Raw genomic sequence first — 288358 nt, forward strand, 5'->3', positions numbered from 1 at the left:
CAAATATATTCAAACTTACGTGAAAGAAGTGCCTGTGAAACATGATGTGACTGTCATGCGGCCTTTGTATCACCTACTTCCGAGCCATTCTACCACCGGGCATAAGAGATCTCTTAGTAGTCAGCTTTACTTTTAGCTAATTTGCCTGGTGAACCTGAAGAGATATATGTAAGCCCCATCTGCCCGCCCGCCCTGCCATGGGTTCCGTCTGCATGAGCGTGGCAGCAAACTTAAGACAGGTGGAGAATCTTGAATTGATCTAAGCCCTTTAGAAACCTGTTGGTGTCTTCCCATTACATTTGGGGGTAACAGAGACCCCAAAAGACACGGCCTGAAGGAGAGAATGCAGGCTGGGCTCCAGGGTTTGCTTGGTTTAGTGACTGTTTCGCTGCTCTTCCCTTCAGCTTTCCAAGAACCTGGCTTCATCTTTAGAGGAAGCCCCATGGCCGGATTTCTAGCTGCTCATCCAGGAGAGACAAGCTGGTTCTTGTAGCTCTGACAAACACAGAAGCCTCAGCAATTTCTAACTCACACACTTACTCAAAGACCAGGTATTTTTTAAAATTAATCACTTAATTAATTCATATTTATTTATTTTATTTTTCGCTGCGTTGGGTCTTTGTTGCTGCATGCGGGCTTTCTTCAGTTGCGGAGAGGGGGGGCTACTCTTTGTTGCGGTACGTGGGCTTCTCATTGTGGTGGCTTCTCTTGTTGCGGAGCATGGGCTCTAGGCACGCGGGGATCAGTAGTTGTGGCTCACGGGCTCTAGAGCGCAGGCTCAGGAGCCGTGGCGCACGGGCTTTGTTGCTCCGCGGCATGTGGGATCTTCCCGGACCAGGGCTCGAACCCGTGTCCCCTGCATTGGCAGGCGGATTCTTAACCACTGCGCCACCAGGGGAGCCTAAGACGAGGTATCTTTTAGCAACAGCATGAACCAGGATCCATAAACGGTGAGTGAAAACATCATTAGAAACAACCAGGAAGCCTAAAATCCCAAACCCTATGGCTCTTGTTCACGATCCAGTGGCCTTAGTTTTTCACGAAATCCCAATGAACCTGGTTACCTGGTTTCCTAGGTCATGACAGCTGAAAAGCAGCACGTGAGTAGGTCAAACTAGCTTTTACTAAACAGTGGTAATGTGTGACCTAAGGAATTATAGAAAGCAATCTAGAATAATTTATCGTGGAGGCAATGGAGTCAAGAAAGAAGTTCTAGACCAGCCCTCTGGTCTGCTTGGCTTCAGGTCCCTAACTCAGTACTGGCTTAATAAGCAGCAGGCCCTGTCACTCTCGGCTTCAACTCCCTTCTCCCTAAAATGGGTTATTGCGAAGATCAGGAAAATAATGGACAGCAATGCTTAAGTGCTGGATGAGCATGCATTAATGATGACTGGGGTGTGTGTACAAAAGTCATAAAGCAAGGGTTAAGCATATGCTCTGCTCTAAAAAAGCAGGCAGGTATAACAAACATTTTAGAGAGAATTTCATTTGGAAACACACTTAATGTGAACAATTACTAGGGAGATATATGATTAACACTTTTTTCCTTTTCCCTATGTCCCATAATGATGACATTTTACTTTCTTCCCTCCCTCTTTCCTTCCTTATCATCCTAGATGCATGGCACATATGACAACTCAACACACATAAACTGAGTGAATTTGGGAAGTGACCTGGAAGGTTAAGTCCCCTGTAAAACAGTGTTTTTGGTCATGATTAAACCTGCACCCTCCATCTGGGGAAAACTCAGAGGAATAAATGGAGTTGTTTTGTTCTCTCACCTCACTCCCTCTCAGCAGTAGGAGACTCTGGAAAAGTGTAGCAACTCATTCAAAAGTTCCTATTTCTGTAAATTCAATAAAAACACAATTAAAATTTAGTAGGTGCTAAAACTTGGTTTTGAACTTTTATTAAAAAAATATATTTGCAAACATATAAAATTTAGGATGAAAAATGCTCATCTGAAAACAGGTAATAACTTAATATTTGCAAACATACACAGATGGTATAAAATCCATACCATTAAAAATGTTAATGATGCTGTATTGCGCTCATGGAACAAAAATCTTGCTGTAACCCCAGAGCTTCTCATGCTCACATTTCAGGGTGCTGAGACTCTGGTACACTGAAGGTCATGAGAGCCACATGGCCGAAGCAGGAATACAGAATAAAAAACCATTTAGATCACATACTGTTAAAAACACGTTTCTTAAGGAATCACACAGATAAAAGGGAAACACAATTTTGCATTTTCCCCATTCAAAGTGAACAATATTGCGTCATAGCATTTCAAATGAAGATGTCAAACACAAAACTGAGTGAAACATTGCACACATCTCTCCTGCTGAATTTGCTGAAAAACAGGCTCCTTGAGGCCCCGGCCCACTCAGGGAAATGTTCTCAAGCACAGCTTTAAAAAGCTCAGTGTAAGTTGCTTTACTTGTTTCAGATCTTAACGTTTTAGACACCTGAAAACACAGGGCACTATTGGTTCCAGAAGGCCCTTTGAATACAACTGAAGAAAACCAAAGACAAGTAAGAAAGAAACACGTGCTCAGCAGCAAACGCGCAGCAAGAATGCAGGACACACGTCCCTGTGATTCCTCGTCTTCACTCACGTGGACTGAGCCCACTCGTGCCTGTGCTGCCTCTCATTCCTCTGTGTTTCATTTCGCCCAGAGTTACAGTATGATGGCTAATTTTGTTTTTTAAGCAGTTAGGCACCTTCAATTTCATGTTGCATTGTTAGTAATACAATGGCAGTTATGGCCTCTACTACCAAAATGAGAAAATTTCAAACTACATTCTTTGGGGAGGAGAGTAATAAAGCTGCGTGGTTTAAAAATATTTACCTAGTAGAAGATTTGATGGGGTTTAAAATTTTTACAAGAAAACATGGGTGGAAAAAGAACAATTCTTGACATGCAAAATCGGGTCATATTCTAAACTTAGCCTGTGCATCCTCCGGCAGAGAAGGACCCAGGTCAACTTGGGCTCTTAACAAAACCCCACTCCCAAAAGCCTTCCAAAGTAAGCCATGGACACTCACATTCACATGCAGACGGCATGAATGCTTCTGAAACTGACAGTCACTTGAAAACCTAGGATTCAAAGTCACACCTTACAAACCTCGGGAGAGATGCACAATGAGGAGGAGCTTCTTCCTTAAAGGAAAGGAGCAAGGCTGTTTGGGAGGTGGGAGTCCATTCAAAGACACCACATTAACTACAACCAAAGAAGAGGAGTGCCACCCACCCAGGTGGGGGGGGGGGCATACAGACAGTCACGGTGACCTAAATGCAGGTCACCTGAAGTTCTGCAAACCTAGCAAGAAGCATCTCTGTTTTGGTGTCCGTTTTGATTCAACTAAGGTTTAAAACTAAGATTCCAGTAAAGTCACTGCAGCAATGTAAACATGCAACCTAAACTAGCATGAGGTTCTGGACAGAAGCCTGAATGAGGAATAAGGCATCTGAACTGCGACTTTCGGGCCAGGGTCATCCAACTGCAACTGTTCAGGCTTGGCCTGACTTCTCTAGGGACTCATTCTGGCCTGAACTTCCTAGTCATCATGACGGGGGACTTCTGGCTTCTGAATTTTCAAAATGCTTTGAATACATAAATCTGGGAGTTGAAACAGGTTTACCCTTTTCAAGTCTCCATGACTTGGGCACTTAAAAATTTACTTTCACACTAAGGAAACCTTATCACAGATTCTCTTTACTGTCTGTCATATTCATTCCTTGGATTAAAGGGTGAAAATTAAGAGATTTGATTAAAGACCCTCTTCAGGATATTCTCTCAACTCTCTTGTAATATTGTCCATACTCAAATCATCATTTCAATTCAAATGTCTATCATAACAAGAATCCCTCGATTCTTCCGCTTACCAAAGCCCACTGAGACTACACCTGGGATGCGAGCAAACCTGCCAGGGCAACTGTTTTCTGAGAACAGTCATGTGGCTCCCTGGACACCATCTCCTGGTGTCAGCAACACTTCACGTCTTACTGTAACTTTCTCTTTCCCAGGTGACACGCAAGGAATTCATTTTTGGTTGCTGAATTTACACACTACCTTTGAAAACAAACTATTCCTAATGGAGTATGAGAACTTAAAAGCTTCCCTGACTTCTGCGCAATTCACAAATAACTAGGTAAATGCAATAGAAGACACTAAATTGGGAAGCAGAAAAGTTGCCCAGGAAGCATGTTTAGATTAACAAAAGCCAATCAAGGTATTCTTTATGCTAAAAAACTAAGAGCAAACTAAAACAAGTATGTAATTCACAAGTAATTTTCTAAAATCTCAGCTAGAAAAAAAAAAATCTGTGGACTTATGATTGAGTTACCATTAAAGCTTAAATGATTGTTCCCGAGGAACCATTACATCTGTCAGCATTATTCACAGCTAATCCTTATGCTAGCTGGTTGAGCCAATTGGGTTTTACCCCATCATTAAATAGTGCTCAGAAAAGTAAGCAGTGCATCTTAATTGGTTAAATACTACAAAATGACCTGTATCATAGAAACGAAGACATTTTCATTCAAAGAATATCTTAAAATTACTATTGCTGAAATAAATCAAAATCTACATTAAAATATTACTAATCACCATTACATGCCATAAAAGAATAAATATAAATCATGGCAGATCAATAGCAGCATAACAAAGCATCTTTACATATTTTCACACTTCGGGCTGCAAAAGTACTCACAGCCTAGGAATACATTGGTAAAGTTCTGAATTTCACACTTTGTTTTTAACTCCATATTCTATAATAAAGTAAGGGCAGTGTGAATAACAGCTCCCTTTTCTGCATAGCTTTAAAACTATTCTCAGTAGACTTGAGGAATGGAACCAGAATGGCTTTGTCAGATTGGTCCACTGGTCCTTTTGTCAAAGTGTTAAGGAAAACAATTAACAATGACTTCTCACTGTGTTTAGACAGAAAAGGAAAATAAGGCTATGATTCACACACACATGTAACATTTTCAAAACCACTGGAGAGTAACTTAAAGTGAAGATTTCTGATAGAATTCGGGCCTTACCAGTCCCAGCCTTTATTTCAAAGGTGTGCCACGCCTGCTCCCATACCATGACAGGGCCTGCAGGGCCCGATTCCCAGTATCCCCACACTGGGAACCTGCTACATGGCATCACTGGGGACACTTAAAAACAAAACACAATTAAGAAATTTCAGAACTTTTAAGGCCCAAGCGAGGCATTCATATAAAACATACTTCACTTGAACAAATCAGTCCTAATTTGCCAGCTTAAACTCTGACCCTTAAAACACGAAGCTACTTTGCACAGAGCTGACTTCTGCTCTGTTCTGAACTTGACTACCAGCCCAATGCTCAAGTTTTTAGGGGGGGAGTGGAGGGGAGAGGGGTGCAGACTGGGCTGAACTCTGACTGCTGCAAGGCTGGTGACCCCTTTTCCCTAAGACCTTGAACGTGAAAGTGAGTTGAAAATCAGATTCCTTATTTCACAAACTTGCTTAGATCTGATGAAAACACCCACACAACTCAACACAATGGTTTTTTTTTTTTTTTTTTTTTTTTTGTCAAAACAAAGGTCTGCTGGTGATGCTTCACAGTGAAACCTCCATTATCACTGGGAACGTCACTTGGAAAACATTCTTAAGGAATGAGTCTCTTTCTCATAGGCTCAATTTCAGGATTCTCAAAACTCAATGTTCTGTTTAGAAGTTTCCATGATGAGGCCTATTGTTTCTGAGGTCGCCATTCTGCCTTCGGATCGACTCTGCTCCAGTCATAGGTTGTGGCTGTCTTTGTTCTTGGTCAGAACCTGCAAGTAGACTTCATGAAGCGTACTGAGGAAGCTGGAATCATTCTGGAAGAGATGGTAATGTCACATTCACCTCACTAGAGCTTACTTTCTTGATAACTGCTTAGGAAGAAGCTGTATACATGATTTGTATAACTAATTACCCAAAGAATCCCACCACCCAGAGATAACCATTAATATTTTGGAATTCACTCAGATATTTTTCCACCTGGAGCATATGCCCAAGAAGAGAGAAACACTGGTTCTGGCTAGTCTTGAATTTTCTTTATGAGCTGATTTTCTAAGAAGTCATACAATTTTTTTATTTTTAAAGAATGAAATTCAAAGACGAAATTGGTATCCTACATACCTTAATTAGATGTATTAATGTATCCTGGAGCTGAGACTTGCTGAGGACAATGGAAGGCTTTCTCTGATTTTCTGATGTTCCAACAGTGAGAGGAGAAGGGGAGCTTGCTTTCCTCTCAAGGTCTGAGGACCTTGTAACTGTCTGCTGGAAAACACTTGGGGACAGCAGGACTGAGGACACTGCCGAAGTTGTTGCAGGAACCAGTGGGGGGCCTGCCACCTGCAGGGGAACAATGGTCATTTTGCACCGAAGTGTGGAAGTCAGCAGCCACGCTGAGTAGTGGACGCCTGATAACAAGCATAAGCAGCAGGAGACTGGAGCCCAGAGTCCAGTGCTAACTATCTGGGGTTCAGATAAACATTCAGGAGCAGCATCTGGGCATTTTACGTCTGGTTAGGAAGCTTGTTAGCTGAAGGATAGAGAGTCCATTTATATGATAAGGATGCCCTAGAGTTGTTATGAGAAGCCAGGCCCGATCATCACAGAAGGGGAACCTGATAAATAACAGCAGGGTATGCAAAGCAAGAATAGTCCTGTGATAAATCAAACATGTAAAGTTTTTCCATGAGGGGCACAGAAATGACTGGAAGAGGGTGTGAACGAACTTCCTGAGGTGATGGAAATGTTACAAACCTTGGCTGGGTCATTACCCAAGGGATATATGTATGTTAAAACTCAATTAAAAAAATCTGCATTTTATTATATGTAAGTTTTATTTCAATAAAAAGAGAATTTAAAAAAACCCAGTTATATGAAGCATTAGTTTCTTTCTTTTAAAAAATATTTATTTATTTGGCTGTACTGGGTCTTAGTTGGGGCATGCGGGATCTTTTAGTTGTGGCATGTGGGATCTAGTTTCCTGACCAGGGATCAAACCTGGGCCCCCCTGCATTGGGAGTGCGGAGTCTTAGCCACTGGACCACCATGGAAACCCTGAGCCTTAGTTTCTTTGGTGGTGTTCAACGTATTTATTATACCATTACTGGTATCAAAGATATATATATATATTTTTTGTGGTACGTGGGCCCCTCACTGTTGTGGCCTCTCCCGTTGCGGAGCACAGGCTCCGAATGCGCAGGCTCAGCGGCCATGGCTCACGGGCCCAGCCGCTCCGCGGCATGTGGGATCTTCCCGGACCGGGGCACGAACCCGTGTCCCCTGCATCGGCAGGCAGACTCTCAACCACTGCGCCACCAGGGAAGCCCCCAAAGATACATTTTAAAAACATAAATCTAATATCTATCTCCTTTCATTTAGATGTGCTTCTGGGCTAATAACGGCTAACCATTAGAATACACAAAAGAGTAATAATTAGTATTTTAAATAATTCTCACATTTTGATACAATCAACAGAGAGCTATATATTTTTTTCCTCCTATCTGTCACCCTCCTCATTTACAAATAGCCAAGAGCTTGCCATAGTTTTGAGAATGTGGTTTCTGGGTTCTGAGCCATTTGGTTTGTTTTTTTGGTGCAACACCAGGCTGAGAGCTTCCGCCGATCACCATACAGCAGGACAAGCTACAGAAAAGACCCGTTAACAAGACCAGTCAGAAGCTGGCTATACTTTAAATTCTGAGACTTGAGGAGCGGTGTAAAGGCTCAAAGGCAAAAGGAATGTAAAAGTTTAAAAACTGAAAAAAATTAGTGTGCATGTCAAGGCTGGTAGGTAATGGAGGATGAGGGCAACTTTTAAAAAATGAGGCAGGGGAGACACAGCAAGACCCAGAGCACACAGGCCTGGGAGGCTTTGTCGTCAGAGCAACGGGAAGCCAATGAGGGCATCGTAGTGATGCTGCCCTCTGTTTACTGAGACACCACAGCTCTTCCAGGGCAAAGACAATCTCCTACTCATAGGGACCAGGCTGACTTGCTCTCAGCAGTCGCCCATTCACAAACACTGAGTGAGTGCCCCTGCTGTGGCCCACCCTGCCCTCCCATACACACAGTCAGGGAAGACATCACTGCAGACAGATGCCTTGAGGACTACTGGAGGGGGCATCTAAGATGGGCCTAGGCTTGATGCAGGAGGGGGCATCTAAGATGGGCCTAGGCTTGAAAGCTAAAACTTTTCACTCAAGTGACAACGTTTTACTTCACACTCAGCAGAAGAACTTAAACATACTGTGCTCTTCAGAAAAAGGGAATCCTTACCGGGATGGCACTGGATAACATCATAGGCTGGGCAAAAACTTCAGGATCCTGGTTTTGCTGCATAGACTGCAACGTTTAAAAAGAAAAGATGAACAGATGTAGCAAGTTTCAATTAAGATTTCTTAGTTACTGTGGAAAAATCTAGGTTAGCAGCAGTAAGGAATAGTTCAGACGTGATCTGGTTCCTAGACTCCTGAGGGGAGAGGCTGACCAGAACTTGTGACAATGCAGGATGAGAGCTCTGGGACAGTACCCGACCCCCTTCAGTTCCACCCGAGAACAGGGGTGCGTGCAAAGCCTTGAAAGTGTCTCTAAGGAAAAAGCTGAAACCTGTGTCTCTTATAAGAGCTGGGACAGCCCAAGCCTATTTTTGCTGTTGAGGCTGTAGAGATGCAAGATCCTGGCAGTGTGATACCTCCTGATAAGGTGATTTAAACTTTGGACAGGTGGCACTAAATAGTCTTCATACAGAGTCACAATTCCACATGTTAAATTTTATCCCCATTCACTGGGAGACAAAAAACTTCCTGTGCAGAGCAAATATATTGGAACTCAATAAAGCCCAAGGTCCTAAAATTCAATACTGCCACATAAATGAAAATGTACATGTTTATAAGCTTCCTTTGCAAGGAGGCATGCTGGAGAGCAGGGTGCCATCCCAGAGGGCAAAATCTGGAGGGGGTGGCATTCACCACTGCTGGTTGTACTTCCAGAACAACAGGAACAGTGGCAGCAGACACACTGCAGGGGTGTGATACCTAACTGTTAAACAGAACATTTTCTCCCCTCCTTATACTGCAGATAGAAACGGCAAAAAATGACAATTTAATGATGTAACCGGGACACTAGGTTTCCTCTTTTTCTGTACAGAATTTCAATGGAATGGAAAAAATACTCCATTAACTAAGAAATAATATTCAATTATTATGATGGGCTCTTCTATATAATATTATTTGGTAAAATGTTAAGAGTTGGGGATTATAATTATTAAAGGGCATGAGACTAAAACCCTGAAAGGTTCTACCCCCTTTCAGTTCTGTGATCTTGCACAAGTCACTTCCAACTCTGACCTGACTTCCTCATTTGTAAACTCACCGACCTTATAAATTGAGGGACAAGCCTCTTCTTCACCCCCACACCCACTTCACCACTAAGTCCCACTGACCCTGCTTCTTAAAAAATCCACAGGTCCACACTCCCCAGTGCAGGCCCCCACCAGCTCAAGCCTGGGTGACTGCCCCAGCCTCCTTCCTGATGGGTCATTCTACTTCCATCTTCTCCTTTCCCGGCAAGCCACCCTTGGCTCAAAGCACTTAAAAGACTCCCCAGGGCCCTTAGAACAAACCTCTAACTCCTTGACGCAATTTACAAAGTTTTGCTCATCAACAAATACCTGCTCCCCTACATTTCTTTCCATGTAGATCCAGCCACAGTGCAAGTTCAGCAAATGCCCTCTCATGTCCAGGCCTCTGTATGTGCTATTTTCCTTGCTTCCACATACTCTTCCTACCTCTAGAATAGGTCTGGCTAACCTCTACTGAGTCTTCAGATCTCAGCTGAACATCAGTTTCCTGAGGAAACTTTATTTGACCCCAGACCTCCAAATCTGGGATGGTCTGATGGCAGCCCTAACGCTCCTGGCACAAGGCAGGCACTCAGTGAGGGTACTGAGGGAGCCAGGGATGGAACAAAGATTGGGATAATCTGGATCCGTGGTCCCGAGTCAAATAAGAACTGCTGGAACTGTTAGGCAAAAATAAACAAAGAGCCCTAAAATGTACACCCGGGAAGGAAAATACATCCTGTTTCTTAGCTTTTATCAGTTGGAATAACGTTGGGAAGTGAATTGAGTTACAAGACCAGTTACCAATGGTCTGGCTGATCGCTGCGGGGCTTCTCTCTCCTCTCTTCTAGCTCCTGACACACTCAACAGCTGTCTCTTTAAACAACTGTCTCCTGTCAATTAAAATCCAGGTCTTTGCAGTTTCATCCCACCCAGATACAGCCACCCACCCTCCTGCCAGTACCTGAAGGGGAGCAAGCACCATGTTGCTCAGGGAGGCTGAGGCTCTCGCTGCTGCTGTCTTCGTGGGAGGCTCTATGAAGCTCTCAGGCGTGGCCAGCTGGCCAGCTGCTGCAGAAAAGCTGGGTGCCACTGCACCTTTCCCAAGTGACTGTGTCTGTATTTGGTCATGCTGTGGGGTCAACCTGAGTTTCTGGAGAAGATCAACGCTTGGGAGGGATGTACTGGCTGTGTTTGTCACACTCAGCGGGGCCCTGAATGAGCTCTGGCTGGCAGTCAGACTGGTGTGGCTCAGCTCAGGGACTGGCTGACTCAGAAGTGGAGACCTCTGTCTAGGTGTGGTCTTCACTGCTTGCATCATGGTGGTGTTTCGGGGTAGGCTTGGGGGAGCCTGTCCAGTAGAAGCTTCTGCTGGTAGAGTAGGACTAAGCACAGGGTGCAACGAGATCGTATAGCTTGGGGCCTGCTTTTCGCTGGACTGTGTGATGGAGGCAGGAGTGATTAGCACCGGGGTGGTGACTTCAGGCTGGACTGAGTGGTGGGCAGCAGGATGGACACCCAGGTTTTCCGACTGAGGGGCCCCTCCTGGCTCAAAGGAAAATGGTAGGAACGAGCTGGGCTCTTTCTGGGAGGCATCTCCTGGCAGCTTCTCCACTTCTTCTGAATCCAGACCCAAAACTGTTGGCTGTTCCTTTGGCAAAGAGGTTCCAAATAATTCTTCCACTGTCAGATGTTTGTGTCCAGACGGAGCAGACTGAAAAACAAATCAAACCACCCAATGAAAGAAATCTCTTGCAAACAAGCGCATCTAAACTTCCTTTCCATCAACCAAAACAGTTTGTAGAAGCAAGGTTGGGTGGAGTCTGAAAATAGGAAATGGAACAAACTGAAGATGTCCTCAGGATTAAGGCCTAGGTCCATCTATCTGGTCTCCCCAAGGTGGTGGACAGAAATCTGCATTAGTAGTAAAATTCCAATTTTCCGGACTCTAGGTGGTAGCTTAGAATTCACCTTTTTTTTTGTTGGCAAACAGATATAAGGTGAAGGGGCAATTACTTTACTTCAAAGTTAATTGTGCCTAATTGCCCTATGTCAGTCACACATGGTAGGGAAATTACACTCAAGAGGACAGAGGGACCAAATGCTGATCAAGCAATCATACCTTTATTTTCATGACTTTTGACTAAAAGGTAGGCACTGCACCTTGAGGACTAGGCCTCAAATACCAGAAAATAAAATTAACTATTAAAGAAAATTAAAGTATAGCTGATACAACATTATATTAGTTACAGGTGTACAACATAGTGATTCAATATTTTTATAGATCGTACTTCATTTAAAGTTATTATAAAATATTGGTTATGTCCTCTGTGCTGTACAATATATCCTTATATCTTATTTATTTTATACATAGTAGTTTGTACCTCTTAATCCCCTACCGTGATCTTGTCCCTACAATTTAACCATTTTTTAAATAGCTAGCCATTCCTCCTTCCTACTCCCGAATCACAGAATCCTTAAGAAAAAGCGAAGCATTTAAGCCTGAACACGTTACATTTACATAGTTTAGTGATCTGGTTTATTGACGCCGCTGCAATGACTCAAAGGAGAAATATTCGTGCCTCCCACTTGTGAGCTTTCCTGCCCCTTCCCTTCAAGGAGTATTGCTGAATTCATTTAACCTTTATTTGCTGAGTATGCACGGGGTGGCAGGTTCTGCTCTGACCTGGGCCCAAAGGACATACCAGGAAGTAATGAAAAAGAGTCCTACGCTGACAGAGCTTACATTCTCATGGGAGACAAAGTACTCTGAGAACACAAGCAGCCTCAACTTATGGTTTTATCCCTAAAGTGCATGGACTTCTTAGTTGTTTACATATATGTTTACATGAAAAAAAAATTCACTGAAAACACATGATTTTCAGGGCCCCAGAAAGTCTATAAAGGCCTTAAAGTACACTGCATCTGAAATACAATGACGATAACACTACGGTATGATCCCATTTCTACAGGAAAACAAGCTCAGTTTTCCCCCAATGTTTGCTGCGTCCATTTGACAAATAATTAATGGTGTTAACCAGGTGCCAGGGGCATTGGGCTGTGAAGGGTGGGGAGAAGAAGAGAGAGGGAGCTTCTGGGCAGCAGGCTCTTAAGGGAAGGGGGTTAGGGATCCCCTCTGTTGAGAGACAACAGGGAAGGGAGGACTGAGGATGCAGGGGAGCTTACACATAAGGGACAGAAAAAGTTTCAGGGGCGCCGCTGTGCACTTTCTCCCTGGTGTGAGGGCAGAAGCGCCTGCTGGGTGAGAGAGGGGTGGCCGGGAGAGCGTAGGTGGTGCGGAATGGCTGTTGTGGAGGAAGAGGCAGAAGCCTCCTCCAGTTGTAAAAAATTACAACTTCGTACCAAACCATTCATTATATCTTAGAAAATAGTCAATGAAGAGAATTCTATTAATATTAAAGCTAACATAATGTATCTTGGCAAGTTAAGGTGACGAGAGGCTTTGTTTAGGTGAAGGAACTCTCACGTGGCACATTCAGGCCCCCGCTAACAATGCTGTAGTGAGACTAGTAAGACTGTCTTGTCACAACACTTTCTAGCACTTCAAGGGATTTTCCAGATTCAGTCTCACTCCAAATACTAGGCAGCACTAACACCTCATCATAAACTGTGGATGTGAAGAACTGCAAAAGACTTTATATGGTTTAATATCCTTACATTTTTACTTCTGGAAAACTGCAGAGCTTAGGGTCTGAAATAACAAGTACCTAGGTTCAAGTCCCAGCTGTTAACTCGTAAAATTACAGCATTTCTATGTAGTGCGCTCATTTGAAAACTGAGGTGAACTGTGGCTAATTGCCTCACAGAGCTGTTGTAAAAATTAAGTTCTCGATATAATGTCTGGTGCCCAACAAGCATTCAATAATTGGGAGTTGGCTATTATCATCATTATATGAACCCAGATACAGTCTTTTTGTTTTTTGTTTTTTTTTTTTTTGCTGCAAAAAGCTTTATTGTTTCCATTTGGTCCAAGGCTTGGGAGAGGGGGTCCAGGGTGGTTAAAAAGCTGCCTAGTGGCTGCAGAGAGGGGCTTCAGGCAGAAGCCCTGACACCAGAGGGGCTCCTCAAAGGCCGCTGGGCTCTGGAGGCTCTTAATCATGCTTGAGGGTGAGACTTTCGAAGAGATACTCGCCCAGCCCAGCCTGGGGACCAAACAGCTCGCGGAGGTTGGTCAGGCGGTGACTCATCTTCTTCATGAGTTTCACCTCCTTATCTAGGAAGTGGCTCTCCAGGAAGTCACAGAGGTGGGGGTCTGGGCGGGCAGAACCCAGGGCATGCAGATCCAAAAGGCCTGGTTCAGGTTCTTCTCCATGAGAATGGCAGCTTCCAAAGTGTCCTGGGTTTGTACCCCACTCATCTTGAGATGGCTTCTGCATGTCCTCGAAGAGGGCACGGCTGCCACACTGGTTTTGCATTTTCAAGAGACGCTGGGCGCCCTTGCACTTCTTCCCCACCAATTCACAGAAAAAGTGGCCCATGTCCTCCAGAGCCACGTTGTCGTGGTTGAAATAGAAGCCTGGAGAGGAGGTAGGTGTAGGAGGCCCGCAGATGCATGCTGACCAGGCAGCTGATGGCAGCCTCCACCTTGATGGAATAATTCTGACGAATCTGGGAGCTCAGGGTTGGTCGGTAATAAGGAGTTATGCTCAAAAAATGGTGTTAGCTGGTCCTGGTGGCCAAGGATAGCTGAGTGGCTGATTCTGAAGGTTGCGACTGGAAAAAAGGTTGGAGGGTGGTCGGAGGCTGGAGCAAGAGGCGTCCCTGGGTCTCTTCCGTCCAAACACTGTTGAAGCAAGAGACAGATCTGCGGGACTGGTGAGCACATTGCCCCACATATACTCTTAACAGCAATTATGATAAATCTGTGTGTGGATATGTTTTAAAGAATATCAAATAATATGTGGGGATATTAAAAATCTATTAAATCCTTTTAGAATATCATCCCCTATAATGCAAAATAATAACAACAAAACCACTTGATGGGATATGGAGGCTGTGCTATTATAAATCACCCCATTGTTCCCTGAGGCAAGGAGTCATTAAAGGCACAGCTGTTTGTTCAGAATTCACTGGTAACGTTTCAAATCCATTCAAAGTAATCCGAAATAGACAATGAATTCTGATATGGGACAGATGTCTCTTTCTCTCTGTCCAGACCACATAACTGTAGTAGAATGCATAGGTTCCAACCCCAGGCTGAACACTGTGATCTACTCACTTTTGGATCCCTGGCATCATAAGTGTCTGCTGATGAGCAGAGAGACAATTCCTTCCCCCTTCCCATTTCTAAAAGTTATGGTAAAATATACATAACAAAAGCTACCAATTTAATCATATTTATACCTAAGTGTAAAATTCAGTGGCATTCAGAATATTCACAATGCTGTCGATTTACACAAGTTTTTCATCAACCCTAATAGAAACTCTGTACCCATTAAACAACTCCCTATCTTCTCTCCCGGTCACCCCCAATGCCCCACCCACAGACCCCAGTAATCTCTATTCTACTTTCTGTATCTATAAATTTGCCTACTCTACCTACTTTAAGTGTAATCATACAATATTTGTCATTTTGTGACTGACTTAATTTCACCTAGCATGTTTTCAAGGTTCATCCATGTTGTAGCAGGTATCAGAATTTCATTCCTTTTTATTTTTTATTTTTATTATTATTTTTTTGGCTGCGCCTCGTGGCTTGCGGGATCTTAGTTCCCCAACCAGGGATCAAACCTGTGCCCTCTGCACTGGAAGCGCAGAATCCTAACCACTGGACCACCAGGGTATTCCCAGAATATCATTCCTTTTAAAGGCTGAATAACACTCCATTGTATGTATATACCACATTTCGTTTATCCATTCATCTGATGATTGACAATTTGTTTCCACCTCTTGGCTGTTATGAATAATGCTTCATAGAACATTAGTGTAAAAGTGTCTGTTTTAGTCCTTGTTTTCAATTCTCTCAGATACATATCCAGGAACAGAACTGCTGCATCATATGGCAATTCCACATTTTAACTTTTTGAGGAACCGCCAAACTGTTCTCCAGGGCTGCTGTACCATTTTACATTACCATAACACTTGGCCTTTTGTGTATGTTATTTGGAGACGTTTCTATTCAGCCCTTTGCCCATTTAAAAATTTTATTTATTTATTTACTATTTTTTGGCTGCACCATGCAGCATGCAGGATCTTAGTTCCCAGACCAGGGACTGAACCCATGCCCACTGCAGTGGAAGCTCGGAGTCTTAACCACTGGACTGCCAGGGAAGTCACCCCTTTGCCCATTTTTGAGTTGTGTTAATTCCTTTTTCACACATCATGTTTAGAACAAAATGGTGAAGACTGCTTGGCAAAAGAAGTGCTGGAAAACTACACTAATTCTTATTCATTAATGCAAATTATGTAGTTTTTTTTTGCCACGCCACACGGCATGCAGGATCTTAGTACCCCAACCAGGGATTGAACCTGTGCCCTCTGCAGTGGAAGCACGGAGTCCTAACCACTGGACTGCCAGGGAATTCCCAATTACGTAGATCTTAACCACCATATTCTTTTATATATATGTGTATATATATATATATATATATATATATATATATAAACACGCACAAACCAACATTTAGACATACCTACTTTAAAAAACACAGACCGCATTGGGACTGTCCTGCAGAAACTTAAGAGTCTTTTCCAGGGAAGAATACTATTTTATGTTATAATAAAAGGAGCAATCAAACAATAGGACATGGAGACGCCTCATCATGAAATACACCTTAGGCTTCATAAATGACATGATCCAGGTAGCAATTTTTACCTATCTAGTGGAACACAAATCAACTTTTGAACAACTAACATTACCCACATTTACATGTGAAATGTTTCTACACTTACACTTAAAAACTGGTATCTCTAGGGACTTTCCTGGTGGTCCAGTGGTTAAGAACCTGCCTTCTGATGCAGAGGACATGGGTTTGATCCCTGGTCAGGGAACTAAGATCCCACATGCTGCAGGGCAACTTAGCCCACGGGCCGCAACTGAGTCTGCACACCGCAAGGAAAGATGCCGCATGCCATAGCTAAGACCCGACAGAGCCAAATAAATAAATAAATATTAAAAAAAAAAAATCACCTTCCAAGATGATTAGAATGGTGAATGTCTTATGCGGCTTGATGATAATGTTTATTTCAGTATAGAAAAACAGGGCTTACTTTGAAGTATAAATTTAATAAATATTTACTGAATTAATACATACATCTAAGACTGCTGAAAAAAACTGGTATTTTTTTTTAAAGTCTCTCTAAATCCTCCATTAAAAAAAATATATATATTTATTTATTTTCTTTCTTTCTTTCATTTGGCTGCGTTAGGTCTTAGTTGCTGCACACAGGATCTTTGTTGAGGCATGCGGGATCTTTCGTTGCAGCACGTGGGCTTCCCTCTAGTTGTGGTGTGCAGGCTGCAGAGCGTGTGGGCTCTGTAGTTGTGGCGCGAGGGCGGGCTCTAGCGTTGAGGCACGAGAGCTTGGTAGTTGTGGCACACGGGCTTGGTTGCCCCACAGATCTTAGTCGGAATCTTAGTTCCCTGACCAGGGATCCAACCTGAGTCCCCTGCATTGGAAAGTGGATTCTTTACCACTGGACCACCGGGGAAGTCCCCCAAACTGGTATTTCTAATGGTATGAAATCTACTTCATATTAAAAAATGGGACTTCCCCGGTGGTCCAGTGGGTAAGACTCTACACTCCCAATGCAGAGTGCCCGGGTCTGATCCCTGGTCGGGGAACTAAATCCTGCATGCATGCTGCAACTAAGGGTTCGAATGCCGCAACTAAGGAGTCTGCATGCTGCAACTAAAAGATCCCGCATGCCTCAGTGAAGATCCTTCGTGCCGCAATTAAGACCTGGCACAGCCTAAATAAATATAAATAAGTAAATAAATAATGAAACCATATGGTAGAATGCTGAACTCTGACGGCAAAAGCAGCAGAAAGTTTCCAATTTCTCCATGCTGCCTCCCTGCAGCTTCTGCCAGGCCAGAGACAGATTCTCAGACTTTCTCTGGAATAGGGTGTGTGGTAAAGCTTTAGGGTTTCAGAGGTATCTCACATGAGGCAGAATAAATGAGGTTACGAGAGCAATAAGAGTCATCATAGACAGAACGCTCATTACACATGAGGCCCTGTGCTACACACTTTACACGCATTACTCTATTAATCGGTGAGGGCAGTACTATTATTATTGCCATTTTATAGATGATGACCAAGTACAACAACAGAACCAGGCTCCAACCTAGTTCTAACAAGACAGTCCATATCCCTAACCATTATGCCACCATCCTGAGATGTCCATCAAGCAGATGATAGACTACCTACTCAACTGAATGGTGATATGATCCTCTGGGGAACAGAGGTGCAGCTAAGACTTGAATATCTAAGAGGTGGATACAAGTCAAAAGGTACCAACTTTTGGAAATATGTAACTGGCTGAATCAGTCGCAAGAGGCTGAGTAGGCAGAGCATGCGTCTCCACACAAACTCCCCAAAGCTTTATAGTCTCTGAGTTGGACAGGACCCTCTCTACACTTCTCTGCCTCTGACAAGAAAAACTGGCTGCATTCCTCTAGTAGCTGGGCTTATTTATTCATGGATTCATCTTCCATCATCCATAGAAAAGGTGAAATTTTATTCTTTACTCATCTTTAAAGACTGGGTTCTGAGTTCTGTAATGCCTCACTTAAATCTAGTTTTAGTCTGACCATGCCCCTGGGAAATGGAATTCAATGAGTGACACCATGTATGGTACTCAAAAAAAATTCTAATAAACTGTATCAGGGGACTTCCCTGGTGGTCCAGTGGCTAAGACTCTGAGCTCCCTATGCAGGGCGCCCAGGTTCGATCCCTGGTCAGGGAACTAGATGCTACATGCCGCAACTAAACATCCCGCTTGCCACAACTAAACTATCACACGGGCTGCAACGAAGATCCTGCATGCTGCAGTGAAGATCCCGCGTGCCACAATGAAGACCCGGCACAGCCAAATAAATAAATAAATATTTAAAAACCCCCAAGAAACAAAACAACAACAAAACTGTATCAGGTTTTCCATTGTTCCTTCCTCACCCCATAGCTCTTGCTGTTTAGAGAACTTCATATTTCTGTTTGGATTTATTGTGTCCATGTCAGATTTCCTACCTGATAGTGCCCTGGGCACACTAGAAGATATGATTATTGTTAACCACAGGAACCAAAAAAAACAATACAAAACAAACTAGAGAAATAGTCCCAAGGGAATTTTAATAAGTAAATTATGAAACTGAAATAAAATTTAATACTAGTAAGGCTTGACAGCATTACTTGCTCCTCAGCACTAGATGGCAGTGTTACTAAACCAACATACAATCTGCCTGCAGGGCCGATTATGGATTTTAGCTAATTTTAGACATGGCTCTGACAATATCCAGATCTCAGTATTTTACAAAATGCTGTCACTTTGGCTATAAAATGGAGTTTCTGGGGGTCCATTTCTTCATTTGGATCTCACAGTAAGTCTGTGAGTTAGGCACTGCAAGAATCCTTAATCCCATGATTCAGAAGGAAAGGGGAAGTGACTGGCCCACTGGCTGATAAACCAGACCAGAAGGAATCTGCTCCTTCCCTTGTTGCCTCTCTTAACATATATTTTTTAAAAATTAAGTTTTATATAGCACTGCTTTTTTCTTTGATTTTTTAAAAACACAGCATTGCTTCTAATATATGTTTGACCTTTAGGATCCTAAGTCCAAATACAGTAAAAATGGAGCAAAGGAATGTGGTATACAAAATGTGGTTTAAATTAATTACCATCTACATACCTAAAAACTTTATAGACACATCGCTGACGGGAATGTAAAATGGTACAGCCTCTCTGGAAAACAGTATGGCAGGGCAGTTTCCTATTCAACTAAAACATGCAATTACCAAATTACCCAACATTTGCACTCTTGGGCATTTATCCCAGAGTAAAGGGAATTTATGTACAAAAACCTATATACAAATGTTCATGGAAACTTTATTCATAATAGTCCCAAACTGAAAACAACTCAGATGTCCTTTAACAGGTTAATGGTTAAAAATGTTAATTCCACTCAGCAATGACAGGGAACTATTGATATACATAACAATTTCAATGAATCTCCAGGAGTTATGCTGAGTGAAGAAGCATAATCCCCAAAGGTTATATATTATATGATTCCATTTATAGAAAATTCTTGAAATGACAACATTACAGACCTGGAGACAGATTAGTCACTGCCAGGGGTTAGGGATGCCAGAAGAAGGCTGGGAGGGTGTGACATGTAAGTTAGTGTGATAACAAAAGGGCAACACAGAGGATTCTTGTGGTGATGGAAGTCTTCTGTATCTTGACTGTGGTGGAAGACATACAAAGCTCTACATGAGATAAAATTGCATAGAACTCAATAAACACATGCACATACACACAAATGAATATGAATAAAACTGAGGAAATGTGAACAAGATGGGTATATTGTATCAATATTCTGGTTGTGATATTGTACTGTATTTTACAACCTGTTATCAATGGAGTAAATGGGTAAAGGGAACATAGATCTTTCTGTATTATTTCTTACAACTGCATATTAATCTATAATTATCTCAAAATAAAAAGTTTAATTAAAAAACTATGGTTTTCTGGGACTTCCCTGGTGGTCCAGTGGTTAAGACTCTGCTCCCAATGCAGGGGGCCAAGGTTTGATCCCTGGTCAGGGAAGATCCCACATGCCATGGAGCAACAAAGCCCGTGTGCCACAACTACTGAAGCTTGTGCACCTAGAGCCCGTGCCCTGCAACAAGAGAAGCCACCGCAATGAGAAGCCCGTGCACCACAACAAAGACTAGCCCTGCTCGCTGCAACTAGAGAGAGCCCGCGCGCAGCAACAAAGACCCAACGCAGCCAAAAAAAAGGGTGGTGAGGGACTTCCCTGGTGGCGCAGTGGTTAAGAATCCTCCTGCCAATGCAGGGGACACAGGTTTGATCCCTGGTCTGGGAAGATCCCACATGCCATGGAGCAACTAAGCCCATTCGCAACAACTACTGAAGCCCATGTGCCTAGAGCCCGTGCTCTGCAACAAGAGGAGCCACCGCAAGGAGAAGCCCGTGCACCGCAATGAAGAGTAGCCCCCGCTCATCACAACTAGGGAAAGCCCACATGCAGCAACAAAGACCCAACACAGCCAAAAAAAAAAAAAAAAAAAAGAATAAATTTATTAAAAAAATAAACAAATAAAATAGGGTGGTGAGAGAGGCTCTCACCTTTATGGAAGACACTAGAGATCTGAAGGAAGAAAGGAAGCAAGCTACTTCTAGGAGGGAAGTCTTCCAGGCCAAGGGAACTGTAAGTGCAAAGGCCTGTGCTGAGGCAGGGGCATGTGTGGCACATTTGTGGAAAGGCAGGAAAGCCAATGAGGCTGGGAGCAAGGCAGAAAGGTAGAGGATGAGGCCAGGGTTAGGGGGGCCAGATCAGGTAGGGCCTTGTAAGCCACTGCCATGACCCTGGCTTTTATTTGAGTGAGATGAGATACCACTGGAGGAAGGCCATGATCTAACTTATGTTATACCAGGATTACTTTGGCTGCTGGGTTAAGAATAGGGGAGGGAGTGGCAAGGGCAAATGCTGGGAAACCAGACAAGAGGCTACGGCAAAATCCAGATGCAAGATAGTTTTACATGGACCAGGGGATATGACATGAGAGGATGACATTACATTGCTGCCTGTACATACATACTTTGACAGATGAACAACAAATCAAACTTGTACTGCATTAAAATCCTTACAAAATGTTGACTCTGTTAGGTTACCTTAGGTGAAGTTAGGGCTTTAGCTGTACAAACCTTATCTTGGGACCCGGATGGCGTCTCTTCTAGAGTCTCGGTGCTTCCCAGATTGGAGATCTGAGTACTTGGCTGTAACCCAGGGCTGGAGATATTTGAATTGCCCATCTGATTCTTAAATTAGAAGGAAAAGTATATCAGGTGAAAAGCTTGCTATTCTTTGGCTCACAAAACAGCATTCAAGGTTACTAGAAATATTATTTTAAAAGTCAAGCATAAAATCCCCCCAAATGTTTGCTCTGGACCTACATGTAAATTAACCTGTACAATAAAATTTCTAGAAAGCCAAGCACCTGATTTTAGACAATAGTGTTAGTAACAACTGCTGTTTTTATAACCCCTTTAAGGAAAAGCAAATAGCATTACTTTATCATGTACTCTTTTCCATTTTATTTTTTAAGTTAATATATGGTGAAATTAACTTTTGGAGTGCACAGTTCTATCTGTGTACCTATCGCCACAATCAGGATATAAAACATATTGATCACCCCCCCAAAACTCCCTCGTGCTATCCCAATGCAGTCATGCCCTCCATCCACTCCTGGCAACCAGTGATCTGTTCTCTGGCACTAATTCTGTCTTTTCGAGAATGTCATATAAATGGAATGCTGGCTTCTTTAACTTAGAATAATGCCTTTGAGATTCATCCAAGCTGTTGTATGTATCGGGCTGGCCAAAAAGTTCATTTGGGTTTTTTCCATAACGATCTTAAAGTTTTTTAACCATTTACCTATAGGAGGACATTTGTGTTGCTTCCAGTTTTTGGTGACTATGAATACAGCTTCTACAAACATTCATGTACAGGTTTTTGTGTGGACAAAAGCTTTATTTTCTAGAGTAAATTCCTAGGAGTGGTAATTCTTGGTCATATGGTAAATATATATTTCTTCTAAATTTTTGTACTTTTATTTTTTACATTTAGATCTACTGACCCATTTTAAGTTGATTTTTGTATAAAGTGTTACATTTAGGTTGAGGTTCATTTTTTTGGACATATGAATGTACAAGTACTCTAATACCATCATATATTTAAAAAATTAAATTAAAAAGGTCTTTAGGGACTTCCCTGGTAGTCCAGTGGGTAAGACCCTGCACTCCCAATGCAGGGGGCCTGGTTTGATCCCTGGTCGGGGAACTAGATCCCGCATGTATGCCGCAACTAAGAAGCGTGCATGCTGCAACTAAGACCCAGAACAGCCAAAATAAATAAATAAATTAAAAAAAAAGTCTCTAAACATCACTATCACAGATGACAAAACATTGTAATAAAGTGTTTAAAAATTCCTGTTAACTTGTATCTTTGTTCTTAGAAAGAATCCTAAAAAAATGATCACTAGACGGACATGGAATTTTTAGAAACTTATGTATTTAGGCTATATAATCGAGCATCTAGTGAGCATTATCTGTGTCAAAATAGACACCAAAACCAGTTTAGAACAGTCAAGGGACCGGACTTTTTAAAAACAGAAGCTCCAAACTTTAGGTCAGAGACAGATTAACTTTCTTGACACCATATTATAAAGATATGTGCCTAGTGCAGGAGTAGGTACTGAATGTGAAATGAATGGATAATATGCATTTTTTTTCTATTCAAATGACTTAGTCCTTGTATTATTTCAGAACACCATTTACTCAATGTTACGCATTTAAGCAGAGGTGAAATAGTCTGTGAAAGCTTATGAACTGTCTTATCTTCTAACATACCTCTTTGTGCAACACCACCATCAACCAGTATCAACAACTTATGGGGAATCCTTGGAACTGAATTGTATTAGAGAAAATATAATGGGTTGGCCCAAAAGTTCGTTCCGGTTTTTCCACAAAATGTTACGAACTTTTGGGCCAACCCAATATAAACTGAAAACACTGCTCACAACAAGTTCTTAAGATGGAAGGTGCAAATGTTCAGGAGCATCTTTAAAATTGGAAATTTTCACATAAAAATCCTGGCTTGTCATTTTTCAGAGAGAAGCTGAATAATTTGGCACACCAGCCCATTTGGTAATGACTGGTTATAGCTGAGCTGCAACTGACCAGATGACACAGGGACAGGCTCTCTGTTGGTTTTACTTCCACTCTGGTTCACTGTGGGCGCCACTGTGGCCCACCTGGTTTTGGGACATGTGAGTCTGCAATACTTACTTAACTCAACATAAGCTATAAGATGGGTTGTACTTTAAAAGGTTTCCAGAACTTCAAATATTTTATTACACTTATGCAGGGCTGTTCTCGGAAGGTTTGTTTGTTTGTTTATTTATTTATTTTTGAGGGTTTATTTTGGGTTTGTTTGTTAATGATAGTAACCAGTATTCATAAGAATTGGGGGAAATGGACAATCACAAAGAAACATTTTTTTTTTTTTTTAATTTTGTTTTTGGCTGCGTTGGGTCTTCATTGCTGCGCACGTGCTTTCTCTAGTTGTTGTTGAGCAGGGGCTACTCTTTGTTGTGGTGCACGTGCTTCTCATTGAGGTGGCTTCTGTTGTTGTGCAGCACAGGCTCTAGGCATGTGGGCTTCAGTAGTTGCAGCATGTGGGCTCAGTAGTTGTGGCTTGCAGGCTCTAGAGTGCAGGCTCAGTAGTTGTGGTGCACAGGCTTAGCTGCTCCGAGGCATGAGGGATCTTCCTGGACTAGGGATCGAACCCGTGTCCCCCGCATTGGCAGGTGGATTCTTAGCCACTGCACCACCAGGGAAGTCCCACAAACAAACTTTTGGGAAGATAATTTTACAGTATTTGGTAAAAACCTTAAAAATGTCAAAATCCTTTGATTTACCAATCCCATTTCAAGTAACTTATCTTAAGAGAAAATTAATGCTAATTAATAACAAGACAGCTACCAAAGGTATACTTCTGAGTTCTTAAACAGAATTAGAAAAATCTAGGATATTGTTTATATAAGGCACAGAAATAAAAATATACAACTATTAACATCACAGTTTGCTTTTTCAAAAGCTTTTCATTCTACCAAATGAACTCTCCCAGGGACTCCCTGTGAGATAAATACTGTCACAAAAAGATACTGTTCTTTGGAAAAAAATTAGGTTACAAAACAGTTAATGAAAAAGTAGTTTTAAAACTAGTTAATAAAACTGTGTACTTAAATATTATCACACACATTGGGACATATTTAGACAAATTTGTAGAAGGATAAATAACAAGGCATTAGTAGCAATTATTTCTAGGTGGTGGAATTATTTTTTTTCCCGTTTATTATAATTTTAAAATATAAAGTCTTCTATAATTAATATGCACTGCTTACATAATAAGAAAACTAAGTGTTCCTATTTTTTTAAGAACAAAAAAATCCCTACCAAAATCTAGGATTACATCCTGTGGCTAGATGTGACTCAGAATGGGCCAACCTTAGTCAAGGCCTGTGTTTCAGCTATCTTTCTTTACATTAAAAACAGGAAAGTTGGGGGACTTCCCTAGTGGTCCAGTGGGTACGACTCCGCACTCTCAATGCAAGGGGCCTGGGTTTGATCCCTGGTTGGGGAATTGGATTCCACCCCATGTGCATGCCGCAACTAAGAAGTCCATGTGCTGCAACTAAAAAGATCCCACATGCCGCAACGAAGATCCTGTGTGCTGCACCTGGGACCCGGCACAGCCAAAATGAATGAATAAATAAATAAATGAATGAATAAATAAATATAAAAAAACCCCAGAAAGTTGGTTAAAACAAACTACTATAGGACTTGGGGAGAAAATGTTTATTATAAAGTGTTTTTATTTTCAAATAGTCTCTATTATAAATTCCTCACTCAAAAGTCTGGAATTTCCATCCCTGATGGTCCAGTGGTTAAGAATCCATCTTGCAATGCAGGGGACGCCAGTTCGATCCCTGGTTGGGGAACTGAGATCCCACATGCCAAGGGGCAACTAAGCCTGCATCTCACAATTAGAGAAAAGCCTGCACACCACAACAAAGCAGAAGAGCCCGTGTGCCGCAACTAAGACCCGACGCAGCCAAAAAAAAAAAAAAAAGTCTGGAATTTCATTCACTGTATTATATACACTGGACAGGGGAGATTTAGAATTGGGGTTAAATTCCATCACTGAGGCCTAGCTTGTACCCCTGCCCTTGAAACTATCAATCTCCCAAGTCTCTACCTAAAGATAAAGGGTCCATCTGGAACCATCGGCACCAGAGAAGAGCCCATCCAAACACTAAGATGTGAATTCATGGGCCACTGCTAATACTAACTCCATTTGATTAGATGATAGGCAAGTGCAGACAAGAAACAAAACTCTTGTTTAAGGACGCGCCACCTATTTATGGACGGTTTTCAAAAATAGAAAGAACATATTATGAAGTAAATATCAAAGATTTAACTAAATTCCCAAAGGTTTAGTCTTAATCCAACCACAGAAATTTCATTTATTCCACACCATGGAAGAATTTTCTTTACAACAGTAATTACTGCACTTTCCATATTTTCTACTTTTGCTATGTTTATTAACTAGAAATCGTGTCAGATTTTTTTTTTTTTTTTTTGCGGTACGCGGGCCTCTCACTGCTGTGGCCTCTCCCGTTGCGGAGCACAGGCTCCGGATGCGCAGGCTCAGCGGCCATGGCTCACGGGCCCAGCCGCTCCGCGGCGTGCGGGATCTTCCCGGACCGGGGCACAAACCCGCGTCCCCTGCATCGGCAGGCGGACTCTCAACCACTGCGCCACCAGGGAAGCCCCGTGTCAGATTTTTATTCTGCTCATGTGACCTAGAGTTCCTTTACAGCTCTGTGTAGAAAAACAAGGCTTTAGTTCTTTCTTTCCTTTGGAGATTACTCGCTTCTCAGCCTGAGGGGGAAGGTGAGCCATCTCCTGGAGTGTCTGCTCTAGTGTACAGTGCCTATACTTCCTATCCTGTGTGGCACCTTGATCTACTCATCACTGGGAAGAGGTGACAGAGCTCGGAACTTATTAGTTACTTGTTGTCAGAACACCAAAAGGTCTGTATAAAAACAGAACAAGGCATCTATGTAGATAACCCATATCTCATTAAGGATATGAGAGGGAATTTATGGTAATATATGGTAACCTAAAAGTTTACAAATGATTCTTGAATTTAATCTCATCTAGTTTCCGAAGAATCAAGGAATTCATTATAGAGATGACTGCTTTTCCTATATTAATTTTCACAGATCCACAGATTCTTCGTAATTCTCTATGAGACGCTGAGGAATTTGGTACAAACTGAAACTTCTCATGGGCTCTAAGTACATTTCTCTGCCCAGGAGGTGGGACCTTTGGTGTCTGAACATAGAAGATTTGTTGTAGTTTATGGTGAATATGACTGTTAATTAGGGGCAACTACCTTCTAGAGCACTGTTTCCAAAGTTTGTTCCCCGAACTCCAGATTCTTGAGATGTTAAAGGGCAGTATGTGAAAAATGGTCCTGTAGTCAAGTCAATCTGGAACTTGAGGTTACTGTTTTGTTTATTGTGGGACCTCTCAGAGTCTTGAGCACTGTAATGCCCCAAGAAGATGGGGGAGGAGAAGCCATTCTAACAATGTTTTCTTAACTCATTTGACCAATTAGAACCTCTTTTCAAGGACCACCTGTTAACAACGTAGAGGCCAGTGTTAGAGAACTGTTAAGGGAGCTACAGTCTTACTGTTTTTCACACCTTGTTCCTTTAACTTTTGGTGAGGTGAAGATTAAACAAAAAAAGCTTAACTTAACCCAATGTTAGTAAAGAGCAAGATGACAATTACAATTCTGCTGAAACAAAGTGCAGCAGTGGAAACCTTCCACCTCACTCCAAGGAAGCGTGGGGCTTTGAAGTGCCGATGTCAGGTGAAAAGCCAGGACAGTTCCAAAGCCACAAAGTTTGAAGACCACTGAGGAACTGCCCACTGCTTGGCACATAGTGGACAGTTCATAAGTATGTATTGAATAAATTAATGAATGCACCACAACTTCCATTTAATTCAACTTTGGGGAGAAAATGTTATTGATTAACTTTTAAACTAAAATACAGGGAGGGACTTCCCTGGTGGTCCAGTGGCTAAGACTCCGTGCTCCCAATGCACGGGGCCCAGGTTTGATCCCTGGTCAGCGAACTAGATTCCACATGCCGCAACTAAGACCCAGCGCAGCCAAATGAATAAATAAATAAGTATTTAAAAAAACACAAACAAAACCCAGGGAATTCTGGTGGTCTAGTGGTTAGGACTCTGCACTTTCACTGCTGAGGGCCTGTGTTCAGTCCTTGTCGGGGAACTAAGATCCCACAAACCATGTGGCGAGGCTTAAATAAATAAATAAACTAAAATACAAAACAGAAAGAAAAAAAAAGCATTCTAGAAAAGCCTCTCATTTGGGTAATATTCCAAATGATGCTTTATGAGGGTTGTGCACCTAGCACCAATTACAGATCATAAATTATATGCTTTGGTATTACAGGGTGCAAGTTATCAGAGTACTTTTCAAAAACCACATAAATTCCCAAGACCTAGCAGAGCCTGCAGGGTGGAAGAAGAGGCGTAAAACCTTTCCAGAACTACCTGCTACAGGCTAACTCCTGCAGTCCAAGATCATTTTCTCCCACAGTAATTTTACAGGAATAGAAAAAGAGCATTCTAAATTTTCTGAGGTAAGAAAATGTCTTTCCTTATCTTTTAGGCTTAAAATTATAAGACATGTTTTCTTTTTGAAATACTTATTCCCGCTGGCCCTGGAGGTGACTTCCCCAGCCCACGAGCCCCCCGTAGGTCTCCTCCTCCCTAATTTAGTTCTCCCACTCAGCATGCAGAGTCTCACCCTCTCATACTCATCCTTGGCTCTGCTTAGCATCTCCAGGATGTCGATGGGCCTGTGGTCACTGCAGCCGTTGGCCTGGCTGGGACTCTGCTTATCCCGAGCTGCTTGCTGGGACCGCCGTGTCTCCTCTTCTACCACGCTACAGGAGGAGAACCAAGTTTTAGAAAGACCTCTTTTGATACAATCTGACCCAAGAACTCTTTTGCTGTCCATCTTCCAAGGATACAGGAAGAATGCCACATGGTAACACTGTCCTCACAATACAAAACACAGAGCCTCGGTTACCCCATCCCAGGAGTATTCGACTACCTACTTCGCCACCTCACTCACAACAGTACCAACCAATATATTTCACTGTCAGAAGGCCAAAAATACAGAATTCCTTTCCAGAGTGGGTAAAAGTAGGTACCTTTAAAACTCTACTGAATTATCTCATTCTCTCTCTTTTTTAAAAGTATGTCAAAATCAGTCAAACTAACTGGTGAAGTAAATTTGAAAATGGACAATGCCACCAAGACCAAGGAAGGCTGCACAGTTGAACAACCCCTGGGGAGAGTGTGTATTGATAATGGGGTAGCAAGGAGAAAGATCAGCTTCTTGAAAACGGAGGTCTTGGTGAATCTTCAAAAGTTAACGATAGCACTAAAGCAAAAAAAGATTTCCCTTGTTCTCTCCTTAAAAAATCACTAAGTGGGTGACTGAGGTTAGGGTGACTGTGGTGATGCTCTTTATTTTGCTTGGTGCTGCTTAAGCTAATTCTGCACTTGAAAATATATAAAGCATGAAAAGTCAAGGTCTAAGTCGAGGGTTGCAGTCTTCAAATCTATCTGAGGGGTTTCATTTCTTAGGAACATCCTCTCTCCCCTGCCACATATTAAAGTCTGAAGCAATTATAGCAAAATGTGAGAAACTGAAGGCTGGGTGGTGAGCACATGGATATTTTATTGTTTCTTATATTTTTCTTCAAGCTTGAAATAAAAGTAATAAATTTTAATGAGGCAACTAGTCTTATTTTCTTTTAAAGATCCATTCAGGTTTCAATCCCAACTGTAATGAATAGGCCTACCTGCCATGGGATATTATAGGTACAGCCACAACTTGATAATCATATTAATTGAGAACTTTCAGACAGTGATGATGACAGGCAATAAAACAATTCAGTAGCAAAAGGCTTGTTTTTATGGACTAAGAGGAGTAGGACAACAACAGGCCACCCAGTGTCAGCTTTACTGCTTTAAAACAGCCTGTCCAGGAACTCCCAGTAGTGTGTGTGGGATGGTTCTTTTATTTGAAAATACTGGGTTAAACAATATTAAACAGATTTTTTTTTAAACAGCAAAAACATTCTGAGTTTTTAACATGCTAAAATGTATTACGATTCTCCAAGGATGGGCTTATAGATTTCCCCAAATTTATTTGACCGTAGAATCTTCTCTTGAAGCAGGATTCTTATTTGGAAAGTGCTGCTTTAAGGTAATGGTGTCATTTCTCTATTTAGATTCTTACAGCTCTTAATAGGATTATTATTTATAAAACAAATGTAGAATCATGGACTTGATGGCAGACTGAAAGAAGACAGGCATGTGATATGAGGATCAGACCAATTAGAATATTGTTTCATTTATATCCATACTGGTAATCAACTCTTGGGAAAGAAATACTGTATTGTGACAACTGTGAGGCCTGTTGCAAAGGAAAAAAAGACTGGAGAGATCTACATTGGTTATTTCTTGATGGTAGATTACAAGCGATTTCACTTTCTTTTTTTGTACTTCTCTTCATTTTCCATAATTAACAGGCACTCTTTTAATAATCGGAAAAAAGAGTACTATTAAAAATGACTAATTAGTTAATACTCAGTCATAGGCCACATCAGCCTGAATCCACCTTCTTGCTCTCCTACATAGCTTCTCAGTTCTTATTAACACCTTTTGGAATAAATCAATTTTTTACTTGAAGAATTTTTATTATATTGTGGCTGTCAAAACAGTGATAAGAACTAGACTTAACAGAACGGGCAATAATGGGCACTTTTATTTAGATGCACAATATGCCCAAAAGAATTTTACCTGTATTTCTGGTTAAGAGAGGTGATATTCTGAAATATGTAGCAAATAGAGGCTGTATGCAGGCAAAGTTAGAGCAGAGAAGGGTAAAGTAACCTTTTTATCTTTGGTGACCAGAACACCATTTATCACAAAGTTAATGTTAACATTAGGTATTCTCTTCAGCCATAAATAGGCCAGACACTTGAAAACTCACTATCAACAGTTTCATGAGGGCATTCACTAATCAGTTTCAATACCACCCCTGCTTCTAGTAAAACAAGCTTAAAGCTTAAGCAAATGTCCCTCTTTTGGACATTTCTAGTGAAGGAACCCTGAATGCCCTTCTTTTTCCTTTTTGCTTCCTGTTTCTACTTTCTCATCCTATTTCTAGGCTCAATACAATAGTTTCAGATAGGCCTTCAGTCTTCTGCTTTATCTACATTCTGAAGTCTTGCCTTAGGTGCACCTGCCCTGAGAGAGAAAAAAGCTCAAAATGGTTTCCTGCAAATAGCTGTTAGTTCTGCAAGAGCCAGGTTCTCTCACTTTGGGCCCAAAAGCTCTCAATCTGCAGGAGAAAGTCTATATATTAATATATTCCAAAGCATAGATATTTAAGAAAAATATTCTGGATTTCAGGACAACCAAGAATCAACAAATCTTTGTCTTCGAAGTTATCAGAAGCTGCCTCTGCCGTCACTTTCAGAACTACAAAATAGTCAAATAAATGGGTTTGTAAAAAAAAGTTTATCTTTTTTTTTTTTTTTTTTTAAGAGAAAAGTTGTTCTAAAAAGAAAGTCTGGTTCTAGAGAGCCAACAACACATTTTCAAATGAATGACACAAGTTCATAAGGAACAATGTCCTTGGGGTGCACACAGTAATAAACATGGCCTGCCAGTGGCTCATAGCTACAGCAAACAAAGCAGGAAGCAGATAAACATCCAATTGAGACATGTTAGCAGTCCTGGACTAAAACGTGGCCTTAGCCATGTGCACTTCTTTTAAAATGCAAATATACCTGGAACTGAGATTTTGGGCCTAATTATTTACACTTTTACAAGAATTAGTTTAAAATTAGACTGTTAAAAAGAAAATTAAGACTGTTTTCCCCCAGGCATGTAGGTAAAAACCTTGCAGGAGAGCAAAGGGAATTTTGATTTGACAGAGCGGAAAGAGAGGTCTGCATTTCTGAGGAGATTCAGGCAAAAATTGCAAAGGAAATATAAGTGCACCAGAACTTGCCGCCCACTGCATCAGTTTGTCCAGAGCTCTGTAGCACCTCAGGCCCCTCTAGCACCTAAGTGTCTTGGGCTCCCAGAAACCAGAAGGGCAATACCAGCAATACAGATAAGCCACATGAGGGGTGGCTTCTGTGGGCCAGTCTGAGAAAGGTCGATGAACCATCCCTCAGAACATCAATCCAATGAAAATTACTTTCCAAATTCCAAGATTCTGGTTTATAAGAACTCTCCTGGAACATAATCCATTAGAGAATTGGGGACTACTAAACCTAGAATCTGTGTCAAAAATAAGTTCTCTTAAAGGAAGTAGCCACGGATGTGTGCAGAAGTTCTCTATCAGTTACTGAACACAGTTCTACCTGCTACAGTGGAAATCTGGAGAGAACCTAAGTCAGATCCACTGCATGTGGTGGTTAGGCTGTGCACTGGATGTAGAGGATACCCTCTGGAGCTAGGCAGTTCAATGGCTCTAACCACATGTTTAACAGTAAAATTATGATCTGTCTGCAGGACTGAATACAATGCAGTCATTATAAATACTAGAATGCCCTGGAAAAATGCTGTTGACATGAAAAGTAGGATGTACAGTATGATCTCATTTTTGTAAGTGTAAAGAAAAAAGTGTTGCTTGCCATTCCAGTTTAAGAAACATCAAGCCTATAGCTACTGCAGTTGCCCACAGAGAGTGTGCCCTGAGAGGAATTCAGAATGGAGAAAAACAGGAAACATTCTGTGCTCTGGATATACTGGTCCTTAGATTAAGATGCACATCTAAGGAATCATTTCAATGACTCCAGATTCTTGCATCTTCTCATACATAGAAAAGCACTAAAATCATCAACTTGAGATGTCTGTTCTTTGCTATTGGCAGTAATCTTTTGATGCTTGACTACATGTTTTTCTCAGCAAAAAAGTTCATATATCCTCATTCTTTTGGCATTCCATTCTCTAGCTCCCTTTTTTTTTTTTTATTAAAGTATTTTAAAATTCTTGTTACTATTGCTGAGGGTCATATTTTGAATTCTTTTTTTTCTTACCTTTTTGGTTTAAAAACAAAGTAGTCTTTAGCTGGTTTCAATTATGTAAATATATTTTTTCCTATGGTATTTTCCTCTTGGTGGTAACATCTTAAGTAGATGATTTTTTTCTGATGTATATATATTAAAAAAAAGTTCATATATATCCTGGCTCCTCCTTTACCTCCTGGGAGCAGTTCCTCAGAGCTCTCTGAGAGGCTATCTCCCAGGCTATAGCGCTCAGTAAGGTCACTGAATAAAAATTAACTCACAACTTTTATGTTGTGCATTGTTCTCTCAGTGGACGTAAGAAACAATCACACACATCAACCCAAGGTACATGTAAAGAAAAAGACTGGAATCAAACAGACAAAAACGGTAATGCTAGTAAGTAGTAGGATTATAGATAATTTTAGATTACTTTAAGCTTTGCTGCCTTTTTCAAAACTTTGACAATAACAGGAAATCAGGGGAAAATACGAGTTAGTGGACTCCAGTAACAAAGAGAAAGGGGAAAAGTAATTTTTTCATCTCCCATATATCACTAATTAAATCTATGGTGTAAACAGAAATACTTACTCGGCCATGAGTTTGGCTATGCGGTGACAGTCATTCTTGTCATAAAACCAGATACTGTATATTGACACTTGAAAAACAAAGAAAAAAAAATAAGGGGAAATGAGGTTTCAATACTTGGGTAATATGTAAGTAATATATTATCACCATAAAATGTCACAGAATTTACCATGAGGACCTCAAACTGTTAACAGTTACTCTAAAGAAAAAAAAAGCCTCCCCGCAAACTGTTTAATAATAAAATTATTAATAAAATTAGGACAGCTAAAATATTCAGATGAAAATTGCAAAAATTGTTGGTTTTAGACATCATTACCAGATCTCATCAAGCTTAAGATGCCACTAAAGTACAAGATAAACTATTATTTTATGTATTATCAAGAAAAAAATGCTGCCAATTAAACTAAGAATTAACATTGATTGTGTGGAAAGGGAACATTGCCTACCATTCCAGTAAATATCGTATGTTGCCCTAGCCTGCCATCAAGCCATCAGCCACTGCAGCGCCCCCTACTCCCCTATGGTGAGCCCTAAGGCAAATTCAGGATGGAGACAAACAGCAAACATTGTGTGCTCTGGATACTGGCCCTAGATAGTTGCATATCTAAGATGCCTATCTAAGGAATAATTTCAATGGGCCCAGACCTTGCATCTTCCCGTACACACAAAAGCACAAAAATCATTAACTTAAGGTATCTATTTTTTGTGATTAGCAGTAATATTTTGATGTTCAACTACATGTTTTCAGCAAAAACTCCTACATATCCTGGCTCCTCCCTTACCTCTTTGAAGCATTCTTCAGAGTTATCTGAGAAGCTATCTCCTGGGCAATAGTCCTCAGAAAGGTCTCAATAAAATTTAACCTGCAACTTTTAGGTTTTGTTTTTCTTCACTTGATAATTGTAAAATACTTTCCAAATTGATAGTCAAATGTGGGGAAAAAGTTGTCTTAATCGTTGAAAACCATGTTCCAAAACCAAACACCAGAACCTTTATGAGTCTCTTGAAATTTAAAAATATAAAATTAATACATTACAGTAAAAACAAAGCTTTAAAAAACAAACACCAACTCCAGACCCATCCTATGATCGACTCTATTCACACGTGAAATGGAAGTGCCCAGGCTGAGCTCCATATCACACTTCTTTTCCAATCTTTTATTCCCAGTATGGTGATTACCACTAAGAAAGCCCCCACAAAACACTGAATAATAAACAAGTTCCTGCTGTATAGCACAGGGAACTATATTCAATATCCTGGGATAAACCATAATGAAAAAGATAATAAAAAAGAATGTATATATGTATATAGCTGAGTCACACTGCTGTACAGCAGAAATTAACATCGTAAATCAATTATACTTCAATAAAAAAATAAAGAAAAACACTGGTGAATGGATAGATGAACTTTATAAAGATGACTAAATATAAAACTACTGTAAATACTTTTTTAAAAATATTAATTTATTTCTATTTATTTATTTTTGGCTGCGTTGGGTCTTCCTTGCTGCACACGGGCTTTCTCTAGTTGCGGTGAGCGGGGGCTACTATTCGTTGCGGTGCACAGGTTTCTCATTGCGGTGGCTTCTCTTGCTGTGGAGCACGGGCTTCAGTAGTTGTGGCACGTGGGCTCAGTAGTTGTGGCTTGCGGGTTCTAGAGTGCAAGCTCAGTAGTTGTGGCGGATGGGCTTAGTTGCTCTGCAGCATGTGGGATATTCCCAGACCAGGGCTCAAACCCTTGTCCCCTGCATTGGCAGGCGGATTCTTAACCACTGCACTACCAGGTAAGTCCAAAACTACTGTAGATGCTTTTTAAAAAAAATTTATTTTCTTTCTTTATTTTTTATTTTTGACCGTGTTGGGTCTTCATTGCTGCACGGGCTTTCTCTAGTTGTGGTGAGCGGGGGCTACTCTTTGATGCGGTGCATGGGCTTCTCATTGCGGTAGCTTCTCTTGTTGAGGAGCACAGGGCTTCAGTAGTTGTGGCACGTGGGCTCAGTAGTTGTGGTGCATGGGCTTAGTTGCTCCGCGGCATGTGGGATCTTCCCAGACCAGGGCTCGAACCTTTGTGCCCTGCATTGGCAGGTGGATTCTTAACCACTGCACCACCAGGGAAGCCCCAGATACTTTTTGAATTTATTTTTTTACTTGAACTTTTAATTTTTATACAATTTTTAAAGGTTATTTTCCATTTACAGTTATTACAAAATTTTGGCTGTATTCTCTGTGTCGTACATATAAATACTTTCTGGATAAGGTAGATATACTGAATACATAAGTCAAAATAAACATAGCGATAGGCATGGCTCATTGCTATCATGTGCACCCACTGTGACACAGCACATCCCAGGTTGCACCCCCTTTCATACTTACTGTGACTCTCTGGCACAGGAAGGGCAGATATGCTTTTATTTTTTTAAATTAAACTTTTAGTTTTGAAATAATTGTAGCTTAACATGCAACTGCAAAAAGTAAACAGAGATCCTGTGTGCCCCTTGTTTGTTCCAGTGGTAACATTTTGTAAAACTATAACATAATATCACAGCCAGACTACTGACATTGATAAAATCAAGATACAGAACATTTTGGGACTTCCCTGGTGGCCAGTGGTTAAGACTCTGCCCTCCCAATGCAGGGGGCCCAGATTCGATCCCTGGTCAGGGAACTAGATCCCACATGCATGCCACAACTAAGAGTTCACATGCCACAACTAAGGAGCCTGGAAGCCACAACTAAGGAGCCCACCTGCTGCAACTAAGACCCAGCAAAACCAAATAAATATTTAAAAAATATATATTAAAAAAAAAGATACACAACATTTCTGTAACCACAGGGATCCCTGTTGCCCTTTTATTGCCACAGCCATCTCCCTTGGTACCCCTCCCCCATCTCTGACCCCTGACAAGAACACTAATCTGTTCTCCATTTCTATAACGTTGCCATTTCAAGAATGTATTATAAATGGAAACATAGAGGATGCAACTTTTTGCAACTGACTTTTCTGTCTCAACATAATTCTCTAGATATTCATCTAAGTTGTTGCTTGCATCAATAGTTTGTTCCCATTTTTTGCTGAATAGTATTTCACGGTATGGATGTACTAGTTTATTTAACCATTTGTCCACTGAAGGACATCTGGAGTGTTTCCAGTTTTTGGCCATTATGCATAAAGCTGCTATGTTCGGGTATAGGTTTTTGTGAACCTAAGTTTTCACTTCTCTGGGTTAAATGTCCAAAAGTACAGTTACTGAGTCACAGTAGTTCCATGTTTTTTAAAGAGAAACTGTTAAACGGCTTTCCAGTTTTACAGTGGATGACACATCTAGTCTCTGTGCATCCTTGCCAGCATTTGTTGTTCTATTTTTACCTTTATGCATTCTGATAGGTGCATAGTGGTAACTCATGGTGGTTTTAATTTACATTTTCCTAATGGCTAACGTTACTGAACGTCTTTTCATCTGCCTGTCATCTGTATATCCTCTCTAGTCAAATGTCTGTTTATGTCTTTTGACCCATTGGATTGTTTTTTAAACTGCTGAGTTGAGAGTTCTTCATATATTCAATATACCAGTCCTTTGTCAGACTTGTGGTTTGAAAATATTTTCTCCTTTGTCTGTAGTTTTTTTTCATCCTCTTCACGAGGTCCTTCCAGAGCAAAAGTTTTTAATTCTGACAAGGTGCAATTTATGAGTTTTTCCTTTTATGGATTATGCTTTTGATGTCAAGTCTAAAAACTCTTTACTGACCCCTAGATTCAAAATTTTATCCTGGGCTTCCCTGGTGGCACAGTGGTTAAGAATCTGCCTTGCCAATGCAGGGGACAGGTTTCCAGCCCTGGTCCAGGAAGATCCCACATGATGCAGAGCAACTAAGCCCGTGCACCCCAACTACTGAGCCTGCGGTCTAGAGCCCGTGAGCCACAACTACTGAAGCCTGAGCGCCTAGAGACTGTGCTCTGCAACAAGAGAAGCCACTGCGATGAGACGCCCATGCACCGCAATGAAGAGTAGGCCCTGCTATCTAGAGAATGCCTGCATGTAGCAATGAAGACCCAAAGCAGGCAAAGGTAAAATAAATAAAATAAATAAATAAATAAAAATTTTTATCCTGTTTTTTCCCTAAAGGGTTTATAGTTTTACATTTAAGATGGTGATCCACTTTGAAGTTTTTTTGGGGAAAAAAAGGTTTAGGTTAAGGTTCTTTTTTTTCTTTTTGGTGCAACTGTTCCAGTATTATTTGTTGAAAATGCTCTCTTCTATTGAGAGATCTTTTGTACCTTTGTCAAATATGAGTTGGGCATATTTGTGTGTGTCTATTTCTGGATTCTTTATTCTGTCCTATTTATTTGTTTATCCCTCTACCAATGCCACATCATCTTGATTACTGCAGCTATATATAGGCTTTAATATTGGGAAGAATAATTCCTCCACTTTATGCTTCTTTTTCCAAGATCGTTTTAGCTTCTAGGGTCTGTGTCTTTCCATATAAATTTTAGAATAAGTTTGTCTATGCCTAAAAAAATCCTTGCTGGGATTTTGACAGGACTTGGGAAGAGCTGACATCTTTAGTATGTCAAGTCCTTCAATGCACAGATATAGCACATCTCTCCATTTATTTAGGTTTTGATTTCTTTCATTTTGTAATTTTCAGCACATATACCCTGTATATTTTTTGTTATGTTTACCCTAAGTATTTAATTTTCTTTGTAGAGATTATGAATGGTATTGTTTTTAACTTGGGTTTCCACAGGTTCATTGTTAGTATGTAGAAGTCTGATTGATTTTTGTGTGTTGATCTTGTATCCTCAGACCTTACCAAACTCACTTATTAGTTCTAGGAGTTTACACATAGACAATCATGTCATTTGTGAATAGAGACAGTTTTATTTCTTCTTTTCCAATCTGTAGCCCTCTTCTTTTTTCTTTTTCGCCTTATTGCAGTGGCTAGATCTTCTAGTGCTCTGTTGAATAGCAGTGATGACAATGGATATCCTTGTCTTGTTTTCAATCTTAGAAGGAAGACATTCAGCCTTTCACTTATGATATGGTGGATTAGAGTGACTGATTTTTAATATTGAACAAGCTTTGCAGATTTGGGATAAGGCCCATTTGGGCATAATTTATATTTCTTTTCTATATATTGTTGGCTTTGCTAATATTTGGTAAAGGATTTTTTTCATCTAAGTTCATGAGAGATACTGGTTTGTGGTCTCCTTTTTTTTTGTACTGTCTTTGTCTTGTTTGGGTATTAGAGTAAACACTGGTCTTACACAATCAGTTGAGAAGAGTTCCTTCCTTTTCTGTTTTCTGGAACAAACTGTGTAAAATTAGTGTTAATTCTTCTTTGAATTCTCCAGTAAAACCATCTGGGCCTGGAGATTTCTTTTTTGAGAGCTTTAAAATTATGGATTCAATTTCTTTCATGGCTATAGGACTACTCATGTTATCTATTTTATCTCGGTTGAGTTTTGCAGTTTGTTTTTTTCAAGAAATTGGTCCATTTCTTCTAAGTTGTCAAGTTTATGAGTATAAAGTTGTTAATAGCATTCTCTTATTACAGAGGATGTGTAGTGACATTGTAACCAGATACGGTAGGAGGTCCCAGGAGAAAGAGAACCAGGCACAGCTTTCTTGACAGAAGAGAAGCCATTTTTGGCCTAAGACATTTTGTGTTCTAAGCCTGGCCACCATGCTTGCCCCTGAACAGGTCCCAGTAACTAACGATCTTAAGGGAACAAAAGAGTGCAGAAATAAGCTATTATCAGGCAAGAGAAGTAACAATAACAAAGATAACATATCAGTCTTAGACTCCCTGTTCTGTTTCCAATGGTAAGACTAGCCTGAAAAGCTCAACCACCAGATCAACTGAAACCTAAGGAATGATGATGTTGACCTTTTCTGACCCTCAATCAACTATAGAAGCTTGGACTCTGTGGACCACTCAAGCCCCTTCATGAATATGCATGTATCCTTAGCTTAAAACTCCCCCAATTTTGCTGTTCAGGGAAACCCTGCTTTGGGAAAGCCCAGTAGTTCTTAATTGCTGCAAGTAATAATAAATCCTTCCAGGTTTCCCTGGTGGTGCAGTGGTTAAGAGTCCGCCTGCCGATGCAGGGGACACGGGTTCGTGCCCCGGTCGGTCCGGGAAGATCCCACATGCCGCAGAGCGGCTGGGCCCGTGAGCCATGGCCGCTGAGCCTGCGCATTCGGAGCCTGTGCTCCGCAACGGGAGAGGCCACAACAGTGAGAAGCCCACGTACCGCAAAAAAAAAACCCCAAAAAACAAACAAACAAAAAATAAATCCTTCCTTCTACTGATCTTTGGCTTGGTTTTGTCTTTTGGCTCGACACCCACCAAGAGGCAAACCCAGTTTGGGGGTAACAACGTCCACTATTTCATTCCTGATATTGCTAAACTGTGTCGTGTTTTTGCTTTTGTTAGTCATTACTAAAGGTTTATCAATTTTATCGACTTTTTCAAAGAACTTTTTTTTTTTTTTTTTTTGCAGTACGTGGGCCTCTCACTGTTGTGGCCTCTCCCGTTGCTGAGCACAGGCTCCGGATGCACAGGCTCAGCGGCCATGGCTCATGGGCCCAGCTGCTCTGCGGCACGTGGGATCTTCCCAGACCGGGGCATGAACCCGCGTCCCCTGCATCGGCAGGCGGACTCTCAACCACTGCGCCACCAGGGAAGCCCTCAAAGAACCAACTTTTTGTTTCATTGGTTTTTCTCTATTTTCATCTTTTCAATGTCACTGATTTTTCTGTTCTCATCTTTGCTCTTCCTTACTTCTGTATGCTTTATTTTATTTTGTTCTTCTTTTCCTAATTTCTTGAGGTGGGAATTTAGTAGACTCCTAGGCAGTGTTGCTTGAAGGGGTGAGAGAAGTTTCCCATGGCTAGGCCATCTGGTATGCCTTTAGTGGGGAGCCTCTGACCTTCAGAGATGAAGACTGCTACCCAGGCCAGGCTGGTTGTGATGTGACTCCTCCCCTGCTCCCACCACACCTTCATGAAAAGGAGGGAACATATTACCCCAGTGGCCACTTATTGTCAGTAGGGCTTCCAATCCTTCCTGCCAGTTTTGCTGGGCTCACCTGGTATTGTTGGCAGGACTCCCATTTGATCTGGGAGAGGAATGAGCCTAACTGGGGCACCCTCCTTTGCTACACTGGAGGTCAAGAAACACCAGGCCTGGGTCCCCTTCTTCTGTTGGGTGGGAGGGTTGTAAGACAACATGCTGCTGTGTTGTTCTTTGAGTTCTGGGTCCTGCACCAGATCATCTTCCTCTTTCTACTGTTCAGAGTTTTCCTGATTGTCTTTCGTGTTACTTCTGGTTTTTATAGTTGTACTTAACAGGGTAGAAGCAAAGAAAGACAAATCCATGTCATTTTGTTTGGATCATTAGTCTCATTATGTATGCTTATGGGTGGAAAACTGAAGCTCATGGAAAGACTACATGACATTAATAAATCAGAGAAAAATAGCCTTATAACTAGAACTCAGGTCTTCTCATTCCTAGGCCAATAATTCTGCCGCTATACACCCAATGCCTCATTAGTTGAAATAATGTAAAATATTTTGTAGAAACAAAAGAGTTAATGGGCTTCAATTATGCTTGAAGACTAAAGCAACACATAGAAGAATAAAGTATAAATAATTGAATAAGTTAAAAATTATACACTAAAAGACTGACAGAATATAAAAAATATAAATGCTAGCACAAGAAACTTTAAATAAATTAAAAATCCTTTTTTATAACTACGATTTGAATTTCATCAATACACATTAACATATATTGATATTACCAATACACATTCATTTAGGAAGCCACTGTTAATAAAAGCTTTTTTTTAAAAAAAATTAAGGTATAAACGACATATTATATTAGTTTCAGGTGTACAGTGCAATGATTTGATATTTGTGTATACTGCAAAATAATTACAAGGCCAGTTAACATCCATCAACCATACACAGTTACAAAAAAATTTTTTTTCTTGTGATGAGAACTTTTAAGATCCGCTCTCTTAGCTACATTCAAATATGCAATACAGTACTATTAACCATAGTCACCATGCTGTACATTACATTCACATGACTTATTCAATTTATAACTGGAAATTTGTACCTTCTGACTTCCCTCGCCCATTTTACCTACCCACCTCAGGCAACCACAAACCTGTTCTCTATATCTATGATCTCCATTTTTGTTTGATTCCACATATAAGTGGGATCATGCGGTATTATTTTTTCCATCTGACTTATTTCACTTAGCATAATGCCCTCAAAGGCCAACCAAATGGAAGGATTTCATTCTTTTTTATGGCTGAGTAATATTCCATTGTGTGCTCAGTTCGCCCAATACCATTTATCAGAGACTGTTCTTTCCCCATTGTGTATTCTTGGCTTCTCTGTCATAAGTTAATCGGCCATACATGCCTGGGTTTATTTGTGGGCTCTCTATTCTGTTCCATTGACCTATGTGTGTTTTTATGCCAATACCATACTGTTTTGATTACTACAGCTTTATAATATAGTTTGAAATCAGGGCGGGTAATGCCTCCAGCTTTGTTGTTCTTTCTCAAAATTACTTTGGCTCAGCACTTCCCTGGTGGTCCAGTGGTTAAGAATCCACCTTCCAGAGCAGGGGACGCGAGTTCAAGCCCTGGTCAGGGAACTAAGATCCCACGTGCCGTGGGGCAACTAAGCCCGTGTGCTCTGGAGCCTGCGCGCCACAACTAGAGAGCCTGTGTGCTGCAAGGAAAGATCTCACATGCCTAAACGTTTTAAAGACGCAATGTAACCAAATAAATAAAATATTAAAAAAAAAGGGGGGGCTTCCCTGGTGGCGCAGTGGTTGAGAGTCCGCCTGTTGATGCAGGGGACACGGGTTCGTGCCCCGGTCCGGGGAGATCCCACATGCCACGGAGCGGCTCGGCCCGTGAGCCGTGACCGCTGAGCCTGTGCATCTGGAGCCTGTGCTCCGCAATGGGAGGGGCCACAACAGTGAGAGGCCCATGTACCGCAAAAAAAAAAGAAAAAAAAAAGATTTCTTTGGCTCTTCAGGGTCTTTGTGGTTTCATACAAATATTAGGATTGTTTGTTCTATTTTGGTGAAAAATGTCATTGGAATTTTGACAGGGACTGCACTGAATCTGTAGATTGCTGTGGGTAGTATGGACATTTTAACGCTATTAATTCTTCCAATCCATGAGCATGGGATATCTTTTTTTTCTTTTTATAAATTTATTTATTTATTTATTTATTTATGGCTGCATTGGGTCTTTGTTGCTGTATGCGGGCTTCCTCTAGTTGTGGCGAGCAGGGGGCTACTCTTCGTTGCAGTGTGCGGGCTTCTCACTGCGGTGGCTTCTCTTGTTGTGGAGCAGATTCTAGGCATGCAGGCTTCAGTAGTTGTGGCACATGGGCTCAGTAGTTGTGGCTCGCGGGTTCTAGAGTGCAGGCTCAGTAGTTGTGGTGCATGAGCTTAGTTGCTCCGCGGCACGTGGGATCTTCCTGGACCAGGGCTCGAACCCGTGTCCCCTGTATTGGCAGGCAGATTCTAAACCACTGTGCCACCAGGGAAGTCCAATGTGTCTTCTTCAATTTCTTTGATTAATGTCATCGTTTTCAGTGTACACTGAAAGCTATTTTAATGGCGAATTTTTTGTTTCACCCTGAATTAAGGTCATTACATTCTATAAAAGACTTCGTGGCCAATCACAACTTTAACAGTTTCTTTTCAATGGAAATAAAAGTTTAATTGGCTTTTTTATTGCCATTGTAGAGTGAGATAAAACACTGATATACAGAGTAAGTGAATGGTTTCATTTTAATCAATGAAGATCATGAACATGGATTTTTTTTTTCCCTACTCTGTTCACAAGGGGGTTTCTCTGACCCCACATCTGGCCATGCGTCCTACCATGAGGCAGCCCAGGCTTGCTTTTGTTTTCTGAGCCGTCAGCCTGCTGTGAATAGTTCCCTGTGTTTGGAATCCATTTTCATCGCCCCTCTTCTGTTCACAGAACTTGAAAACACTACCAATGCTTCAAACAGAGTTAATATCCTTAAATAATAGATAATTCTGGAATATTTTATATGATGTAAGTCGACAGATTAAACTTACCTTTGACATCCCAATGGAAGAAGCACAGAAGCAACCCTGTTACAGAGGAGATAATTGCTAAGCATTATCTACCACAGGCTCTTAAGTTATGTTCCTTGCAGCTAAGAATTGCTCCAACATATAGAGTAAATTGGATTGGGGTTCTGAAAAGACTTCATATATGGCAATCACACACAACTACCTTTCTCTAAATATGCCTCATCTGACCTTGGCTAAAGAACACACAAAATACAAGAGGCCAAATACAAAAGATACCAATATTTCTCTAACAGACAATCCCATACAACTTAAGAGTGATGAGAAAAAAGGATGATATGCAGTACATCAGGCGCAGAGAGGAACACACAATATTACTGGGGGCTAAGCAGAGGCATTTAAGTATGTTTTCATAGGGGATTTGCAAAGCAAACTCTTAAGAAAGAATTCCATATCAGTAATCAAAGTATGTCCACCCGAGCTGTCAACTTACTTTGACAAATCTTTACTTAAGCCCTACCCCCTTTCCTTTGAAGAAATACACTATAATTTAGAAATAAGATGCACACTTTCCACGCTTGTACATTATCAAGTAAACGGCCAAAAAAGAGCCAAACACTTTCAAAGGCATGCTGCAGAAGAAATAAAGATAAGGAAGCCATAATGATAGCTTAATGGGTAAAGGATAAGAGTCACACTCGATTCTGCCAAAAGTAGACCTGTAGAGGTTCAGACACGCATCAAAGAATCAGCTCTGTCTGCCAACATATCAAATGCTCAGTGCATGCAACTGGCAAGGAGGCCCAGGGAGCTGCCACTAAGCCTGTCACTGTCACTGGTGAGGAAAGACAGACAAGTTCACCAGATAGCTAAAACCATGGAAGACCTTGTCTCTAAACCAAAGCTAAGTATTCTTCCCTCAAGAGAACTTACACTCTAAGGCCCAACACATTTTTGTCAACAATTTGTTTGCTGAAACATCTTGATTAATTATACCACAGAGGATTTAGGGATGTGGCAATACCGTATAATTTTGCTATGGTAAATAATAATGGCATCCTGCTTTATAAGTGGCTTTTATCAATATGAAAGCAAATTATTTAGTTATTGGACACCCATCACATATCATGGCTGTTAACCATTGTCCCAAGTAAGTCATGCTGTTACTGAAGAGTTAGGGGGTGTGACAGGACATTTAAATACCTTTATGTTGTACTTCCATAAAAAATAGCAAAGTGCAGAAAAGTATATTCAAAATTAAACGTTTCCATTGCTTTTCTTTTTTCTTTTTATAACTTAAAAAATTATTTATTTTACTTATTTTTGGCTGCATTGGGTCTTTGTTGCTATGTGCAGGCTTTCTCTAGCTGCGGTGCATGGGCTTCTCACTGCGGCAGCTTCTCTTGTTGCAGAGCACGGGCTCTAGGCACGTGGGCTCAGTAGTTGTGGCTCGTGGGCTCTGGAGCACAGGCTCAGTAGTTGTGGCGCATGGGCTTAGTTGCTCTGCGGCATGTAGGATCTTCCCAGATCAGGGCTCGAACCCATGTCCCCTGCATCAGCAGGCGGATTCTTAACCACTGAGCCACCAGGGAAGCTCTCCATTGCTTTTCAAGTGACAGCCCTTTTCTTTTGAAAGTATGAAAAATACAATCGACAAAAATTAAAGTTATTGGATTGTTTAATACTGATAAATTTTAAAAAGCTGAAGGGCAAGACATCCATTTCCCTAGAGAGTCCTGTTTGAAGATCCAGGAGCCAATTATGATTTGATGTTATACCTCATTTTGCTTCTCATCTGCAGTGGCATATGGCACACACAAGATCAAGGAAACCCAAATTAATTTGGAGCCTTTATAAAATCCCTTGAGACTTCTAGAGATTCTGTGAACTGTCACAGAGCTGGGAATCACTCTCATGCACGTTGTCTTTTTATTCATTTATTATTTAGATCTGATCTACTTTCTAAAAGGATTTGAGGAGGCTGAAAATTTTCTCAGTATGGTGCCAAGCAGAAAAAGGGGTTTGATAAAGCTTTTTGGGGTTGAGTTATAAAATTATTATAAAATTTATGAAGATGACACCCACAAAGATCCCCTAGACCGGGGAACAAAAACAAGAAAATGTACTTTCAACATAACCAAAAATATTTACCCTAGAATGAGGAAGACCCTTCTGATTATAAAAGTACTGTTAAGAATGGAGTAGATGATACAAACATAAGCCTGCCCTGACAAGTGAAAAAGCAAATGCCTTGACAGATCATTTCCTTTAAGACAAGAATAAGCCTGGTGGCTCCTTATCAGTATCAAACGGTTGGGAAAGAGAGAGAAGAGAAAGTCTCTGAGGTGGGGTGGGGTTTAGAACACGAACACACACACACACACACACACACACACACACACACACACAGGAAAAGGGGTATGGAGACAAAGATTGCGGACCTGGGATTACGACTGGAGACTGTGGTAGGTGGCAAACAGGCAGGTGAGGCAATGCTGTGAATCTATAAGTAAGGCTGGTAAGTGTAACTGGGTTATGTCAGCAGCTTACCTTTTTTGGACAAAAGAACACACATATTAAAACACCACTGAACACTAACATGGCAGAGAAAGAGCACACCTTCTAAAATTTAAATTATAATGTCCATTTAGTAAACACTGATTAAAAGACTTAGACCAGGAAATTAAAAATGCTATTTTGCAAGCTCTTTGGTTTGTTTCTAAATTTGGTTCCCCTCTCTAAATTAAATCAAGTCCAAAAATATTTACCAGCAATACTGCTTCCAAAGTCCCTTTTAACACTGTAATTTCAATATAGGATTCAGACACATGAAATGACCACTGAATGTTTTGGGGGACTAGGAAAATAAACCCCAAAATATCACAACTGATGATTCCTATTTATAAACTTTTTATTCTTTAATGATGGGCAACCCTGAATAAAATAGTGAATCACACTAGGGTTTCACCTCTGCTGTCAGGATCTTTCGCCACTATTGCCACACAGTGCTTGCCACTCCCTAAGGCAGAGCTTCCCCTGAGCTGCAAGTGATTATGGGTGTGCCAAAATGTTGGATTCATCCAACCCCCACTAGTGGTCTATTCATCCCAGTGTCCCACACAAATCCATATTATCATTTTTATGTATCACAAGGGACAACAAAGGGTGGGAAGCATGGCCCTTGGCTTCCATGCAGCCAAGTTCCTGTTTCCTGGGCTTCTAAAAATCTACACTTAGGGGTTTGGGAAACAGGTCAGACAGTGGTGTAAGAAAAGGGGGAACTTCTTTTCTCTCCTTTCTCTAACTTCTCTCCTACATGTTTTTCTACCAATTTACTAAGAGATTATCCAAGCCAGGGTTGTAAGGCAAATGCCGAAGCGGGTATAAGAGACCTCAGGGTGTGATGGATCAGCGAGGCTCCGGTGAGCAGGCCCTACCCAGCGCTCTGCTGACTGTTAGTGCTTGCAGGAATGCAGGTGCTGTGTGGCCATACATGCCATTTTATCATAACAAGAAAAGGCAGAACTCCAGATGTGTGTGTGTAAAATACCCCAATTTTTTTTTTTAATTTAATTAATTTATTTATTTTTGGCTGCATTGAGTCTCCGTTGCTGAACGCAGGCTTTCTCTAGCTGCAGCGAGCAGGGGCTACTCTTCGTTGCGGTGCGAAGGCTTCTCATTGCAGTGGCTTCTCTTGTTGCGGAGCCCAGGCTCTAGGCACACGGGCTTCAGTAGTTGTGGCTCGTGGGCTCAGTAGTTGTGGTTCGTGGGCTCTAGAGCGCAGGCTCAGTAGTTGCGGTGCATGGGATTAGTTGCTCTGCGGCATGTGGGATCTTCCCGGACCAGGGCTCGAACCCATGTCCCCTACATTGGCAGGTGGATTCTTAACTGCTGCGCCACCAGGGAAGCCCAAATGCTCTAATTTTTAAAATGTTGGTAGCAAATGCTTATCCTATGCCTTCCTCTAACAAAAAGAAAAAGTTGAGCATGCCTAGAAGCAGTGACTTTGCAAGTAGCTCAGATCTGCCTGGACCCTCCGGGGGACTGAATGTCAGAGGGCTGTCTTGAGGTTTATTCTGCCCACTCCAGAGTGGCTTCAAATCTTCCTGGACAAGTGGTTACTCTGTTTCAATTTTTCACCTCCACAGTGTGCTTCCCTATATTAACACAAGGTGAAAACCTATACAACACATAGTAAGAAGTTTCTGCCACTTAGCTATAAGTAAATGTTGCTTTCCTTTTTGAGTTCTTGAAAGAGAAAACATTAATTACCTAAAAGAAATAAGTGGAGCATACATGGTTAACTTTTTAAATCTTTACAATTAAGATAACACTATAATTAAAAAAAAATGATAAAAATTGCTTTTCCCCTGACAACACTACTTTGGGTGGGGCGGGGCGGGGCGGGGCGAAGCCAGTAATTAATTAGGCATAATGAAAAGAATCTGCTTTGGAAATTCTGACACATTCACAGGCTCACGAAGTTAACAAGAAGGTACCTGATGGAGCTCTACTAGAATACTAAGTGGTGGCCTATGACAGGAAGCATTAAAGATTTTTGATATGTCTGACCTAACAGTGTCACCAGATCAGCCTTAGAGTCTAAGTCACTGTTTTCATGGTGTTTTTACCTCTTCAATCTACAAAGGTGGCAACAGCAAGGCTCTTTATCTTGGTTCAGAAGGCCAGGCTAAGGCAGCGCCACAGATCCTCCTTCTTTCACTGATTGCAGAATCATGCCGACCACAGCAGCTGCTGCTGATGGGGGAAGACTGCCTGCCTTTCTTCAGGCTAAGTAAGAAGCAGCGTGCTGGATTCAAAGACCACAAAGAATGAACTGTGTAACTTTAAAAACTGTTCATAAATTCCTCTTTCAGTCTCGACGTAGAACTCACATTTTCTGAGTTGACAAATTGTAAACTTCTCTTGCAAGGAAATTTCCTGCACTGTGCTTTAAGTCTGAAGATTTGCGCCAAATGCCAGCAGCCACCTAGCACCTCTACTGTTCGGAGTCTTGCCCTTGAACTGAGAAAGGACAAGCAGAGACCAAGAAACACACACAAACACACACTACAGTATTTCTCCTACTAAAACTTTCCATTTGGCAGCTACATTTTCAACGCTATGGAAATGAATCTCCCTGCTTTTTCTAGTGATCTAATTTTAATTAAAAATGCTCTATATCAAGAGACTGATGCCCGATATAAAGGAAAAATTACAAGTGAAACGGAAACGAAGGGGTACTTCGCACAGGTTTTTGGAGGTAAGTTCTTAAAAATATTAAATAGCAATAATACTTTTATATTCAATTGTTTTGTTATGGTGATCTGTTGTTGTTGTTAAGCTGGTTACAGAGTGAAGCTTTGTTGATTTTTTTCAAAAGTACTTCTGGATTATAGAAAACATTTTAAAATGAAAAGTGGCATTCAGTGGGAGATCCATGCCTTAAGGTGTTGGGTGGAGGAAACACGGAGTTGTCCTTGTTAAAATGATTATAGTTCAGTAAAAAGATGTCAAGTCTAACATGCACACAAAATAAGATAATTGCTTCTCTTCTGGCTAAAACCACCACCACCAACTTGTCTAAGGACAGAATAAAGTTAGGTGTGAGAAGAGAAAATCTAGACTGTATACTTCTAATTCATGAATCAGTATTGCTGTTAAAAATGACCAGGAAAAACAACACGTAAATACCCTCACAATCCCTCTGGTGGATCACATTTTCACTGTAACGAGCTTAATCATTCAAATTGGCAACTGGTAAGTCTCAAATCACAGATCTTAAATCATTAATTTTTACCACTAACAGGGTTGTTTCAGGAATAAATATGCGCAGCATTGGGATTAATATAGTAGCATATTTCTTTAAGAATCTTGACCTTTACCAGAAAGGCAGAGGTCTGACATTAAAAGTTCTAACACAATTTAAAGACTTCTGCTTATAATTTTCTAAGAAAATAAAACAGAATCTCAGAGCTAGAAACATACATAAAATTCTTTAAAAGTACACAATACTGTTAATCAAAATGATATACCGTGTGGTAAAATGCTTAGCAAAAGATACTTAATAAACATTAATGAATTAAGATGTGCATCTGAATTAAATAATCACCTTGTTTGTTTAAAAACAAAGGACAAAATAGTTTTTGCAAAAGAAAATCATTAAATGCTAGAATCGATTTTACAGAGCTTAGTGGTACCACAAACCTTTATCTTAATATTTTCAATTAACCAGGTTATACTGTGAACTGTCTAGCTGTAACAAAGAAAAACCAGTTTTGCTTGCTTTCACTTTTTTGTCGATTCACATACCAAATTTTGGATTTAAAAAAATTGCTCAGAACCTACCTTACAAAATGGCCTTGGGGCATGTCATAATTAAGTCTCACACACACACACACACACACACACATACATATAAATAACAGATTCCAGGTTGCCACGTTCACCCTGAGAGATACCCACAGAAGTGGAAATCAAAGCACCCCTGACATTGATCTTGGGGAAAAGAACCTTCGAAGAGAAACATACTTAGTGAGGCATGTTTCTTGTAGCAGGTGCTCACCAAATGCTTGAAGGAAGAGTGGATAATAGAAGCACAGTTTCCTCACTGTGGAGATAAATGTCCTGTGATAAGATCAGAAATGTATAGATCGTATGGATGCTTTTTCAGAGGCCGGTTGCTATATGGAGAACTACTCTAGTACCATTTACTGAACCTGACAGAACATTCTTCTCAGCATTTTTTAAGATGTGATGGAAGAGATTTTAAACTACTGACCCAGTTATTTTATTGAGTCCATTTATTCCTAAGTTTTGTTACACTGTGTTTTTTCCAGGAAATTGTCCATATAATCCAAGTTTTAAACTTACAGGCAGAAAGTTCTTCATAGTGGTTTCTTATTTTTAAAAAGTTCTTTGCGGTGGTTTCTTATTTTATTCTCTATCTTTAGTTGCTCTATATATACAGTATATATTATTACTAGTATTGCCTATTATGCCTCTCCTTACTCTTTTTTTGTTGTTGGATCAATCAAGTTATAGGGGAGAGTTTTTTGTTTTGTTGATTTGCTCTACTGTTCTATTGCAATTCCTACTTTCTGCAATTAATTTCTACTCATCTATATTTTCCTTCAACTTAAAGATTTCTTTTTTCCTCTACAACTTTTGTGGCTGGGTAGCCTACATATGGTATTTTTTATAAAATTCTATACAGACTTGAAAAAAATGCAAATTCTTGAACTGCTAGAAGCAGGGTTCTTTATGTGTCCATTAGATCAAGCCTAACTGTGTTGTTTAAATATCCCATAACCTTATTAAATTATCTGCCTTATCTGTCAATTACTGAGGTGGCCTGTTTAACTCTCCCATTATAATTATGGATTTTAAACATTTGATATGTAATTCTGACGAATATTAATACAAGGTAATACCAGTCTGGAATTGTTTTACCTTGCAGGTTATTTACTCCTTTTGTCATTATGTGGTAACTTTTATTCCTGATGATGTTTCTTACCTTAGAATCTATCATGTGTGATTTACATAGTTACATCAGCCTTGTTTGGTTAATAGTTACCTTATATCATTCTATCCCTTTACTTTCAACCTTTCCTGGTTTTTGAGTTTTAAGTTTTTTGAAAACAGCATTTTAGACAAATTCTGTATCTTTATCCAATCTCAGAATCTCTTTTAACTGGCAAGTACAGTTCACTTAACATTTGTTCTAAATACTGATTTATTTATTTCTGCCATTTTATTATAACTGGGCTATTTCCCATGGTTTCTATTTATGTTTTACCTATCTTGACTTATACTGGCTTAAAATCAAGACATCCTATTTTTTGTTCTGCAGTGATTACCCTGAATCTTTTGGGTAATCACTTGACTTAAAAGTCTGTTGTTCATCAATTTATTTACCCTCTTCTCAGTCTTGGGATGCTTTATGTTTGGAAAGCTTTTATCTTATATTATTGCTGTCTAGTATTTTTGCTTCACTTTTTTTTTTTTGCGGTACGCGGGCCTCTCACTGCTGTGGCCTCTCCCATAGCGGAGAACAGACTCTGGACACGCAGGCTCAGCGGCCATGGCTCATGGGCCTAGCCGCTCCGTGGCATGTGGGATCTTCCCGGACCGGGGCACGAACTCGTGTCCCCTGCATCGGCAGGCGGACTCTCAACCATTGCGCCACCAGGGAAGCCCTGCTTCACCTTTTTAATACCTCTACTGAAACTAGTCATTTTATTGTTTTATACAGTTAATGCTTATTTTGATGTACCTTCTTTTCTTTGCTCATTATGGTTGTTGCTTAAATCTCATTACTTCTGTGTTCAATTTCCTTATTTCTGAACTATATAGCCTTTAGAGCTGCACTGGTAAAATTAAATTAATTAAACTAAATTAAGAATTAATTTACAATTAAAAACTCACTTGTACTAGGCACATTTCAAGTGTTCAATAGCCACATGTGACTAGTGGCTACCATACTGGACAGTATTGCTTTGGAAGTGTATACAACAAGGGTCTGGGGAGACAACAGTTCTGTTATTGTTGAAAAATGTCTTTATTTTGCTCTCTTGAATTACTGAATTGTTTGTTTTTTCCTCAGTACTCTGCATATATTATTCCCCTGTCTTTCAAATTCAGTAGCTGCAATTAAATATGCTGTCAAACTGGTGCTCTTTGTAAATAATCAATCTCAAGCTTGGTTGCTTCTGTCTTTGCCTTTGATGTTTTACCATCTGTCCAGGTGTGTATTTATTTCTATTTACTTTGCTTGGGGCCTTATTTTACTGCCTAAATCTGAGATTTCTGTCTTTCATGGATTCTGGAAAATTCTCAGTCATAATCTCTTCAAATATTACCTCTCTCTATATTTTATCTTTCTGAAATTCTTCTCTGTCATATGTTAAACTTTCTAAGACTTTCCTATCCTATCCTCTCTTTCAAATTTTCCATTTTTTCCCTTTCTGGAACGCATCCTGGATAATTTTCTCAGATGTCTCTTCCAGTTCCCCAATTCTCTTTTCAGTTGTTATAAATTCACTGTTGAGTCCAGGTAGAGAGTTTATTTCAATAACTAAAATTTTAATTTCTAGAAGTTTTACTTGGTTATTTTTCAAATCTACCTATCATTTTATTTTATAATCTACATCGGATATTCATATCCATTAAAGTCTCTATCTGATCATTTCATTACCCAAAGTTTCTGCGAAGGGTTGGCTATTTGTTTTATCGTAACTTTTACTGACTGAATTATTTCTTTGTACATATAGTAATTTTGGACCACGAGGCTTGTCAATAAGATGCCTGGGCAATCTGGATTAAGAATATTTCTCTCCAGAAAAGTTTTGTATTTGCTTTTGCCAGATGTTCTAGAGTACTCAACAGTTGATGATCAATTTTATGTTAATTTTTTGGCCTGGGTAAGAAATTATACCAAATGAATGATATAACTTGAATCTCAAATCTGCATGAGAGAGCTCATGGTTACAATTTTCAGGGGAGACATTTTCCCTCTAACTCGTAGCCTAGGCTGAGGTAGATTAGCTTGCCTGTCATCTCCCTAGGTTCGTGGGGATATCTCTGATATCCTTCTAATTTATTAATATATAACTCATTAGGGCACCTGGGTGAACGTTGGTATGTACGTCTCAGCTCCAATGAGCCACCTCGTGAGGGGTCAAGGTCTTGTCTCCTGACCCCATGTAATTATAATGGGGTCCTTATGTTAAGGAACGTTCCCTATCCCCAAGAACCCTTTAACCATCTGGCAGCTGGTGTCAGCACACAAGCTTCCCACTTTGGCTTTCAGTTTTCACTTTGATGCTGACCCATTAAAATGCCCCCATTCCCTTTCAGGCTATACTATGCATTTAATATTTTATATAGCATTTCTAAGTGTTTATAGGAGGAAGATTTTCTGACATCATATTGCTGGACAGGAGTTTTTCTTTGATGTGCCTATGCCATAACTCCTCGAAATTCAGAGTTCGCAAGAATGGTTTTATAATCCAGTTAGCAAAATGGATTCTGTTCACAAATGAAAACAGAAGATCAGCAGATTGGTAGTAATGCATATGTCTACACAGCAAAAGAATTATGATTTTTCAACTAATCACAGATAAAATGAAAACTATCATAAATGTTTTTAAGGGAGATGTGTCCACAGATTAAAACAGCATTACATTATCCTACAAAATTTTAGCCAGGAGGGGGCTGTGTGTTCCAGCACACCATGACCCACTGATCAGAGTTTTAAAAAATTTGTAGCCTCCAAGATTTCTCATCTTTAACATATATTTATATATATTCAACTTATCATACCTCAGGCTGTCTAGTAATTGCCCTTACAACATTTGAATGTAATATTTGTAAAGGTAAACAGAGTTCCCAGCTTGTCATGGTGCTAATCAGAAGGGATGGAAAGAAGCACACTATGGGCCTAGGTTATAAGAGAGCCTGTATAATATTAAAGTCTTTATGATTCTTTCACTAAGAAGATCATTTGGCTTAAGTCCAAGATGGAGACAAAGTCTATAATATTTTATATTTGTAAGTGCCTGACAAAAAACCTTTACATATATGGTGCTCTCTTAAGATAAGCAGGTCAGATCAGTGGTTTAAGTGATTTATCCAAGGTTACAGTTGGTAAAATGGCAAAGCCTAGAATAGAATTCTTGTCTGCAAACTAAATTCCACGCAGAAGAGTGTTACCATGGCAAAGCCACCCTCAGGGATATCTTCTGCAGCCTTTGTATCTAGAAATCATTTGTAAATTTTAAAAAGGAATTACTAAATGAGAGGCATAAAAATCTAATCTAAAGCTTCCCAAGTGCTTGTTCAGTTCAGGTATGGCATAACAAAAGGGTGTGTTTCTGCATGGATCCATGCTTTAGACCTCTGTTGTCCAATATGGTAGCCACTGGTCTCGTATGGCTATTCAAATGCAGACTGATTAAATTAAATAAACTTAAAAATAATTTTTTTCTTGGTCACACCAGCCACACTTCAAGTGCTCAACAGTCACATGTGGCTGGCTGGCAATTGCTATACGAGACAGTACCCATATAGAATCTTTCCATCATCACAGAGTTCTGTTGGATAGCACTGCTCTAGAATGTGAATTGATGAAGTAATGTTATTGTTGTAGCAGAGTAGAAAGAACATTGGTTTTGAAGCTCAACAGACCTAGATTTGACTTCTGCCTGTCACTTATAACCTTTGTGACTCTTATGCAAATTTCTTAACTTCTCTGGGACTCTTGTTTCCTCATCTGTAAGTTGGGAATCAGAAATAAGGTGCTGGGAACATCATTTTTGCTTAATAACTACAGAATCTGCAGTCTCCACAACCCTCATTGGGGTCTTGTGGCTGCCCAAAGTCCTTGCACAGTATACAAAAATATACTGCTTCCAAAAGGTTCAAGAGAATCACCAAAGCTAAGCTTCTGGAAGGCATAAGCATTTCCTCTGTAAGATTTTACCTTTCTCTTGGGGTGGTGGGGCTAGGGTGTGTGGGGAGTGTATAAAGAAAACCTAGGGAATTCCCTGGTGGTCCAGTGGTTAGGACTCCACGCTTTCACTGCTGTGGGCCGGGATTCAATCCCTGGTCGGGGAACTAAGATCCCACAAGCCACAAAGAATGGCCAAGACAAACCAACAAGAAAAACCACTCAAAAAAAGAATATAAAGCAAAACAAACAATTTAGAACTGGAAAAAGTTATAGCTCGATATTCTCTCAACTCTGAAAACTGATTTAAGTGGAACTAGATCTGAGGGTGTAACTTGAGTAAAATGGGTCAGGTGTCTTGGTGGTATTTTCCAAAAGAAAACAACAGAAGAGCAGCTACAGAATCATGTACAATTACCTGTATACACAATCAGACACTAATTAACTTTTTATTTAAAGAACAATCCCTAAACAACTCAATAGCCTGCTGACCTGACAAGACTACTTTTTACTTTTAAGACTAGGTAGACAAAACATATACTCAAGAGAGGCCTGAACACTCCCAGAATCACTTTATGCTGCCTCTGTCACTTCTCCCCGATACAGCTATTCCTTTAAATACTTTCCCCAAGCTCCTCCTCTGGACTGTTTCTAATATATCCACAGTATTGTGCTTGACCTTTTCAGGCTTTTCTCTGGTCTGAAAGCAAACTGATGTGCTCTTGAATTTCTAATTAGCAATATCAGAAACTGTAAGGCCCTTGAGATGATTCAGTGCCTCAATTAACCGAGGAAGGGAATGACCTGGTTAAGTGAGTCTTCTGTTTAACTAAGGAAACCTTTGTTTCAACCTCTTGTTGAAAATCTTTCTAAAATAAAAAGCAGTAGTACACTTTTTCCCTCAAGAATATTCTAATTAATATAAAAAACACTCCTGACAATTTAAGGTCTTATCATTACAGCAAATCAATCTATGACACTATAGTGCGGTTAAAGTTATAGTATTGATCCCAAGTAACACATGAGAAATTTACTAGATTTTCACAAAATAAAACCTAACATTAACCTGTTTTTTTTACAATTTGCTTTCATTTCTTCCACACATGGACTATAGAAATATTTCCAGATATTTTAGGCTCCGATTAAATTTTGTTTTATCAACACAACATTGTAAATCAACTATACTCCAATAAAAATTAATTTAAAAAATTTTGGTTAATCATGGTTCACTTATATTTGTGTTATCTTGCACTTTCAACTTCACAGGAAACTTTACTTGTTAAAGAAATATAATGAGATTCACTTCAGGCTTATGCTAAATGGTAATCAAGTCCATGGGCCTCTGATAATTTCCCCTACTGACTACTTTACTAATCAAACTTCTCTTAGAGGCAATAGCTAGATTAAACTTTCAGGTAATAAAAAGCAGAATTAAACCAATTTTCCTTAAAAAAAAATTGGATCTGTGTTACTTTGCAGAATTTCCCCTTTAACAGAATGGTCAGCGTAAAGAAAACAGCTATTTGAAGTAATTCTACTGTAACATTAGTTTAAATAAATCCATTCAAACCATCTAAGAGAGGTAATTATCTGGACAAACAGTTTACTGAAAAGTCAAGAGACAGATTTTATTTCACTTAAAAGTGAGCTACAGAGAAGAATTTGGGGTTTCTAGCTTCAACACAGACCTTGTCATTTCTCATTCAGGGAATGAAAAGATGCATAATTTCTAGTAGTTTTTTACATTTTATACTGAAGACATTCCCCCCATACCAGTTACCTCCCAGTCAAGTGAAATTCAAACTTTTACTTAAGGAGCAAAGTTATCTCCAGCAACCTCCTTAGATGATGGTTACAGCACAATCACCTTACCACCAAAACCAGTTTTGATATCCCTACCATCAATGCCAAACAAATCGCCCGTCTTCTTTCCTCAAACACTCATACTTTCAATACCCATGCTGAAGTACAGGAACCAGGTATACTTTTTAGTGCTTTCCTTCTTGAAAGGGCCACTCTAGCTTTGCTGACCACACCCAACCATTTTTAGAGTCTATAAAATGCCTGAAAGGACCCTGGACTAGGAAGCAGAAAAAAGGGTTACAATCCTCACTCTTCAACTGAATAGCCGCCACTCACCTCAGGGTCTCAGCTGACTTAACTGCCGGCCTACCCCATAGGTTATTATATTATTAACATTAAAGTACAATAGCTCTTGGCCCTGCACTTTTACCCAACAGATACTCAACTAAATAAACAGATCGAAAAATACCACAATCAGGGCAAAGATGTACTTTCTTTGTGGGCAGAAATATCAGTATCTGTCCTGTGTCTCTCAAACTAAGTTCTGTTGCTCAGGGGCATGGGCAGCCAATAATACATGTTACAACAAAAACAAAGGGTGAAACTTATGTTCAGAGAACAAACAATAGGAATATAATGTAATGCTATTATATGGAATAGTATAGTTAACTAAAATAATGTAATAAGTTACTGTATACAAAAGAGTGTTTCAATTTTAGAAGCCCAATTTAAAAGCTCTGATCTTACTAAGAGACTCATTTATAACCACAAGAGTATAGACCATATTTTTTATTGTACCTTTAATTTCCAAGAATAATGTGCTGACAGAAACTGAAGTCACTCAATTTTAACTGCAAACATATGCACTGTAATTAACAGATAGATACTCACAGCTTGCATTTCTATATAGTAGAAATGGTTCATGGAGCTGAAATTCCAAGTCTTTATTCACTGGTTCAACTAGATTGTGCATATTCAGTCGATTCACAATGGTAAAACCATGGTAAGGTGAAGCTGACCTTAGATTTAATAGAAGAAAAAAAATCTGCTATTGTTCATTTGCAGAAATGTTATCTACCTCTTTATTTCCATTTTAAAGAATGAATACAATATTGCATTATATAATATTATTGGCACTTAAAATTGTAAACAAAAAAATCTAAGTCAGATCATACCCCTCCTCCTCTCAGAAGCTTTCTCGGTCCATCAGAGTAAAGACCAAGGTCCTATCTAAGGCCACCAAGGCCTCAGGTGATGTGCGCCCCCTTGACTTCATCTCCTATGCCTCTTCCCTGTTCCTCCTGCTCCAGCCACACTGGGCTCCTTGCCATTCTTCCTACAGGTATGTTTCCACCTAAAGACCTCTGCCTGGGCCACTGGCCTAGAATCTAGAGTTACCCATTTTCCGCAAGCCTTTGGTAAACTGTCCTGTTCTCACTGAGGCCACTAGAGAACTACCCTTTTTAATGCTCCCAAACTCAATACCTCTAATCCTCCTCTCTCTTTTTCCATACCACTTATTATTTTTTGTATTTATTGTCCTTCTCCACTAAACTGTAAGTTCCATGAAAATAGGGTTGTCATTTTTTTAGATATGTCCCAAGACAGACATATAGTATATGTTTAATAAACATATGCTCAATAAAAATATAATTTATTTTAAATATGTTGCAGGATTGGTTATAATTATTGCCCACCATTACAATGATTTTTCTTACATCAAATGTGAGAACTATGGAAAAACCTGAGTTACAAAGAAAATGCTTCCAATCCTACAATAAGAAACACCCTTGGTTCTCATATCAGGATGATTCAGCATATGATCCTTTAGATATTTCTCACTTGTATACAACACTTTACGGTTTCTCACTTGTTTCTCTGTATACACTTGTTTCACCGAATCCTTTAGGTTTTCTGATTCCAAATCCAGGCTTCTTTTATACTAAGGTCTCTCCAAATCGACATTCTGACATCCTGGTATATATTTATCCAAAGTATATAAAATGTTCTCACATTTCCCAAATAGAGTTTCTCTGGTCTCCTTTTATTACAATCAATACTGTGTAAGCCTCCATAAATTTCATTAAATCAAGTCGCTCACTAAACTAAATTTCATCTTCTATAACCGGTGGATCTGTACTCTACTGTAACAATAAGGCCAGCAAAGCACTTTCCAAGTACCAACATTCTAACAACAGTTGAAGAGCTTCTAGACATTTATATTGGTAATGAAGACAAATAATGTAGGTGAAGGGTAAAGTGTTTTTTTTTTTTTAAAGGAGAAAGATGAATAACAGCAAACAAAATGTCAAAAAAAAAAGTAAAAAAAAAAAATAAAAAAAATAAAAAGTAACATCAAAGCATATACATTTAAAGGAAGAAAAAGATCAGTATTTTTAGACAAGATCTCAAAGTTGTACAGCAAAATTTAGAAGAATATTTGACAAATTCTTGTTAATAACCATCAGTGGAGAAATGGAGAAAGGCAATCCATAAAAGATAACTCACAATACACACACACAGGAAAAGAACCAGGTATCAGTAATAACTCCTGCTGAGTTCCCTAAGCTTTAGAAACCAAAGGAAGGAACCTACCTCAGTCAGAGCAAGACCTAAGAGGGATCCAGGAAAACAAGGAACTCCAATGACTAACATACCCTGTCAGCTGCCTTTAGGCCAAGAAAGTTGCCGAACAAAACACAAGCTGCATTTACAAACCAATCATTTTTTTAAAAATCATGTTTTAAGACGATAATTCTCAGAAAAGTTAAAAATAAAAAATGTGCAATTATGAATAATCTAGGCTTTCTAAAGGACTCTCAAACTAAAAATACATATTACTACAGACACTGACAAAATCCAAAGCTTTTGGGGGTAGATGGAAAGGGGACAGAACCAGAGTCTTAGAAGATAACTTTTTGTTTAGTAATCACACAACAGCTAGTCCATCTATTCTCTTTTTCTCAACTATTTTTCTCAATGTATTCTATTTTTCTTAATATGGGGGGAGGGAGAAAGGCAACTGCTTTAGACTCATTCTTTACTAGAAAACGTTTTCCATTTTGCTAGGTTCCTAAATAAATTCTAGTTCTGTTTGATTCTGAATCACAGGAAGTGTCAAAGAAAGGACATTACTTGGTAAGGATCTCACAGCGAGGGATGGATGAATACTTGAAGGGTCAAGCAGGAAGGTCCCAAAGACAAATATACGATAGGGTTGAATCACTCCATATGACACCATTCACCATCAAATTAAAAAAAAAAAATTAAAAAAAATTTTTTTAAAAAAGCTTACCTTCGATATACAAATAAGGTCCCTTCTATATCAGTCTTCTCCTATAACAGACAATGAGACAATTAGTTTTTTTCCCATAATCTAACCCCAAGTAGTCCCAATGGAGAAGAAATACTTCATGTTTAAGATCAACTTATTTATTTTAAAATTAATCACTTTGAACAGGTCAAGTAGGTCTTCTCCACAGACTACTATTACCGGTTTCTTTTGTATCCTTTCTATTCTATTGATGTGTATTAACTGATATGCAATGTTCTATCTACCAACACGCCTGTATCTGCAGCAATTTCCCTTTCCTTTTTTAAAATTTAAAGGAGAAAAATTCTAGAATTAGCTTTCAATTTTTAAAACTAAAATGTTTTAGCCAAATTTCTTAATTTTAAAGCCAAGGTCCTGTATAAAGCAATTTCTTCACCTTTAAAGTTTATCAAAGTTACTAGGGGGAAAAAAAAACATTTTCTTATAGGGCACTTTGTTTCATCATTGGGGGATTTTGGTATATTTTTATGAGTAGCAAATTTTGTAGCAAATTTAGTTAAGAGTTACTGTCAAACACAATTAGTTTGTTATTTTTAAAACTGTGTTGAAGAATCATGAATATTGAAACTATACTCTGTCTTAGTGTAATTCTTATAGGTCTTACAAATAATTAAAAACTGTTTTTTAGCTTAAAGTAAATGTTTTGATTAACAAAGTACAACTCATCATCCTTCATTTGCTGTGACAAGAGCGTATTTAGGTTTTAAACACAGTTACAGGGGCTTCCCTGGTGGCGCAGTGGTTGAGAGTCCGCCTGTCGATGCAGGGGACACCGGTTCGTGCCCCGATCCGGGAAGATCCCACATGCCATGGAGCGGCTGGGCCCATGAGCCATGGCCGCTGAGCCTGCGCGTCCGGAGCTTGTGCTCCGCAACGGGAGAGGCCACAACAGTGAGAGGCCTGCATACCGCAAAAACAAACAAACAAACAAAACCACACAATAACAATGTTTTTAAAAAAGCAAAAGAAACACATTAGTCTACAGTTCACAGCCCAAATAGGACCTAAATGGTTTAAGGTAATCAACAAACTTAGCAAACTTAAATGTCAGCCATATAAAACTGAATTTGCTGGGATGAAAAAATAATTTAAAAAAATATTTACCATCTTGATTTCTTCCAGGAGTACTGCCTTAGCTTAAACATCATAATGAAACTTTTCCTTACTAAAAATTCAGAGGCTTTTTCTTGCCTTTCAAACTTTATTAGTGCAAGAAATTGGTAATCAACGGTTTCACAATGAAAGAAAACTTGCCCAAATAAACCGCTGTGTAAAGTTACAACTCACTGTAAAATAACAATGAGAGAAGAGACTTTGGTTATACTCCATGTGCCATGACCCAAATGAATAATGGCAGCTTATTTTTCAGTTCAGGTTATTATAGCTTGTATTTCATATTTAAAGGTGAACAACACAATTAAAATTCCAAAATATTGGAAGTCTGTGACAAACTAGAGATAAAAGCCTAAGTCCATGCCCCAAATAATAAGTCCATGTCCCAAATCTTCACCATTTGTCTGCAACCCATATTACAAAAATTCATACGTAGAGCAAGAAAAATGATTAAGAACGATTCAAACTAAAGCAATGTCTAAAACAGCCACACTTAAAAAAAAAATCTATAATTTTGTTCTCTTTAGCTTCCCATACCTCCTTCTCTTACAGGAGGTGAAGGAAAGAGGATAAAGTAAAGCAAGATGACTTTGAAAACTCTCTTTATCTGAATTAACTGTTTATAAATGCCAAATGATTTTTCACAAAATTACTAATTAACTATAACCTATGTATCTGCACTATGTTGTAAAGGACATACTACGATAATAATCTTTCAGTTTTGTTAGTATAAAGATTTCAATTCTTACTGAAATGTTAACGTCAATCATTAATTCGATCCAACAAATATTTACGGATTATTTCCTAAGTAAAGCCTATATAGCTGAATGAGTTAATCAAGAAGGTTCAATTTTTTTTTAATGGGAAATTTTGTTACCTTTATTTGTTTGGCCACTTGCACGGCTTGTGGGATCTTAGTTCCCCGACAAGGGATCGAACCCGGGCACCCTGAAGCGGAAGTGCGGAGTCCTAACCACTGGACCGCCAGGAAATTCCCTAATTATGTTATTTAAACAACGGACGAAGCTTCAAACGGGCTAACAAGTCAGTGAACAAACTGAATGCAACTTTTCGGATCCTCTCCCGTGCAAAAAAGACAAAAAGTACTTAGTCTGATGGGTGCATTCAGAGGTGACATCACCAGCAGCATTGCTGAACAGACACAGGGTCTCTTTTCCAAAGGTTTCAAGGTAATCCAATTAACATGGAAGTCATTTTCCTAAGCGCCTTGAAATCTTTTCCAAACTCTGGAAATACAGTGTAGTTCGATAAATGCAGGACTTATCCCCAACCCCTCTCTTCCAATAATTGAAACTAACTGGATTTCAAGCTATAAATCCAAATGACCTCTGAGAAGGGAGCCCTTATTTATGTCTATTGGGGGGAGAGAAGGAGTGTTTATTTTATAGATTATGTATATATACTTTATCTAATAACGCTCAAAGCTTCAAACACAATCTTTCAGGCATCTTTATAACTCCACCGGTCTCATATCCTCTAACACACCTGCAAAAAAGGCAAGTCGCCCACATCCTCGAACCGGACCCCATGGGACTGATCCTCTTCCAACCCTCCCCTCTATCAGCTTTTCCCCCGGATGTTTGGACCTACTTCTCTCGCCCAATCTGCGGCTCCGCCGACACCCCTCAGGGGCCAGCCGGACTCTTCTCCAGTCCCTGGCCTCGCCCCTGCCGCCCTGGCCTCCCTCATCGGCCCCCACCCAGAACGGTCCCCGCGGTCCCTTTAAGAGGCGGCGGCCGGGCGGGCGACTTCAACGGCCTGGCTGCACTCACCCACTGGTTGGCCTTGGGGCAGAAGGTGTACAGTGCAACCTGGCCCGTGAGGTCTGCGATGCTGGTGATGTAGGGGTCGTGTTGCTTCAAGGCCGCTAGGCTCATCTCTTGCCCAGCTCGACTCAGCGACTCCATCTTGAATTCCGGAACCTAGCCCCTCTGGCGGGGGCGGAGTCGCGGACAGGAAGGTGCCATGGAGCCAAAGTTCCCCCAGCTGCGTCAGCACCCTCATCTTCCGCCTCTCAGCCGGGCCTCGCGGCGAGGCGGTACGTCAGCTATTATGCTCCGCTGCGCCCACGCCCGGGGCGCTGGGTTCCAGTGTCGTCAGGTCCCAGTGTACCTACCGTCCGGGTTGGCGTATGTCGCCGCGTGGCCGAGCTGGTAGGCCGGGACTCAGTTGCTTCTTTTCCGCTGGCTGAAAGGTACCGGCGCCCGGATCAAGGCTGCTCGGGAGCTTTCTCAGCGTTCCTGCCGGACTAGGCTCCCAGGGCCGCAGAAGGGAAACCTCGCTGTGGCAAGGCAGTGCTCCACGGGCAGTTTAGAAAGCACAGAGAAGCGGAGAGGAAGGAGGGAGGGAACCCCGAAAATTACCCCAGATCTCGGCTCTCTTGGCGTTTTTATGAAGGAAAATTTTGATAAAAGCCAAACTAACCCTCCTGTAACTATACAGGAGTGTCTTTTATTATCCACGTTTACTTATTTTCCTCGTCTGAATCCCACGAAAATATTTCTATCCAGTCTTGGAAAGAGCCCGTGAAGGCTTGAGTTTGTCTTGGATCGTTTAAAGCTTTAAAACAATAACTCATTCTTTTAGCAAACATCTGTTGAGCATTTTAAGGCATTTTAAAGGGCCAGGTACTAGCTGAAGAGGAAAATAAGGCTTGTAAGGTATAGGGAGCTCTGCCCCACCGCCGACTTGTTAAAAAAACATTTTCTTATAGAAAAGATACCCCAATGGAATGGAAAATTTTTGACAGAAAAAAAAAAAGAAAAAGAAAAAGGATAGTAGTTGTACTGTTGATGATTTTACATCCCAAGGCCATTTGTTAATGGAAAGATACTTCATGTCTTACATTCTTTGCAGAATCACGTTACGTATACAAATGCAGACAAGGAAACATGTATCATTCATTTACCGTTCATTAAGCAAGTATTTATTGAACTCCTAATTGTGAAAGGGTAGCCCCCTGGAAGCTTCAAAGACAACTTTCTAGCTCTGGGAGAAACTGAAAGAAGTAGGGGCAATGCTAGAGACCTTTCACTTGAAACCCAGAGGATGGAGCCAATAACTTCATCTGGTCAGGAAAGTATAGGAAGGCTTCATGGAGGAGATGCTGTTTGAATTAATGTTTCAGGGATGAGTAGGAATTCATCAGAGAAGAAAGGCAAGGGCTTCCTTTCATCTCACAGTCTAATGGTAGAAATGTGTTCATCCTCATTTGCTGGTTCATTTAATTGAAGCTGGGTGGAGAAATCACTGGCTAGTTGTTCCACACTAGTCAGGGGGGATCTGGTATTAAATCCAGGGACTACTGCCCGCTACTCCAGGGTCCTTTTATCCACACTATGGCTGCCTTTCTTCATAGTGGAGGCAGAGCCCTACATCCCCTCTGCCTACTTTTTTTTTTTTTAACTTTTTATTTTATATTGGAGTATAGTTGATTAACAATTTTGTGTTAGTTTCAGGTGTACAACAAAGTGACTCAGGTATACGTATATATGTATCTATTCTTTATCAAATTCTTTTCCCATTTAGGTTGTTACAGAATATTGAACAGAGTTCCCTGTGCTCTACAGTAGGTCCTTGTTGGTTATCCATTTTAAATATGGCAGTGTGTATATGTCAATCCCAAACTCCCTGACTGTCCCTCCCCCCCACCTACTTTCAAGGGAACATTTAAACAATCTGTACCCTAATTTTTTTTTAGTTGTATTTTTTGAGTAAGTAATACATTCCCTTGGTACAGAATTCAAAGGCACACCTGAAACAGAATTTAGGTGTTTTTAATTCTTATTTTTTAATTGAGGTAGAGTTGACATATAACATTATATTAGTTTCAGGTGTGCAACATAATGATTTGATATTTGTATATATTGTAAAATGATCACCACAATAGTCCAGTTAACATCCATCACCACACATAGTTACACATTTTTTTTCTCATGATGACAACGTTCAAGATCCACTCTCTTAGCTACTTTCAAATACGCAATACAGTATTACCTGTAGTTACCATGCTGTACATTACATTCTTGTGCCTTATTCATACGTTTTTCTCTTATGTAGATTTCCTGAAATAATCTAGGACATTTCCTTTTTTATTTATTAAATATATATTTTTGATTGAACAGGGCTAGACTAGTGAAGAACACCAAGTTATTTTAGGGAGTTTTCATATTCAGAATAGAAAATTGCTTCGAAATGCATGTTTGCATGGCCCCAAACATGTTAATGTTGACTTTGATGCCCTATACAGCTCTTAAGATATATTAAAGAGAATGTGAGTATTTTGGAATCGAAAATCTTATTTACTTTGAGGCCTGACTTTGCCTTATATTTGTGAATGAAACCTTAAGACCTTTCCCATGTCTTTTAGACCAGGGGTCCCCAACCCCCAGGCCTCGGACCTGTAGTGGTCCAGGAACCAGGCCGCACAGCAGGAGGTGAGCGGCGGGCTAGGGAGCGAAGTTTCGTCTGCCACTCCCCATTGCTCTCCATTGCTCTGAACCATTCCCCACCCCCCACCCCATCTGTGGAAAAATTGTCTTCCATGAAACTGGTCCCTGGTGCCAAAAAGGTTGGGGACCACTATTTTAGACGATAGGCTTTGAGAGGTCAGAGATTCCATCTCAGTCTCTTAGGTCTCCAGTACCTAACACAGCCCCGGCAAAGAGTAGACTCTCAATAAATACTGGTGAATGAATGTTGTCTTAAAACCCAACTCCCTTAAGGCCATGGAAGAGACTTGTGGGAGGGGTGGGGAGGTGGGTGGCTGGGATCATGTGATCAGAGGTGGGAAGGAGTCTTACTCTGCACTGGAAGACCTTTGGTAACATTTGCGTTGTGTTCCATGAATGACAGTTTTTTAATAAAAATAATTTAAAATATGAAAACCTAAAACCCAATCAGTCCAACCCATGTGTCTCCCACTCTGAGTGGTTCTGTGGTAGAAAATAAAACTTGCCATTTAAAACCATGGGCTCTAGGTCCACGATGGTGGACAAGTTGATTTCCACTAGACCTTGAGCCTCAGTATACCCTCATTGTAATACATCAGCAAGCTAAATGACACACCCACAGGAGCCATGGCAGTTCCGAGGCTGACCATAAAAGGCCAATAAGTGGGCTGTGGCCCAGTTCCTAGAAATCTCTGCCCCTTTCCCAAAATTGTTGGAATAATCCTCCCACTCATTAGTCTATGAAATTACCCAGTCTATAAAAAGTAACCACCCCCACACCTTGGGGCCTCTCACCTTCTGAGATGGCCCACATTTTGTCTATGGAGTGTGTATCTCCCTGAATAAACCTTTCATTTAAAAAAAATAAAATCATGGGCTGTAAGGTAAAGGGCACTAAAATACATCTACCAGCTGTGTAGCTTTGTCAGTCCCAGACTTCCCATTTCTCCAGTGTCAAATCCCAAGTCCTTGCCATGGCCTAGGAGGAGACATCACTGGGCCTGGTCTCTTGCTTTCTTTCCATCTCCATTTTCTGTGAATTGCTCTTTCAAATTTTCCATCCCAGCCCACTGACTGACATGTGCTAAATGAGTCTAGTCTCAGGGCCTTTGCACTTCTTGTTCTCCCTTTCTGGAACATTCTTTTTTTTTTTTTTTTTTTTTTGCGGTGTGTGGGCCTCTCACTGTTGTGGCCTCTCCCATTGCGGAGCACAGGCTCCGGACACACAGGCTCAGCGGCCATGGCTCACGGGCCTAGCTGCTCCGCGGCATGTGGGATCTTCCCGGGCTGGGGCACAAACCCATGTCCCCTGCATCGGCAGGCGGACTCTCAACCACTGCGCCACCAGGGAAGCCCTGGAACATTCTTGTCTCTGGTATCCCTGTGATATAATAATGGCTCATTTCCTCACTTTCTTCATAGCACTTCTCTGTGAGTTGTAGTTATTATATTCACTTATATGTTTTGTCTGTCTCATCAGCTTAGTGAAGCAGGAACCATGCCTGTCTTGTTTACTACCACATTTTGACACAGAAGCCAGGCTTAATAAGTATTTGTTGGATTAAATGGAATGTTAAGTTGATTTCTATCTACCACATAAACCTGAGAGAAGGGATGGTTGTTTCAGCTCTACAGCCAACAAAACATTTGTTTGTCATAAGTATAAACAAATAATCATGATTGATTTACTTGTATTGTTAATATAATTTTTTGTTTCTTAGGCTCTATGCTTATCGCTTTTAGTATAGCCCAGAATTCAGCATCTTTTCACTCTTGCAACTTTCTCCCTGTCCATTTTCTCTCCATCTCTGTCTCCTCTCTCCTCCCTGTCCCCTTCTTTCTCAGATTTTTTTTTTAATTTTTAATTTTTAAAATTTATTTATTTTTTTGGTTGTGTTGGGTCTTCGTTGCTGTGTGTGGGCTTTCTGTAGTTGCAGCAAACGGGAACTACTCTTCATTGCAGTGCGTGGGCTTCTCATTGCAGTGGCTTCTCTTGTTGCAGAGCACGGGCTTCTAGGCATGTGGGCTTCAGTAGTTGTGGCACACAGGCTCAGTAGTTGTGGCTCATGGGCTTAGTTGCTCCACAGCATATGAGAGCTTCCCAGACCAGGGATCGAACCCTTGTCCCTGCATTGGCAGGCGGATTCTTAACCACTGTGCCACCAGGGAAGTGCTCTTTCTCAGATTTCAAAGATTTATTCTAAAAGTATCTGCTTAGGGACTTCCCTGGTGGTCTAGTGGTTAAGACTCCACATTCCCAATGCAGGGAGCCCAGGTTCGATTCCTGGTCAGGGAACTAGATCCCACATGCCACAACTAAGACCTGGCGCAGCCAAATAAATAAATAATTTAAAAAATAAATGAAAGTATCTGCTTATTACTATTTACCTTTGTAGGCAGAGAAAGCAAGCTAACTAAATTTCCCAAGGTCCAATAATGATTCATTTGCTGAGTTGGAATTAGCATCTTCTAGCCTTGGTTTCCAGGTAGATCATGTATCTTGCTACTGTTCTGCCAGGCACACTCTTAAATTACACTGGATACACATGAGTGAAACTTGTTTTCCTTATGCTGCTGTTTCACTGTTGATACTTACTTGACATGATTGATATCCAAAAGGTTGTGGAGTTACTGTAAAACTCCTTACCTCGTCCTTGCCAGATGATCAGGGTGGTAGCTCTTTCCTTCAGTTTCTCCAGAAAGGCCTCTGACCTCTGTATTTTAGTTATTTATTTATTTATTTTTGATTTGTACTTTATTTTATTTACTATTTTTTATACAGCAGGTTCTTATTAGTTACCAATTTTATACATATTAGTGTATACGTGTCAATCCCAATCTCCCAATTCATCCCACCACCACCTCCCCCTCCCCACATTCCCCCCTTGGTGTCCATACATTTGTTCTCTACATCTGTGTCTCTATTTCTGCCTTGCAGACCTGTTCATCTGTACCATTATTCTAGGTTCCACATATATGCATTAACATACAATATTTGTTTTTCTCTTTCTGATTTACTTCACTCTGTATGACAGTCTCTAGGTCTCTAGGTATTTGTTGTTTGTAGATTTTCTTTTTTTTTTAATTAATTAATTAATTTTTAAATTTTCGGCTGCATTGGGTCTTCATTGCAGTGCGCGGGTTTTCTCTAGCTGCTGTGAGCGGGGGCTACTCTTTGTTGCGGTGCTTGGGCTTCTCATTGTCGTGGCTTCTCTTGTTGTGGAGCACGGGCCCTAGGCGCGCGGGCTTCAGTAGGTGTGGCACACGGGCTTCAGAGTGCAGGCTCAGGAGTTGTGGTGCACGGGCTTAGTTGCTCTGCAGTATGTGGGATCTTCCTGGACCAGGGATTGAACCCGTGTCTCCTGCATTGGCAGGTGGATTCTTAACCACTGCGCTACCAGGGAAGCCCTGTTTGTAGATTTTCTGATGATGCCCATTCTAACCGGTGTGAGGTGATACCACGTTGTAGTTTTGATTTGCATTTCTCTAATGATTAGTGATGTTGAGCAGCTTTTCATGTGCCTCTTGGCCATCTGTATGTCTTCTTTGGAGAAATGTCTATTTAGGTCTTCTGCCTATTTTTTGATTGGGTCGTTTGTTTTTTTAATGTTGAGCTGCATGAGCTGTTTATATATTTTGGAGATTAATTCTTTGTCCATTGATTCGTTTGCAAATATTTTCTCCCATTCTGAGGGTTGTCTTTTCATCTTGTTTATAGTTTCCTTTGCTGTGCAAAGGCTTTTAAATTTCATTAGGTCCCATTTGTTTATTTTTGTTTTTATTTCCATCACTCTAGGAGGTGGGTCAAAAAAGATCTTGCTGTGATTTATGTCAAAGAGTGTTCTTCCTATGTTTTCCTCTAAGAGTTTTATAGTGTCCGGTCTTACATTTAGGTCTTTAACCCATTTTGAGTTTATTTTTGTGTATGGTGTTAGGGAGCGTTCTAATTTCATTCTTTTACATGTAGCTGTCCAGTTTTCCCAGCACCACTTATTGAAGAGACTATCTTTTTTCCATTGTATATCATTGCCTCCTTTGTCGTAGATTAGTTGACCATAGGTGCGTGGGTTTATCTCTGGGCTTTCTATCCTGTTCCATTGATCTATATTTCTGTTTTTGTGCCAGTACCATATTGTCTTGATTACTGTAGCTTTGTAGTATAGTCTGAAGTCAGGGAGTCTGATTCCTCCAGCTCCATTTTTTCCCCTCAACATTGCTTTGGCTATTTGGGGTCTTTTGTGTCTCCATACAAATTTTAAGATTTTTTTGTTCTAGTTCTGTAAAAAATGTCATTGGTAATTTGATAGTGATTACATTGAATCTGTAGATTGCTTTGGGTAGTATAGTCATTTTCACACTATTGATTCTTCCAATCCAATAACATGGTATATCTCTCCATCTGTTTGTGTCATCTTTGATTTCTTTCATCAGTGTCTTATAGTTTTCTGAGTACAGGTCTTTTACCTCTTTAGGTAGGTTTATTCCTAGGTATTTCATTCTTTTTTTTGCAATGGTGAATGGGATTGGTTCCTTAATTTCTCTTTCTGATTTTTCATTGTTAGTGTATAGGAATGCAAGAGATTTCTGTGCATTAATTTTGTATCTTGCAACTTTACCAAATTCATTGATTAGCTCTAGTAGTTTTCTGGTGGCATCTTTAGGATTCTCTATGTATAGTATCATGTCATCTGCAAACGATGACAGTTTTACTTCTTCTTTTCCAATTTGTATTCCTTTTATTTCTTTTTCTTCTCTGATTGCCATGGCTAGGACTTCTAAAACTATGTTGAATAATAGTGGTGAGAGTGGACATCCTTGTCTTGTTCCTGATCTTAGAGGAAATGCTTTCAGTTTTTCACCATTGAGAATGATGTTTGCTGTGGGTTTGTCATATATGACCTTTATTATGTTGAGGTAGGTTCCCTCTATGCCCACTTTCTGGAGAGTTTTTATCATAAACCGGTGTTGAATTTTGTCAAAACCTTTTTCTGCATCTATTGAGATGATCATATGGTTTTTATTCTTCTATTTGTTAATATGGTGTATCACATCCATTGATTTGTGTATATTGAAGAATCCTTGCTTCCCTGGGATAAATCCCACTTGATCATGGTGTATGATCCTTTTAATGTGTTGTTGGATTCTGTTTGCTAGTATTTTGTTGAGGATTTTTGCATCTATTTTCATCAGTGATATTGGTCTGTAATTTTCTTTTTTTGTAGTATCTTTGTCTGGTTTTGGTATCAGGGTGATGGTGGCCTCGTAGAATGAGTTTGGGAGTGTTCCTTCTTCTGCAATTTTTTGGAAGAGTTTGAGAAGGATGGGTGTTAGCTCTTCTCAATGTTTGATAGAATTCACCTGTGAAGCCATCTGGTCAGACCTCTGTATTTTAAAATGTTACTCTATGAAAGTATTTTAAGTGGTGCTAGATGTTTTCTAGAATTACATTTCTGATATGTAGAACTAGTTAAATCTGTCAGTTCTGGAGCAGAAATAATAATACTTTCAACTAGGGAGAAAGAAATGGCTTTCCCATATGGAATAATGTAGTGAGAGTAAAGGAACATGGGATTAGAACAACATTTAGTTCATCCCTCTATTGCCAGGAAAGATTGCATTTAACATGGTGTTCTTGATAATGTTCTTTGGTAGAAAGTTCTATGTTGTTTACTGTTACTTTACCCAATGTAATGTTTCAAATTACCAATAACATAGCAATGTCATAAACAACAGCAGGATATTTAACTGATACACTGTTTATCCATGGAACTCAAAGTGCTTCATAGGTACACTGTGGAAGGAAGATAAAAATGGAGTCGGTATTGCTAAGAGAGCTCTCTAAATTGCAGCAGGGAGGCCACTGAGGAAGTATGACTTATGCATGCCTCAGACTGTATGGAATCTGACCTTTTGACCACTTAGTGTCCTAACGCAATCATCCAGAACATCTACCAGAAACTCAAGATAATTATCAGACCCTTACCCTAAAATAACTCATCATTACTTAAGGACAGATATTTCCCTTCTTGCATCAGAGTCAATCACAATTCTTGCCACGAACTTTAACAACGTTGTGGCTTTTGTCTTTAGAAGCCCCTGACTCTTTCTCTTCCACAGAACACTCTTTTGGTTTTACCCATATCTGTGTCTCCCGAATTCTAAGACTTCAAATAAACCCTTTTCTTATTTGCAACCTTATTATTTATTTTCTTTCTTTCTTCTTCTTTTTTTTTTTTTTTTTTGTCGATGATAAATATACACAAGCCCTCAAGATTGGTACATGGATGTAGACAATTGTACATGAAGGAGCTCAGAGGCCCAGGATTAGTTGACTTGCCTCTGGCAGAGATTGTCTGCCATTCACCAACAATCCTTTTATCCATTTCCATTGACTGAGGCACAGCTAGGCTTCACTTACCAAGCTCCTTTGGCTTCCCTTTGCCTCTATGACCAAAATCAGGCCAGTAGAATATTAGCAAAAGTGCTGTGTGTCTGCTCTAGGCCAAGGCTTAAAGGAGAACCTTGCCCTTCCAGACTTTGTTTTACCCCTTCTGTTGACTGGGTGCAGGCCACTCTGAGGACCTGAGGAATGGCAGAGAAAAGGGATGAAAAGAGCTGACACCCTGAATCACCACACAAAGGACAGCTGCCTGCCTAAGAAGGTACCCTTCTCAGACTATTATAGGAATGACAAGCAGGCTCTGTTAGGTTTGCATGATATACTTCAGGGTCTTTTTGTTACCTGAGCCTAGCTGATCTGAAATATTTTACCATCCAGGTTGTTTAGAAAGTACCAATAACATTTCAATTTTCTGAAGTAGAATTAAAACGAAGCATATAATTTACCAGAACACTTCTTAGTGCTTTGACAAGTCAAGATTATAAAAGAATTCAAGCCAAAACTCTGCATTTACAATCAGTTATAGGCACAAATTTGCAGAGTCACGAAGTGGCTAAGGACCAAAAATATTTTACCTTATACCATTAGAAAACTGATTTTATAATTCCATCATGAAAAACCTCTGAGCCAAATGGTAGACTGTCCTTATCAATGGGAGATTCCAAGGATACTCTCAGACTTCTTTTTTTACACCCTTATTTTTCTCAATTAAAAGGCAAGCATTTATTTTTTCCTTGTAATTAGATTTTGGGTTTAAATTTTTTATTTTATTTTATATTAGAGTACATTTGATTTAAAATGTTCTGTCATCTTCAGGTGCACAGCAAAGTGATTCAATTGTACATATATCTATTCTCTTACAAATTATTTTTATACTATGCTATTACAGAATGTTGAGCAAAGAACCCTGTGCTATACAAGGGGTCTTTGTTGATTATCTAATTTAAAAAAGGCAGAGTGTGCACATCAATCCCAAACTCCCAATATATCTCTCAAGCTGCCCGCCCCCCAAATTTCCACTTGGTGACCGTAGGTTTCTTTTCTAACTACTGAGACTTATTTCGGTTTTCAAAATTAGGTCATTTGTATCAGTTTTTAGAATCCACATATAAATATGACATAATATTTGTCCACTCTGTCTGACTTACTTCACTTCGTATGATCTTCTCTAGGTCCATCCGAGATGCTGCAGATGGCATGATTTTATTCTTTTCTAGGGCTGAGTAGTATTTCATCGTAGATGTGTAGCACATGATCTTTACCCATTCATCTCTGGGTGGACGTTTCGGTTCCCTCCGTGTCGTGGCTATTGTAAATGGTGCTTCAGTCAATGGCAAGTGCATGTAACTTTTCCAATCCTGGTTTTCTGCAGATATACACCCAGGACTGGGCTAGTAGGATCACATGGTAGCTCCATTTTTTTGTTTTCTAAGCAACCTCTACACTGTTTTCCACAGTAGCTCTACCAATTTACATTCCCCCCCCAGTAGTGTAGGGGGTTCCCTTTTCTCACGGTCTCTCCAGCATGCATTGTTTCCAGACCTTTAGAGGATGGCCACTGTGACTAGTGTGGGGTGATAGGTCGTGGTAGCTGTGATGGGCATTTCTCTAAAAATTAGCAAAGTTGAACAGCTTTTTCTGTTCCCGTTTGGACACAGCGTGCGCGTGCAATGTGCGGGTAGAAACTGGCTTATTGAAAGTCGGCCCTGTTTGATTCTTTTGCGATTACCCACCCCAGGACATTTCTTGAGGGCAGGTGTTATTTCCAGCCCCGCAGGCCTTGTGAGTATGAAGTGTCCAGAAGCCCGGGTTGAAACTTGTCGTTACGGGCCGTGGCCACAAGGTGGCAGCATTTCATCATGCCCGCCTCCGGTTCCTCTGGCCACCAGAGCCTTAGCCAAAGTGGTGTTCCTGGGCTGGAAATTACGGTGAATGGGCCTGCAGAGACACCCAAAAGTTTCTGTCTCATTGCTTCTTCCTTCAGTCCCTCCCCCGGACTCATCCCAAGGCCTGCAACACCCCGATGTGCTGTCGGCTGAAGGTGGGGCGGTGACTCTAAGGAAAAAGGCTGGAGTTGGGAACCTTAGCAGCAGGAGACGTGGACAGCAAGGGACTTTTCCAAGCTCTTCCAGCCCAGAGGGTCCAGCATCCTTGGGTGCACTCGGTCTGCTTTAGCCGTAGGAGGGCCTGCCTGGATGTGGAGTTTGTGGTGCCATCCAGAGGGGATGAGGCGCTCCAGGTTGGAAAGGAGGCTCATGTGCCTGCACATCCTCCCTAGGTCCCTCAGCCCTATGGTGGGCCAGCCTTGGGTGCCAGGCTGCTCAGACTCCAGGGAGGTGACAAAAGCCTAGGTAACCGGAGCCTGAGGAGAATATTATAAGAATTTCTTCCTGGGTTTGTTTGTTTTTTAATTTGATTTTATTTTTCTATTGGAGTATATTTGATTCATAATGTTTGTTTCTTTTAGTTGTACCACAAGAGGATTCAGTTATACATATAGATATATTTATTCTGTTTTGGTTCCTTACCCTCATAGAGTTTGACACAATGTTTAGTTAAATTTACTATGGTCTGCAGTTGGTATGTGTTTATTATTTATTATATATATATTAATATGTTCGTGTTAATCCCAGTCTCCCAATTTATCCCTCCCCACCTCCTTTCCCTTTGGTAACCATAAGTTTTTTTTTTCTAATTCTGTGAGTTTGTTTTAGTTTTATAAATTAGTTTTTTTGTTTCTATTTTTAGATTCCACATATTCGTGGTATGATATGATGTTTGTCGGTGTCTGTCTGCCTTACTTCACTTCATATTTACATCCCTAGTCCATCCATGTTGGTTAAACTGGCATTACTTCATTCTTTTTTATGGCTGAGTACTATTCCATTGTGTATATGTACTACATCTTCTTTATCCATTCATCTCTCAATGGGCATTTAGGTTGCCTCTATATCTTGGTCATTGTAAATAGTGCTCCATTCAACACTGAGCAGCATGTATCCTTTCGAATTATGGTATTCTGTGAAGATATGCCCAGGAGTGTGATTGCTGCATCATTTGGCATCTGAATTTCAATTTTTTAAGGAGCCTCCACAGTGATCTCCATATTGGTTCTAGCGATTTTCATTCCCAGGAACAGTGTAGGATTTTTTTCCCACACTCTCTCCAGCATTTATTGTTTCTATCATTTCTTTTTTTTAAAAAAAAAATTTATTTATTTATTTGGTTGCGCTGGGTCTTAGTTGCAGCAGGCAGGCTCCTTAGTTGCGGCTCACAGGCTCCTTAGTCGCGGCTCGACAGCTCCTTAGCTGCGGCACGCAGGCTCCTTAGTTGTGGCATGTGAACTGTTAGTTGCGGCATAAATGTGGGATCTAATTCCCTCACCAGAAATCGAACCCAGGCCCCCTGCACTGGTAGCACAGAATCTTAACCACTGTGCCACCAGAAAAGTCCCAGCATTTATTGTTTCTGGACTTTAAAAATATATATATATTTATTTATTTGGCTGTGTCAGGTCTTCATTGTGGCACATGGAATCTTTCATTGTGGCACATGGACTCAGTAGTTGCGGCATGAGGGCTCTCTATTTGTGGCGCACAGGCTGTAGAGTGTGCAGGCTTCATTGCCCCGTGACATGTGGGATCTTACTTCCCCGACGTGGGGTCGAACCCGTGTCCCCTGCATTGGAAGGCATATTCTTAACCACTGGACCATGAGGGAAGTCCCTAGACTTTTTGATGATGACCATTTTGAGTGGTGTGAGGTGGTACCTCATTATAGTTTTCATGTGAGTTTCTCTAATAATTTGCATGTTGAGCAGATTTCCATGTGCCTTTTGGCCATCTGTATGTCTTCTTTGGAGAAAAGTCTATTATAGGTCTTCTGCCCAGAAAATGCAATATTTCTTAAGCCAAGACCATAAGAAGAGTTTTTGTAAGGCACCTCTCTGTTGTGTCAACTCTGAATGCTGATAGTTTCTTTGTGACTGTCCAGATAAATATGAAAGCCTGAGAAGCACTGGTAATAGAACCTATAGATTCTCTCCATGGATTCTCTCCTATAACTCCCTGATTTTAATTCTGGGTTTCTTCTAGGCTTATATTGCCATTATTCATTTATTAATATTTATTTTTCTGGCATAATTAACATCATAATCATTTTTACATATGAATTTAATTCATTTAATGAATTTTAGCTCCCTCGAATCTAAAATTTGATTGTTCGGTGGCCAGGGAATATTCATAAGTTGTTGATCTCCTATGGTTTGCATCTGTACAGAAATATCTGTAGGAATTAATTATTTATATTTATTATACCCTCCCACTTTGTGGTAAAACCACAATGTTGCATAGTTAAAGGGTTCAATGCTTTCTGTTTTTCTGTTTACATCTTTTCCTAATTTGCCTCTCTGACATGTGGTCTACTTGAGACAAAACTGACATACGAGTCATTGGGAGTCTCTCTTGTGTAAACCACTCACTATATGATCTGTGGAGTAATAAATGTGGTCCAGATACAGTTTATGTGAACTCAAACTCATTCACCCTGAAGGCTCACGTATTAGGAAATCCTATCTTTCCCAATTCAAGTGCACTTACAGACTTTGATGTCACACAGGATCATTAAAAATCACTCTGAATTACTGAACCGCTATAATTTAATGGAGATTAACTGTCACAATATGAAAAGCCAGTCACTCATCTATATGTTGTCTGCAGCCTTGAATTTAATGAGTATTACCTGTTCTGAGCCTTGAAGGGATCTTGATATTCATTATCTAAAGAGAAGCACATAAATTATACTTTACCATTCAATAAGCATGAACCCAAAAGGTAACAGAATAACCGGTTTCTCTTGCACAATAAAATTATTGCCACTACTGTGAAAAAACAGGTTGAACTAGGTCAGGAACGGTTCTTTTTACGTTGCTCAAGAACACTAGAAGAATTAAAAATTTATGGATTACCTCCTAGAAACAATGATCTGGTAGAGAAATGTAATTAAACACCCACTCTCCTGTATCTTCCTAAGCTGCTCCCTGCCATTTCATTTTGCGATTGTGTTAGTGTGACAACTTTCTGAAGCTCTAGAAACTGTCTTTTGGCAAAGATGAAGATTTCCAAAGCAAAAGATTTTTTATGGGAAATCCAGAGGCAGACGGTGTAGAAAGGTAATGTTAAAATGGGAATCAAATAGAATCTCATTCTGTGTATACTCTATATATTCGTATTTTTATTTTACTTAGGTTACTGATAAATACAAGCCAAAAAACAATGAAGGTGAAGTAAAGAGTGGTATTAATAGTATCATACAATATAAGTATCCTTCTGGCTACGAAAAATGCTATATTGTTATTTTTATGTGAAATCTTCCAGCAGCAAAAGCTGGCAAAGTCACTTCTTAAAAGAACTGTATCTGGTTTTGAAAAGTCTTTTATTAATGGTTCTTTAACCTTTCAGACACTTCTAAGTCTTTGTTGTTGTTTTTAAAGAGTATTTTAAAGCACGTATATTTGTATTATATTTAATGCTGGAAAATAATCTAAGTGGGCCCGTTCAGTGATAGACGTAACTTAGTTTTAAGGGATTTGGGGGGGAGTTGGACATTTTATTTGTAAGTGTCTAAAAATCATGTGTTTCCTAAGTATTGATGGATGTTTTCATATAGAAAAATTTTTGTTTTCTGACTCAGTGATTCCTTTCCTATCTCTGTTTTCCTTTGATGGCCTTTTATTCTTCCATGATGAACCGCTTGAGAAGATACACAGTGTCAAGCGTTCCATTGATCTGTTTTTGAGCTAAATTGCCTTGTGGTTTAGCAAAGGTAATGGAAATATGATTAGTTGGGTGAAACATTACTGTACAGACATTTTCTGCTTTCCACAGATTCCTGCATTTAAAGTAATCTACAGAAAACTAAGGCTTCGGAGGAAAAAATGCCCATCCACAGTTTATGCTAATAGAATATGTGCAAAAAAAAAAAAAAAACTCGAATTTTTTAGTCAGTTAATCCCTGAGGATTGAGGTACATCATCTATTGAAAGCAGCCAAGAGATCTGTTGAAAGGCATATCACATCAGAGAAAAGAGCTGTGTAGCTTGCAATTGCTTGAAATACATCAGCTAAACCGAACTAAAAGATAATCTCAATGTCATATTTTGGCGTGCCTTCTCAGAATAAACAAGGAGTTTTTTCCTCCCCCCAAAGAAGTCAACTGATTTTTTTTTTTTTTTTTTTTTTTTTTGCCATACGCGGGCCTCTTACTGCTGTGGCCTCTCCCGTTGCGGAGCACAGGCTCCGGACGCGCAGGCTCAGCGGCCATGGCTCACGGGCCCAGCTGCTCCGCGGCATGTGGGATATTCCCGGACCGGGGCACGAACCCGTGTCCCCTGCATCGGCAGGCGGACTCCCAACCACTGTGCCACCAGGGAAGCCCCAACTGATTTTTAAAGTGTTTGGAATAGCATAGATCTTTCCTGGTGTGATCTGGAAAGGTCTTTGAAAAAGGTATCATTGACCATAAAAAGGGAGCAGTCTTTGGATTTTTTGTCCTTCAAACTGGAGATGGGTAGTGCAAAAGAGGTTTCAGAGGCAAAGCCAATGAGTTTGTTTCAACCTTCTTCAGACAGGCAGAGGGTAAATGAATTGATATTAACATCATTAAAGAGAAGAGAACTGACCTTTTTATGAAAGTATGGGTTAGGTCTGCATCTATTAGACCTAAGTATTTCATAGGTCTGAGCAGAGCAAAGCCAGCTGCTGACTGTGCAATATTGTGGTGTGGCCGGGCTTTCTGTTGTAGGGTCACCCGTCCTCCAAGATGCAGGCGGGGTGAAAAAAGCATTTTGAAAGCTGAGGGGAAAACACAGACCTGACTTCCTTTTGATCTTCTACCCAGCTTTTGAATCCAGTTTTATTTAAAACCATCACCATCAGATGTATGTACACTAAAATACTTGACTTTTAACTTTATTTTTTTATTTTTTGGCCCTGCCACACGGCATGTAGGATCTTAGTTCCCCGACCAGGGATTGAACCCACGCCCCCTGCAGTGGAAGCGCAGAGTCTTAAGCACTGTACCGCCAGGGAAATCCTTTGACTTTTAACTTTAAACAAAAAATATAAGCAACAAACCCGTGAGGACTCAGTAGCACTTCATCCAATAAATAGTTAGGCACTTTGATTTTGTATAGAATTAATTGACCAAACAATCTTGACCCAACAGTTCCAGGGTAAGAACATTGATAAACTACATCCAAACTCTGCCATGATGACAAAGCACCGCATTCTGGTACTTTCATCTTTTAATATGCTCCTTGCTATAGGTGAGGAAAAGGTTTTCCTCAAACTTTTTTTTTTTTTTTTTTTTCGGTACGCGGGCCTCTCACTGCTGTGGCCTCTCCCGTTGCGGAGCACAGGCTCCGGACGCGCAGGCTCAGTGGCCATGGCTCATGGGCCCAGCCGCTCCGCGGCATGTGGGATCTTCCCAGACCGGGGCACGAACCTGCGTCCCCTGCATCAGCAGGTGGACTCTCAACCACTGCGCCACCAGGGAAGCCCGTGAGTGGTTTTTTTTTAATTAATTTTTTTTTGGAGTATAGTTGATTTACAATGTTGTATTAGTTTCTGCTTTACAGCAAAGTGAACCAGTTATACATATATATCCACTCTTTTTAATTTTATTTATTTTTTAATTTTAATTTTTTTGGCCATGTAGCTTGCAGGATCTTAGTTCCCCGATGAGTGACTGAACCTGGGCCCTCGGCAGTGAAAGCCTGGAGCCCCAACCACTGGACCACCCAGGGAATTCCAATATCCACTCTTTTTTTTTTTTTTTTACATCTTTATTGGAGTATAATTGCTTTACAATGGTGTGTCAGTTTCTGCTTTATAACAAAGTGAATCAGCTATACATATACATGTATCCCCATATCTCCTTCCTCTTGCGTCTCCCTCCTACCCTCCCTATCCCACCCCTCTAGGTGGTCACAAAGCACCGAGCTGATCTCCCTGTGCTATGTGGCTGCTTCCCACTAGCTATCTATTTTACATTTGGTAGTATTTATAAGTCCATGCCACTCTCTCACTTTGTCCCAGCTTATCCTTCCCCCTCCCCATGTCCTCAAGTCCATTCTCTACATCGGCATCTTTGTTCCTGTCCTGCCTCTAGGTTCTTCAGAACCATTTTTTTTTTTTAGATTCCATATATATGTGTTCACATATGGTATTTGTTTTCTCTTTCTGACTTATTCACTCTGTATGACAGACTCTAGGTCCATCCACCTCACTACAAATAACTCAATTTCGTTTCTTTTTATGGCTGAGTAATATTCCATTGTATATATGCGCCACCTCTACTTTATCCATTTATCTGTCGAAGGACACTTAGGTTGCTTCCATGTCCTGGCTATTGTAAATAGAGCTGCAATGAACATTTTGGTACATGACTCTTTTTGAGTTATGGTTTTCTCAGGGTATATGCCCAGTAGTGGGATTGCTGGGTCATATGGTAATTCTATTTGTAGTTTTTTAAGGAACCTCCATACTGTTCTCCATAGTGGCTATATCAATTTACATTCCCACCAACAGTGCAAGAGGTTTCCCTTTTCTCCACACCCTCTCCAGCATTTATTGTTTGTAGATTTTTTGACGATGGCCATTCTGACTGATGTGAGGTGATAGCTCATTGTAGTTTTGATTTGCATTTCTCTAATGATTAATGATGTTGAGCATTCTTTAATGTGTTTGTTGGCAATCTTCTTTGGAGAAATGTCAATTTAGTTCTTCTGCCCATTTTTGGATTGGGTTGTTTGTTTTTTTGATATTGAGTTGCATGAGCTGCTTGTAAGTTTTGGAGATTAATCCTTTGTCAGTTGCTTCATTTGCAAATATTTTCTCCCATTCTGAAGGTTGTCTTTTCGTCTTGTTTATGGTTTCCTTTGCTGTGCAAAAGCTTTTAAGTTTCATTGGGTCTCATTTGTTTATTTTTGTTTTTATTTCCATTTCTCTAGGAGGTGGGTCAAAATGGATCTTGCTTCCACTGTTTTTTAGATTCTTTTCCCATGTAGTTCATTATGGAGTACTGAGTAGACTTCCCTGTGCTATATAGTAGGTCCTTATTAGTTATCTATTTTATATATGGTAGTGAGTATGTCAATCCCAATCTCCCAATTTATCCCTCCCTGCCTTTCCCCCTTTGGTAACTATAAGTTTGTTTTCTATGTCTGTGACTCTATTTCTGTTTTATAAATAAGTTCATTTGTACCATTTTTTTAGATTCCACATATAAGTGATATCATATGATATTTGTCTTTCTCTGTCTGACTTGCTTCACTCCGTCTGACAGTCTCTAGGTCCATCCATGTCACTGCAGATGGCAGTATTTTGCTCTTTTTTATGACCAAGTAATATTCCATTGTATAAACCTGAGTGTTTTTATGCTAGATTGGATGAAGAATGGAAGTCGTGGAGAGATGATGGGATGAAGGGTATGAGCTAAGTGTAGCAAACTGGGGGACACTCAGCAAGGCTTGTTTGTTCAAATTCCTCCCTGTGTCCCTTTTTCTTCAGAGATAGCAATGCTCCTTCCTCTGGGTATTTGGAGAGCACCTCTCACATGAGGGTTTTATGACCTGCTTCAGGGAAAGGTCAGAAAGTCCTTCCTGCGCAAGCCGTTTCTCAAGCTCTTTCAGGTAGAAATAGCCAATATGCCAAGGTGCCCTATTTTGGGGTAGCATGTCCTGAACCCTGTCACTGCCATAGAAATATTCATCTCTCATATCGAACATCCATACAAATTATTTCCTTTAATATGCAACCCAGGGCAAGGAAAGGATGTTTATCCTTGTTTCATCTAAGGGAAAATGGGTGCTCTGATAGTGAAGTGACAGAGCCTGTCTCCACACAGGTGGAGCCAGCACCCACTGGCAGGGTGCCCATCCCACAAGACCACTCTGCCTCACTGTCCATAGACGCTGGAATCTCAGCCACTTGGCGTCCAAGGAATCATGTAGCAAAACCGATAAACAAATGCTAATGTACCAGTGGTGGTTTAGAGGACCATTCCCAGGTACCCCGCTAGCTGCTTTCATAGTGAATGTTTCAGGAAAATATGAAAGATGGTTTTGGCTAGTAAGATAATGGAAACTGGGTTGTGAAACTAAAAAAAGGAGAGACAGAAAAATTCTGGCATCCATAAAATTTTGTTAGATGCATTAAAAAGTTTTGGGATGCTTTTGGGAAGACCCTCATGATTGACTTAACTCAGTTCTGTGACTGGAGTTTTCTTTTTCTTGGAGCTGCCACAGGCTTCCTTGTCTCTTGCTCCTTCACTGCTGAACAACTCAGTATATTCCAAGTGAATCTTGAAAGCTCTGTCCTGGCTTCCCTTCCTCTCTGCCAGTGGGCCGTGCAGAGACTTCCATGCTCTGAAGCTCCCATTTAATGGTCAGCTCTGGATATCGGGGACTGATGATTCAATCTGTGAAATGTCCAGGATCTTTACTTTTTTTGGGGGCTATATTAAAACATTGAGATATAATTGACAGAGAAAATTATATTAGTTTCAGGTGTACAACATAATGATTTGATATTTGTATGTCTTGCGAAATGATCACTGCAATAGTCCAATTAACATCCATCACCATATGTAGTTACAAATTTTTTTTCTTGTGATGATAAGTTTTAAGATCCACTCTCTTAGCAACTTTCAAATATGTAATACAGTATTGTTAAGTATAGTCTCCATGCTGTACATGACATCCCCAGGACTGGTTTACTTTATAACTGGAAGTTTGTACCTTTTGACTCCCTTCACCTCATTCCCCCTGCCCCCTGCCTCTGCCAATCATCAATCTGTCTTCTGTATCCATAAGTTCAGTTTCTTTGCTTTATTTTATTTTTTTTTAGACACCACATACAAGTGAGATCATACAGTATTTGTCTCTCTCTGTCTGACTTATTTCACTTAGCATAATGCCCTCAAAGTCCATCCACGTTGCAAATGGCAAGATGTCCTTCCATTTTATGGCTAATAATATTCTATTTTATAAATATTTGTATATATCTTCTATTATATATATACATACCACATTTTCTTTATCCATTCGTCCATCAATAGATGTTTACTTTTTTTTTTCTTAGCATTTCTCTGCTTATTAGAGTCACTGGGAGTTCAGAGGGGTAGTTAGAAGGGGTACTGTTATAAAGCAGTATATGGTAAGTGCCAAATGAATGGTCCTACTATGCCAGCCAGGGCTGTGTTCCAGATGAAGGGCACTCAGAGAAGCCACACGGAGGAGCAGAGTCTGGGCCTGAGCTTCAGTGGTGGGCGGGGTTAGGACGGACTGAGGGGAGAGGAAAGGATGCCAACTCCCTTCTTTTTCTATATGTTTTCGTTACAGAGAAAACCATATGGGTTCTCTTTGGGGTTACATTCTTGAATAATATTTCTTGGAACACTCTCGGAAAAAATGTTCTCCTTTTCTCCTGTTTGCTGGGATATGCTAAAGCAGTATCTCACCAGTAGCTTTAAGATGCCCAACATCTGAGCATCTCATATCAGAAAGTCAAACAAGAGCTCCAGTCTTGGCTCCATCGCGTGATGGCTGGCACCACCGGAGAAATCATTTAACTTCTCTGGATCTGTTTTCTCATCTGAAAAAATAGGGTTAATAATTTCTACCTCCCGGGCTTGTAGAAATTGGGAACTTTGCCCACACTGAGAAAACGTCAGCAAATTAGCTAACATAGTGCCTAACACATAGGAAGGGCTCTGTCAATGACAAGGTTCTTGTCCCTCCTTATAGGCCATAAATAACAGATTTGTTTTTTGAGTAGGGAAGAGACATCATGGCTCCTGACAGCATGTGAATAAGGTGGTACCTCTGCTGAAATGCTTGTCTCTGGAATCGTGGTCAGCCTTTCTGGAAACCTAAGCCTGACCTCTTGCTGGTGGCCGTCCACAGACGCTGTTCCTTGTCTGGAGAATGAATGGGGGCCCCAGGGTCACACTTCCTGGTACATTGCCATCCACAAGCCTCAAGAGCCCCGGAACACATGTGCGCTGTCAAGAAGATCAAAGGACAGCAGAGTTCAGGACGGAAAGGTGCTGAGGCCAGGCATATATGTTAAAGTGAGGATCTTTGTTAGCCAAGGACAAGTGCGTATTGCTAGGTAATCAGAAGTTTCCCTGTGAGCTAGCCCAGCACGGAGTTACAGTAATTTTTCTTGCACATATTTTTCTGGGTGGCCTTCTAAAGCCCTTTGATAGTGCAATCAGATGGGGCAGACACACTGGTTAAACCTGCTCTCTACTAAGAGAGGGGGAGTAATGGCTTCTGTGCTGTATTTAATTAATTAAAATATCTTACTGGGAAAGTGGCCATCACGAGGGGGAGAATCTGTTTTGAGAGCTTGTTGTAAGCCTAGGAATTGAAGAAAGGGGGAGGTTGCATTATTACAGACCCCCTAGCAAGCTAAATAACATCCATTTGAAGGCTAAATAAAATTTCAGAGTGAATCAGGTATACACCTATGAGTCCTGTGTCTTTATGCTCTAGGGTTTCTGTTGAATTAATAATAATAAGAACAATAACAACAAATGACAAAATACTTCCAGTCAGAGAAACGGATCCAAGGCAGAAAATCCCCTAAAACCCCAAAAGGTAAATCTACCTGTTTTAATATTTGCTACTAACATGGGAAGGGAGGCTCCTTTGTGGCTCTGAGGAATTGTCTCCACTGGGCAACCAGTCTCTGGCACAGCAAGGCCACTGTCTTCCAAGTCTGCAGGGGCCTCTGTTCTCTATTTCTTCCCTGAACACTCAGAGTTAGTAAAGAGGGATTGGATTCGTGTTTAAGAAAGTGTTTATTCTTTGGGAGATGAGGTTAGGGTTGGTGTTGGGAACAGGGCCTTGGAGAAGCTCTTAGAGGTGAGAAAATAATGTTATTGTTACTACCCTCTTTCCCTCTTTTTCTCACCTTATTAAATAGTGAAAAAAGGGTCACTTTTTTGAAATGCTTGAAAACAGCTTTTTCACCCTCTAGGCAGCAGACTAAATTCTTGTTCAGGGTGGCCTTTGGGCTGGAAAGTTGGATAGTCACTTGGTGGAAAAGGGAAATTAAAGGCAGTTTTAACCATGTGAAGAAAAATCTAGGTACAGTCCTTTATTGTTACTTATTGATGGTGTTATATGCAGACTCCATTTCGATGGGGATCTGAGCCTTTGTAGAGTGATGTCCTAAGACACCTCAGGAAAGGATACCCTAATTAGAGTAGTGGACTTGAAAGGTGGTAGAAGAAAGATTTTCTTTAGGGGGTGTTTTTTTTTTAGTAAGTTAAAAAAATTTATTTATTTATTTGGTTGTGCCAGGTCTTAGTTGCAGCAGGCGGGCTCCTTGGTTGTGGCACATGGGCTCCTTAGTTGCGGCACGTGGGCTCCTTAGTTGTGGCATGTGAACTCTTAGCTGCGGCATTCAAGTGGGATCTAGTTCCCTGACCAGCGATCAAACCCGGGCCCCCTGCATTGGGTGTGCAGAGTCTTAACCACTGAGCCACCAGGGAAGTCCCTTTAGGGGGTGTTTTTGCCACCCAAAAGCCATAGGGTAAACTTTCTCTGCCCCTGAGGGTCATTATATTTCTGAAGTTAATGATTAATTGAGGTGATGAATCCTGCGTCCCCTCTACCCCTCCCTACCATATCCAAAGCCTAGGGTTTTTTTTTTTTGGCTTGGTTTTGTTTTCAGTGTAAGTAAGGATCGAGCATCAGTTATCACTGTGTAACGTAGGTCAAACCTTAATTTCAATATCTTTTGTGTTGAATAACTATTTCAATGGAAAATGAAATTTAATTCTCTTCTTTTTAAAAACATTTGAAACAAAATATTTCAGGGTGTTCAGATTGCCCAAGATAGTTGAGCTCGTACTGAGATATCCCTAAATATCCAGTCAGGCTGAGAAGATTTGGCATATACGTTAAAAGTTAGAGTTAATTAAAAGCATGTTGTGACACCGATTAAAATCGGGAGATGAAATCATGATTGCAGTGGTTTTTAACCTGGGGCCTGTGAATGGCCTTTAGAAATTCTCTGACTGCCCTGGGATTAAAAGCAATGTTTTGTGTGTCTGTGCTTTTGTCTCAGAAGGGGATTGGTGGCCTCCATCAGATTCTCAAAAGGGTCCATGTCTCCCCAAAAGGTTAAGAACCACAAACATTTAAAAATGCCCAGTACATAGAATTAAATTTTAAAAATTGATAAAAAGAAACTTCTCTGGTCATCTATACCTTCTCTTTTTACATTAAAGGCTTAGAATATTAGATATAGGATATACAACCTATAAAAATTCATTCTAGTATGAATTTTAAATCCCAATGCAATGATTATAAAAATTATTTCACAAATAGAGAAGCTCGAATGAAAAGGAGATGCCTTGTCTTAGGATGTGAGATGGCCTTAATAAATTCAAATGAAAAATTTCCTGGGAACTGGAGGACTGAAAAGATGGACACCCTGGTGCTGTGGGTGGAAAATGTCACCTGAGCGCCACTGGGAGGCGCTGTGGCACAGGGAATAAAAGGAACCCAGGTCTAATGAGCCCTCAGCTTCCAACTCCAGTGAGACCGTGGACAGGTCATTTAATCTCACACTGGGTCAGTTCGTTAACTGCAAAATAGAGATATTCTGTTTCAATGAGACTAAGGTATGATAGCAAAGCGCTTTTTAAAAGTACGCCATGGCCGTTAAAATAACTGTTGATAAGGATTGCCAAGATACATTATAAGCATAGAGAGTAAGGTGCAGAGTAGTTATAGTATGATGGTTTTGTGTATGAATTTTTATCCAAACACGTATATGCTGATAATATATGCCATTATGATTATTATTTACTAGAAAGGTAAACAAAAAACTGTGGTTACTGTTGGGGAACCAGGAGTGGGGAGGTATTTTTTTCTGTTAAAAATATTGGGACTTCCCTGGAGGTCCAGTGGTTAAGAATTCACCTTCCAATGCAGGGGACGCGGGTTTGATCCCTGGTTGGGGAACTAAGACCCCACATGCCGTGGGGCAACTAAGCCTGTGCACCGCAACTACTGAGCCCGGGTGCCTCAACGAAAGATCACGCATGCCGCAGCTAAGACCCGGTGCAGCCATAAGTAAGTAAGTAAGTAAGTAAATAAATAAATAAGTAAATAAATAAAAGAAAGGAGAGCTGATTATAGAAAGTTAAAAAAAATATGATCCCTAATTTCACTATTTAAGAAAATACTAATGGCATATTTGGGCAGTCGGATGATGGGCTGTTGTTTTACTTATTTTTATTTTCTCTTAAAAAACTAAAAATAATTTAAAAAAAGAAAAGAAAAGACCCTTGGGAAAATAGTGACTCGGAGGTGTTAGGTGGGATTATTATTAATGAAGAATAACCATGGCTGATTTAAGGTCTGATCATTGGAAGGAGGGTGTTTTCAGGAAGATGCTTCCCAAGGATGTGGAAGTACCCCAGATTCACCTCTCTAGGTCCCTTAAATAGAACAAACTTGGAGACAGTTTTCTTCTCTAAGAAACCTATGTCCCTGTCCAATGTGGCTGTGAGACTTGTGCTGGGTTTATTTGCAGGTAACAGCCTAACGCCTGCACCAGAGCATGCATCCCTCTCCCATCGTTCTCCCTTCCTACTGGGTCATCCTCACATCGGAACACTAACTTTCTCCAATGTCGCTATTTTCAGAAAACCCTCCCGACTTTCAGAAAACGTCAACCCCACATTCTCTTCTTGATGCCGCCCCATTTCTCTGCTTCTCCCCTGGCTTCTCTAGAGCAGTCCGTACTTGCTCTCTCCAGGTCCTCTCTTCCCATTCTCTTTCAACTAGTTTTTGATGGTGAGTTTGAAACAGATATAACTGTAGAGCAGGTAGTAGAATGAACACAAGGGTGCTCCTCACCCAGCCTTAACAGTGATCAATCATGGCCAATTTTATTTCATCTACACCCTTATTCATTTCTCCTTTCCCATATTTTGAAGCAAATTTTATATAGCATATCCCTTTATCTGTAAATATTTTAGTGTGTGTTACTAAAAGATAAGGACCCTTTTACCATAACTAATACCTTAAAAATTAACTATTTCTTGATATCATTAAATATCTCGTCAGTGTTGAAATTTCTAATGGTCTCATCTCTGTCATAACTTTTTTATAGGGTTTGAAACAGGATTCAAATGTCCATATAATGCATTTCTTCTTTTTCTCTCTGTTCCTGAATCTGTCTTTCTTTCTCTGTCTCCCCTCCCTTGTAATTTGTCTGTCGAGGAAACTATGATCCTTTTCCTTTAGAGTTTTTCATAATCTGGATTTTGCCAGTTGTATCCCTGTGGTGTAATTTAATGTGTTTCTCTGCCCTCTGTATCTCCTAAGAATTGGTAGCTGAATTTAGAGGCTTGATCAGATACAGGTTTGATTTTGGGGGACGAGGATGACTTTATAGCTGCCGGTGTGTTCTTCCGTCAGGAGGCTTATAAAGTCTGTTTGCTTTTCTCCTTGAGATGCTAGTTGCTCTTGATGATCAATTCCTATTTCCATTAATTCATTAGGGGTTCCAAAATATATTAGGTGATATTCTAATTTTATCGTTCCCTTTTCATTTATTTACTAGCTGGAATAATTCCATTTTTTAAATTTAAAAAAATTTATTTATTTAGGCTGCACCGGGTCTTAGTTGCGGCACGTGAGATCTTTGTTGCAGCATGTTTAGTTGTGGCATGCGGGACCTTTAGCTGCGGCATGCGGGATCTTTAGTTGCGGCGTGTGAACTCTTAGTTGCGGCATGTGGGATCTAATTCCCTGACCAGGGATCAAACCCGACCCCCCTGCATTGGGAGCCTGGAGTCTTACCCACTGGACCACCAGTGAAGTCCCTGGAATACATTTTAAAAGATAAATTTACCTTCATTTACTATTGGATGCCCAATGGTACAATTTATATAAGAAAAACAAGATAAATTCTTTGATTTTTAAAAAATTCACCAGTCTCAGAATAATGAGTTGGTCCCCTAGCATCCTCAATTTGGATTTTCTGGGTGATTTTTTTCAAGTATTATTATGAACTCATGTATTTAAACATATTAGATGTGTTTCAGTCCATTACAGTTGTTATTCATATTGATGCACGAATTTTCCCATTCCCACTCTCTCTTAAACTCACTTCAGTAATCCCCACCACTTTTGTCAGTGTCACCATTGGCCTACATGTCACAAAATCCAATAGTCAACTCTGAGTTCTCTTTTTTAAAAGATTTTTTTGAATGGAGATATACCACCTACCATAATATTCACTCTTTTACTGTACACAGTTCAGTGGGTTTTAAAGTTTATTCACAAAGCTGTGCAGCCATCTCCATTCTCTAACCACAGAACACTTGCACTTCCCTGGCGGTCCAGTGGTTAAGACTCCGCGCTTCCACTGCAGGGGGCGTTGGTTCTATCCCTGGTCAGGGAAGTTCCACATGCCATGGGGTGCAGCAACCCGCCCCCCCCCCCCACAAAACAACAACAACAAAAACACCCAACGAAAACAAAAGACAGAGGCCAGAACACTTTCATCACCTCACACCCATAGCAGTTAATCCCCGTTTCTCCCTCCCCCAGCTTCTGGTAACCACTAATCTACTTTCTGTCTCAATGGATTTGTGTATTCTGGACGCACTATATAAATGGACTTGTACAGTATGTGGCCTTTTGCGACTGGCTTCTTTCACTTACCGTAATGTTTTCAAAGTTCATCCGCATTGTAGCGTGAATCCTGAGTCCTCATCTTGCCCTGTCAGGAGCATTTGATGTGACTGATCATGTTTGTTCTTTTGACTGCTGGAGCACCCTCTCTCTTACGTTCCTCTCACCACTCTGGCTGCATCTTCTCAGTCTTCTTTGATGCTTCCTCCTTATTGTCCAGTCCTCTTAATGTCGGTGAGCCCGGGGCTCAGACATCAGACCTCTTCTACTTCTTTTTTTTTTTGGCTGTGCCACGCGGCCTGTGGGATCTTAGTTTTCCGACCAGTAATCGAGCCCGTGCCCCCTGCAGTGGAAGCGTGGAGTCTTAACCACTGGACCGCCAGGGAAGTCCCAGACTTCTTTATACTTACTCCCCAGGGGCCCTCATCCAGTCTCATGGGTTTACATCCCATACAAATGCCATCAACTCCTGAATTTGTATTCCTAGCCAGGACGTTTCCTCTGAATTCCAGAGCTATAACTTCATCTCTTTTTGGATGTCTCACATGCATTGCAAAAGCAACATGTCCAAAATTGAACTCCTGAGTCACCACACCCTCCTGCTTTCCAATTTGTTCCTCCTACAGCCTTCCATCTAGATGCTTTGACCAAAAACTTCATAGTCATGCTTGACTGTTTTTCTTACTCCCCACGTCACATCTATCAGCAAATCCCGCTGGCCTTTCCTTCAAAATACATCCAGAATCCAGCTCCTTCTCATTACCTTCATGGCTAAATCCCCTTGTCTAAGCCCCCATCACCTCTTGTAGGATAATTGCAATAAGTTCCTGACTGGCAACCCTCTGCCAACCCCTTATGGTATATTCCTAGCAGCTCGAGAGGTCATTCTATAGCCTAAGTCAGATCATGTGTCTCTTCTGCTCAGAATTGTTCAGTGGATCCCCATGTTGGGCAGAATAAAAGCTGAAGTTCTTACAGTGTCTTACAAGCCCTCCGTGATGCGCCCTCCCCTCACTCCATCACACTCACTTCCTGCTGCTCTCTGCCTTGCTTTCTCTGATTCATCCTCACTGGATTCCTTGCTATTCCTCATAGACGACTCACATGTTCTCACCTCCAGGCCTTTGCACTTACTGTTTTTCTGCTAGAATGCTGTTCCTCCAGACACCTCAATTCCTCATCTTTCAGTTCTGTGTTTATATGTCACCTAATTGATGAAGCTCACTCTATTTAAAATAATAACTTGTACCCAAACCCTTCCCCATTCCCTATGCCACTTCCTCTGCTTTTCTTTTTTTCCAAAGCACTTACCTACTGACACATACACGCACCCATAAATATATGCATCCACATGTGCACACATTCTCCACCTGTGCCTGCATACGTGCACACACACACACCTACTTGTTTACTTGTTTATTTGCCTATTGCCTGTCTTCCCCACTAGAAGGTAAGCTTTGTGGATACAGGAACGTAATTTTTTTCCCTGCTGTGTTCCCAGCACCTAGAATAGTACTTGGCAAATCATAGGCTCTCAATACATTTTTATGGAATAAGTGAATGAATTGTGTGAATACTTCTTTCCCTGACAGAGACAAATGGCAAGAGCAGGAACTTTAAAGCATTATTTTGGTGCCTTCTGCTTCTGCTTCCTTTCTAAAACTCAGCTGGTCAGGAATGACACAGTCCCTCCAAGCTCTGGGCTCACACAGATTCCTCCTGGACGTTTAGTCAGCACGTCTTCCCCTTTGATCTCCCGCAGCATCCCTGGGGAGTCAACATTTAGGCCCATCTGCGAGCCTGGCACAGAGCCTTCCTTCCCTCCAAATGTATGGATGATTGGCTTTTGGGTAGAGATGCTAAACAAAGAAAGGAAGATTAGCTTTTGGGCTATGGATTACTTCCAAAAGCTAAATGTGATAGAAGCGCTATCACAAAGGCTAGCGCACACAAGTAGCTTGAAAAACTGGCTTGAACATTTCTGCTTGCTACAGATAGAGGAGAAAAGAACTTCTAAATGTAGAATTTCCCAAACCATCAGACTTTTAGAATCAGGAGGGCATTTCCTTCCCTCCCTCCCTCCCTCCCTCCCTCCCTCCCTTCCTTCCTTCCTTCCTTCCTTCCTCAAATAGACACAAAAGGCCAGAGAAATGAGGCAGATCTCCAGAGTCACACAATTAATAGCAGAGTCAGAACCCAAACTCAGGTTTCCTAATTCTCACTCTTTAGAATATATTACGCCACCTTGCCAGTAAACAAGGAAATAGTCAGGAAAATGCTCAATTAAATATTTTGGGGGAAGTTAACCACTTAGGTCTCAAAAAGCTCAGTGCCAGCGGACAAGTAATTAGAGTATCACCCAAGAGATGGAAAAATGAACACTTCTTGGTCTTTAACCACTCTAAAGTTTCCAGTTTTCCTCTCTAATCCTGTAGATTTCTCCCAAGGCTATTTATTTTCAGTTCAAATCATTATTTGCTCATTTGCTTGCAGACAGTTTATATCCTTCTTTGGGCAAGAGAGAACAGAGAGGGTCACAAGGAAAATGTGTTATTTAAAAAAATTATTACAAAACAAATTTTTAATTTTTTTGGCCATGTTGCACAGCTTGCAGGATCTTAGTTCCCTGACCAGGGATCGAACCCAGGCCCAGAGCAGTGGAAGCGTGGAGTCCTAACCACTGGACTGCCAGGGAATTCCCTACTACAAAACAATTTTAATGTACATTAAAATTAATAAAAATAGCTGACATTCATTAAGCATATTGTGTGACAGATGCTATTATTATTTTTCATACATTATCATATTTAATCCTCATAACCTATGAGGTAGGTACAATTATCATCTTCATATTATAGAGGCAAAAACTGAAGCTTGGAGAGATTAGGTAACTGGAATTGGGTTTTCTTCAGTCTCAAAAGATGTTTTTAATATTATGTCAGTGGACAGCTCTTCTGCTACTGACATACCCTTTGTCTTTCTATGGCTTAGTGGGTATGGGATTGTACCAGTGTATACAGTTTTCTGTTTTTTTTTTATGTTAATTGTTTCTAGTGGTAGGACCATATATTATATTTATGTAGACTTGGACATACAGACAATTATAGAAAAATATATAGGCCACATATATAATTTGAAACACTCATACTAAATCAGGACACACAAATTCTTCAAAGGAGCTCCTCAGACATGCTGAATCCAGGATTTGACTCCAGTGACTACTTTCTAAACTCTTACGCTTTGGAATATAAAACTAAAATATATTTTGCAAGTTTTCTTTGTATTTTTGTAACTCATAATAAGAGAGTTTTGGTATGATAGTTGTCTTACATAAATCGAAACGATTTATTAAAATGACATTTTACAAAGGTATAAAACTCTTAGGAGAAGACATAGGTGTAAATCTTCGTGATGGTGTAGTAGGCATTGGTTTCCTAAATATGACACCAAAGGCATAAGCAACAAAAGAATAAATAGACAAATAGAACCTTTGCAAAATTAAAAATTTTTATTATTCAAAGGACACTATCAAGAAAGTGAGAAGACAACTAACAGAATGGGAGAACACATCTGCAAATCTTATCTGATAAGGGTCTGGTATCTACAATTTATAAAGAATATTTACAACTTAACAATATAAAGAAAAACAATCCAATTTAAAAATAAGCAAAGGAAATATAAGTGAGGGAGATTAAGAGGTACAAACTTACAGTCGCAAATAAATGTCACCTGTATAAAATGTACAGTGTGGGGAATATAGTCAATAACTATAATATCTATATGGTGACATATTGTAACTAGACTTATCATGGTGATCATTTTGAAATGTATAGAAATACCAAATCACTATGTTGTGTAACAGGAACTAACATAGTGTTGTAGGTCAATTATAATTCAACAATAAACAAACCAACTCATAGAAAAAGAGATCAGATTTGTGGTAACCAGAGGTAGAGGGTGAAGGGGAGGGGGAATTGGATGAAGGCAGTCAAAAGGTACAAACTTCCAGTCATAAGATAAATAAGTACTAAGGATGTGATGTACAACATGATAAATACAATGAACACCGCTGCATGTCATATATGAAAGTCATTAAGAGAGTGAATCCTAGGAGATCCCATCACAAAACATTTTTTTCTATTTCTTTAATGTTGTATCTATATGAGATGATGGATATTCATAACTTACTGTGATAATCATTTCATGATGTATGCAAGTCAAATCACTATGCTGAGATCTTTTTTGATCCACCTCCTAGAGTAATGGAAATAAAAGCAAAAATAAACAAATGGGACCTAATGAAACTTAAAAGCTCTTGCACAGCAAAGGAAACCATAAACAAGATGAAAAGACAACCCTCAGAATGGGAGAAAATATTTGCAAACGAATCAACGGACAAAGGATTAATCTCCAAAATATATAAACAGCTCATGCAGCTCAACATTAAAAAAACAAACAACCCAATCCAAAAATGGGCAGAAGACCTAAATAGACATTTCTCCAAAGAGGACATACAGATGACCAAGAAGCACATGAAAAGCTGCTCAACATCACTAATTACCAGAGAAATGCAAATCAAAACCACAATGAGGTTATCACCTCACACCAGTTAGAATGGGTATCATCAGAAAATCTACAAACAACAAATGCTGGAGAGGGTGTGGAGAAAAGGGAACCCTCTTGCACTGTTGGTGGGAATGTAAATTGATACAGCCACTATGGAGAACAGTATGGAGGTTCCTTAAAAAACTACAAATAGAATTACCATATGACCCAGCAATCCCACTACTGGGCATATACCCAGAGAAAACCATAATCCAAAAAGACACATGCACCCCAATGTTCATTGCAGCACTATTTACAATAGCCAGGACATGGAAGCAACCTAAATGCCCATAGACAGATGAATGGATAAAGAAGATGTGGTACATATATACAATGGAATATTACTCAGCCATAAAAAGGAACAAAATTGGGTCATTTATAGAGACATGGATGACTCTAGAGACTGTCATACAGAGTGAAGCAAGTCAGAAAGAGAAAAACAAATATCGCATATTAACACATGTATGTGGAACCTAGAAAAATGGTACATATGAATCGGTTTTCAGGGCAGAAATAGAGACACAGATGTAGAGAACAAATGTATGGACACAAAGAGGGGAAAGCGGCAGGGGGTGGGGTGGTGATGTGATGAATTGGGAGATTGGGATTGACATGTATACACTGATGTGTATAAAATGGATGACTAATAAGAACCTGCTGTATTAAAAAAAAAAGAATTTAAAACAAAGGACACAGGGGTGGGGAGGAAGGGTAAGCTGGGATGAAGTGAGAGAGTAGCATTGACATATATACACTACCAAATGTAAAATAGATAGCTAGTGGGAAGCAGCCGCATAGCACAGGGAGATCATCTCGGTGCTTTGTGACCTCCTAGAGGGGTAGGATAGGAAGGGTGGGAGGGAGATGCAAGAGGGACGGGATATGGGGATATATGTATACATATAGCTGCTTCACTTTGTTATACAGCAGAAACTAATGCAACATTGTAAAGCAATTATACTCCAATAAAGATATTAAAAAATAAAATAAAACTAGACTATTATAAAAAAATAAAGGAAAATAAATGGAAAAAAATAACTATGCTGTACACCTTAAGCTTATACAGGGCTGTATGTCAATTATATTTCAATAAAACTGGAAGAAAAAAATAAAAATAAGCAAAAGATCTGAACAGACATTTCTCCAAAGTGGATACACAAACGGCAAGTAAGAACATGAAAAGACGCTCAACATCATTAGTCATTAAGTCAGTAAGTCAAAACCACAATGAGATACTACTTCATACCTACTAGAATGGCTATAATAATAATAAAAATAATAACGAGGGAAAATAACAAGTGTCAGTGAGGATATGGAGAAATTGGAGCCTTCAAAATTGCTGGTGGGAATGTGAAATGCAGCAGTTACTTTGTAAGACAGAATTGGCAGTTCTTCAAAATGTTAGAGTTATCATGTGACCCAGCAATTTCATTCCCAGGTATATACACAAGAGGGTTGAAAACATATGTTTTCATATGAAAACAAGTGCATAAGAACTTGTACATGAATGCTCATAGCAGTATTAATAGCCAAAAGGAGGAAAAAACCCCAAATGTTCATCAAATTATCATTGGATAAACAAAATGTGGTGTATCCATGCAATGCAATATTATTCATGCATAAAGAGAAGCAAAGTACTAATGCATGCTACACCATGGATGAACCTTGAAAACATTCTGCTAAGTGAGAGACGCCAGACAGAAAAGGCCACATATTGTATGATTCCATTTATATGAAATGTCTAGAATAGGCAGATCCATAGAAACCACAAGTAGATTAGTGGTTGCCGAGGGATGGGGGGAATGGGGAAATTGGGAGTAACTACTAACAGATAAGGGGTTTCTTTATGGTGTGATGGAAATGTTCTGCAGTTAGATAGTGATGATGGTTGTACAACTCTGTGAATATACCACGATGTTATACATTAAAAAATGGCTAACATGGTGAATTTTATGTTAATTGAGTTTTATCTCAGTTTAAAAAAATGGCATTTTACAAGCTTTAAGTGATGCGTATATTTGAATAATCTTATTTAAATTAGATTTCTGTGCTCTTTATTGCAAGCAAGCATTGCCTCTTTTTGTATCTGTCAGAGTTTGAGTTTTTTAAATTAATTTTTATTGGAGCATAGCTGCTTTACAGTGTTGTGTTAGTTTCTGCTGTACAGCAAAGTGAATCAGCTCTACATATACGTATTTCTCCTCTTTGTTGGATTTCCTTCCCATTTAGGTCCCCACAGAGCACTGAGCAGAGTTCCCTGTGCTATACAGTAGGTTCTCATTAGTTATCTATTTTATACATAGTAGTGTATATATGTCAATCCCAGTCTCCCAATTTATCGCACCCCACCTTCCCCCCTTGGTATCCAGACATTTGTACTCTACGTCTGTGTTTCTATTTCTGCTTTGCAAATAAGTTTATCTGTACCATTTTTCTAGATTCCACATACAAGCGATATTATACGACATTTGTTTTTCTCTTTCTGACTTACTTCACTCTGTATGCCAGTCTCTAGGTCCATCCACGTCTCTGCAAATGGCACAATTCCGTTCCTTTTTATGGCTGAGTAATATTCCATTGTATATATGTACCACATCTTCTTTCTCCATTTCTCTGTTGATGGACATTTAGGTTGCTCTCATGTCCTGGCTATTGTAAATAGTGCTGCAATGAACACTGGGGTGTGTGTATCTTTTTGAATTATGCTTTTCTCCGAGTATATGCCCAGTAGTGGGATTGCTGGGTCATATGGTAGTTCTATTTTTAGTTTTTAAAGGAACTTCCATACTGTTCTCCATAGTGGCTGTATCAATTTACATTCCCACCAACAGTGTTAAGAGGGTTCCCTTTTCTCCACACCCTCTCCAGCATTTATTATTTGTAGATTTTTTTGATGATGGCCATTGTCAGAGTTTGATTTTGCGGCAACACCAGGTTGGGGTTAGGGCATGTGCTTCTTGAGTTGTATCAGAACGTTACTGTGGTTGCTTTGCCTCGCCTGCTGCCCAGCTAATTTTATAGTGCTACCTTCAGAAGGCAGGGAGCAAACCTGGTCATCACCAAAGTTGGGTCTACATAGTGGCAAAACATTTGATGACTTTAATCTAAAAATCAAGCTGGAAATAATAGACTCTTAGAATTCTAGTTAGGATTGTGGTTGCCCTTGGTGGGGAGAGGCATGGTTATGACTAGGAAGGAAACATGGAGGAGGTTTCTGCAGTGCTGGGCATATTGTATATTTTGACTTGGACACTGGTTCATGGGTATGTTCAATTTGTGAAAATTCATCCAGTGGTATGCTTATGATATGTGCACCGTTCTGCACCTTTGTAAGTTTCAATAACAAGAAAACAATTCAGTTCAACCTCCATATACATGTTTATGATATCGACAAACTGGTGTGATTAAATGGGGACCAGAATCCACTGAGTTGACCTGCTGCTGTGGAGGTGACACCCAGCCATGGCCATTCTGAAAGTTTGTTGCCAAACTTCATAGGCGCTCTCTGAGCTCTGCATCAGGGCCCTGTCCCTGAGGCAGTGAGTGCATCTTAACCATCTCCTAATCATTGTTTTGAAGAGCAAGGGCATGGCTAATGAGTGGCTCCTGTGCATTGGGGCTGCTGGAATATAAACCCCCTGGATGACGTGATGCTCCGAGCCAGATATGGAGCCGCCGGGCAGGCGTGCCCCACTCCCTGCTCTGTCATCAATGTTAGACGTCCAGAAGCTACGTACCGTCGTGCTTGCTCTTTCCACCCGGGCCCCAGAAATGTCCTTATGGGCACCGACTACAAACAGATCAGATTGGCCTGTTCATGGGTTCAGGCCCACAGTCCCATATCTAAAATGTTTGGTGCTGGATGTATTTTAGCATCCAGACATTTTGGGGTTTTAGAAAGGTGATACATTGCCTCTACGGTATATTATGTAATACTGCCAACACAGCCTGGGGCAGCAGTCTGTAATCAAAGTTGAGTATTTGGACCAGGTGGCATAAAGACTACAAATGGTCTCCTGTCAGTTCAGGCCAGGGCGTTTTGTCAAATGAGTTTGCCTTAAGCCTTAAAAAGTTTTTGGATCAAAGAAACAAAAAAATGAAAACAAATTTTAAATAGAAAAGATATTCTTTTTTTTTTTTTTTTTTTTTTTGCGGTACGCGGGCCTCTCACCGTTGTGACCTCTCCCGTTGCGGAGCACAGGCTCTGGACGCGCAGGCTCAGCGGCCATGGCTCACGGGCCCAGCCGCTCCGCGGCATGTGGGATCTTCCCGGACCGGGGCACGAACCCGTGTCCCCTGCATTGGCAGGCGGACTCTCAACCACTGCGCCACCAGGGAAGCCCTAGAAAAGATATTAAAAACATTTTTTTATAAAAGAAAAAATTTTTTGGTTTTCAGAGTTTGGGGATTTGGAGTTGCTCATGGGAGAACATAGATCTGTATCAGTCAATTTACCGTTAAGCGCTGAGTCCCTGTTCTTTCCAGAGGGAGATTTCGATGGGCTGAGTGGGCAGGGGAATGGGGAAGGGTATCAGATGTGGAGGAATGTCACAGTCTGCTCAGGCTGAGGCTGTGCCTCTGGGTCAGTAAATGGAGGTGGAAGCATGGCCAGAAGGTACCCTTGATGAGGTGGGACAGAGATGCTTGGTGGAGCACAACCGTTTTCTGGATTCGCCTCTCCTCCGCGGCACGTGCGGAGCTGTCAGTGCTCGTTAACATTTCATCGATTCCTGCAGCTCATAGGGGCCTCCTGGAGCATCTAGCTGTAGCCAAGCTTATGATGTAAAATTTAAGGAGACTAATATTTATCTAAATTAAGTTAATTATAGGGATGATAAAGCTCACTTACACATGTGCTTTGAGGAGATTAGCGTTGAATTCCCTACATGAGGAGCAGGAAACAAGGAGCCTTTCCTGGAAAACGGATTTGTCACCATTCCTGCTGATCACTCAACAGCATGTAAACTCACTGTAGGAATGGCTTCTAGATGTTTTTCTACAGGACTGTCGATAGAGGTTGGAGGGGCATAAACAGACAAGTCTCACATCACATTGGGAAAATGTCCCCCATGATCCCCAAACATGCTAATCTTGGTGTAAACTGTTTAAAGGGAACGATAAAGAAAGTGATGATGATGGTGTGTTTACGTGTGTCTGCAGACGGAGGGTGGTAGCCAGTGCTGGGGGTAGCTTGTAAGCTGATCCTAATTGCATTTGGTGATTACATTTCACTGTGATGTAGTATTTTTTAGTTCTCTTACAACCTCAGAGATATTTTCCTGTCTCCCTCTTGCACCTCCACCATCTTCTGCCCATCATCGTATCTCATTTGGATCCATCCAATAGATGTTTGTTTATGGAGTGCTTTTGGTGGTGCGGGAGATACCACAACGGTGTAGTAGGTGCTAGGGAAATAAAGCTGTTAAGACATGGTCTTTGCCCGCTAAAGCTTTTGGCCTGGCAAGGTAGACAAATGACTTCAACAGTTGTGTACATACAGTAGGATAGGGTAAGTCCTGCAATAGAAGGGTTCATGGAGTGTTATGTGGGCACAGAGGAGGGTTATCTGAATCAGCCTGTGGGGCTCAGGGAAAACTTCTTATAGGAAATGATGCTTTGGGTTGACTCTTTTCGTATTGCTTCCCATTATAAACAGTTGAAATAAAATGCACAGATGGTAATACATTTCAGTGCATTTTGATCTTTTTTTTTTTTTTTTTTTTTTTTTGCGGTACGCGGGCCTCTCACTGTTGTGGCCTCTCCCGTTGCGGAGCACAGGCTCCGGACGCGCAGGCCCAGCGGCCATTGCTCACGGGCCCAGCCGCTCCGCGGCATGTGGGATCTTCCCGGACCAGGGCACGAACCCGTGTCCCCTGCATTGGCAGGCGGACTCCCAACCACTGCGCCACCAGGGAAGCCCCATTTTGATCTTTAATCAAGATATAAATCATTTTCATCAGCACAGAGCATTCCTTTGTGCTCCTTTCCAGCCAGCGCTCCACCCCAAGCCACCACCTCAGAGGCAACCAGATGAATGGTCTTTGGTCTAGACATTTACAATAGGAAGAGTGGAGGAAAGGCAATTCCACGGAGGGAACAGCGTGCAAAGGCATGGACATGTGAGCAATTGTGGTGTGTGTAAGGGACCTGCTGTCCTCTGGTCATCGTACCTCTGGGGCTGAGGGAATGTCATCTCTGTTGGATGGAAGTTTGACAGAGGTGAGGCTAGGAGCCAGGTCACTAAAAGATGGGCAGTCAAGTAACTTGACTTTCATCTTATAAGACAAAAGGAGTATGGAAGAGATTCAGGCAGGGTAGTGGTACTAGTACCAAGACCAGTGAACTTAATTTGTTTTTTTTCCTAATTAAAAAATCCCAATCTTTTTATTGAGGTAAAATACACACAACATAAAATTTACTGTCTTAGCCATTTTAAAGCGTACTTTTCAGTGTTATTAAATACCTTCATACTGTTGTACAACCATCACCACCATCCATCTCCAGAACTCTTACCATCTTGCAAAACTGAAACTCTACCCAGTAAATAATAACTGCCCATTCTCCCCTCCTCCCAGTCTCTGTCAACCATCATTCTACTTTCTGTCCATATGATTTTGACAACTTTAGGTACCCCACATAAGTGGAGTCATACAGTATTTGTCTTTTTGTGGCTGGCTTATTTCACTTAGCATAATGTCCTTAAGGTTCATCTATGTTGTAGCATATGTTAGAATTTCCTTCCTTTTTAAGGCAGAATCCTTTGTATGTCTTCAGTATTTTGTGTGAATGTATTTTGCTTATCCTTTCGTCTGTTGATGGACATTTGTGTTGCTTCCACGTTTTAGCTATTGTGAATAATGCTGCTATGAACTCGGGTATGCAAATATCTGTTTGAGACTCTCATAATTCTTTTGGCTATATACCTAGAAATGGAATGGCTGGATCATATGGTAATACTTTGTTTAATTTTCTTAGGAATCATCATACCGTTTTCCACAACAGCTATACCATTTTACATTCCCATCAACAGTGCATAAGGGTTCCAATTTCTCCACATCTTTTTTTTTTTTTATAAATATATTTATTTATTTTATTTTTGTCTGTATTGGGTCTTCATTGCTGCTCGTGGGCTTTCTCTGGTTGCGGCAAGTGGGGGCTACTCTTCATTGCGGTGCACGGGCTTCTCACTGCAGTGGCTTCTCTTGTTGCGGAGCACGGGCTGTAGGTGCGCGGGCTTCAGTAGTTGCCGTACGCAGGCTCAGTAGTTGTGGTGCACGGGCTTAGTTGCTCCACGGCACGTGGGATCTTCCTGGACCAGGGCTCAAACCCGTGTATCCTGCATTGGCAGGTGGATTCTTAACCACTGAGCCACCAGGGAAGTCCCTCCACATCTTTGTCAACACTTGGTGTTTTCTGTTTTTTGATAGTAGTCATCCTAATGGGTATGAAGTGGTATCTCATCATAGTTTCGATTTGCGTTTCCCTAATGATGAAGACCTTACTTTTAAAGAGATCATCCTGGCACCCAGTGTTTGGGGAAATGGAAGGGGACATTGAGTAGAGGCAGAGAGACCCTGTTAGGAGTGATTACAGTAACCTAGAAATGATAAAGGCCTGAGCAAGACAGGAGGTGGTGGAAATGGAGAAAAGGAAATAGATGGGAGAGGAGTTAAGGAGATAGGCTCTCCAGTACCTGGTGATTAGGTAGAGGTTGACTTTATAAACTAAGGCACCTACAAAGCAGTACATGCATGGTATTTCCTTTAGTAACACCAGATTGTGTGCCTCCTCATATTTCCAGATTTTGCTTATTCAAAATTACCAGCAGGTTAGTGGAGAACTCTAGAACTCAGATCCCTGGCTCCCAGCCCAGGTAGGGAGAAGGTTTTTCTACCATATTTTTAGGACCCCTTAAATAGCTCAGAAATGGGCCAGTTGTTATTCTTAAATAAATAATCGTGGGCTCCCTTCCTCAAGGAGTGAGTGACTGTATACCAGTTCAATCTATGATTTTTTCAACCTATAATTTTTAAAGAACGGCTTTATTAAGATATGATTCATATACTATGCAATTCACCCATTTAAAGTATATAATTCAGTGGTTTTAATATATGGGCAGATTGTGCAGCCATCACTATAATCAATGTCAGAACATTTTTTCACTCAAAAAAGAAACCCTGTTTCCATTAAGAGTCACTCCTAATTCTCCCCCTGCTCCAGGCTCCCAACCCTAGGCAACCACTAATCTACTTTCTATTTCTATAGGTTTGCCTATTCTGGAATGTTCACGTAAATGGGATCACACGCTATGTGGTCTTTTGTGACTGACTTCTTTTACTTAGCACAAAGTTTTCAGGGTTCATCCATGCTGTAGTATGTATTAGTGCTTTATTTCTTTTTATTGCTGAATAGTATTCCTGTATGGATATGCCAAATTTTGTTTATCCGTTCATCAGTTAATGGACATTTGGGTTGTTTTCACTTTTTGGCTAGTATGAACAATATTGCCATGAACACACATTTACAAATCAATCTATGATTTTAAACGGGAATGGCTACCTTATGAGATTGTTGCAAGAATAAAGTGAGAGGCTGCATGTAAGGCACAAATACAGTGCTTGGTACACAGTAAGTGCAAAGCAAATGTTGACATCATATGATGAGGGTGCTAACAATGGTGACAGGTGTCTCTGTTAGGAGCTGGAGGTTAATGGCCCTCAAACATTTCTTTCTCTCCTTTTGTCCTACTCCATGGCTCCACTTCCATCTTCCCCTTTTAGTTTCTCCTTCTTTTCTTCCATATTCCTTTCTTTTCCCCCCTCAACTCATATCTTAACATTATTGGTGGTTCCCTGATGGATTGCTTAGCACCTGGTAGCCTGAGGACAGAGCCACAGTCTTTGTTACTCTTTGAGAATGAACGTGACAAAGACTTGGGAGCAAGAACGGTGATGGACAGGAAATTACTGCTGGGAAATTCTATACGGATTTTTTCGGATTTCACAGGCTCTTATTTGGGTGGCAAAACCTATGTAATGGAATATTACTCAGCCATAAAAAGAAATGAAATGAGTTATTTGTAGTGAGGTGGATGGACCTAGAGACTACCATACAGAGTGAAGTAAGTCAGAAAGAGAAAAACAAATACCGTATGCTAACACATAAATATGGAATCTAAGAAAAAATGGTTCTGAAGAACCTAGGGGCAGTACAGGAGTAAAGATGCAAACGTAGAGAATGGACTTGAGGACATGGGGAGGGGGAAGGGTAAGCTGGGACGAAGTGAGAGAGTGGCATGGACATATATACACTACCAAACGTAAGATAGATAACTAGTGGGAAGCAGCCACATAGCACAGGGAGATCAGCTCCGTGCTTTGTGACCACCTAGAGGGGTGGGATAGGGAGGGTGGGAGGGAGACGCAAGAGGGAGGAGATATGGGGATATATGTATATGTATAGCTGATTCACTTTGTTATACAGCAGAAACTAACACACCATTGTAAAGTAATTATACTCCAATAAAGATGTTTAAAAAAATAAAGGAATAGGAATCAAGACACTGTGGTTTTTTAGCAGATGCAAATTATTACATAGACAATGGATAAGAACAGGATCTTACTGTATAGCACAGGGAACTATATTCAATATCCTGTGATAAACCATAACGGAAAATAATATGAAAAAATATGCGTACATATAAGTGAGTCACTTTGCTGTAGAGCAGAAATTGATACATTATAAATCAACTATACTTCAATAAAATTTACAAAAGAAAACAAAAACCTAATATAAGTTTTTCAGCCATAATTATTTGTCTTACAGCTTCTTTTTTATATTCAAATGCTCAGAGATTTTTATCTTTTAATCAAAGGAGTGCTTGGGTGTTTTCTATACTCCCATGCAAGATAATTATTTTTAATAGGTAATTATCTCTTTTTCTGAATTTGTTGGTATTTTATCCATTTTTAATTGAAGTATAGTTAATTTATAATGTTGTGTTAGCTTTAGGTGTACAGAAAAGTGATTCAATTATACATATATATATATATATACATATATATATTCTTTTTCAGATTCTTTTCCATTGTAAGTTATTACAAAGCATTGAATATAGTTCCCTGCACTATACAGTAGGTCCTTGTTGTTTATCTATTTTATACACAGTAGCGTGTATACATTAATCCCAACCTCCTAATTTATCTTCTACCCCCACCCCCCTGCTATCTCCTCTGGTAACTGTAAGTTTATTTTCTACGTCTTTGAGTCATAGCTATTTATCTTAATATTAAATAAATTATTCTTATCAATTCAAAGAAAATAGAAAGTAACTGTGGAGACAATTTGCATTTTAAAGTTCAAGTGGTTAAAACATTATGAGGGCAAAGTTTTGTTTTATTGGTAGGAAATTTTTAAATTCATTTCTCTATATAATACAGTAATCTGTCTTTTTATGTGAAGAGAGACAAGCATCTAATTAAATAATACTGCTTGACATCAAACAGTTCATCAAATATTTCAATGAAGACAGTTTTATGCTCAGAGTTGCTGTTGGATGGTGTCTGCGTTTGAAACTCCCTTTCACATTAATTCAGTATGTCATCCGTCTCTCTCTTTGACTCACACAAAGGAACAGAGATGATTCTTTTCTGTCGGGAGGACCTCAAAAGCAGAAGCTGAACTGACACTGAAGAAGATTTGAAAAAAGATTCATCAGGCCTTTTTGAAAGTGTGTTATGTGGGTGCACTTTCCTCTGACTAAATTGATAGTTTATTTGCTTTTGAAGTCTGGAAGGAAAAAACAGTTACCTGAAAGAAACTCCTCATCTCAGGAGCAAAGCTGGCTTATCTCTGGGGGTTCTTAATGTGTTGTTGACTGGTGTTGTGAACTGCTTTTCCGTACTCTTCTCCAAAGAAACCTTAGGATGCAAATTTATTTTTAAAATTCAGTTGTTTTTTGTGCTTCAAAAAGTGAACTTGTATGAGTAACCACTAACAATGGTGTGTTAGTTTCTGCTGTATAACGAAATGAATCAGCTATACATATACATATATCCCCTTATCTCCTCCCTCTTGTGTCTCCCTCCCACCCTCCCTATCCCACCCCTCTAGGTGGTCCTCAATGTTTTTGTGCAAAGATGAAGGGAATATAGACAATGAGAGCTTGCCAGAAGGCATGCTGGAAATATCATTAAATATAGTCATATACTATTTCAGAAGAACTAAAAGACATTAAGAAAATTATAAAAGACATAAAGAACCTTATTCATCAGAATTAGAAAAACTTACGAATGAGGTGACAAAATTCAAGACAGAACTAGAAATAAAAGGGAAAAAAATCATTTTAGAAAAGACCAAACCAAAAGGAACAGTAGAACAGAGATAGTAGAAGGTAAAAAGAAATATAATTTAACAGTTAAAAAGAAATGAAGAAAGAAATTAAAAGGACTTGAGGGAAGTGATACATAGGAGATAAGAAAGGTCAGAAATATGGATAATGGGAGATAAGAAAGGTCAGAAATACGGATAATGGGAGGGGAAGAAGTCCAAAGAAATGGAAAGAACAAGTGTTAAAAGTGAAAGTCAAGAAAACTTTCTTGAAATATTTCCTGGAATATTTTGAACTACAGATTGAAGGAGCTACATTGACCCAGAACTGCGAATACCAGGACACATTCTAGAGCAATTGCTGGACTTTAAAGAAAAATAAAAACTTTCTTTTAAGGCACAAATAGCATGTGACTTATGAAAGAAAGGAAATTAGATTATTACCAGACTTAATTTTCAAAAAACTTTTTATACAAAGGTTTTATATAAAACCTTTTATGTGGAAGGTTACTTTCCATTTATAGCTGTTACAAAATATTGGCTATATTCCCTGTGTTGTATAATGCATCCTTGAGCCTATATTACATACAATAGTTTGTACCTCCCACTCCCCCACCCGTTTATTGCCCTTCCCCCCTCCCCACTGTATTACCAGACTTTCTGACAGCAAACATTTATGCCAGAAGATGGAATAATATAGTAAGATACTCGAGGAAACAAAATCTGAACAAAAAGTTTTATATCCAGTAAGATTGACACTAGCTGTGATCAACATGCAAGAACTCGGGGAATATTGTTCTCATGGGCCCTTATTAAAGCGTCCACTAGATATCAAGTCCACCACAAAGATTAGAGAGACGCTGACACAAGAACTGGCGGTGAGCATGATACACATGGTTGCTTGTAGAACTAAGACTTAATGAGGGTTGAAGGCAGGAGATTGTAATATCTAAAGGTTATATGAACTGTCAACACAGATCTAGTACAACCATTAAGAAAGAGGAGAGAATGAGGTTAGCCTAAGAAAAACATTTTTGTCCAAGATTTTTTTGATGTGGACCATTTTTAAAGTCTTTATTGAATTTGTTACAATATTGCCTCTGTTTTATGTTTTGGTGTTTTGGCCCCAAGGCATGTGGGATCTTAGCTCTCCAGCCAGGTGTTGAACCCGCTCCCCCTACATTGGAAGGTGAAGTCTTAAACATTGGACCACCAGGGAAGTCCCCAAAAAACATTTTTTAAAGTGTTTTCTCTAACCATAATTTGTGATGGTATTATTATTCCAAGACTGTTGTACAATTATTATAGCTTAGAGTAAATGATGGGATATTCTAATTCTATCAGCCTCTGGATCCTTGAGACTAGGATTCTTGGTATGGAAGAAAGGGTGCAATCCCCTAGTAACAATGAGTAGCTCTAGTGCCCAGAGTATGGCCCCGAAATACTATGTTCCACTAAAAGAAACTAGGGCTTCTTGGAGAAATGGCTGATTCTAGATCTGGAGTAGGAAATGTACAAGATGAACTGGAGCATCTTGATATAGAATGGGGCAGGAAGGCTATCAAAGACTACTAGAGGGGCAGACAAAAGGCTCAGGGGCCATTCTGAAGAGGCTTCCACATTATTAGTGAGAATAATGTTGAAATATGTTTAAATCCATGATTTTATAGTAGTATCTAAAAAGAAAACTAATTGGTCACCTTCTGAGGATGATAGATAAGCAATTCATTATTTTGAAAACTAAATAAAAGCGAAGAATCGACTGTTTATCTTGTTTCTCCTTTATGAATTGTGCAAACACATGGGTCACCAAATGGTATATGAGGGGAAGTACCTCTTTATTAGATGATTCCCGCCAATAAATAAAAACAATGTGATAGAATATCACCATTCCAACTATCTCAAATGAACTAATTAACCTAGTCATTGAGCACTAACTGCCGACATTAAAAGAAAACAACAACCCTGGTGAAGGAAGGAATACCGCACCACTTCACCTTGTCAAAGAGAAAGAATCCGAGTCTCGTTAATACTCTGGATCCGGTGGCCAATTTGCAGGAAAAAACAGAGGACAGAGGAATATGCTGACCTGTACCATAAGCAAGCAGTCATAGTAGTCCAGATTGGAGGAAACTGCACAGGTTAAACAGCCTAGGTCCTTCCACAGATACACTGTAAGGGAAAGAAAGGGATGGAGGGGGATATACCAAGTTAAAAGGGGAGCAAACTAAACTACTGTGCCCACTGGGGTGATAAAACCATAAAGTAACACAAGAAGGTGATGATATTTTTAGAGGGAGAGTTGGAAGGTGTGATTAGTATGGGGTACACAGAGACTACTTCACCAAGTGTTCCATTATTAACACACTACTATACTTGCTTTATCATACATGTAGCCAAAGCTATCCCTCCATCCATCCATCAATCCATCTTAATTTTGGATGCATTTAAAAGTAAATTACAGGGCTTCCCTGGTGGCGCAGTGGTTGAGAGCCTGCCTGCCGATACAGGGGACACAGGTTCGTGCCCTGGTCCGGGAAGATCCCACATGCCGCGGAGCTGGGCCCGTGAGCCATGTCCGCTGAGCCTGCGCCTCCGGAGCCTGTGCTCCGCAGCGGGAGAGGCCACAAAAGTGAGAGGCCCACGTACAGCAAAAAAAAAAAAAAAAAAAAGTAAATTACAAACATTTGTATACTTACCCCAAAGTACTTCAGTACTCTAATACTATTAACCAGATCTTAATATTTACTTACAGTTTTTTCTTTTGTTGTAAAATTTACATGAAACGCACAAATTTGTAGTGTACATCCACTGAGTTTTGACAAATGCATGCACCCATGTAGCTCCTATCAAGATATACATTACCATCACCCCCAAATTCCCTCATGTTCCTTCCAATTCTCTAAAATCTGAATGTATTTTTCCTCAAATGATTAAATTCAAGAACAAAACTGATTTCCTTTTGAGTAAAATGAAAAAAAAAAAAAGCCTGTTTTACTTCCCCTTTCCTTCCCCCAACATCACTAATTTTTGTAGATATATTCCAGGAATCTCACTTTGGATTATTGTTAGCAGTACTGAGAGGAAGTCTAGAATGGTGGTTAAGATTTTGGAACCAGACCGCCTGGGTTTGAATCCCAGCTCTTTCCCTTATCAACAGTGTGACATTTCTATGTACCTTCTCTGCCTCAGTTTCCTCCTTTGAAAGATGGAGGTAATAATAATACCTTCATCAAAGGGCAGATCTGAGGGTTAAATGAGGTGGTACAGTCGGCCTTCCCTATTAGTGGGTTCCGCATCCACGGATTCAACCAATAGCAGATCAAAAATATTCTAAAAATTCTAGAAATTTCCAAAAAATAAAATAGTAAAACTTGAATTTGCCCCAGACTGGCAATTATTTGCGTAGAATTTACACTGTATTTACAATTATTTACATAGCAGTTATATTGTATTAGGTATTATAAATAATCTAGAGAAGATCCAAAGTGTACATGAGGATGTGTATAGGTTATAGTCAAATACTAAGTCATTTTACATAAGGGACTTGAGTATTCATGGATTTTTGGTATCCTTGGGGGTCCTGGAACCAATGCCCCATGGATACCAAGGGACAACTATATATGTAAAGCACTTACAACAGTACCTGGCACATAGTAAACAAGACATGTGTTTACTTTATTGTTATTAAATTACCATTTTACACTGTGGATTATCTCTTTCAAGAACTATTTTGACGATTGCATTCAGATTTAAAATTACGTTAATGGGCTTCCCTGGTGGTGCAGTGGTTGAGAGTCTGCTTGCCGGTGCAGGGGACGCGGGATCGTGCCCTGGTCTGGAAAGATCCCACATGCTGCAGAGCGGCTGGGCCCGTGAGACATGGCCGCTGAGCCTGCGCGTCTGGAGCCTGTGCTCCGCAACGAGAGAGGCCACAGCAGTGAGAGGCCTGCATACTGCTAAAGAAAAATAAAATAAAATAAAATAAAATAAATAAAATTACGTTAACAAGAATTAAATTAACAACAATTATTTAGACTTAACTGGATTCGAGGGTCTATTGGAGGCATTCGATGATTTAACTATGGGTCATCCTTGCAATCTGGAACCATTTGTTCTAGTGTCCTTCAGAGACCATCCATCTGGTGCAGATCCCATGTAGTGCTGAGGAAGCCTCGTACCTTCTCTCTTTAGTTTCCTTTTCTATGAGGTGTGAGGAGCACCAGAGACTCATACAGGAGATTCATCAGACTCATCACAGGAACTGCTTGGTTATAAATTAGATTATTCATATGAAAACTTGTGGAGGTCTTCGGGAAATCGATACTCTACAAATGCCTGTGATTGCTGTTATTTATCATTCTCCAAGTGAGTCAGTCCTTTACATCAACCCGGGCATGCTAACTTTAGCAGACAGGGTCAGCTTGCAGATCATCCATAACTGGTGTCCCCTTTTTTCTTCCCCCTTGAGTCATCCTCCCCAAGGATGCCTCCATCTCCACCACCACCTTCCAGCCATCTCTCCTGTACGACACGGTCAGCCACCATTACAACAGTTCCAGCCCATCCAGGACTCTCACAGAGCCCAGATCTACCTTTTTCTCTATGAGGGAGCAGGAAAATACCTACCGTTTCTTTGAAATAGTTAGCTTTGCAGCTATGGAATTGAGGGCAGTCATTTGGAATTCTGTTTGATTTTACTGTGTGCATGTTTACTCTTCTGTGATCAAACCTCTGAAGTTTACTGACGGAACGTGCAACAGAAACTTTGTTCCATCAAGATGGATTTTTTGGATAATGTTAAAATTATCCTTAATTTCTTCTTTCTCTTAGACAAGCGAACCTACATTTAATAGTGGTGATGGCTGCACAAGACTGTGAATGCGATGAACGCCCCTGAATTGTATACTTAAAATGATTAGAATGGAAAATTATATATATTATTATATAAATATATATAAATCATATCTTTATATTATAATATAAATCATATATATAATATATATATGATTTAACTGCAATAAAAAGAACGTGTTAGACTTTGGAGGTCCTAGAGCCCACTGACAAAGGCTGGTAAGGGGGAAGAAACATGTAAGTTATTATTATCCTTTACTGGCCTGAATCTGTAGAGGATCTGTACTCTAGGTAGCTCTCCTGAGTAGCCTGTGTTTAGTGGAATCTTAAGCAATTAAGACAAGGTGTGTCGGGGACTGCCCTGGAGGTCCAGTGGTTAGGACTCCGCACTTCCACTGCAGGGAGCACGGGTTCGATCCCTGGTTGGGTAACTAAGATCCCACAAGCTGCGCGGTGCGGTCGAAAAGAGACAAGGTTTGTCAAATTTGAGGATCTTTAAGTAGAACTTTGGTTCTCAGCCACAAAGTCAGCTGACTGTGGTGTAAATAGGTGAGCGGGGAGAGCTTTGCATTATTGATTTTCCTTCCTATGATTTAAATCTGATTACCAGCTGTGGAGTGATAAAGTGGATGCGCTAATCTAGAGAAGAAAGAGCTCAGTGTTTTCAGCCAGGGCTACTGGAAACCCTCAGGTAGACCTTATCTGACTCCACTCCCTTTGTGCTCCTGCATTCATTAAGCCTCTGTCCTTGAGCCATCTGCAGTCTCAGTAAAGTAAAATGCTGACTCCACTTCACCATGGGGTTAGTGTGTCACACCCTAAGTGACTGGGGACTCTGGAGAAGTAGCCTAACCCATGAGGTGTGTTCCTTTTACAGAGACCCACATTCCCAGGGCCCCTTAGGTTGCACAAATAAAGCTGTTTTGATGGCCTGTTGGCTGAGTTATCTTTGAAGTTTGGCTATTGAATGATTAATTTGGCCTTAGCCTGAAAAAAAAAAGAGGGCATTAATATAACTTGTGAAGCATTAAATATACTATTTTCGAGAACGAGATCCTTTATATAAACATTTGCTACACATTTTGCATATGTTTACGTTGAACTATTAAATGTGTCAGTTAAGTTCTTAGGCATTACTTACAGTTTTAATATATCTGGGTGTGTTGAATCCCAAGCAATCTGTATCCTAGGAAGCATCTCACACTGTGAATTGCCAGCTGGGAGATCATTCATTCATTCATTCAGCATCAGTCAGTTAGCATGTGCAAGGCCCTCTGCTATGCCTTGAGTCCAGATCTAAAAGCACTCTCCCTACCATTCTTACTGCCACCAGTACGCCAGAAGCAGGGGACTTCCTTGGGAGGCCTTGGCAGGTTGCCTCACCCTGAGAGAAAGCTGCTGTTCCCTAGCAAAGCCTAGGGTTGTTTTACTGACTTCCCAGGAATTTAGAGAACAAGGTGAGCAGGTGCTGGTATTAGGTGTATGATGTCTCCTTTCATTTTAATCATATAAATAAAGGGTTTTCTCTTTTTTTTTTTCCTGGGTTTTAAAGCTGAAGTGTAGTTGATTTACAATATTGTGTTAGTTTCTGGTGTACAGCAAAGTGATTCAGTTATACATATATATTTTTTCCAGATTCTTTTCCATTATAGGTTATTACAAGATATTGAATATAGTTCCCTGTGCTATACAGTAAATTCTTATTGTTTATCTATTTTATGTATAGTAGTGTTTATCTGTTAATCCCATACTCCTAATTTATCCCTCCCCCGCCCTTTTCCCCCTTGGTAACCATAAGTTTGTTTTCCATGTCTGTGAATTCTGTTTTGTAAATAAATTCATTTGTATTGTTTTTTAGATTCCACATGTAAGTGATATCATACAATATTTGTCTTTCTCTGTCTGACTTATTTCATTCAGTATGATAAACTCTAGGTCCATCCATGTTGCTGCAAATGGCAATATTACATTCTTTTTTATGGCTGAGTAATATTCCATTGTATACATATACATCACATCTTCTTTATCCATTCATCTGTTGATGGACACTTAGGTTGCTTCCATGTCTTGGCTATTGTGAATAGTGCTGCTATTAACATTGGGGTGCATGTATCTTTTTGAATTAGAGTTTTCATCTTTCCCAGATACATACCCAGGGATTGGTGGATCGTATGATAACTCTATTTTCAGTTTTTTAAGGAAACTCCATACCGTTTTCCATAGTGGCTGCACCAATTTATATTCCCACCAACAGTGCAGGAGGGTTCCCAATAAAGGGTTTCTATTTGTTTATTTATTTATTTATTCATTCATTTATTTATTTTAAAGGGTTTTCTTAATTTTCCACATCACCAGGCATTTTCTCCTAAACATCTCTTGAAAGCAGACAGGCTTTTATCTCCCCCATAAGGTGGAACCTGAGATATAGATATGAATAGGCCAGCTCAAATCATGCAGCAAGTCACTGACAAAACTGGGGATCCCAGGTTCCAGGAAAGGATGGCATCTCATCCATCCCTTGAGGTCCTGACAGTCTCCTCTCCTTTGAGAAGCCTTCCTTCCCCTTCCCAGTCATTACCCGTCTCTCCACCTCTTCCCTATAGAACCCAGCCTCCAGGCTCCTGGTCACACAGTTTTGTACTGTGTCTCGTTTCCACAACTAGATTGTAGGCTTCTTGAGTCTCTCAAGCAGAGTGTAGCACATAGTTGCCTTCTGTGGCAACCCTTTCGTATCTTTCTATCTTCTCTAATTCTCCTTCCAAAATCTATCTGTGCTTTTCTATGTCTCATCTAGGAAGGGAAAGTAATATTCTCAGAACACCTATGGTCTATACTACAGTTATGATTGGCTATTTTGGGACAAAGCCTCTTGTTTGTGTCTTTTTTTAAAATATAAATTTATTTATTTATTTTATTTTTGGCTGCATTGTGTCTTTGTTGCTGTGTGTGGGTTTTCTCTAGTTGCGGCGAGTGGGGGCTACTCTTCATTAAGGTGTGCGGGCTTCTCATTGCGGTGGCTTGTTCTGTAGTGGAGAACAGGCTCTAGGCACGCGGGCTTCAGTAGTTGCTGCGTGTGGGCTCAGTAGTTGTGGCATGTGGGCTCTAGGGTGCTCGGGCTTCAGTAGTTGTGGTGCGTGGGCTCAGTAGTTGCTGCTCACAGGCTCTAGAGTGCAGGCTCAGTAGTTGTGGCTCATGGACTTAGTTGCTCCGCGGCATGTGGGATCTTCCCGGACCAGGGATCAAACCTGTGTGCCCTGCATTGGCAGGCGGATTCTTAACTACTACGCCACCAGGGAAGTCCCTTGTTTGTGTCTTCTAGTCAAATGGAGCAATTCTCCTTTTGTAGGGGCCTTGAAAACCCTAAGGCAAAGGCAGAGAATTAAGGTCTAGCTAGAAAACATAGTTTTCTTTTTTTAAAAAATAATTATTATAGGAGTTCCCTGATGGCCTAGTGGTTAGGACTCTGGATTTTTCACTGTTGTGGCCCAGGTTCAATCCCTGGTCAGGGAACATCCTGCAAGCCACGTGGCATGGCCAAGAAAAAGTTATTACAAAAAATTTGATATTTAACTAAATATGTGTATATGTACGCACACGCAAACATGTATGTAAGTTATGAAGGTCGAAAATAAAATACCAATGAAGCTGATATTCAACTTAATAATAAAATGTAACCAATACTATTGAAACGACCTTTGCATTTCTCCTTTATTTCATTCCTCTGCTTCCCCAAACCTACCTGAGTGAATCACTATCCTGAATTCTCTTCTTCATAATTTTAATACATAGGCATATATCACAAAACAATGTATTATTTACTTTTACATGTTTAGACTTTAGATAAATTATATCACGTAGTGTGTTTTCTTTTGGTATCTTGATTTCTTTTACTTAGCATTATGTTTTTCAGACAAATGTCACTGTGTAGCTGCAGTTCACGTATTCTTGCTGCTGCATAATATTCCACTGTGTGAGTATTCTGTAATGTTTTAACCATTCTCCTGTTGATGGACACTTTGGTTGTTTTCAGTTTTTTACTAATAATGCTGCTAGAGCATTCTTGTCCCTGTCTCTTGGTGCAGATGTGCAAGAGTCTCTCCAAGGTATTTGGCAGTCCTTGGTTGGATTTACCCTTAGATCTATTTCTTGCCCTTCTGCTGACCTGCTTTGTATTACAGGAGGCTGACCCCTGCAGGCTGTGTGCTTCAGGCTTTTGTGTCCACTGGGTTTGGTGAGTGGGAGGCACTGGGGGGAGATTGGAGGGACAAGGAAGAGAGAAGTCAGGTATTTCTCCCCGTCTGTCTTGAGCAGTATTTCTGGAAATGGCTGTGGCTGTCTCCTCCTGGCTCTAGGGTCTGGACAGGCCATTGTGGTCCAGCTTCTGCCAGGTGACGGTTGTCTATGCGCTTCTAGAACATTGTTTTCTCCCTTTGTCCCTTGTGACTAAGAGTCATCAAACTTTTCTTATAAAGGGCCAGACAGTAAATATTTTAGGTTTGCAGGCCACACAGTCTGTGTCAGAACTACTCAACTCTGTGAATGGGCGTGGCTGCGTTCTAATAAGACTTTATTTACAAAAACTGGAAAACATGTTTGTGAGACTATTTGATAATTGTCGTATAAATTCCTGAGGCTGAGTTTTATTCTTTCTGTCTTTTTTTTTTTTAAACATCTTTATTGGAGTATAATTGCCTTACAATGGTGTGTTAGTTTCTGCTTTATAACAAAGTGAATCAGCTATACATATACATATATCTCCATATCTCCTCCCTCTTGCGTCTCCCTCCCAGATTGGATGATTTTTAAGATCTGTCTTCAAGTTTGCTAACACATAGTTCATCTATTAAGCCCATCCAGCGAATTTTTCATTTCAGTTATTGTTCTTTTCAGTTCTATAATATCCATTTAGATCTTTTAAAATGTTTTGTTTTATTGCTGCGATTCCGTATATGTTCACTCAGTAAGACAATATGCTGCTTTAAGTCCTGGAACATACTTATAGCTGCTTGAAGTTGTCTGCAAAATCCAACATCTGTGCCGACTCGGGGTCACATTTTCCTGTTTTGTTTTTTTTTGCATGTCTAATACTTTTGAACTGTATACTGAAGATTGCTGCTGATACATTGTAGAGACCCTGGATTTTATTGTCTTCATTTGAAGAGTGGTGATTTTTGCTCTATCAGGCAGTTCAGTTACCAGCGGGTCACCTTGAATTTGTGCAGAGTTAGTTTTATGCTTTGTTAGGATAGATCTATGCAAAGCTCATATCTGTGGCAAGCCCATTCCCAGCCCCTTGACCTTGGCAGGATTCCCCTCAGATCTTGTCAAGACTGCTGAGTGGTCTTTTTATTCCATATATATTTTAGAATCAGCTCATCAAATTCCTAGTTATTGGGGACCTATCATGTTTTCAGCTAAAGAAGAGTGGTTTAAGAATATGTGACATGGTCTTTGTTTACAATGAGCTTACATTTAAATTGCAGAGAGGACTAATATCCATGAAACAGTGAAGAGAATAAGATGGTATGTAAAGTGCAGGATTGTGTGGAATTTGTTAGACACAGAGGAGAAACCCAGAAAAGAGTTGGATAAAGAAGTTAGAAGAGATAGTGAGATTTCAGAGAGGGTGGTGGGGCTTGGAGGGTGAGATGAAGAAGAGAAGGGGCGGTGTGCTCAGAGGTGATAGAAGTAGAACTTACCTGAGTGTTACTGCACCCCAGCTTACATATATTATCTCGTTTGTTCCTCAAAGAACACTACTGGGTAAGACAGGTAATAGTCTTATTTTAGGGGATATAGAGGGAAAGTGATTTGCCTAAGAATCTAGTTTGTAAATGCTAGGCTGGAACTTCAGAGCAGATCTTCTGCTTTTAATCCAGAACCCTTTCCACTGCATCCCCTTAGCTCTTCATATAAAGAATGGTTTCGAAACAAAGCCAGGACGCCTGGAACTGTGGTTTGTGTTATGCACGTGACTTCTCCCTTCCCCAGAGCATGTCAGGAATCAGGACAAGCTGCTTGATCTGTGACCCTGTGTAATGCTTTTAGCATCCAGGCCGACTCAGCCAGGGGGCCTGAAGGGGAGATTAGGGGGAGAAAATAAGAGAGGCAGGTGAGAATCACGTGACCTCTAAAAGATCTTGAGTGCCTCTTAGGAAATTAAATTTAATACAGGATCCTTATATTGATACCATGGCTCTATTATAACAGGCTTGTTGTTTTTCCTTAAAAAGAATGTCACCCAAAGGGGAAAGGGCAGGGGTGGGATGAATTGGGAGATGGGGATTGACATGTGTACACTATCGATACTATGTATAAAACAAATAACTAATGAGAACCTACTGTAGAGCACAGGGAACTCTACTTGGTGCTTTGTGGGGACCTAAATGGGAAGGAAATCCCAAAAAGAGGGGATGTGTGTATATGTATGGCTGATCACTTTGCTGTACTGTAGAAACTAACACACCATTGAAAAGCAGCTATACTCAATAAAAATTAAAAAGAAATGAATGTCACAAAGTAATTCCATATTTTTATCAGACAAAATTCGCGGTACCATCGTTGCCTGTGGACTTGCATTTGGCACAACATGGATCTGGGCTCAGAATGCGTCCTCCCGTGCAAAACAGCTGAGGCTGTAAAGTTGATAGTCCTTTCCAGCAATTTCCCTGTCTTCATCTATTCCCAACACTTCAACTGTTGAGTCCCATCTGGTAGCCAGTGCCCTCTTGAAGACTCTCCCTCACTTCTAAGCAACAGCAGTGTTCAAGATTGAATGTGACTGAAGCAGGCTAGGGTAAACTGATTTGTGATAAGCTATTTTGATGTCTTTCAGGAGCATCTTCATTTTAAAAAAAATATTTACTTATTTATTTTATTTTTGGCTGTGTCGGGTCTTAGTTGCCACACCTGGGATCTTCGTTGTGGCACGCGGGATCCTCCACTGCTGTGTCTTCTCGTTGGGTGCGCCGGCGTCTCTTTCGTTGTGCCGCGCGGGCTTAGTTGCCCCACGGCATGTGGGATCTTAGTTCCCCGACCAGGGATTGAACCTGTGTCCCCTGCCTTGGAAGGCGGATTCTTAATCACTGGACCCCCAGGGAAGTCCCCAGGAGCAGCTTCATTTAACTGAAGCAAAGCTTCAAGTGGAAGAGCTAAAGGTGTGCAATGGTGGACTTTCCAGCCGTTATCATTGTTGGGTGGGAGGCGGACGGCAAATTAGAGAGAGAAGCTTTTGTTTTAGTCCTTCACTTTATATCAGAAGTCACATCAAATCAGCAAGCATTTATTGAGTGCCTGTGAAAAGCAAATCAGCAAACTTCTACTGGATGCCTACAATATGTCTCACCATGAGATATATGGTTTAATCTTGAGAAATGTAGGGTCTATTAGAGATGATGTAACTTGGGAAGTCTTAATTTGGCGTCTTTAGATATTCCATGACCTATCTGAAATTCATGCAGTATTTGATGCATGTGAGTGTATGTATATATGTATGTATATATATTGGTGCGGGGGGAAGGGTCCAGATCATTCATCAGAATCTCAAAGGAGCCTATAGCCAGCCCCCTTCCCCCAAAGCTTAAAAATTACTAGCAAGAGTTCCCTCTTCTGTCTGCATGTAGACTCAGGACTATGGTAGAGGTGGGCTCATTTCCTTCTCGAATAGTGATTTCACAGTCAGGATTTGGAATCACATCTCAAGGCTCATTCCAGCTTTGTCATTGTTGCAGGTTAGATTGGGAAACAGATTCTGCAACTGAGATTAGCCTTCAGGAAGTTTATTTGGGAGTGCTTTTGGGATTGACACTTGTAAAAGGGAAGGGAAGAAAGCAGGATTGGGCAGAGGGAGAAGCTTGGATGCCATCTCAGAGGATGCTGTGGTTGATCCCGTGGGGACCAGGGGGCTTGGCCTTTACACCTCCCACTGATCAGTGGTTGGATGAGGAAGCGTGACCTTGGGTGAGGCGGCCATCTCCATCTAAGGCAGTCCCAGCGGCAGGGGTCTGGTGGGGACTAACAGTGGAGGGCTTCCTGCTGGCAGTCCGCTCAACAGCGTAATTCCTTCCTTTTCAGTGTTCATAAGGGTCTAGCTCTGTGCTGCTCAGATCCACTTCTTTTGTGTAAGGTCTGGGGGAAACTCCTCCAGGATTCGAATTGGACTGTCCTCCTGGGTAAGCTGATTTTACTGATGTGACAGTAAATCTTTGTAGTCTTTATCTCCCACCCCTGGGAGAGCATATGTCTTAAGTCCCCCAGTGTGCTAGCCACTTGTCCGTCTGGTCTGACTATATAATCATCTGTGTGGAGCATCAGTGTGATGTTCTGTGGGGTTTGCAGCCAGACCACCAGGTCTCTTCAGAGAGTGGGTGAGTTAACATAGCTCTGGGGCAGGACTGCAAATGTATCCTGTATACAAGACTATGAATGTATACTGTTGTTTGTTCTAAGTGAATGGGAACCATTTCTGATCATCTTTTCTAAGAGAGATAGAAAAGAATGCAATTTGCGGATCATAGCACATACCTGAGGCCGCATTAATCTGCTCTACCAAAGAGAGGCACATCTGGAACAGCAGCTGCAATTGGGAATACTGCTTGGTTGAATTTGCAGTAGTTTCCTTTCATACTCCAGCATTTGTCTTATTTTTTGCAGGATCTCAGATTGGTAAATTAGATGAGGACATGATGAGGACCATCCTCTCTGCATCCTTTAGATCTTTAAGGGAGGCACTGTTTTTTTGCCAGTTCCCCAGGATGCCATATCGATTTGGATTTACTATCTGGGCTTATTTGTAAGCCAAGGGGTGGTGGTCAGTTTCAGAGTTTTCACTTGGCCTTCCCATGATGATAGCTCTTACCTGACAGGCCAAGAACTGATATGGAAGTTCTACCAAATAATAAGCGTGTTCTTCCAGTTATACATTTGGGGATCCAAGAAATGACTGTTACATGGGTCGTAGACCCAGTGGACTTTCTGTGAATAGGACCTGGCCTAGGATTTCAGTTTTTACCTAAATCCCATACAACCCCACTGTAAGGGCTGGGGTGGGAGTGCTTGTGCTGTTTTTTTTTTGTTTTGTTCTGTTTTTTGCGGTATGCGGGCCTCTCCTGTTGCGGAGCACAGGCTCCGGACGCGCAGGCTCAGCGGCCATGGCTCATGGGCCCAGCCACTCCGCGGCATGTGGGATCTTCCTGGACCGGGGCACGAACCCGTGTCCCCTGCATCGGCAGGCAGACTCTCAACCACTGTGCCACCAGGGAAGCCCTGTGCTGTTTTAGGTCTCTGGAAACTAATGTCAATTTCGACCCTGTGTCCCACAGTCCTTTTGGGCAGTTCTCTTTCCTCAGTGCATGGTTATCTGAGTAATGGCTCTAGAGGCCCATGTGGAGAGAAAACCTAAGGAAACATCACCATGTACGCTTGCCAGGATGTTACAGGATCCTTCCATTTGGGAATCTGTCTTCTCTTCCAGGCAGTTATTTCTGTGTCAAAAAACTAGCTCAGGTTCAGAAACCCGGCAAGGGACCATGACGTTTTACTGGGGTAATGGACCTCAGCTTCCTGATTATCCATCCTTGATTTATTTTGATTTTACAGTTTGAGTGATACATTTATTGGGGTCCCACTTATTTTGTCCTTAGGGACCCTGTGTTCTGTTCATCATCTCCTGAACTCTGTGTCTCAGGCCTCTTGGCCTCCCCCAACCTTGCCGCTCACTGTGATAATTACATCCACCTTCCCTCTGACTGTTAAGCATTGCCACCTGGCCACGGAGGTAGGGTAAGGTGGTAGGCGTGGATTGTACCATCCCATCCTCATTGCTATCAATGAGTTGTTTTGTAATGGCATCTCTCCCATCGGCTCTGGCCCACAGAAGGCAGCCACCGTTGAACTTCTCAGCTTTGGTAAGTGCTGCATCTTCTGGTGGGTTTTCTGGCCTCCCATCCATCTAGCGACACCCACCCCAGCATTTCAACCCTTCTTCTGTGGTCTTCCATGGCAGTTCTGGTATTTCTACTTCACTTAATGGGGCTCATTGCCTTTTCTATGCTTTTAGGGATCATGCTAGGAATGTGTCGGCACCATTTCTCGGGATCCTTGCCAGGGTGTTACATCATGTATCCCAGGAGAGTGCTCTCCAAGCGATAAACTCTCCATTTTTCAGCCTTGTGTTCTGCCCTCCTTGATGGAGCACGCTCAGGATGCAGCCCTGTGTGCCTGCCTCACTCCTGCGTGCTGGCGAGGACCTGCAGCTCCTTGGTGGCCCCTTCCTCCCTCCCCATGGCCAGATCCTTTTCCCGCACTTCGCTCCCAGCTGCCTGCACTTAATATTTACAGTTACAAAGCTGGATTTTGTTGTGACTTAAACCTTGTTATTGGCCTAATGATGGGAAGGGGAGGTGAGGTTGAATCCAAAACACGTTGTTTTGCTGGGGAGAAGCCTCTGTGTCACCTCCAAGCGACAGGGGAGTGCTATCCCCTAATAGGGAGGAGTGGGCCACTTCAGCAGGTTCAGAAGTTTAGGGGAAATATAGGAATTTAGCATTTCCAGGTGGATCAACCCAGATGCCTCCATCCTATGAGTCATGGTCCCGTTCTTTCCCAACCAGGACTCTATCCTTGGTATAGCAAATCTATACTGGTTGGGACTGTAATGTACCTTGGAGCTCAGCTGCTCTGACTATTAAGTCCTGGGACCAACCCTCAGCCTTTTCTACCCTCCCACTACAGATGATAACAGCCTCTTCACATGCTATTTAAGAGGCCATCTGGCTTTTACACTCAACTTTTTGCTTTCTTAATTTTTTTTTTTTTTTCTGGCTGCACCACACAGCATGTGGGATCTTAGTTCCCTGACCAGGGTTCGAACCTGCATCCCCCGCATTGGAAGCGAGGAGTCTTTACCACTGGACCCCAGGGAAGTCCCTACACTCAGCTTTTAATTGATGATTAATCGCGCTCAGCTTTTCATTAATTAAAAAAATTTATTAATTAACTAATTTATTTTTGGCTGCATTGGGTCTTCGTTGCTGCGTGCGGGCTTTCTCTAGTCGTGGTGAGCGGGGTCTACTCTTTGTTGTGGTGAGCGGGTTTCTCATCGTGGTGGCTTCTCTTGTTGCAGAGCACAGGCTCTAGGTGCATGGGCTTCAGTAGTTGTGGCACGTGGGCTCAGTAGTTGTGGCTCACGGGTTCTAGAGCGCAGGCTCTGTAGTTGGTACACGGGCTTAGTTGTACCGCGACCTGGGAATCTTCCCGGACCAGGGATCAAAGTGTCCCCTGCATTGGCAGGCGGATTCTCAACCACTGTGCCACCAGGGGAAGCCCTCATTATCTTTTTCCATAGTGTCAATTGTGTTTAGCAATAGCCATGCAACTTCATTACCCTTACTCTTACTATTTCTCTAATGCATGATACATCACGCCAGCCAATGCCTTTCTTTCCACCAGTGTAGCATCCCAGTTCACCACAGATGAAATTTTAACGATTACAGTGCTACCTTATGCCACCTAGTACCACACAGTCCCACTAGTGATGGGATCCTCATTGCCAACTGGGTCATCCACTTCCAAAATCCTAACCTGATGTCCACTTTCTCTGACTATGCCTGGTACCAACTTAAGATTAGCATGCAAAAAATTTATTAGGAATTGCTCTTAGGATCAAAACCTGTGGAGGGGAAGGGAAATGGAGCTGTGATGCAGTCTCAGTGGAGGCCTCAGCTGACCCCAGAGGGAGCTCAGAAGCTGAGATCCATGACCCTTTAGGATTTTGCCCCAAGTTGGGGCAAGAGGGCTTAGTCTTAAACCGCGATGTCAAAAAGTCACTGGATGCAAGATGCTTTGGTAAGGGGCCATGAGATTGAAAATGCGGCTGTCATCAGCCAGGGTGATTTGTGTAGGGGCTCACAGCTGAGGGCTTTTGGCTGGCAGCACTCCTAGGACCTGGGAGTGACTTTCATCCCTGAAGGCAGATCAGTGTAGAGCATCACAGCATCCAACACAGGCAGTACTTAGGATTTTTAAAATCTTGAAAGTGACATCTCCAGACTCATTTGCCTTTGTTGATGAAATAGATGTGATTGTCTTCATAGTAAAGAATAAATAGTAAACTTAAAGACTAAATACTCTTTTAAGGGTGGGTAAACTAGTCGGGAAGTGAGAAGAACAGGCTCTGACTCTGTGGTCTTGAGCAAATCATTTCACCTTTGAGCCTCTTTCCTTCTCTGTGAACTAGAATGCCAGTCCCTGCCCTGTTTTCTTCTGTTGATTGAGGATCTCATTAGTTGTTAGACAACATATTTGAAAGTGATCTCTGATTTTAAAGCTTCAGCCAGCCTAGCACGGTTCCCTGTGCACAGTAGGACCTGCTACAAGTGATAGGGGTTGGAAGGATTCCTCCTTTTCCAGAAGAGTTTCCCTACAGTTAAAATTGTTTTCCACTGGAAGTCTTTTCAGAGTGCTCAACCCTTGAGAAAGAAAGCGTATTAAGTTGCTATCACTCATGCACACCCTCCTAGGATGTTGGGAGGAGCCTCCCGATGTGGAGAGGGATCCCAGGAAGGAGGTATGTGAGAATGTTGAAAATACACCAGTGGGCCCTGGCTCTACATTGACATGTGCCCCACTGGCTAGGGTAGCTAGGTTGAGTGGGCTGTGGTTCACTGGTTTGCTCACGGGAGGTTTGGAGCCCTCCTACAGCAATAAATGAGCTTGCCTATTTTTCTAGTTAGATTCTAAATCATCTGTGTTTCTGCAGAAACCCAGAGTCCCTCAGAGGCCTCCGAATCCTGGCACTCCTGGCAGTGTGTGTTAGGGACTGACTGGGCAGGTAAGGAATGGACAGGAACTTCTCACTGTCTATTCAGTAGAAATGGAGTGGATAAAGAGAACTGATAAAATGCAGCTTTGACATTTACCTCATTCATCATTTCTAGTGTTTTAGATGCTGGCTAATGCACTGCCCTCAATCACTCCTCGGCTCCTGGTAGGAGGTAATAATGACACCTATTTGGGGCAGAGTGGATAATGACAAAAATCCCCTGCATCCACATAGTATCTGTTCACAACTTTATTCTCTGCTCACAGAGCCCAGCTAAAATCAGCCTGTGTTAGTTCAAGTCTGTGGAGAAGCAGACTCCAAGGTGGCATTAGACACACAAGAGCGTTCCTGAGGGGAACGTGGGGAGCAGGGGAAGGCCAACGCGGTGATGTAGATCTGACACCTGAGGAAGGAAGAAGGAAAGAAGAAGAGTCTTGGATGAAAACACAGCCAAAAGAGGTTCAGCCAGGCCGATGGGGAGTCCTCAAGCTGGTTACACACTGGAGAAGTCCTGCCTCTTGCTGGATTGAGCCACCTTAATCTCCCCAATGTGCTTAATTGTTGTCGATTACCCAACAGGTACCACTCAGGAGGTCTGAGCCGTGCATTTTCAGGGCCACCAGGGTCCATCCCTTGCTCTGCACAGATCTACTGCTTTCCACAGCTCAGGGAGCAGCTTCTGCATAGCTCCTGTCAGCCTCTCTTCCTGAGGGGAGCCTAGAAGAGGTTAATGGGATGAACAATGACCCATTGTTGTGGTTGGTCTCTGGGCCACAAGAACGGCTCATCCTCTTCTTCCTCCATCATCCATCCTAAATTCCCGTCACCCTCAGCCATTACCTTGGTAGGTGGCAGCAACTTACTGGTATTGTGACCCAAACCTTCATCTCAAGGGCCTGAGCTCTTGGTAATCATACCCTTCTCAGGCTGGTGTTGCTACACATCTGTTTACAGTTATAAGGCGAGGGAGCACCAGCAGGCACTACCCCAGACCCTCCCCAGGTGCCCTGAAGTAAAGGGCCAGCCACTGGCCACCACTCCAGAATCTTTGCATATTCTCACTTTGGGCCACTTCTCCACATGGGCACGACCAAGAGCTCTGCTCGTAACTCAACTCACAGGGAAGATTTTTTGTCTCTGCTGTCTTTCAAGACCAACTCTGAACGTGGCTGCAACACAGTTGCTGTCCATTTTCAGTTTGTATCCACATACAGCTTGTGACCAAACGTTTAAAAAATTGAGATGTAATTCACATACAATACAAATTTGTAAGTCATTGGAAAGCCAAACTTGGGCCTTTTCCTGCTCTTTCAGCTGGTTGTGTAGAACTCCCTGTATGGCCATAGATGCAAGCTCAGAGGGAGGCACTGGAGCAGCTGTGGTGGGTGATCTGGGGACTGTGCCCTCTGTTCCTGCTCAAGCTCAATTACAGATGCACATTTCATCTTATGATGGGCTGAGGCTGGGCCTGTCCCACTTTATGACTTGGCAGGTCCAACAGATGCAGCTCTTCATGGACAGCTATATTGGTTACCCCAGGGCCAAGCATTTTGTCTCTATCAGGACCCCCTCAGGAACTGTTTTTCAAGAGGCATAAAACCCTCCACTGCAGATGGCATGGCCTTGCTCCAGAATCGCAGGAGGCTACATTGTGATTCTCCCACCGGGGATTACCATAGACTCCACAGCGTGTCTTTTTTCCACCACTAACACCCCCTGCATGATAGGGTCCGCTGGATAATATGGCCCAAGTATCAGGACAGGTCTGTAGTACCTGCCGTATAGCCCTTTCCTGCTTTGGGCTCCACCCAAATCAGGCATGCCCCTGATTATTGGACCTCTAAACACTTCGCTGAAGTGGCAGGTCCCTGATGCTTCAAGGGGTTTATCTTCCATCCCTGCCACAAGTGTGTTTTATCAAGGCCTCTAGTGTACCACAGCTTTTGCTCATCCTGTCATTGATGGAATGTTTTGGTCTGATGTTCTGTGGGATGGCCAGGTGACCAGAGGGCTTCTGACTATATCACGATAGAGGGCAGGAGAATTAACATAACCCTGAGGCATTATTGTAAATGAACATTGTTATTGGTCCCATGTGAATGCTGAATGGGAAAGAATGCATTAGCCAAATCGAATACACATTCTGTACTTGAGGCCTTGTTAGATTGATCTAGCATTAATCCTAGGCCCAGAGCAGCGGCTACAGTCGGGACTACTACTTGGTTGAGCTTGTAGTCTACAGGCATCCTCTGGGAGCCATCCAGTTTCTGCAGGGGCCAGACTGGTGAACTGAAAGTATGATAGGTCTTCCATCCTGTAGGTCTTTAATGATGATACTAATCTCCATCCCTACTAAGTGATATTGTGTTTGATTTACTATCTTGGCTTGTGGGGACTCAGTTTCAGAATTTCCACCTGGCCTTTTCCACTCTGATAGCTCTTACCCCGCAGACCAAGGACCGAATATGAGGGTTACTGCAACTGCCACGTATATCACTTCCAATCATACAGTCAGGGACTGGGGCAATGATCACTGGATGGATCACTGCGCCCACTGAGAGCTGGATGATAGCCAGGATGTACTTACTACATGGCCTCGCCTAAGATAACAACAGGGGGGCGTGATGATGCTTTGGGTCCCCAGGTATCAATGCTAACTCAGATTCTGTGTCCGGTAGTTCTCAAAAAGCCTGGAAACTTCCGTATCCATATAATCACATGAGTAAATGGCCCTAGGTCCTTTGCAGAAGGAATCATTACAGTATATACTTGCTGTGCTATTGTGGGTCCTACATACCTGTCCGCCTCACATCTTTTAAGGCAGTGGATTCCAGATCTACAAATTGCCTTGGATCTGGGAGCTGAGAAGGCAAAGTGACTTTTTACTGAGGTGACCACCCTCAGCCTCTTGTTCCTCCGTTCTTGCCCTTTCACCCTCTTATCGACGTTAAATTAAATAGCATTCTTGATGGCTGCCTATCTATTTCACCTGCAGGAACACTGTGCTCTATTAACTATCTCCAAACTCTCTGAGTGTCAAGCCCCCTTGACTGCCCCCCGGGCCACTGTGACTTTGGACCCCATCATCCTCATAGGTATTAACAAGCCTGGCTCTGTGATGACCTTTCCTATCATGAGCTCTGGCCCGCCGAGGAGAGCCACCACTCAACTTAGTGATGGCAGGTGGATGGAGAGTCCTCGAGCCAAAGCTGCCTGTTGGAAGAGTGTGTGCCCTGCTGGAATGAGCCCGCCTTAGTAGCCCTGCTGTCCTCAGTCATTGGCTGGGAGCGGCCAGCAGAAGCCTGGCACAAGGGCGGTGGCCAATCTACAGCAGGAGCAGCTGGGCCATCAGTCAGTTATGCTCCCTGCTGCAGGCGGCCTGGGCACTTTCCCTGGCCGCTGCGCAGCCTCTCTCAGGAAGCATCCAGGAGTGGAGAAAGCTTCTAGCTTATAACATGGTAACAGGAAGGAACAACTGTGCCAAAGTCACTAAGCATAGTTTCTGGGGTTTTTTTTCCCCTAAAATATTTCTAAACAAGTCACTTTCAAGCACTAATTCTTCTATGTGCCCGACCTTTAAAAAATTGGGATATAATTCATATACCATAAAATTCACCTATTAAAGTATACAATTGAGTGGTGTTTTTCCTATATTCACAAAATTGTGCAAGTATCATGAGAGTCTAATTTCGGAACATTTCATCACCCCCAAAAGAAACTCCATACACATCAGCGGTCACTCCCCAGTCTTCCCTCCCGCCTAGCTCCTGGCATCCACAAATCTACTTTCTGTCTCTATGGATTTGCCTCTTCTGGACATTTTATATAAGTGGAATCACATATATGGCCTTTTGTGTTGGGCTTCTTTCACTGAGCAGAGTACTTTCAAGGGTCATTCATGTTGTAGTATGTATCAGTATTTCATTCCTTTTTATGGTTAAACAATAGTCTTTTGTATGGATATACCGCATTTGGTTTATCCATTCACCAGTTGATGGACAGGGGGATTGTTTCCCATTTTGGGCTATTATGAACAATGCTGATCTGAATATTTGTGTACACATTTTTGTGAAAGTACGTTTTCAGTTCTCTTGGGTATAAGAGTGAATCGCTGGGTCAGAGGGTAACTCTGTGTTTAAATTTTTGAAGAATTGCCAACCTGTTTTCCAAAATGTGTGCCCAATGTTTTTATAGGCATTTTGGAAAAGACGAAAGTGAAGATAACCTCTCATTCCAAAGAACTTACAATTTACAGTAAATGAGGAGATGAGATTAAGATGCATACATTAAACTATAATGACAATGTAGCTTATAATTAAGAGCCAAACCATGTAGCTCTAAATTAAAAGTGGATCTACAGTCCTACACACTCTCAGAGCTGGAAGGGAAGGATGAATATGTCTGAAATAGTTAGGGCTATGCCGCTGAAAGCCTGCGTTTCCACAATCCTCTTCAACAAGACCGGCATGGGACCACCCGGGACAAAGGAGTAGCAACTGCTTGACACTCTGGAAAGCCTGCCCTGTGTCAGGGATGTTTTCTGCTTTCTTCATTTTACATTATTTTTAAAGATAAAAAATCCGATATGGTGGACATAGTTTGAAGTTATGTTTTAGATATTTTCTCCAAAAGTGAACATAAATTTGAGTAAAGCTACTTCCGTTCTCTGATCTGGTCTCCCTTGTGACATATGGTACACATTTTGTTGACTCACTTGTTGGAGTTATGGTTAAAATCTGTGGCCAGGAGCAGAGGGAGAGCAACTAGTTCACAGAAGAAATGAACCCTGACCTATGCACTCGGGGCCATGTTAAGCAATAGCTTGGGACATTTTCTAGCTATGCTAAAACCATATTGTAGCATTAGTATTCTGTCTCCTTCTTCCTTCAGAGGTCTTCTTAATGGAAGGAGTCAAATGCTTTCCACTTGCTATCCATTTATCTTTCAGAGAGCAAATAAATGATAGGATGGGAGTTATTCCTACTGAATTATTCTGAGATACTTCTTAAGTAAAACCGGCATCACCTTTGGTCCATTTCATGTTGACGTTTGCAGTTGATTTCCCGCTCTCTGAATTTTGTAACTCTTCCTCTCAGCATCCAGACCCTGCTGTCCTCCTTAGAGAAATCAGCCGCCATTGGCCACCCTGGAAGCCTGCGCTCCCCTCATGCTGTCACCTGCAATTGCTCACCCAATTTGCCCTTCACAGAGAGATTTGTTCTGGACGCCACACACCCTTCTTTCTAAGCTCCCTCACCTTCTTATAAGGCTGACATTCATTCTGAATTTTCAGTAAGAAAATATAGGGAGTGGGGGGAGAAAGAAGCCTTTTCTCTTTGTGCACGAAGGAGCATGTTCTGTATCCCTTTTTGAAGGAGCAGAGACTTGATAATGGACTGGTTCCCCCCCACCCCCGCCTTGTTAAAATTCTCATCTTTTAGTATTAAAAAAAACCCCAATTGCATGGTGAATTGTCTTTATTTTCTCCATGACTAAACACTGCATTTTTCAGCATTTAACAAGTCATTGTTCTGAAAAATTGGTTTCAGGTCAGACCCTGCTTCCTAATGAGGCAATGACTTTGTTGGTAATACATTTTTTTCCCCGGGACTGTAAACAGCAGCAGACATGAAAAAAGGTATAAAAGACGGGTGGGAAATAAAATTATGCAATTCCCCCTTTCCAGTGGTGTGGTGTCTGCGTAATAAAAGACTGATGGAAGACTGATGGGGTCTTTGATTGAAATTCTATCAGAAGTGCTAATTAAATAACTACTGTATAACCAGCCCTGGTCATTGTTTGTCGAGGACCCAAGAAAAGGACAGTTGCTGCAATCTAATCTGGGAGGAAAGTTTTATTTTTTAAATTTATTTTATTTAAGTATAGTTGATTTACAATGTTGTGTGAATTTCTGCTGTACAGCAAAGTGATTCAGTTATACATACATATATCTTTTCTTTTTCATATTCTTTTCCATTATGGTTTATCACAGGGAATTGAATATAGTTCTCTGTGCTACATAGCAGGACCTTGCTGTTTATCCATCCTATATAGTTTGCATTTGCTAATCCCATACTCCCAATCCATCCCTCCCCCACCCCCTCTTGGCAACCATGAGTCTGTTCTCTACGTCTGTGAGTCTGTTTCTGTTTTGGAGATAAGTTCATTTGTGTCATATTTTAGATTCCACATAAAAGTGATATCATATGGTATTTGTCTTTCTGTTTCTGACTTACTTCACTTAGTATGGTAATCTCTAGTTCCGTCCATGTTGCTGCAAATGGCATTATTTCACTCTTTTTTATGGCTGAGTAATATTCCATTATATATACATAATGGAATAATATAATATATATTATGTATAATATCACATCTTCCTTAGCCATTCATCTGTCGATGGACATTTAGGTTGTTGCCATGTCTTGGCTATTGTGAATAGTGCTGCTATGAACATAGGGGTGCATGTATCTTTTCGAATTATAGTTTTGTCCAGGTATATGTCCAGGAGTGGGATTGTTGGATCATATGGTAGTTCTATTTTTAGTTTTTTGAGGAGTGTCCATACTGTTTTCCCTAATGGCTGCACCAATTTACATTCCCACCAACAGTGTAGGAAGGTTCCATTTTCTCTACACACTCTGGAAGGGAAGTTTTTAATCTTGTTATTTCTGGACTTCCTGTCTCTATCACATCGAGTCCAAACCCTTCTCTTTGTTTGGATATCTTTGGTAATCTGTTGTTCACCTGCCCTTACACCTTGACTTCCCACTTTCTTCCCCAAAAAGAGCTCTCTTAAAGTCTGTCTGGTCTTCTGGGCCATTTTCATTGGCTTTTGCTCATTGCTTTCCAACTCCCTCCTTCCAAACCCCAAGCTTTTCATGTTTCAGATTCTGATTCAAGTTACACTTCTTTTGGCAGCTTCCCCAATCACTACAGCATTTCCTGATCATTTTAGTCTATTTTCTCAACTCTACAGTACAGTCTATGTTAAATAATTTGATTCTTGCTTCTTAAGTATTCTGTATTGTTCAATAGATCCAAGTGCCCCTTGAAAATGTCCTTTAGAGTTGAGAAAATATCTTAGGTTGTTTGTCTTTCTCAGAGCACTTAACATTTATCTAGCAAATCAAAAATATTTATAAAGTGCTTATTCTGTATCAGGCCCAGTTCAAGGTACGGGAGACAGAGTTCCTGCCCACATGGATCTTACACTCTAGTGGGGGAAGCCGACAATATACAAACCAAATAGATGATCTAATGCCAGAAGCGTTCTGAGACTCTGTCTTTTTTTAAATTTCAATTTTATTGGAGTATAGTTGATTTACAATGTTGTGTTAGTTTCAGGTGTACAGCAAAGTGATTCAGTTATACATATATAATACATACATTCATTCCTTTTTAGATTCTTTTCTCATATAGGTTATCACAGAATATTGAGTAGCATTCCCCATGCTACACAGTAGGTCCTTGTTGGTTATCTATCAATACATGTAAGTTCTAAATAAATCACTCATTTTGGAGAACAAGTGGAGACCAATTAGAGAGTAATATAGTAAACAACCTCATGCAAATTATCTGTGCATTTTACAGCAGAACTGTGGTATCATCTTGGGCATTTAATTTTGTGATGCTTCAGTTTCTTCATCTCTTCATCATGCTCATGTTCCATCCTGTGTACACACATGATCACATCAAACACAGTATCATCGTCCCCTTCTGCACTCCAGTGATCATCCTTAGTTACTTGCATATTCACTGGTCTACCAACTGTTCAAAGCCAAGCCTCTGATAATTATTCTCAGTGTTGATTGCTATTGGATTAAAGGGACTTCAGAATCAACTGATCCACTCCCTCACATTATAGGTGGAGAAATTGGGGCCCAAATTGTATGTGTTTCTCCCTAAAACCATATAATAACTTACTGGCAGAGTCAGAACTATGATCTGAACTTCAGATACTTCCCCCCACCCCCACCCTATGATTTCACCATCTCATCTGAAATGGCTCCTGCTTGACCCTTACAGGCTGCCAAGGTCAGTGTTAGCGCCTATTGTATTTTCTGATATGGGACTCTTTTCCTACCAAATAATATACTCTCAAAGCTCACCTTATTCAAGCCTCTATCCCTTCTGTGTACTGTATTGCCTGGCACATGGATGTATCCAGTAAATGTTGGATGAGTGAAGGTATTAGTGATTTATTTATTTATTTAGTTAGTTTTTTAGTGAATAATTCAAGTGTATTTTACTTTTGCAAGAACTGCATTTCTAAAAAGTGATGTGTAAGATGAATTTCAGTAAATAGAATGTGACTTTCTTCTTGATTCCCATTCAGAGAAGAAAGATGACTATCTTTATTTCTAATTTGTCTTTGATTCAAAAGTAGTTCCTTACATATTAAGCTTTAAGTTTTTTCCCTCTAGCTCAGGGACTTTGTAAAGCTGTTCATGGCATATAAGATAACACTGTCATATACTCAAGAACTGCTACTTAGAATCACTGTGATTAACTTTGAGTACGTTGAGGCATGATTTATCCTGTCTTTCCTCAACCTATTATATACCTATTTACCACTCCCGGATTTCCCATATTGAATTTTCTTAAAGTGAGGCCCACCTTTGGGATGTATGTGTGTGTGTGTGTGTGTGTGTGTGTGTGTGTTTTGAGAACCAATGCCAAGGTTAGGGTGACCGAGGAGAGAGGAAGAGGGAAGACGTATAAGGCTCATCATAGAACAGTCAGTGTCAGAATAAAAGTCTAGAGAGCGGGAAAGAAGACCAGGAGGTAGACCAAGTCACAGTGGATAGAGCCTTGGGTGCCAGGATGAGGAAAGGGCATTTAATTTGATAAGTATCTGAAGAGTTTTGGCAGAGTTTATAATACCCTTGATCCTCCCTCCAGTGGTCTTTCTAGCTTATTCCTTCTACATCCACTTGCAGGTACACACCCACTGAAATGATGAGCTACTTGCTGTTCACCAAGACTCCCTGTTCTATTGCCTCTGTGTCTCCACCTTCTCTCCCATCCCTTTATTTATGGCCCACGCTAACTTATTCTTGAGGTTTCACCTATCATTTCCTCCAAAGGTCTTCCCTGTCCCCTAACTGAGTTGGACCCTGGTGCAGGGTGCCCCCTCCCCCATGGTCACCTTGTCATACCACCCACCTCTCTGAACTCTAACACTTACTGAATTTTCTGTGTCCATCTCCAGGTAGGAAGCTCCTTCAGGGGGGGCTGTGACACACTCACCAGTGTATTCCAATTGCCTGGCACATAATGGTCCAAGTATTTGATGCATGAATGAAAGAGAGAATGAGCAAATAAATGCGTGGATGGAATGATATAATTGGTCCTGCCCTTTAGGATCCTTACCTGGCAAGACAAATGGAGAAAAGGGAGAAAGACAGGTTAGGCAGTTCCTACGGTATTCAGGCGAAAGAGCATGAGGCTTAAACTAGTAGCAGAAAGAGTACAAAAATGGGACATAAGAAAGTTTCAGAGGAAATCTAGCAACTGATTGAATGTACAGAGTGAGGGACCAGGTATAGTCTAAAGGCTGAGGTTTTGAGTTTATAAGAATAATGGTACCCTGGATGGAAATAGAAGGAAGAGCTGGTTTGGGGTGGTAATGGTGGGGGGATAAAAGTGTGGTTTTAGACACATACATGTATAGTATTATCTATTGAAGCTAATTTTATGGTTGGTTTTCCTGATTCTTGAAAACGCACCAGAATTAAGCTACTCATGCTTGAATGGCAGGCCTGGCCTCTTCTTCATCCTCATTGCCAATCCTTGGATTGTTTGAAAGAACCTACCTTCCTTTTTCAGTGTGGATTTCTAGGTTACTTGGGAAACTCAGCTGTTTTTTTGCACTTCAGTCCAGGCAGGATCCTGTATGCCCAGGAAATTAATATTCTGAGCCTGACTCAAGATGGTTGGAATTAAGCCCATTTACATGAGCGTCCTCTCAAGTGTCATAGCAATGGCCATTCTTCTAGGACAGTCCCTATGACTAGTGACATTACCTTCCTTCCCTGCCTCCAGGTCAGATGGGTGCTGAGACTGCAGGGGTGGGATGCACTGGTCATGACAATGCCACTGCCAGGTCAGATGGCACATGAAATGTCTTCTCCAGTAGGACTACTCTCAGCATTAACATCTGGCAAAAGACTGCTGCTGAGGACGTTTGTCTTTGGCATTTTTGGTCACTTTCTCTCCACATCCTTTCTTAATGACTTTTACAACTTTGACACTCTTCCCAGTGTCTGATCCAGGCAGGAAGATTCTCTAAACTTCTGGGCCACTTAAAAAAAATAAGATCATACCATTCAAGTGTAGGTGTTAATGCTGGACATTGTTTCACCTCCCTTTCTCTGTGGCATTCCTATTTTAACAGTGGTTAGATTCTTGGTAATACCTGAGAATATTGGAAAGTTGCTTGGTCTGGTGCTATGGGCCCTGAAAGTAGAGAGGGGTCCTGGGTTCTGGTCCTAGCACTGTTATTGACAGACTTTGTAACCTGTATAGATTGAATAGGTATAGTCTCAGTTTCTTTACTATGAAAGGAGGCAGTTAAACTTAATCAGTGGTTTTCAGCCATACTATTGTCTTCTCTTTTATTTGAAGCTCCTCTTTTACTATTCTGAAATGGAATTCAGAGATAATATAATCTACTTAACATACATGATTTTAAAAATCAATATAGTATCTTAACTGTAACAGAAAAAAGAAATAAAAGGAAAGTATTTTATATAAAACAATATGTATTTCAATATGTAAATGCTCAGGCCCACCTACATCAGAAGATATAAAGTCATCGGATATCTGCAGCTATACGTAAAATCACCATAAATGTGACAGCTACAAATGCTGCAACTCTGTGTGGTGTTGGCATTCATTTATCATTTTTATTGACCATCATATACAACTAGTGGTATTGCTGTCAGTGATTTGACTTTCTAAAATGGTGAAGGTTTCTTGGTAAAGTTCCAAACAAAATAAAGCATGATCTTCCCTTCTGGGTTGCTTTCCTAAAAAAAAAAAAGTCAGTATATATTTAAACTGTGCAAAAAAAAAAAACCAAAAAAAGAAATCATGTGCTTATATGTAGAAAGGAGTTTTGTTCTAGGCTCAGATAATTAAACACACGCCTTCACTTATGTAATTGGCTGGCTGGACCTTGGGAAGTCAGAGGAGGAGTGAGACAGTTTTCTGTGGGTGGGACTCTTCCCTACGGGGCAGGATGTTGAGTGTCCCTCACCACCCCTACCAAACGCTAAGAGGTTCACTCCAAATTACTGGGAGAACAACAAAAGCACCCACCACAATTTCGAAAACATGCTGGAGTGGGGGTAAGGGGGTGCAGGCAGTACTGCCTCCCTTGAGAATTACTGAACTAGATGATGCTCTACGTCTGTGGAAGTTCCACCAAGGGCAGATTCAGGTATTACGGGACACAAAGCTTATTCAATTTGGGGGCCCTGTCTTTAAACAAAGAATCAAAATTAGAAATACAAAATTAGGTAGGAACTTGGGCATGTATTTACCATGAAACGAGACATGGCAACAAAACACGAAAATATTAACAGCTGATAGGTACCACAAACGTCATAAACACTTACTATGTTTAAAATTAGTTAACTGCCTGTCATACCTCTCTAAGACTTTTTCCCTGCAGCATCCTCTGGTCATCTCTTCACATGACAATGAGTATCATTTTCTATGGAGACAGGAAGGATAATTCCGTCTTTCCTTTAACATGGTTGATCAAATTTCATTTCTATTGGTAATGATTTAGAAAAGTTTCTTTTAGCTTCACAGCTCATTACGATCATATAAATTGTTAGGATTGTTATCAGATTTGGGAAAGCTTCTAGTTTCTTTTATATGTAAGTTATAAGATAAAAAAATTTTTTGTGTGTGTGCAGTGACCAACCATAAGTAGCCCTTAAATTGACAATACTCATTAACCAGTTTGTCACTGATGTTCTCATTTTAGTAGCTTAATGTTAATTTATACTGTCTTCATCAAACTCATATTTCATGTTAAGTCAGCAGGAAATTTAAAGACAAGTATTCTGATAAATTCTGTTTTGTATGATTCCCACCAACAAAGAAAAAAATGTTTTTTTTTATATTTGTATTGGCCTTACTATCAAGTATATTTCTTTTAGGGGAAAACTTCTCTTTTGACCTGGCATCAATGAAAACTTTATCCTTCATTCACAGTTTCACATGTCTGATGATTGGAAGAATTTTCCATAGGCTAGCTTCTAGTTATGTACATTTCAAACCTTGATTCTCCTGCACCACTCACATACTTCTGGGGCTGGGTGCCATAGGACATGTTCATATCATGACACGGCCTTACTTCTGCACCTTCATATCAGGATAGATACCTGATATGGTGGACAGTAGGAGCATTCCTGGGGGTCTTTCTTAGATTACAAGTGAAAGCAAAAACAACTCTACATAGAAGAGCCTTATAAATATTTCCCAGTAAAGCAAAACTAAATGTATCCACAATTCAACTTCCCCTTATCCAGATTCCCCAAATCATCTCTACTCTAATGGTGCCAACTCTAGAAGTGTGATAGAAGGGAAGCTGGAGAGGAAAGAGATAAAATTCTCAACAATTGTGGTTGAAATATTTTATTTCTGCAAATGACCTGTAAAAATATTTTTTAAATATTTCATTTTAATGCAAAATATTGCATTTCCCCCGCTGTGATGTTGCCAAATTCTGGGTTATAAACCACTTAAATTTTTAAAAACTAACTTTTACTACTGGTAATAGAATAAATTAACATATATCTAAAATTCAAGTAGGGCTAATAACAAAAATCAGTGATCCCATGCTCTCTCCCAATCCAAGAGGCAACCACCTTCAACCTATTAAACCACTTTTTCAGGTTTTCTTTATATTTTCAAAACCAATATTTATGTACTGTGATCTCTTGGGTTATTGTTTTAGACGTTATTTATTGTCTCTATTCTAATAGATGCAAAATTTAGCTTTCAGTTTCATGTTCCTTTCCTGGAGGTATCCCTTTGGCAGCCTTCTGTCCTTCCCTCCCAGTCTGGACCTGTCCTTCTCCAGGAACACATACGGGGTTTTCCTAGAGCTTCTTTTTTCCATCATCTGAGAAGTCCTTCAGTTCAGCTCATCTTCTGTGTTCTAGCCCCAATTCCTGGCTCTCATACCTCTCTTTTTCTTGGTTTAATCCTCTATTTTGGTGAAATATATCTTTCAGTAGCTTTTTGAAAAAGAGTATATGGGAGATAAATCTTTAGAAACTGAAAAAAAATTTGTGTTTATTTTCCACTCTCATGTTTTTGGGTGTAGAATTCTAGATAAAAAATAATTTCCCAACACATGAGAATTCTGAAGGCGTTCTAGTGCTTTCCAGCTTCAGTGTTGCTCTCAATAAGTCTGATACCATTTGACTTCCAGTTCTTTGTAGATAGCCTGTCTCTTCTCTCTGGGTGTTTTAGGATCTTTTATTTAACTCTAGTGTTCTGAACATTTATAATAATTTGCCTGGCCTGTGTTGTTTTTCAGTCACTGTGTTGGACAGTTGGTCGGTAGGTCCTTTCAGTCTGGAAGATGATGTCCTTTAGTTCTCAGAAATTTTCCCTTTTTAAAAATTTTTTTATAAGTTATTATTTTTTTTTAGTAATTGTTTTTGAAAATTTCCTTCTCACGTTTTCTTTGTTCTCTGTCTGGAATTATTATTTAGAAATTGGACCTCCTGTATCACTTCTACTTCCCTTTCCTTTTCAGTATTATTGTTCATGTCTTGGTCTTTTTGTTTTACTTCGATTTTTAAGGACATTTTCATAGATTTTAAAATTTCATATATTTTTAACTTGAAGAGTCCTTTTTGGATTCTTGGATTATTACTTTAAAACTTTTATATATAGTATTCTGTTATTATTTCAAGGATGAAATAGCTTTTCTCATTTCTCTGATATTCTAATGAGTTTTCTTCTGCTCCCTGGTTATATCTGTTTTCTCTGAGGTTTGTTTCTTTTCTTTTCTCCTACTATATTAGAAATATTCCTAATATTTCTCAAATGTCTGATGATCCTGTGCTGTCTCATCATATGTAAGGATGAGGTCTAACAGTCTATTTGTGTATCTCAAAATTTATCTAGAATCCTCCTTCTCACCACATTCACCTGTACCATCTTGGTCCAAACCACCGTTGTCTCTTGCCTAGATTATTGCAATACTCTCCTAATTGGTCTCCCTGCTTCCATACCTATGCCTTATAGACTATTCTCAACAGAGGCTAGAGTTATCTTTTAAAAACGTAAGCCATATTATATCACTTCTGCTGCAAATGCCGCAATGGCTTCCCATCTTATTTCAAGTAAAAGCCTAAGTCCTTACAATAAGGTATTAGTTTTCTATGCTGTGTAATAAGTTGCCACAAATTTAGAGGCTTAAAACAACACACATTTATTATTTTAGTTTCTGTGGTTCCGAAGTCCAGGCATGACTCAGCTGGGTCCTCTGCTTAGGGTCTCACAAGGCTGCAGTTAAGCTGTTGGCTAGGGTTAGGTTCTCACCTGGAGCCTCGACCAGGGAAGCACCTGTTTTCTAACTTGAGTGATGGTTGGCAGCATTCAGTTCCTTGCGGTTGTGGGATTCACAGAAGTTTGCTTCCTCAAACCAGCAAGGTGGTGGTGGTGGGTTGGGGGTGGGGAGAGAGAGAGAGAGAGAGAGAGGCACTAGGGCAAGTCTACTAGCAAAGCAGAATCTTATACAATGTAACTTAATCACAAGAATGACATCCTATCATCTTTGCCATAATCTTTTGGTTAAAATCAAGTCACAAATCTTGTCCACACACAGGAGGGAACAACACAAAGGCGTGAACATCAGAAGTCAGGATTATGGGGTGCCACCTTGAGTCTCTCTGCCACAAATGGTCTACAAGGCCATACCTGGTCTGGCTCCCTATTACCTCTCTGACATCATTTCCTACCATCGTCATTCTTGTTCACTCTGCTAGAGCCACAGGAATATTAGGGTTTTTGCATTTTCTCTCTCCTCCTCCTAGAACTCTCTTCTCCCAGGTGTCCACAGAGCTCACTCTCTCATCTCCTTCAAGTCTGTGTTCAAGTGTCACCTCAGAGGACCCTTCTCTGACCACCTTATTTAGAATTCCTGGCACTCTCTTTCCCTTTTTCTGCTTTATTTTCCTCCATATACTATATCATTTATCTATTTGTTGTGTTTATTATCTGTTATCCTCCACTAGAATGGAAGCTCTATGAACATAGGGCTTTCTATCTGTTTTCTTTACTGCTGAATTCCTTGTATTAAAACATAGTGTTCGGGCTTCCCTGGTGGAGCAGTGGTTGAGAGTCCGCCTGCCGATGCAGGGGACACAGGTTCGTGCCCCGGTCCGGGAAGATCCCACATGCCGCGGAGCGGCTGGGCCCGTGAGCCATGGCCGCTGAGCCTGCGCGTCCGGAGCCTGTGCTCCGCAACGGCAGAGGCCACAACAGTGAGAGGCCCGCGTACCGCAAAAAAACAAAAAACAAACAAACAAAAATAAAACATAGTAGTCACTTCATAAATATGTATTAAATAAATGAGTGTGCTGTGCAAGATTTGTTGTCTGATGGGCTTAACAATAGGACAATTGGATGAGTGGCTGGCTAGCTTTTTTGTTGGGGACCTCCGAATTTCAGCATCTGTAGGCCTCTGTTCATGTGTCCTTCAGTTTCTCCAAGAGGGGATCATCCAATCTCCTGCCCGAGGATTATAAGAAGCCTGGCTGCCATTATTTTGTAGCTATGCAGTGGGAGGGGCTGAGGTTCTCATATTCAATGTGCAAATTTTTACTTTATCTTTTAGTTTTTAGTTTTGCTCCTGACCAAACCCCCTCTCCTCCCCAGGCCTAATGTCCTCTAGACTTGATCTTCTCTGGTTCAATGTCACCAGAGACTTGATCTTTGTCTCCTATGGGAAGGAGAATTAATTGAAAATGCCAGGTGAAGTTTGGGGTCTTGCAGCTTACCTGCTGCCTCTGGCTCACCTCTGCCTTCTATCTGGTACTTAATATTTCCTGAATTCCTCTAGAGTTCTTGAGAGTGAGTTAGTTTCTCTTTCACTGGGCTCTTCTTTTGTATGCCCTTAGGTTTGACCTTTTTCTCTTCGAAGTCATTAAGCCTTCCTACATCTACTTTCTGACTTTATATGGAGCTTCTCTTTCTGCTTCTTTTCCTTCTCGTTTTGGAGAGCGTTTTGAGAAAAGAAGGCCATCTTAATACTGAAAATCCCAACGGATATTTTCATCCTGATGTTTAACATCTCCTTGGGGATACGCTTGAAGTCTAAAAATATTGATGACAAATGGAAAATCTTACTAGAGGCAGCTTGATTCTGTACTAAAGGTGAACATTAGGAAAAGGATTCCAGATCACCCAAGTGTTAAATGGGGTTGGGGGAGAAGGTGAGAAGTACTATGTACAGTCAACACTTCAGATAATTCATACCTTTTGACCCTGTAATTGCCTTTCTAGGATTCTGTCTTAAAGGAATACTCAGAAACTTGAACAAAAATTGAAGTGTAATTATATTCATCACAACGTATTGTCAAAACTGGAGAAACCATAGGAAAATAAAATTTGGTACCACAATATTTCACTGGAATATTATGCAGATATTAAAAGAGATATTTCTGAAGTTACTTTTGAAAAGTCAATAAAAGAGAGATAGGGACTTCCCTGGTGGCACAGTGGTTAAGAATTCGCCTGCCAATGCAGGCGACACGGGTTCAAGCCCTGGTCCAGGAAGATCCCATATGCTGCAGAGCAACTAAGCCCGTGCACCACAACTACTGAGTCTGCACTCTAGAACCTGCGAGCCACAATTATTGAGCCCATGTGCCACAACTACTGAAGCTCACATGCCTAGAGCCTGTGCTCTGCAACAAGAGAAACCACCGCAATGAGAAGCTCGCAAATCACAGTGAAGAGTAACCCCTGCTCGCCACAACTAGAGAAAAGCCAGTGCGCAGCAACAAAGACCCAATGCAGCCAAAGATAGATAGATAGATAAATAAACAAACAAATAAATAAATAAATTTATTTAAAAAAGATTGTTAAGACTGTTTAATGATGGGAAAAAGAGCTCACAATATATTAAATGATGAAAACAAGATGAATACACATTACTTTTATTGTAAGAAAGCTTTTGAAAGGCACAATTAAATTAAAAGCCATTTAATTTATTTATTTTTATTTTTTTGCTGTACGCGGGCCTCTCACTGTTGTGGCCTCTACCGTTGCGGAGCACAGGCTCTGGACGCGCAGGCTCAGTGGCCATGGCTCACGTATTTAATTTATTTTAAACCAGTTAAAAAGATGAAGAAACAGTTAATGATATACAAAACGAGTGTTATATATACCAGAAAATACAAAATTATGGCTTATAAATGAGTTCAAAAGAAAACATTTGTTTCCTTTCTTAGGTACCTACTGCTCCTATAGATGTGAAAGGTAATAAAGCAGTTACTCCTTTTCAAGGAAACCAATTATCTTTCCTTTGGACTATCTGGTAAACTTATATGCCCTCACTTTCCAGCTTTCCAGAATAATCTTTGTATGTACTTCAAAAGAATGGCTTTTTCCAATAGTCTGCCAAGCTTTTAAAAAAAGCCCTATTCTTGACCAAGTTTGGAAAAGCACATAAATGTTCACTGCACACAAAGTCAGCGTGTCCATTTCATAGGAAAATTCTCCAGCATGTAGGACAATTTTAGAGTATGCAGATGACAAGTACTCTAATATTAGTTACTAATGCTAGAAGAGTTTAATTCAGGGAAAAATTGTTTACTTAGTGAAGAGGTCAGTTCTTTTTTTTTTTTTTTTTTTTTTGCTGTACGCGGGCCTCTCACTGTTGTGGCCTCTCCCATTGCGGAGCACAGGCTCCAGACGCGCAGGCTCAGCGGCCATGGCTCATGGGCCCAGCCGCTCCGTGGCATGTGGGATCTTCCCGGACCGGGGCACGAACCCGTGTCCCTTGCATCGGCAGGCGGACTCTCAACCACTGCGCCACCAGGGAAGCCCCAGAGGTCAGTTCTTGAACCTAAACTCTTCATTACATAAAAGAGATGTTGGGAAATATGATGGCTCCAGAAATAATCATCACAATGAACCTTCACACTCAGTCCACATTCATCTACCCAACTCACAGGCATAGAAAATTCTAGGAGGGTAATTCTTGCCCTTGGGGGGAAGCAAAAGCTAGGATGACAAGCAGAAGTTATATTAGGGTACGTTTTTTGTCCCTGTTTTCCTTTCTCTTACTCCTTTTCCTCTTTCTCTCCTTCCAGACCCACCCCGCCTTTCATTAAAAAGGGGGTGGCGTGGTGGGAGAGATATGTACTATCTGTATTTTCTGTTCTAGTTCTAGAGGAGCTTCTCACAGGCTCATGAACTGACACTGACTATACAATTATCTACTTCCACCCTTCACCTCTCATATACAAGTACTGAGCGTCTTATTATGCAAGGCATCACGTGAGACGCATGGTCCCAAGGAGCTTATGACAGAGCTCACGACTCAAGGTAGCTCAGTACACACCATGTATGGTACAGGTGGACAAGAAGAGAGCATTATGGGTAGGCGCCATAGGAAAGAGCTTCTGCTCTGGGCATTTAGCTTTTTGGAATAGAGGGGTTTTCCTCTTTGGAATTCCACTTGAATTTTATTGTTAGAGCCATGCTTTTGTATATACTCATGAAACCACGCATACTAGGCTCAGCAGACAGACATCTTTACCCAAGAAAGTTGGAAGTTGACCGCTGCACACTTGGAGAGATGAACTTTCCCTACGTTTCACAGAATTGGAGGATTTGTTTGGTAGAAACGTTAGACACAGCTACTTTAACTAAAAATAAAGAAGCTGGACTAATTTTAAAAGTCTGGAATTCTCAGTTTTTATACATTTCAAACCCTTAAAGTGTTTTGTTGAGAAAATTTTACTGATCAGACTAAGATATCTGAAGCAGTCACTTTAGAGCTTCCATATTCCAGACCTTTTAATTCTCTCACTTGCCTTTGGAGGATCTAGCCTCTTTGATGTCCTTGGATCCACTCGGCAGAAGTTGTAGTGTTTTCTGTTTACTTGAAAGGGGAGGTTTGGGATGACAGTAGCATTTCCATAGCTCTGTTATTAAATTTTGTTCACTGACCTTTAAACATAAAACAAATCATCCTAGAACTCCACCATAATATTCTTAACTGTAGAGATGAATTCCGTGTTAACTCTGTCTTGGACCTTCGCAAGGAGATTTAGTTCCTAAGAGGCAGTTAGCACAACACTAAGTGTGTAGGAGGAGTTTAACGGTTAGTGATTACTAAATTGATTAATCTTTTGGGAGCAATGCTGTTATATTTCTTTCTTTTTTAAAATTTTTTATTGGAGTATAGTTGATTTACAATGTTGTATTAGTTTCAGGTGTACAGTAAAGTGACTCAGTTATACATATACACGTATCCACTCTTTTTTAGATTCTTTTCCCATATAGGTCATTACAGAGTATTGAGTAGAGTTCCCTGTGCTCTACAGTAGGTCCTTATTAGTTATCCATTTTATATACGGTAGTGTGTGTATGTCAATCCCAATCTCCCACCTTATCTCTCCCCCGCCTTTCCCCCCAGTAACCATAACTTTGTTTTCTACATCTGCGACTCTGTTTCTGTTTTGTAAATAAGTTCATTTGTACCATTTTTAAAAAGATTCCACATATCAGTGATATCTTATGATATTTGTCATTCTCTGTCTGGCTTACTTCGCTTAGTATGATCATCTCTAGGTCCATCCATGTTGCTACAAATGACATTGTTTCATTCTCTTTTATGGCTGAGTAGTATTCCATTGTATCTAAGTACCACACCTTTATCCACTCCTCTGTCGATGGACATTTAGGTTGCTTCCATGTCTTGGCTAGTGTAAAGAGTGTGGATGCTGTTATATTTCTAAAGACTTCACATACATTATGGGAAGCATTGATCTTTTTGAACAACTTGTTTGTGCAGTTATGTGGGATCAAAAAGCTACCGCTGAAAGCAAAGAGGGCTGACCCTACTCTACAAGGAGAAAGAAGGGAAATTTAGATACATTTCAGAGTCCGGTTTAATCCCATGAAGACTTCTCTGTCCACCCATGTTTATTGCTTTCCCTCTGCTTTCAGATCTTACAGCTTCTGCACACAATTTATGACTTGTTTCATATGTACAACAGCCACAGCTATGTTTTGGTAACTGCTTTGTTACCAGGGCTGTACTGGGTGCTAGATGATGTGGTGATCCCTGCCTCCTGGATGTTACAAAGGAGTAGGACAGACAATAAACAAGTAACAGGAATAAACAGTTCATCGAGGATTCTCAGTTCAGTTGGATATAAACTTGAAACAGCTCTGTTTTTCCAGTGACTACTTTCAACTTTGTTCACACAATTTCCTACCTCTTGGTGAATGTTTGGCAGATCCTATAAATTTCCAGTCAATTTGAGTGGTTAAAATACAGTCTAGGCAAGCTTACAATTCAACCTGACTTCTGGTTCAAAGTAAACTCCTCCCTCATTACATGATGTACTTACATTCACCCTACCTGGAAAGAAATTCTCAGAGATCCTGGTTGGTCTCTTTTCCTGGGAAAACCTAGAAGAGCAAAGTTAGTGGGATGAAATAATCTTTCTACTGCAGCTGGTCTCAAGGCTGCAACTGACACTCAGCATATCCTTCCTCTGTGTTCATTCTAAATCTCCTCACCCTTGGCTTGCACAGCTGCTGGCTTACTTTATGTGGTGAGGGCGGAACCCCTGTTCATTTCAGATGTACCTGAGATCCATCGCTGCTGTACTTGTTCATGTGTTGTCAAATTGGGCAGTGGAATACCAAGAGATGAACCAGTGGGTCACCCGGGTCCTTCTTGTGTAGTAGTCGCCCTACTGCCGGCTGATGAGCAAGATCAGTGACTTCTGCTAGCCTGGAGACACCTTTCCTCATCTGCTGGTCTTTGGAACAGGGAGCTCAAAGTGACTAGGTGGCAGCTGTAGCTTAAAGTTGAGTGGATCACTCATGACTCCCCTGGTAGAAGTGCTACCCCTATGGGAAAGAGGACCTCAAGACCCACAGCGTCTGAAGTTGCAGGGCAGAGTAGCATGCATTCCCCTAGTGGGTTGCTGGGGGTGATAGTAAGTGGGGACACTCCTACTTTTACTCCTTGGTTCCCCGACCCATGCATTCTTCCTCTTGTGACACAGCACAATGCAATCGTCATTGCTTTAGGTGTAAGCTGTGTATATACCCTATGGGTATCATCTCTAAACTGGCACCTCAGTTGCACCTTCAATGGGCTGTTCTGTCTCTTTGTCAATGTGGCAGCTTCTAGAGAGATGAACAATATGGTGGGACCAGTGGATCTCATGGTTATGTGCCACACTGTGTCACCTCCTTGGTCTAATGCACTGTTGCACAAGATTCTGTGTTGGTAGATCAAACGCTCTATAAACCCTTCAATAATGGTGCTGGCCAAGAACTTGTAGGCATGAAAGAGAAAGGTAAACTGTCAAATTCCAATAGATGAATTGCTACCCCTTCCAGGGAGAAGGGGTCTGGTGTACTCAACTTGCCACCAGCTGGCTGGTTGGTCTTTTCAAAGAATGATGCTGTATCAGGCACTCAGAGTTGGTCTCTGTTGCTAGCAAGATAGATATTTGGCAGTAGCAGTAGGACGATCAGGCTTGTTGAATGAGAGTCCGTTTTGTTGACCATGCATGTCCTTTATCCGTGAACCATGGCTACTCCAGTCATGAGGCCATATCATGCCAGCGCTGGAGTAGCCGATGACAGAGGCTGGCTGATGTCAGCTGGCTACACCATTCTGCCTCCTTGATTGCTTGATGCCTTTTCTGTGGTGGATGCTATCTGAGGAGAATTAATATGTGATAGAAATATCTCCACACTTTATGTTTCTCCCCATAGTTCCATCCATATGCCTCTTCCCCAAGTCTCCTTGTCCTTCATCTTCCATTTTCCTTCCATGTCCCTGAACAACCAGTCAAGTCATTCACTTCTGTCCAGAAGTCTGTGTATATTCTTGCTTCATGCCACTTCTCCTTCAACATACAGTGGATGGCCAGGTGCAACACGCATAGGTGCTGTCGTTTAGTGTCACCCCTGAGTGCACTAATGGTCCATTTTTGGCACCTACATATCAAGTCACTCTGTGAATCATGTTCTGCCTTCTTCCTCCCCTGTCAGCTGTTCATGCAGGACTCCCAGGTGGCCATAGGTGTGAGTTGAGGGAGAAAGGCTTACAACAGTGGGGGAGGGCCTGGGGGTCTGTGCCACCCGCTTCATTTTTTTGTGCCCTCCGCATGCTCGATCCTAGGTGTACTACTTCAGTCTTATGATGTATCACGGGTGGGCCCATCTTATGACTTGGTGGGCCTTACAGAACCCTGTTCATGAGGAGCACTTCAGCTGTATGGTCACTCGATGTCTTATGACAAGACTCTCCAGCGCTCTCCTAGCCCGCCAGAAGAAGTTTTAAAAATAGTATATAGTTCTCTGCTGCATATATAATGGCCTTGCTCCAGAACTCTTGAGATTTGTGTTGTGAGTCTCCTGCAGGAGTTTACCATAAACTCCTCAAGGCATTTTTTTCCCCTACCAAATATACCTCTAGAATCACAGGTTTTGCCAGGTCGGATGGTTAGGGTATAGTGTGGAATGCATCAATGCTTCACTGCTTGGACTTGTTATAGAGTCCTTTCCTACTCTGGACATACTTGAAACCTGTGATCTTCCTGCCACTTAGTAAATGAGTTTGAACGGTATTCCCAGATGTGGAATATGCTGCTTCCAGAACTCAGGGACAGGCATGGTGAAGGAAGGTGCCTAATACATCCAAGCAGGGAGGTTTGTCAGGGGAGTACAGCAATACAAGGAGAGGGGCAAGAGCATTGAGGGGATTCGTAAGGAAGTGATTATCAAGATGGAACATGGGATCCAAAGAGTATAGGGGGGAGAAGCGGTGAGAAAGAGAGAGAGAGAGAGGGAGAGAGAGAGAAATGATGTGAGAAAGTGCGTTGCAGTTCCAAAGTGATGTTGAAGAATTGCTATAGCTGGGGTGCTTGAGCAAGTAGATCAAAAGACCAGGAGGTTGGAGTGTGAATTTGGAAAAACAGAAACTGTGTGTGTGTGTGTGTGTGTGCGCGCACGCGCGTGCACATCATGAGGGTAGGTAGGCTGCTGCATTGGAATGGAGGAGAGAGTAATTTGAAATGAGAAGATGCAGAGACCAATACACTATTCTGTTTTGTTTGTTGTTAATTTCCTTGCAGTATGTGTCTTCCCTACCAGACTCCAAGTTCTTATATTTGGCACCAGACACAGTGCTGAGCCCATTGTACGAGTTCAACGTATACACGAGAGGAACAGCCTTCAGGTCTATGTTACATACAGAAAGAACTTCTAGACATAGAGCTAGGGCTATTTAAACTGATGCATTTACCTGTTAGCAGACACCATATTACTGTTTGTAAGGAGGCCAGAGGAGCAGCTATAGGGAGTACATTTAATTTTTTTTTGACTTTTGCATTAGGCAGGCTGACTGGGGAACAGGAGACATAACCAGAACACAGAATCACTACAGGGGTTTTGTTGTGTTGTTATTCCCAAATCTACTTCTTTTCTTATATTCAAGTGTCTGGTTCATTATTTTTAATGCCAAGGAGACCCTGTATAGATATTTCTTTTCCCCTTATGGTACATATTTGTGTGACTCTTTCTCTGTTCTTCCAAAGAAAACTGGGGATAGCTTTGATATTTTAGGGGCTAACTTCTTTAGCTAGGGTGTATTTCTGTTGGGGGGAGCAGATTTCCCTTAAGGGGGTTGGCAAATGCTAAAATTCCTTTGACTAATGTGGTGTTTTTCTTCCATTAAAGAAAAGGCTTAAAATGCAAACTCCTAGGGGAAAGATAACAAAGCCTTAAATAATATTAAGGTGTAAATGACTGAAGCTAGAGTCTTTTCTGAGAGAAAGGGGAGGAGGATCAGAAGACAGTGATGGTGTGGGCATGGAAAGAAATTGCTCTAAGGAGAAGCAGAGCTACAGGAGCCAAGCCTTTTGCCTGGTGCTGGCTCTGTCACCTATGAGCCTCTGGGTTGCAGGGTTTAGTGGTTATTGACCTAAAACAAATAGACTACCAGATACTTCTCCAGCAAAGATAGGTTTATTCAGGATCAGCAGAGAATTGCAATTCAGGGTCTGCAGCCCTGGCAGGCCACATGCAAGATCCCCCCTGGCAAGGGAAGGAAAACGCTTTTATAGAGGAGAAGGGAAGTGCGGAGGGCTGTAGTAAACAAAGTCCATGGCTTCTCATTGGCTGAGTCCTTGCAAGGGAAGAAGAGGCATCTTTCTTTTTTTGTGAGCTTTGCTATCATCACAGGGCATGAGAGCTCCCCCTTCTGGTCTCCTGACTCTGTTTAATTGAGGTTTCTGTTTATAATTTTTTTCCACGGTGAATATGGTTTGTGAGCTCTGAAGTCATGATAGTGCTTCTGAATGACCTTGAGGCCAGTGGAAATATTTACCTCCCTATAGGGCGGTGCTTGCTTTCTCTCTTTCCCCTAGGAATTCACCTGGCTTATCAAGTTTACATTCCCTCAAATGGATGAGAGTTCTATGTCCACCTGGTTTTCCTCTATGTATTCCAAACCATTCTTTCCACTATTTCCTATTACCTATGAGCACAGGAATGAGTCTGTTTACACCAGTGGTTCCCAACCTTTTTGGCACCAGGGACCATTTTCGTGGAAGACAATTTTTCCACGGGGGGTGGGGAGGAGGGTACCGTTCAGATGGTAATGTGAGCCAGGGGGAGCGGCAGATGAAGCTTCGCTCACCTCCTGCTGTATGACCCGGTTCCTAACAGGCTGCAGACCCTGTAGTGGTCCGTGGCCCGGGCGTTGGGGACCCCTGGTTTACAAAAGCACTAATCAGTCATCAAATTAAAATGGGACCTGTTCCAGTGCTTAGAAAAGCAGAATTCTGAGCTTTAAAACAAGTAAAATCTTTCACGAAAAAAATTTCTTTCAAGCTAAAGTCAGCTGAGATGCCAAAGCTCGGAGTTATTTCTAGCTCTACTAAATAGCCATATGACCTTGGATGAGTCGTTTTACTTTTCCGGGCCTCAGTTTCCTCATCAAACATGAGCAAGACTGCATTCACGCAATTGCCGTGTATTAAAGTGCTTGGTAAACTCAAAAAGCCAAATGACTGTTAGATGGCACTGCTCGTGTCGTGGTTTGAATCCTGGTGAATATTCCACGGTTCACAGCTGCTTGGGAATCTGGTCAGGCTTTTGCTGCTTTTGTTCAGTTGGGTTTTGCACCTGTTTCAGGTGGTGGAGGGCAATATTAGAATCACTGATAAGCCTTTTTATTTCTGGCCATGTTACCCTCCTGAAAGCTAGTTCCTAGGCTTAAAAGTCAGATCCTCCCCGCTTTTCTCTCCCAGAAGTGGTGTTGATGTTTCTGGCTTTTTACTTCCGCTCTCCCCCGAGGCCTCTTAAGTTTGAAAACTCATTTAATTCCCCATCTCCAGCTGGGAGTGTTCTTGAGTTCCGTATTTTCCCTCAGGATCTTTAAGGAGACTGTTTGCTCGTTCCTAGATACGATTTTCCTTGTATTTTCAGAATTGAGCACACGGCTTGACATTCATTTTCTGCATTTTCCTTTTCTTTTGTCTAATAGTCTATTTTCTAACCATTGCTGCTTCCATCAAGAATACCCTTTGCCTTTAGTTAGATCCAGTGAGTACTGGACACCATGGTTCTTTCAACAGTATTATTACATATTTATAACCTAACTCCTCTGCATCAGTTCAGATACCATCGACAATGTGAAAATTTGAGTTACCTTTTCCCCTGTCTTCCCCTTTCTAACCCTGTGGCTCTGGCTTGACCAGGGAGTCTGGCAGCACGAATAGAATTATACCACTTTGTGTTTTGGATGGATTGACTTTATCTACCAATCTCAGAGTCACAAGATATGAATTTGCGTTCCAATTTGCCATCTACTTGCTGTGGGATATCAGGGGGTTCACTTACCTTCTCCAAGTCTCCTGATTCCTTATCTGTACAATGGGTGCAATAATTTCTTGCCTACTTCACAGTTATGAAGATAAAATTAAATGTTTTGCGATATGTAAAGTACTATATACACGTAAGCGACCTTTGTCATTATTATTATCGTTATGGCTGATTTTCTAGGAGTTTAATATCAATATTACCATAATAATATTAATATGGGACTCTGAGATTGGCTGGCTCACTGGGACACAGGAAAGGGTACCGCTAGAATATTGGAGAGTGGACAGAGTGACAGAGTGGAGCTGAGGTGCCCGAGGTTCCAAAGAACCTGTGTGTAATGAATAAGACTCGGGCACTGGGTCCTATCTTTAGCCCCAAGGTAAGGGCCCCCTGTCTTCCTTAGCAATGCCCTCTCCAGTCTCCCTCACCTTAGAGCTCACTCTCAGCTTCTCATTTCCTATAGCTCTAGCCACCCATACCACTTCTCTGATTAAATCAGGGTCATCTATTTTTTTATCTTTTCAATTTTCACATTCTCTCTCCCCTACCAAATCGCAAGTATTTCAAAGTCTAGAACCATGTGCATGCATGTCATTTATCCCATAGAGATGGCACATCACTGTGATTTATACCTGGTAGGTACCAGAAATGTATGGTATTTATGCAATGCTGGGCCATGTATTTCTTTGTCAAAGATTGGAGAGAAGAGTCTTCTGCGTGTGTTCTGTTATTCTCTAAAATTTTTATCTTTAACACAGTCATAAGTGAATATACATTAAAAAGTTAAACAGTGGTAAAAGACTTATGATTCCACACTTACATGAGGTACCTAGAACGTACCTCCAGTTCATAGAGACAGAAAGCAGTATGGTAATTGCCAGAGGTAGAGGGAGGGAGGAAGGAATGGGGGTTGTTGTTTAATGGGTGTAGACTTGCAGTTTTACAAGACGAAGTGTTCTGGAGATTGGTTGCACAAAAACATGAATGTATTTAACACTACTATTAAATACAGTCTCTTAAAAATAGCTAAGATGGTAAATGGTATGTGTATTTTATTACAATTAAAGTAAATTTAAAAAAGAGTAGTCCCTGTCAACCTCACATTGTAATCTGTTCCCCAGAAAGAACCACTTCTTAACTCTTTAATTGTTTTCTCCTCCTTGAAATTGTTCTCTCTCTCTCTCTCATACATATCTATATTATATAACACACATATATATAATATCTATATATAATATATTATATATAACTACATACATTATAGCATGTATAATATATATTATACACTATCTCCTGGTTTATCAAATGTATCCATTATCTACTCACATAAACATTGGTAGATGAAGATTTTTTAGCTTTCTTTTACTCCCCTCTTCTCTTCCTATAGTCCAATATACTCATATCTCAACTTTTGGTTAATTTGATTGTCAATGTTTCAGTTATCTATTGCTGCTTAACAAATCATCACAAATCTTAGTGGCTTAAAACAACTAGAATCATTTTCTTCTTTCCCACAGTTGTGCTGGGTCAGGAATTAGGCAGGACTTGACCAGCTGGCTCTGACTCCAGGTGTCCCAGGCAGTTGCAGTCAGGCAGGGGATGGAGGTGGAATGGCAGGGGCCAGCCAGAATGTCATAGAGTTGGAATCCTACACTATATAACCTTTTCAGATTGCCTTCTGTCCCTTAGTAATATGCATTTAAGTTTCCCTCATGTCTTTTCATGGCTCGATAGCTCATTTCTTTGTAGTGCTAAACAATATTTCATTGTCTGGGTATACCAAAGTTTATTTATCCATTTACCTATTGAAGGACATCTTGATTGATGCCTAGTTTTGGCAATTATACATGAGGCTGCTATAAACATCCATGTGCAGGTTTTGTGTGGACATAAGTCTTCAACTCTTTCGGTAAATGCCAAGGAGAGTGATTGCTGGATCAACGGTAAGAGTATGTTTAGTTGTATAAGAAACTGCCAAACTGGCTTCCAGAGTGGCTGCACCGTTTTGCATTCTCACCAGCAGTGAATGAGAACTCCTATTACTCCATATCCTTGCCAGTGTATGGTGTTGTCAGTGTTCCAGATTTTGGCCATTCTAGTAGGTGTGTAGTGGTATCCTCATTGTTATTTAAATTTGCATTTCCCTGATGGCAAATGACGTGGAGCATGTTTTCATATACTTCTTTGTCATCTGTATATCTTCTTTGGTGAGGTGTCTGTTAAGTTTTTCGGCACTTTTTTTTTTTTTTTTTTTGCTGTACGCGGGCCTCTCACTGTTGTGGCCTCTCCCGTTGTGGGGCACAGGCTCTGGACGCGCAGGCTCAGCGGCCATGGCTCACGGGCCCAGCTGTTCCGCGGCATGTGGGATCTTCCCGGACCGGGGCACGAACCCGTGTGACCTGCATCGGCAGGCGGACTCTTAACCACTGCGCCACCAGGGAAGCTCCTCTTTGGCACATTTTTAAATCAGGGTGTTTATTCTCTTATTGTTGAATTTTAAGAGTTCCTTGCATATTTTGAATAACAGTCCTTCATCAGATGTATCTTTTGCAAATACTTTCTCCCCGTCTGTGGCTTGTCTTCTCATTTTCTTGTCATTGTTTTTCACAGAGCAGAAAATTTTAATTATAATGGCATCCAGTTTGTCAATTATTTCTTTCATGGACTGTATATTTGGTATTCTATCTAAACATTCACCACCATGTGCAAGGTCATCTTAATTTTCTCCTATGTTATCTTTTAGGAGTTTTATATTTTTGCATTTTACATTTAGGAATATGATCCATTCTGAGGTAATTTTTGTGAAGGGTGTAAGATCTGTGTCTAGATTCACTTTTTAACATGTGGATGTCCAGTTGTTCTGGTACAGTTTGTTGAAGAGACTATCTTTGTTCCCTTGTATTGCTGTTACTTCTTTGTCAAAGATCAGTTGATTATATTTACGTGGGTCTAGTTTTGGACTCTCTATTCTGTTCCATGGATCTATTTGTCCATGATTCTACCAAAATACCATACTTTCTTTTTCTTTTTTACAAAATAATTTATTTTTTAGAGCAGTTTAGGTTCAGTAAAATTAAACAGAGTTACAGAGATTTCCCATGTACTCCAGGCCCCTACACATGCATAACCTTTCCCATTAACACCAACTCCCATGAGAGATATTTGTTACAACTGATGACCTAAACTGACATATCACTATCATCTAAAGTCCATAGTTTACATTAGGGTTCACTCCTGGACTTGTACATTCTATGAGTTTGAAAAATTTACAATGGTATGTATCCACAATTATAATATCATACAGAATAGTTTCACTGTGCTAAAAATCTGTCTTCTACGAATTCATTCCATTTCCTCTCCCAACACTTGGCAACCACATTTTTTTTATTGTCTCCATAGTTTTGCCTTTTCCAGAATATCATATATTTGAAATCATACAGTAGGTAGTCTTTTCAGATTGGCTTCATGAATTTAGTAAATATGCATTTAAGGTTCCTTCAATTGTTTTTATGGGTTGATAGTTCATTTCTTTTTTTTTTTTAACATCTTTATTGGAGTATAATTGCTTTACAGTGATGTGTAAGTTTCTGCTTTATAACAAAGTGAATCAGCTATACATATGCATATATCCCCATATCTCTTCCCTCTTGCGTCTCCCTCCCACCCTCCCTATCCTACCACTCTAGGTGGTCACAAAGCACTGAGCTGATCTCCCTGTGCTATGTGGCTGCTTCCCACTGCTATCTATTTTACATTTGGTAGTGTATATATGTCCATGCCACTCTCTCACTTCGTCCCAGCTTACACTTCCCCCTCCCAGTGTCCTCAAGTCCATTCTCTATGTCTGCGTCTTTATTCCTGTTCTGCCCCTAGGTTCTTCAGAACCATTTTTTTTTTTAAGATTCCATATATATGTGTTAGCATATGGTATTTGTTTTTCTCTTTCTGACTCACTTCACTCTGTATGACAGACTCTAGGTCCACCCACCTCAGTACAAATAACTCAATTTCAGTTATGTTTATGGCTGAGTAATATTCCATTGTATATATGTGCCACATCTTCTTTATCCATTCATCTGTCAGTGGACACTTTGGTTGTTTCCATGTCCTGACTATTGTAAATAGAGCTGCAAGGGACATTGTGGTTCATGACTCTTTCTGAATTATGGTTTTCCTAGGGTATATGCCCAGTAGTGGGATTGCTGGGTCGTATGGTAGTTCTATTTTTAATTTTTTAAGGAACCTCCATACTGTTCTCCATAGTGGCTGTATCAATTTACATTCCCACCAACAGTGCAAGAGGGTTCCCTTTTCTCCACACCCTCTCCAGCATTTATTGTTTGTAGATTTTTTTGATGATGGCCATTCTGACCGTGTGAGGTGATACCAATTGTAGTTTTGATTTGCATTTCTCTAATGATTAGTGACGTTTAGCACCCTTTCATGTGTTTGTTGGCAATCTGTATATCTTCTTTGGAGAAATGTCTATTTAGGTCTTCTGCCCATGTTTGGATTGGGTTACTTGTTTTTTTCATATTGAGCTGCATGAGTTGTTTGTAAATTTTGGAGACTAATCCTTTGTCAGTTGCTTCATTTGCAAATATTTTCTTCCATTCTGATGGTTGTCTTTTCATCTTGTTTATGGTTCCCTTTGCTGTGCAAAAGGTTTGAAGTTTCATTAGGTCCCACTTGTTTATTTTTGTTTTTATTTCCATTTCTCTAAGAGGTGGGTCAAAAAGGATCTTGCTGTGATTTATGTCATGGAGTGTTCTGCCTATGTTTTCCTCTAAGAGTTTGATAGTGTCTGGCCTTACATTTAGGTCTTTAATCTATTTTGAGTTTATTTTTGTGTACGGTGTTAGGGAGTGTTCTAATTTCATTCTTTTATATGTAGCTGTCCAGTTTTCCCAGCACCACTTATTGAAGAGGCTGTCTTTTCTCCATTGTATGTTCTTGCCTCCTTTATCAAAGATAAGGTGACCATATGTGCGTGGGTTTATCTCTGGGCTTTCTATCCTGTTCCATTGATCAATATTTCTGTTTTTGTGCCAGTACCATACTGTGTTGATTACTGTAGTTTTGTAGTATAGTCTGAAGTCCAGAGCCTGATTCCTCCAGCTCTGTTTTTGTTTCTCAAGATTGCTTTGGCTATTCAGGGTCTTTTGTGTTTCCATACAAATTGTGAAATTTTTTGTTCTAGTTCTGTGAAAAATGCCAGTGGTAGTTTGATAGGGATCGCATTGAATCTGTAGATTGCTTTGGGTAGTAGAGTCATTTTCACAGTGTTGATTCTTCCAAACCAAGAAGATGGTATATCTCTCCATCTGTTTGTGTCATCTTTAATTTCTTTCATCAGTGTCTTATAGTTTTCTGCATACAGGTCTTTTGTCTCCTTAGGTAGGTTTATTCCTAAGTATTTTATTCTTTTTGTTGCAGTGGTAAATGGGAGTGTTTCCTTAATTTCTCTTTCAGATTTTTCATCATTAGTGTATAGGAATGCAAGAGATTTCTGTGCATTAATTTTGTATCCAGCTACTTTACCAAATTCATTGATTAGCTCTAGTAGTTTTCTGGTGGCATCTTTAGGATTCTCTATGTATAGTGTCATGTCATCTGCAAACAGTGACAGCTTTACTTCTTCTTTTCCGATTTGGATTCCTTTTATTTCTTTTTCTTCTCAGACTGCTGTGGCTAAAACTTCCAAAACTATGTTGAATAATGGTGGTAAGAGTGGACAACCTTGTCTTGTTCCTGATCTTAGAGAAAATGGTTTCACTTTTTCACCATTGAGAATGATGTTGACTGTGGGCTTGTCATATATGGCCTTTATTATGTTGAGGTATGTTCCCTCTATGCCTACTTTCTGGAGGGTTTTTAGCATAAATGGGTGTTGAATTTTGTCAAAAGCTTTCTCTGCATCTATTGAGATGATCATATGGTTTTTCTCCTTCAGTTTGTTAATAAGGTGTATCACATTGATTGATTGGCATATATTGAAGAATCCTTGCATTCCTGGGCTAAACCCCACTTTATCATGATGTATGATCCTTTTAATGTGCTGTTGGATTCTGTTTGGTAGTATTTTGTTGAGGATTTTTGCATCTATGTTCATCAGTGATATTGGCCTGTAGTTTTCTTTTTTTCTGACATCTTTGTCTGGTTTTGGTGTCAGGGTGATAGTGGCCTCATAGAATGAATTTGAGAGTATTCCTCCCTCTGCTATATTTTGGAAGAGTTTGAGAAGGACAGGTGTTAGCTCTTCTCTAAATGTTTGATAGAATTCCCCTGTGAAGTCATCTGGTCCTGGGCTTTTGTTTGTTGGAAGATTTTTAATCACAGCCTCAATTTCAGTGCTTGTGATTGGTCTGTTTATATTTTCCATTTATTCCTGGTTCAGTCTGAGAACGTTGTGCTTTTCTAAGAATTTGTCCATTTCTTCCAGGTTGTCCATTTTATTGGCTTATACTTGCTTGTAGTAATCTCTCATGATCCTTTGTATTTCTGCAGTGTCTGTTGTTATTTCTCCTTTTTCATTTCCAATCCTAATGATTTGAGTCTTCTCCCTTTTTTTCTTGATGAGTCTGGCTATGGTTTATCAATTTTGTTTATCTTCTCAAAGAACCAGCTTTTAGTGTTATTGATCTTTGCTATTGGATTGATCTCTTGATCATTATGTAGTGTCCTTCTTTGTCTCTTGTAATAGTCTTTATTTTATTTTATTTTTTTTCAAAACTTGAAATATACATTATATTTAAAACTATTTACATAGCTTTTACACAGTATTTGTTATTATAAGTAATCTAGCGATGATTTATTTATTTTTTTTTTAAACATCTTTATTGGGGTATAATTGCTTTACAATGGTGTGTTAGTTTCTGCTTTATAACAAAGTGAATCAGTTATACATATACATATGTTCCCATATGTCTTCCCTCTTGCGTCTCCCTCCCTCCCACTCTCCCTATCCCACCCCTCCAGGCTGTCACAAAGCACCGAGCTAATAGTCTTTATTTTAAAGTCTATTTTGTCTGATATGAGAATTGCTACTCCAGCTTTCTTTTGATTTCCATTTGCATGGAATATCTTTTTCCATCCCCTCATTTTCAGTCGTATGTGTCCCTAGGTCTGAAGTGGGTCTCTTGTAGACAGCATATATATGGGTCTTCTTTTGGTATCCATTCAGCCAGTCTATGTCTTTCAAAATACCATACTTTCTTGATTATCGTACCTTTTTAAATAAGTCTTGAAGTCAGATAGTGTCAGTCCTACTCTCTTCTACTTCAATATTATGTTGGTTGTTCTGGGTCTTTTGCTTTTCCATATAAACTTTAGAATCTATATGTTGATATCTATAAAATAACTTGCTGGGATTTTGATTGAGATTGAATTGAATCTACAGATCAAGTTGGAAAGAACTGACATCGTGACAATATTGTCTTTCTATCATGAACATGGAATATTTCTCCATTTACTTAATTCTTCTTTGTTTCTTTCATTCAAGTTTTGTAGTTTTCCTCAAATAGCTCTTGTACATATTTTGTTGGACTTACAACTAAGTATTTCATATCTGGGGATGCTAATGAAAATGGTGTTATGTTTTCAATTACAAATTCCACATATTCGCTGCTGGTATATAGCAATGTGATTGACTTTGATACGAAACCTTGCTATAATTGCTTACTAGCTCCAGGAGTTTTTTAAAAAAATTCTTTTGGATTTTTGACATAGGTGATCACATCATCTGTGAGCAAAGACAGTTTGCTTTCTTCCTTCCAAATCTATATACTCTCTATTTCCTTTTCTTGTCTTACTGCATTAGCTAGGACTTGTAGTACAACGCTAAAAAGAAGTGGTGAGAGGAGACATCCTTGCCTTCTTCTTGATCTTAGTGGGAAAGCTTCTAGTTTCTCACTATTAAGTATGATGTTAGCTGTAGGTTTTTTGTAGATATTCTTTATCAAGTAGAGGAAATTGCCCTCTATTCCTAGTTTACTGAGAGGATTTTTTTTTTTTAATCACGAATGGATGGTGGATTTTGTGTTTTTTCCATTTATTATTATCATGTGATTTTTCTTCTTTAGTCTGCAATGTGATGGATGACATGAAATGTTTAAATGCTGAACCAGCCTTACATTATTGGGATAAATCTCACTTGGTCATGGAGTCTTATTCTCTTTGTATATTGTTGGATTGAGTTTGCCAATTTTCTGTTGAGGATTTTTAAATGTATGTCCATGAGAGATTTGGTCTGTAATTTTATTTTCTGCTAATGTTTTTGCCTAGTTTTGGTATTAAAGTAATTCTGACTTCATAGAATAAGTTCTGAATTATTCCCTCTGCTTCTATCCTCTGAAAGAGATTGTAGAGAATTGATATAATTTCTTCCTTAAATGTTTGGTGGAATTCACCAGTGAACAGTTAGTAAGTATGGTTCTTTCTATTTTGGAAGGTTATTAGTTATGGTTTCAATTTGTTTAACAGATGTAAGTCTATTCAGATACTCTGTTTCCTCTTTTGTGGGTTTTGGCAGATCATGTTGTTCAAGGAATTGGTCCATTTCATCTTGATTATCAAATTTGTGAGTATAGATTTAGTAGTTCATAGTATTCCATTATTATCCTTTTAATGTCCATGGAATGTGTAGTGATATCCCTTCTTTCATTCTGATATTGGTTATTTGTATTCTCTCTCTCTTTTTTTCTTAGTTAGCTTGGCCAGAAACTTATGAATTTTATTGACCTTTTCTAAGAGCTAGGTTTTGTTTTATTGTTGTCTCTATTGATTTCCTGTTTTCAATTTCATTGATTTCTGCTCTAATTTTTATTGTTTCCTTATGCTTATTTTGGAATTAATTTTCTCTTCTTCTAGTTTCCTAAGGTGGAAGCTTAGATGACTGATTTTAGATCTTTCTTTTCTAATATGTGCATTCAGTGTTATAAAATTCCCTCTAAGCCCTGTTTTTATTTCATCCCACCAAATTTGATAAGTTGTATTCTCACTTTTATTTAGTTCTAGATATTAAAAAAAACCTTTTCTTGTGATTTCTTCTGTAACCCATGTGTTACTTAGAATTGTGTTATTTAATCTCCCATTATTTTGGGATTTCCTATCTATCTTTCTGTTATTAACTTCTAGTTAATTCCATTGTGGTCCAACAGCAGACATTATATCATTTCTTTCCTTTTAAATTTGTTAAGGTGTATTTTAATAGAACCAGAATGTGGTCTATTTTGGTGAATAGTCCCTGTGAGCTTGAGAAGAATGTGTGTTCTGATGTTGTTGGATAAGGTAGTCTATAGATGTCCATTAAATCCTGGTGACTGATGGTGCTGTTGAGTCCAACTATGTCTTTACTGATTTTCTCTGCCTGCTGGATCTGTCCATTTCTGAGAGAGGGGTGTTGACGTCTTTAATTATAATAGTGGATTTATCTATTTACCCTTGCAGTTCTGTCAGTTTTTGCCTCATGTAGTTAGATGCTTTGTTGTTAGGTACATACACATTAAGGATTGTTATGTCTTGGAAAATTGACTCCTTTATCATTAGATAATGCTTGCTCCTCTTTATCCCTGATATCTTTCCTTGCTTTAAAGTCTGCTTTGAATGGAATGAATTTAGCTTTTTTTTTTTTTTTGGCGGTACGCGGACCTCTCACTGTTGTGGCCTCTCCCGTTGCGGAGCACAGGCTCCGGACGCGGACGCGCAGGCTCAGCGGCCATGGCTCACGGGCCCAGCCGCTCTGCGGCATGTGGGATCTTCCCGGACCGGGGCACGAACCCGTGTCCGCTGCATCGGCAGGTGGACCCTCAACCACTGTGCCACCAGGGAAGCCCTGAAACAGCTTTTATCTACTTTTTTTTTTTTTTGCGGTACACGGGCCTCTCACTGTTGTGGCCTCTCCCGCTGCGGAGCACAGGCTCCGGACGCGCAGGCTCAGCGGCCATGGCTCACGGGCCCAGCCGCTCCGTGGCACGTGGGATCCTCCCAGTCCGGGGCACGAACCTGTGTCCCCTGCATCGGCAGGCGGACTCTCAACCACTGGGCCACCAGGGAAGCCCTCTTATCTACTTTTTCATCAGTGATCTTTGACAACTGATCTCCAGTTCTGGCTTAACCATTTACTAGTTGCATAACCTTGGGCAAACTCTTGTCCCAGATTAATTAATCTAGTTTACTGCTTCATAAACTGGCAGTGATAATATTTTCCCTGATCACGTACTTCACAGGCTTAGTGAGGTTTAAAGGTTAGCATGGAAGTGGAAAAGTGTTATTAAAAATATAAAAATAAATTATGGATATTACATCTCAATAAGTTTTTCATAGGAAGAGGGGTAAGTTAAAAAAAGGAAGCCTTGGTTGACTCCTGAGAGTCCTATTCTTGGGGGTAAAAACAGAACATGCGACAATGTGGCGCTGAGTTTGCAAAAGGCTCTGCCACCACTGCCAGCTTTCCCCTCCTTTTCTCAGCCCTCCCTGCCCCCAGATGGAGACAGGGATTGACACTGGGCAGGACACCCCTCCCCATTGCTGCTAGGCCACCTATGCCGAGCAACTTTGTCAGAGGTCTGACAATCAGCTCCCTGCTGCTTTCTCATCTTTTAAAATCCAATTAAACATCTCTGGCCACAGCGTGACAATTGTCTGGGCTCCACAGAGTGGAACTTCACCTGAGGTGGCATTAGGAAGCCAAAAGATAAAAGAAAAGCTGCTTTATCCTGGAAAGATCATGCCCACAGCTCCAGAAAGGGTGGAACCATTGTGAGGTCTGGACCCATGTTCAGACTGAACCGTTGTCTAGCTCAGTTCCAAACTTCAAGATGTCAAAGGTCATGGAGCAGATTTAACCCCATCCACATGGACTCCTGTGCGAAGAAGTGTTCTGGTGGTTTAAGAATCATCAGTGGCATAACGTGTGTGTGAGAAACATCGAGTTTGAGTATAACATCCCAGCAGGGACGGATGCTGGAAAGTTAGGATGGAGCCAGATTATAGGGGACCTTGAAGCCATCATCAGAGTCTGACACTGAACTATAGGGCCCGACCTCTTGTGGAAGGCAGGAGGATTCTGCTATGTATAAAGTGTTCACCTTGCAGATTGCCATCCTGTAACATCTTGCCATTACACTTGTTTCCTGAGGTTTATCCAGCCCATCTAGTCACAGGGCATTGGCATGTTGTTTGCATAATACAGTAATGGCTCCCCTTAAACACTGGGAAGATGCTACCTCTGGAAGAATCAAGAGCTTCTTGTTCTGAAATAAATGCTATGCAGTTACTGGATCAACAAAACAAAACATACAAAACAAGGAATCTGGACTCTGGTACTGAATTTCCTACTGTCCAGTTGGTCATGTGAGGAAACTATTCTCTTCTTGGGGTTTCAGCTTCCTTATCAATAAAATGATGGAGAAAGTGATGAGAACTTGTAAGATTTGTTTCTTTTTAGCAACTTTCAAATATGCAATACAGTATTATTAACTACAGTCACCATGCTGTACATTATATCCCCATGACTTATTTATAACTGGAAGTTTGTACCTTTTGACTCCCCTCAACCATTTTGCCCACCTGCCCACCCCCACGTCTGGCAACCACAAATCTGTTCTCGGCATCTATGAGCTTGTTTTTTTCCCCGTTTTAGATTCCACATGTGAGATCATACAGTACTTGTCTTTTTCTGTCTGACTTATTTCACCTAACATAGTGCCCTCAAGGTCCATCCATGTTGCAAATGGCAAAATTTCATTCTTTTTTATGGCTGAGGAGTATTCCATTGTATGTATATAAATATAATATATATATAATATAATATATATATTATAAATATAATAATCACATATTCATATATATTATATTTATATATTATATATAATATATATAGTTATATATATAATTATATATATATCATATATAATAAATATAATAATCATAAACAATGCTGCTGTGAACATAGGGCATATATGCGCATATATCTCTTTGAATTAATGTTTTCATTTTCTTTGGATATATGTCTAGGAGCGGAATTGCTGGATCATATGGTAGTTCTATTTTAGTTTTTTGAGGAACCTCCATACTGTTCTCCATAGTGGCTGAACCAGTTTACATTCCCACCAACAGTGCAAAAGGGAGAGACGTTTCCCTTTTTTCCACATCCTTGCCAACACTTGTTATTTCTTATCTTTTTGATAATAGCCATTCTGACAGGTGTATGGTATTATCTCATTATATTTTGATTTGCATTTCCCTGATGATTAGTGATGTTGAGCATCTTTTCGTGTACCTATTAGCTATCTGTATGTCTTCTTTGGAAAAATGTCTATTCAGATCTTTTCCTCATTTTTTTTTTTTTTTTTCTTTTTTGTGGTACACGGGCCTCTCACTGTTGTGGCCTCTCCCATTGCAGAGCACAGGCTCCGGACGCGCAGGCCCAGAGGCCATGGCTCACGGGCCCAGCCGCTCCGCGGCATGTGGGATCCTCCCGGACCGGGGCACGAACCTGTGTCCCCTGCATTGGCTGGTGGACTCTCAACCACTGCGCCACCAGGGAAGCCCTATGTGTCTGTTTTTATGACAGGACCACACTCTCTTGATTACTTTAGCTTGGTAATATAGTTTGAAATCAGGGAGCATGATACCTCCAGCTTTGTTCTTCTTTCTCAAGACTGCTTTGGCTATTTGGGTTCTTTTGTGGTTTCATATAAGTTTAGGATTGTTTGTTCTACTTCTGTAAAAAATGTCATTGGAATTTTGACAGGGACTGCATTGAATCTGTAGATTGCATTGAATCTATAGATTGCTTTGGGTAGTGTGGACATTTCAAGAATACTAATTCCTCCTATCCATGAGCATAGAATACTTTTCATTTATTGTGTCTTCTTCAATTTCTTTCACCAATGTCTTACAGTTTTCAGTGTGTAGGTCTTTTATCTCCTCGGTTAAATTGATTCCTAGGTATTTTATTCTTCTTGATGCAAATGTAAATGGGCTGGTGTTCTTAATTTTCTATTTCTGATAGTTTGTTATTAGCGTATAAAATGTAACAGATTTCTGTATATTAATTTTGTATCGTACGACTTTATTGAATTCATTTATTAGTTCTAACAGTTTTGGGGTAGAGTCTTCAGGATTTTCTGTATATAGTATCATGCCATCTGCAAATAGGACAGTTTTACCTCTTCCTTTCCAATTTGGATGCCTTTTTTTCCTTTTTCTTGCCTAATAACTCTGACTAGGACTTCTAACACTATGCTGAATAAAAGTGGTGGGTGTGGGCATCCTTGTTTCATTCCTTATCTTAGAAGAAAATCTTTCAGATTTTCACCTTGAGTATAACATTAGCTGTGGGTTCTATTATGGCCTGTATTATGTTGAGGTGTGTTCCCTCTATATCCACTTTGTTAAGAGTTTTTATAATAAATAGATGTTGAATTTTGTCAAATGTTTTTGTGCATCTATTAAGATGCTCATATGATTATCCTTTATTTTGTTAATATGGTGTATCATGTTGACTGATTTGTAGATATTGACTCATCCTTGCCTTCCTGGAATAAATCCCACTTGATCATGCTGCATGATCTTTTTAATGTATTGTTGAATTCAAAGGCATTTTTCAGAAACAGAAAATGACCTGCCTGCAGTCACAATGTGTCAACAATGGTGCCTAGGTTCCACATCTCTCTTCTTCCAGTTTTCTTCTTGCTGTCAGCTGCAGAGCTTATTGTAAGCTAGAATGATCACCACACTTTCTGTAGTTGTGGGAGATCAGAGGAAAAAGAAATGAATAAACCATGGAGTGGTTGGGGAAGACTAAATGGGAGAAGAGGGCCTAGGCTGGAAACTGGCAGGGGGTAAGATTTAACTAGGCAGAGAGAAGGGAGTCAGGCTTTCCAAGTAAAACAGGATGGCAAGGCAGGGCTGGTGTGTTAGGAGGAGTCAAGAGCTGTACTAGTGAGAACAGGAAGCCTGGGAAACGAGGAAGGGCCTTACAGTCACCAAAGGCCCCAGGTAACGCTGAAGCTCCTACACTTGGTGTGCTAGGACCTTGAGACTCAAAAGTATGGTCTTGGAACTAGGAGCATCATCATTACCTGGGCTTGTTAGAAACACAGCATCACAGGCCCACCCCAGCCCTACTGAGTCCAAATCTTTATTTTAACAAGATCCAAAGGTGATTCCCGTGCAACTTAAAGTTTGAAAAGTACTGTCATTCAGGACAATGGGTCTCAGTGATATGATGTCTTATCCCCCACCCCCAGGCCTACTGAATCAGAATTTTCTAGGGATGGGGCTTGGACATTAAAGGTTTTAAAAAGCTCTAACCTGTAAGAAGTACTGTTAAGCCAGGGTTAACAGGAAGTACTTAAGTGCTTCTTAAGTACTTACTCAAGTACTTACTTCTTAAGTACTTCTGTACTTAAGTAAGTACAGAAGTACTTAAGTACTTCTTAAGCCAGGGTTAAGAAGTACTGTTTTCATGGCTATAAAGCAAGAGTGAAAATGTTGGGTCAGAGAATAGCACGGTGAAAGATTTAATAAAGATAAGTCATGCAGCAGTATGAAGAGTGTGCTCAGGAAAGAGAAATTAGTGGCAATGAACCAAATATACAAAATGAAAGAGAAGACAACTCCACCACGCTGAGTCTTGATGGTTGAGAAAATAGTTGTGCCAGAAGCTGCTGTGGGGGTGGGGAGCTGGTCTGCAGAGGATAAGGAGGAGTTAGTTTGGCTTAAGGCATTTCCGCTTAGTTTTCATGGCAACTACATCTGGCAGGCATTAGGTGGTGGGGCATTGGGGCTTAGGTGAAAGGGCGGCACTAGAAGAGTGGATTTGTGATCCATTATCCCGGAGGAGGGAGCCTGGGTCATACACATGGTACAAGAAGTCCAGATAACAGAATAAAGACTTTTCGTGCTTATAAGTTAGAATGGGAGGCATGGAAGGAATTTTAGAAAACTTTAGGCCAAACTTCTATGCATGATCCAAGTGTCCTGACCTCAATGATAGTGCAAGGAATGTCCTTTCAGGTTGGCCTCAGCAGCTGTCAGCTTAGATCAGGGAAGAGCCATGCCCTGGGTCCCCTGCTAGAGCCCCGTGGAGCTCATTGCCAGAAAGGCCTGGCCTGTGTGTCATTCTCTTGCCAACTCTGTGACTCAGCTACACACTTCCAGAGTGATATTTTCAGAATACAGTTATGTGTAGCAGAATCTCTTTTCCATGGCTGGCAGTGTTGCCCATCTGTGGCGTCATCAAGCTCTGTGCTCTAAAAGCAGGGAGGAGGTATGCAGTTGGAGAAAATTGGGAGCCTGCTTGGATGATGGGATTCTGGGGTTCATGCTCTGCACCAGGGCTCCACACCCCCAGAAGCCCTCTCCTAAAGGGAGGGTGGGAGTTGACCAGTAATACACAGACCACCTCAGCAATAGGGTACAAACCAGACTGAAAATACACAGCAAGATAAAAGAAGTAGGCTTGGGGGACTTCCCTGGTGGTCCAGTGGTAAAGCATCTGCCTTACAATGCAGCAGATGCGGGTTCGATCCCCAGTCAGGGAACTAAGATCCCACATGCTGCGGGGCAACTAAGGCCGCAGCGCCACAACTACTGAGCCCGCAAGCCTCACTAGAGAGCCTGCGTGCCACAAACTACAGAGCCCACGCGCTCTGGAACCCACACACCACAACTACAGAGCCCACGCACCCTGGAGCCTGCGTGCCACAACTAGAGAAGAGAAAACCCGCACGCCACAACTAGAGAGAAGCCTGCGTGCCGCAACAAAAGATCCCACATGCCTCAGTGAAGATCCGGCATGCTGCAACGAAGACCCGATGCAGCCAGAAGTAAATAAAATAAATAAATAAATAATAAATCTTAAAAAAAAAAAAAAAGAAGTAGGCTTGGGGTTGCAAAACTAGGGTTCAAATCTAAGTGAGCTCTGCTACTTATCGATAGAATCCTTGCACAAGTTTCCTCCTCGACAAAATGAGGAATTTTCTCTTCTTCATGGGCTGTAGAGAGCAAATGAAATGCTTCATGTAAGAGTGCTTTGCAAACTATACTTTTATAAATACAATATTTCTTTAAAAAGAACACCAGAATGTCAAATGTATAGACAGATGAGGAAGAAGAGGACCCAGTGAAATCGGAAGATTTGTTTCCATGATAGTTTGGGAGGTTTTCTCTCTTTCCCAGTGCACCAAAAAGGAGGAATCTTCCCATTTGGTTTTGTCTCTGGTATGGTCTATTCATTCTTCCTCCTTCAGCCTGAGACTCCCCAAGTCAATCCTTAAGTTTTAACACACCTATGATGTACACCTGGTTCTGTGTGCACACCTGGCTTTGGGCAAAATTGTGAAGGAAGCACAGTTACCTGTAGTGACCCCAGATAGCCCTTTAGGGTATGCTTCCCAAAGCAGGCGTGGGCATCCCACTTCCTGAGAACAGGACCATTTAACTGGGAAGTAAGGGGTTTGCTGTGATATTTCCAGGGATGTTGGCATTTCAGGTGGAGGACTAAAGCTTTAAGCTCTGATGATGGAATTTCTGACATCAGTGAGCTGGGTGGAAACGTGTAGAATTAGATCTTTCTAGTATCCTTGAAACCATAGTACGTAGTCTTCCATCGAGGTGTTAGGCTGGCCTTGTGCTGGAATAATTCTCAGCCCTCAAAGATGCCATAAATTGTATGATCCACATTATAAGTGCTCTGGGATTCCGTGAGATGGATCCAAGTGCATTACCTTGTTGAATTTTGTGAGAACCAAGAAGAGAACAGAGGAGAGTAAGCTATTGTGTTCATCCTGTGATAAGTACCAGTGCAATACGAGGGCATTAATATTCCTGATGCTGGCAGAATCTATTCAGAGCCATAGAAAGCTGCAACCAGAAGAAATCTCATGAAAAGCAATTCATCTGTATAGGGCAGGGTCTTCAAACTTTAGCAGGTATCAGAATCACTTGGAGGACTTGTTAAAGCATAGATGGCTGGACCTCACCCAGAAACCCTCCAGAGTTTCTGAGTCAGTAGGTCTGCGGTGAGTTGGAAAATTTGTATTTCTAACAAGTTCTCAGGTGAAGCTGATGCTGCTCTTGTAGGAAACCTTTGGAAACTGTGGGTTCTGTGCTTTGTAATTTATAAAATGCTCTCCCATAGTGATCTCCTGTGATCCTCTTACACCTTGTGAACTCGTGAGGCAGGTACTTCACAGATGAAGAAGTAAGTCCAGAAAGACTGTGATTGCTAAAGTTCACCCAGCTAGTGGCGAGCAGAGCTGGGACTCAGAGCCCCTCACTCTTAGGGCCGTTTTTCTAGTTCTGAAGTGTACCACTGCGGAGTTCTAGGACGTTGGCTAAGTGTGACCATCAATTTTCTAACTCTTTCTGTAGGATTCTTTTTATTCACTTTGCCTTCTGCAGTCTGCAGTGAGCTATAATAGTTGGGGAATTTTGGAGATTTGGGAAGAAATAGTTGGAGGAGGAAGCAAAGGGACTAGAGGGAAGAAGTTTCTAAGAAGAAAGGTCTGTGAGTGATGAAAGGGTCCCAGTTAGGCAGGAGCTGGGAAAGGAAGCCGAGGAGAGGCCTGCTGAGGGAAAGGGGAGGGGGAGCAAGCTAGTAAAAAGTTAAGAATCCTGAAAGACCTTTCGTAGCACTTAGGCATTTAGCTTCACAGGACAAGATGTGTGGTGCTCTGTCCTTTAGCCACTGGGTTACTCTGCCACATCAAAGCCTAGCCTGTTTCTGATGTGGAGTGTTTGCAAAGCCCCTCCCACCCATCCTGGCATGCTTTGCGATTTACTATTAAAGTAGTGTCAGTCTTTGAAAAAATATGAAGCTCTGGATATGTTTCCCTCGCAGCCCCATGTGTTCCTTGTATTTATCAAAATGGAACACTAACAAATATTTATCCAGTTTTATAGATGTGTTGACGATAAAGACTACCAGGTGTGTCTCCCTGCCATGGTGATTATTTTGCTCAATACATGATTGACTGAGATGTCTTCAGTGTATTATAAACACACATTAAAAATAGCAACCTAAAAAAAAAGATAAAACTGACAGATAGGAAGTTCCATAGTTTTGGATGCAATACATTGCCAACCTCGTTATTAGGACACAAAACAGATAATCCTTAGTGAGTTATATAACTTTATATAATGATTCTTCTTCAAATAAATGTCTTTTTGGCTCCTACAATCTTATTTTTTTCATTTATAAAAGTGTTTCAAATTGGAACCCTTTGAAAAAAAATTGTTCTTTTTTTTTGGCTCAAATTGGAACGCTTTCAAAAGAAGCTTTTTTTTTTTTTTTTTGTCCTGTGTGTATGTCCTAATAACCTAGGACATAGAAAGATCTGGCTACTTTATCAAAATTTCAAACTCACGGTCCAATTTCAATTTTTAGCATCCACTTGTGACCATAATCATGAAGCTAAGAAAGGTTACTGCATTTTCATGTTGCATTTTTGTCAAACAGAAAATGTTCTTAAATTGGCCCAGTACTCTCTACTTTGCTAATCAAAGGGGATTAAAGGGGTTCAAATCACTCAAAATTTGTTACTGCTTATTTCTGTGTGTTATGAAAACAATTTAAAATTAATGAAATAAAGATTCTTAATATTTTTATCATTTCCTACTTAATGTTCCCCCAAAACATTGATTTAAAAGTTGAAAAGACATATAAGTATCAAGGATTTGTGACTTAGATTTTTCTTTAAAGTAGTAAGAAAAGTGAACAGGTCCGCATATATTGTCGGTGCCAGGTCGGAGAGATACTGGTGCCATTTAAACTTCAGTTTTTGTTTTGCGAATTGAATAAACAACTGCTCTGAAGAAACGAAAGGAAACTATAATGTTTGAACTATAAAATTTCTGACGTTTATTGACTCTCTGGATCTCCCAAACAACTTCCTGTCCTCGTAAATTTGCTCCTGTGCTTGGTCAGATGCAGGCTTGTGTTATTTTTCCATTGCAGCATGCGAATAGACCGGTTTTATTCCCAGCGGTTAGCTGCTTTTAACCTGGAGGTGGCTGTGCAGTATTGCTGACTAAACCCAATGTTGGATGTGCTGTGTGTGTGTCCACTGTCACATTCAGTATGTGCCATGGGGCTGCACTTATGTGCGTGGATGTAAATACCTATTTCACTATTATCTCTGTCCTCTACTTTATCTCCTTTGGGGTTGTCAGTATTGACTGTTGAATCTAAATAATAAAGCATGTACAGGAAATTAAAATATGTAAAGCAAAATACAAAAACTATTACAAAAATCCAACCGCATTCTATTGCTTTGGGACTATATTGAATGACAGAATACTCATGAACGAAAAGGAGAGTCATCACAATGGATTGATCTTAATGGGGGCAAAGAGTTAAGTTTTGAGGTCAGGTCATAAAGGTAAGAACTAAGACCAACCAAAGGAAGGGCAGACTCCTGCCAGCACTATTTAAATGGTGCCCTCCCTTCCTTCCTTTCTCTCCTTGCAACTGCGTATACTTAAATTCACATAAGGTATGTGATTCAAGTTGATGGTATGTACCAGCACTTCTACAACATTATTTTATTTTATTAAAAAAATATTTATTTATTTTTGGCTGCGTTGGGCCTTTGTTGCTGTGTGCGGGCTTTTTCTAGTTGCGGCGAGTGGGGGCTACTCTTCTTTGTGGTGCGCGTGTTTCTTATTGTGGTGGCATCTCGTTGCGGAGCATAGGCTCTAGGCATGTGGGCTTCAGTAATTGTGGTATGCAGCCTTAGTAGTTGTGGCTCACGGGCTCTAGAGCCCAGGCTCAGCAGTTGTGGTGCATAGGCTTATTTGCTCCGTGGCATGTGGGATCTTCCCGGGCCAGGGCTCAAACCTGTGTCCCCTGCATTGGCAGGCGGATTCTTCACCACTGTACCACCAGGGAAGTCCCTACAACATTATTTTAAATCTTTGCAATAAATCAATAAGATGGGTGATATTATTCCTGTTTTACCCAAAGAGAGAAAGTGACTTCCCCAGAGCAACATAGCTAGTAGCTGGCAAGGCCAGGATTTGAACCCAGATCTACCTGGCTCTGAAGTCTAATCTCTCAAATACACCATATTAGAATGGTAAGAACCCTTAGAGACCATGTTTTATAACCACTTTATTTCACAGATGGGAAACAAGACTTGCCCCCTTTGCTGCTTCCCTCAGTCAGTGTGGATAATGGGGTGTCAACTGTATATACTAGACTTTGCCGGGATTTCCCAACTGGGGAAATGGAGAGGATTTGGTGCATCAGAGAGGGATGGATAAGATTTAAGAATTGGGTCAAGGGGGATGGGAATGAACCAGTTAAAGGAACTGGAATTACATAGCCTGATGTGAAACATAAATCCGGCTCTTCAAGTGAATAGTTAGTTGATGAAGGATAAAGACCAGCTGGGCTCTACTTTCCATGTGCCAACTCAAGAAGAAAGGCCTGTGTATTTTGCTGGGTGGGGGTATAAGTCAGTTGTAATCAAGAAGTCCTGATGGGGGGGGGATGTTGGGAGGAGGGTGGCTCGTTAGAATAGTGGGATAGGGGACCCTCCCCCCCACCTGCCAGGCTGGAAGCTGCCTTCTGCAGGTCTTTATGCTTTCCTCCCCAAGTTAAGAATAGCATTGCCCCTCTCAATAGCTATAGTTAAAAAGTAACATATTCTTAATTAACCCATCAGAACCTCCTGCACCTACAAATGTTTCTACTCTCTGATCGATCCTGCCCACTGGGGTTAGAGCTATTTTCATGAAGCACAACACTGATACCAATTCTCTGCCCAAAGATGGCCCCAGAATAGCTATTTTCAAAGTGTGGTCAATGAAACCCCAGAGGTAAGGTTGCCATTTTAACTAATCAACAGAAAATTTTTTAGTATATCTATGTCCCAGGCAATATTTGAGCATCCTGTATTTTAGCTAGTAACCCCTACCTGGGAGACCTTAAGATCCTTTTCAAGGGGTCTTTGAGGTCAAAACTATTTTCACAGGACCACTAAAACTTCTTTGCTGTTTCCACTGCGTTGACATTTGCACTGATGGTGCGAAATCAACAGTAGTTAAAAGTGCTGGTGTCGGGCTTCCCTGGTGGCACAGTGGTTGAGAATCTGCCTGCCAGTGCCGGGGACACGGGTTCAAGCCCTGGTCTGGGAAGATACCACATGCCGCGGAGCAACTAAGCCCCTGCACCACAGCTACTGAGCATACGCGTCTGGAGCCTGTGCTCCGCAACGAGAGGCCGCGACAGTGAGAGGCCCCCGCTCGCCGCAACTAGAGAAAGCCCTCACACAGAAACGAAGACCCAACACAGCCAAAAAAAAAAAAAAAAAAAAAAATAGTGCTGGTGTCTTAGCATGAATCAGGGCAGTGACACCAAAGTGTACTGGTGGACATCGTGTGAAGCACAAGCTCTGTCATGTGCTCACAGTAAAAAAAAAAAAAGCCAGTTTTACTTAAGAATCTCCTTGATGAAGCAGTAAAAATGATTAGTTTTATTAAATCTCAATCCTTGTGTAGATGTCTTCTTAATATTCTGGGTGACATATTGGGATGTATGTATAAAACATTACTGCTGCTTACAATGGTTGTCTCACCTGTGTGATGCTTTGAGGTGCAAAGCTGAATGGTTGCTTTTTCATGGAACACCACTTTTACTGACAAACTTTGGTTATTGAGACCTAGGTATTTGGCAGATGTTTTGAAAATGAATGAAGTGAGCCAGTCACCTCCAGGAAAAAACTTGACAGTGTTTGTGCCAATTATAAAATTTGAGCTTTCAAGTGAAAATTAGAATTTAGAAAAACTTCTGTCTACCACTGAGAGCTTGACAACTTCTCAATGCTCAAAGACTTTCTGATGAGCTTGGTGGTGATAACAATGAATATGGGTTGTTTTTTTTTTTGACACTCTAATGAAACATGTCAATATTTGGAAAATCTGTGTAACTCAGTGAGTCAAAATATTCCAAATGACCAATGCATGATATTACCAAATTCTGCATCGGTAGAAAGATCCATTCACAGTGCAATATAAACTGAGTGATTTTAATGTAACAGTGTATAAAAAGTTTGCGCTGTTATGGTTTTAAATTCCACATTTCAACTAACCTTTAAAAGTCCAGTTTTGGTGTCATACCAAAGAAGAATATCAATAATTATCCGAAAAAGGTCCTCCCTTTTTCAAATTCATATTTGTGTCAGGCTGGATATTCGTCCTTTATTTCAACACAATCTATCACTACAGATTGAATGCTGAAGGAGATAAAAGAATCTAGCTGTCTTCTTTTTCATCCAGACAGTAAGGAGATTTGCAGAAATATAAAAGAATGCCATTCTTCTCATTATTTTGTTTTGGAAACTAGAGTTACTTTCCTTTAAAAAATTACGTTAACACGTAATAGGCTTATTACTATTTTTTTTTTTTTTTTTGCGGTACGTGGGCCTCTCACTGTTGTGGCCTCTCCCGTTGCAGAGCACAGGCTCCAGACGCGCAGGCTCAGCGGCCATGGTTCATGGGCCCAGCCGCTCCGCGGCATGCGGGATCATCCCGGACCAGGGCACGAACCTGTGTCCCCTGCATCGGCAGGCGGACTCTCAACCACTGTGCCACCAGGGAAGCCCCATGGGCTTATTACTATTTTAAAGTGAACTATAAATGATTTTTAAAATGTTCTGTTTGAATTTTGCATATGGTGAATATCAAGTGAGACCATCTACATGGCAAAAGCTCTTTGGGGTCTACCATAATTAAAAAAAAATATTTCTTTACTTATTTATTTAGTCTGTGCCAGGTCTTAGTTGTGGCATACAGGATCTTTGTTGTGGCATGCACGCGTGATCTAGTTCCCCGACCAGGGATTGAACCTGGGCTCCTTGCATTGGAGGTGCGGAGTCTTACCCACTGTGCCACCAGGCAAGTCCCTACCATAATTTTTAAGAGTGTGAAAGGATTCTGAGACCAAGAAGCTTGAGAATCACTGGCCTACAGGACAACACCTAAACTGGTGAACCAGATATTAGGGATTCCTGCCATTCTACTCCAACCTGCCTTTGCCACCTCACTTATCACGACTGTCTCTGTAGTAACCCCAGGTTCCAGCCTAACCACCTACTTACTGGTTTCTGCACATGTTCTGCACTTGTCTGCCTGACTCTGTGCATGCCATTCCTCTACCTGGAACACATGTCCACACCCCCTTTATCCACCTGTCTGGTGGTTAGTGGGTCAGAGCTACCTCCTTAGGGCCTGAGGATGGAGAGACTCATTTAGACCCAACGTCACAATCTGTTTATGGCTATACTGTGCATATAGCCTTCAGGATCTGTTTATTTGTCTTCCTTGATTAGAATTCCTGGAGTGCAAAGGACCCAATTTTCCCTCTGTTTATATTTTCCCATCTAAAGGCCAAGTGTCCTGCCATAAACTTTATGGGATTTTTGTAAATATTAGCTGACAATTTCTACCGATATCTGTGGGCTTTTATGATCCTGTGCAGATTAATCAGAGTATTTAGTGCCTGCTGTGAGAAGAACACTTGGCAGTGGGGGAAAGGGGGCTAAGGGGGTGACCCTTGCTTAAGGACCTGAACTGTGCTTGGAGAGACAGGATTTATAGCCAAAAAGCAATCAAACAAGACACAAGAAGGTATGTAATCAAAGGAATAACCAGGTGCTGTAGGCCTTTAGGGAAGGGGAGATGGGAGCCGGGACACGTGCGTGTTTGCGGTCGCTGGAGAAATCTGAGCAGGCTCCTGGGAGGAGGCAAGGACTTGCTGGGGACTCGTTAAATAGGGAGGGTTTAGTTAGAGGTCAGCAAGGCAGGATTTTGGGTCAGCAAATAAACACAAGCCAGGGCAGAGTCAGGAATGAGCACAGCATGTTCACGGCCTAATGAAGAGGCTGCTGACCATGGTGAAGGTGAATGGTGTGAAATGATAAGGTTGAAAGCTGGTTAGAGGAGTTTAGATTGGACTTGGAAGGAAGGAAGAACCAGCTTTTTTTTTTTTGGTTAGGTAAGTGACATGGTGTTTTTTGAGCCAAAGATGGGCTATTTGTGGGAGGAGGAATGGAGATGGGGCATCTAGTTAATGGCCTAGGGGTGTGAGGAGGTGAGGCTCTGGACTGGGAAATCAGCAAGGTTTTTGGAATGAAGTTTACGCAGGTCACCACGTCTAGAACGCCAGCGTGGAGCCTTTAAATGGCAATGTTTTATATATAAAGGCCTAGGGATTAAAACTCCACAGTAGTGTGTTAGTGACATAATTGGGTCTTATCATGTGTGGCTGATTTAGAGGTGAAATCTTTTATTCTAGCTTTTCCTCATGTTTTATTGTTTCAGCTACTAAATAATTGTGTGTGGTTTTGGGCTGTTTACCTAACTCCTCGGTGTCTTGGTTTTGTCATCTGTAAAATGAGGGTATTAATAGTTTAATAGTACCTGTCTCATAGCCTCGTTATGAGAATTACATGTGGTAATACATGTAAAGTGCCTATTTTTGCGCCTGACACATAGGAGGCCTTTAAAAATATTAGCTATTATTATTTATTTATTCAGTAATTCACATTATCATGGGAATATAAGTATTTAAATTACCCAATGGGCCAAAGCATTCAGTGCTAAGCTGAATGAAGGCCCTCAAAAAAAAAAAAAAAAAGCTTCCTGGAGACACGGCAAAGATGGGATTCAGAAGCTGGGATGGAAAAATGTTAAAAATTCTAATTCCATAAACTCATTAAGATCTAAAGTGTAAAACTGGGAGACCCAAGTCACAATTTAATCTTGTCACTTCTCAGCTTAAACACCTTCACTGGCTCCCACTGCAGAAAAGATAAATCTGGTCTTTTTAGCAAGCCAGCAAGGCTTCCTTCACTGACGTTTCGTTGGCCATCACAGCCTTCCTTCCCCGGCCCAGCGGCCTGCGCCTCAGCTGCTCTGCACTCCTGCTAATTTTCAAACACATCCTGTCCTGCACAGCAGTCTCCCTTGCCTTCACTCTTTCCCCCAAAGCTCATTCCTCTTACCCCATTTATGCACTATAAAATTAATCACCTGTTTTTAATAGACTTTATTTTTAAGGGCATTTTTAGGTTTACAGAAAGATTGCATAGAAAGTAAAGTTCCCATAAACTCTCTCCCCCAACAGTTTCTCCTTTCATTAACATCTTGCATTAGTGTGGTCCATTTGTTACAACCGATAAACCAGTATTGATACATTATTCTTTTTTTTTTGCGGTACACGGGCCTCTCACTGTTGTGGTCTCTCCCGTTGCGGAGCACAGGCTCCGGACGCGCAGGCTCAGCGGCCATGGCTCACGGGCCCAGCCGCTCCGCGGCATGTGGGATCTTCCCGGACCGGGGCATGAACCCTTGTCCCCTGCATCGGCAGGCAGACTCCCAACCACTGCGCCACCAGGGAAGCCCGATACATTATTCTTAACTAAAGTCCATAGTTTACACTAGGGTTCACTCTGTGTTGTACACTACTATGGGTTTTGACAAATGCATAAGAATAATGTCCTATAGCCACCATTACAGTATTACAGAATAGCTTCATTGCCCTAAAATCGCCCTGTCCTCCACCTACTTATCCCTCCCTCTTCCCCTCCCTGTCAGTTTTTAAGAATCAGTTAAAATGCCATCTCTTTTGTGAAAATATCTCAGGATCCCTTTATTATGAATCTCTTTGATGCTTGCATAACACTTTCTTCATACCTGTTATAGCTCCTATGTTCTAAATATTATTAGAGATACACACACTCTTTTCTTCCTTTACTAGAGTGTATGTCCTTGACGGAGGGTCTGTGCCATAGATTTATCCTCATAACACCTAGCCTAGACCCTGTTCTTAACGGGTGCCTTGTGAATGCTGGCTGAATTGTGAGCAAATATTAGGGTGGGATTTTCCAGAACAGGTCTCAAGAGGCAAAGCTTTACACCTAGAGTTCTGAAAGTGACAAGTGTACTTGTGAATTTTAAACATGCTTCAGGACTCAGGGGTCCATGGATGGGAAACTCTCTGAAGGGAACTGGCTTCTGTCCCTTCAGATTTGGGCTCAGAATCAGCCTTGGTTGAGGTGGCCCAGGCCAGCTTTATAAATATTACTAACTAGGCCTCAGGGCTCTTTCCTTGTCTCTCGTCCCCTCCAAAAACAAAGCAAAAAAGAAAAGGACAGGGAAGTTGGATGTTTCCATCCATCTGGTCCCGGTGCCCCTCTCTGGAAGGCCCCTGGAACGTCTGTTTGGTACCCCTCTCTCTCTCCCCAGATGGCTCCCAACAATTGAGGGTGCCCAGCGTGCCTTCTTTGGCCAGGGAGCACCTTCTCTTAATTTCCTAGTTCACGCTGAGCGTTTTGCTTTATTTTCGCTTTAAAGACGTTGTTCTCAAACATTCTAAAACGCTGTAGGAACATGCAGATCAGAAAAGCAAATAAATCGAATCTTGTGAAGTAACAAAGCAGACGTCCTTATTCAACAACCAGCACAACGCTAAATGGGAAATATCAGTCATGCACTAGAGACAGTAGCTTCCCCTCCAGACGGGAACTGCCTGTTTGCAAAAACCCCCACCCCCAAAAATGAGGCAGTGAAGGTACCGTAAAATAAACTCCTCTCCTCAGCTCCCAAACGGGAGTCTGCAGTTTCTAGCAGCACTGCCTGTTCTTTTTACGCGACACAAGCAGTTTGCAAGACCTCGGCTTTTACTTCCCAGTACCTGCCTCCTAACACACGTGGGGGTGGAGAGGGAGGGAGGGAGTGGGAAAGAGAGATGTCCTCCCCCTCCCCCAACCATCTTAGAGCCCACAGCGGCGCCAGACCCAGCGCTGGGCGGGGTGGGATAAGGGACACTCTGGAAGCTAGGTTAGATCTAAAGGTGCTGTTACCTGGGGCGGCGAGTGCTCTCCAGACAGCCGGGCTCCCCCATCTCCCCCGCAATCGGAAAGAGCCGAGGAAAAGTGTCGGGGGGGGGGCTCCTGCCCGGCTCCGGAGCGGTTTGGGAGCCGGGCAGAGCCCCTCGCCAACCGAGCGACAACCGCCCGCCGGCACCTGTGCTCCCAGGGGGCGGGGCCTCCTCCAGGTGTGCTCCGGGGAAGGACAACGCCGACAGCCGAGGCCAGCCGCGGGAGCCTAAGCGTCCCCCGGCCCCGGCCCCGAAGAAATGCCGGGGGAGGAGCGGTTAATCCGCACCCGGCCTCGGCGGGATCCGCGGGCCCCGCCGGGGGGAAGGGGAGAGCACGCCGCGGTACCGAGGGGGTTAAGCGGGAGGCCCGCGGCTGGAGCGCGCTTAACCCTTCGGTGCCCGCGGGTCAACCGAGCCTGGCCGGGGTGGCGGGCCCCCGAGTCCCACGCGGCGGCTACCCCGACCGCGCGGGCCGTGCAGGGGGAGCCGCGGGTCGGCCTCCGATCGCCGGGGCGCGGCGCGGCCCGTGGGAGGCCCGGGGCGGGAAGGGGGAGGGAGGGGGACGCGGCGGCGGGCGCGCAGCGTCGCCAGGGCGAAGCCGGCGTGCGGCGCGGCGCGGCGGGCGCGGAGCTAGCGAGCGAGCGCCTCCGTCCCCGGATGTGAGCTCCGGCTGCCCGCGGTCGCGAGCCAGCGGCGGCGCGGGCGGCGGCGGCGGCGGGCACCGGGCACCGGGCACCGCGGCGGGCGAGCGGGCGGGCATGGGGGGCGCGCCGAGCGGCCCCGGCGGCCGGGCCGGCATCCTCGCGGCGTCCCTCCGCTAGAGGGGGGGACCAAGCCAATTCTCCTTTGCAGCAAAAAATTACATGTATATATTATCAAGATAATATATACATCCGATCTTATTTTTTAAAAAAAAGTTTATTTTGCTCCGATTTTGAAAAAGAGGGAGCGTGGGTGGCCAGCGGTTTTTATAAATTATTCTTATTTTCTGTTATCTGTCCCCGTCCCTCCCCACCCCCTGCTGAAGCTTGAATAAGGGCAGGGATCGCGGCTCCTACCTATCGGTCACCCCCTTGCCCGTTCCTCCCCCGCCCCGACGCCTAGCACAGTGCCCTGCACACAGTAGGCGCTCAATAAATGTTCGTGGATGATGATGATGATGATGATGAAAAAAATGCAGCATCAACGGCAGCAGCAAGCGGACCACGCGAACGGTGAGCAGCCAGAGCCTGGGCACCCGCTGCCAAATCTAATCCTTGTCATGGTCCTCCTCTTCCCACCCCCCTCTTCCTTCTCACCCCCCTCCCATCTCTGATGCGCTGGTGGGTTGAGGGGGTTGGAGAGGATGCTTCTAGCTCGGTGTCATCTACACAGAAAGGGGAGATGCGTGACAGCCACTCCGTTCTCCCCTTCAGGCCTTGAATGTCAGAGCTAATTCTGCATTTGTGGGGTGGGGGCGGCCGTGGAGTCCGTGGAGTACTGTGCCGCCGGAGGGGCGGCAAGCCGAGGTGATTCGGCTTCAGTGTCCTCGGGCTCAACTTTCCTCCAACGCTCCCGAGCGATGGAAAGGGGGTGGCTATGAGTCTTCACCCGGAGCCCCCTTTCCAGCTTCTTCACCTCCTTCCCCGGCCCCTGGTTAATTAGGAAGAAGGTCTCTGGTGGCATCCGGAAAATTCTAGGATTGCCAGGTTTCAACCTTCTCGCCGGTGGGTGAAGCATCCCCCTACCCTTGAGAGGGAGGCTGGGTCTCCGAGTCGCCGGCCAGGGGGTCGGGTGGACCGCGTATTCCCGCTCGCAGCGCCGCTGTGCACACGTCGGTAACCTAGCAATGCCCGGAGAGTCGCTGCCGCTGTGAGGCTCTGCGCCCCAGCCCGGCCACGTGCAGTTACCATGCCGGCCCGGCTGGGTCGAGGGAAGGGGGCGCAGCTCCTGGCCAGCCCTCTACACTCCTGCTTGGAGGTCACTGGAGTCCCCCACAACCCTCCATGGGCTCGCAGCCTTCCCGATGACTGCTCCCCAAGGGAAGACTTGGGGCGACTCCTCCCCTGGCTCAGACCGTCTGCTGCCCAACCCCAAGGCCCCCTCTCAGGCTGCTGGCCAGGCAGATGTGTGCTCGTTTTGACTCTTCCTTGCTTTTTACTGAGCAAGAATTGGTTTTGCAAACGCCCATCCCTCTACCTCTGCCACCACGCTCACTTTGACTTCTGTCTCAGTAAGGAGGTTGTGACCAGAGGCAGGCAGGTGCCGGGGAGAACTGCCTGGGACTTGGCCTGACCCCAGGCTGGAGAGGGCTTTGCACATGGAACCCTCTTGGGGTTCTACCCTGTGTGCACTTGGATACCAGCCTACACTGAGGTGATTCCTGTTTAGGCCTTGAGGGCCCCTGGCATAACCCAGCCTGTCTATCCTAGGTGTAAGGGTGCAGGCTGCCTGCCTTGTCTGTTTCTTTGGATGCTGGCTTGGCTGCTGCAGCTGCAATTTAAAATGCAAAAAAGCCCTAAAGATGTTTTCTGTTTTCCAAAGACTGTGGAGGAAATGAGTCCCAAGCATCATGAATTTTCATTTGGAGGAAGTGTCAGTGCATAATCTAGGTATTGGTTATGGGGCTTTTGGTATTGCCCTGGTGCCAGTGGAGGATTTTTTTTTCCATGCTGAAAAAAGTGCATTGGTGGCTATGGAAAGATTTTGGAGTAACACCCTGAAAATGATTAAGACTGTTGAATTATTGCCACTGCTTTTCTTTTTTGTGTATGTGTGTGTGTGATGGTAGTTATTTTGAAGAAAAGCTGTTGTATGTATCTGTTAACTCATCAGAGATACATGGGTTTTAAAAGTCAGAAAAGATTTGAAATAAATGTGGGAATGACCTCAGTTTGTCTGAAGGAATGCAGTGAAAGACTCCTTGTGAAGACACGGGTGTAGGGAGTTACTGACCCATTGGGCGTGATGCAGCAGTGGTCCTGTGTTACTGACACTTTGGGCAGGGCTTGCGGACTTTCCTTGCTACTCTTGCTGGCCAAACCCTGCTTCTGAAAAATAGGACATGAGGTTTCAAATGGAAACATGGGGATGATTTCCCTACTGTTCTTGATGGGAAAACACTTTAGCTTTCTTCTGACACTGGATTCTCATTGTTTTGTTTTGTTTTTTAATTTTCCCTTTTCTCCTTCTTCCCAGAGGCAAACTATGCAAGAGGCACCAGGCTCCCTCTTTCTGGTGAAGGACCAACTTCTCAGCCGAATAGCTCCAAGCAAACCGTCCTGTCTTGGCAAGCCGCGATCGACGCTGCTAGACAGGCCAAGGCTGCCCAAACTATGAGCACCTCTGCACCCGCACCTGTAGGATCTCTCTCCCAAAGAAAACGTCAGCAATACGCCAAGAGCAAAAAACAGGGTAACTCGTCCAGCAGCCGACCTGCCCGCGCCCTTTTCTGTTTGTCACTCAATAACCCCATCCGAAGAGCCTGCATTAGTATAGTGGAATGGAAGTATCCTTTTTTGGGGGAAGGCTTTCTCGTTTTCTCTTTTACCATCTGTTCTTTAAAAGGATTTGCTTTCTGAAATGGCACTTACAAAGTGATAGCATTTTGGAATGTGAGCAACAGAAGAAGTTGTGTGTAGAGGGTTTCATGGTATGTAATTTCCTATCTCCTCTGGGTGCAGAGGGGTATCTCTCTGGGTAAGTATAGGCTCCTCTGTGTGTGTGTGTGTGTGTGTGTGTGTGTGTGTGTGTGTGTGTGTAGTGGTGGGGGAGGGAGTGACAACCTGAAACTTCAAAGTGGTAGATAATTAAAATATGAAATTAACCTTTGGTCATTTGACACTAGATGGTTAGTTTCAATGCACCATTGTTTTTTGGCAGTGGTATGCATTGAACCTATTGCAAATAAGGTATGCTGATTAAAAAAAAAAAACTGTACTAGAAATAAATACATTTTTGACCTTTAGTGGAATCTTCTCATTTTGACGTTTGGAATTTGCTTCGGAAACTCCAATTAATGCTAAGATGGCTTGTAGATCTGACATTTGGTGAGTCTGATTGTTCAGGTAGCTACAAATATGAACACTTGCTTCATAGGGAGGGAGCAATTTGCTCATCAATGCTATGACTTCCTGGAATTTCCTTTTGACAAGTTCCAAAACAACATTTGAAACGTGAGCGTGAGGGAGCGTGTGAAGGGAGAGGTTTGTGTGTGCCTCTTCTTTCAGCGCCCTGTGGGTTAGAGCACAGCCCTCTCAGCGGAGGAATTTACAGTTGCTGCCTTTATAAAAAAATTCTGTCTGTGTCCTTGGACTGGAGTTACATTTCTGGGTGTCTCCTTTGTATTTTTAAAACTGAACTCCAACTGCCCCAGGAGGGTTGTTAGGGCCCAGATCTTGGAAAACTAGGGTGTGCTGCCTGCTCACTCCCTCCCCTAAACCTGGAGGCCAGGTTCCAGTGCCTGTCACCCTTCAGAAAAGGTTGACTGAGGCCTTCTTTCTGAGCAAATGGCTTTCTAATTAGGTGATTCATTGGTTTGGGTAAAACACAGCATTTCCTTCTCCCAGAAGTATATTCGGAGTTGACCTGGGCCTTAGAGCAGTTCCTAAGCATAGGAAGGAGTATGAATAAAGGGCTTCCCCACGGAGGCTGGGGGGAGGGGAGGGGCGGTCATGCTGCAAAGGGAGGGGGTCGGTGACCTGGGCTATAAAGTGGAGCTGAAACCCCCGTATCATTTGAGTGCCTAGCTAGGCAGCTCTTTGCACGCCCTCTGTCTTAGCTGGCTACTTTCTGTGCTCTCAGAGAGTTAAAATGAGGTAACTGTCTAGAAAGGTTTTGGAGAGAGTAGCCAAGTGTAGGATTTGAGGGGTTTTCATGTGCTTTTTCCTTTTTAGAACAGATGTCTCCTCTCCAGAGGGAGTTGCGGTGTCTCTCACATGGCTGGGGTTGTGTGGATGTGTTTTCTCTTTAGGTTCTTTTTGAGTCTGAGGACGAACACTGGTGTCGGCCCAGGAGGGAGCCGGCTCCACAGGGTGTCCCTCAAGTGGCATGGCAGCAGTCAGAGGCACAGACTGTACTTAGCTGGAATGATCTCGTCCTCCTCAGGTTGGCTTGACGTGACTCTGAGTAAGCAGAGGCCTCTCGGTGGGGTCATTAATTTCATGTGGAGTGAGGCGGGAGGCCTGATGCTGTCTGTGGACGGTAGTTTCTCTTTGTGCAAAGTAATTTGTATATAGTAATTTATGTGAACGGAGTGAATTCCTGGATGGTGCTGCCGACTCCCGTTCCCGCACCGCCAGGCATGTGCGCAGAAATCAGGGGCTGTGGCTGCCAGTGCAGGGAGAAGCCGCCCCTACAAATGGGGAAGTTTGCAGAATAGATCCTGAAACGATACATGATTTGTTTTTTTCAAATGACAGTTTTCTTCAGGTTCAGGGAGCAGGGTATGGGCAGCTTCCTAAAGCCAGCAGTGCCAGGCCCTGTCCGCACTGGGAGAGTGAGTTTTTACCTGCTGTTTGCCTTTACATGCAGGCAAAGCAGAGTGTCCTGCACTTGGGGAACGAGGAAGGAATATTTAGGATCAGACCCATCCGTTTCTCTAAGGCTCTGTTCTGCTTGGCTTGTCAGAATCTTGTGGCAGTGGGTTAGGATCCACCAGTACCTGGCGTCTGAAATTGGACCACCATAAAGAAAAAGTACTCTTATGTTTGCTTTCCTGAACAGCATCAGTGCTTCTCATATTTGCTGGTTTATCATTTAGGTAGCAGGAAATTAAAAAGGCAGAATGGTGGTGTGGGGGAGGGGAGAGACAGTAAGTGTGTTTCCATATAGGATAGCCCTGGGGCAATTGACTTTTAAAATTTTGGAAGGAGCTGCCAAAAGGAAAAATGAAAAGGAGATTCTGAAGTCTTTTTAAGGTGGACTGCCTTAAAGTTGGGTCCCTACATAAGAGATTTTGTAATACTAGGTGAGTTAAAAGAATAACTACGAGGGAAGGATAACTGGCTTTAAAAATAAGCCCATCAAATTAGTAAGGGAATAATGTCTTTCACGCCCATATTTCAGTGAGTGTTAAAGTTCTTCAAGAGGCTGAGGCTCCATGAAACTTAACGTATCCCCAGAGACATGAGGGGGTCTCTGTTTCCTTCAGCATCTTTGGATTTCCCAGAAGGAAATCAGGATGAACGGAGAAGGTCTGTGCATATGCTCAAAGCTTTAGGACTTGGAGATGTTGAGTGAAACCGTGGCCTTGCCTTTTGTGGGTGAGTGTATGGGAGAAACAGTGTCGTACAACCAAGCCCGGGGTTGGAGATTAGATTGGTGCTCGTGAAACCTTGCATTTGGAAAGGCTGAAAACCAAGAGAGGAAAAACAGTCATTTTGGCAGATGTCAAATTTTGTATTGCCAGTTTTGACAGGGTCTCTTAATAACGGCAGAAGGTTTAAGCAAGTATCTGTTGAAGGCTGCTCTCAGAGTGATTCTTCCAGACAGACCCCTGAGATTTAGAAATGTTAAGTTGAACTCTGAAAGTATCTGGTGGCGATTTCTTCTGGCCTTTTATTTAATTTGTTTATAAATTGAACAAAATAACAACACGTTATAAACGGAGCTCTGGTCTGGCTCTAATCTAAAACAGTGATAACTACTGATTAGGAAGGGAGGAAAGCGGAGGAGGGAGGTGAAGCCTGGCTTGCTTGTTACAGCGAGGGATTGGAACAGCCACAAGACGGTCACAGGTGGAATGGAGAAGGTCCTTTGTGACTTGTCCTATCCCAGTTCGGACAGGAGATTCAGACTGACCCAGCCAAGAACAGCCTCCAAGAAAATGGCTGTAACACATGGTGACAAGGATCTGTGGAAGAGGTTTGTCTCATGATGGCTTTTCTTTGTGTCTACAACAGCCAGAAATTTAGCTCTCTAAGGCCCTTGTTGCTGTGAGAATGACACGAAGTAGAAACCTGTTTCACACAGTGCCCTAATTGGATGTACTTTTAGGTTTTCATATAAAATGTCCAACAGAAGAATGAGTGTAACGTGATCCTTGCAACAGAAGAAAAGGGCGTGGAGACGTCATTTGATAGGAAGATCTGCTGTGAGTTGACCACTAACTATTACTCCTGCTGGAAACCTTGTAGTCACAGCAGTCAGTTGAATAAGGATTTGTGGGTAAAATTTTCATTTAAAAAGCAGTTCAAAAGTGGTGTGATTGGGAGTGTGACGAGAGAGATGGTTTATGTTGGTGTAACGCATATATACCTTAACAAAAATTTTCAGACCATTTGACATATTTATATTATTGGCTATTTTTGCCAATTGTGTGGCCTTAGCTATTTACATCCCATTCCCTGAAGATGATTCTAATTCAACAAATCATAACTTGGTAAGTGTCCTTAGAGTTGCTGCTTGTCCTGATGTGTGCTTATCATTTACCTCTATCCTGAAGCTGGAAGCTGGCGGCTGGCTTTCTGGGTGGTTGAAGTTAACAGCTATGCATGTGATGTTTCACGGAGCTTTGCAACAGTGGTGGTTTTTTTTTTTTTTTGACCTGTATTCTCAAATTCATACTGAATGAAAGTGTTTAAAGTCATGAATCTTGTATAAATAGATGTCGAACTTTTCATGGAAGAGGTTTGTAGCAGATTTAAAAATAACTTTTCTTTCCATATAGGCTTTTTTTGTCGACCATTCTTTTCCTGGTAATGTTAGCCTTTTTTTTTTAAATCCAGTGTTATTTGGGAGTTGTGGGTACTATGGTTAATTTTTCTGGTAAGTAGAGAGTTATCATAGCTTCTGTACCTGAACTATTAATTTTTACAGAAGTAGAACACAACAAAACTAATCCACGTAGTGCATAATTTGGTGAATGTACAGTAGAGTATTGAAGTTCCTTCACTTAGTTCTTTGAAATGCTCCAAGATAAAATGATTCTATGGTGAAATAAATTGGGATACTTCCATATACCTTATTGCTCTCTTAAAGATTTATAGTGCACATTAACTCAGTAAAAGCTCCAGGAAAGTCTGTAGTTAAAAAACCAGTTTCATTTTGTTTAACTCAGCTAGTCCCTAAAAGTAATTGGTCATGGATTCTTTAAACATTTTTTTGGCAGAGTGCATCACAGTGTTTCATGGAACTTCCTTTGGGAAAGGTTGATATAGTTTAAAAAAAAGCACTGAAGAGCCCTGGAGTGGGACTAGGAGTTGTCCCAGTGGACTGTCAACTGGCTGTATTTTGGGGCATTTCCCAGACCCTTTGTGCATCGCCGTTTACCCACCTGTCAATTCGGGGGATCGGATGAGAAGATCACCAGGGTTGTTTTTACCTCTGACATCCTGTACTCTTTCCTTGATGATTCAGAAGCCATTTCAGGATTTTTCTGGTGCTGCAGCATCCTCTTTGCAAGGATCAGTCCTTCATGAGTTGAGGCCGTGCAGCAAGGAGGTGAATGAGGGGCTGGTCCCGGATAACAGGAAATTCTCCCTTTTGTTTTGCTTTCCGCTCTTTTAGCTGGTTCCATTCGGTTTTGGTTTCTCATGCTGAAGCTGTATTTCAGTGGGGCTGGATGTTCTTAGCTGAGTGTTGTAAAGTCAAAACTAGTGAGGGGAGAGCTCTGCCGGGGTCTGTAGATGTTGACATTATTTATGCTTTTATGATTTTAGACTTCATGGTTTATGTACAGGATTTCATGTTACATTTAAAATGTGCGGCACGTTTCAGATGTAGTGTGATGTCTCTTCACATTTGGGCTTTTGTAGTCTGATGTGTAGGGAATGTTAAAAAATTTTGGACACTGCTACTGAAAGTACAACTGTAAATGGGAGTTGGATACACATGTAAAGCCTTAGTGTTAGTATATATTTATACTGTGCTAGAGATGATCTGTGTGACTGGATATTTTAAATAGCTTCTGATTTAGTTGTAGACATGTGACTTTAGACAATCATTTCAAAGGAAAAGCAGAAGTAGTGAAAAGCCCCCATCAATGGGGCTAGATCATCACAGTCTAGGCCACAGATGGTGTCAGCCTTGTTACCAAATTTAACAACGTGGATGGTGACCCAGTTTGTTGCTTTTTGTAGCTCAAGAGAACATGATTAAACAAACTTAGAAAATAGATACCTTTCTGAAAGGCAGATTAATTCAGATCCATGGAATAATTAATGTAGCTGCATGTGTAAGTCAATTAATATTCTGATTTTTTTTTCCCCAGGGAAGTTGAGGGCACTAATATAAGTACTGTTGGACCATTTGGATTTCTCAGCTAATAAGTGAGGGAATAAAACATAGGAAATGGATAAATCTCTCTTCCTCCCCCTGGCAGTCCCTCCCCAGTGGATCTTTTATTGACAGTTCTTAAAACACCGGCCTTTTGTGGGTGGGAGAGGGCAGTGTGTTAGTTTGGCAATCCTTTCTAAAAAACCCAACATATATTTCTTTGACCTCTTAACATTCTGAAACTTATAGCATTCAAGTTTGTGTCTTGTGTTCACTTGGCTGGTCACATGGCCAGACGAATTTAATCTCTGCCTAACTCTTTAAATATTTCCTTTCTCACTGTGGGAAGGGAAGATCTTTGTGGATTTCCCCCTGACTCTTAGCAAGGTCCCATGCCATGTCAGTCGTCCTGCCAGGGAGCCGTTTTTTTTTTTAAAAAAAAACATTTGACCCGATTTGTACCAAAGTGATTGCTCTATTTTTGGGATCGGTTTAGAGGCAGCTGAACGAAGCTTGTTTTTCATCTGTAGTAAATACCTTTCAATTAATGTGAATGGCAAAACAAAGGGCAGAGACTGATACGGATTGCAAAGCTGTACGTGTCAGGGAGCTGGTGGTTTCCTTTACCTCCAAGCTCTGTCGGGAATGTAGATGTTGAGCGCTTAGAATACGATTCAGGGCCAGCTTTGTGGAAGATGTTTCTGCCTGTTACAGGTAGTTTGCAGTGAAATTATTACTTTTGTTGGGTAAGAAATGTGGCCATCTCCCTTCGTCCAGTGTGCGTTTGGTCTGGGTTGTACCTAACTGACCCAGCTTTGGGGATTTGGAGACTACCTTGGGGGCAGCAAGTTTTCCCAGGGTTAGATTAAAAAAAAAAAAAAAAATATATATATATATATATATAAACAATCTCAAGCTTCTATGCAGCTTTCATTTGTGGACTTGCAGGGACTAGTGGAGGCTGCAGCCATGGAAACGGTGCAACTCAGTTCCCACAGCAATCTCCCTCCTAGATCAGTCGGTAGCAGGATTTCCTCAGTTCCACTTATTGAAAGTGTGTATCATTTATTTAATTTTTTTCTTAGCATGGGGCAGGGGGTGGGGAGCGCTTCTTTATGAGTGTCAGCGTGGCGATGATCACAGTCCTGTCCCTCACTGTGTTGGAAAATGCTTTATTTCGCTTCCCAAACTTCAGTTTCTCATAAGTCACAAACTGACTGAACGCTTCAGTCTGGGCATCCTGCTACTGGAAGTCCCACCCCACCCCCGGGCCCAGTTCTCCATAGTGCTGACCGGCCTCAAATTAGAACTGTCCAAAGAGGGGCGCCCAGCTGCCAGCCCTGACCTTCCTTGATGTCTGCAGCCACCGAGGGCAGGGCGCGTGGCCTAGGCCACTCTGTCCCTTTTCCAGGTGCTCAATAAATGCTTTTGATACTCAACGAGAAGGTTTACTAAGTCTTTGACCCCCTTTTTGCCCCCTTTCTCATCTTGCCTTTGTGTTTTTAGACTGCTGACACTTGGCCTCTATAAAGCCCCTCATGTCTTCTCCTTCCTCTCCATTCACATTGCGGTCAGATGGCTTTTGCTAGAGGAGTGATCCTGAGGTTTCAGGGGCGACCTGCTGCCCAAGGGAAGGCTGGGTGCTCCTTGGTCTACCCAGCCTTTTCTGGTTCACCTTCTGTGCCTCTCCTTCATACCCACCCCCCACCCCCATCCGTTAGTCCACCAGCTGATCGTAAACACCCCTCCCGGGGCTTGTCCACCTCCTGGCCTCTTCTCCATCTGAAATACCTCTTCCTCCCTACCACCCCTTCATCACTGTCACTGTCCTTAGAGCTGCTCAGGAATAATCGTAAAGGATGTCTCTTCTGTGAAGGCTTTTCTGACCCTGATTAGAAGTAACACTCTTATCTGAACTGCTCCGCCGGCACTTTGCATATAAAACACCTTATATTTTGGTTATTTATGTGCACATCTTATCTTTGTCTTATCAAGCCTCTTCAGAATACAACTCACAGTGAATCATTTTGGAACCCCAATAGCGCCGAGCCTGACGGTGTGTAGAAGATGTTCATAAATGCGGGTTGTTGAGGACCACTGAATGAACGCTCTCAGGAGAAGTTCCTCACCCAGTCTTTCCTCTGAGCCGTACTCAGGATTTCCTTGTGTGGCAGGTTCCTCTGCGGACTCTTTTGAGGTCCTTGGCGGGGGGTGGGTGGGAAGTTCCACGTGCTTACTCCTGAAAAGCTGAGGGTCTCGTGACCCCGCTCCTCATGTACCCCTGGCTGAAGGCACCGTGGGAGCTGCGTTTCCGAGCTGAGCAGCCTTGTACGTTTTGTGCTCCAGCTCCAGGGCTCGGAGTGGCAGAGTGGTGAGAGCATCTCTGGGAAGCAGTGCTGGCTGGGGACTCCTGTCAGTGGGACCAGATGCCTTATGAGGGCCAGGAACGCTGTGGGACAGCCTACTTTGATTGCATTCTCTCCTCCATGGCCGAGATTCCCACGCAGTGTTTCCTGGGCTTAAAAAGCGAGTTCATGGGCTCTGCATGGCCCATAGTTTAGCATCTCACATAGTGAGTGGTGTGAATTGAAATACCTGAAACACAGTTTCATAACCTGTCTCCTTGGGCTTTGCCTAGAAGGTGGCTTTTATTTCCGTACCTCATCTCCGTGCCTTTGCTCTGTTGTCTTTCTGTTTGAATTGCGAGTTTATTTCTGCATGCCTAGATGCCGTTTTTCTAGGACAGCTTGTGTGCTGCCCTCAGTTCAGCCTTCTCTGAGCCTTGTCCCCGCCTTCCACCCCACCTGCCCAGGTGCAAGTAGTGCCTGCTTTCCTCTTTGCAGATATTCACCCCTCTCCGCCTTATTCTATAACTGCTGTGGGAAGTGGCTTGGTGTGTGGGGTGCAGTTCTGCACATGGGCTTTGGGCTCTGACAGCCTGGCCCTTTGGCTGATGAGCTGAGTGACTTTGTTTTAGTTTTTTTAAGTTAATTAATTAATTAATTTTTGGCTGCACTGTGTCTTAGTTGCTGGCCTTTCTCTAGTTGCGACGAGCGGGGGCTACTCTTCATTGCAGTGTGCGGGCTTCTCATTGCGGTGGCTTCTCTTGTTGTGGAGCACGGGCTCCAGGTGCGCGAGCTTCAGTAGTTGTGGCTCGCAGGCTCAGTAGTTGTGGTGAACTGGCTTAGTTGCTCTGAGGCATGTGGGATCTTCCCAGACCAGGGCTCGAACCCGTGTCCCCTGCACTGGCAGGCGGATTCTTAATCACTGCACCACCAGGGAAGTCCCGAGCTGAGTGACTCTGGATGAAAGTAGCATATGCTGAGTCTGACTGGTCTCGATGGTGTTGCGAACTTAACCCTTTGCGGGCGCACGGTAGGCACATCAGGAAATGCACGTGGAATGGGTGGGTCCATAAATGAATGACCGCGTGGGGTTCCATGGCACGTCCTTATAGATCAGGAGTTAATTTTCAGCAATTGGCTAATGATTAATGTTTGCTCGAGAGGCTGACTTTCATTGTCCAATATTAATGAGAATCCCAGGAAGCACCTGTCATAGGTTGCCTTGAATTTCAGGATTGTATATTTCTCGGCAAATTTAACTCTTTATATCTGAAGCAGGAGAGAAGAAAGACAAATGCTTGATACTTTTTGAATCCCTGCCTCATAAGCTGGCTTCTGTGTTCAGCACTGTGTGTGAGCCAGGTGTGAGAGGTTGTACTTGGGTGGGTGTGTGTCACATTTCGTGTAAAGATTGGTGGGGCAGCAGAATGCCCACAATAGATGGACTTGGGGAGTAACATTTAACCCAGAGCTGGTGAACCCATTTATGCCTTGTACAAGTAATTGCATCTCTTTTGTCGTCTTGCCTCATATTGACAAAGAACAAGTTACCCAGATTGATGTTTTATTGAACAGACTTGGATTGAGAATCGGCAGTTTTTCAGAAATCAAACCCAAGTCTTAAGGAATTCAGATTTGCTTCTATTAAAGTTCCTTAAGAGGAATTCCCAAACGGTCCTCACCCTTTTGGTTTGTTAAAAAGCGAATCTCATTTCTTTATAGACACACCTCGAACACTGGAACTTCCCTGCTTAGACCCTTGAAAAATGAACCTGTCTTGGAGTGAGGATATGTTGGCGTATTGGCCAGAACTTGTTGGATTACAAGTTGCAGAAACACAAATTGGCTTAGTTGGAGAAAAAAAAAGTATGTGTGTGTGTTTGTAATTTATTAACTTAGGTAACTGAAAAGTCCAAAGGGTAGAAACTGTTATCAGACACAGCTGGAAAGGGGGCTTAAAAGAGGGTCTCAGGATCCCACCCTGCACCCCAGCCTTCCCGTCTCCCAGGCACAGACTGGCCTCCAGCGGGTCCCTCTCACACACTGCCTGAAGTGTGCATGCCGTCAGCCCACTTTGGGGAGGGTCTTTGGGGAGGTGCATTCCTTCCTTAACCTCAGCTCAAGTTCAGTATTTTAAAATGATTGTGTGAGAAACAGGAGACCCTTGTAGCAGATTTGTGGGTAGTTTCCTTTTTTAACCTTCCCCATCAGCATTTAACTTTTAACCGTCTGCAAAACGTGAGAAGTGCCTGATACAGAGGGGTCAACTTGCCCAGCTGCAGAGACACTTATGTCTTGTTAACTACAGGTGGTGGTGGTGGGGTGGGACTCCAGAACAGACCCTCAACTGCTCCTCCCCCAGGAAAGTCTCTAAAGAAATTGCAGAGGCCCTGGGATGCTGGTGGTTGAGCAGAGTGTTACTGTTGCTTGGACGACGTGCCCCGGGAAGCGACATCGGTGGGTTTCCTTGCCCTGTGGGGTGGCAGTGGAGGTTGGCAGGTCATTTCAGAACAGACGTGAGCCTCCTGTCATGCTCACACTCCTGGGGCCCTCTGCCATCAGCACTGTAGGATGTGTCCCCAAGTCCTGTTCTGCCCATGTGATTGAAATGAGGAAAGGTGAGATTGGTATTCTCACAGCTGGGGTTCTTGTGGGCAGTGTGGTGTTTGGCTGGGCAGGCAGAGCTGGCACTGGGAGGTGGGCACAGTGAGAAAAGCTGAAGATGGGGTTGGAGGAGGAACTGTCTGAGCGAGGAACTGTCCTCTGTCTCTGTGTGTGTGTGAGAAAGCTGGGGGAGAGTGTGGTGGGTGGATGGACCGCTGGGTGTTTTTGACAACACACACCTTACAGCATGAAGCCCTCTTCTGGAGATTTTAACTATGCAGGGCTCCAGACACTGCCCAGGCTGGGGAAAATGACTTTCTCCTCCAGAACCTCAAAGCAGTTATTTCTGCTAATTTCTTTTTCCCCTCCCTACTGGCTGAGTGGTAAATTTAGAAATCACCTGTTGAAATTATTGAATGAGTGAACATGAGAGTCAGGCTGGAGGGACTTGGCAGGGGGTGACCTGAGGGAGGGAAGGCCGGCTCCAGACTGCTCAGGGAAGATGTAGCTGGCAGATGGACCCAGCCTGGGAAGGAAGGAGGAGGTGTCCTTGGTCAGCTTGGCCTGTGGATTCACAGCAGGCTGGGTGTGAGGCTCATGCTTTCCCTGCCGTGGTCATCTTCTGAGGGGCCCACCGTGCCTCCCTTCCCTGCACCCATGGGGAGGTCTAGCACGGCATACTCACAGATATTTTTGTAGCTCTGTAAGGACCTTGTTTATAAGACAGGAAGTCAAGGCACCATTATTCAACAAATATTTATTGAGACCTGCTCTGCAGAGCATACCAGACTTATGTGTCCGGACTTCTAGCCGGCGCTGCTATGGGCTCCCTGTGCCCGGTCGCCCTTTCACAAGGAAAGCCCACAGCATGGGGTCCGAGAAAGGCCTTCTTTGTTTTTCATATTTTGCATTCTTACAGTAAATCATCATTCAAATTTATACAAATAATACACGAATACATTCTTCTAAACTATTAAAACACTGCAAGTAAACTGAGTCTCCTTTTCCTTACTCAGCTCCTAATCATAGTAATCAGTTTCAGAATTGTTTCCACTGTGTCCGTATGTGTATATCATCTGTGCATTTTGAAACCTGTATCTATACAGCTTGGGTATCTTAAGTCTTACACAAGTGGAAACAGTGCACGCATTATAAAGCTTCCTTTTTTCCCACTTGATGTGTCTTACAGATCTTTCCGTATCTGCATGTAGAGATCTAACAACTCCTTAGTTGCTGTAAAATATTCCGTGTATGTGCCATGGTTTGTTTAATTGTCCTCTTTCTGATGAGCAGTTAGGTTAGTTCCTAAAGTTCTGCTGTTTCAAACAATGCTGCATTGAATATCCTTGTGTGTGTTCTTTGTGTGTACAAGTAAACTGTTCTCTGGAATAAGTACTTAGAAGGGAACTCTCTGGGTGGGAGGACAGTGCATTTTAATTCCATACGTACTGCTGCATTGGCTTCCACGAAGCCCGTACGATTTACGCTCCCCACCCCGACAGCTCCTTGAGGTCAGCCGTCCTTTAACTCTGACGAGTGACGTCATTCATTCCTTGTCTTAGGCCATGGGAAAGGAAATCTTGGGGGGAGGGTACAGCCTCTCTCTTGGATGTCTGGTAGGCACCCAGAGCATCTGGTTTGAGCAGAAAGTCCTGGAACTCTGAGCACCAGACTTGTCATCTCTTTTGAACCACAGACCTGGGTGAAAGGCACCAAGGCTCATTATTCTTTCCCTTGCTTTGGGTGCACGCACTTGGGGACCGTGCTTCTTTCAAGAGAAACATTCATTCCAGGTGGCTAACAGATAAATAAGTCCCTAAGGCAAAAAACTGAGTCTCACTTTTGCAGTGTTTGCTGGCTACAGCTGAGTTCTAAGACGAATTCCTCCTTTATGTTCCTTTTAGTGGCGGAAGAAAAATATCTCACCTGGTATGTTTCTGCTGTCCCGTGGTCTTTGATGATTAATTATTCTATTTTCACAGGCAGTTGAACCTCGCTATTATTGTGGTATTTATTATAGGGTTTGTACCCCCTCCTGCTTCCAGAAGCTCTGAGGTGGCTTAGAAAATGGAAGCTGATGAAGGATGGGGCAACCTGGAATCAAAACAAAAAAGCAGACTCGCCCAGGTGCTCCAGATGAACGGATCGCTGACACCTGGGCACTGAACTGGCCGTTAGGCTTTCCAGCTGTGGTGGCGAAAGGGAGCACTCCTAACCTACAGGGTTTTTATCCTCTCAACAATGGGAAGCAGCCACATTCATTGAGAGAGGCATTTTCTAGGAAGCAGTTCCAAGCAGGAATCTACAGCATGGGTCCTTGTACAAGGTACTGTTGGGGCACGGAGAACCATGTCTTCGCTGTGCTTTTGTTAACGAGAAATAAATGCCCTGCAAGCAGATGGTCTCTGGATTCAGAGTTCCTAAAGGGTTAGGACACAGCATTAAAATGTGGCATACTGGAGGCACTTCTGTGTTCTATAGCAGTTTTGCTTTTTGGTTATATAAATTACTGTAGAACTAAAGCTGGGAAGATTAAAAAAGGTGTAGTTTAAAACAGCTATCACTTGATCACACATAAAGTACTTTCTGGAGCATTTATTATGTGTAAAATATAGTCCATTAAACATTCACTTACTGGCTTAACTTGGTTTAAGTCAGAGTACAAAAGGATAGTATGTATTAATGCAAAGAACCCCTCCCAAGCCCTCATTTTGGAAGAGATGTGGTTTTATTATTTTACTCTAATGTGAACTAAAGAAGTGACCAATGTATTTTTTTTAAAATAAATTTCTTTCTTTCTTTATTTATTTTTGGCTGCAGTGGGTCTTCGTTGCTGCGCTCGGGCTTTCTCTAGCTGTGGCGACCGGGGGGGCTACTCTTCGTTGCGGTGTGCGGGCTTCTCATTGTTGTGGCTTCTCTTGTTGCAGAGTGCAGCCTCTAGGAGCGCGGGCTTCAGCAGTTGTGGCACGTGGCCTCAGTACTTGTGGCTCGCGGGCTCTAGAGCTCAGGCTCAGGAGCTGTGGTGCACGGACTTAGTTGCCCCGCGGCATGTGGGATCTTCCCGGACCAGGGCCCGAACCTGTGTCCCCTGCATTGGCAGGTGTATTCTTAACCGCGGCGCCACTGGGGAAGCCCGTGACCAATATTTTTAAAAGAAAACATCCTCGAATGCTCTTCAGTAAATAGATAACAATGGGGTATCATGAAACACTGTTTATACTGAAATGACTCCTTTCAAATTATACAAAAACAGCTTGACTGAGTAAATGGTTAAAATGCTGCCCTTTTATAACAGTAATTAGTCCCGTAGTCTTTTTTTTTGAGATAATGCGAAAGTGTGCTTCTCTTTGGGCATTCACAATTTCTGAATTATTGAACTATAAATTAATGATGAATCTATCTAAAGCTCTTTTCATAATTTTTATCCGGTGGGAGTGAAATTAAAACATCTAGAGTTCTAAATTAGAATGCGGGGAAGTGGTGACACCCAGCAAGAATTTGGTAAAAGAGAGGTGTTTAAGAAATCTTTTTCTAGAAAGCCCCGTGGGGTCGCAACTAGTTTGATCCGGGCAGAGAAAGCTTTGGAACTATTTTAGGTTGGCCAGCTGAATAAGCTAATTGATAATCATTAAAGACAGGGTGTGGGATGAGGGGGTGGGGAACAGGAGGTTAGATGCTGGTTCTGATTTACCCTGGATGGTACTGAATGTGAATCACAGACGGGTGAGGTTGGGATTGGGAAGGACCCGGGAGACCTTCAGGGGGACACGTTCATTCTTCAGACCCAGCAGTCGACTTGCTTAGGGTCACACAGTGAGAGAGGAGTCAAGTGGGGACTTAGGCCAGGGCTTCTGTCTCTGGGTCTGTTTCCTTCCCACCCTCACTGTTACAGCCCTGAATCCAGGTTGAAGTCAGGCGTTTGCCATCTGACCGGTAGGTCTGAGGATGCCAGGGGCACTTGTGACATCTGGAAAATCAGATGCCAAAAGAGTGTCTCTTCAAGGCAAGCTGGGCATTCAGCCAGTTTCTTTGTCTTCCATAAGATAGTTTTGATCATTCCTCCCTCCCCTGTTTTACTTCATAAATTATTCTCTTACTTTCTTCATGCCTGTTAACAGGCAGGAATCATTTGGCCATGGACGGCCTCATTATCTTATGGAAAGAGCCAGGCCGCTGGCCAGTGGGTGTGGGAGGGCAGGAGGGAGTCAGCAGGCCTGGTGACAAATGCTGTGGGTCTTTCCGCAGTCATCTGGTTCTGGTGTGGCTGGCATACCCTGTCTTTTTGACCATAACTGGAGGCACAGAGATAATTGCCTTTGTTACCAGCTCATGGCTGACACCTGCTGAGCTAGGTGGGCTTTGTATGTATAATCTCCTTAGTTCTCCTTTAATCCTCACTGTAGAGTCTTGAAGAAGAGACGACTGAAATCCTCATTTTGCAGGTGAGGAAAAAAGGCTGGGAGGGGTCAAATTGCTTCCATGAGGCCTAGTAATTGGCGGGGCCTGGATCCACATCCGGGCTTCCTGACCTCAGAGCCCACCCTCCACCACCAGGCGGTGCAGACAAGTCAGGGATCACAGGCTCTTGCGTCTAAACGCCCGGCAGTGCAGAGCAGCGCAGGGAAGGCCGCGGACTAGAGCGACGGCAGGCACTCCAGGTGGGTCTCTGCGCAGGCTTCACGGCCTGGTTTCGCTTAGGGCTTGGAACCCAGGTTCGGGGACTGGCACCGAAACTTCTTGCGTATGGTGCACTCCCGTCGCCCAGAGGCGTTGCCAGGTGGGGTGGGGTGGTGGCTGAAGTCAGGGTGGCCCTCTGCTTGTCTTCTGAAGCGCCTTGTGAGCCATCCAATTGAAATGGGAGTTAGAGGAGTTTAAATTAGGGCATTAAGTAGATTTTATTGCATTTTAATTCCTTGAAAAGTGTTACTCGTGAAAGGAAAGCGTGGGGGCTCTTGGGTAGGAAGGAGCGAGCAGCTAGGCCGTGGCCTCCGAGTCACGCCCGCCCGCAGTTCGGCGCCTTTGAGGGGCCAGATGCGCCTCCTTGCCCGGTCTGTCCCTCTTCTGTAAAAGGAGATTAAGCGGCTGGCGGGGTTAGCACAGACCCTGGCTCCTAGGGTACGTGGAGTTGCAGGGTTCACTATTCCTGGGGCTGGGGCGACAGTCTGGTGCGTCCTCAAGCCTCTGCGTGGCCCGCCCTGGGAGGTAGGGGTTGCCGTCCTCAGCCTCACAGGTGAGGAACCTGGGCTGGGAAGCCGGACCGCTTGCTCCCGTCCGTCCATGAGGAAGCGACCCCTCCAGCCACACCAGACGGGTTTCCTGGACGGACGGCTTGCTGGGTTAGGGGTTGGCTTTCCAAAGCCATTTTACGGAAGACGTTTTCACCAGACCCGTTCCGTCTGTCCCCTGAAGAGCCTGAGACGTAGCCGTCAGAGAGGGTGTTGGGGGGACCTGGTGAAGCAGTGACGGAAAGTTACCCACTGGTCGTATGGAGGCCCTAGACCTGGACTGCAACCCGTCTTTGCTTAGATGACAGTCAAGGGCTGCTGATTTCCCTTGGGACGCCGAGGAAAGAAGGGGGCTGGGTTAGCCATCAGGATCTGTTTCCCACAGCCAGGAAGCCTGAAGCCCCCCCTCTACAGAGAACAGTCCAGAGCCCAGTCCTCCCGTGAGGCTTGGTGGCGTCCCTGCCGACTGCTTCCTCAGCGGCTTGGGAATCCACTTGACCAGCTGTGTCTTGTTCCTGCTCGGCCCAGGTGGGAGGCTCTGGCCAACTCTTGATTTAAATGTTACTCAGGAAAGAACAGAAAACAAGTGCTAAGGAGCAGAACAGATGTCAGGGGAGTTCTGGCCTGATTGCTGCGTTCTCAGAAGGGAAGGTGGGGCAATTCCTAGAATTGGGGTAGTGGAGTCACCGCTAGCACCGTGAGCTGCCATCAGAGCATCTGATGTGCTCTCACTGCGACCTCGTGCGTCCTGCTCACAGATTACAAAGCAGGTCTCTGGGCCTCGGCCGTTAAACGATCCCCCCTCCCACACCACACCAAATAGCCAGGATGTGGCAGAGGTAGGACGTCTTGGGCCCTACCCACCACACGCAGTTCCAGGGCTTATCGGGGTCCTCCCTGCAGGGGGTTCTGCTGGGCGACTGAGGCTCACAGAGGGGATGTGACTTGCCAGAGCTAGGGCTCCCCAGGACCTGGGAAATTGTCCTTCTTGGCCAAGTGACTTCAGTTTCTTTTTCTTTAATTTATTTATTTTTGGCTGCATTGGGTCTTCGTTGCTGCACGCGGGCTTTCTCTAGTTGCGGTGAGCGGGGGCTACTCTTCGTTGCGGTGTGCGGGCTTCTCATTGCGATGGCTTCTCTTGTCGCGGAGCATGGGCTCTAGGCGCGTGGGCTTCAGTAGTTGCGGCACACGGGCTCAATAGTTGTGTTGCACGGGCTTATTTGCTCTGCGGCATGTGGGATCTTCCCGGACCAGGGCTCAAACCTGTGTCCCCTGCATTGGCAGGCAGATTCTTAACTACTGCACCACCAGGGAAGTCCCTGATCTCAGTTTCTTCACCTGTAAGATGGGAGTAATGGTGATAGTACTGCCCCATGTGTTGAGACGATCAAAAGTGATTTTGTAAGAGAACGTTCTGCACCATTAATTTCCCTACATGTCAAGCCTGGCTTCTAGGGCTTTCCCTCATCTGACTCCCTCCCTCCTTCCCTTTCAGTCTGTGTTATCCTATCCTTTGGAGAGCAGAGACTCTGGAGGAAATAGATCTGGACCTGGGTCCCAAGGCTTGCTACCCACTAGCTTTGTGACTGAATAAATTGTTACCTCCCTTGGCCTTAGTTTTCTCATCTGTAAAATGGGGTATAGTCATACTTGTCTCACTTTTAGCAGGGGGCCTTTGAGGAGTGAATCAAGTGACGTGTGAGTGAGCCCCAGTTCACCAAAGACGTTATTCAATCAGTCAGGAATGGTCTCAAGGGGAATCTCTGACCTCCCGGTGATGTTCAAGGTCCGCAGTGTCTGAGTATTGGGGGAACCTCCTTTCCCTCAGCCCTTGTGGTGCTGTGGGGTTTTAAAATCAGCCCCAAGCCACGCCTGTTAAGTCCCCCAGTTCTCTCACGAGTGCGGCATTTCTTGGCCCTAGGATTTTTGTTTCCCTTTTCCTTAGTGTGGCCTAGTCCGTGGAGGTGGGAGGGGAGCGTCCCCCTTTCCTTCTCTTCGAGGGGGGGCCTCGTCGCTGCTTCTGGCCCGAGGCTGGGCGGCCATTGAGGCTGGAGATCCTGACATGTGGTCTTGACTCCTTCCCATCCTGGTGGTTTGTGAGCTTGAAGTCCAGCGCCTTCCCTGGGGAGCTTCATGGACTAGCCCCGGGTGGGAGCTGCCCTGTCCCGTGAATCACACGCTTGCTTGGTTTTGGTCTTACGCTCTTTTCTTATTTCCAACAAGAGTGTGACCTTTTGTGGGCAGGGACCCAGTTTGCCCTCATCTGCATCCTCCTCGGCTCCCGGCATGGGGTGTTTGTAAACGATGGACCGTTTCGTGAAGCATCACTGTGTCTACATCAGGTGCTCTGAGGTTGCTTTATCGCTTTGACTGCTTTCTTAATATGGCCTGATGGTCTCTCTTTGCAAGCTGGGAGCAGAGCACTGGGGAGATGGATGGAGGGATGGAGGGGCACTGGCAGCAGGACAGAGAGACAGAGATAGGGGAGAGGGAGAGATAGAGATGGGGGAGGGGGGAGAGACATGGGTTGGGGGAGAGCGAGAGAGGGATATTCCCTTAGGGAGAGACTGATTGCTTAATGAAAACATTGGAACTTACAAAACCAAAACACAGTGAGCTCTTCAAAGCAGTTTTTTCTGAGGCTGCACCTTAGTCCCAGTGCTGCAGGAATGCTTGTTTTGAGAATTGCTTTCAGAGCCAATTCCTACTTTTCATTTTTCTCTGCTTCTGGAGAAAAATGAGGTGATCCACATTGATCACTGACCTTATTCACCAGCATTTTCCTAAAGAAATTCTTGGGTATTTGTAAGAAAGTCAAATCTGTCTTCAAAGAGAGCCATGTTCTCTTATCTTTGAGGCTCTTGAGAGGCGTGTGTCCTGGGCTCTGGAGAAGGTGTTCACTGGCATCTTGGAGTTGCTCTGAGGGGTGGCAGTATTCCCAGCACCATGCGGCCTGCTTCCCAAGCTTCCTCCTTTGAAAAGAACAACACTTGTTTATGTGATTCTAGTGTGTTGATTAAACAGAACAGCCTTCCTACTTTGTAGTCACACTTCCCTAAGTCTGTAGTCTCATCTGGCCTGACTTCTCCTGGTGCCAAGAATCCGTCCGCCTAGGCTTTCCTCTTTAGCCACTGGCCCCAGGAACCACGGTCAGGTGAGGTGTTTCACTCCCAGCTGTAGCCTGGCTTTTAAAGGCCTCCCTCATCCCTGGCAAGGCAGACTTTCACGTTACCCCAGAGTCAGGGGACGTGGATGTGGGCTTCTTGGGAGCGGGGATACCTGTCTGACCCCTACCGGGATTTGGGGGTCCTGGTTACAGGTGTAACTGCCCCATTCATAGCTGTCGTGTGGGTGATTTACATAAGTAGACAGAATTCCTTCAGTTCCCAGGAGGGCTCCTTGGGCTTAGAAGAATATGTGAGTTTCCGCATTTCTTCTTTTCTTGCCTTTAAAAAAAAAATGCACTTTTGATCCCAGTTAGGTTAGACTTTTTTTTTTTTGCGGTACGCGGGCCTCTCACTGTTGTGGCCTCTCCCGTTGCGGAGCACAGGCTCCGGACACGCAGGCTCAGTGTCCATGGCTCACAGGCCCAGCCACTCCGCGGCATGTGGGATCTTCCCAGACCGGGGCATGAACCCTTGTCCCCTGCATCGGCAGGCGGACCCTCAATCCCTGCACCACCAGGGAAGCCCAGGTTAGACTTCTTAATCTTAGCTACAGCAAAGAGAGCTCCACTCTCGTTCTGTGTGAAGTGTGCGAGACGACGGAGGCTTCTTTAAAAATAGCCCCTCATTTATAAGTGGGGCGTCTTCGACCTAAGTCATGTTCTGTGCAGGTTCAGGTGGTCGGCATTGGCACCTGGCGTTGGGACCTGGGGGCAATAAATAACAGAGTTAATTGGTCTTCACTAAGTAGGTGGGATGAAGGCATGCACATTGTTTTTTTTTTTTTACATAGCCTTATTGAGATATAATTCACATACCATACAATTCACCATTTTAAATTATACAGTTCAGTGGCTTTTATTATATTCAGTCATGCAACCATCATCAAAATCAATCTTAGAACATTTTCGTCACCCTGAACAGAAACCCCATGTGCATTAGCCATTACTCCGTATTTCCCACCAACACTCCTTCCCTTCCCCAGCCCCAGACAACCACTAATCTGTCTATGAATTTTCCTATTTTGGACATTTAATATAAATTAAATTATATAATATGTGATCTGTCAAGTCTGGTTTCTTTTACTTAGCATAATGTTTTCAAGATTCATTCATGTTGTAGCCTGTATCTGTACTTCATTTCCTTTTGTGGCTGAATAATATTCCATTGTATGGATATGTCACATTTTCTGTATCCCTTTGTGAGTTGATGGACATTTGGGTTGTTTCAATTTTTTGGCTGTTATGAATACTGCTTTGAGCATTCATGTACAGGTTTTTACGTGAAGTTATGTTCTCAATTCTCTTAGTATATATACCTAGGAGTAGAATTTGCTGGGTCGTATGGTAGCTTTAACGTTTTGAGGTACTGCCAAACTGTTTCCCAAAGCAGCTGTGCCATTTTACATTCCAACCAATAGCGTATGACAGTTCCAGTTTCTGCACATCTATCCTGACACCCGTTAATGTGTACCTTTTGGGTTCTAGCCATCTTAGGATATGAAGTCGTATCTCATTATATCTCATGACTAATGATGTTGAACTTCTTTCCTTGTTCTTATTAGCCATTTGTATATATTCTTTAGAGAAATGCATATTCAGATCCTTTGCCCATTAAAAATTTTTTTTTATTATTGAGCTATAGCAATTCTTTATATATTCTGGATCAGTCCCTTTTCAGATATATGCTTTGCAAACATTTTCTCCTCTTCTGTGGGTTTTCTCTTCATTTTCTTGATGGTGTCCTTTGAGCACAAAAGTTTTACATTTTGACAAAGTGGCATGTACATTCTTAGAATCTTAGAGCTGGATAGGGCCTTCGTGGTTGCCTGTTCTAAATCTCTTGTCCTAGTGATGACATGCCCTGTGGTCCAGAGAGGAGGTGCCTTCCTCAAGGTCACAGGCTGAAAAAGTCAGGACTGGAGGTTAACCTCTGGGAAGCCTCAGTTTCATCCCCACTGTTTTCTGAAGGTGGTAAGTTTAGGTGAGTAGGGAAAGAGTTGGCAGCGCTGAACATTCTCATCTTCCTGGAAGCCCACAGACTCCAAACTCAGCTCTCCTTATAGGTGGAGACCCCTCCGCATGGTTCATTTGTTTTAAAATAGAGGAGGGTCCTGTCACATTTGGTCCTTTCTCTGGGAGGGTGCACTCTATGAGAGACTAGCGTAGATCAGTGCTGTCGGGAGTGGTCATCACTAGTCACCTGTAGCTATGAGAACTTAAGTTAAAATTGACTCAAAGTTAAAATTTTATTTTCTCAGTCACACGAGCCTCATTTGCATTGTTCAGTATCCATATAGGGCTCTCATATGGGACAGCACACGTAGGGAATGTTACCATCATTGCAGCAAGTCCTGTTGGATGGCGCTGGCCTGGAGACATTTATGCCCTGTGCACTGGCATTCTGTCCTCACTTCTGACCCAGGCTGGTGCCCTGGACTCACAGCCTTGATCCATCTTCTGTATGTTCCTCCTGCACCTGCCACTCAGACTTCCTATGTATGTAGCTGCCTCTGGGCTTCTTGGCAAGGCCCCTCCTCAGGTTGGATGGTCTGTGGGTCCTGCTGGCGGAGATGCTGCTTTTCTGTAGCTTCTGGACTTGGTTGCTAGTAAAGAGACCACTGTGTTCCCTCACTTCAGCCAATGGATGTGACTTGCAGAAATCAAGCTGGAAGATGCTTGGAGAGGAGTGTGTTCTTTCTTGGAAAGGCTAACTCCCGAAAGTGAATGAATGAATGTATCGATATGCTCTGTGGACGAGAGGAAGTGGTTGAAGAACTTTGGAGTTTAGTTCTTTTGGTTGCATTCGTGGGTAGTCTTTGAGTGGGTCCTTCCCTTTAGAGACAGTCGGTCCCAAGGATTTGCAAGATTGCGAAGGGATGCAGGGAGGGAGGCAGGAGGAGTTGGAAGCCCAGTGTCCCGAGTCAGTGACGTGGCAGATGCTGGCCTTGTCCTGTTTAGCGCCCTGTGGCATCACCTTCATTTCAGGCGCCTGTAATCCTGAGGGCCGTCCAAAGCACTGACCCCAGGGTCACTAGGGCTGCACAAAGACTCTCAAAGGAAGTGCTTTATGTAAAAGGACGGAAGACATCATGGTTGTACCAAGTTGGAGCATTAGAGCAGAAATGAGCCTAGAGGATATCAGAGAGGAGAAGGGACTGACCCAGGTCACGGCAACTTAGTGGTGGCAAAACTGATGAGAACCCGGGTCCTGTGGCATCTGGCCTTAAGCTCATTCCACACGCCAGGGTGTATTTCTTCATTTACACAAGGGACAAACACAGTGACTTCTTGGAGGTGTTGCCCAGGCTGAGACATGAATTAATTTAACCCACATGAGGCTCTAGGTCTTGCCTTCAAGCCTTCGTCTGCTGCTCACGTCATTTCAAAATATTAAGAAACCTTTCAATTAAGGTGGGATCACCCAGGGTTCTCATTCCTTCTCTACATCCTATCTCCAGGATCTATTTTCTGCAGGGAGGTCTGTCCTTGACTTTAAAGAAAGTGTTGGGAAACAGAGACTTGTTGTTTTTGAGGTCAGCCTTGTTCGCTGGGCTTCGAGAGCCTTGAGGGCAAGGCCAGCATCATGTCACCACGTGGGGACTGGCACAGTGCGTTCAGATAGGGAATATCTGTGGACTTTCCCCTTTTCAGGGAAACTTCCCTTTGGATGGGTTTCTGAGGTATGAGGTCCCTTCTCCAGGTGGTCCTGAAACTTTGTCAGTTCTAATTTGGAAATAGTGACCAGAAGAAATGGGATCATTTTTTTCTGCCTGCAGGGAGAGTTGCGCATTTTGACTTTGAACTTTATAAGAGCTGGATAACTTTCATGTTTGTATCGAGAAAGTGAGGGCTACTTTTTGCTGAATTGGTCAGTAAGTATACAGAACCCAACATGACATGCTGGGAAGAATTTCCAGAGCAGTGAGGGGTAAGCAGGGAATTGTGGAAGGAATTCCAGGCCATAAACACAGAATATCTCGCTTAGTGGTGGAACTTTTCTGCTCTCTCCTCCAGAGGTGGCAAACAGTTCTTTTCAAACACAAGCTTAATGACTACTGTGCCAACACACCAAACTACAAGGTAAATTTATGTACCAGTTTAGCACTAGAAATGCAGTTTACAAAAGACCTGCACGACAATCTTAAAAACAGGTTGAAACATCGTAGGCTCAGCTGGTTTACTTTTAGGTTAGTTATTAGGGACAAGGCTGCAGGGACAAGATCATCGAGCAGGGATGTGACCCAGGTCAGAGCACCTGTCCGTCTGGCATTTGAAGCCTCTTTTTGGGTTCATTTTAATTAATTTCTTGTTCAGCTTTTACCAGGACCTGAGTTTCTCTGGTTGGAGCAGAGAAAGTTTTCAGGCTGAATTACTTGGATCATTGCCTTTGTTTTCTTTTTCACATAGCCTGTGGATATCTGGCCTTTTCAGCCAAGGAAAATGGAAATGCTTTTAAACACTCACTTGCGCCATGAATTTCAACCATATATTAATTTGCTGCTTATTTGATTTTCATATCTTTTGAGAAGCAGTGAAATGACACTGGGGCAGGCCTTTGAGGTCCTTTGGAGGTAACTCAGGGGCCTGGAGCTTGGGGGAGTGCGGCCAGGGAGAATGGAATTGTGCCCTCCCACCCGTGTCACCCACAGAGCAGTTCTCCTCCCTCCCTCCCTCCCTCCCTCCCTACCTCCCTCCCTCCCTCCCTCCCTCCCTCCCTCTCTCTCCCTCCTCTCTCTCTCCCTCTCTCCCTCTCTCCCTCTCTCCCTCTCTCCCTCTCTCCCTCTCTCCCTCTCTCCCTCTCTCCCTCTCTCCCTCTCTCCCTCTCTCCCTCTCTCCTTCTCACTTTCTCCCTCCCTCCCTTGTGTGTGTATTTGAGGTTTGCACTTAAGATTTCATTTGGGGGCTTCCCTGGTGGCACAGTGGTTGAGAGTCTGCCTGCCGACGCAGGGGACACAGGTTCGTGCCCCGGTCCGGGAAGATCCCACATGCCGTGGAGTGGCTGGGCCCGTGAGCCATGGCCGCTGAGCCTGCGCATCTGGAGCCTGTGCTCCACAACGGGAGAGGCCACAACAGTGAGAGGCCCGCGTACCGCAGAATAAAACAAAAAACAAAAAACATTTCATGTGGGGAGAAAAGTTTCTGAAATGCCTCTTGTTGGCAGTTAGAGGAGAGGTTGGTCTGTGTCCTTTCCTCACTTGCGTCCACGAGGACTCCCAGCTGCACATTTAGGGCTTGGCTCTTCTTGTTCCTTCCTCCTAAGAGTCAGCCACAGGATAGACGCCGTACTAAGGTCTCAATTTTGCCTCTAACTCATAGGTGTTACTTAGCTCTTCGGGGCAGCAGAAGTAAGAAACCTGGTGTCAAGAGTGAGCACAGGCCCTTTAACAAGTGATTTCTGTGTATTGTGGACATCTTGATTCAATGTTATCCCCATTTTTTTTTAACATGAAAAAAAAAACCCAGCTAGATCAGAGTATGAACTCATTCCTGTCTTTTCCCAAACTTCTTCTCCTAGGAAGGAAAAGATTCAGGATGACGAATTGGTAACGGGCCATATGTAACGTGGTGGCTTTGCAGTGGGGGAGGTGAGGAGTACAATGGGAATAAGCTGATTAAGTGATCAATAGAGGGTTTTGCAGGTTTTTGTTATTTTCTGCTTTGGGTATAGGTTTTGCTCCGTAAAGCCTGGAGGTGACCTATTTAATCCCTGTATATTTGGAGCTCTCAGAATGTGCCAAGGATCAGCTCCAGTCACAGAACGCTAATGGAAGAGGAAAGAAGTCAGTCCCTGACCTCAGGAAGCTCACAGTTCAGTGCCGGACAGATGGCCCTTAGTGAGCCCGTGCATTAGGACTCCTCTGGTCCAAGTAATGGGCCCAATCCCAGCACAGACTGGATTAAGTCAAAAAGGAATTTATTGGCTCCCATAACTGGCCAGTCCAGAGATAAATCTGGAGTCAGCTCAGGGACTCAAATGATGTCATCAGGATCTGGTTTCTCTCTCCCCATCCTGCCTCCACTTCCTGTGTGTTGACCCCACTCTCAGACACGCCCTCCCCTTGTAATTGCAGGATGGCTGCCAGAAGTTCCTAGGCCTGCCTCCTTCCACCTTCCTTCCAGCAAAAGAGAGTGTGAGAGTCTTTTGTCCAGCCCTGCCGGGCAGTCTTGTTTGATCTCATTGGCTCAGGCTGGGTCACGTGCACATCCTGAACCTGTCACATGGCTGGGGCACGTGAGGCACTGACTGACTTAGGCCCTGGTCCTGTGATTCACCCCTGAATCCACGGTGGCGCCAACTCTACCCTAAGCCCCTGGGCTAAAAATGGAGAGAAACTGGAATGTTGATTGCTGGGGAAAGGTAATAGAATCAGGCTTGAACTCTGGCCTGACCCAGCATCGGGGCAGGCTGAACTTGGGGCTGTACTCCCACCGGACATACCCATGGGTCAGAACTTATTCCACAGTGAGCGGAGCATCTTGCTACCATGCGGTTTAGCTGCACCGTGGATTTAGACACCAAACCTTGTCTGCCCTGAGAACCTTATTCCTGCCAGTGTTGGGTGGGAAACATTTCGGGGGGGCATTAGGATCTTGACTCTGATAGCGGACATCTTCATGGTGGTTACTGTTTGAGACTCTCAAATGCATACAGGTGAATGAGGACAGTGGTGCACTGGCACCCCTCCCATCAGCCACGTCATTCAGATGAGCATGTTTTAGTCTTTCTGGGGTTCGAGTAGCAGAGTGGAGAATGGTACCGACTTTAGATAGAGTTTGGAAAGAGACCTGGGTGTACATCCTGACTTCAGGTTCCTCATCTGTAAAATGGTAACCACCTCAGAGTTGTTGTGAGAAGTAAACGAAGTGGTGTGAGAGAAGCCCAGTGCCTGGAACATAGTGCACAGTCCATAGTGGTGGCTATTGTCATTTCCTAACTTTTCAGATGAGCAGGGGATGCTGCCAGATAATCTCTTTAGAGTTTGTTTTAGTGTGACCATTCTGTAAACCTATGAAAATCTTTCTTCCACTGCCCACACCTCTCATAGTTGGAGAGATGCTTCTTCACTGGGGATGAGATGGTGGAAAGCTCTCACACATCATGGCCCTTACCATGTAGCTCACTGAGTACCTTTGCGTTCATGCTCTCATTTGCTCCTTAGAACAGCCTGTGATGAAACAAAGCAGGAGTCACAATTCCCATTTTATATATGAGGAAGCTCATCTATGACTCAAGGACCTCGTAGTGGGAGAGCTGTAGGGCAAGTCCTACTGTCAGGGATCTTCTCAGATATCCTATGTCCATTGTAGCTTTCTTCTACTCCAGTGTGGATTTGCCTTTCTGATATAATTCATTGAATTTGTTAGAGATCTACCATGGTTTCAGAAGGATTTGACTGGAGAGCCATACTGTACAGCTTATCAAAATAAGAACCCTTGAATTTATCTAGTGAAAAATAAAATTGTCCATTTACATCTGTCTTTGTTCACTGGCTTAATTCATCAGGATTGTACTGCAAGCCTCTCTTGCCATTAAAGCAAATTAGCTCAATTTGTGTTGTTACGAAATAACATAAGTCAAGTTTATAACATTTCAGAGTTACAGTCAATAGCTTCCCAATTAGAACCGGAAAAGCTTGCCTTGCTGAGGTCCAAGTCATTTATCTTGGTTAAGGTAGAGATTTCTCAGGGAGGTTGGACTCCTGGGAAAGAGAGTTAAATGCTAAATTCTTAATCTGTTAACACCTAGCTCATTTCTTCCTAACCACACCCATCAAAGCATTGTGCGCTAGCCTATCTGCAGTACTGGATAGTAATTACGATGGCATTATTTGAGAAAAATTGAGGGTGCCTGGCAGCCAATAGACTATTGTTAGAATATTATTAATATTATCGTATACACATCTTCCTCAACTTAATGATGGGGTTACGTTCTGATGAAGCCATCCATTGTAAGTTGAAAATACCGTAAGTCGAAAATGCATTAAACACACTCAACCTGCCAAACATCATAGCTTAGCCTTGCCTACCTTACACATGCTCAGAACACTTAGATTAGCAAAACCATCTGCCACAAAGCCTGTTTTATAATAAAGTGTTGAATAGATCATGGAATTTATTGAATACTGTACTGAAAGGGAAAAACAGAATGTCTATCAGGGTACATGGTTGTATGTGTATTGGTTGTTTACCTCCTGATCACGTGGCTGACTGGGAGCTGTGCTTGCTGCCCTGTCCCACGTCAGGAGAGGGTATCTCTCTAGTCTGGGAAAAGATCAAAATCCAAAATTCGAAGTATGGTTTCTACTGAATGCCTCTCGCTTTCGCACCATTGTAAAGTTGAACCATCGTAACTGGGGGAGGTCTGTATGTCTTTTGGTTTCTCTGTTGGAAGACATTTGAAAATGAAGACCAGATTAATCGAACGCGTCGTGCGTGATACGTGGCTGTGTGTTACCCTCTTGTTCATGTGTGAGTGAAATGGTCACAAGAACCAGCAAAAGCAAGATCATCTGGAGCAAGTTTATCTGTTAGGTGGTTTTAGGGTGAGTAACATCTAGTTGACTGAGGGTTGAGGCTGAAGCCAGATTACTGGACTTGTGATACACTAGGAACGGGCTTTCTGTGAGGACACACAAGGCCTTAACCCAGACTTCTAGTCTAAAGGTATGCAGGGTCTCTGTGAAGACATTTCCTGTAGTGGAATAAACCAAGCACCTGAGACCAGAGCTCAGATGAATAGCAGATGTGTTTGGGGTGTGCCACACATTTGGTGAAGGGCATGAAGTGCACAAACATGAATTTTTACATGTACAGACCCATGTAACCACCATGCAGACCAAGCTATAGAGCATTTCCATCACTCCAAGAGGGTTCCTTTGTGCCCTTGCCCACCTCTACTCCTTCAAACCCCCACCAGGAAATCACTATTTTGACTTTTACTAGCATCAGTTAAGGTTTGCCTATTCATGAGCTTCATTATAAGTTGAATCATGCAGTAGGTAGTGTTGTATGTTTGGTTTCTTTCACTCAGTATGATGCCAAAAGCACAGGTTTTCTGCAGTCAGGGTTGGCTTGAGAACTCACCTGGAGTAAAAAAAGGTTTGGAGAAACCTTGGTTTATACAGGTGGGCAACATACATTCTGAGATAAGAGATGTCCTGGAACCATCATGAAATAAAATAATATAAAGGCCAAGGAAAACAGACATCACCTAAAGAAAAGGACTTCCATGAAATGGGAAGCTTCTGATGGCACATCTTTTCTTTACCTGGTGGTGGGAATTCTACCCTCCCCACCTTGCCTCTGCATCTTCCACGTAGGCACTGGAGAGTCCTGGCTGCTTGGGTCTGACGTGTATAACATCATGTGATTGATAACATTTGAATGCGTGTGTGATGTGGTCAGGGAATGTGTTAGCTGGTATTCTGTTTCAGCTGTTTCTTCCTGGTCTTGGAATAGTTTCCTCATGTAATGTGAATGGTTGTAAAAGACCTCGTAGAAAGAGACCTTATTTGCTTTTTGTTACTTACATTCCTTGTCTTAAGAGTCCCTTCTCTTCTTTTGATGTCATTTCCTGTTTTTTCTTCCCTTTTTTGGACTCTGAATAAATCCTGAAGAACCTCTATTTTGTCCAACTATAGCCCTTTAAAGTGGAGAAGCTAGAGTTCCAGCTATATTTGTAAGTACTTTTCAATAATGTTAAATATAATATATACAACAACTTTTTCTTTCTTTCCATAGGTCTTAGAACATTCTGGAAATGTTCTCAAATATACACAGCCAGATAAAACTAAACAATATTTATAACTAAAAGGGAAGAATTGAGTTTGAAGTACAGAATATTTGAAGGGAAATCTAGTTTTATTATTTTTAATTTAGTAATTAAAATTTTTTTCTTTTATGGTTAATGTTTTCTAGGTCCTAAGAAAGGTCACAAAGATGCTCTGTTTTCTTCTAGAAGCTTTACAGTTTTAGCTTTTACATTCAGGACTTTGGTCCTATTTCAAATTTTTTTTCCTACAGCCTGAGGTAGGGGTCAAGGTTCATCCCCCCACCCCCCCCACCCCCCATGGATATCTATGTTCTTTAAACAACATACGTAGAAAACCTTTCCCATCTCCATTGAATTGCTTTGGTACCTTTGTTGAAAATCAATGACCCATATAAATTTAGTTCTATTTCTAGACATTTTCTCTTCCATTGATCTGTTTGTTTTTATGCCATTTGTACACTGTTTGCATTACTGAAGCTTTATTGTTGTAAGTATAAAATCAGATAGTATAAGTTCTCCAATTTTGGTTCTTTTGTTTTTACCCCCAAGAATGTATTGGCTATTCTAGGTCCTTTGCATTTTCATATACATTTTAGAATCAACCCGTCAATTTCTTTTTTTTTTGCGGTACACGGGCCTCTCACTGTTGTGGCCTCTCCCGTTGTGGAGCAGAGGCTCCGGACGGCTCAGGCTCAGCGGCCATGGCTCACGGGCCCACCCGCTCCGCGGCATGTGGGATCCTTCCGGACCGGGGCACGAACCCGTGTCCCCTGCATCGGCAGGTGGACTCTCAACCACTGCGCCACCAGGGAAACCCAACCCGTCAATTTCTACAAAACAACTTGCTGGGATTTTGATTGAGATGACATTGAATCTATATATCAATTTTGGGAGAAGGACAGCTTAGCAATATTGAGTCTTTCAATCATTGAATACAGTGTATCTTTCCATTTATTTAGATCTCCAGTTTCTCTCAGCAGTGTTATTAGTGTAGAGGCCTTACACGTATTTTATTAAATTTACCCTAATATTTTAGTTTTTGGTGCTATTGTAAATGGAATTTAAAAAAGAATCTTCCAGTTTCCCCCCCTCCCTCCCTTCCTGCCTTCCTATTTTTGGCTACGTTGGGTCTTCATTGCTGCGCGCAGGGTTTCTCTAGTTGTGGTGAGTGGGGGCTACTCTCTGTTGCAGTGTGCAGGCTTCTCATCGCGGTGGCTTCTCCTGTTGTAGAGCATGGGCTCTAGGTGCACGGGCTTTAGTAGTTGTGGCAAGAGGCCTCGGTAGTTGTGGCACACGGGCTTAGTTGCTCCGTGGCATGTGGGATCTTCCCGGACCAGGGCTCGAACCCATGTCTCCTGCATTGGCAGGTGGATTCTTAACCACTACACCACCAGGGAAGCCCTTCCAGTTTCTTTTATTGCTACTATGTGGAACCATGCTTGATTTTTATATATTGGCCTTGTACCTGTCATCTTGTCAAATTTATTTATCAGTTCCAGTAGTTGTTTTGAAGGTTCTTTAGGATTTTTTCTGAATGCAATCATTTTGTGAAAAAAGATAGTCTTATTTATTGCTTTCCAATACAATATGCATGAATGTATGTATTTTTCTTGCTTATTGCATTGGCTGGGACTCCAGTACAGTGTTGAAATGGAAGTGGTGAGAATGGACATCCTTGTTTTATTCTTGAACTCAAAGGCAGTTAGTCTTTCATTATTGAGTACAATGTTAATTGTAGGTTTTGCATAAATGTCCTTTATCGGTTGAGAAAGTTTCCTTCTGTTTCTAGTTTGCTGAGAGCTTTTGTTGTGAAAGGGTGTTGAATTTCATCAAGTGCTTTTTCTGCGTGTATTGAGGTAATCATAGGCTTTTTCTCCTTTATTCTATTAATGTGGTAAATTCCATTGAATTTTGAATGTTAAACCAAATGTTATTACCAAGTTAGACCCCACTTGGTACTGATATATTATCCTTTTTATGTATTGCTGGATTTAGTTTTCTAATATTTTGTTAAGAATTTTTGTGTGTATGTGTTCTTCAGGGATATTGGGGTCTTAATTTTCTTTTTTTTACAATGTCTCTGTCTGGTTTTGGTATCAGTGTTCTGCTGGCCTCATGAAATGAGGAGTAGTCTGGTACCAGTTGCTCTGCCGTGATTGGCTGCAGAGTTCTAGTTTTCTTACTTTAAAGTGCAGAGAGGGATGGCTGTTGACTGAAAGAGGTGGAATTGTTTTAAAAATCAGCTGAGAATTTCAGCCTTAATAACATATGAAACATCTGTGGAGTAGTGTATTAGTTGTATATGAAGCAATTTATCATGGATGCTGAAAAATATTTTATCTTAAGTGGGATGAACAATTTGCACCTACCTCCCCTTATGCTAAAATTGCATTTATATTTTAGTAGCAAAATGTCTTTTATCACCGAGGGAATGAATTATCTATCTGATTGTCATTCCCTTGTAATTTATGGAATATTCAATTAATAAGGTTTTATTGTATGTTAATATTTGAATCTCATTTTTTTTCTCTCTCTACCCTCTTTTGGTTGTATTTCTCCCAAATAAAAGCTTAAACTCATAAGTCAGCTAGTGTTTTTTCACCTGTTGAGTTATTTCGCATGAAGGTGGTCACATGGCCACAGATAAAATAAAAATATTTTTTCGTTAGTGGCATTGTAGGTTGCCACTGCTGCTGTGGTTTCTGTTTTGGGGAGACTTTCCTTCAGAAAGAAGGATTATAAATTCAGTCTAACTCAGCAGTGGTTCAGTATAGAATGGAGTAGGAAAAAAACACGCCATCAATTTTGGTGAAGTAGAAATCTTGTGTTAAGTAAGCAGTGGGTGAGAGGGAATTGGGAGCAGCCATCCTGGTTCCCATAGTGATAGTGCACATCCAGGAAAAATACAGGGAAAAAGGGAATCATCATGGAAGAGTTTTGGGGGTGTGTTGTGATGCTTCAGGAAGCATGCCAACTTCTACACCTCTGTCTTCAGAACGATGTGTTTAGACACACATCCTACACAGTGTGTTCAGTAGTACTTGCTGTGCTTCTCTTTAGTCCCTCCAATCCTAGGGAATGGTACCTCTGGGGGAGGTATGGCCCCATGTGATTTAGAAGGATCTTCTCCCCTGTTTCTTTTCAAGAATCCTGGGAAGGTCAGTGATTTATGGCACCTATAAACAGGGACCCACAACATGGCTTGGAGCACCTGGTGACTTCTGATTGACAGGTGTTCCCTCCCACTGCTGTCGTCCCCAGTTCCTGGGTGGTGCTCTGAGTTATACGATGCTTGTGGGGTGGTGCGCATGTTCTCAGATGCCACAGGCCTGACCTTGATGCTGCCCCTTGTGTCAGTCTCCCTTGCTCCTCTGGGGGGTGCATATCAAAAAGTTCTTGGCATTGGGGACCACTTCCACATTTGTATAAAGTGGTCCCCCAGCATGAAACGTCCCTCCTTGCTCTCCGCCCATACATATCCCGTCATTCTTGAAGGCTTAGTTCAAGTCCAGCCTCCTTCAGCCTCCCCTAACTACTCAAGCCCCCCACCTTTTCTTCTCTTTAGGGTCTACGTTTTGCATGTTTATTTTTTGGTATAGTCTTAACACATTTTGAACACATTTTGAAGGTTTCTTTTAGAGATATAGTCTAGGTCTGTTTTTTTAAAAAAAAGTGACACAAGATGGAGGCTTTTTGTTTATTGACTTGACAGGAGTGAAAAATGTTCTTATACTACACAATGGGAAATGAAGCAGAGAATTTAGGCTAAAAGAAACAAAGTTATTCACGGTCTTGATTTCTCGGCTTGATCCCCTGGTTTATTGCCTTATTCCCTGTACTTTTAGACTCCGTGGTAAGATTTTTCTTGCAGACGTACTTTCTTGTCATTAATGAATTCTTTCCGCCACACCCACTCTGTTTGGATTTTGGAGTTGTTTTTCCCTTTTGGTTTCTGTACTCCAGCTCTCTTTTTATTAAGGCTTCTCTACCAGTTGTTTTTTGGGTATTGGTATCAGTCAGACATCCCCAGGACCAGATCCCAGTCTGTGTAATCCTGAGCAAGTCAATCTCCTTTTAAAAAGACCGAGGAAGCTTGCCTTGCAGGATGGTGGTGGTGGGGTGGCAGAGTTTGAGAGAATGCATGTCAGGGCAGGAGCTCTTTTTTTTTTTTTTTTTTTTTTTTTCGGTACGCGGGCCTCTCACTGCTGTGGCCTCTCCCGTTGCGGAGCACAGGCTCCGGATGCGCAGGCTCAGTGGCCATGGCTCACGGGCCTAGCCGCTCCGCGGCATGTGGGATCTTCCCGGACCGGGGCACGAACCCATGTCCCCTGCATCGGCAGGCGGACTCTCAACCACTGCGCCACCAGGGAAGCCCAGGGCAGGAGCTCTTAATGGTAGCTCAGTAGGCTTCTCCTTGCTCTACCCCAGGGGTCCCCTCTGTCCTTGTGTATCAGAGGCACACAGTAAGTGCTCTCCCAGTGGGTTACTTACATTACGGGTAGGGTGACCTTGATAGTTGATAGCCAAGGGGAGGTGAGTGTCGTTAGGCTCAGGCTTGTGCCCTTGAGCTTGCTGAATTGTTGCAAAGGCATTTTTCATGGTGTTTACCCAGTGGCAGGTGTGACATGTACAAAATATTGGCCCTGTGATAACAGAACCCATTAGTATAACACCTAGGAAGTCATTAAGGCCACAGGAAGTCAGTGGATATCTTACTCTGTGTCCTGCGTGGGGATCTGGGAATAAATAATTAAAGGAGAGAGAGAGAGGGAGACGTGGAGCGGATAGTCTTGAGGAGGTGGGACCTTAACCACAGTAACCGCCACTTGTGGAGCAGCTGCTGTGCTCCAAGAACTGTCCCCGATAGTCACAACCACACCATAGGGCAGAGAAGTAACGTGAGGCTCCAAGAGGCTGTATTGAGGTGGGTGTGCAGAATTCAGAGAGAAGTGTCAAGTGGGCACTTCAGGGCAGGAGAAGAGAAAGAAGAGATGGGTAAGGGTGAGGGATTTCAAGCACTTCAGGAATACTAAAATGTTAGCACCTCTTGATTTTTAAGAGAAGCATCATTGGCTAGAGTTTGAGATTAATACGTTGTGGAACTGATTTTTGCATGTGTGTTGGTTTTATGTTGATTGCTTTTGTATTTGTTTTGTGAAAACCCTTTACGTTTGTTGGATTTTATATTCTTTGTAGGCGGGCTGAGGCAGTTACTCTCATAGCCAGGAGGAGCAGGGAGGAGGTGGGTGTGCTGAGACAGAGGCAGCCGACTTGGATTCTGGTCACTTTCTTGTTACCCGGCTGCATGACTCGTGCCCGATGCCACGTCACATGGTGGAGGGGCTGACCCTTGGCGTCAGGCTTAGGTGCCCGGCCCGAGGTCTTTTCTCTGGGACCCTTGACTGACCTTGTAGGGTTCCGAGCAGGTTTTGTTCTGGTGGCACTGGCTACAGCTGTGGGGTCAGTTAGCGAGGGTGGTTGAGATGTAGACTGAGAACCAGGCTGTTTACGAGATCAGACTTCTTTTGATGTCTTAGCCGAGCCCCTTTGGAGCACTCTCTCTGTGAGTTTTTCAAGTATCTGCATTTCCCATCACGTTTTCCTTTTTGTCTTGCCTTCAAAGAAGCTCAGAGCTAAATTTATTGCTTGATTGCAGTTGCTGGGTTGGCCAAGGTTTTAAATATATATATTTTTTACATGATTTTTTTCATTTTCTTTTGATAATCTTCTTGTTTGTGTCCTTGATTGCATCCACCTTAAATCATTTTGAGACGTAGGTCAGGTATACATTTAAGAATCATTTCTGTGGGAGGTGAGCCATCAGACAAACAAAAACAGATTCGGGTGACTTGGGTTAAAAAAAAAAAGTTTTATGTTATTTGCTTTCAGGTGGTCTGTATGGCTCACTTTACTGTCCTTTTATGTGGGGTAAGCATCAGGGGAAAGTTTTTCTTTATAACAATTATTTTCTTGATTATGAAAGAACTGGTGGGGTAACCCTCAGTTCTGACCTTGTTGGCAGACCTGTGATTCCCTGAGTTTGTGGGGGCCACATACCCTCGCTCTTCTGCCTTGTTTGGGGCCTGAGGCAGCTCCCCTGGAACCCCAAGGCTGCTCTGGGGGTGAGGGCATTGAGCATGTGCAGCTGCTGGCTGATCCTTCTTAAATACGGAGAGGGAAGATCTGGGGCCTAGTTGCTGGGTGCCACTGCCCCTTTGTTCCAGCCTGGCTTCTAGAAGTAACTTTTATGCACTCGACAAACAACTGTTTGGTATCAACTATACGCTGGGCACTGAGATAGGTGCTGTACTTTTAAAGCTCTTAATGATGACAGCAGAGTTGTTAATAATTACAGATAGGATAGACTCATCACACCGGCAATAAATTTTGGAGGAATACTATTGATAAGACTCCTAGTGGCAGATGTGGGCAGCTCCGGTAGAGGAACGGAGGGTCCTGCAGAAACCGAGCACACTGGTTACAGTGGGGCAAGGTAGGGGAGCAGAGTTCCATGGCTAGGTTGTGTCTCTTGTGTGTGAGGGCCTATTGGGACACCTCTTCTCAGTCATTCCAGATGTCTGGGCTTATGAAGAAAGTACCTTAGACCCCTAAACCCTTTGGTGTGGCCCCCAAAGAGATGCTGGAGTTACTTCCAGAAGTTCTGTGGGTGTGGAGTGTGCGGGCTGGCTGTGCTTCCCCTCCCCTCGCCTCCCCTCTTTGTGGCTATTCCTTTCTGAAATTCATCTGATTGCTTTTCTTTACAAATTGCTGGCTTAAGCTTTATTTTATCTAATTTTGTCTCTTCCAGCCTCGCACATCCAGAGCGTTGCTGGGGCCTGTGCTCATTCTGTCCCTTCCACTTCTCCTGTGGCCCTGCACATCCCCAGGGGGTAGGAACGGGATTTGCATAATCTCTGCTTTTTCTGGCAGCAACAGGGAGGTGGCTGGCCAGGTGCTTTTCAACCTCTGGAACCTCTCCTTTCTGTGTTCCCCTCCTCTTCATCCGTCATTGACATATTTTGCTTCTTCTAAGACCCGGTCCTGCGTCCTCTCTCCCTGTCTCTCTCCGCCTCCTTGTTTCTTTTGACCCAAATCCTTCCCATCCCCATCCTGCCCTTCTTTGCTTGCTGTCTGGCTTTTCTTACCTTCTGTCACATTTACATGCTCACTATTTCTTTTTACTCCAAGCATCTGTTCATCTAAATCATGAACTGCAGTTGGTATAATTAAATATGTAATATGTTTATTTTAATATCAGTATGTTACTCCGTGCACATATTCGTAAAAGACCTGGCTGTCAGTGCTGGGTCAGATCACTGTTTGCAAATGGACACTCCTGCCAGCTCCCCTGCGATGTTCGTCAGGCACCTCATCAGTTCTCTCTCTGTCTTTATGTCTCTCTGCTCCGTGTACATTTCTCTCTGTGTGCTGTCTTTCTCTCCAGTGCACATCGCTCCTATAGGCTGGCCCCTCTCCTTCTCCATAAATCCGCCTGTGGATGCTCACCGACCCCTGGGTGAGTGAGGAGGAACAAGTGCTCAGGCAAGAGGCCGTTCGCAGGAACCAGTAAAGAACTAAAATTTCATGTCCTGCTCTTTATTTTCCTTTTGCTAGCTGCTCTAAAATTGCAGCACATTAGTAGTTGGGAACGTGGAGCCTGGGCACCGTCCCCTGAGTGTATCGCTGATGCAAAGGCAGGCAGGCGGGAGCAATCCGAGCCCGGCCCGCCCGCCTGTGGTCCCTTGTGATCCCCTTCCCCAAATGGGTGATAGGGAAACCAGCCCATCTGTGAGGCTTATGAGTGGAGTGACAGGGAATAGAGAATCCAGTATTAAGATAGATGATGCGGTGTTTGCTTGTCACTTCTGTTTAAAGGTAAATAAAAATCTATCTCAGGCTTAGAATTCTAGCCGCCTGGCCTGTGGGTGAATATTGACTGGCAAGCATCACCTCCCAAGTAGGAAGGCTTGTGTGCAAGGCTGTAAATTAGAGCTCTGCTTTAGACATATCTTCTTGATGTTTTCTGCTGAGCGGAATTAGAACATGTTGTTTCTTTTGAGGTTGGGAAATGCAAACAAGGATCCCCTTCCACCTAGACTGGTGGAAAGTAAATGAATAACTTGAAATCCCATTTTATCAGCCATAAAATTTAGATGAAAGCTGGGGCAGTTAGATTAGAAGATTGTAGTATGTCTTGGACCACAAATTTTTATTCCTTTTCTGGAAGAGAAGAAGTACACTTTAGATTTAGATAGTTGGGTTATGTTTTGTAGGCTATCAGATACACAGAACGCTGGATTAAGTTTCTAGAGTCTTGAGTTTTAGCATAGTGATGGCAAGTCACTTGACCTCCATGGGCTCTGGTTTCATCGGCTCTCTAAGGGAATACAAATTCCCACCTCGTAGGAGGTAGTGAAGATGAATGGGAAATTTGTGCCAAGCACAGAGTATGTGTTCAATAAATATTAGTAACTGGTAACCCTTTGATAAGCCTACTGAAGGCCTGGGTGGTTCGTTTTTATTTGTCGGTTTTATTTTGTTAGATAATATATGGCTGGACTTAAAATAACACATGCTGCTTGTGCTTCTGTGGACGTTGGCTCTTTTAGGGACTTAACTATATTGTTGTCACAGAAATTTTGAAAGGACTTAATGGCTCCAAAAAGGGCTGAAAAGTTTTGAATTTCCTTTTTTATTTTTTGCAAAAGAGTTTGAAGCTTAAGTCATGTAATTAATAACAGGGGAGGTTAAGAGTCAAAGATTTTTCTTTTACTCTGGTCATTTTTTAAGCTGAACTTGGCATGGGTTGAAGCAAATCCGTGTCTTCTTGACCATTCACTTTAAAAAAAAAACCGAGAAGATAGATTCTATCTCTAATGAAATAATTGCAAACAGTCTTGTTAACATATGGTAGTGATTTTTCACAGAAGCATTGTTGAAAGGCATGGGAACTACCAGGTTAAAAGACGTAAAAATAGCCAGTGCTTCATACAGTCCAGATGGTATCTGCAGACTAGAGAGGATCCGAGAGGCACGAGAAGCGTCTAGAGCATCTAGAGCAGGGGTTGGAAACCACGGCCCTTGGCCAGGCCCAACCCGCTGCCTGCTTTTTGCGTTGCCTGTGAACGGAGGATGGTGTTTTACATTTTTAAATGGTTAAAAAAAAAAAATCCAAAGAAGAATACTATTTCGTGACATGTAAAAATTATATAAAATTTACATTTCAGTGACCATAAGTAAGGTTTTTCTTTGGATCACAGCCACTCCCATTTGTTTATATACTGTCTGTGGCTGCTTTACTGCTAGAAGGTCAAATCGAATACTTGCCTAAAATATTCACTGGCTGGCATTTTACAGAAAAAGATTGCCAATCCCTAATCTAGATGGTGAGGAATTTTAGTTCTAAGATATAGTAGTTGATACATGGCTTCTTTTTGAAGTTCAGCTTTTAAACTTTAAGCCTTTTTGCTTTTTAAAAACTTTTATTAATAAAGTATAAAGAACAACAACCCACATGGCCTATTAATCCCACTACTCAGATCACCCTCTTTCACGTTTTCTGTGATAAAAATAAAAATGCTCCTGGTAGAAAATTTTCAAACAGTGTAATAAGCAAGGTATAAAATAAAAACCTGTCGCCTACTTTTTCCACTATCCCAATTCTTCTACCCAAAGGTAACACAATAATTTAATATTTAACGTGCCAAAACCTTTTTGTGGTTACACCAGAATATATATGTATGTCCTTTTTTAAACAGCTTCTCATGGAATGCTTAATTCACTAGTAAAATACCTCTTAGTTATTTATTTAACCTTTTATTTGAAAAATTTCATATGTGTACAGCCTATGACAGAAGAGTACAACAAACCTCAGGAACCCATTATTCAGCTTCGATATTTTTCACCTCACGGCTAAATCCTGTTTTCTCTGTGGAACCCACTTCCCATGTTAATTTCGAAGCAAATTCCAGGTACATCATTTCATCTGTAGATATTTCTGTATGTATCTCTAAAAGATGACTCTTTCAAAAACATGACCGCAAACTAAAAAATGTAAAAGAACCAAATTAATATAAATTTGAACACTGGGTATTATCTAAAGTTGTCTCTTCCCCCCACCCCCAGTTCTCTTTTAAATGTCATAGTTTCTTTTACTCTTTGGTTGAATCAGGATCTGGATAAGGTTCACATGATGTGATTGATTGTCATCCTTTAAGTAAATTTTAATCTGTATGTTCCCTCAACACCTCTTCTTTTTTCCTCCTTACTACTTATTTTTCAAAGAAGCCAGGTTATTTGCTATGTAGATGTGTCACATCCCTGTGGTATTGTTGAATCAGCCATTTCTCCAAGAAGTCAGTCCTGGTTTTTTTTGTTTGTTTTTAAAGTGGGAAATAGTATTTCAAGACACAGTCTGGGCTCAGAGGTGCATGTCCATAAACAAACAAACAAATAAACAGCTTTTTATAATAAAAAACACACATATAGGTAAAGCATACAGTACAATACTTATGTAACCGTCACCTAGGTCAAGAAGAAGAATACGGTAGCAGCTCAGAAATACCCTAGTGCGTCCCTTTCTGACCACATCCTCTCCCTTTTCCCCTCAGCATAACTGCTCTCTTGATTTTGATGATAATGACTTCCTTGCTTTTTTTTTTATATCACTTACATATCTACATCCGTAAGCAATATAGCTTGGTTTTGTCTGTTTGTGCATTTTATATAAATGGATCAGGTTGCATGAATTCTTTTATATCTTCTTTCATTCAACATTGTAAGATTCATTTGTTTTCGTTTTCTTTGCAATATGTTATTCCATTGAATGAATAGACCATAATTCATTTATTGATTCTCCTAGTGATGTACATTTGAGTTGTTTCTAGTTTTGAGCTGTTAAAAGATGCTGCTAAGACTATCCTTGTGCTTGTCTCCTGACGCACATGTACCTACATTTCTGAAGGGTATAAACTTAGAAGTAGAATTGCTGGGTCAAAAGGTATGTGTATTTTTCCAAAGAGTTGTACCATCTGGTACCCTCACCAAGAGCGTGTGGGTGTCCTATTGCTTCACGTCCTTGCCTACGCCTGGAACTGTAAGACTTTTAATTTTCTTTCCAGTTTGTTGATTGGAAGTGGTAACTCTCTGTGACTTTAGTCCAGTGTTTCCCTGATGACCAGTGAGGTCAAACACCTTTTTGTATGGTAAACTGACTGTTTGGATTTCTTCCGTTTGTGACGTTTCTGTTCAAGTCTTTGGCTCATTTTTCCATTGAACTGTCTTTTTCTTATTTGTAGCCCTTTTTATGTGTATTGGATACAGGTTCTCATTGGTTTTGTGGGTCATATCTTCTCCCATTCTGTGCCTTTTCATTTTCTTTATGGTGCCTTTTGATTAACAAGTTCTTGTGCTTTTTATGTCTTATTTTAGGAAACCTTCCTCAACTCTGAGATAGGTTAGAACATATAATAAAGATATGAAATATTCTTTAGTAAAAGTATATAAATAAGATCTGATCTTTCAAACGCCTTGCAGCTTTTTCTTTCTGTGTACATTCTGTTTTAAAAAATCTACACAAAAGGAGTAATACTGTACCTTACTTTTTCACATAAAGCTTTATTTTACAGATCTTTCCACATCATCCATATACTAATCTACCTTTGTTTCCAGTTTTATTTCCTATTAAGATGTGGTGCTGCAAAAAAAAAACTCTTGTGCATAATCTTGGCATAGCTTTGTGAGTATACTGATAAAGCAAATTCTAAACAGTAGAATTTCTGGGTCCAACAATTTGCTTGTGTTAAATATTAATAGATATTAATATTTGCTCTCACTTAACAAATGTGAAAGAGCCAGCAGTCCAGCTGACCACATCCAGAGAAATTAGCTATATGTGAAGTGTTTTATAGACCTCACCTGCATGGATTGAAATATGACTATTTATTTATTTTTTTAGGTTCTTTCTTTTTTTTTTTTAACATCTTTATTGGAGTATAATTGCTTTACAATGTTGTGTTAGTTTCTGCTGTATAACAAAGTGAATCAGCTATATGTATACATATATCCCCATATCCTCTCCCTCTTGCGTCTCTTTCCCACCCTCCCTATCCCACCCCTCTAGGTGGTCACAAAGCACCAAGCTGATCTCCCTGTGCTATGCAGCTGCTTCCCACTACCTGTTTTACATTTGGTAATGTATATCTGTCAATGCCACTCTCTCACTTCATCCCAGCTTACCCTTCCCCCACCCCGTGTGCTCAAGTCCATTCTCTACGTCTGCGTCTTTATTCCTGTCCTGTCCCTAGGTTCTTCAGAACCTTTTTTTTTTTTTTTTTTAGATTCTGTATATATGTGTTCGCATATGGTATTTGCTTTTCTCTTTCTGACTTACTTCACTCTGTATGACAGACTCTGGGTCCATCACCTTCACTACAAATAACTCAGTTTCGTTTCTTTTTATGACTGAGTAATATTCCATTGTATATATGTGCCACATCTTCTTTATCCATTCATCTATTGATGGACACTTTGGTTGCTTCCATGTCCTGGCTATTGTAAATAGTGCTACAATAAACATTGTGGTACATGTCTCTTTTTGAATTATGGTTTTCTCAGGGTATGTGCCCAGTAGTGGGATTGCTGGGTTGTATGGTAGTTCTATCTTTAGTTTTTAAGGAACCTCCATACTGTTCTCCATTGTGGCTGTATCAATTTACATTCTCACCAACAGTGCAAGAGGGTTCCCTTTTCTGCACACCCTCTCCAGCATTTATTGTTTGTGGATTTTTTGCTGATGGCCATTCTGACTGGTGTGAGGTGATACCTCATTGTAGTTTTGATTTGCATTTCTCTAATGATTAGTGATGTTGAGCATCCTTTCATGTGTTTGTTGGCCATCTGTATATCTTCTTTGGAGAAATGTCTATTTAGGTCTTCTGCCCATTTTTGGATTGGGTGGTTTGTTTTTTTGATATTGAGCTGCATGAGCTGCTTGTAAATTTTGGAGATTAATCCTTTGTCAGTTGCTTCATCTGCAAATATTTTCTCCCATTCTGAGGGTTGTCTTTTCATCTTGTTTATGGTTTCCTTTGCTGTGCAAAAGCTTTTAAGTTTCATTAAGTCCCATTTGTGTATTTTTGTTTTTATTTCCATTTCTCTAGGAGGTGGGTCAGAAAGAATCTTGCTGTGATTTATGTCATAGGGCGTTCTGTCTGTTTTCCTCTAAGAGTTTGATAGTGTCTGGCCTTACATTTAGGTCTTTAATCCATTTTGAGTTTATTTTTGTGTATGGCGTTAGGGAGTGTTCTAATTTCATTCTTTTACATGTAGCTGTCCAGGTTTCCCAGCACCACTTATTGAACACACTGTCGTTTCTCCATTGTATATCCTTGCCTCCTTTGTCATAGATTAGTTGACCATATGTGCATGGTTTGTCTCTGGGCTTTCTATCCTGTTCCATTAATCTATATTTCTGTTTTTGTGCCAGTACCATACTGTCTTGATTACTGTAGCCTTGTAGTATAGTCTGAAGTCTGGGAGCCTGATTCCTCCAGCTCCGTTTTTCTTTCTCAAGATTGCTTTGGCTATACGGGGTCTTTTGTGTTTCCATACAAAGTGTGAAATTTTTTGTTCTAGTTCTGTGAAAAATGCCATTGCTAGTTTGATAGGGATTGCATTGAATCTGTAGATTGCTTTGGGTAGTATAGTCATTTTCACACTGTTGATTCTTCCAATCCAAAAACATGGTATATCTCTCCATCTGTTTGTATCATCTTCAATTTCTTTCATCAGTGTCTTATAGTTTTCTGCATACAGGTCTTTTGTCTCCTTAGGAAGGTTTATTCCTAGGTTTTTATTCTTTTTGTTGCAGTGGTAAATGGGAGTGTTTCCTTAATTTCTCTTTCAGATTTTTCATCCTTAGTGTATGGGAATGCAAGAGATTTCTGTGCATTAATTTTGTATCCTGCTACTTAACCAAATTCATTGGTTAGCTCTAGTAGTTTTCTGGTAGCATCTTTAGGCAAAGATGTATAGTATCATTTCATCTGCAAACAGTGACAGTTTTACTTCTTTTCCAATTTGGATTCCTTTTATTTCTTTTTCTTCTCTGATTGCTGTGGCTAAAACTTCCAAAACTATGTTGAATAATAGTGGTGAGCGTGGGCAACCTTGTCTTATTCCTGATCTTAGTGGAAATGGTTTCAGTTTTTCCCCATTGAGAACGATGTTTGCTGTGGGTTTGTCATATATGGCCTTTATTATGTTGAGGAAAGTTCCCTCTATGCCTACTTTCTGGAGGGTTTTTATCATAAATGGGTGTTGCATTTTGTCAAAAGCTTTTTCTGCATCTACTGAGATTATCCTTCAGTTTGTTAACGTGGTGTATCACATTGATTGATTTACGTATATTGAAGAATCCTTGCATTCCTGGGGTAAACCCCACTTGATCATGGTGTATGATCTTTTTAATGTGTTGTTGGATTCTGTTTGCTAGTATTTTGTTGAGGATTTTTGCATCTATGTTCATCAGTGATATTGGCCTGTAGTTTTCTTTTTTTGTGACATCTTTGTCTGGTTTTGGTATGTGATTATTTTTGAAAGGTGGACACTTATCATTCTCCATATTTCAAAGGAAGAAATTGCTAATTTAGCCAAATTATAGTTTGGAGCAAATTTCTTGGGAGAGTCTATGCTGTGTGGAGTGTGCATCATGAAGAACAGGGAGGTAAGGAGGTGCTTAACTGTGCTATAAAATCAGCACAGAGAAGCCATTTTGAAGGACTGTGATGTTCTTTGTGACAACTCACTTGAGAGTTCTTGGGCTTCTGAGTAATCATCCTCACCAAAGTAGGGGCTCTGACCAGCCTTTTGGATCTTAGGCTTTATTCAAATGGAAATACTTTTTCCCCCTCTTGCTTTAGAAATTCTCTGAGTATAGCTGTTTTTCCTCAAACATTTCCTGAGTATCTGTGTTCTAGGGAATAGTGAATACTCTGGGGAAGGTAGAGGGTAGGTTGTGAGATTTATTGTTTGTCTTCAAGCAGTTAGCATCACATGGAGGGGTTTAGGTGGTAGTTTATTTGTATCATGGGCTTTTACCATCAATTGGGTATTACTCTCCTCAGGGCATCATTTAAATCAAAGCAGCTGAGCCAGTCTCAAAAGATCCCATGTTATATGATTCCATTAACATGAAAGTCCAGAATAGGGAAATGGACGGAGACAGAAAGTAGATGAGTAGTTACCAAGGGCTGGGTGATAGAGGGAGTTGGTTGGTGATACAGGTTTCTTTTTGAAGTGATGAAAATGTTCTCAACTTGGTGGTGATGGTTGCACGTATCACTGAGTACACTAAAAACCATTGAATTGTACACTTTAAATGGGTGAATTGTATGGCATGTGAATTATATCTCAACAAAACTGTTAAAAAATATTGAAAAAATCAATGCAGCTGTTTTTCCTCTGCTGGCTCAATGAGATTTCCCTGTAAATTCTCTGGTTGCTTAAAAGAATGGATGATACAGCATTCCCAGGTCTGGAGGAAGGGTCCTAAAACAGATGCCAGTTTGATGTAAGTGAAATAGCCAGTTTCTTACCGATAGAGAGGAAACTGATTTCCTTCTTCACTGAATATGAGTCAGTGCTGTTCAGAGGCCCTTTAAAGAGGGGAGCAACGTTATTCTTTTTGCAGGGCAAAAAGCCAAACCAAAACATTGCCCACAAACCCATTTAACTCAAATTTTTGTAACTTCTCTGAATTTATAATTAATATAGATTTTAAATGGTGTTTTTCCTCACTCCCCTTTTCTGCGTAAACCTTTTCTGATGCCAGGAGTGAGGAGGTGGGGTAAAGAACTTGAGTGTACAGCTGAGTTAGTATTCATTATTCCCCACATGTGCAGGATTCAGAGCCCTCTCTTTAGGTAGGCCTGTGGTCTATACTCAGGAACTGAGGTGTATTTACTGAGGTCTCAGTGCTTGCCTGTCCTTATGTAAAGATGCTCTGGCCTTACCTAGGAATATAGCACCTGACTGAGATAAATATGTGAATAGTAAATGTTCTCCTATTAATAAACAACACGTATGGATTGTTTACTGTGTGCTTGGCCTGTACGTTTTGTAGTTGTTACAAAAGCAGGAAAAAACTCTCTGGCACTCGGAGGTGTCGTTTTCTTGTTTAGTGCTTACAACTGAGGTGGTGAAGGCACTCTTACTATTATCTTACAGGCAAGGAGACATTCAGAGAAGTCAGGTGTCTTGCCCAGGGTCACATGGCCAGTAATGGGTAGATTCACTCCCAGATCTGTCCAGCACCAGAGTCTGAACTTTTTCTTGTCAGGGGAGAAGGGGACATGCAATTGATAACATTTTTATTCTACGATTAATGCAGATTAAAAGACAAGGGAAAGCACAAAGCAGAAAAATAAAAGCTACCCGTAAACTCTACCCCATGGGCTTGCCCATCTTGAGTGTTTCTGTGTATTTCCTTCCAGTCTGTTTATGTGCCTTCTGATCTATTTTTATGTCCACCCAACCTCTGTCAGCCCATCAGTGAAGGCCGTTGCTAATTCATTAAAGGGCCTTGGGACTGAGGACACACAAGTCATAAATCAGGATGTTTCATGGGCTGGGGACTGGGGTGGGGGTGGGGGCAGGACACAGACCTGACAAGTTCACACCACAGTCCATCTCAGGGAAGGTCGTGCTTGCCCAAAGTGTCCCCTTAATCTTTCTGTACTCCCGCAAGTGTTAGACTGTCCCTCCTGCGCAACATTTAAAGAAAAATCCCTCTACAGGGGCACGTGCTGCAGCCCATACGCTTATGGGGCGTGTATGGTGAATATGGAAAAGTGCAGGGCTAACAATAACAGCTTTGGGGTCTCATAGGTGAGTGAGGTGGGTGGTGGGGATAGAGGTGGCTGGAGGCTTCCGGAGACTGATGGCACTGGGTCTGGCTTGCAGCCAGTTGAAAACCTGCAAATCTGGGAGAGAAAGTTCCAGGTACTATGAAAGCGTCGTGAGAACCTCCAGTGCTGGGAGGACTAGGCGAGGGAAAAAATCAGATGGAACTTTACCCGGTGAGTCATCAGTCATTTGCTTGGTGATTGGTGGGGGTCACGGGCTGTTGTATCTCTTCCCAGTGTCGGGGGTGGGGGTGATGGTGGTGGTTAGAGCTTCCTCTTTGAAGTAATATCAAAAGAAGAGCTATATTTGTAAAGGAGGCTGCACCTCACATGTGCATGCGTGTTTAGCTGTAAAGGCTGGGGTAGCTGACACAATGGCTTGAGGGTAGTGAGTCCTAATGGTTAGGGCTCAGGTCCTGGTTCTCTAGAGTAGTTCCGACCGCGGCAGTGCTGCTTTCTAGCCGTGTGACCTTGCAGATTGTTCAGCCTCTCCTTTGCAGAATGCGGGGCCACCCACGACACCTGCATTTAGCACAGTGCCTGGCCCAGAGTGAGTTCTCAATAAAGACGAGCTAATGTTTTATAATTCCAGAGAGGGGGAGAGATGGATGCTTAGGTTGGAAAACTGGATTCTTCTCTTTGTGCTCACAAAGAAAACCATGCGATGAAGCCTACGTAAGTCACTTTAACGTGGTTTGGGGCCTCGGTTTCCTCAGCAGTGAGAGGATGGTTCTAAACGATCTCTTAGATTCTACCCATGACTCTAATTCTATGATTCTGTAGTTTTCCGGTTTGTTTTACACCATATATCGTTACAGGTTTTCTCTTTTCTTGGGATAACTTTTAAGATCCACTCTCTCGGCAACCTTCAAATATGCGATACAGTATCGTTAATTGTAGTCACCATGCTGTACGTCACATCCCCAGGACTTAGTGTGTAACTGGAAATTTGTACCTTTTGACCCCCTTCACCCATTTTACCCATTCCCCACCCCACGTACAATTCTGTCCTTTGGAAGACTGTCTCACTGAACACAAGCTACTGGTCAGAAGATTTCCTTGTTTGAGTCTCACCACGACATTGACGGTCAGTGACCAATCCTGCCACTTTCCCAGATGAGGAAGCAGGCTTGCAGACCTCGGAGTTTGTGAGAAGAGCATATTCTAGAAAATGAAGGCCAGGGTCCGTTTAAAATGGATGTGTGAAATATGGATGCACCTCGATTGGGCTTTGGCCCTTGTGGCGAAACTGAGCTGGAAAGGGGTTCTTGGAGGATCTGGCGAGGATTTCAGGAGACATGGTTCCCAGGAGAGCTTCAGGCTAGGACGGTCATGGTAGAGCAGTAATTTACAGGCTCCTGACAGCTTGAAAAGGTCATGGTGTTCTTTATAAATGAAAACAAAGTAACTTGGGGTTCAGGGGAAAATGGAAGGGCTTGCAAAGACTGACCTCAAAATCCCCATTTGTTATACCATGTCAGAATTTGATTTGTTTGATGCAATTAGCTCAATCTGGACACTTTCTTATTCTAAAAGCAGCTGGGATTCAGGGCACAGGCTAAAGCAGTGTTGGGGCAGGGGTCGGGGAGAAGGCCCTCTGGCAACAGTGGAAAAGCCAGATTGTTTCTATTGTGTGCCCTGATGTAATTCTGTGCCTGCCCTCTGTGGTTTATCACTTTCCATTTCACGCATCCTTTTTGTAAACCAATTACACAAGCAGGGACAAATAGGCAGTAGCAGAGTGGATCAGAGCCCTTCAGAATGGGTAACTGATGCAAACTTGGCTTCAGCTTGTGGAGGGTGGGGAGTGTGTAAGGATGGGGCAAGGAGAGATTCTTTCTTGGAGGAATGATGGTCACAGGGTCATGCGTATTGCATATTGGGCCTCTTCGGCCAGGCCCTCCAGCACCTGAGGTCCTTCGAAGCGGCTTACTGGCTGCACAAGGCCTGTGGCTGTGGTGGAGGCTGCGGTGGCTGAGCTGTAATTTAGATGTTGCCACTGTTCAGCCATGAAAGGGCAGTGTCAGGCTGCTGTATTGAAGTGCTGGGAGGGAGGCTTGGGCCCTGGGGGGAACTGGTGGCTGCATTTTGAGTCAGCGTGATTCCAGGAACCCCAGGAGCGATGCTTGGACCCTCACCTTAGTGGGCCAGAGTTTGGGTGGGGGTCCCCAAACCAACTGTTTGTCCTTCTAGGGGTAGGCACTGAGTTTATAGCTGTTCGGTGATCAGGGTTGAGATTAATCTGTCCTTGGTTTTGTTATCGTAGAATGGCTTTTGGCTTAGGCTTCTGGCGACCGACTGCTCACAGTCATAATTTAGCCCTTGAAAGGCCATGAGAGCCGTGATTTGGCTAGCAGGGATGAGAAGCCAATTCTGAAGAGACCCTGCTTCCTTTATGATCGGGCATCTCTTCTGCATTTGTTTTTGCCCCTTGTCTCCTACACCGAGCTCCACCGCCCGCCCCCCCCGCCCCCCCCGGCCAATGTCTTTGTGGAAAGTTTTGCATTACAGGGCCCAACTCACCAGCCTGGCCTTGCCAGCACGATTATTACTAAGTCCGTTGTATCGTACAAAGATATTGCAAAGTAAATGGATAGAAAACGGCCCTGTCCCCTGATATTGGGCAAGTGGCTTGACTCTTCTGAGTCTCTGGGTTTTTTTTATTTTTAAAATTTTCATGGTGGGGATAACAGTAGCAATATACGCCATGGTTATGAAGAAGAATATGTGAAAGTTATTCGAATGATGGAATGTATATAGAATAAGATGGCATTCTTATGCAAAGTGAGACCTTCTGTAGAAAAGTTGTTTGTAGTAGATTGCATCATTACGTACTCCACTTATATAGTACTTAATATTTGCCCGAAGAGCTTTTATCTTGTTATTCCTTTTTGATCCCATCAACAGTTGTGTGCAAGAAAGAGGCAGGAATCATTACTCTCCGCCACCATTTGACAAAGGAGGGGACCTGAGGCTCCCGGACGTTGTGACTTGTCCGGGGTTGCTTACCGAATAAATGCCCACATGAGTAACACGAGGCCAGCGCTCTTGCCATCACTGTGTGCTGAGTGCAGAGCATTAGGGCTCATTGGTCATGGCCCTGAGGGCTCACCTGCCTGTCTGCCGCCCCTGTTCGTTTGCTTAGCAGCTCTTGACTGAGGGCAGCTGGTGCCCAGGCCCTCTGCTGGGTGTTAGGAATGTTGTTAACAAGGGGGCCCTGGCGCTCACCCTCTGGGAGCCTACGATCTGGCAGGGGAGGTGGACTGTAATAATTACAGTGTCAGTCGGTCCTCTTTCTCTCCTGCCTCCTGTGAACGTGCCATGGGCGGGGGTGGAGAGAGACTTGGCTCCCTGACCTTGGGCTTCGTCTTTCTCTCTCTCTCCTTGTGGGAAGTCCTGAGACAGCTCCTTGAATGGTGCCTGTTAGGGTTCCACCTGCCTCTGCCCGAGGCTGTGCGTGCTCAGCAGTCGGGACAGTGGAGGATGCGCTAGTGTGGCCTGGAGGGCTGTGAAGACAGAAGAGACAGAGAGCTCTCTCCGAGGAGACACATTTGGAACCAGCTCTTAAAGATGATGACAGTGGTCCCTCGGGGGCACTGCCTCTCCTGCTGGCTGTCATGACCCATGGTGGGATGTTGGCAGCTTTCACTGGGACCTCTCATCCTATTTGTGAAGTTTTAGTACTGGTTTACTTGCTCTCAGTAGAGCTGGATATGACAAGGCAATAAAGTTCTACCTTTTTCCCTCTAACATCCTCTCCCTACCAGAGCTTTCCCCTAAGGGGGCAGTAAAACGGGACCACTTTTTGGCGCTGCTGGGCAGCCTTTCCAGTATGAGTGAGAGGGGTTGGTCTGGAAAAGAGGAGCTGAGGAGGATTATCCTAGATTTCACAGGTGGGTGTGTGGAGGGAGGTCTGGACTCATCATATAAGGAAAGTTTTTTCCCTTGCATCCTGGAATAGAGGTGATGTGCAGACTTCTCTGTGGTGGTTTTTCCTCTTCCTCTCTTGGTCCTTTGATTCATTCTGCATCACGTCATGTCTTTATTTTTCCCTCTTTGCCCCTTTCTCTCCTGAAAGAGGATTTGGTGGAATGGTTAGAATCATCTTAAATACACTAGCTTCGTGGCTCAGTTGTTTGTGCATAAAGAAACTGAAGAAGAATATACAGCCTTGGCTGTGTTCCTTCACAGATTGTATCCTTCCAGAGAGCCGAATTTTCCAGAGTTCTGAAGCTGAATTTTATTCATTGTAAGCAGCAAAGCTTTTCTTTATTTTTTAAAATCCATATTGGAAGGGAATTCTCTGAAATGTATTACCCATACACATATACTGCCTTTGTAAGCAGACTGTTCGAAACCTAACCTGACGTTTTCTCCATCACACAGGGTCAGTGTTCGGGACATGGAAGGTTATTCTGTGCTGGAGGAATGATGCCTTTGGGTTGTTTGCCCCTATAGTAAAAGGCATCAGAGTCTCACACTTTGCTGATTCTTATATCTGGGCTTCTTTTTTTTTTTCCTTCTACTATGTTGGGTGTTCCTTTTGCTCACAATTTCTCTCCCCTTCTAATCTGTGTGTTTAGGAACAAGAGAGCAATTTATTTAGAAATGTAACAACAACATCTACCATATAGTGGGTTCTTATTGTAGTCACTGCAATAGTGCTTTTCACGAATGTTCCCATTTAATGCCCACACAGCGCCAGGAGATACATAGCATCATCATCCTTATGTTACAGAGGAGGGAACTGAGCAGCAGAGAAGGCGACCACATGTCCTTCTTGCCTGAAGAACAGGAAATTAATTCAGCAGGCATTCATTGGGGGCTTGTATTGTACTTGCTAAGCATCATTAATTAAAAATAATTGGTACGGGGTGTTGATCAGTAACAGTGAAAGAGTTTGAATCATAGAATATTCTTAAATAGTCTGGTTATTTACAGGGCTTCATGAGTCTTTGTGTTGTTTTACAACACTTAAAGGGATTTAAGCATGAGAGAAACAGTCTTTGTAAATTGAATTAAAATGCAACGGTAGTCTTCTCACTGCTGCTTGGGGTTCAGCTGTTCAGACTAGAACAAAATTAAGCGCAGTAGTCACCTAAACAAACAGTATAGGTGTAGATACCTATACTGATATCATAATTTGTGTTCATTTATACAGTCTAAATTATACTCATCTTGAAAGGGGCTTGATTTTAAAAAAATTTTTATGAATTTATTTTTATTTATTTTTGGCTTCGTTGGGTCTTCATTGCTGCATGTGGGCTTTCTCTAGTTGCGGCGAGCAGGGGCTACTCTTCATGACGGTGCGCAGGCTTCTCATTGAGGTGGCTTCTCTTGTTGCGGAGCATGGGCTCTAGACACGTGGCTTCAGTAGTTGTGGCATGCGGGCTCAGTAGTCGTGGCTTGTGGGCTCTAGAGTGCAGGCTCAGTAGTTGTGGCACACGGGCTTAGTTGCTCCATGGTATGTGGGATCTTCCTGGACCAGGGCTCGAACCTGTGTCCCCTGCATTGGCAGGAGGATTCTTAACCACTGCACCACCAGGGAAGAGCTAGGGGCTTGATTTAAATTCATTTACATTGCTTCTGCCAGATGGAAATGACATGCACCTATGCGTTTGAATTTACCTATGCCTGAGCCTTTGAAACCCTGTAGATAGAGTGAACCCAGCTCTAGATGATTAGACAGTTTACTTAGGCTCCTGTTTACTCTCTACTACCAACTTGTTGGGGGCCCTGAGCAGAAATGTTGACTTTTCTGGGCCTCAAGCTCCTCTACTTTAAAATGAGGCGGGAAGGAAATCTGGTAGAGTTTCTAGTCTGGGACATTCTACGAAGAGTCTGTTGTGTCTCAAATGATTGCAACCAGAGATACAGGTCTATAGGTACTTGCTCTGAAGAGGACTAAATAAGCAGTGGTATTTAAATGTAAACCACTGGTTTATAAAATTCTCTGAAAGTTGATTCTTTGAAGGATATTATATAGGCCCTTGGAGTCTTGCTTATTTAAAAAATTTTCTTTTCTTCATATTCTTCATTGGCTTTTCAAGCATTTCCTTTGTAGATAGCTCAGAAGTGGTTATCAGCCCTGTTTCACATTAATTTATTGTAAATTCTAAACTGGTAGATTTTCTGTTAATGATCTTGTACTGTCTGTTCACCTTAGCCTTTTAATGCTGAGTAAATTAGAGAGCATGGGGGAGAAGTCTTCCGGACTTCAAATACTCAAAGGGTTATTTTTTTCTCCTGAGCAGCTCTGCATATCTATATAGGACAGAAGTACAATAAAAGGAGTTAAGCTGGAGGAGATTTCAGCTGGATACACGGAAGGGTAAAAGCAGCCTGATCACTGTGCTCAAGCCTCTGCAGAGCTGCTGTGAGGAAGGCGTGGTGTGTGGTGTTGGCCTGTTCCGCATGGCCCCTTGTAAAAAAGAGTGTTTTCACAAGAGCGTTTTCATTCTCCTCCAGGGCCTGCTGGAGGAGAGTGGGGGGAGCCAGGGATGCCCTTCCAGGGCTGCTGCTGAGGGCAGGTGGCAGTAGGGGGGGTTGGCTGGCCTTCAAGTCTCGTTTTTGTGCTTGAGTCTTGAGCTGGTGAGATATGGCACCTGGATCAGGCAGTGCAGAGAAGCGGTTAAGTTCTCCTCTGTGTTTTTAATGTTCCCTGATTACCAAGACGTTCAAGGGCAGTGAGTAATGCTGCTCAGTTCCCCCTGGCACCATGGCGCAGGGCTGACAGCATAGATTTCTCCCTTCACCCCAGGTCCAGATCTCTCTCCCTTCGCCAGCATCCATGGTACCTGGAGGCGCGTGCGTCTCTGACTCTGCATTCCTTGACTCTTAATGAGCTATCAGGCTTTCCCCTATAATTGGGTCAGGCAGCCATGTGACCTGCTCACTGCCAATTTCTTTTTTGAAAAGGTGTTCATTTCATGGATCATTTTGAGGATTCTCCATGGATGTGCAATCTGGTTTGAGAAGGTTGGGTAATTTTTCATTTGTTCTTTGAGATAGGTTGTTTTGTAGTCTTCTTTGCAGTCAGCCACTGTTAGACTTTTTAAAGAGGTTCTCTCTTGCCATCTTCATTTTATTGCCTCTTGTCTGAGTAGAACTACATGAGAAGTCCCCAGACCCACATGACCCTAATCTGCTCCGGAGGTGGCTAGAGAGAGAGAACTGGGAGGAAAATAGAGACTTTTGAATTATGGAGATTTTAGTAAGGGGGAGAGAGAGACAGAGACTGACACCCAGAAGTGTTTTTTACTTACTTGAGCAATTATATCCTTAGCTTGGGGATGGAAATATGTTCTGAAATTTGTTTTGTCAGCCTCCTCTGAAATAAATAAAATTACAGTGATGATATCATTCCTGTTTACAATGTTTGAGTAGGTATCAAGGCAAAGTGATTAGGGCCTAATTGTTTGCCAGAATTTCTTTAAAGCTGCATTTTTTTTGTTTGTTTGTTTGGGGGTGGGGTGGGGATTTCTATGCCAAAAAACATCTTAGACTGATGAACATATAGTTCTCTTCACTTACTTTGGCCAGTTTTTAATTAGATGACTGTTTTCATAGTTGAGGAAATACATTTGCGTTGGGCTGAAGCCCCAGGGTGCCAGATTTCAATCCCAGAAAAAAATGTTGTCCTCAGTTTAGTGCTGATGTGCACTTAAATAGCACAGGAGCGAGTGCTTGTCCTTGGCCAAGGTCACGTGGCGACTTTCCAGAGGGTTGATTGGTTTTGGAGTTGGGCAGGTTTCAGGTCGAGTGCCCCAGCTTGCCCTCCATCTAGGGAGCTACGGCTCTCCAGCTCCCCGTGAGTGCAGCCGCAGGAAGTCACCAGGTTCCCGAGTCTCTGTCCCGGGCCAGCCTGCCGTGAGGGGGCGGGGGGGGGGGGGGGGACCGGTTGCTGCCCGGTACAACCCGACCTCCTTCTCGTCCCCACTCGGTCATGGCGACTGCTGCGTGAATCGCCAGCTCCCACTTTGCTTGCTCGTCCTCGGTGCTGGTGATGAGCTGGGAGGCAGTTAATATTTGCCACCTGCTGCGCGAGATCCTGGGATCAACCAGTTTTAGTTTTCCTGAAACCACACTTTGAGGCTTACACTGATAACATTCTGCAGTTCTTTGCAAACCCCTGGTCAGGCACCTTTACTAGTTCTCTTTTTACCAAGGACGTATGAAGGCTGGACTCCCAGCTAACGCTCCATCCATTCCAGACAGGCTGGTCCTGCTCCTCCCCCAAACCCCCTCTGCATGTTTGCTGGGCTGTTTCTTTTCACCGCTGGGTATCTGACAGGAGCCTTGTGCGTGGCTTCAGTGGTGGCTGGGTAAATTCTCCCAGGTGTCCTGCCCACCTTTTCGGAACAGTGTGTCTCCTGCTGGGCCTGCAGGTGGAGTGCTGGGCATGTGGGGTCTTGGATGGCAAGGGCTGAGCCAGGACAAGGGCAAGGGCTCTAACTGGGCGCCTGGTTCCTGCGCCTCTCCTGGTGTCCTGTTACTGGCCTGTACCCCAGCCCACTCTTCCATCTGGGAGTGATCTCACTCCCCAGGGCAGCTTAGTATCAATATGTGTCCTGGAAGATGACAAACCCTGGGCCCTTCTTATCTCTGCCCGTGCCCTCAGTGTTATGTGGGGTTCCGCTCCTGAGGCCTTTATTCTGCTTCCTAAAGACTGAGGACTTTTACCTCCCCAGCCTGCTTCCCTGCAGCTTGGAGCCCATGATTTTCTTGACTCCCTTCTTTTCTCAGGATGCCCGCAGGAGTGGGGCGGGCTCAGGAGCTCTGCCACACTGCCCTTTCCACCAGGTTCTTCTGTTTCTGTTCTTGACACATGCAGTGTAAGGTTAATTTCCTTTTCTTGTTTCTTTGCTCTTGGTATTCTTTTTTTTTTTAACCTTTTTTCTAAACTACCTTATATTCAGTTTGCTTGACTTTGGAGTGGAAAGATAACATGTTCCCACTTTACCCTCGTCTGAACTTGGAACTGTCATGTTACACTTTATTATTTTTTTATTGCATTGTAATTGACCTACAATATTAGTTTCAGGTGTACAGCATAGTGATTCCATATTTTTATACATTATGAAATCATCCTGATGATCCTGGTTACCATCTGTCACCAGAGTTATTACAATATTATTGACTATAGTCCCTGTGCTGTACAGTATATCCCTGTGAGGTATTTATTTTATAGCTGGAAGTTTGTACCTCTTAATCTCCTTCACCTATTCTTCCCATTCCCCCAACACCCTCCCCTCTGGCAACCACCAGAATTGTTCTCTGAATCTCTGATTCTGTTTCGTTTCCTGGATTATACAAATAAGTGAAATAATACTGCACTTGTTTTTCTCTGACTCATGTCACATAGCATAATACTCTCTGGGTCCAACCATGTTGTCACAGATGGCAAGATTTCATTTTTTTTTATGGCTGAGTAAGATTCCATTGTGTGTGTGTGTGTGTGTATATATGTGTGTGTGTGTGTGTGTGTGTATATATATATGTATGTGTGTATGTATATATATGTATGTGAGTATATATATATACACCACATCTTCTTAACCATTCATCTATCAGTGCTTCCATATTGTAGCTATTGCAGATAATGCTGCAGTGAACATGGGGGTGCATATATCTTTTCGAATTAGTGTTTTCATTTTCTTTGGATAAATATCCAGAAGTGGAGTTGCTGGATTCTAATGTAGTTTTATTAATTTGGGGGGGAACCGCCATACTGTTTTCCATAGTGGCTGTACCAACTTACATTTCCAAGTAGCAGTGCATAAGGGTTCCCTTTTCTCCACATCCTTGCCAAAACTTATTTGTTGTCATTTTTTTGAGGTATAGTTGATTTATGATATTATAATAGTTTCAGGTATACAACATACTGATTCACAATTTTTATAAATTCTACTCCATTTATTACAAAATATTGGCTGTGTTCCCTGTGCTGTACAGTATATCCTTGAAGCGTATCTATTTTATACATAGTGGTTTGTACCTTTTAATTGCCTACCTCTATTCTTGCCCCTTTCTTCTTCCATCCCCCCACTGGTAACCATTAGTTTGTTCTCTATATCCGTGAGTTTGTTTCTGTTTTGTTGCATTCGTTCATTTGTTTTATTTTTTAGATTACACATATAAGTGATAACATACAGTATTTGTCTTCTTCTGACTTATTTCACCAAGCATGATATCCTTCACGTCCATTCATGTGTTGCAAATGACAAAATTTCATTCTTTTTTATGACCGAGTAGTACTTCATTGTGTGTGTGTGGGTGGGTGGGTGGGTGTGCATTCACGCTACATCTTCTTTATCCATTCATCTGTTGTATGTTGCTTCCATATATTGGCTATTGTAAATAATGCTGCTATGAACATTGGGGTATATGTATCTTTTCAAATTAGTGTTTTTATTTTCTTTGGATATGTACTCAGGAGTGGAATTGCTGATCGTATGGTAGTTCTAGTTTTAGTTTTCTGAGGAACCTCCATACTGTTTTCTGTAGTGGCTACACCAATTTACATTCTCACCAATGGTGTAACAAGGGTTCCCTTTTCTCCGCATCCTCACTAACATTTGTCATTTGTGGTCTTTTTGATGATAGTCGTTCTGACAGGTGTGAGGTGATATCTCATTGTGGTTTTGATTTGCATCTCTCTGATAATTAGTGATTTTGAGCATCTTTTCATGTGCCTGTTGGGCATCTGTATGTCTTCTATGGAAAAATGTCTGTTCAGTTCTTCTGCCCATTTTTAATCAGGTTGTTTGTTTTTTTGATAGAGTTGTATGAGCTGTTTATATATTTTGGCTATTAACTCCCTTGTGGGTCATATCATTTGCAAATATTTTCTCCCATTCAGTAGGTTGTCCTTTCTTTTTGTCAGTGGTTTCCTTTGCTGTGCAAAAGCTTTTAAGTTTAATTAGGTTCCATTTGTTTATTTTTGTTTTCTTTGCCTTAGAAGACAGATCCAGAAAAATATTTCAATGATTTATGTCAAAGAGTTTTCTCTTTGTTATGTTCAATGTTTATGTCAAAGAGTGTTCTGCCTAGGTTTTCTTCTGTGAATTTCATGGTTGTAAGGTTTCCAGTCTTACATTTAGGTCTGTAATCCATTTTGAGTTTATTTTTCTATATGGTTTGAGAAAATGTTCTAATTTCATTATTTGACATGTAGCTGTCCAGTTTCCTCAGTACTACATATTGAAGAGACTGTCTTTTCTCCATTGTATATTCTTGCCTCCTTTGTCATAGATTAATTGACCATAAGTGCGTGGGTTTATTTCTGGGGTCTCTGTTCTCTTCCATTGATCTATGTGTCTGTTTTAGTGCCAGTAGCATACTATTTTGATTACTGTAGCTTTGTAGTATAGTCTGAAGTCAGGGAGCATGAGGTCTCCAGCTCTGTTCTTTCTCAAGATTGTTTTGGCTATTCAAGATCTTTTGTGTTTCCATACAAATTTGAAAATTATTTCTTCTAGTTCTATGAAAAATGCCATGGGTATTTTGGTAGGGATTGCATTGAATCTGTAAATCGTCTTAGGTAGTATGGTCATTTTAACAGCATTAATTTTTCCAGTCCATGCACATGGTATACCTTTCCATCTGTTTGTGTCATCTTCAGTTTCTTTCATCAGTGTCTTTTACTTTTCCAGGAACAGGTCTTTTACCTCCTTATTTTTTATTGCTAGGTATTTAACTCTTTTTGATATGATTGTAAATGAGATTATGTTCTTAATTTCTCTGATAGTGTATAGAAATGCAACAGATTTCTGTATGTTAATTTTGTGTCCTGCAATTTTACCAAGTTCATTGCACTCTGTTTTTGGTGGTGTCTTTAGGGTTTTTTAACATATTGTATCATGTCATCTGCAAATAGTGCCAGTTTTACTTATTGTTTTCTGATTTGGATTCCTTTTAATTATTTTTTCTTATTGTTGTGGCTAGGACTTCCAGTACTATGTTGAATAAAAGTGGTGAGACTGGGGATCCTTGTCTTATTCCTGATGTTAGAGGAAATGCTTTCAGCTTTTCACCATTGAGTTTGATGTTAGCTTCGGACATATCATTTATGGCCTTTATTATGTTGAGGTATGTTCCCTCTCTACCCACTTCGTGGAGAGTTTTTATCATAGATGGATGTTGAATTTTGTCAAAAGCTTCTTCTGCAACTATTGAGATGATCATATGGTTTTTATTCTTCAATTTGTTAATGTGGTGTATTGCACTGATTTTGTAGATATTGAACTACACTTGCATCTCTGGGATAAACCCCAATTGCTTGTGGTGTATGATCATTTTAATGTATTGTTGGGTTTGCTTTGCTGATATTTGAGGATTTTTGTATCTAAGTTCATCAGTGATATTGGCCTGTAATTTCTTTTTTTGTGTGATATATTTGTCTGGTCTTGGTATAAGGGTGATGCTGGTCTCATAGAATGAGTTTGGAAGTATTCCTTCCTCTGCAGTTTTTTTTTTTTAACATCTTTATTGGAGTATACTTGCTTTACAAAGGTGTGTTAGTTTCTGCTTTATAACAAAGTGAATCAACTGTACATATACATATATCCCTATATCTCCTCCCTCTTGCGTCTCCCTCCCACCCTCCCTATCCCACCGCTCTAGGTGGTCACAAAGCACCAGCTGATCTCCCTGTGCTATGTGGCTGCTTTCCACTAGCTATTTTACATTTGGTAGTGTATATATGTCCATGCCTCTCTCTCACTTCATCCCAGCTTACCTTTCCCTCTCCCCGTGTCCTCAAGTCCATTCTCTACGTCTGCATCTTTACTCCTGTCCTGTGCCTAGGTTCTTCATGACATTATTTTTTTCTTAAATTCCATATATATGTGTTAGCATACAGCATTTTTTTTCTCTTTCTGACTTACTTCACTCTGTATGACAGACTCTAGGTCCATCCACCTCATTACAAATAGCTCAATTTCGTTTCTTTTTATGGCTGAGTAATATTCCATTGTATATATGTACCACATCTTCTTTATCCATTCATCCGATGATGGACACTTAGGTTGTTTCCATCTCCTGGCTATTGTAAATAGAGCTGCAATGAACATTTTGGTACATGACTCTTTTTGAATTATGGTTTTCTCAGGTTATATGCCCAGTAGTGGGATTGCTGGGTCATATGGTAGTTCTATTTGTAGTTTTTTTAAGGAACCTCCATACTGTTCTCCATAGTGGCTGTATCAATTTACATTCCCACCAACAGTGCAAGAGGGTTTCCTTTTCTCCACCTCAACTCCAGCATTTATTGTTTCTAGATTTATTGATGATAGGCATTCTGACTGGTGTGAGATGATATCTCATTGTAGTTTTGATTTGCATTTCTCTAATGATTAATGACGTTGAGCACCCTTTCATGTGTTTGTTGGCAGTCTGTATATCTTCTTTGGAGAAATGACTATTTAGGTCTTCTGCCCATTTTTGGATTGGGTGGTTTTTTTTTTTTTATTGAGCTGCATGAGCTGCTTGTAAATTTTGGAGATTAATCCTTTGTCAGTTGCTTCATTTGCAAATATTTCCCCCCATTCTGAGGGTTGTCTTTTGGTCTTGTTTATGGTTTCCTTTGCTGTGCAAAAGCTTTGAAGTTTCATTAGGTCCCATTTGTGTATTTTTGTTTTTATTTCCATTTCTCTAGGAGGTGGGTCAAAAAGGATCTTGCTGTGATTTATGTCATAGAGTGTTCTGCCTATGTTTTCCTCTAACAGTTTGGTAGTGTCTGCCTATGTTTTCCTCTAACAGTTTGGTAGTGTCTGGCCTTACATTTAGGTCTTTAATCCATTTTGAGCGTATTTTTGTGTATGGTGTTAGCGAGTGATTTAATCTCATACTTTTATATGTACCTGTCCAGTTTTCCCAGCACCACTTATTGAACACGCTGTCCTTTCTCCATTGTATGTTCTTGCCTCCTTTATCAAAGATAAGGTGACCATATGTGCGTGGGTTTATCTCTGGCCTTTCTATCCTGTTCCATTGATCTGTATTTCTGTTTTTGTGCCAATACCATACTGTCTTGATTACTGTAGCTTTGTAGTATAGTCTGAAGTCAGGGAACCTGATTCCTCCAGCTCTGTTTTTCGTTCTCAAGATTGCTTTGGCTATTTGGGGTCTTTTGTGTTTCCATACAAATTGTGAAATTTTTTGTTCTAGTTCTGTAAAAAATGCCAGTGGTAGTTTGATAGGGATTGCATTGAATCTGTAGATTGCTTTGGGTAGTATAGTCATTTTCACAATGTTGATTCTTCCAATCCAAGAACATGGTATATCTCTCCATCTATTTGTATCATCTTTAATTTCTTTCATCAGTGTCTTATAATTTTCTGCATACAGGTCTTTTGTCTCCTTAGGCAGGTTTATTCCTAGGTACTTTATTCTTTTTGTTGCAGTGGTAAATGGGAGTGTTTTCTTGATTTCACTTTCAGATTTTTCGTCATTAGTGTATAGGAATACCAGAGATTTCTGTGCATTAATTTTGTATCCTGCTACATTACCAAATTCATTGATTAGCTCTAGTCGTTTTCTGGTAGCATCTTTAGGATTCTCTATGTATAGTATCATGTCATCTGCAAACAGTGACAGCTTTACTTCTTCTTTTCCGATTTGGATTCCTTTTATTTCCTTTTTTCTCTGATTGCTGTGGCTAAAACTTCCAAAGCTTTGTTGAATAAGAGTGGTGAGAGTGGGCAACCTTGTCTTGTTCCTGATCTTAGTGGAAATGCTTTCAGTTTTTCACCATTGAGGATGATGTTTGCTGTGGGCTTGTCATATATGGCCTTTATTATGTTGAGGAAAGTTCCCTCTATGCCTACTTTCTGCAGGGTTTTTATCATAAATGGGTGTTGAATTTTGTCAAAAGCTTTCTCTGCATCTATTGAGATGATCATATGGTTTTTCTCCTTCAGTTTGTTAATATGGTTTATCACGTTGATAGATTTGCGTATATTGAAGAATCCTTGCATTCCTGGAATAAACCCCACTTGATCATGGTGTATGATCCTTTTAATGTGCTGTTGGATTCTGTTTGCTAGTATTTTGTTGAGGATTTTTGCATCTATGTTCATCAGTGATATTGGCCTGTAGTTTTCTTTCTTTGTGACATCCTTGTCTGGTTTTGGTATCAAGGTGATGGTGGCCTCGTAGAATGAGTTGGGGAGTGTTCCTCCCTCTGCTATATTTTGGAAGAGTTTGAGAAGGACAGGTGTTAGCTCTTCTCTAAATGTTTGATAGAATTCGCCTGTGAAGCCATCTGGTCCTGGGCTTTTGTTTGTTGGAAGATTTTTAATCACAGTTTTAATCTCAGTGCTTGTGATTGGTCTGTTCATATTTTCTATATCTTCCTGATTCAGCCTTGGCAGGTTGTGCATTTCTAAGAATTTGTCCATTTCTTCCAGGTTGTCCATTTTATTGGCATAGAGTTGCTTGTAGTAATCTCTCATGATCTTTTGTATTTCTGCAGTGTCAGTTGTTACTTCTCATTTTTCATTTCGAATTCTATTGATTTGAGTCTTCTCCCTTTTTTTCTTGATGAGTCTGGCTAATGGTTTATCAATTTTGTTTATCTTCTCAAAGAACCAGCTTTTAGTTTTATTGATCTTTGCTATCGTTTCCTTCATTTCTTTTTCATTTATTTCTGATCTGATTTTTATGATTTCTTTCCTTCTGCTAACTTTGGAGTTTTTCTGTTCTTCTTTCTCTAATTGCTTTAGGTGCAAGGTTAGGTTGTTTATTTGAGATGCTTCCTGTTTCTTAAGGTATTACTGTATTGCTATAAACTTCCCTCTTAGAACTGTTTTGGCTGCATCCCATAGGCTTTGGGTCATCGTGTTTTCATTTTCATTTGTTTCTAGGTAGTTTTTGATTTCCTCTTTGATTTCTCCAGTGATCACTTCGTTATTAAGTAGTGTATTGTTTAGCCTCCATGTGTTTGTATTTTTTACAGATCTTTTCCTGTAATTGATATCTTGTCTCATAACGTTGTGGTCGGAAAAGATACTTGATACAATTTCAATTTTCTTAAATTTACCAAGGCTTGATTTGTGACCCAAGATATGATCTATCCTGGAGAATGTTCCTTGAGCACTTGAGAAGAAAGTGTATTCTGTTGTTTTTGGATGGAATGTCCTATAAATTTCAATTAAGTCCATCTTGTTTAATGTATCATTTAAAACTTGTGTTTCCTTATTTATTTTCATTTTGGATGATCTGTCCATTGGTGAAAGTGAGGTGTTAAAGTCCCATACTATGATTGTGTTACTATCGATTTCCTCTTTTATGGCTGTTAGTATTTGCCTTATGTATTGAGGTGCTCCTATGTTGGGTGCATAAATATTTACAGTCGTTGTATCTTCTTCTTGGATCGATCCCTTCATCATCTTGTAGTGTCCATCTTTGTCTCTTGTAATAGTCTTTATTTTAAAGTCTATTTTGTCTGATATGAGAATTGCTACTCCAGCTTTCTTTTGATTTCCATTTGTATGGAATATCTTTTTCCATCCCCTCACTTTCAGTCTGTATTTGTCCCTTGGTCTGAAGTGGGTCTTTTGTAGACAGCATATGTACGGGTCTTGTTTTTGTATCCATTGAGGTAGTCTGTGTCATTTGGTGGGAGCATTTAATCCATGTATATTTAAGGTAGTTATCGATACGTATGTTCCTCTTACCATTTTCTTAATTGTTTTGGGTTTGTTATTGTAGGACTTTTCCTTCTCTTGTGTTTCCTGCCTAGAGAAGTTCCTTTAGCATTTGTGGTTAAGCTGGTTTGGTGGTGCTGAATTCTGTTAGCTTTTGCTTGTCTGTAAAGGTTTTAATTTCCCCGTTGAATCTGAATGACTTCCTTGCTGGGTAGAGTCATCTTGGTTGTAGGTTTTTCCCTTTTATCACTTTAAATATGTCCTGCCACTCCCTTCTGGCTTGTAGAGTTTCTGCTAGAAGATCAGCTGTTAATCTTATGGGGATTCTCTTGTGTGGTATTTGTTGTTTTTCCTTGCTGCTTTTAATATTTTTTCTTTGTATTTAATTTTTGATAGTTGGATTAATATGTGTCTTGGTATGTTTCTCCTTTGATTTATCCTGTATGGGACGCTCTATGCTTCCTGGACTTGATTGACTATTTCCTTCCCCATATTAGGGAAGTTTTCAAGTATAATCTCTTCAAATATTTTCTCAGGCCCTTTCTTTTTCTCTTTTTCTTCTGGGATTCCTATAATTCGAATGTTGGTGTGTTTAATGTTGTCCCAGAGGTTTAATGTTTTCTGAGAGTGTCCTCATTTCTTTTCATTCTTTTTTCTTTATTCTGCTCTGTGGTAGTTATTTCCAGTATTTTATCTTCCAGGTGACTTATGTGTTCTTCTGCCTCAGATATTATGCTATTGATTCCTTCTAGAGAATTATAATTTCATTTATTGTGTTGTTCATCATTGTTTGTTTGCTCTTTAGTTCTTCTAGGTCCTTGTTAAACGTTTCTTGTATTTTCTCCATTCTTTTTCCACGATTTTGCATCATCTTTACTATCATTACTCTGGATTGTTTTTCAGGTTGACTGCCTATTTCTTCTTCATTTGTTCAGTCTGGTGGGTTTGTACCTTGCTCCTTCATCTGCTGTGTGTTTCTCTGTCTTTTCATTTTGCTTCACTTACTGTGTTTGGGGGTCTCCTTTTTGCAGGCTGCGGGTTCGTAGTTTCCATTGTTTTTGGTGTCTGCCCACAGTGGCTAAGGTTGGTTCAGTGGGTTCCTGGTGGAGAGGACTGGTGCCTGTGTTCTGGTTGATGAGGCTGGATCTTGTCTTTCTGGTGGGCAGGACCGTGTTCGGTGGTGTGTTTTGGAGTGTCTGTGACATTATTATTTTAGGCAGTCTCTCTGCTATTGGGTAGGGTTGTGTTCCTGTCTTGCTAGTTGTTTGGCATAGGGTGTCCAGCACTGTAGCTTGCTGGTCATTGAGTGGAGCTGGGTCTTAGCATTGAGATGGAGATCTCTGGGAGAGCCTTTGCTGTTTGATATTACATTGGTCCAGGAGGTCTCTGGTGGACCAGTGTCCTGAACTCAGCTCTCCCACCTGAGAGGCACAGGCCTGACACCCAGCTGAAGCACCAAGACCCTGTCAGCCACATGGCTCAGAAGAAATGGGAGAAAGAAAGAAAGAAAGAAAGGAAGGAAGAAAGAAAGAAAGAAAGAAAAAATAATAAAGTTATTAAAATTTAAAAAATTATTTAAAATAGAAAAAAATTTAAAAGTAATTAAAAAAAGGGAAAGAAAAAAGAAGAGTGCAACTAAACCAAAAACAAGTTCACCAATGGTAACAAGTGCTAAAAACTATACCAAAAAAATAAATGGATAGACAGACATAGGACAAATGGTAAAAGCAAAGCTATATAGACAAAATCACAGAAAGAAGTATATACATACACACTCACAAAAAGAGAAAAGGAAAAAAAATATATATCTTTTGGGAAGTCTGAGGTCTTCTGCCAGTGTTCAGTAGGTGTTCTGTAGGAGTTGTTCTACATGTAGATGTATTTCTGATGTATTTGTGGGGAGGAAGGTGATCTCCATGTGTTACTCCTCTGCCATCTTGAAGGTCTCTCCTCTCTGCAGTTTTTTAAAATAGTTTGAGAAAGATAGGTGTTAACTCTTCTCTAAATGTTTGGTAGAATCCAACTGTGAAGCAGTCTGCTCCTGGTCTTTTGTTTTTTGGGGAGTTTGTAAAATTACTGATTCAGTTTCATTACTGGTAATTGGTCTGTTCGTATTTTCTGTTTCTTCCTGTTTGTCTTGGGAGATTATACATTTCTAGGAATTTGTCGATTTCTTTTAGGTTGTCTATTTTATTTGTGTGCAGTTATCCATACTAGTATTTTATGATTCTTTGTATTTCTGTGGTGTCAGTTGTAACTTCTCCTTTTTCATTTCGGATTTTATTGGTTTGGGCGCCCCCCCTTCTCTTTTTCTTGATGAACTGGCTAAAGGTTTATCAGTTTTGTGTATCTGTTCTTTCTTTAAAAAAGTTAATTATTCTTTTTTGGGTGCGTTGGGTCTTTGTTGCTGCGTGCAGGCTTTTTCTCTTTGTGGCGTGTGAGGGCTACTCTTCATTGTGGTGCATGGGCTTCTTATTGTGGTGGCTTCTCTTGTTGCAGAGCACGGGTTCTAGGTGCACACACTTCAGTAGTTGTGGCACGCAGGCTCATTAGTTGTGGCACACGGGCTTAGTTGCTCCGTGGCATGTGGGATCTTCCCGGACCAGGGCTGGAACCTGTGTCCCCTGCATTGGCAGGCAGATTCCTAACCACTGCACCACGAGAGAAGTCCCTTTGTATCTTTTCAGAGAACCACCTTTTAGTTTCATTGATCTTTTCTATTTTTTTTTTTTCTGCTCTGATCTTTATGACTTCTTTCCTTTCGCTAACTTTGTGTTTTGTTATTTTTCTAGTTCCTTTAGGTGTAAGGTTAGATTGTTTATTTTAGATTTTTCTTGTTTCCTGAGGTAGGCTTGCATCACTATAAACTTCCCTGTTAGAACTGCTTTTGCCGTGTCCCATAGATTTTTGGATCATTTTGTTTTCGTTTTCATTTGTCTCCAGGTATTTTTTTTAACTTCTTCCTGATTTCTTCAATGATCCATTGGTTGTTTAGTAACATATTGTTTAGTCTCCATGTGTTTGTGTTTTTGCAGTTTTTTTTTCTTGTTGTTGACTTCTAGTCTTAAAATGTTGTGGTCAGAAAAGATATTGGGTTGCCCAAAAAGGTCATTGGTTTTTCTGTAAGATCATACCAAAAACCTAAGCGAGCTTTTTGGCCAACCCAGTACTTGCTCAATTTCAAATTTCTTAAATTTACCAAAGCTTGTTTTGTGGCCTAGCATGTGATCAATCCTGGAGAATGTTCCATGTGCACTTGAAAAGAATGTGTATTCTGCTGCTTTTGGATGTAATGTTCTCTGTATAGCTATTAAGTCAGTCTGGTCTGGTGTGTCATTTAAGGCCAGTGTTTCCTTATTTATTTATTTTTGGTCTGAATGATCTCTCCGTTAATGTAAGTGGGATTTAAAGTCTCCTACTATTACTGTGTTACTGTCAGTTTTTTCCTTGATGTCTGTTAATATTTGTTTTATGTATTTAGGTGGTCCTGTATTGGGTGTGTATGTATTTACACTTCTTCTTGGTTTGAGCCTTTGATCATTATGTAATGTCCTTCTTTGTCTCTTGTAACCGTCTTTGTTTTAAAATCTGTTTTATCTGACATAAGTATTGCTACCCTGGCTTTATTTTTATTTCCATTTTCATGGAGTATTTTTTTCATCCTCTCACTTTCAGTCTGTGTCTGTATTTAGATCTGAAGTGAGTCTTGTAGGCAGCATAGATATGGGTTTTGTCTGTTCAGTCACCCTATGTCTTTTTAAAAAATCTTTATTGGGGTATAATTGCTTTACAATGTTGCATTAGTTTCTGTTGTACAACGAAGTGAATCAGCTATAAGTATACATATATTCCCATATCCCCTCCCTCTTGAGTCTGCCTCCCATCCTCCCTATCCCACCCCTCTAGGTTGTCACAAAGCATCGAGCTTATCTCTGTATGCTATGCAGTAGCTTCCCACTAGCCATCCATTTTACATTTGGTAGTGTATAGTGACAGTGCTACTTTCTCACTTCATTCCAGCTTCCTCTTCCCTGCTCCCATGTCCTCAGGTCCATTTTCTACGTCTGCATATTTATTCCTGCCCTGCCACTAGGTTCATCAGTACTGTTATTTTAGATTCCATATATATGTGTTAGCATACAGTATTTGTTTCTCTCTTTCTGACTTACTTCACTCTGTATGACAGACTCTGGGTCCACCCACCTCATTACAAATAACTCAGTTTCCTTCCTTTTTCATCCTATATCTTTTGACTGGAGCATTTAGTCCATATTCATTTAAAGTAATTATTGATAGGTATGTACTTAGTACCATTTTGTTAATTGTTTGGGGCTTGTTCTGTGATTCTTTTTTGTTCTTTTAATTTTTTCTCTTCCCTTGTGATTTGATGACTATCTTTAGTATTATGTTTGGATTCCTTTTTCTCTGTGTGTATCTATTAAAGATTTTTGATTTGTGGTTACCATTTTGTTTATGTGTAGCAATCTGTATACATCCATGATTATTTTAAGTTGCTGATCTCTTAATTCCAAATACATTTGAACAACCCTGCTTTTTTACTCCCCTTCCCTCATGATTGCTGTTTTCGACATCATATTTTACATCTGTGTGTTTGGTGTTGCCCTTAACTGCTTATTGTGGATATAGATGATTTTTACTACTTTTGTCTTTTAACTTTCCTACTAGCTTTGTATGTAGTTGGTTTATTACCTTTAATGTATATTTGCCTTTACTGATGGGCTTTTTCCTTTCATAATTTTCCTGTTTCTAGTTGTGGCCTTTTCTTTTTTGCTTAGAGAAGTCCCTTTAACATTGCTTGTAAAGCTGGTTTGGTGGTGCTGAGCTCCTTTAGCTTTTGCTTGTCTGTAAAACTTTAGATTTCTCCAGCAAATCTGAATGAAAGCCTTGCTGGGTACAGTGTACTTGGTTGTAGGTTCTTCCCTTTCATCATTCTAAATATATTGTGTTACCTCTTTCTGGCCTGCAGAGTTTCTGCTGAAAAGTCAACTGATAGCCTTATGGGAGTTCCCTTGTACACAACTTGTTGATTTTCCCTTGCTGCTTTTGATATTCTCTCTTTATCTTTGCCATTTTAATTACAGTGTGTCTTGGTGTGGGCCTCTTTGGGCTGATCCTGTTTGGGTCTCTGTGTGCTTCCTGGACTTGGATGTCTGTTTCCTTTCCCAGGTTAGGGAAGTTTTCAGCTATTAGGTTTTCAAATATGTTTTCTGCCCCTTTGTCTCTCTCTCTTCTCCTTCTGGGACCCCTATCATGTCAATATTGGTAAACTTGATGTTGTCACAGAGATCTCGTAAACTGTTCTCATTTCTTTTTTTTTTTTTTTTTTTTTTGTTCAGTGATTCAGCTTCAGTGATTTCCACTACCCTGTCTTACAGCTCACTGATCTGTTTCTCTGTATCATTTAATTAACTTGATTCCTTCTAGTGTATTTTTCATTTCATTTATTGTATTTTTCACCTCTGTTTTTGGTTTTTTATATTTTCTAACTCTTTGTTAGAAACGTCTGACTTCTCACTCTGTTCATCCAGTCTTCTCCCGAGTTCTTTGATCATCTTTATGATCATTACCTTGAACTCTTTCTCGAGTAGTTTGCCTATCTCCACTTCAGTTAGTTCTTCTAGGGTTTTGTCTTGTTCCTTCATTTGGAACATGTTTCTCTGTCACCTCATTTTGCTTAATTTGCTGTTTTTATTTCTATGTTTCGTCGAGGTTGATTATGTTTCCCGACCTTGGTGAAGTGGCCTTTTGTAGGAGACATCCTATGAATCCCAGCAGCGCACTCCCTTCTGGTCACCAGAGCTGTATGCTCTAGGGGTGTCCCCTCTGTGGGCTGCGTGGGTCCTTCTGTTGTGGTGGGCTGACTACTGTGGGCAGCCTGGTAGTCATGGCTGGCCCCTGATCTGGTTGTTTGCCAGGCCCTGCCTTGTGTGGAGGCTGCTGGACACTGGTTGGTAGGGCCAGGTCATGATGCAGCTGGTTGTGGAATCCTGGCAGGCCCCAGGGCTAATGCCAGCTCACTGGTGGGCAGAGCTGGGTTCTGAGGTGGGTGGTTGTGGGGCTAGGTCTTCCCAGATCTAGTGTTGGCCTGCTAGCGGGGGTGGGGGGCTGGTTCCTGACATGGCTGGCTGTGGGTTCCAGGGTGTCCCAGAGCTGGTGCTGGCCCACTGGTGAGTGGGGCTGGATCCTGGGGTGGCTGGCTGAGGAGTCCAGGATATCTTAGAGCTGGTATTGGCCTGATGGTGGGTGGGGCTGGGACCCAGGAGGTGCCACTGCTTGTGCTCGTTCACTGGTGGGTGCAGCTGGATCCCAGGGGCTCTGGCTGCAGGGCTCTGGGGGTCCTGAAGCTGGTGTCAGCCTGCTGTGAGTGTGGTTGTCTCTCAGGGCCATTGGCCAAAGGGCACAAGGTGTCCCAGAATGGAGTTGGCCTGCTGGTGGGCAGAGCTGGAGCCTGGTGGGTCTTGAGGCTGATGCTGGCCTGCTAGTGTGTTGCCTGGGTTCTGACAAGGCAGGCTGCTGGGCTTTAGTGGTCTTGGGGCTGGTGCCACCTGCTGGTGTGTGTGGCTGGGGCCCTGGAGATCCTGGGGCTAGTGCCTGCCCACTAATGGGTGAAGCCGGGTCGTGAGGCTAGTGCTGGCCCACTGGTCAGCAAAGCTGGGTCCTGGGGTCTCTGGATGCAGGGCCCATTGGTCCCAGAGCTGGTGTCAGACCACTGGTAGGAGGAGCTGTTTCCTGACGCAGCTGCACGTGGGGTGCAGGGTGTCCCAAAGCTTGTGTCAGCCCACTGGTGAGTGGGCCCTGATTCCGTGGTGGCTGGCTGAAGGGCCCAAGGTGTCTCAGACCTAGTATTGGGTCTGTCTGTGGGTGGGGTTGGGACCCAGTGGGTCCTGGGGCTGGTGCTGGACTACTGGTCAGTGGGCTGGGTCCTGCCACGGCAGGCTGTGCAGCTGTGGTTGTGCTGGGCTGGTGTCTGTTGGTGGGCAGGGCTGGGGCCCTTTTCGTTGGAGTCCTTAGGGTTTTTTAATATACAGTGTCATGTCATCTGCAAACAGTGACAGTTTTACTTCTTCCTTTCCAGTTTGGATGCCTTATATTTCTTTTTCTTGCCTAGTCGCTGTGGCTGGGACTCCTAATATTCTCTTGATAGAAGTGATGAAAGTGGTCATCCTTGTCTTGTTCCTGATCTTAGAGGAAAAGCTTTCAGCTTTTCACCATTGAGTATGATGTTAGCTGTGGGTTTGTCATATATAGCTTTTATTATGTTGAGGTATGTTGCCTGTATACTCACTTTGGTGAGAGTTTTTAAAATTATATATGGATGTTGAATTTTGTCAAAAGCTTTTTATGCATCTTTTGAGATGATCATATGATTTTTATCCTGATTCTTATGTGGTGTATCACATTGATTTGCAGATGTTTGAGCCATCCTTGCATCCCTTAAATCGCACTTAATTATGGTGTATGATGCTTTTAATGTATCGTTGGATTCAGTTTCCTAGTTTTCTTGAGGATTTTTGCTGCTGAATTCATCAGTGATATTGGCTTGTAATTTTCTCTTTTTTTGTACTTTTTTTGTTTTGGTATTATGGTTATGCTGGTCTTGTTAAAATGAGTTTGGAATCGTACCTTCCTCAGTTATTTGGAATAGTTTTAGAAAAGTATGTATTAACTCTGTTTTAAATGTTTGGAAGAATTCACCTGTGAAGCCATCTAGTCCTGGATTTAGTTTGGGAGTTTTTTGATTACTGATTAATTTCACTGTTAGTAATTGATTTCTTCATGATTTAGTTTTGGAAGATTGTATATTTCTAGGAATTTATCCATTTCTTCTAGGTTGTCCAATTTGTTGGTGTATTATTTTTCATAGTATTCTCTCATGATCCTTTGTATTTTGTGGTATTGGTTGTAACTTCTGTCATTTCTGATGTTATTTATTTGGGCCCTTGCTCTTTTTTTTTCTTGATTAATCTGGCTGAAGGTTTATCAGTTTTGTTTGTCTTCTCAAAGAACCAACCAGCTCTTCATTTTATTGATATTCCCTATTTTTTAGTCTCTATTTTATTCTCTCTCGATTTTTATTATTTCCTTCCTTCTCCTAACTTTGGGCTTTGTGTGTTTTTCTTTTTCTAGTTTCTTAAGTTGTAAAGTTAGTTTATTTGAGATTTTCCTTGTTTCTTGAGATAGGCTTGTATAGCTACAAACTTTCTTCTTAGAACTGCTTTTCCTGTGTCCTGTGGATTTTGGAACATTGTGTTTTTATTTTCATTTGTTTCAAGACTTCCTCTTTGATTTCTTTGTTTACCCATTGGTTGTTTAGTAACATGTTGTTTAGTCTCTACATGTTTTTGCGTCTTCCTCTTGTAATTGATATCTAGTTTCATACTGTTGTTGTAAAAGACACTTGATATGATTTTAGTCTTAAATTTATTGAGACTTGCTTTGTGGCCTAACATGTGATCTGTCCTGGAGAATGTTCCATGTGCACTTGAAAACAAAGTGTATTCTGTTTTTGGTTGAAATGTCCTGTGTCTATCTACTAAGGTCAATCTAGTCAAATGAGTTATTTAAGGCTCATGTTTCCTTATTGATTTTCTCTCTGGATGGTCTATCCATTAATGTAAGTAGGGTATTAAAGTTTCCTACTATTATTGTATTGCTGTCAATTTCTTTCTTTAAGTCTGTTAATATCTGTTTTATGTATTTAGGTGCTCCTGGGTAGGTGCATATGTATTTACAAATGTTATGTCCTGTTGTTGGAGTTGAACATTATGTAATGCCCTACTTTGTCTTTTGTTACAGTCTTTGTTTTAAGGTGTATTTTGTCTGATTATAAGTATTGCTACCCCAGCTTTCTTTTCATGTCCAGTTGAGTGGAATATCTTTTTCCCTTTCTTCACTTTCAGTCTGTGTGTGTGTGTTTAGATCTGAAGTGGGTATATAGTGAGTCTCATTTTTTTAAAATCCATTCAGCCACTCTGTCTTTTGATTGGAGAATTTAGTCTATTCATTTACATTTATAGTAATTATTGATAGGCATGACTTTTTGCCATTTTATTAATTTTTTTCTGGTTGTTTTTGTAGTTCTTCTTTGTTTCTTTCTTCTTGTTCTTGTCCTTTGTGGTTTGATGACTTTTATTAGTTTTATGTTTGGATTCCTTTCTCTTTTTTGTGTATGTATCTATTATAAGTTTTTAGTTTGGGTTATATGTTTGTTATATGTAACAACATATATATATTGTGGTTTATCTTAAGTTGATGGTTGCCTAACTTCGCAAGTATTCTACAAACTCTATCCCCCTCTCCATGTTTCATAATTAACATTAAAAAAATTTTTTTTATCCCTCAACTAAATATTATAGTTATGGTTGATTTTGACTTTTGTTTAACTTTCATATAAGCTTTTTAGGTAGTTTGTCCACTACATTTACTACATATTTGCCGTTACCAGTGAGATTTTTTTCTTTCATATATTTTCTTATTTTTAGTTATGGCTTTTTGTCTTCAGCTTAAAGAAGTTCCTTTAACATTTTTTTGTAAGGCTGGTTTAGTGGTAATGAATTCCTTTATCTCTTGCTTGTCTGGGAAACTCTTTATTGCTCCTTAAATTCTGTAGGATAACCTTGCTAGGTAGAGTATTCTTGGTTGTAAATCTTTTCCTTTCAGCCCTTTGAATATATCATGCCACTCCCTTCTTGCCTAGTAAGTTTATACTGAATAATCTAATAGTTTTTTTGGGTTTCCCTTGTATACAATAAATTGTTTTTCTCTTGCTTCTTTTAAGAGTCTCTCTTTATCCTTAACTTTTACCATTTTAATTATAATGTGTCTTGGTGTGGTTCTTTTTAGGTTCATCTTATTTGGAACTTTTTGGGCTTCCTGGAGCTGTATATTTGTTTCCTTTCCCAGGTTAGGATAGTTTCCTGCCATAATATCTTCAAATTATCTGGCCCTTTCTCTCTCTCTCTTCTCCTTCTGGAACCCCTATAATGTGAATGTTATCCTGCTTGATGTTGTCCCAGATGTCCCTTAAGGTATCCTCCCTTTTAAAAATTCTTTTTCCATTTTGCTGCTCTGTCTGGGTGATTTCCATTGCTTTGTCTTTTAGCTTACTGATTTGTGCTTTTACTTCATCCAGTCTGCTGTTAAGCCCGTCAAGTGTATTTTTCAGTTCAGTTATAATCTCTGTTTGGTACTTTCTTACATTTTGTATGTCCTTGAAGTTATCACTGTGTTCATCCATTCTTCTCCTGAGATCAGTGAGCACCTTTATGACCATTACTTTGAGTCCTTTATAAGGTAGGTTGCTCATCTGCATTTTGTTAGGGTCTTTTTCTGAAGATTTGTCTTGTTCTTTGGTTTGGAACATCTTCCTCTGTCTCTTCATTTTGCCTGACTCTTTGTGTTTGTCTGTATGTATTAGGTGAAAGGGCTACCTCTCCCAGTCTTGAAGGTGTGGTCTTGCGTAAGAGATGATCTGTGAGGCCCAGAAGTGCAATCTCCCCTGGCCTTCAGAGCCCAGAGCTCAGGGGGCATCCCTCATGCCGCCTGTGTGCCCTTGTGGCTATGGTGGGGCTGCGCTGCTGCACTGAGAACGTGGGGTGTGGAGCACCCGCTCCGGTGTTCGCCGGCTAGAGGGAGAGCACCAGAAGTGGTGCCCACCAGTTCTGTCACCAGCAAGTTAGAATGAGATTACAAAAATGGCACCCAACAGTGCTTCCATCCCCAGAGAAAGTCCCTGCAGGTTCCTGCCTTTGCAGCAGCCACTTTGGGCTTCGTTAGTGGTTCTCCCTCCCTTATGGTCCTGGCAATTTCCACACTGTCGCTTTTGTGCTGGATCTCAGGGTGAGTGGTCTGCATGCCTTTAGGAGCAGGTTCTCAGTTCCCTACAGTTCCGTGGTTCCCCTGGACTTAATCCCTGTTGCTTTTCAAAACCAGGCATTTTGGGGCCTCTTTTCATGGTGCCGGACCCAGGGGCCTGATGTGTGGCAAGTCTCATCCCTCCTCAAGGGGAAATTGCATGTTTTTGGGGTCCCTTCCCAACTGTGGGACACCGTGCCCGGGGTGGAGTCCCGGGCGAGACTGAGTCTCTGCCTCTTACTAGTCTCTTTATCTTTTGTTACGGAGCCGCTGTTCATGTAGCCCTTGGGTCCTTTTCCGAGGATAGTTATTCCATATGTAGCTGTCAGTTTGTTGTGTCCATGGAAGGAAGGAAGTTTGGGGTCTTCCTGTGCTGCCATCTTGAACTCCTGATTTCCATGATACACTTTAGAAAAGATTTAGTATTCCCGTGAACTTTCTTCCTTTCTAAACTATAAGCTTTGGACCAGGAACTACATTTCATTCTTCTGTGTGTCCCCCTTGTATCTCTACCTGCTGGGTGCTTAGTAAACACAGGACAGAATGATGCAGTGCTGATCTGGTATAAGAGAGCAGTTACTTCCAAGTTATGTTAAAAGCTCTCAGGCTCACTAAAAAATTACTCTCGGACACAAATCAAGCTGCCTGCACATACATTAAAGCAGGGACGCTAAGAACCACCACGAGGCAACACCATCTTAGCTAAGGAAACAAAGTTTAAAGTAGTGCTGTTTTATTTATTGGGTTGGCCCAGAAGTTCATTCAGGTTTTTCTATAAGATGTTACGGAAAAACCCAAATGAACTTTTTGGCCAACCCAATATGTGAATGTATTCTAGTTGACACAGTCATTCAGAATGGACTTGCTACTAATTAGTGGAGCATTTCAGTGAAGTTTTTAATAAATTCCTGATTTCTGTGACTTGTCTAATTAGGCTAGGCTGTGTTGAACACAATCCCTGTTTCTTAGTTATCAAGTTATAAAAAAATGTGTTTATGCTGCCTGTCTGTATCACCACCTGGCTGCAGAGTCTCCAGGAGCACCTCTGCTCTCTTCATGTTCACTCTTATTTTAAGAACAAATCCCTACCATTCATCAAAGGTACATCATGCTGGTGGGGGTAGGGGAAATATTACTAGCACTGCTGCTGTAACCACTCCTCACCCCACCCCATGCTAATGGGAGCTGGAGTTTGACGGGCACTCTTACGTTGCACCGTATTCTGAGCAATGTATGCGTGCTGTTCCACTTAATCCAATGAGACGGGTTCCATTATCACCCCTAGTTTTTGGGGGGGAGTTCAGAGAGGTTAACTGTCATGCTAAGATCACACAGCTTGGAAGAGTTGGGAGTGGGGAATAGGCTTTTTTCCCTTAAGGCTACATTCAATGGACTGAAAAGTAATCAGAGCCTACTGATATGAGAAAGCCATTTCCCCAGAATGAGAGCACAGGCTAAACATTACCATCTTGTTTGTGAATAAGAGCTAGAGGTTGGTGGTTGGAGGTGGGGGGAAGGAGTCCGGAATGATCATCAGCTGAGAGTTACCTGTGGTTCAGGTAGAAAGTAGTGCAGGTGCCAGAATTATGATCAAAAGTCATTACTGTGTGCACATTACTGAAATGTGACCACACAGTAATGACAAGGCACGTATATATACTGGAGAGGAGGAGATAATGGCAAAGTTAAAAATTCTCCTAGGTAGATAGAGCTTCCCTGTGTATATGTCTTGTATGAGCATCTTTAGACCATTCACAATATAGGGACTCCACGCAGTTGCCCATGTGTCTCTTTAGAACATAGTAAGGGTGTGTGTGTGTGTGTGTGTGTGTGTGTGTGTGTGTGTGTATGATTTCGAAAATTTCTACAAATACCTTCTGATTAGAAAAAAGAGAGTTGTTACGTTAAAAATTTGTAACGAGAACCATTTTATTCTCAAAGCAGTTGAAGCAGTGTAACTCTAAATGGGGTCTTTTCTCAGCTATTTAGCAAGTCACGGGTACACACACCACACATAGGCTAGGCTTCCAGACTGTGTAGTATTTAGCCCTATTCAGTCAACATATTTGATTCCGTGGCAGCCAGAATCTGATTGGAAGAGAAGGTACAAATTAGGACTGTTAAGATTAAGGTCAAAGATTCTTCTAGGGACTACGATAAGTGATAGGAGCTTTCCATACTCATACAAGTTTCTGTTACTTAGAAACTTGTGTTAACTTTTTGAAAGTGTCTTAAGTTGTGTGTGTGCATGTGGGTTTTAAAACTGGAATTTTCAGTATCACACCACAGGAAAAAGATATGTAAGCTAGATAATAAAAATTATTTACAAAAGTAGAAGAAATTGTGAGCCAGTGAACTGGTTTTACAAAAACTAGATTCACTGCAGTTCCTATAAACCATGCTGCATCTAGCCTCGCATCATCTAACAGATGGGGGGACTGTTTCTTCTCTCCAGGCACAATATTGCGAATGGGTCTTTCTCCCCAGACTTCACTTCTCTGTGAACTTTCCCTGATGAACTCAAGAGACTCCTTTCCTTGTGCCCCCTTCTTTCAGCCCAACAGAATGGCTGTGAGATTGAATGTGCACTTTGAGCTCCTTACTGCTTCCTAGGTCTTCTTCAAATGCATTCATCATCCCTCCTTGCTTACAGTTTAGTCTCCTCAAGGGTAGGGATTAGGTGGTTCTTTGTTCCTTCTCCCACAGCACAGTGTATGTGGTTTTCACTGCGTGAGGTTAATACACCTTGGCAGCTGACATTTTATCCCTTTGTCACCACTCAGGAACCAGCACATGGTCTTGCACTCAGTAGGAAATCAATAAATACTTTGTTGATTAATAATTGCTAAAGCTGATCCCTGCATCTGTTGAGTTCAGTGACCGTTTCTGATTATGAATGGGAAAGGGTTCTGTTGGGGGTGAAGTGATAGCAAAGTCCCCCTTGACGCTCTCGCATCCATTTAATCACAAATAACACCCCTCTCCTTTTAAACTTGCGTTCTGTTAACATTATTGGCAAGTATGTAGGATTATATGAAAATTTAAAGAACATATACTGAAATAAAGGTGAAAAATTATAATGACTTTGGAGCAAAATCATGTTTCCTGTAGCCTCTATCCCACTATTTATGGGGTCTGGGTAGTGTGTCTAGCAGTGTCTCATGAGGGGGCTGTACCCAGATGATTGAATTAGAAACTGAAAAAAAGATTTATCAAGCATTTCGTGTCACACATTTGTGAGATGTATCAATACTGGAACTTCCAGCTATGGTTTTTTATGGCCCCATGTTTTATAAAACTGTGGAAGATATTGAACCTTTGCACAAGGATCTCAGTCACAGTGAAAGAACACGATGTAGGATAGGGCTGTGCTGACAGTTCAGTTTGGAGGGTGGATCTCCTGCCCTTTCCCCTGTTTCCTTCTGGCTGCTTTTTCTCTGTTCCTGTGAGGTTCTTCCCAGGGAATAGAGAAGTAAGTCAACGAAAAGCAAGTATAAAAGGGGGATTTATGACTTTCTATACCTAAAGCTCATAGCTTTTTCCTTTAATGCTGTATTGACTCATCTTTTTTTTCCTCTTTAAGTCATTCTCAGTGATGCTCCATTTCTCACTTAGCCTTTCATCAGTTGCAGATGACCTGTGGGGAAGGAAGACTCTTTAGACCTTGTTTGCCTCTCAGCAGAGAACCTACCTGCATCTCACCGAGGGCTCCTTTCTCTACCCTTAGTTTTTCTGTCTTATGTGGATAGACCCTGCCCAGGCGACTCTTTTATTTATTTTAAAAAAATTAACATACAGTAAACCTTTTTTTTGTTTTTTGTTTTTGTTGTACAGTTACGTGAGCTTTAACACATACATAAATTTTTATATCCACCACCACAATCAGGACACAGAACAGTTCCATCACCCCCAAAACTTATTCATTGGGCCTTTTTGTAGTCACACTCTCCCTTCACCCCAACCCTGGGCAGCCTGTGATCTGTTCTCCATCACTGTAGCTTTGTCTTTTCTAGAAATGTCATGTAAATACAGTCACTCAGTATAATGCCTTTGAGGTTTATCCATGTTCAATAGTGTGTATCAGTAGTTCCTTTTCATTGGTGAGTAGTATTACATTTATGGATATACCACAGTTTACTTATCCATTCACCTGTTGAAGGAAATTTCATTTATTTCCAGTTTTTGGTGATTTTTCAATAGAGCTGCTATAAACATACAGGTTTTTGTATGAGTATGTGTTGAATTCTCTAGTGTAAATCCCTAGGAGTAGAATTGTTGGATCATATAGTAATTGTATGTTTAATGTTATAAGAGACTGCCAAACTGTTCTCCAGAGTGGCATGGCGGTGCTATTTTGCATTCCCATCGGAAACATACGAAAGTTCCTATTACTTCGCCTCCTTGTCAACACTTAATAGTGTCAGAACCTTTTATCTTAGTCTTTCTAATAGGTGTTTAGTGGTATCTCATTTTGGTTTTAATTTTCATTTCCCTAGTGGATAATGATGATAAACATCATTTCATCTGCTTATTTGCCATCTGTGTATCCTTTTCGGTGAAGTGTCTATTTCCATCTTTTGCCCATTTAAAAAGTTGGATCGTTTGTTTGGTTTATTACTGTCGAGTTTTGAGAGTTTCTCATATATTCTGATTCCAGGTCTTTTATCAAATATGTAATTTCCAGATATTTTCTCCTACTCTGTGGCTGGTCTTTTTTTTTCTCTTAAGTGTTTTACAGAGCAAAAGTTTTCATTTTGGTGACATCAACTTTTCCAGTTTTTTCTTTGATGGATTATACTTTCTCCCAGGTCATGTACATTTTCTCTAGTGTTATTTCTAAAAGTTTTATAGTTTTACATTTAAATCTGTGATCTGTTTTGAGTTACTTTTTGAATAAAGTATGAGGCTTAGGTTGAGGGGTTTTTTTTTGCACATAGGTGTCCAGTTGTTCCAACACCGTTTGTTGAAAAGCCTATCCTTTCTCAATTGAATTGTCTTTATACATTTGTCAAAAATCAACTGGCCATACTTGAGACTTTTTCTGGACTTGCTATTCTGTTCCATGAATTTGTTCCTTCACCAGTACCACACTGTTTTGATTACTGTAACTTTAATGTCAGTCTTAAATTGAGTGGTTTGAGTTTTCCAGCTTTATTCTTATTTTTCAGAATTGTTTTTGTCTATTCTAGTTCCTTTGCCTTTTCACATAAATTTTTAGATTCAGCTTACTGGTTTCAACAAAAAAGCTTCTAGTGATTTTGATTGCATTGAATCTATAGATTTAGGTAGAATTGACACTTCGACTACAGTTGACCCCTGAACAATGTAGGGGCTAGGGGTGCTGACCCTCGGTGCAGTCAAAAATCTGCTTATAACTTTATAGTTGGCTCTCTATATCTGTAGTTCCACATCTGTGGATTCAACCATCCATGGATCATATAGAACTGCATATGTATTTATTGAGAGAAATCCTCATATAAGTGGACCTGCACAGTTCAAACCCATGTTGTTCAAGGGTCAGTTATATACTGAATTTTCCAATTCATAAACATGGTGTATTTCTCTGTTTATTTAGGTCATCTTTGATTTATTTTATTAAGGACAGTCTCTGTATTTTCATTAGTGTTTTTAGATCATCTACACACAACATTATTATCAATATGTTTATATTTAGGCCCACCATTTTATTATTCTGTTGTCTCTTTTTCACTCTTATTTTGCCCCTTTCCTGCCTCCTTTTGGATTATTTGAATATTTGTTAGCATTTCATTTAAATGTATCCATTGTTCCTGATCTTAGGGGGAAAGCCCGCAGTCTTTCACCATTAATTATGATGTTAGCTATGGTTTTTTCATAATGACCTTTTGTTGGATTGAAGAAGTTTCCTTCTATTCCTAGTTTGTTGAGTGATTTTTCATTAGAGGTTGTTGGATTTTATGTATAGTGTTTTTTGTCTTGTGATGTCTTTATCTGGTTTTGATATCAAGGTAAGGCTTCTGATTTTTGTGGAAGTGTTATGAAAGAATGGTGTTAATTCTTTAAACATATGGTAGAATTCATTAGTTAAGCCATATGGGCCTGGGCAGTTCTTTGTGGGAAGTTTTTGGTTACTATTTCAATCTCCTTACTTATCGTAGACCTGTTCAGATTTTCTATTTTATCTTGAATCAGTATTAGTAGTTTCTTCCTAAGAACTTGTCCATTTCATGTAGGTTATCTAATTTGCTGGCAGCATTAAAAATTTTTTTTTACTTTTTTAAAAAGAAATTTATTGGAGTATAGTTGATATACAATGTTGTGTTAGTTTCTGCTGTACAGAAAAGTGAATCAGTTATGTATATATCTATTCTTTTTTAGATTCTTTTCCCATATAGGTCATTACAGAGTATTGGGTAGAGTTCCCTGTGCTAGACAGTAGGTCCTTATTAGTTATCTATTTTATATATAGTAGTGTATATGTCAATCCCAATCTCCAATTTATCTCCTCCCTCTCCCCCCCAGAGCATTTCTTTTATAGTAGGCCTCCTGGAAATGAATTCTCTTAGTTTTCAACCTCTGAAAATGTCATTCACCTTCATTTCCAAAGGATGTTTATAGAATTCTGGGTTGACAGTTCTTTTCTTTCAGCACTTTATAAATACTCGTTCTCCACTTTCTGACCTCCATGGTTTTTTCTGAGAAGTCATTTAAATCATTGTTTCCTATATATTTTCTAAAAATATTTATTTATTTATTTGGCTGTGTCGGGCCTTAGTTGCGGCATGTGGGACCTTCCTTGCGGCATGAGGGATCCTTTGTTGCAGCACACAGGCTCCTTGTTGCAGTGCACGGGCTTCTCTCTAGCTGTGGTACACGGGCTGCATAGTACGCAGGTTCAGCAGGTGTGGCTCACAGGCTCTCTAGTTGTGGCATGCGGGCTTCAGAGTGCACGAGCTCAGTAGTTGCGCACGTGGGCTTAGTGCCCCGTGGCATGTGGGATCGTAGTTCCCCAACAGGGGGTTGAACCCACATCCCCTGCATTGGAAGGCGGATTCTTAACCACTGGACCACCAGGGAAGTCTTCTGTTGCCTATATGTTACATGCTGTTTTCCTCTGGCTATTTTCAAGATCTTTTTCTTTGTCTTTAGTTTTTAGCAGTTATGATATGTCTGGGTATGGATTTCTTTGAGATTATCCGGTTTGGGGTTTGCAGAGTTTTTTTAAACCGTCAGTTTAGGCCTTTTGACAAGTACGGGAAGTTTTCAGCCAGTGTTTCTTCAAATATTTTTCCCACATAACACTCTTTCTTCTCTTCTTCTGGGGCTCTGACGACATGAATGTTAGACCTTTTGGTATTATTCTACATGTCCCTGGGCTTCTGTCTATCTTTGTAATTCTTTGTTCATCCAGTGACATTTAAAATGTAGTATTGTATTTTTCAGTTCTAAAATTTCCATTTGGTTCTTCTTCATGTCTTTTTTGAGGCAGGGCTAAAATTTTCTATCATTCCATTAGTTTCAGCAGTGTTCAGTCTTACTTCCTGGAACATGGTTATAATAGCTACTTTAAATTATTTGTTAGATAATTCCAATACCTATGTTATCCTGAGGTTGATGTCTTTTAATTGTCCTTTTCCTTGCAAGTTGAGAGTTAGCTGGTTTTTCATATGCTGAGTAACTTCAAATTATCTTCTAGACATTTGGATATTATGTTGTGCTTTTCTGGGTCTTGTTTATATCTTACGGAGACTGTTTATTTTTTCTTTTGTAAGCAGACGATTGATCTGGTTGGAAGTTTTGATTTGCATTCCATGCGCTGTGTTTCTAACATCAGTTCAGTTTTCAAAACCTTTTCAGTGTCATTTGAATCTGTCCCATGTGGGTGTATTCCATTGCCCAGTCTGGGACCTGAGCAATCATCTTTTCCAAAGTGCAAATCTCAAAGCTGTTGGCATGCTGTTTCGGATCAGATACATGGTTAACAGCTCAGAGGTGAGACCATATATTAATATACCACTTTGTGATAAATTCCCTTAGCTCCCTTCTCTCTGCAATCTCTCTGACAATTTCTGATTCCCTGAGGCCCTCTTTTGCTGTCCTCCAGCCAGAAATACAGGACTGTGTTTCTCTTGCTCTGCTGTGTACTTTCTGTGACTGTGCAGATCCAAGCAGCAGAAGGCCAGTGAGAAAAAGAAGCAGTGGGGATTTATCCTCTTGTTTGTGGAACTATAGTTCTTCGTAGAGAAAATCATTCCCCTTTCTCTGAGTTAGGTGCCTGCTTACCTCTGCTGTTGTTCTGTGGCTCTGTGGGATTGTCTGGTGCTGAGGTAGGAGAGATCAGAAAAAAGCAAAACCAATACAGGGGATTTCTCTGAACATTAGGAGATTAGGAGTTACTTTTTTTTTTGCTCCTTGGGCTGGAATGTGAGGGTTTCTCTTCCAAGTTCATTCTTTCCTTACCTAGTGAGCACTTCTGGGTGCTGGGCCTTTGAATTCAGCCTGGGTGATACCAGAGAGAACAAAAACAACAACAGAAAATTCACCACTGGTTTGGTGGTCCTCTGTGTTCTAGTTTTCTTCCTCAGTCTGCCAGCTACCATTGACTTTTCAGAGTCCTCAGGGGCTCCATGTTTTCCACCCAGCTTTTATATTTACATATAGTTAAAGAGGTAAGGTGGGTGTTCTTAATCCATCTTGCCTGGAACTGGAGCGTCCATATTAGTCTTAACATCATCTTTTATAAAACAAACCCTGGCTACGATGGGGTTTACCAAGTCAGATTTTCTGAGATCCTAGGATGTGTTCATAACCTGTATCATGGTATTGTCACATAATAATACTTATCATTTAATAAGCTTACTTTAATTTAAAGGAGAGATTAGCATACTGTTTCTGTAATGGGCCAAATGGTAAATCTTTTTAGTTCTGTGACCGTACGATCCCTGACACAACTTCTTAACTTGGCTGTTGTTGTGTAAGAGCAGTCATAAACAATACAGAAACTAATGAAGATGGCTGTGTTCCAGTACAACTTTATTGACACTGACATTTGAATTTCTTATTCTTGTCATGTGTCATGAAGTATTATTCTTTTTATTTTTACTACCATTTCATAGGTGGTTGGCCAGATTTAACCCATTGACCAAAGTTTGCTGACACCTGGCTCTTGTCATGGATGGCTGTCTGACCCTAACCAACAGCTGTTCTTGATCATAAGGGGTTATTTTTAACTCATTATGGAGAAACATAGGTAGGAAAGCAACAGAAGTTCCAGAAATCTTATGGAGTGTTCATACATGAAATATGTAAACCAAAGTAGCATTTCAATCCTTTTCTGTGTTTCTTAGGTTGTGTAGAGAGTGAGGGCCTTTTACATTTTGTGTCAGTGTACCCCCATATTACTTAAAGCAAATGCTTTCATCCTCATTTTATGGATGAAAGAACTGAGGTGTGGAGAGGATTACACGGTCCAAGTCATGACTAGACTGGGGTTTGTATCCAAGCCAGTCCAGTACTGGCGCTGTTGCTTTTAATTCTAGGTCAGTGAAGATCTCCTTTCTCCAGTTTGACTTGTGTCCTTACAAAGAGGCCTTGTTGATAGCTGTGTAGGTCATTAAAAGACCTGGTACTTAAGACCTCTGTGTTCTGGTCTGGACTATTTCATGTATCATTTGTTCCTCTGGGTCCTAATTTCTCTGCCTATAAAATAGGGGACTGGGTCAGCCAGTGTCTGTCTGTCTGTCATTGCGGGTTTCGTGGGTTTTGTTTTGTGGATTTTTGGCAGCGAGCATCATAACCATGGACAGGGACCCTGGGAAGAGGTGGTGCCTGTAGGGCTGGGGAGAGCCATAAGGAGCAAGCCTGGCCCTGGACCACAGTGTGATGGCTGTTGACTTGGAGCTCTGTAGCTATAAAGAAAAAGAGAATAAACATAGCACTTCTTTTTTATCTTCAGTTTTTCACAGTATACTCCTAGACTGAACTTTGCTTGATTTAGTGTTCGCCACATAAGTTCGTGCCATTTTCTTTGAACTCTTATCGGTGGAAGTCAGCAATAAATGCTTAAGAATCTGTGGGTCTTGCTGAAGTACTGGTATACCTTGTTTGAAGCCTGTTCTGCAAATAGTAAAGCATTTCTTAAAGACTTGATGGGGTAATATGAAAATGTTCGTTGCTTTCTTTGTTCACTGTAGCATTTTAAAAAGTTATTCACATCACATGACTTAATTATGTCATTGATTTAATATTCTTTCAAATGTGATGAAAATGGAAAATGTTAAACAGTCATAAAAAATCAAAAAGAGGAGAAATGAAGTCACATTTGAGTGCTGCTTTGTGCTAGCGATTTTCGTACATGCTCTGGTAGAAAGTAGTCTCCTTTTACCATGATGAGCAAGACATGGTTTCTACCATTAAGAAATTTAGAGTTTAATAGCCTTAATGGTTCTCAACTGGCATTACTCTTCTTCAGTACTTAGAAATGTGCGGTTGTAATTGTCACAAGTACTGAGAGCACTGTTGGGCTGCAGTGTGTGGGATTACATTACAGTGAAGCATTGCCCCACCCCAGATTCTCGTAGAGCTCCTCTTGAGAAACACTGGGCTGAATGAAATAATAGTATTGATAATAATACACACTTGCATGTTGAGCACATCCTATCTGTTCTGAGAGCTCTACAAATACAGGTCCATATTTTCTGATCTGCAGCTCTAAATTTAAAGATCTGTAAAACTGAATTGGATTTTTTTTAATGAACCCATTTAGTGATAAAACATGACCTGAATTGATTTCTGCTTTAAGAGTACAATTTAGTGATTTTTCAGTAAACTTAACAGAGTTGTATTACTATTACCACAATTCAGTCTTACAGCATTTTCTTTATCCTCTCAAATTCTCTTGAGCCTGTGTGAGACCATAATATAGTTTCTGTCCCTTTTGGTGTCAATTTTCAGATGTTCCACTGAAGAAACACGAAATGTATTTGGTTATAGGGTGTTTTTCCAGATCCTTCTGGGATGGTTAGGTATTCATTTTCTGCAATCTGAAAAATTCTGAATTCTAAAACCCATCCAGACCCAGAAGTTCCTGGTAAGGGACTGTGGGCCATAGGAATGCATCCCATCCTCCGAATAACCATGTGACATAGATACCATTATTGTTGCTTATTAATAGCTGTGGAAGCTGAGGCACAAAGAGGGTAAGCAGTCTGCCTAAGAAAATGCAGTTGTGTGAGTGGTAAAGCCACAGTTAGAACCTGGGTATGATCTTACCACTTTGCTTTACCATTGCTTTGCTTATCCAAGGCTGAACGGAATGCCAGTGGGAGTCCAGAAGAGAAAACCAAGAAAAGAGCATGACAGCTGGGCCTGTAATAGAATTTGCCTGTGTTTAGAGATGAAGGAAATCATGTTCTTCTTTTTTTATTTGCGTTGATACTAAAGAATATTTATAAAATACTTTAAAATTCAACTCAAGATACTGTGAAAATCAGCAGACTTACAGTCCCCATTAAATAAATCACCATTACCTTCTCCTCTGTATACCCCTACTTTTCCCTTTCTCTCCCCACACAGAGGGGACCACTATCCAGAATTTTATGCTTATCCTTCTTTACTTTTCTTGATAGTTAAACCGAGTTTGTTTTAATCCCTCAGCAACCTATTTTTAGTTGTGCACGTTTTTGAAGTTTATATAAATGGAATTAGATTGAATACATTCTTTCTAACTTGTAGTTTTCTCTCAATTACGTTTCTGAAATTTGTCTGCAGTTCCTTTGTTTTCATTGCTGTGTATTAGAATGTACCTTGATATATTTATACATTAACTGGTGGTGGACATTTGTGATGTTTCCTTTTTTTTCCTAGTTCAAATGGTGCTATAGTGCACAGTCTTCTGAATTTCTCTTGGTGCACATGTGCAAAGGATTATCTGGGAGTGGAGTGGCAAGGTGTGTGCTTACCTTCAGCTTTACTGGATGACAGCAACTTGTTTTCCAGAGGGTCATGTAAATTTATGTTCTCCTCTACTAATGTATAAGTGTCTGATTTGCTTTCATATTCTTGTTAACACGTGACGTCACACTTTCTAATTTTTCTAATCTAATGGTTCCAAAATGGTTTCTCATTGAGGCTTTAATATTTATTTCTCTGACTACTGAGGTTGAGCATCTTTTTATATAGCCATTTAGTTTTCCCCTTTTGTGAAGTGTCTGTCTAGTCTTATGCCCATTTTCCTGCTGGATTGCCTTTGTTTTATTCATTCACTGACATTCTTTATACGTTCTAGCTACTAATCCTTTGTCAATTATATTCTATACAGATATTTTTCCCAGTTTGTGGCTTGTCCTTTTGTTCTTTGTGGTGTCCTTTGATGAACAGAGTTCTTAATTTTAATGTAGCTAATTTATTCATCTTTTCCTTCGTGGATTTTTTTTCTCTTTAGTTTATTTAACAAGTGCTTATGGAGCACTTTCTATGTGCTAGACACTTTTCTAAGCACTTTCCATACGTTGAAAAACGAGATATTGCATCTTATGAATTAAGTTGCCTCATTCACCAAGTAAGAGGTAATAGCACCCAGTTGGTCTTAAATGGCTGATATACAGTTTGGTACTTATGTTATTTTGATTCTATCAAAGAAATTGAACTAGAAGACCTCCACTGGGAATACTTTCACTCCCCAGATGTTCTATCAGAGGAGTATCAAATGCGATGTGTATGATACGTGTTCAGGCACACGCTGCTTTCCTGTGACCCTTTTGTCTGTAGAAAGTATCATTTGTGCTGCAAATCGCAGTCAACTTTCAAATAATACCAGTGCTCTAAGTCATAGCCTTTCCCAACTTAGTTGGCCAAAGTGAAGCATAAGGCTTTGTGAAAATTATAATTTCTATTTCTTTTTGACTGAGGGGCAGAGAATGCCTGGACAATGGGAAGCCATTTCCCTAAGTAAAACTTGATCGTCTGAAGTCTTTCCAGCCTGCAGACCATAGCAGGGTCTAACCGTGGACCAAAGAAATATATCATCTGCCAGGGCTGGTCCGCCTTCATCTCTTACTGAGGTCCCCTTTTCAGTCTGCTGCAGCCATGATGGCTTCCTCATTAGTCTTCAGAATGCCCCTCCTTCGCCTGGAATGTGCTTCCCCAAATATTTTGATTCACTCCTAATCACCCAGGTCTCTGCTCTTAGGTCATCGTCCCAAAGAGGTCTTCCCAGATCAACCTCTAAAATAATAGCTTTCACACTGTGTCTTGCTTGCCTCTCTGATGGAAACTTGCACTGTCTAGGTAGCTCTTTCCATGGATAGTTCTTTCATTACACACTAAACCCTTTGAGGCAAGGATCTGGGTTAAATTTCTTCCTCTGTCGTCCCTGCCGTCTTCCTTCAAGGCCTAGGACTGAGCCTTGCATGCTGCTTTGCTCACGGTAGACTCTTCAGCGACCTGCTCACAGATGATGCAGGTAGCAGTTGTCTTCCCCAAGGAGGAGAGCAGTAAATTAGGCATGGAAACTTCTGGCTGAAGTAGCATTTCCACTCTGAATTCCACTATGTGCTTTTCTTGAGTTTTGTGTAAGAGACGTGTTCACTACAGAATCTCCAGGGCCTAGCGCAGTGCCCGACTCATGGTACCCACTCAGTAAATGTTTACCAGTCACACATGGCTGAAGTTAACTTTGGCTTATGTGAAATCTATTACTATTATCAGTGTCAAAAAATTACACTTTAAACTTACACGAATTACTTACACTATCCATACAGGATGTGTAGGGAACAAGTTTCTCATTGTGAAAGAGCCTTTGTCGTTCACCTGACCTCCTGTGATGCTGGACACAAAGGGATTAGAGAGGCGTGTACCCCGTTCTGTAGTTGGTATATTCACAGATGTTCAGACCTCAAAGTCTCTTCTGAGTAAATACCTAGCTGCTTTTACTTCATTCAGTGGTGCCCTTGTGACCTTAAAGAATTCATACACATTCCAAAATACTTATGTTCCTACTCTCTCCTCATCAGAGAGTTTAAGCCTCAAGTGTTTGTCAACTTTAATAACAGTGTAGCCAGTTATTTTACCAGCAAAAGCAAGTGTATTCAGGAACAGCCAGTGGACTAGAGATACAGGATATGCAAACTATGGTGGACCATAGGCCAATCCAGAGAACAAAGAAGGGGAACTTTCTTTTGCAGGGATAAAGTGGGGAAGGGGGACTTGGGAGAGGCTGTAATAACCCAGGAGTTCATTGGAGGAAGCTGGGAGACCAAAGTATGGAAGCTTCTCATTGGTTGGACTGCTACAGTGTCTGGCTGGGCTGTTGTTGGGCGGAGAGTTTTTCTTGTGCTGGGTCGTAAGGAAGGCAACACCTTCCTGTTGGAGTAACTGGTGATGCATGGCAGGGCGTGAGAGCTCACCCTGTAGCCTGTCCTGACTTTAATTTAGGCTGAGGTTTCTTTAGTTAATTCCACAGATTACTGAAGAATGAGAACCTACAGTCTAGGATCATTGTAAGAGATCAAGGGAAGATAACACAGCCACTGATAGAAAAGTCTGTATTCATAAAAAATAAGTGAAGCCAATGGTCTGTAGTTTAGAACGTCCTCACTAATAAGCAGTTGACTGCGATGAAATGTAAACCATGTCTGGCATGGCTGCCTGGGGTGTGGCTGGACTGTACTTAGGCAGAAGCAAGGGCCAAAGCTTTTGCCAGTTTTTCCAGGCAAGCTTGTATCAGGAATTCCTAGAGAATGAGGAGTTCTAGTTTATGGGTTTCTTTCTGACTTGAAGGAGTATGGTCTGGGCAGAGCGTTGGCCTGGGAGTCAGAAGACCTAGTCTTGTGACCCTAAGTAAGTCTTTAAGCTAATTGAGGCTCAGTGTCCTTGACTTAACACAGGGAGAGACATCATGGGGGGTGATATTTGGATCAAGTGAGAGAATGTGATTCTTTGTGGACAGTGAATTTCTGTGAAAATAAGATGGTGAGGTAGTGTTGCACACGAGCTTGGCAAGACCCCAAACTTGAATAACTGCAACTGTTTATCCTCTTATATGCCTGCACCGAGGCAGCTAAGCATGGTTGCACGCATCATTTAGCTACGTGGATTGGTAATCTTTCAAATGATCACCAACCTCAAGTGAGAACTTCATGCCCCTGGCATTTATCCTATCTTTAATCAAGCCCATTCTTTTTCTCATTCCTTGACACTGATTTCATATCGTCTCCTCTATCCTTAAAGCTGCAGTACCTCCTTCCCATCCTCGTTCTCTGCCGATGGCCTTACTTCCCTCTTGCCTGAGGAAGCTGAAGCCACCGGAGGAGAACTTCTGTGACTTCGCACAGCCATACCCACCCATCTGTCTGCCTTTCTGTGTGCAGGTGCCACTGCTGCTTCCCTGTTGCCCATGCCCCTGGCCAAGGCCAGCCGCTTCACTTGATCTCCAGATCGCATCCCATCTTGCCCGTTCAAGTACATGGCATCGCAGTTCTCCTGTTCTGTTGGTTTTATTTTCTATACTGGATCTTTCCCATCAATGCATAAACATGCTGTCATTATTTCCCCCATTTAGGTACAAACTCTCTCTTGAGCCCTTTTCAGCCATCAGCTGTGAACCCATATTTCTCTTTTCCTCTCTAGGTAAACTTTTCAAGTTATTTTCTATATTCCCTGTAGTATTGTTCTTGTCTCACATTCCTCTTTGAACTCATCTAATCATGCTTTTGCTATACCATTACTCTCAAAACTGCTCTCATCAAGATGACTACTGATCTTCCTGTCGCTAAGTCCAGTGGTTCATGTTCAGCTCTCTCTGTATATGATGCACCTGAAGTACTTTCCACATCCAACCCCCTTCTTCCTTGATACACTGTCTTCTCACTTGCCACACTCTCTGGGTTTTCCTCCGCCTCCCCTGCTGCTCCCTGTCAGCCTCCTTTCCTGGTCCTCCTGGACCTCTTCCTGCTGGCATGCTCTGGGACGCAGGCAGCGGACCTCCTCTTCTTTCCATCACCATTCCCGTCGTCAGTGATCTTACCCGGTCTGCAGTTTAAAATGTATGCAGAGGCTGATCTCCCCTGGCCCTGCAGCTCAGCTTCACTCCTACACTCCAGGCTTGTATATCCACATGTCTCTGAAGAGGCATGTCCTGTTCTGCTTGCCCTGCATGTTCTCCAAAGCACTTGTTGCCACTGACAGGCTGTTGCTGTGCTTGCTCGTTGGTGGTTGTCATCTCTGTGCCCTCCGCTAGAATGGAAGCTCCACAAGGGAGGTCTTTTGTTCCCTGCTGTAGCTGCTGCACCTGGGAGAGTGGATGTGTTAGGTTGCGTTATTCAGTGAAGACTAATAATTCACTGTTACCACACCCTGATGGTGCTCCAGCCCTTCATCAATGGTCCCGGTCTTGGAAATCTCTAAATAAATCCATTTGGCAAAATGATATCACTATTTCTCTATAACACTGTTTAGTATCAGACATTTTTAGTATGTAGTGTTAAGTATATTCTTCATGATTGATGTAGGGAGGCTATTTGGAGTAATAGAAAGATCTTAACTTTGGAGCCAGATTCTTCTGAGTTTAAATTCTTGCGCTGCCACTAAATAGCTACAGAGCTTTAGTCAAAACATAGCAACCCTAGGCTTTAGTCTTCTCTCATTGGTGAAATGAAAAGATGTTTGTTTCATAGGGCTGTTGGGAGAAATTAAATGCTGAGGATATGGACTGCATCTAGCATAATTCTTGGCACATAATAGGTGTTCAGTAATGATGACTGTCAAGACTCCTGTCCTTGGTTGGATAGATGATCTATCTGTAGGATTGCTTGCAATTCTAAAATTTTTGGAATAAAAAGTTTTGTAATTTTTCCTTTTAGACGTTGGCAGTTCGTCTTTGGTTGAAAGCATGATTGTTTAATACAACATTGTTTCTGTGGTAAAAATTAGATTTGATTTACATTGTTTCAACTTACAGAGTCTTTTTGAGGAATTTATTCTGCTACAAAGTTCAAGGACCTCCTTTCAGTAAAATTTACTCAGAGTGCTTAGGAATGGAATGTTCTGGAGGAATTGAATCTACTAATTAATGAGAGAGGAACTCATTTTGTGGGGGAGGCCTTTCTCAAATGCCTTTATATGTACACCCGAGTGTAACTCCCAAGTGTACAGCGAGGGCTCAGTCACTACTTGGTTACTTGTCTTTGACCTAGAGATACTTACCTGAACTTCTTTTTTTTTTTTTTTTTTTTTTTTTTTTTTTTTTTGCGGTACGCGGGCCTCTCACTGCTGTGGCCTCTCCCGTTGCGGAGCACAGGCTCCGGACGCGCAGGCTCAGCGGCCGTGGCTCACGGGCCCAGCCGCTCCGCGGCATGTGGGATCCTCCCGGACCGGGGCACGAACCCGTGTCCCCTGCATCGGCAGGCGGACTCCCAACCACTGCGCCACCAGGGAAGCCCCCTGAACTTCTTTATTGATTGCCCTGAGCTGTAAGCTGTAGGAAGTGTAGGTGATGCTACTAAATACAAATGCAGTATAAGCTTAAAGATATCTTATAGGAGTTTTTTTGGCTTCGAACCCTAAATGTCAACAGCAGCCATGTTCGTGATAATTATTTATTTATTGTACCTACTTAGAGGAGAAGAGTTGGTTGCAAATGACGGCAGTTCGAAGGAGTCTGAGCGAGGAAGTTGAGACAGTGCATGCAAACACACATATCCGTGTGCGGCCAAGCATCCACATGGATTCACACACATACACTGTTCAGTGATAATGCAAGAGCAAAATCTTGAGTGGGAAATACAGCCCAATATATATCACTGGACAATATGAGGTAAGTGCCAAATGAAAAGGATAAATTTAAGTTCCGTGATTTCAAAGAAGGTGTAATTAGCAGAGGCTAAAAATGGGCAGAGAAAGCTTCCTGGAAAAAGTGAGACTGGAGCTGGATTAGGGTGAGTCAGAGTGTGTTTCCGTGTGATGCAGTTGACGAGGCTGGTCCAGCCAGGAATGAGAGGATGGTTCTCTGGCCAGGCCATACCCTCCTCTGGGAGGATCGGCCCGGCGATCGCCTCACAGCTTCCCTGTGAACACAGCTCACCATTCCTAAGTCATGTCCTTGTTTGCCACTTGTGATTTTGGGTGTTTTGTGACTTTGGAAGGTGGGGTTCTTAAGCTGGAAGGGCAGGAGAGAGAGTTTAGGACCAAGTTTGTTGTGGGGAAATGTTTGAACAGTTAGTTTCCTGTGCGTGTTTGACTCATTCTTTGGAGATGGGTCCGCGAGGACAACATTTGGCTGTGTGTTTTTCTCTGGTGATGTGGTGGGTGATTCTGGGGGAGAAGAAAAAGGAGATTCAGGCTTTAGACAGAAAGAAACATGGAACCATTCATAACTACTTTTCCCCCAGCCGCTGAAAGGCAAACGTAGATCATGCCATGTAGTAGGGATGGGATGGGAGCAGTGGGGTAACCAGAGAGTGGTTTTATATTGATTCACTTGCTCAACTCTCTGGACTGTTTACTGGGAAACCATGGCTCTCAGTAGTTGGTTGTACTAGCTGGAGGGTGTGACCAAGAGCCCGCAGTCTCACACAGGTCTTTATGTGAGTCACGAGGGGCTCTCTCTGTTGGTGGAGAGGCTGAGATGGAGTCAGGGGCTAGACAAGGAGGGGCCATGAATGTCACAGGGTGACAGCCACATTTCTCCAGAGGAACCACAGCCGCAGATGCATGCTTAGGTTAAACACGAACCTAAGTAGGAAGAAAACCTTGTCTTTTTAGGACCTCCCCAATTTAAGTGCCTCTCTGTGTAAGACAGTGAGCTTTACTGCAAAGACTTATTTAAGAAAAAGCATGGCCCGTGTGACAGTGATCATGAATCCCAAGCTGTTCGGTTCTCACGGGTACTCCAGACCATTGCTGGACCCTGGCCTGCTCAGCACGTACTCTCCAAATAATAGGTGGTGGGGAACTTCTGACCCTGAGTGATTGGGACTCATCAAATTCCCTGGAAGTGCCTTAGATATTACCCTGGTTTTACAGTTGAGAAAACTGCTCCTCAGCCTGTAGACTGATTTGTTTGAGGTCGCCAAGATCTTTTTGTCTGTCTGTTGGTTTTTCCCTCTTCATATGCCATCTATTCGCTGTTGAGTCCTAAATTTATATACCTATCTGTGATCTCTCAGTCATCTCGACTTGTATGTTTCAGAGGCCTCTCAAATGCGACATATCCAATAAGGAGCCCAGATCCCCCCAAGCCTGGCCACCCCCAGCCTTTCCTGTCCTAACAGATGGCATCCCACCCACCTAGGTGCTGACACTCCAAGTTTGAGGACTTCCTGGACCCCTTCTTATCCCTGAGCCTACCATCAAGGTCACCAGCCAGTCCTATTCTTTGGGTTTATTTTGACTCTCTCCACATCTCGTCATCTCTACAGCCTCCCCATCTAAACCTGCATCTTTTTCTGTGCCTCCAGTCTCTTCTCCACATGGTGGCCAGATGGCCTTGTAAATACAAATCCGAGCATGATACTCATCCATCTACATACCCTTTCCTAGATCGTTCTTATATGAATTGAACTTGGTTTTCCCTTTGGGGTCTCTGAGGCTCTGTGTGATCCCTGCCTTCTCCCCTACACCCCTGTCTGTATTCTCCTTCACCTGTGATGCTTCGGCCACATCCATGTCATTTTAGTTTCTTTAAAATAATAAGCTCTCATGGCCACAGGGCTTTCAAAACACCTTCCTTGCACCTGGAAACTCCTTTTAATCCATTAGTTCCTAGCTTAAGTGTCACCTCCTTTAGGACTTAGATAATTCTTCTACCTAAAAAGTTCTCCCATATTTTTCTCTCTCATTGTACCTAGTTTATTTTCTTGATAGCATTATTTATAATTGTTTATTTGTTAATTTGGTTATTTCCTATACTGTGCATCATATACAGAGAGAGCTGTCAGGGAAAGGCCTGTGTTGGTTTTGCTCGCCCATGGGAATCCTCCTTTGTCTCCAAATCATCTCCTGTGACTCTGCCTTTCCTTCATTCCACTCCAGCCATACTTACTTTCTGGCTGTTCATCAGAAGTGCCACTCTTGCTTCTGCCCCAGGCCCTTTGCACTTGCTGAGCTGTTTGTCCTGAATGTGGTTTTTTGTCCCCCTTGCCCCGCCCCCCACCCCAGATTGCTGCATGGCTGACTCATTTTCTTTAGATTTTTACTCAAAGTCACTCTTTTTGGTGAAGACTTTTCTGGTCCCTGTGTCTAAAATTGCACGTGCCCTGACACTGCCATGCTGCCCTTCTCTGCTTTCATTTTCTTCCTTGTACTCATCGCTATCTACCATATGGCACATTTTACTTATCTTTACTTATTCTCTGTTTTCCCCATGACAGTGAAAACTCTAAGTTTCTGTTCTTTTACTGCTATGTACCCAGTATCTTGAACAGTTCTGGGCACATGGACACTCTATAAATGTTTGTTGAATGAATGAATAATTGCATGAATAATGTATGCTCAGCGAATGGCACATAGTGGGCACTCTATACACTTTTTTTAAAATCATGAAATATACATAAAATGTAACTTGTTAACCATTTTTAAGTGTACAGTTCAGGGGCATTAAATACATTCTCACTGTTGTGCAACCATCTCCACCATCTGCTCTGTATTCTTTTCTGAAATGAAAGAATCCAAGAATAAGCGAGGAACTGAGTGAATGGAAAGCAGGTTTACAATAACAGTCCCTTGACTTGGGGCCCAGTGTTCTTTGCCCTGCCTTGTGCAGTGCAGGAAGGCAGGAGGGTGAGAGGAGGAGTCCGAGTATCATCACAGGATGCCTGCTGGCTACTGCAAAGATGCTAAAAGATGTGGCACGTGTACTACGTTGTCTGTGTTGTACATGACGAGGGCCCTGCTCTGTTTCCCCTTTTCCATGCAATGCACACCCATGCTCACACGTGCACCATGCACACACGCGTGCCTTCTGCGGATGTGACTTTGTAATGTTTTGAGCTCATGGGATGATGAGAAAGGGAAATGCTCATTCTCCTTTGAACCTTTCTTACTGGATCCACATCAGGAGAGGAACCTTTATGCCTCTGTTGGAGCTCTTGGCCCCTTAGATTATTCCATTGATGGCAGGGCAGTGTTATTTTTAATTCTAAAGTAAACCAGATTGCATGGAACACAAAATGGTAAGTGTGGGTCAGAATCATTGGCTATGAAATTCTCCCAGGTGAATGGAAAGGAAGGGTTGCTTTAAGCCCTTAAAAGTTTTTTCTCACAAGCTTGTTGAATTCTGTAGAAATCCACATTTTCATTCGTATCACCATTTCAGACCCTGCTCTGCTGAAACCCACATGGCAGGTTCTCCACTGCATGTCCTCCTCTGGATTCCTCAGTGCCATTGCAGTGGTGTCTTTTCTTCATGACCCCACTGAAGTCTTAAGGCGGAAGCACAGGGCAGACACATCTAAGTGTTTGGGGTCTTCTCTATTGAATTCCCGTCTTAGGTATGCTGCCGCGATGGGCCTGACGCTGTTTTGGTCTGGGGTGTTCAGAGAGGATTCGAGCATAGCTGGGCCCTGGGAGAGCCTATAGTACAGCGCTGCAGGTAGAGCCGTCTCTACCTGACTGCTTCTCGATGCTATGAATGCGGCCTGTTGTGTGCACAGAAGGCTGTGGGAGTGTTGAGGAGAGAGAGGAACCTGCTGTGTGGGGTGGGGGTGTGGGAAAGGTTAGGGGAGAGTTCACAAAGGTACCTGTCAAAGCTAGAGGTCCGTTGGTGTGGCCAGAGGCCGTGCGGGAGGCAGCAGTGAGGCAGAAAGTCGGGGTGCAGGGCAGGATTGTGGTTGGGGCCAGCTTCCTGTCTGGTCTTATCAGTGATAGATAGGAAGTGCATTTAATTGGGATTATGTTCATTTCTGTTGTCAGCGCTAATCATTTGTTGTTTGAGTTGACTTCACTAGAGATACGAGTATCTGTCAGGGAATTACTGAATTCCCACAAACGCGGCCATGGTGCACAGTTGTCTTGTGGGGTCCAAGGTCAGTGGGCATTTTGCTGGTACAGCCAGCGTTCAGTGTTACCTAAACTCATAGGATTACCCAGCCAAGTAGAAAATAGCAGTGTCTCTTTAGGTTATTAAGTGTTACTTCATGAGAGTAAAGACACACACTGATTGGTTTAATCTATTTTGATAGTTCGGTTTTTTTTTCTAATTACATCTACTTAAAAAAATCACCAGTCCGTTCTCTTTGTTCATCTTAAAAGGTGCTAGGCGGGCTTCCCTGGTGGCGCAGTGGTTGAGAGTCCGCCTGCCAATACAGGGGACACGGGCTCGTGCCCCGGTCCGGGAAGATCCCACATGCCGCGGAGCGGCTGGGCCCGTGAGCCATGGCCGCTGAGCCTGCGCGTCCGGAGCTTGTGCTCCGCAACGGGAGAGACCACAACAGTTTGGGGCCCGCGTACCGCAAAAAAAAAAAAAAAAGGTGCTAGGCCCTTAGAGTCATTGATGTGATAAGACTTGGTTCTAGATTGTTAATTGCAGTATTGAGAATACTTATACCCACAGCAGAGTTCACACCTTTACCTTTGGGTCAGCAGAGCTCATTAATAGAAAGCTTCCATTGTCTTGTTGGAAAGGGGAAAAATACCCATTAATTGGCATAGTTTTTTTTTTTTTTTTCTGTTCTTAAACTTAAAAATTAAATTAAGCTTACAAATGGCCAAACAGGTGAAAAGATCATGACAGTTATTTTCCTGATGCTTTATTTATTAGTTCGGAGGAAATGTTTGTGTTTCATGGGCACCTTCCCTCTCACCACTGAGACTGGACAAAGCTGATGGTCCTTGTTGCATCTTTGCTTTATTTGTTCCCCTGGATGGGTTGGTTTCAGGCCATGTGTATGACCTATAGTGGGATATGCAACTGTCTTTCACCTGGGACATGTTACTATTTGTTTCCATCACAGTGGCCCATGAAGAAGTTGGAAGGTGCCACTGATGTTGGTTACATTTGTTACATATTACACAAAAATAACAAGATAGCTTTCAAGTTTGACTTATAGGACAGTTTGCTTTCTTAAAACAAAATGGTGACCAATACACTTTTCTGGTGAGTAACTCCTCTTAAATTTTAAATGGATTTAAATAAAATTTGGTCTGTGGATATGATAATTCTCAGTGAACTCTTCAGTGTGCAGAAGTACTAAAAGCCATTGTACTGAGAGAATCATTGCTTTCTGTAATGATTTCCTGGAAGAACATAAGCATCTACATCCTCCATCAGACTAATGGTTTTTCCAGTCCAGCCTTCTGACGCTGAGAGTGGAATTAAGAGAGTCACCGTGGGAGGACCTGTTGACCCTTCTTGCCTCACCTTTAAAAATTTAGGGGAGTGGTTCAAACATGGGTAACTTCCCTTAATAAGCTATTATGGAGCCAGTAGTCATACTATTCTCAAATTTGTCTAAATTGCTTTTGCAGAAGTTTTTATTTTTGGCCTTTACCATCTGGTGGAACGGGGTGGCCAGTCGGAGTAGCAACCAATCAGAATTTACCCATGTCACCAGTGAAGGGTTGAAGTCCTTATTCCCATTGAATTTTCACACTTATTCATTTGATTCACTACATGGACTTGACAAATGCTTACATCGTTCACCTGTGTTTATCTTACATCTTTGTGTTATTTTGCATCATGTCACCAGTACAGTTTCTAAGGACATTTTCTTCGCTTCTTTTTTTTTAAAGATTTAATTTTGTTTATTTTTGGCTGCGTTGGGTCTTCGTTGCTGCGCGTGGGCTTTCTCTAGTTGCAACGAGCGGGGGCTACTCTTCGTTGCGGTGCGTGGGCTTCTCATTGCGGTGGCTTCTCTTGTGGAGCAGGGGCTCTAGGCACGTGGGCTTCAGTAGTTGCGGCACACGGGCTCAGTAGTTGTGGCGCACGGACTGAGTTGCTCTGCGGCATGTGGGATCTTCCCAGACCAGGGCTCGAACCCGTGTCCCCTGTGTTGGCAGGAGGATTCTTAACTGCTGCGCCACCAGGGAAGCCCCTCTCCACTTCTTCTTGCTATAGGGGCTCTCAGAGCTGTTGAGCCTCTGGCCGATAAGCCCCATCCTAAAGTAGTGAGACATGGGCATCGGAGAGTCCTGAGTTCAACTCCTGTCCCCGCTGTGTCCTGGCTGTGTGGCCTGTGTGCTTCACCAAGTCCCTAAGGCTCAGCATCCTCTTCTGTAAGGTCGGGGTGCTGTGTACCTTCTCGTAGAATTGTACTCACTCAGATCCTAAGTTACAAGTGGCAGAAGCCCAATTCAAACTGACTTGTGCAGAATGGAGGGCGGGTGGTGGTTATTAGCTCATGCACACAGGCAGGAAGCCAGGGGTGCCGCTTACTTGGGTGTTGCCAGGTCCCAGCCCTCGTGGTGCGGTGAGGGGCTGTCTCTCTGTGCCTCAGCAGTGCCTCAGCAGTGCTTTTCTCTGCTTGACTGTCTCCTTGGATGTGGTGGCTCAATGGCCATTGGCAGCTTCAAATTCATACCTACCTTATCAGCTTGGCAACCCAGCCCAAAGAGACTGCCTTTTTCCAATAGAAAAATGCGAGAAATCCCATGCAGTTTAGCCCTTGGCTTGGAGCACAGCCTGTTCTTGTCCTTTTCACTGCGGCCAGGGGAAGAAGGTTTTTGGCCCTGCAGTGGCCAGAGGATGGAGTCACATCTGCCCCAACCACATGAAGAAAAGGTTCCCACAGGGGAGGAGGCTCTCGCTGGGAGAGTGGGATTGGGGCGTCCACGACTGTGTCAGGTGGCAACAGTGGCTCCCCTGGCAGCAGTGGGAGGACTGAGGTGATGCAGGCAGAACCTCATGCTGTGCCTGGCAGACAGAGGCCCCTGGATGGAGCCCTTCCTCTATTACTCTTCATTTTACTACCCAGGGAACGCAGCTTCTTTACACTGGTTCTAAAGCTACTTCTTTAAGGTGATTCTACTCTTCATACTTCCATAACCTTTTAATTTTACTTACCTGCAACGTTGAAGTGTTTTGAAAAGATCTACATTAAGGGGAGATGCCCGCAGGGGGAAATGTCACTGAATCTCTTTTTGTTATTTAGTCAAAAATTACTGCCGCATTCTGACTTACTTCACTCTGTATGACAGACTCTAGGTCCATCCACCTCACTACAAATAACTCAGTTTCATTTCTTTTTATGGCTGAGTAGTATTCCATTGTATATATGTGCCACATCTTCTTTATCCATTCACCTGTTTGTTGATGGACACTTAGGTTGCTTCCATGTCCTGGCTATTGTAAATAGAGCTGCAATGGACATTTTGGTACGTGACTCTTTTTGTAATTATGGTTTTCTCAGGGTATATGCCCAGTAGTGGGATTGCTGGGTCGTATGGTAGTTCTATTTGTAGTTTTTTAAGGAACCTCCATACTGTTCTCCATAGTGGCTGTACCAATTAACAAATACCATATGCTAACACGTATATATGGAATCTAAGAAAAAAAAAAAAGGTCATGAAGAAGCTAGGGGTAAGACGGGAATAAAGACACAGACCTACTAGAGCACGGACTTGAGGATATGGGGAGGGGGAAGGGTAAGCTGTGACAAAGTGAGAGAGTGCTTTTGCCACACCATAGCAAAGCAATTATACTCCAATTAAGATGTTAAAAAAAAAAATTACTGCCACAGACAACACCCTCAGGCGTCTGAGAGGATGGAAAAGAACAGAGAAAAGCCCCTTTCTTGGGGTGTCTGCAGGCCAGTTGGTGTGGGTAGTAGGTCAAGTGTGTAGATACTGTGGTGTGAAGTAGAGTATGGGAAAGTGCTGCTGGGGAGGAGAGGGAGGCTGTGCGGGGCATGGGATAGAGCAGGACCCTATCCGGGTGGGAGGGTGTGGGAGAGTCTGATGGGGGAGCTAGCTCAGGCTTCGGTTGTGGGAGCAAGATAGGGTGGCAGGAAGGAGGGGTGAGGGGAAGGGAGCTGGTTCATCCTTGGGCTCTGTGTGTGGCGCTGGGCATTCCGAGAGAAGTAAGAGCTCCGTAGTGTGGTAGAGGAAGAACGTCACAGTCACAGGCACCTGGACAGAGGTCCGTATGGGTCTGGTGAGAGCTGGAGAAAGGGGGTCGTCACCTCTCGCTCCCAATGGTGAAGGGTGCGAGCAAAGGCAGAGATGGGAGGGTGCAAGATGACTGGGGGCGGGGGGGCAGGTGACGAGCAGTTTTGTTTCTGGAGTGCGAGGCTCACGAGGAGGTGAGAGGGAGCAGGCAGTAGAGGACCTTGGATGTCAGGTTCACACGTTCGCTGTGATTCCCTGGACGGTAGTTCTCCAGGGAAGGCTTCACGGGCTGTGACCTCTGCAGCGGCCCAGGGCCCCACGCTCAGCTTAATGCTCTGCGTTTGTCGTCTGGAAGTTCTTAGTACCTTTTTCTTTTCTTTAACATCTTTATTGGAGTATAATTCCTTTACAGTGGTGTGTCAGTTTCTGCTGTGTAACAAAGTGAATCAGCTATACATATATCCCCATATCTCCTCCGTCTTGCGTCTCCCTCCCACCCTCCCTATCCCACCCCTCTAGGTGGTCACAAAGCACCGAGCTTATTTATTTATTTTTTTTACATCTTTATTAGAGTATAATTGCTTTACAATGGTGTGTTAGTTTCTGCTTTGTAACAAAGTGAATCAGTTATACATATACGTATGTTCCCATATCTCTTCTGTCTTGCGTCTCCCTCCCTCCCACCCTCCCTATCCCACCCCTCCAGGCGGTCACAAAGCACCGAGCTGATCTCCCTGTGCTATGCGGCTGCTTCCCACTAGCTATCTGCCTTACGTTTGGTAGTGTATACGTGTCCATGCCTCTCTCTCGCTTTGTCACAGCTCACCCTTCCCCCTCCGCACATCCTCAAGTCGAGCTTAGTACCATTTAAACAAAGGGCCCTGTGTTTTCATTCCGTGCTGGGCTGTGAGAATGATGTAGCCTGCAGTGGGGCAATGTGGTCTGAGCTGGGCTTCAGAACATGTCCCACTGGAGTGAAGAAGAGAGGCAGGGTAGAGGCGGGACAGTAATTGGGAAGGTTCACATAGTTTTGCAGAAGAGAGATTAGGGGCCTCGATGAGGATGGAGAGGGAGGGGACGCATCTGACACCTGTGACTGAGCCTGAGCCGCAGACTGAACAAGATGGGCTGGGGGAGGCAGCGGCCAGAGCTGGCTTCAGCTTTTGACTTGGGGGCTTCTCAAGCTCACTGCTACCCTCTGAGCCGGGGGACTTCCGGTGGATAAGGCTGGTTTTCCAAACCGAAATTTAGAAGACTGTCTTAATATTTTTACTCTCAATAGTAAGCTGAAGCCGACACTGGCAGGCTCATTGAACGAATGTAAAATAACCAGAAAAGACATTCTGGAATCAAACAGATGGACCAAGCAATCATGTTAAAAACAGTAAATCACAACTTGAACTTCAGTTAATCATAGTCACATTTCTCTTTATTGAATTTTGAAACATCTCCTAAGTAGTTTCCTGTTTTGGTTTCTTTTATTGAAAAGACCTTGTTGTTATTATAGGGCATCCCAGTTAAAGATGCCTGATACATGATATCCGACCCCCCTACGAAAACCTTACCATTTAGGAAATGATATCTTTCTGAGGTTTCAAAAGGTTATTTCATCTCCTACAAAGATTCATGAGGGAGTTTATTTCCCTTTGTTCAGTTAACATAGAAATTAACACGACTGCCTATTAGCCCAGTGATTTTTTCAAAAACACCCTTCACGTAAGTCAGGGTTGCCCTGAATTTAGGGTCCCAACCAGCTGTAAGCAGTGTTTTGAGAAGTGGGGCTGAGAAGGGCATCTGGTTTTGACCTTCAGGTCTGACCTTTAAATACTGTCCTATTGCCTGTCTGGTGCAGACACGGACAAAGCACTTCTGGTACAAGGACAGGAGGTCAAGACAGTGCTGTCTAGGTCCCAGATGCTGTGCTGGGGTATCTTGAAATTGGGGAAGCAGCTCAGGGCCAGAGGGGACCAGGGTGTGAGTCTTGGGAAAAGATTAAAGGGCTTCAACTAAGTCCCATGGGCAGATTGGTATACCTTTTCAAAGTTTTATAGGAAACAGGCTCCAGGGAGGTACGAAGACCCCTGTAGCTCTTTCTGTCCTCGTGGTGTTGCCCACACCTGGTCATCAAAAATAGCTTTCTCTGACTTTTGCGTCCTTTTTATGAAAGGAGTAATTTGGTAGCATCCAGATGTGCCACACGCTGAACATGGAGATTATACCTGCTTTTGGAAGGGAGTGTGGAGGAATACATGATATCATAAATGGGGGGCCCACAAAGTTAGGTGAGAAAGGAAGAGTTCCCTTCCTGTGCTCTTCGGTCCTCGATGATTGCCATGTGTTTGATTTTATCTCGATGCTCCCGCTGCACTGACGGTGAGCAGTGCGCTGTGGACGCTGGTCAGCGAAGGGCCTCTCTCACCATGCCGGCACTGTGGATAGGGAACGTCGTGTAGACACCTGGCCAGCTCCTTGGTGTCTCCCACGCCTCCAGGTATCTTGCTGTTTGCACAGTAAGCACTTGTTGTTGGGTGAATGAATAAATGTGCAGTTGAATGAATCCTGTTTGACCTGTCTGGAGAAAGATACCTTCGCCATCTGTAGAGCGTGAATTGTGACTTCTAGGTGCAGGGACAGCTTTGTGCTCAAGCATCTGTGTAACCCCACGTGGCCCTTTTTGGCACCAAGAGCTGTGAAGGCAGAGACCATTTCTATTTTGCTCAGCGTTTATTCCCCAGTGCCTAGTGCAGGACTTGGTATGTTAGCAGGTAATAAATATTTGTTGAGTGAATGAACAAATGAGTGAGATACACCTGTCTTTCTTACATTCTAAAAGAAGTTCATTTCTAAGAGTTGTGTGTGTGTGTCTCCAAGTTCCTTTAGTCCTCAGGATCTTCTCCTTCACATCCTCCCCCTCTTCCCCCTTCACCACCTCCTCTTTCTGCCTCTCCAACGCTCAGCACAGTGATTGACACATAGCGGTCATTTGGTATTTGTTCAGGAAATGAAGTAAATGGCAGTAGGTGAAGGAAAGCGCCATGAGCAGGAGTTAGAAGGTCTGGAGTTTGGCCGGTAACCAATCTGGAGACCTTGGTTAAGTAAGCCAGGTGTCCTGTCTGTACGCAGCAGTCTCCTGCTTTGTAGAATGGGGTTACCAGTCGCTGCCCTGGTAACCTTGGGTGTTGTTTATGCAGCTCAGAGGTAAAAAGGGACAGGAAATGCTTGGGAAGAGCCAAGTCTTGTACCCACTGGAGGACTGGTTCTTGTTACCAAAACAGGATGGAATCCAGTTATATTGGATGTCTGGCTACCATGTATTTCCTCCTTCCCAGTCTGCCCTGAGGGCTGGTGGCTTTATTTTTCCTAGATAACTAGATAAATCAGATACACTTCGGTGTAGAAAATTAGGATATCACAGAAAAGTATAAATATGAAAACAATAATCACCCATACGCAGCAGTCCAGAGATAACCACCATTAACCTTGTGGAATAATTTAAAACCTTTCCTAGGCAGGTGTACACACACATCACACACACACACACACACACGTGCAATATGTTTTCAGTCATCTGACAGTTATTTTTTGTGTGTAATTTTCTGAAGTAAATCGCTGTCTTAGCTTGGGCTGCTGTAACAAATACTGTAGACTGGGTGGTTTACACAACATTTATTTCTCACAGTTCTGGAGGCTGGGAAGTCCAAGATCAAGGTGGCAGCAGATGTGGTGTCTGGTGAGAGCCCACCTCCTGGCTTGCAGACGGCTGCCTTCTTGCTGTGTCCTCACGTGGTGGAAGGGACGAGGGAGCTCTCTGGGTTCTCTTTTTTAAGGGCACCAATCCCATTCATGGGGGCTCCACTCTTATGACCTAATCACCTCGCAAAAGCCCCACTTCCAATCACCATCAGAATGGGGATTGGGGCTTCATCCTCTGAATTTGGGGAGGACACAAACATTCAGTGCATAGCAATGGCCCATTCCAGGAGAAGAAAGAGTGCTGTCTTAACATTTCTTCTGTGACTTCCCTAGTCTGGTGTGAGACAGAGCAGATATTTGCTAAATACTTAATAGATTTCTGGAACCTCAGGGCTGGAAAGATTCTGAGGTATAATGTTCTCATTTTAAATACAGGAAAACGAAGGCCTAGGGTGAAAAAGGCCCCGGGCTCCAGGGCTGGATGATAGCAGAGCTGAAACCCAAAACCCCACCTGTTGTCTTCTTGCCCACTTGTGCTCCCTGCTGATGAGGGCCGGTGCCGGGAGGTCCATGCAGTTAGCGCTTTGAGCACATAAACGAGTGCTTGGTTCAGTCTGCCTTTATCTCTAGGTCTGGAGGTACTGCTCTGTCTCAGGATAGCGCCTGGACATCTCGAAGCAGCCGTCTCCAGTGGCGCTTTCGGACTGTCCTCTCGACATTATGCTGATTTCTGCATTGGTCTACATCTGGGGCCTCCCTCCTGGCTACCGCCATTTGTATGTAGGCACAGACTCTGTGCTTGATTTAACGTTCTCGTCTTGGTGGGAATATATCCTCCTGTGTTTATTATTTAGATGTCCTAACATTTCTCTTTCCTTGCCTTTAAAGCACAGTGGAGAGGGCTCCTCCTTTCTATGGGTGGTCCTTGCCTCCCTCTCTCACAAGTGTGTAAATCCACCCCCTCCCTCTCCATGGCTGTCTCACTGAGCACTCTCTCATTTACCAGTAAGCATTTCACGTGTAAGGTCCCCAGTATGGCTCTCCTGTGGGGGATTCTGCATCTGTGAACACCCTGCCTTTAATTGAAGGATCTGCGTCTGAAGAGTGGTGACATGTATATAGGAAAGTTATGGCTCAGTTTATACTGTGGCTGGGGACCCAAGAGAGGGGCAGAGAAAGTACTCTGGATACTCAGGGCAAGAGGGTAGGGAGATGGGCCGGCAAGGCTTTGAAAGGAGGGACATTTGAGCTCAACTTGGAAAGGATGATTAGGGTTTGAATACTTGGAGGTTGCAGGGGAAGCATTCCAGGTGGAGAAAGAGTATGAGATGAGAAGGGTCGGGGGTGAATCCTGAGCTGGGAGCAGCCAGAAAGGGCCTTCAGGAATCCTGGGGTCTGGGACTCAGCAGAAGCAGGCTGAGTCTTCCCCTTCGCAGGCCGGGACTCGGGGACCACCTCCCTCATCTTCTGTGTTGCTCCTCCTTTAGTGCTAGTGGTGCCAATAGCCTGGCCAGTTGATGCAACTAGCTTTCCTTTAGGACGGCGCTCTTGACCAGGGGCCCATGGACCTCTAGGTGCCTTCCAGTGGATTTCAGGTCATCTGGGAACTACCTGAAATTGTGTGCATGATTTTGTATCTGTGTGCATTTATCCCCCTCCAATTTTCAGAGGTCTCTCTTACCCTTGAAAATTTATGCACCTTACAGTCTAGAAGGAAGAAGGTTGGCATGTGGATTAATTTTAACAAATCATTTAAAAAATTCTCGGACCATATAAAGTTTATTGGAGCAAGTTTCATTCCGTTGGAAAGCCATCACTCTTCTCAGGCACGTTCACTGATCTTAAACCCTACCCCTGAGGAGTAGGACTGTGTCTCGTTCTTTTCTCTGTCATCCCTGAGCCCCACTACTTGGCGTCAAATGCGTGCCATTTGTGATATTTGTTCGGGGAATAAAACAGCTTTGCTCTGGATCTCAGTCCACACGTATGCAACCTGCGGTAGAATGGACTTCGTAGACCATCTGGCCGCCTCTAGGATCTTGGGGCTGGCTCTGTGGGGGGCAGACATTTCCAATGCCATCCTCCCTGCCTGATCCCTCCCTGCTCAGCATGGGGACCAGCTGAGGGATGCCTGCCCCTCACCTGCTGAATGCAGTCTGAGCTCTCTTCTCTCAAAAGAACACTTAGGCCCCGTGATCCCAGGTAGAGGGCTGGACCCAAATGTGTCTGTCTGCCTGTTATGGGGCAGGGTGCGGGGGACATGCTCGTCAACCTCAGCTCGCCTCTCCTTGACTTGAGAATGGCTTGTGCCAGCAGCAGCCCGTGCTGGGGTTAGACAGTGTAAGGCTTCCTGTGGCTGCAGAATCACCAGTTGGGATGCTCCTCTGGGGCTTTCTGCTTGGCGAGTCTGCACTTTCACGATTGGGAGCTCTGCCAGGCGGACGTGAGGTGCCCAGCAGAGGGCAGGGCCCTGGCAGCCGCCTCGGGGTTCTTTTAAGTAGGCACGCGAGTTGTGGCCCATCGGGGAGCAGCTTGGAGCTGTGGCAGGAGCGTCGTCTTCCCACTCGACGTAGACTGCTTTATAGCACCGTGGGGGAAATCACGGGAGAGGAGTGTGTCCCTTCGTGGTTGTTAAAAGTCATTTTTTTCCTTTTTGGAAAAGCACAAAGAAAGCATTTGGTTTTCACTGTTAAGGGCTTTGGCCTCTCTGAGAGAGACAACAACTGTGGCGTGTAGTGCCCTAGGGTGACAAGCCAAGCCGGGCAAGTTCTAATCCAGGTGGGCCTGGGACCCCATGTTATCACTCCCATGAACCCTCTCCTCTGTCTCTCATTCATTCAGTAGCTCATTGACTGGTAGCTCACTGATCGTGTAACGTGTGCCGAGAAGGAGACAGTGAACAGATACGCACAGATCCTACGTTGAGGGAGCCTTCTGGAAGGCTATAGCACCTAAGTGTTGTAAAGTATTTTGAGACCTGTGCTGGTGGCGGTGGGGGGGGGCGGTGAGAGGTGCTTGGAGTCGATGCTCCTCCTTCGGAGATGCCCCCCTTTTTTTTTTCTGTCCTCCTAAACCTGCAGAATCTTTACCGCTTGTTTCCATCTTTAACCCCATTGCATTTATAACCCCTTCCATCATCTTTGCTTGTTTGTCCATCCATCCATCCCTTCACCATCCAACATTTAAAAGCCTCAAGACAGGAATACAGAGAAAAGACTTAGCCCCAGCTCTCGGGGAGCTCATCTTTGATTTGCTTTTTCATTGTCCAAATTGCTCAGGGAGTTTTGTTCCCTGGTTTAACTGCAAGCTCCTTGAAGGTCAAAGATGAGCTCTTCTCTGATATTCATGGAAGACCGAAAGATTTGTTGTTCACTGGATTGCTGGAACTGTAGTCCTAGTGTCTTTGCTTAATGATAGGCTTTAAAAAATGTGTGTTGGCAAAGCACATCTGCCTTCCTGCTTGCCACATTGCGTAGACGTCCCTATGAGAGGCTCTCAGTTCTGGTTTATAAATCCAGAGTGCTGGAAGGGACTTGGGGAAAAAACATATGTCTCAATAGCAGAGATCCCCAAAGTATACCTGTGCTTGAGGCTTTCCTGAAGAATGAGGAAGCTTACGTCTTTATGCTTCTACCACTTTTTCTGTTTTTTAAAGAAAGGGATGTGTCAGTTGAAGCTGCCTAATTCATTTTGTTTGTTTGTTTGTTTCTTTTTTTGCGGTATGCGGGCCTCTCACTGCTGGTGGCCTCTCCCGTTGCGGAGCACAGGCTCCGGACGCGCAGGCTCAGCGGCCATGGCTCACGGGCCCAGCCGCTCCGCGGCATGTGGGATCTTCCCGGACCGGGGCACGAACCTGTGTCCCCCGCATCGGCAGGCAGACTCTCAACCACTGCGCCACCACGGAAGCCCTAATTCGTTTTTAATGTGGGTCAGAGCTGCTGCCTTCACGTGCCTTTGTCTAATCACACCTAGACTTCTGCTGAAATGCTTGCTTCATAACTTAAGTTTAATGAGTAGAAATAGGAAGGTGAAACACAGGGCTGATGACTCTGGTGAGCGTGGCTTCCTGCCTGCCCCGGGAGGCCTTGCTCTTGGAGCTGGATTTGCACTTGGGGAGCCAGGATTCTGGGAGTCAGGCTGGGACATTCATCAACAGTGTGTAGCATAGATCTGCTTCTTAGCAGATGCAGCTGGCCCACTTACGGTCCTGATGCCAAAAGAATTGTCATTGTCTTTAAAAATTTTTTTGACTTAAAAAAAAAAAAATCAGACTCAGGGGTGAGGCCAGGTTTGAATCTTAAAACAGGTTGACCTATTTTCATCGCAGCGCTATCAAAGCCTGCTTTGTGATTCTACCTCCCTAACATGCTTTCATTGGTGTCACGTGAATTGAACACCTGATCTGAGCAGGGCAGAGAGTAAAGACCTTGTCTGGGGGAGCGCGATTTCCCGCTGGGCCTGGGGGCTGAGCCTTGGGGTAATGCCTCCCAGAGCCACCCCACAAATGCTTGCTCCCTGCCTGGGGGAGCACCTCCTGGGAGAGGGCAGCAGCTGTGTAGCCCAAGCACGGGGCTTTACCTTTTACAGAGTGCTCTCACGTCTCCCCATTTGACCTCGACAGCGGCCTGGGGAGGGAGGCCCGGTGGGCCGTGTCATCCTTGCTCCACAGAGGAGGAAAGGGAAGCTGGCACAGGCGGGTGGTGGGGGCCTAGATTGCAGCCTGTGGTGCTGGCTCTCCCCAGGGACCTGTTGGAGCCCCTGACCCAGAGCCCCTGCCTTGGCAAGCTTCTTCTCCCTTCTAGATCCTTTGTTCTCTTCCCCGCTTGATTTAAGCAGTTCCAGCCATGGTTGAGGTTCAGGAGCAAAGTAGCCCCCACCCTGTGTAGGTTCCTCATGTGACAGGCTGGCCATTGAAGTCTCTTGAGCATCCTCATGCCGTGGCTCCCAGTCAAGACAAGGGGAAGGGCTCTGGTTCCCACGGACAACCCCACGGCAGGTGCCTCAGGCAGAGGAATTCACGCAGAGAGGGATTTGCCCACTGATTTTTCCTTGCCTCTGTTCCGGTTTTGCCCTTTGGAGGACCAGTAGCTCCTACTTCCAAGGGGCCTCTCCTGCTTATTTATCAGTAGCCTTCTGGTCTACTTCTTTAATTGTCTTGACTCTCTCTGAGAATCAGAGAGTCTTTTGATTCTTTACCCTACAGTGTCTCCAGTGATAAGAATGGGCATCATAAAAGGTAGCAAAGCAAAACTAACCCTCTTCGCTTTTGAAAATTCACCATAGTCCACGAAAGATATTTACAAGAACTGGAGACTGATTTAGTATTATATCAATAAAAACAGCAGTAATCATATATATTACATATAACAGTATGTAATATATATTATTATAATCCTTTACCTTCCTGTAGAGATCTTCAAAAACCTTAGACAGCCTTCACTTCTGTTGTCTTACTTGTCATTTCCAGAAACCCTCTGGATTAGATAAGATGGAAATGTTTAATATCCATTTACAGCTGGGGCAGTTAAGACCTAGAGAAGACAAGGTTCTTGCCCAAGGTTACTTGCCAGCTAGTGAGCAGCTGAACTAAACCCGGATCCTTTTATTCAAAACCAGACAGGCACTGTCTTTAACTTCATGAAGGTTATAATCTAATTGGGAAGAAAGATATTGAAAAAAATACCAGGACAAATGTAAGACACTGAGGGATATAAGAAGAAGGACCTGAACTGGTCTGGGAGTCGGGATGGGCTGCCCAGCGGCAGCGGTGGGTAAAGGAGACCTGGATGCTTGTTGGCTTGCTAAGTAAGAAGAGGGATGACAGTGATTCAGGGCATGGCACGTTCAAGGAACTAGATGGAGCTTCACATGGCTGGAGAAGCATGCCAGGGTTGAGGACCATGGAGTCACCTTACAGGGGGGCCTTACTAGCTTTGATTTGGTCTAAGGG

The 288358-nt window shown here is 42.1% G+C and overlaps 1 protein-coding gene and 1 long non-coding RNA gene across 2 annotated transcripts; one reads left to right on the forward strand and one right to left on the reverse strand.

Moving 5' to 3' along the window:
* Positions 1-214: 214 nt before the first annotated feature.
* On the reverse strand, positions 215-62701 carry DCP1A (decapping mRNA 1A). The gene is made up of 10 exons (XM_022572861.2): positions 62531-62701; positions 59586-59626; positions 57182-57309; positions 32939-33005; positions 28057-28195; positions 21291-21404; positions 10345-11094; positions 8318-8383; positions 6164-6382; positions 215-5859 (listed from the first exon to the last, which is right to left on the reverse strand). The coding sequence occupies exons 1-10, from the start codon at positions 62663-62665 to the stop codon at positions 5779-5781; spliced, it is 1740 nt and encodes a 579-aa protein (XP_022428569.2). The 5' UTR covers positions 62666-62701; the 3' UTR covers positions 215-5778.
* Positions 46090-187319, forward strand: LOC149748287 (uncharacterized). Its single transcript, XR_016394738.1, has 3 exons — positions 46090-48301; positions 179142-179451; positions 183219-187319. It is a non-coding gene; the product is annotated as an uncharacterized LOC149748287 (long non-coding RNA).
* Positions 187320-288358: the final 101039 nt, after the last annotated feature.

The sequence above is a fragment of the Delphinapterus leucas genome, chromosome 10 (genome assembly GCF_059928025.1).
Source record: "Delphinapterus leucas isolate spDelLeu-1000000601 "Yukka" chromosome 10, BTC_Dleu_Yukka2, whole genome shotgun sequence".
NCBI classification, from domain to species: Eukaryota; Metazoa; Chordata; class Mammalia; order Artiodactyla; family Monodontidae; genus Delphinapterus; species Delphinapterus leucas.

What these genes read in the sequence shown, in the direction of transcription:
- DCP1A (XM_022572861.2), bottom strand. Translation starts at nt 62,665, where the DNA reads ATGGAGTCGCTGAGTCGAGCTGGGCAAGAGATGAGCCTAGCGGCCTTG. An exon ending in GCCCCAAGGCCAACCAGTGG is followed by an intron (nt 59,627 to 62,530) that starts GTGAGTGCAGCC and finishes TGTCTGTTATAG; the next exon opens with GAGAAGACTGATATAGAAGG. An exon ending in TGTTATCCAGTGCCATCCCG is followed by an intron (nt 6,383 to 8,317) that starts GTAAGGATTCCC and finishes GTTCCCCTGCAG; the next exon opens with GTGGCAGGCCCCCCACTGGT.